The sequence below is a fragment of the Lissotriton vulgaris genome, chromosome 1_1 (genome assembly GCF_964263255.1).
Source record: "Lissotriton vulgaris chromosome 1_1, aLisVul1.2, whole genome shotgun sequence".
NCBI lineage: Eukaryota > Metazoa > Chordata > Amphibia > Caudata > Salamandridae > Lissotriton > Lissotriton vulgaris.
The window spans coordinates 1313448137-1313736494 of NC_141685.1; the positions used below are offsets into that span (position 1 = coordinate 1313448137).

General features: G+C 46.7%; 1 protein-coding gene across 1 annotated transcript; it reads right to left on the reverse strand.

Annotated features, from left to right (window-relative positions):
- Positions 1 to 17700: 17700 nt before the first annotated feature.
- Positions 17701 to 203232, reverse strand: METTL1 (methyltransferase 1, tRNA methylguanosine). Its single transcript, XM_086936524.1, has 6 exons — positions 203025 to 203232; positions 170791 to 170957; positions 152901 to 153085; positions 56221 to 56334; positions 30484 to 30585; positions 17701 to 17935 (listed from the first exon to the last, which is right to left on the reverse strand). The coding sequence occupies exons 1-6, from the start codon at positions 203114 to 203116 to the stop codon at positions 17792 to 17794; spliced, it is 804 nt and encodes a 267-aa protein (XP_086792650.1). The 5' UTR covers positions 203117 to 203232; the 3' UTR covers positions 17701 to 17791.
- Positions 203233 to 288358: the final 85126 nt, after the last annotated feature.

Sequence of the window (288358 nt, forward strand, 5' to 3'; positions counted from 1 at the left end):
CAGAGCCACTGGCCTATAGGTGGATGTTTTCAATCTTTTTACTATAGCGCAGCTTACATGCTGAAGTGTGAGTTGGCTCTTAGAGATTTGCAAAATCCATGCATGATAATGTATGAGAGTCTTACCCCCAGATAATCTAAATGCTTTACTTGTTCCAGAAGAGTGCCACCCAATTTAACCTTGCCTCTGATAGTCTTGTGGGTTAAACACCATAAATTTGGTCTGATTGAGGTTTACCTCTAGACCGAGTTCCTCACAAGATGCTGAGAAACGATCCAGTAAATTTTGTAGCCCCATCAGAGTTTGGACACAAGTAGAAGGTCATCAGAAAATAGCAAAGACACAACTATGTTATCTGCAATCTTTGGGGGATCCCCATTACAATCAACTAAGGACTCAATCAGCCTGTTAATGTATAAGGTAAACAGTCTGTGCCAATATGCACCATGCCGCACTTCTCTGTTCACCCTTATATGCTCTGTGAGTTCGGCATCTCGTCCCCATCTTATTTGAGCATAATTGTCCCTATGGAGGTAAAATATGATGCGTCATAAGTTGTGGTCTAGTCGTCCGCCGGAAGGAAGGTATTTAGCCACATATGCACCGGACGCCCGCCGCGGGCGCGCCGAAGGCGAGCCTAAGGCAAGCCCGTCTGTGCCTGGCCCGCGCCGAGCGCACGGAATGCTGCCAGCTTTCACAAAACTAGGCTAACATACTCTAAGGAGGAACTCTACGCTCTCAATCAATTGAACGAGGGATGTGGGGTATGTCCCCTAGATGATAACTGCGGATGCTGTAGCTGTGGTTTTGCTTTTTTGACTACAAACACAATTAACGCAGCTACTTTGCCTACTGAAGAGTGCAACCTGCGATCCGAGACTATACTGCAGGGAGGGCTTGTTCATGCCCGTTCATTGGGGAAACATAGGTATGAAATAGCCCAAATAATAGAAAATATGAGGCTGGACATGCTTTTTATAACAAACATGGGCCGATGTGGCTTCGGACCCTGATTTTATCACCACCACCCCAGATGGATACAGCTTTCTTAAGATGGATGGGCCTATGGGTAGGGGAGGAGGGGAAGCAATTATATTTAGAGATTGCTATACTGTTGCGGTTTATCCTTTTCCGTTCTCTGGTTGTGAAGCATTACATTTTACTGTCAAACTTAGCGCCAACCTTTCATTTAAGGGTATTCTTGTGTACCGTCCACCTGGGACCAAGGCCATGTTTTTAAATAACTTGGACGAAATGCTTGAAACAGTGCTAGCTAATAAGGAATTCACCATTTTGGGCGATTTTAACTTTTATCTAGAGGACCCTGCAAATAAAGAGACTGCTAAGCCCCTGGACACCCTGGGTGCTGCAGGGCTGTCTCAACTGGTTGGTGTTCCCACTCATGAAACAGGGCACACGCTGTATGGGATTTCCTCTTCTTTTCATGGGCTTAAATTTAAAGAAGGGATTCCACTTCCCTGGTCGGATTACTCTATAATTAGTTTCATCTTCCCTAAGAGTTTTCTCCGCCAGTATAGTAAGTCTACACTTCAGGCAGGCCCCTGCAGAGCCTGGAGTAAAGTGGACTAAACAGCACTTCGAACTAGACTGGAATGTTCCGTTCCCCTAGGCTGTGCTAACGTGGACAAAGCAGTCAACAATTACAATAGCTGGTTATCTGATACTATTAGCTTAGCGGTTCCTATCAAATACATTTCGGGCAACTGGGCGGTGCCATTTGCACCCTGGTTCTCTGATCTCCTTCGTAAGGAAAAACAGAAATGCCGTCGTATGGAACGCCGTTGGCATCTGAACTATCATGATTCTGACAAACAAATTTACAGGACAGCTCTCAGGTCCTATAAAGCTCTTGGAATTACAGAGAAAAGTAAACATTTTAAAGCTCAGATTGACTCTGCGAAATATTCTTCAAAATAGCTGTTTGCAGTTATAAGTAAACTTACGGTTCCCAAGGCTTTGAATAAACTGGGCAGTCAACAGTTTGTTGATGACATGGCTTCTAATTTCAAATGCAAAGTGCTGGATATTGTCTGCAATTTAAAGATGGCTTAGGTGCTCAGTCGGTACCTAATACGCAGGCTTTAGCTGCCGGCATGAGCAGGCTTCTCGAGTGTTCCCCTGTGTCGGCGGACACGGTGAGCCACTATATTTTGGTCTCTAAATCAGGCTCTCCATTGGACCCGTGTTCGTCAGCTTTTTGATGGAACTAGCAGACCTGGTGAGTCCTGTGTTGGCAGACATTTTCAACAATATGTTTTCCTGAGGCAGTTTCCCTATTAGTTGGAAGGAGACCTCTGTTCTCCCGTTACTTAAGAAACCTACCTTAGACATTTCCATGACATCGAATTATCGCCCCATTGCACGCCTTTCTCTACCAGCCAAAATTGTGGACAAAATTATGAACGTCCAATTGACTCAGTATATGGATGACAATAGGTTGTTGGACCATTCTCAGTTTGGCTTCCGCAAGGAACACAGTACCGAGACAGCACTCATTAAGGCGACCGAAGAAATTAGAGTGGTTATGGACGGTGGAGGTACCGCTCCACTAATCCTACTCGACCTCTCCGCCGCATTCAACACTGTTGTTCATGCTCTCCTGATTCACCGATTAAAAACTTTAGGCGTGGATGTCATGGCATTGGCCCTGCTGGCCTCCTTTTTGCAGGAGAGGAGATCAACAGTGTCGCTCGATGGGTTTAATTCGGAGCCTTACGTGCTGCCTTGTGGGGTTCCGCAGGGAAGCTCGTTGAGTCCACTGTTGTTTAATGTCTACCTTACTGAACTTGCGTTGCTGGTTAGAGACTATGGCTTTTCATTAACATTGTATGCAGATGACTCTCAGATTGTGGTTGCAGCTCATAAAAAACAGAGCTCACCTGCTGTGCAATTCCATAACTCTTGTAAATAACAAGGACCCCCTGATAGGGATATGACTCCTGGGTCAGGGATAACAATTTTTTGTAATAGCAAATACCCAGGCAGACTTCAAAAACAAAAGCTGGCTAAACAGTCAAAATAAACATAAATGTATACTGGATAAAAAAGTAATGCAATGAACTAGAATGATAGCAAAAATGATTGAAATTTAATAGAAAATACACTCTTTACATAAAATACATAAAAAACATGTGGCTATTATTCAAATATATATTAGAAGCACATCATGATACATAAAAAAAGGATCTCTTGTTTTCCTTTTTGTGAAGATAAGGGCTGTGTGTCAACGCGTTTCGACAAAGTCTTTTGTCTTCATCAGGACTAGTAGATAGTCAGCCACTCTCTCTAAAGAAGTCTTTTAGGTCAAAGTAGTTCAGTGTAGATGGAGTAAGGCGCTTTCGTATTGTTTGCTTCTTGCAGTCTAGTATTTTAGCTGTTAAAAACGGCCTTCTTTTTTTCTCTTTTTTTCACTTATTATTTGATTATTCTTTAAAAAATGAGGAGGATCTCAGGATGTATTTGCTCATATGGCAGCCAGATGTTTTGAACGATATATTACATTACTGGTCCATTTCACTTACACACTTGAGTTTCCTTTTCAAAGGGTACAGGATGCAGTTCCTAGAGAGGCTCTTTATAGCCTTGGAGCGAATCAACAGGACGCAGTGTATCTTGGTAAAATGGCGCGTAGTTAAATTGGTGCAGGCACTTACGCGCTTGTAACTGGATAGATGAACGCCATTCATCTATCCGGAATCATTGAAGGAGGACGCTTTGTTTCAAGCTGCAGCATATCTATCGAAGCGTGCCTGTATTACCTTTACCGCGCACGTCTATACCGGCAGTTACCGCATCCCTTAACTCGAGCAAAAGCTACAAAGAGCTTCTCTAAGAAATGCATCACGGCATCCTCTAAAAAGGAGTTACAAGCGCGTAAGTGCCTGCACCAATTTAACTACGCGCCATTTTACCAAGATACACTGCGTCCTGTTGATTCGCTCCAAGGCTATAAAGAGCCTCTCTAGGAACTGCATCCTGTACCCTTTGAAAAGGAAACTCAAGTGTGTAAGTGAAATGGACCAGTAATGTAATATATCGTTCAAAACATCTGGCTGCCATATGAGCAAATACATCCTGAGATCCTCCTCATTTTTTAAAGAATAATCAAATAATAAGTGAAAAAAAGAGAAAAAAAGAAGGCCGTTTTTAACAGCTAAAATACTAGACTGCAAGAAGCAAACAATACGAAAGCGCCTTACTCCATCTACACTGAACTACTTTGACCTAAAAGACTTCTTTAGAGAGAGTGGCTGACTATCTACTAGTCCTGATGAAGACAAAAGACTTTGTCGAAACGCGTTGACACACAGCCCTTATCTTCACAAAAAGGAAAACAAGAGATCCTTTTTTTATGTATCATGATGTGCTTCTAATATATATTTGAATAATAGCCACATGTTTTTTATGTATTTTATGTAAAGAGTGTATTTTCTATTAAATTTCAATCATTTTTGCTATCATTCTAGTTCATTGCATTACTTTTTTATCCAGTATACATTTATGTTTATTTTGACTGTTTAGCCAGCTTTTGTTTTTGAAGTCTGCCTGGGTATTTGCTATTACAAAAAAAAGTGCAATTCCATAACTGCATGGCCGCTATTAACATCTGGATGAGTAGTCACTGCCTCAAATTAAACTCCGAGAAGACGGAAGTGTTGATTTTTGGCAATCTACAACCTTCCAGGAGCAATCTCTGGCGGCCTGCAGAAATGGGCTTGCCGCCCATTCCAACGGCAAGGACTAGAAATTTGGGCATTTTGATTGACAACAGACTGACGTTCATTCAACAAACCATGCCATTGTGTCTGCTTCTTATTTCCTGATAAAAAAAAATCAGGAAGGTACTTCCCTATATTCCTGAGGAAACCAAGAAAGTGGTCATCACTTCCCTCATACAGTCCAAGTTAGATTATTGCAACGGGCTTTATTTGAATACCCAGAAGCAGTGCCTGAGGAAACTTCAGGCAGTTCAAAACTCAGCGGCTCGCCTTTTGCTGAGCCTACCCCGGCATAAATCCATCTCAGAGGAAATTCGGAAGCTGCATTGGCTTCCAGTGGTGCAACAGATCAAATTTAAGGCACTTTGTGTGGCCTTTAAAGCCTTGACACAGAAGGGTCCATTGTTTCTGCAGGAGCTTTTCGTGTGGTACCAGCCAGGCGGATCACTCCACTCTACGGGTGCAAAACTACTTACAGTGCCGAAAATTCGGAACTTACATTGGGGTGGACGGAGCTTTCAGTACGGTACTTCTACGCTGTGGAACCTGTTGCCACCTGAGATAAGGAAAGTCAGCTCTCTTTTGAGCTTTAGAAAAAACTTGAAAACCTGGTTGTTCCAGTGAGGGGTGTCAGTCGGGGTTTTGCTCATGGTTTTAGCGCCGAGACACCATTTTTGGTATTTGCGCGCTTTATAAATATCATTATCATTATCATTGAGGAGCCCTTATTGCTCCAGGGTTGCCCACATGCTTTTCTCTAGGCATGAGATCAAAGGCAGCATGTAGGTCCACAAACAATACGTATGTGCTCTCTTTTAATAACCACATTTTTCCATTAAATTGTGACAAACCTAAATAATTGGTGCTCATATTCTCTCTCAAGCCAGCCTGTAGGGGTGACAAGATAGGTTTCTCGCTTATCCAGTCCCAGAGCCTCACTAGTAGGTGCCTGCAGAACAATTTTTGTGAAGTGTCTTTTTTATTTTACAGAGTTTTTATAAAGTGCGAACTTGACCCTAATTGGGTATCAGAGCGCTCTACATAGCACCAGTTGCATTACATGAGGACACATTCATTTTTGTTAGGCACAGGGAGAATAAGTGACTTGCCCAGAATCACAGGATGTTCAGCGCCATTGCCGAGACTCGAACCCAGTCGACCACCCTAGCCGTTAGGCCTATAAGGCTTATAGGCCTATAGTTCGCTGCTTCGTTTTTATCTACCTTTTTATATACTGGGACTACATCCGCTCCCAGTCAGGAGTCCGGTATCTCAGCGCCTTTTAGAATGGCTTGTGAATGACGCCCCATACTTCAGGTTCGGCGAGAAAGAGGTCACCTGGTATTTTAGTTAGGCTCGTTGCTTTTCCTCTTGTAAAGTAAGAAGGGCTAGCTTAGTTTCCTCCAAACTAAAGTTGGTTTGATTTATGTCCAAGGACTCGCTGATCTTATCTACACAGGTAAGGTCATCCACCCTCATCCCCGAGTCAGGCTGTCCTGCATAGAGTGTGCCAAAATAGGTTTCCCAGGACTGAAGTTGGATGTGAGAATCTTGTGTAATTTTGCTTCGAGTTCCCTTTGCTAAAATATGCCAGAACAGTTTGCTGTCCTTAATTTTTGCCGTAGTAGTTAAGTCTCTCTATAACCTCCCTTCCCTCGTTTTTTTGGCCTCTTTTTGAACCCCATTATATGGTTTCCTTTTTTAATGCCAGTTTTTCTACAGCCATTATTTATGGTCCCCATTAACTCCATTCTAGCTACCTTACAGTGCTCATTGAACCACTCTGCTTTGTTATTACTTATGGATAGCACCACAGTTTTGTAAAAAAACAAAAATAATCTTTCCCATTCTTTCGCTCAGATATTTAAGATTGATTGTGCCTCATCTGCTTGCTTTTCAAAGTCATCTAATGATTGTGCTCCAAAGCTATATATCTAGGCCATGGTATTCTGCATTCTCCTCAATCAAGGGCCACTTGCCCTGCATTCTGTTATTACTAAGAACAATTGGATGTGTCGGTTTTCCCACTCGGTGAAGCTGAGGGGAAATGCGCATGTGATCCTGTTCTAGGATCAGTCAAACAAGTAGCACCAAAGCAATAAATCCAATAAGATATAATCTATCCTGGTTAGGCAATTCACCCTTTTGAATGGTCCTTGTCGGATAGAGAGAGCCTGTTCCAGGATCGAAGGCTATGCTTAAGAGTACAAGAAGCTCACAGGAATGTAACTTTCTTGTTTCTAAGAGGGTCAATGCGACTCAGACTAAGGATTCCCCACTCCTCCTCCTCCTCAGTGACATTTGTCATCGATTCAAGGGGTTCGTATGTAATTTTTAGATCCAATGCAAGTATTAAATTGCCAGTACCCTCTGCCTTTCCAAAAAAATCGTCAAGGGCTATTATTTTTGGAGAGCCCTGACCAAAAGAACAGATTATTTCCCTTTTGTACTTTGTAGATTCACTGCCAATAAATGCCTAGACTTTGTGTCAAGATTCTTGAGGGTGCATTGCAAGTGAATGTGAGCCCAAAAACAGGGGCGGCTCTAGGCTCATGGCGGCCCTGGGCAGGGAGCTTAGGTAGGGGGCCCCGGAAGAGGGGGTCCGGGCGGGGCGGAGCTCGGAGGCCAGTGAAGAGGGTGGGGTCAGGGTGTTTGGAAGTGGAACAGAGCCGGAGTTCGCCAAATCCCTGCAGGGGCCGCCACGCAAATATGTATCCATCCTCAGAGGATTATTATATTAAGGATATATATTGGCATGGTGGCCCCTGGGGTTTGGTGGCCCTGTGCAGGTGCACAGCTTTCACATGCCTAAGGCCGCCCCTACCAAGTAATAGGACCCTCTACCGGTCAGCCAATTGGAGATGGAGAGGCTTCCACACTAACATTTGTAAAGACCACCCTATGGACAACATTAGTGGCCCTGGTCTCTTGTAGGAGACATATGTCAAAGCTATCGATGTAACTCCCTCATTCCTCGCAATTGAACTTGGACTTAATGTCAGCTACATTCCAGGACAGTATCTTTAATTATCCAGTGTCCCCAGGGAATGGAGACTGAGTATGCCCTAGGGATTGCCACCCTCATCACAAGCCTCGTTGGAGCTAATGTGTGACTATGTTGCTACATTTATGCAAGGAGAAACATCTCCCACTACGAAGCTGCCCTTGTTACTGTGGGCTGACAGTCCCTCATCCAATCATGCACGGGCAACTCTAGCCCCACTGCTAGGATGACCCTTTCTAGAACTGGCCGAACATTGTCGGTTTGATTAACCAAAAGCCTGCTACTCCACGAGTCCGGTACCTCCCTCCTACTTGGTAAAGTGTACTTAAACTGGACCTTGAAACCCTTGGTAGGTGAGGTGCGTTGGTCCACGTTCACTAGTCCATCTCCAAGGTTTACATTGGCTAGCTTAAAGGAGGTGTAATCGAATTTATTGTTAAAATGACACCAACCTGCGGCCACTATGTCTGATCGTATAATAGAACAGCATTACCTAATCTGCCAGATCGAAAAAGTAACTTTATTTGTTAAGGTCTTACCATTTTCTTTTGTTGTGGGTGAAATTTTAGGTACATTTGCGGTATAAATATTATTTCTCTTTCCTTCTAAATTATTTCCAGGACCCGTAAGCGGGTTCCCTTGCATATGCTTAGTATATTCCTTCAAGAGCTGTCTTTTCTCCTGGTGGTTCATCCCCGCCCTCCTACCCGGTACTCCTTATAATGTAAGAGGGATATGATGCCGACCTAATGCCCGCTAGCAAATAACCTATCCCAGTTCCTAATGCTAGACTCCACTGGGGACTCCAAAGGGGCACGGGGAAGCTCCTTTAATGAAGCGCCCCTAGAACGAAACAGCGTGTAACCACTAGATGCGAGACGTAGTATTTGATACAGCTGTTTGTTAGGCCCTGCTACTAAGTCAGGTTGATATGAGGTAAGTACCCCAATGTTTCCTGAACACGTAACAGGATGAGTCCTCCTCTTATCCAGAGGCCGAGATGCCTCTACTTATTCCACATGGATTTAACATATCATATTTGAGTGACCCCAGATTCGCTCTTAGTAAAGAACCTTTCTTGACAAATTTTTCGATGGTTTCTTGGAGCCGGCTTATTTGAGTCTGAGATGAGCGGTTACTACCTACACTGTTGTCCTCAACCTCCCTCTTGGCTTCCAATCCTGGTGTAGCAGAACTGCGTGAGTCAACATTCTCATTGTCAATACCTAGGTGAGACAGTGGATAAAAGCGATTTAAACATGCAATTTATGGTGCCACAACTAAGCTCGAGATAGTCCACCTCAGTGTCTCCGGTAGGTGTGTCGCGCAATAGCACTGTAGCAGAGTTGCATATTCCAGCAACATCAACTTCAATAACTGAACAGCCAACGTCTTTACCATCCACAGAGACTGGTAGAGTAGAAGGAAGTTTCTCAAGTGCGAGTTGGTCTGATATTTTGTTCTTTTAAAAAATGTACAGAACTTTCTGACCCAAGGCACTCCATTTGGGGGAATTCCTGTCACTAAGCAGAGTCTCCACCTCTTCGATTAGGTTATCAATATCATCAACCACACAGTTATTTGCTGCGCTAGCTACTGAAAGGTTAGCCATCTTTGTGGTTCCACAGAGGCTCTTTTTGCTTTTTTTTTTACTCACGATAAGAGAGATCACTTATCCTGAAGTTTCTGGGGCTCAAGTACTAGGAGGATGAGGTGGTCAACCTTGAGGACTGGGCAAAGGTGGTGGATACTAATAGTGCGGCCCTGCCTGGCCTCTTCCTGTCTCAGACGGGCTAAGAAGGGCCCGTCTTGACCCAGGTCTTCACCCGAGAGCCTCCCGCACTGCAGGACAGCGCCAGCTCTCTGGAGCCCATCAGCAACTAGAGGCCCCTCCTCTTTTCCTGGGCAAGCTGGGGGATGTAGTACAACACCAGCTGGAGGGCAGCAAAGCTTCTCTGTAGGGAGTGCGGGTACAGGGAAATCCCCGGTACCCCATGCTGCAGGACAGCTCTGGCTCTTTTGAGCCCATCAGCCTCTCCTCTTTCCATGGGTAGGCTGACATGTGCAGTCCCACCCCAGCGTCAAGGTAGCAAAGTACCTCTGGGTACAGGGAAACCGCTGATAAACAACCAGATTCAAAAGTGCCATTGGAGGGTACCACTGTGTATCATCTGCCCATTAATGAATCTCAATGATGTGTTAGTGAATATGGATCCAAGATGTTCAGTGTAGAGGGTGGGGATGAAACTCTGGGGTACTTCATAAGAAAAGGGAAGTTTCTGAAATGCTACCAGGGAGTGCATTGTCAAATTCTTCAAGATTCAAGGTTGACTGTTTCTCTTACAGGGTGATCGGAAAACAGATTGGTAGTCCTACAGAAGATTGTTCTTCTTGAACCACTTGTGTAGCGGATCGGAAATTGACTTTGCAATGATTGTTCTTATCGAGAGTAGATGTGCAATAGGATATACCTTGTAGATATTGTCTAGGTACAGGGACACAAAGGTTCTTTGGCTGCGAGAAGCACTGAGGACTTTAAGGAACGTGTGTGATGGCCTTTCCTTGAAGAAATGTTGTGATGGTTGATAGTAGATTATCATCTTTTTAAGTGGTGGCTTTGAGCGAGTTCAGGCGGTTGATAAGTTTAACATGTGACAGAAGGTTAAAGGCTGTCCACTTGAAGGTAGAGCAGTGGAGGATAGAAGGTGGTGCAGATGTCTGTGTAGAATAGTTGGGTGTTGGGTTTTTGCTTATTTATCTTCTTTGAGAAGTTGTACTTCTTGGATTCTTGAATGGGAGAATGGAGGAATGGCTTGATACAGTGCTTACCAGCCTTGAAGATTGCTTTCCTTCTACTTGTCACTTCAATTACATGTCAGGTGGTGAGTGGCCTATCCCTGATTGCACTGCTTGAGGTAAGGGTTTGGTTCCTGAATACACTACCGAAGGTATGGATTCTGTCTCAGACATTATTACACGGGCAGAGTTGAGGGACCTGACCGGGATTGCACTGTAAGACTTGAGGGGGTCTGTCCTGGATTACACTGTCACAGGTTAGTGAACTGTTCAGATTGTATTATCACAGGTGAGTGGTCCAACCAGGAGTACCTTTTTGAGAAGATGAACAGGTCTTTGAATGCGCTGTCAGCGATGAGGTGTCTGTCCCTTATTAAATGAATCTTTGATCGCCCTAAAACATGTTTTCTTTATTTCCCATTTTCCCTCCCCACGCTCAGACTAATAATCCACTTGTATCTGTGAGGAATACTTTCCTTCTTGCGACAAGTTGTTTAATGTGTAGTGTGTGATATTGTCTGCATGTTTATACTTACTGTGGAGTGCTGCACGAACCGCATATCAGGAGCTCACCTTTTCACCTGTTGTCACCAAATTGATACTGTTCTCTGTACCAACTGTCCTCTTCGTACATCATTTTTTAGTAGAAACACTCTCATGACTAAATAAACACGAATACTTAATAGAGTGTGGCGTTTATAGACTCGTTGAAGGAAATTTGCTTACAAATTTCCACCAGCACCCTTTACAAGTAACCCATTTTATAAGGGATCAAAAATGGCAATAATCTTAATTGCAAAAACCATGTATTGAAGCCGTGATTTTCTAAACGTATTAAGATACTACTGTACCCACAAGAGTGACCAGTAACATAACTGAGAACAGTCCCCCGATCTGTAGCAACATAATCTGGAACAAGCTCCTCGCCCTCTAGCAGCGTAGTTAGGACATGCCCCACCCGCCAGCTGTAAAATCATGGGCATGCTGTGCAATCCGGGTCAGGGCGCATCACCTTTGACAATGTACCCTGGAAAAGGTCCTAAGTCTCCGCAGTGTTATCATGGCCCGGCCTCTCACCTCCCTCACTGTAGTTCGGGCAGGCCATCCACCTCCAGTCCAGCCTTGCAATCTGGGAAGGCCGGTTACCTCTGCCAGTGAGTGAGGGACAGACTCCCACAGTAACCACAGTCCAATCAAGGTCAGGCCCAACAGCAGAGAAAAAATAGGCCGGCCCCTCAGCTCCCACAGGGTTCTCAGAGTCGAACTTTTCACCATTCAAAGCGCTATCAGGGACACTTTCAAATGATTCACATCCCCCAGTGATGCGAGCCAGATCCTTAACCTCCGCCAATCCCTCAGGAACATGCGGGTGCTACATCAAGGCAGTAAATTGAGGCGCCCCCACCAAAGCTGCCAGCAGATCACCCCTAGAAGCATCACACATGGTGCAACTGACCAGGAATGGGCGGCAAATGTTTATGCGCAAAAACTCGTTGCATTGACACTAGGGACAATCCTTTACAATATTCTCACTGACCAGCCTTTCTCACCGCTGGGTTGCTGGCCAAATATCTCACGTAGCTACAACCTCAGCGCCCAGAGAGGAGTACCCCTGTGCCTAGGCTGTTTTCAGGGTACTGATTTGTATCCTTGATTTCCAAGGGGGACAGACCTTGAGTCTCCCATTTGCTTCTGGGAAATGGGGCAAGGCGCAAGTAGTAGGAAACGGCGTTTAATCCAAGATGTACATTCTTTTCCTGCCCCTGCCTTCCTGGCCCAGAGACCGGTGTTGTCTTGGGCAGCTCCAGGGGCATCGAAGGATAAAGCAGGGATAGTAGTTGCTACACTTAAGTGACTTACTTCCAAAGGAACCTACCTCTGTTAACAAGCCAGAGCGTGGTTCCTTTTTCACCAGAAAACAGCCCTGAGCCACACCTGAAATCCGAATTTCGAGTCCCAAAGGCCCTGGGAGGGGCTGAGCTATTTATAAATCCTGCCCGCGTGACTAATGAAATTACGAGCAATGTTTGTTTCTCTGTCTGGGTATTTCCAGCAAAGAGTAAGTCTGGGTTATGTGACGAAGAGCAGCGTCACGTTTACAATCAGGCTGCAACAACAGAAAATGAAACTACTACGAGCCGTCTGCTTCGTTTTATATTTTACGTGACTCACCTTGTTTTCGTCTGAAGCTGAAAGAAAGACAAAAATCAAAGTACTCCTTTGATGGCAGTGTAGAGCTGTACGGGTCCCGGGTCCTTGAAAACAAAAAGAAGAGCTGCTAACAAACCCACCGAAAATAAAGATCAACAATCTATTAAAACGGGTTCGGTGACAGTGGGGACCCCAACAATGCGTATGTTTGTTCCGGACATCGTTTGCCTTTTTCTTGTAACGCCTTCCTGGCCGCCTTAAGGCCCCATAAGCGTGGAGGATGAGGGAAAGAAGGGACCAGGAGAAGAAGAAAGCGGAGGCCAGAGAGGTAGCAATCAGTAGCGCAGTAGTGCAGTGGCTCCGAGGAGCCGTGGATTGTTGTAATCACCCCATGCGGATCCGCGGTGGGCAGTTGAAATGTTTGCTGAGGGACCGTGGTACCCTTGCCACGCCCCAGCCGATGACATAAGCAGAGGAGTAATCATGTCATTATCGCGTGGGAGGGAGCAACAGTGCCCTGTGGTAGGTCGTCGAGGTCGGAAAGGTGGGAGCACCAGTCAAAAGGAAGACATGAGAGCCAATGAGACAGCATGAGAGGCAGCGAGGGGGGAGAGTGAAATATGGGATAGGGGAGGGACACAATGGAAATGGCATTTAACATTGTGAGGAATCAACATGAAGGCATACATGTAGGAAAGTGCCCCTTTTTGACACAGTCACCTCCACTTTTTGCCTGGTATTCGATGCAATTTTGACAGAAAGTGCACTGAGTTCCTACTATCCAGGTCCCCAGAGCCAGATCTCTTTCCCTAAAACGAATCAATTGTTCCAACAATTGGCAATACCTTTGGTACCCCAGTAAGTCCCTAGTGGTACCCCAGGCACCCAGAGAACGGGAACTAAAGAGGGCTGCAGCATGTACTGTGCCAACCTAAGGGACCCCTCACCTAAATCGTGCAAACTGCCATTTCAGGCTGTGTGTCTTGGTGCACAAAAAAGTGAAAACACGGCATGGCACACATCCCTGTGCGCCATGCATCCAGACAATGCATGCAGTATAGATAAGCCACCCGTACAGCAGGCCTGCCGTCCCCAAGGCAGGGTGCATTATGCCACGTGTGGACATATCTGCATACGCAAATATGCCCCTCTGCAGGCCAGTTCCATTACGACCAGTGACCAGGGAAGCCATTTTAAATACATGTGCTGGACACCAGTGAAAAAACAAGTTCGCCAGCTACATGATGGCTTCACTGAAACTAAAGATGCTTGGTATCACACATCTTGTATTAATAAACCTACACTAATTCCAGTGATGGACTTACTGATACATGCAGCCAGAGGGGGCACCTTATAGGTACCCCCTGAAAAGCCTACCAACTACTAGTGTGCTGACTGATCGGTTCTGACCAGCCTGCCACCACAGACGTTTCTGACCCCCCAGGGGTGAGGGCCCACGCTCACAGGAAGTCATGAACAAAGCCGCCTCTTGTAAAGGGGCTTACACCGTCTACAGCAGGGTGACCTGTCAATTAGCATTCGAACACAGGAAGTTTTTAAGAGCCTGCCACCTTTGGTAAGCAAATCTGGCTTCCCTCATAGGTCCATTTGGCGCCTGGACAGGCAGGAAAATTAGTAGTCAGCCTCATGCTAGTTCCACCCCTAAGGCGGGCTACCTGATGTGGACACAACATTTGTGTCCGCCATGAGCCAGGTTATGCCCACTACCCACAGGAAGTGGTCATATGGAGAGCATAGTGACCCCAAGGGTAAGTGGCCCTGTGGCTACTACCCTACAGTTCCTTAATGCACTCAATTCTAGTATTTAGGGGAGCCACTGGCATCAGGAAAACAGATCCTGCCATCCTGAAAGAAGAAGATGGACACTGAAGAGTTGCAAAAGCAAGAACAGAAGACCAGCAACTGACTTGGTGCCAACCCTGCCTGCTGTCCATCAACAATTGCACTAAGGCAACTCGTCCTGCAGCTGCCTGTTACTCCGAAAGCCTGGGAGGACTGTCTGCCTTCACCCAAGATCCAGGAACTCCCATGGAGTAGCTGAGCTCCTCCCCTGCATCCTGAACACACTCCAGAAGAGCAGCGAGGACTCCAGACTGCAAAAAACCAGACACTGGAAAGCACCACTGCATCCATACTCCCTAGCCCGAGTTGAAGTGGGCTAACTATGCCAACGTTGTTCCCAGACGTTCCAGATCCAAAGCCCACCTTGGGTTTTCCAATTGTGGACTTCCTGAGATCGCTTGCAGCCTCTTTGTGCAGGCCCCCTCTACTGCTAATGTCTCCGGTGCCAAAAACCCGGCGTTTCGGGACACCTATGCACCCAGCCGCCCGATCCGAGAAGAAGAGGAACAAAGGTGTCCCCAAGCAGCATTGAGGGACCTGAGCCCCCTTGCTGGGTCAGCTGGTCTTGTACCCCAGTTTCAGCCTCTTTTTGATCGGACCAAACCCTCTTGGCTTCAACAACGCACTAAACGTTGCATTGCACCTCTGTCTTCAAAAAAACACTTCGGGATCTTTCTTTAAAGCAAAAGGACTGTATATGTGTACAGTGACACTATCAACACTTCTGCACGCAGAAGTGCATGTTTTTGAAATACTATGTCCCCAATTACAAGTTGGGTGGTTAATTCTGATCCATGTGTACAGCTCAGTTTATGCACAGGTTGGAATTACGAGTTGCTAGGTATTTAACGCATCTGACAAATATCGGATACATTCAATAACTCAATCTTCGTCACATATCTGTAAGATAAACCTGCCTTATTTTAACCTGGGAAAACAATACGGTATTACTGTATCATGATGATTTTGGTGCGCTAAGCAATAAAATCTGCATGTTATTCCCCAATTCTTAATACTTGGTATTTATCACGCTCACTAAATAATGTAACCCATGGTACTGTATTACTCATGTGCAAAATAAATATCACCTAAACTCTTAATCAGGGCCTAAAGTCTTTTAATCTCCAATCTCTCCTGCTGTGTTTCATGTGTTTGTTGTCACAGTTCCAGTTCATTAGGCTAGGAGGTCTCTAACAGGACCAGCTCTAGAACAAGTGTTTCATGGCCACAGAGGCACTTCTGTCTCGAGAGCTCAAGTACTCAGGCAACTTCTTTTGCTTTTTTTCCCAGCTCCAAGCACCAAAAACATTCAATACAGAATTCTTCCTCGGACTGACAAAGCCACATATTCACTGTGTGACAATTAACTACACACTCACTATAATGATTTTATTGAGTCAATTATTGCCGGCCACAAAGTTAACGTTTGAATAAATATTCTATGTTAATATCACGCTTACAAGTTTGGCACGTACGCATGGATGACTTGTGTACAATTGTCTTTGTAGATTCAGCATTTCATGCAGGCTGCGCTGGTGGAACTGTTCCAATCGAAGAGCGAGATTCAGGCCGACTGTCCTAGCGACATATTCCAGTCTGTGCGGAACGTGTGTGCTCCTTTAATAGGGTGTGAATGTAACTGCTTTAGGGGACTGCTGGCAAAAGGGCTTCTCAGTGGCCCCTTCACTGCAATCAGAGCCGGGCTGAAGAAGACGGGTTCAAGGAGAAATTATCTCTCTGTGCGACATTTTCTGTGCGAACAAGCCTGCTCCTTGCACACAAATGTAATGAAACCGCATAATGTGAAATTTCGCATAACGCTAACATCTGAAAATATTCAAATTCCTTCAGTGTCATTGAAATTTAGCCAACACCCTGATGTGACCACATTTGAGCTTCTCCATTTCAATATATCAGTTTTTTCACATTTGCGGTGAGGAGAATAAACATCACTCTTGTCAGGCCTTTTTACGAGAGCGTTCGGTACTGCAGTAGCACGTTTCCTTACGCCCCTCTGCACAGTTATGCAGAAGAGCATGCACTCACCATGCTCATATCATCACCAGGTCCACAGAGACAAGACTGGAGCACCCTCTGGTCCTCATGCACAATGTTAAAGGCAACACTACACATCTAGGCTTTTCCTGCTATGCACACTAAGCTGAGCGGGTACGAATCGGGCAGGTATGGCTCACACCTCTGTGTCGCACTCATGGGAGAAATGCATGTTATAAAGTACAAACAATAAAGTTTGTCTAATCTCTAGTGTCCGTCCCAGCCCTTTGCCTCTTTTAACGTCGTAAATATTCCTGGATTGCTTTTGAGCAGCAATTAAAAGGATTTCCATTGAGGAAACACCACATCGAGAAGGGTATCGCTTCTTTGTCCTTGCACTGAGTCAACTACCAGATACAGGCTCAGTTCCGTGGGTGGCCGTTGAAACCCCTTTTTACTGGTGGGGGTTCCCTACTATGTTCCCCAGCTCAGGTCTGCCAAAGCTCATAGACAGCTAGTGCCACTGCGTGGCGGCGCCCATCTCGGCTTGAGTGGCGCCACCGCTTACCTCCTCTTCCCACCCGCCCACTCTAACTAACCACAGGAATCAACGTAAAGGTTTATAAAAAAAAAAGATTACTGGACTCCATATTGGATGAGTTTTCCGTTATACAATCAGATATAAATTCGCATTGTGGAGGGTCACCTCAAGTTCAATCTTAGCTCCCTCAGTGCATGTCAGTTGGTTCAAGGCCAGGGCATTATGACTCATAATGAGTAAGCGAAAGAACTGGAACCGTTGTGCCAAGTCTTGTTTTACAGAGACCCTTTACCAATCTGCTGTGAATTAAATCACTGAACTTAGTGGACATTTAAAAACGTTGGAAGAAAGACACGAAAAAGAAGGGCAAAAAACACAACTATTTTGTATTACTGAATATGTTACCTTTGAAGTTTGACTTGGTTATCCGTGGGGATAAAGGTGTGTTTTTTTAACATTGTGGTTCTCGTCTCTGCTGACAAATACTGTATCACCATATGTATTTACTGCCACTCTTAAACGATTTAAGCACACACTAAGTGTCTATGGAGACCACACTCTAATTCATGGACACTGAAGATTTTAGAAAACCTGAAATAAATACACCAATCTTGTCCCAATATTACATATTTACTTCATGGCATTACAAAATAATCCATAATAATAATACAAACAGAACCGCGGGGTAAACTCCACTCATAGTCAAGAGCCTGTGCTCACTGTCTCTTGAAGGGCCTTGTCTTCGATTCTTCTGAAAATGGCTAAGAAGTTCAAGCCGCCATTTCGGAGCACCTTTTTGCCTTCCTCTGTGGAGGTACCCAGGCGGTCTATGATCACATCATCCTTCTGTGAAGAGGCAAAAGACAAGTTTAGGCCTAACGGCTGGAGGCGGAGTGCATTGCAAACACAAGATTCAGGGCTTGTAAAAGCCCATAGGTCAAGAGCGGTCAAAAATGATTATGTTTCTACCAATAGTTTTACACATTTTCCATTTCACTTCAACCACACTAGCTACTACTGCTTGAAACGCACACAAAATGAGGAGAGGCTGTTTGCACAAAGTCTGACCTCTGGCAATAGCTCAAGGTAGCACTCCAACCATTGTTCTTTTGCTCACCATGCCACTTCAGATTAAACCTAGCCATATGCAAATCAGTCTTGGTCCTGCTTCAATAGGAACAGTCCAGCCCGAACTGCCAAGCCAGGTCCTCCCTGAACCAGAACACAAGCATCCTGACACCAGTTTCGCCCTAGTTGTGGGCTCATCAGCCGGGTACAGCTTGATTTCAGTGACACGGTGAGCACCGGACTCACGTCTAGGCAGGTGTCGTAATTTGCCAATGGCCGAGTTAGCGCTTAGCTGTGCTACACGTTTTCCCGCTTAAATTGGCTATACATGAAAACGCCATTTTGTAGGTTACGGCGGCCATCTTAGACCATAAGCTGCCTCGTGGCTAGCGTGCCCTTTAGTCCGTTGTCCGTGCCACTGACCACTCGAGTTTGCCCAGCAACAGGCTATTTTTAGTACTGGTCAATCCGTACATGCGCAGTCTCAACTGACCAGTCGTCCCTCAGGAATGTGCCGCCAAACTGACCAGCGGGGTTGTAACCCTCCAATGAGCTGGCTGTGTTCCAAAACATGACCATATATGTACATAATGCTTTGTAACTTTGTGCCGCCTATCTTTTATGACCTGTAAACTGTATAAAAGAACAAGTCACACCAATGTTCGGTGTGATACTTCTTGCATTACCGAAGGGTGCTGTAGGAGTGTACCACCACCCCATGGGGTCTTAATAAACTTGTTCTTTGAATTTTACAGTTTCCGTGCCAACAGTTCTTGAATGTAAGTGGGTTATCTACGGAGCATGTAGGCCTTGGGAACCCTGATTACTACAAATTGGCGACCACGAAGGGACTCATCGGCGACTCGGATGCCCGAAGGAGAGGTCGTGACGAAGGTTTGGAAACTCGCCATGGACGCGTACGCTGCCACCGAGTGACCCGAGTCTTGGCACCCGCGGTGTTTCTTCCTTTCCTTCCGATCTGACCTTCCAGGTGGCGCCGGTCTCCGACTGAGTTTTCGATCATCTGCGTTGCTGGGAAAGTGCCGTTTGGCTGATTCGATTACAAGACCTTGGCAGTTGGAATCTGGACATTTGAGAGTTTGGGTAAGATTTGTGATCGGTAAGGTAGTCTGCGGACGCTTACTGAAGTTCTATGATTTGTGATCGGTAAGGTAGTCTTCGGACGCTTGCCGGAGTCCTATGACCTATGATTTTGACTTGAGTTAGCTAACGTTTGTGATTTTGTGATCTTTGAATTTATATGTGCAGTGCACTTCACATAGGTAGGCATGTAGAGATGTTTCTCTAATTTTGTTTCTTTCCTTTGAACGGCACATTTGTGTGGAGTACTGTAAGTGCCATTTTATACGGTGTCACGCTTTCGTGATACTTTTTGAACATGCCTGTTTTAAGCACACTCCGAGGGATGTGCTGTCTTGGAAATGGTACCACAATTAGGTTAGCAGAAGCACAGCCGGCTCCCCCAGAAGGAACACCAAACCGTGATATGTACATAAAATTTGGCCTTCCCCCTATAATGTACAGCAAATTATGGCATAAGTATACAAAGTCCGATCCTGAATTGCAATGGCCTCTACATGGGTCGTTCGATTTACGAAAAGTACAGTTTGTGGAGCAATGTTTGTTTCAACGCAGGTCTAGACAAAACATGTTTGATTGTGTGCGAATGTGGGAGAAAGCGGTGCGTGAGCGAATGAAACGTGAAGTCGCCTTGGCGGACAAAGAGAAGCGCAAGGCTGCTCGGGATAAGGCTTTACAGCTTGAGGAAAAAGAGGCTCAGGAGAAGAAAGAGAGGGAGGAACGGGAACGTAAATTGCAAACGACTGGTCAATTCCCTATTCGCCGGCCGCTTTATCCTGTCCTTAATAATGAAATTGATGATTTTTCATTGCTAGATCGGTCACCGCCTCCGTACGTTTCGCCTACGGCTCCAGCTGCAGATTCGGAGGATGATGGACAGGATAAGCCGGAAAAGAAGGGTGTATCTGCTCTCAGGTTTTCTGCGGAGAGATCCGCACATTTACGTAGTTGGGCTCGTAAAGTGAATACGAACTATGTTTCTCAGTCCGAGGTTGTTACGGAAAGGGGTAGATGGACGGATCATGAATTACTGTATTTTCTGGCTAATTTGGCAGATGAAGTTGTTACTGCATATCGTCAACTTTCAGATACGTTAGAATCTAAAGCTGTGTCAGTTCATCGTGAGAATCTGGATAAAGGTTTATTTGATCTTGCAGATGTTGATGCCTTTTACAAGCAACTGATCCAGCTGCGAGATGAGACTACCAGATTGCGGGAGGAGCGGAAAAAGAAAAAGGAGTCCGAGCTGGAGTCTAATGGGCAGTCTAAGGAGTGTTCTCTCCGGGGTTCAGATAAGAGTTCTGCACTGCATGTTATGCCTATGCGTGAAGCCGCACCTTTGTATGTTCCACCAAAAGGGGAAGGTACAGATGATGATAAATTGTCCAAGGATGCGAAGGGATATTTTATATATAACTGGGTGTATACGCCTTGGAATAGAGCAGATGTTATGGCATTGAAAAATTCTTTACCTGACCTTCGGAAAAATCCGGCGGCATTCTACGAAGGGGTGGAAGGGGCTATTTCGTCTTGTGTGATGACTCTTGTCGACATAGATCTGTTTTTTGGGTTAATTCTTCCGCCTGATATGTGGAGACAAATTCGTAAAAATAATGATGAAACCATACTCGGGGGGACATGGAAAGAAATAAATGCTGCCGATTTGGATAGGGAACCGGCATGTAAGCCTTGCCAGTTGATTTTAGACCTCCCGGCGGCTATTTTAAATAAATTGAAAACGCTCGTACCTTCTAAAAAGATCGATTGGACCATGTTAGCTTCGTGCAAACAAAAGCCTGATGAAACGGTTTCAGATTTCTTTACGCGCTTTGAAGAGGCGTTTCATGATTACAGTGGGCAATCTTTAACAGACGATACGGGTCGGCATTTGTTTGTAGATAAGTACGTGGCTAATCTCCTACCGGAGATTGCAAAACGATTGAAATCGAGTGAAAGTTCCTGGGCCACGGCGACCCCTGCATCTTTGTTAACTATGGCTCAGTATTATGAGCGGCAGGAGTTAGAGGCTAAAGAAAGTGTTGATAAAAAGGCGAAGGAATTGAAAACGAAGGTGATGTTGGCGCAGGTTCGGGGAACACAGAGTAGAGGGAATGATAGAGGTAGACGAGGTGGAGGAAATACGTCGTATGGTCGTACGGATATAGCGGAGGATCAATGTGCCTATTGTAAAGAGTTTGGGCATTGGGCTGAAGATTGTCCGGTACTTCGTGAGCAGCGTAGCCAGCGTGGTCGAGGAGGCGGTAGGTCGAGAGGCAGTTACACGGGGACGAGAGGTGATCGTGGAAGGGTTGAGGAGAGGGGCCGTGGCCAGGACGAACGAAATACTTTTGATAGACGAAACCAATATCAGATATCGGAGGGTGAGAATGTGGAGCACCAGGCTTATGTGCATGCATAGGACTGCGTAGGATGGGGTACGGAATCAATTGAAGTGCCGGTAGATCAGAAGGGTCCATATGTAACAGCGGGTATTCTGGGTTCTACTGATCAATTTCTAGTCGACACAGGGGCTACTCGTAGCGCTTTGTCAAAAAACTTGGTTCCGAGGGCTCCCCTGTCTGGCGAAATGATAACATGTGTAGGGTTTGATGGCACACCCTCCCCTAGCCCATTGTCAAAACCCCTTGCACTTTGTCTTGACAAATTTTTAGTTTTGGTCAATTTTTGTTATCGCCCCATACACCAGATAATATCCTGGGTATTGACTTGCTTAAGTATTTTCAAGCAACGATACGGTGTGCTCCTGAGGGAGTGCGGGTTATCCTAAACGATAATTTCCCTGACTCGGATAGATTTTGCACTATACTGGACATTCCAGCTTTGGCCTCTCTCCCGCACACGTTATGGGCGACCTCAGATACGGATGTGGGAGAGATGCGTATTCTACCTAGTCACATTACTGTTAAGGAGGGGGCCTCTCTGCCACGGGTGCCACAGTATAAGATTTCGAGGGAAGGTGAAATTGCCCCGACACATATTGTTCAAGATTTGATAACTGCAGGAGTGGTGGAGGAGGTTCCTTATAATGTTTGTAACAGCCCTATTCTCCCGATCCTTAAGAGAGATACTGACGACAAAGTCTATCGGTTTATTATTGACTTGAGAGAGATTAACAAAATTGTCATTCCCCAATACCCGGTGGTGTCCGATATTACGACCTTGCTTACACTGGTGCCACCAACGGCCACGACCTTTAGTGTAATTGATTTGAAAAATGCATTCTTTTCCATCCCTGTCCATCCTGATAGCAGATATTTGTTTGGCTTCACGTTAAATAATAAATCGTATAGATTTTGTCGTGTTCCTCAAGGTTACACTGAGAGCTCGAGTATCTACAGCCAGGCTCTGAAAAGACAGCTTGATTCCTTTGAGTTACAGTCTGGGGTTGTCCTTATCCAATACGTGGATGACCTTCTGCTTGCTGCAGATTCTTATGCACAATGTGAGGAGAGTACGATTGCGTTGCTTTCTTTTCTGGCACAGAATAATCACAAGGTTTCTAAGAAAAAGCTTCAATACTGTAGACCCAAGGTGACCTACCTCGGTCATCTTTTGTCTAAGGAGGGGCGTGCATTAACATCTGATCGAATTCAGGCGATTTTAGATACACCAGTCCCCCGCACACAGAGAGATGTACGTGCCTTTATAGGGTTAACGTCATTTTGTAGGCAGTGGATCATGGGGTTTTCGCACATTATAAAACCTTTGTTAGCGTTACTGTCCAAAACTACACCAATGCCCCTTGAATGGACAGATGAATGTCAAAATGCTTTTGAACAATTGAGACAGGCCCTTTGCTCTGCACCCGTGTTAGGTACACCAGACTACACAAAGATCTTCACGTTGTACGTGCACGAGAAAGATGGGTGCGCGTTGTCAGTGTTAGTGCAAGCACACGGGGATAAGCAGAGGCCATGCGCGTATTTTTCTGCCCTTCTTGATCCTGTAGCACGAGGGTTACCTGGGTGTTTCCGAGCAGTCGCAGCGACAGCAGTAGCTATACGGCAAAGTGAGGGAATAGTGTTGTCACACAAATTGTTGGTGCTAGTTCCCCACGCAGTAGATGCCCTGTTAAATCAAACAAAGACCCAATATCTTACGAGTGCACGGTTAACAGGATATGAGCTTACACTTTTGGCGCCACATATCACACTGAAAAGATGCCCTACCCTGAACCCTGCCACTTTATTGCCCTATCCGGTCGAGGAGGGTCAGGAAGAAAAACATCATGATTGTGTTTTCCTGACTGAGGAACAGACAAAGGGTCGTGTCGACTTACAGGATATGCCACTTCCAGATGTGGATGGGGAACTGTGGGTTGATGGATCGTGTTTGAGGCTGCCAGATGGTACGACTTCCGCAGCATATGCGATCACGACACTTAAGACAGTGGTAGAAACAGCTAGAATACCACAGAAATCGGCTCAGGCAGCAGAGCTGATAGCGTTAACACGAGCCTGCGAATTGAGTGCTGGCCTATGTGTGAACATCTACACAGACAGCCGGTATGCCTTCGGAGTAGCGCATGACTTTGGGCTACTCTGGAAAGAACGTGGGTTTTTGACTTCTCATGGAGTTCACATTATGCACGGAGAACTAGTGCGTGATCTCCTAAATGCGTTGCTTTGCCCAAAGAAAGTGGCGATAATAAAATGTAGCGCCCACAAAAAGATTACTGATAAAGTGGGTCAGGGAAATGCCTTCGCAGATAGCATAGCGAGACAAACGGCTATGTCTCGGACTGACTCCCCCACGTATGTGACACAATCACAGGCTGAGCGATGGAGCGATGCTAGAGCAGAAATCTTAGATATTCAGAAATCAGCTACTGAATCAGAACTTGCGGCATGGGCAGCAGATGGGGTGCTAGATGATGAAGGTTGTTGGAGAAGCAAGGATATGGAAAAATGGAAATTGCCTGCAGCTTACTTGCAGGCGATGGTCCAGATGACACATGGGTTGGCGCATGTGGGAGCTCTTGCAATCACTCGACTGTTAACACGAGTCTGGGAACATCCCAAGATTGCTAATACTGCCAAGAGAGTAGTGCAGACCTGCCTGGTATGTTTGCAACACAATCCTGGAAAGGGGACCCATACTCCGAAAGGAGGGTTCGTTCCACCTTCTGCACCATTCGAGGTACTCCAAATGGATTATATCCAGCTTGAGCGTTGCAACAATCTGAAGTACGTTCTAGTGGTGGTGTGTGCCTTTAGCAAATGGGTTGAGGCCTTCCCCACGAAAGACAATACAGCTCTAACAACGGCTAAGGTGTTGCTTAAGGAATTCTTTCCTCGCTTTGGAGTTTGCAAATTTTTGTGGAGCGATAATGGGCCTCATTTTGTTGGGAAGATTGTGGAGTATGTGCTGAAGGGGTTAGGGATTCAGCAGAAGTTTCATGCTGTGTTCCACCCTCAGTCGGCAGGTCTAGTTGAGCGGTACAATGCTACGTTGAAACTCAAACTGGCTAAGATTGTGGCATCCACGTCGTTGAAGTGGCCGGATGCTTTGCCGCTAGCATTACTCTCTCTCAGGTCAGTACCCCACTCGCGAACTGGCCTCACACCATATGAGGTGGTGTTTGGTCGCCCTATGAATATCTGGGGGGTGCCCAAGCCGCGGTTAATACATGATGTGCCTTGTATAATGATGAACGATTATTTGGCACGATTAACAAATGATTTGCTTTCTATTCATCAACAGGTTCGAGAAGCGCTCCCCGACAACTCTACTGGAGAGGGCCATGATCTTCGCCCTGGCGACCATGTCATGATCCGGTCGTTTGAGAGGGCGAGCAGTTTGGAGCCAAGGTGGAAGGGCCCTGAGCAGGTCCTCCTGGCAACCTGGACAGCTGTACGAGTGACCAACAGGAAGCGGTGGGTGCACTCAACACACTGCCGTCGTGTCTCTCCTGATCTGGTGAATCCTGCTGTGTTGACCGACTACAAAGAGATTTTGGAGAAAGAAAAGAGCCCAGCTGTGACGTCGGCCGAAGTTGAGGGAGCCTTCCCGGACCACGCTGTTGCTGGACGAGAGCGTTACAATCTGCGGCCACGATAAGAAGATTTTTTTTTGGTTTTTCGAGACTGGTTGGTTACCGCTCTGGGGTTTGTGAAACGGAAACCGGGAATTCCAAGGGGGGGGGATCAGTTCTGCCAAGTGTAGCGACACCCGTCTTGGCCCGGAGAAGAAAACAACGGCTACCTCGGAGCTCAGCATCGTATTTTTCTTTTTTAGGTATACACACATGTGTATTTGAGACTTTGTGAACAATTTGAACTATTTGAGACATTGAGAACTTTCTGAACTATGGCGTCTTCCGCATCACGAGACAAACGAATATTAGGTGCCATCCTTTTTGTCTTGACCATTGTGGTAATAGCTGTAATAGCCTGGGTGGTTGAACTTGTGGTGCCTGCACGTGAACATTTGCTGCCGACTACCCCGGCTCCATCTGAACATTTTCACTTTACCTTACCCTACCATGAAGAACGGCATCGACAAACTTACCTGAATAGCTTTATTCAGATTCTCCATCACACGCATAATATGACAAATACGTCCAATTGCTGGGTGTGTGGGATGTTGCCGGGGCATCAGAAGAAAGGGGGCACCCCACTCATTCCACTCCCGTTTTCGCATAATGGATCCTGTAATGCCTGGTACACTCTCCTCTTTACTCTGAGATGGCCAACGAAAGGGGGGGTGCTTTTTCGTCTGAATAAAATATGTTACCACGACAAGGATGGGTTTCCACGGGCTGAAGGTACCCGATTTGAGTGGGAGGAGTACCGGCCCGATAATATATCTGCCCCGCGTGTGTACAGCAATCAACGAAATATCAATGTATCCAGCTCACACGTCATTAATGTTATTGCTACTAAAGCTGATTTGTGTATAAGAAATAAAGGTTCGATTCCGGTGGGGAAAAGTGAATGCAACACCACACTTACTTTTGATAGCCCAAATGGCATATCGTTTGTAGCGTCTCGCAATACGTATTTCATTTGTGGAACGAAAGGTTATCATCAACTTCCGTTGGGATGGTTAGGCACGTGCTATGTATCTTTTGTACTACCCTCTGTATTCATTGCCCCACCAATGTATCATAATGATTATGTCTTGTACCATGACTTTGTTTTGAATCGGGTTAAACGGACTGTTGTTCTGGACGACATCGACCAGACTGATACTGCCTTGCAGCAATATGTGGACTTCAATTTGGGACTGTTTTCTTTTGTGGGGGCTGCGTTGAACAGTCGGAAAATAAGACGATTGACACGTGTTGTTGAGGCTGTAGCAAATGACACTGCCATTGCACTTGGGAATATTACTGAAGAACTTCAGATTTCTAGGATCGTTACGCTCCAAAATAGGATGGTGTTAGATGTAGTTTTAGCTGACCGTGGGGGGGCATGCAGAATTATCGGAAGTAGCTGCTGTGTTTATATACCTGACAATTCACCATCTGTTTATGATGCCATTTCAAAGCTGCATAAGATTGCAGCTGAAATACACCCGGACAATGGAACTTGGACACTTTCAGGATGGTTCTGGTCAATACTTACTGCTTGGGGTTGGAAACTGCTAACGATTCTATGTATCATTGTAGGGATACTGTTCTTCGTGTGCTTATGTATTCAATGTGGCCCAGCTTTATGTTCTATGTGCTTATCAGTTTGTGTACCATCAAGACGAGCTCTTGCCCATGACAAAATGATGCTTCATAAAGATATAACTCAAATAATGTTGATAGATATCGAAGATGAACACCCTGACTATGTTCACTATGAGGTAGCTTCAGCTAAACGCTAAAAGGGTCGTCTGTCGTAATTTGACAATGGCCGAGTTAGCGCTTAGCTGTGCTACACGTTTTCCCGCTTAAATTGGCTATACATGAAAACGCCATTTTGTAGGTTACGGCGGCCATCTTAGACCATAAGCTGCCTCGTGGCTAGCGTGCCCTTTAGTCCGTTGTCCGTGCCACTGACCACTCGAGTTTGCCCAGCAACAGGCTATTTTTAGTACTGGTCAATCCGTACATGCGCAGTCTCAACTGACCAGTCGTCCCTCAGGAATGTGCCGCCAAACTGACCAGCGGGGTTGTAACCCTCCAATGAGCTGGTTGTGTTCCAAAACATGACCATATATGTACATAATGCTTTGTAACTTTGTGCCGCCTATCTTTTATTACCTGTAAACTGTATAAAAGAACAAGTCACACCGATGTTCGGTGTGATACTTCTTGCATTACCGAAGGGTGCTGTAGGAGTGTACCACCACCCCATGGGGTCTTAATAAACTTGTTCTTTGAATTTTACAGTTTCCGTGCCAACAGTTCTTGAATGTAAGTGGGTTATCTACGGAGCATGTAGGCCTTGGGAACCCTGATTACTACACAGGGACCTGGCCTGGTAGCTCCGACTGGAATGTTCCCATGAGTAACAGGATCAAGGCTGATTTGCATATGGTTGGGTCCAAACTGAGGTGACATGGTTAGCAAAAAAAAAAAGGTTGGATGCTACCCCGAGCAGTTGCCAGTGGTTAGACAAATTGCAAGCAATCCTCCCATCATCTTTTGTGTGTTTCTAGCTACCACTGCCACAGTTATGGTTGACTTATTGAACAAGGATATCCAAAACAAGGTCATCAATTCCGCAGTGCACAATTTATGCAACTTCAGTTCCAGATACAGACCTCGCCTTCAACCTTTTTTGCAAGATATCTCAGGAAGGATCACATGAGTAACAATTGCAACAAAAATCGAATGCCTCAAAGAAGTGGGGGTGACATCATGAGGCTGCAAGCACAATTGAGCCTGGATATCCTCATGGGTGATTAGTGCACTCTAAAACTCTACATAACAGGACATTAAGTCCTAAAAATGGAAGGGTGGAACTAACCATGTTAGGCAGAATGAAAGTGATATCAAGGCACGTGACATCGTAGTGCATGACATCAGAACACATGACATTCAGCACAAGGCATCATAGGATGTGATATCACAGGAAGGGGCATCACACAATGACCTCACAGGAAGTGACATGGCAAGAAGTGACATCAGATCTCAAGGCATCATACATATGTTCAGGTTCGGCAGGTCTATTAGAAGTACATATAAGCACATTACGAGATTTGATAAATGCGATTTTGCATCAGGGTTGCGCCAAAAATGTGAAGAAATCCAGACATAAAATCTGGGCCTCAACTTATACATTTCTTTTTTCAAAACCCTGCCACGAAGAAATTAGCAACAACGATATTCTTCGCAGTAAATATGTTCTGCTTAATTGGTTGCAAAGGCTGCATTTTAAAATATCTTATGGGGTTAAGGCACCTGTTGTAGATATCTTTATGTGGTCAGTAAACCTCAGGGAATAATAATGATGGTAAGTTAACTCTGGAGGTTAACACATCTATGTTTTTTTAAGTCCCAGTTTTGAATCAAAGAAGCTTAGAGGGTTAAAGTGTTTTCTGCAATACATCAGGTAACATGCAATGGCAGATTTGTATCTTAGTAGATAGGTAGGTATGTGGGTTACTGCTTTTAATGAATGAATGACAAATAAGTGCAAAGATTACACAGATATCTTTTTGTTTCTTGCAGTTCATACATTGTGATCCTCTTAATATAGCACAGTGAGCTATGAAGGACATGTGACCCTTTCACTGTCTTATATACCACATCTTGTACATTAATTTACATACTTTTATGATTTATGGTCAATGTATAACATGTACTTGTGATGTAATGCACTCTGATACCCTGCATTGGGATGAATGAAAGAAATAAAACAAGATAGTGGAATTTAAATTGTCATTTGTATAAATACTGGGACAGATCGGCTCATCTGACATTCTTCCAGTGCATGCGCATCTCTTATATACAGAGACTGAACAAAGTCAAATCCATGCCTCTCTTAAGTACTTGTGTAGTAATAAAATGTTGTGCACCTTTGTTTCCCCTCCATTGCATTTGCATCAGGGTATGAGGGTCCGGATTAACTCCAAGCCAGGCAACTCAACAAAAGGAGGCCCAATGGCCCCTTAAATTCAGCCTTTGTTTTGCTCCCACCTGGAATTGAAAATAACAAAACTCCCTCGCCACCGGCACGTTGGTTTTCGGAACAAAAGCAGACAACGTGCTGCTGAATGTGTTCTGGTGTCTGAAAATTACCAAATTCAGTATATGCCATTGGGGCCCAACTTCTTAGCAACGTGGACAGCGTTCACTATGTGAAAATAGTGGGTGGACGCTGTCTACCAGCATGTACCCCCGACATGTGTCTTGTATAATGTAACAATGAGAAACCTTTCAGAACTGTAGATGGTCAGCGCTACGGTATGGGTCAGCTTCCCCATAAGGCATTCCATAGTCGTGGTGCTTGCATCACTCTAGTGGGACCATGAGTGGTTAGCAGTTTGCGGCTCCAACAGCACGCAGAAGCACTTCTCTGAATCATACTGCACACGTAGATAGAGGTTATTGTGTGCAGGCGTGGCTAAGCTTAGCACGGAGTAGTAAATTGTTGAAGACATCGCCTCTGGAAAGGCCACCAAGATTCACTTATACAGTGTGCCTTCTGCATCTCCCCTGGCAGATGAGAAGCCTGCTCATTCTTTGTGTGGTCATGAGCTGAGATTATACTGTGTGTCCCTTTAGGAGCTGGCTACTCTGCTGAGGATATCCTCACTTCCAGAAAAGATCTTCCAGTCACTGGTATTCTCTGGGGCTTTCCATGCGTAGTCACTTTCATTATGTCGAACTGGGAGTTTTCGCTGCGTCAGAAATAGATGAGGAGGCGTAAAAAAGGTACCAACAAACCAGAATTCTTACCGACCGAGTCACGTATGACCTTCCAGTATGAGAGGCGGCAGATTTTTTATCAGATAAAGGTTTTGGAGAAACATAGTTCAAGGCAAAGTATACTCATCTCTAGGGAATGTCTTATGTCTTCTGCATGTAAGGAATAATGGGGCTGGACAGCATTAAAACATCATTGATTGGCAGCCTGAGCTACAGCACAGAGCCTACAAATGCACAGTGACCCGTACCCGAACACATAAAGGGCTCAAACAAAGCACAGGAGATAGCCAGCGACTTTAGTCACAGGAGCCTGCACGTAAAATGGCGCAGATGTTTACCTTTGGGACACACAGGCCATTTCCCCTCTTCTGCTTGCAGCCGCAGCAGTCTCACTTACCAGCTCTTCCACGGGCACCTGCTCGAAGAGCGGGTGCTCTTTGAAATGTTTGGCCATCCACTCGTGGACCTCCTCCACGTCTGTGATCGTGTACACCAGGCCCTGCAGGCGAGAAAGCACAGATCTGGGGGTTAAACAGTGCGTGTCCCAGTAGTTTGGGAACATTGGACGTCTCTGGACATTCTCACAATGCTCTGGACCGCTTCAAACACCAGCATCACCGCTCTCCATCTCGGAGTCCGATTTTTCTATTTTTTAACGTATGGGTCCATTAGTTAACGAGTGAAACAATGAAAATTTAAGTGTGGTGATCCACACAAAGCAAGTGTAAGAAGCCTCGTAGGACATGCACACCAACTAAAAGAAGACATCTGAAAGATCTACCAGCTTTATGTCTTAACTGGATGGGTCAGAATACTTACACTTCTCGAATATTTAAATCTTACTGGTTTCTCAGTTGTACCACCACGTTTAACTCGTCTTTTTAAAAATCTCAACATCATTTTTTTTAACACATCAGAGTAATATTGCAAAATTGTAGAGAAATCCTACAAACAACACACATAGATACCAAGTGATATGCCGGGTCCATCGCTTTACACCCACCAATACTGGTGTGTTACCATGTTCATATCAACCCCACCGGGGATGACCAGCCTTGGGGAACTCTGCTATTGAGGCTACATGAACTAAAGGTGGGTTCAAATGTAAAAAGAGACACCAAGGGTTTTCAATTATGTGGTTTGCCATCTATAGGGATAGTATGAAATGCAAAGGGCCGACCCTAGTTTTGAAAAAATATGATACATTTTACTTTGCAAAAAATAATTAATTTCAGAATAAAACATTTAACATACAACTTACAAATGTAAAAGTGTAAAATACCACTTACTCAAGAGCCTGCGCATGGGCATGAAGCTTTGAGGGAATAAATAAAGTGTGGAAAAGAATTCAAAATGACAAGCTAAAAGCAAGGAAAACAAACAAACACAATGAAAGGGAATTAATATTGGTGATGAATACAAAAGACGGTATGTGCTAAAAAGACTGGCAAGTGAAGTCCCAAATTCTTGGACTATCCATTAAAAGCCTGCAAATATTCCTGCATATAAAGAAAGGCTGGCACTGTGTGTCCAGGCGGTGTCTAGGGCAGACTTGAGGATTCTATGTCAGGACCGGAGGCGAGGATTATGCTGTACTTTCTTCATTTTTTATTACAGCAGCCAAGTAAAAGTAGAAGAAAGGAGTAGTTTTTGTCCTGTAAATCCAGTTCTGTAGTAGGGGTATCTCTGTTATAGTCATAATGTAGTGAATAGTCCCATTCATGAGCATGGACCCCGGAGCAATCAAAAATAATCTCTTAAATTGTCAAAAAATGCAGACCTGCACAAACACTTAAGAGAGAATTTAAAGACAGATAATGCAGCCTATATCCACAGGCTACACTGTCCAGTACTTCAACTATCAATTCCACCAAAAACCACAAACAGCACAGACTGTCCAGTTTTTCCTCACAGAGAAAACTTCCCTATTCTCACAAAAGCCTCTGGAATGATAGAGATGAAGGGTTGGACAGACAAGCCCCCTAGGCTGCCATTATGTGGCTCAGACAGGGATACTGTGCCTTTAAGAAAACTTTCCAGAACTCTCTTAGTATCCCAGAATGCGCAGCAGGTCCCCTTTTACTTTCAGTTACTTTTGAAGGCGTAACACGCCAGACCTGTAGCATTCCTTACATGAATATCTTTCTCCACTGGGGAGGAGGGAGGGCGCTTATGACTATAACAGAGATACCCCTACTACAGAGCTGGAGTTACAGGACAGAAACTACTCCTTCTGTAGTAGGGGATCTCTGTGTATAGCATAATCTAGTGAATAGAATGGCAAGCCCATCCCCACACCAAAGCGGCGGTGGAGAATAAGAGAAATAACACCACTACTGTGCGAACAAATTTCGCAGCGAAGCCTGCCCAACCTGAGCATCTGTCCTGGCATCAGTGTCCAGACAGTAATGCTTAGCAAAGGTATGGACCGACTTCCAAGTGGCCGCCTTGCAGATTTCTTCAATGGGAACATTACGTAGCAAAGCAGTCGTGGCAGCTTTGCCCCTGGTGGAATGAGCCTTAGGTTTACCGCCTAAGGTCTTATTAGCCTTCTGGTAACACAATTGTATACAGGACACAATCCACCTCGAAATGGACTGTTTAGAGGTAGCAAGACCGGTCCTGACTGATCCATAATTGGTAAACAATTGGTCTGACCTACGAATATCTTTGGTTTTATCCAGATAAAATTTCAACACCCTCCTAACATCCAGGGAATGTAGAGACCTTTCCACTGGAGATGAAGGATTCTGAAAAAATGTAGGTAAAGTTATGGTCTGGTTAACTTGGAAATCAGAGATAACCTTTGGAAGAAATTTAGGGTGAGTACGCATAACAACCTTAGCAGCATGAAATACAGTATAAGGTTCTTGGCAACACAATGCCTGAATTTCACTCATCCTGCGTGCCGATGTAATGGCCATGAGGAACGCCGCCTTCCAGGACAGGTGCTGTAACGAAGCCTTATGAATCGGTTCAAAAGGCTCCTTCATCAATCTGGACAGCACCACATTCAATTCCCATGAACGCGAAGGAAGCCGTACAGGAGGGAACACTTTCTTCAAGCCTTCCAAAAAGTCCTTGATCACAGGGATCTGGAAGAAGAGGTCTATGAAGGGCATTTCCTGTAGGCAGTCAGCGCAGCAAGATGAACCTTAATGGAATGAAAATTAAGGCCACACTGCGCCAAATGTAACAGATATGGAAGGATGACATCTTCCTCACATGTTGTTGGATCATAGTTCTTGGACTTGCACCAGATGCAGAATCTCTTCCACTTGTAAGCATAAAAAGTCCTAGTGGAAGGGCGCTTAGTCTCCTTCAGTATGTCCATACAATCTTCAGGAAGATTCAAATGGCCATATTGCACTATCTCAGGAGCCATGTCGCCAAACTCAAAGACGAGAGGTTGGGGTGCACCATCTGCCCCCCAAACTTCGTGAGAAGGTCCGGCCGGCACGGCAGCCGTATGTGAGGAAGGAGAGACCGGTGAAGCAGGTCCGTGAACCACCACTGCCTGGGCCATTCCGGGGCAATCAGGATCATCCGTGCCCTGGACTGGGACAGCTTGATGAGCACCGCCGGAATCAGGGGAATGGGTGGAAAAGAGTACAGAAAGCTGCTCAACCAGTTGATCCATAGCACATTCCCCAGCGTCACCTGCTGGTAGTACCTGGATGCGAAGTCTCGGCATTTGCTGTTTTCGGCGGTGGCGAACAGATCTACGTCTGGAGTCCCCCACCTTGCGAAGACTTCTCCTAGTACTTTGCGCTTATGACCCATTCATGGTTTTCCTGAATCAGTCTGCTCAGTGCGTCCGCCTGAACATTCTGCACACCTGGCAGATGGGTAGCCGTTATCGTCAGTCCTCTGGCTATCAGCCAGTGCCAGATCGCCTGCGCCTCCCGCGACAGGGTGCGCGACCTCGAACCCCCCTGCTTGTTGAGGTAATACATCATGGTCGCATTGTCTATCTGTACAAGGAGAGAGTTGGTCTGGAAGGACGGATGAAAGGCCTTCAGTGCCAAGTGAACAGCTCTGAGTTCCAGGAAATTGATATGATACGTGGACTCCGTCGGGGACCACGTTCCTTGAATCTGTAAGTCTCCGGAATGCGCCCCCCCAGCCGTGGAGAGACGCATCCGTCACAACAGTCTGTGTTGGAATGTCCTTGTGGAAGGGAACCCCTCTGAGGAGATTCTCCGCTGAAAACCACCACTTCAGAGACTGAAGAGCATGCAGAGAAGGTTGTATCTTGTCGTCCCAAGACCCTTTCCCATTGATCCCATTGATCCCACTGATCCTCCAAGCACTCCTCTAGCGGTCTCATGTGCAGCTGTGAGTGTGGCGTGAGGAAGATACAAGAGGCCATCGACCCCAGTAGAGAAGACACCGTCCTCACTGTTGTAGATGGAGCGGTCATAAGAGCCTGATTCTTCCGAAGGAGCGATAATCGTCTTTCCTCCAAAGGAGACCCGCTTGCCGACAGCGTGTTGATGGAGGCTCCCAAGTACTGAATGCACTGGACCGGAGAAGGGGCAGGCTTGGACATGTTGATGTGCAACCCAAGTTTGCTCAAGAGAACGCACGTCCTCCGGAAGTGCGCTTGAGCTTCTGAGAAGGAGGAGGCCTTGATCAACCAATCGTCCAGGTACGGGTAGACAAACACCGTGTTCTTCCTCAGGTGTGCCGCTACCACTGCCATACACTTCGAAAACGTCCTGGGCGCAGACTTCAGCCCGAATGGCAGTACTGTGTACTGATAATGATTGGAGCCGGCTTGGAATTGCAGGAACTTTGTGTTTCTGTGCAATGGGCACATGGAAGTACGTATCCTGTAGGTTTATAGCACATAGCCAGTCTCCCCGTTGCAGCTGAGGATAAATCTGATGCAACAGCATGCGAAATTTCTCTCTGCGAATCCACTTGTTTGCTTGTCACAAATCCAGAATGGGCCCGAACTCGTTCTTGTCCTTCTTGCGAACCAGAAAGAACTGTGAGTACAGACCTCTTCCCCTTTGAGACAGAAGGAAGTCTTCTATAGCCCTTTTCCTTAACAGGGTATCGGCCTCCGCCTGGAGCTCGCGCAGCTGAAACTGCGAGCTGACAGGTGGAATTGCTGGAGGCGGGCTGGTGAACCGAAGACTGTATCCATTGCGAACAATATTCAGCACCCACTTGTCCTGAGTAATTTTTCTCCACTCTGCCAGAAAATATTGAACGCTTCCCCCCCACCGGAGTGGGTAACGGATGACGGGGAAGTAACCGCTCAGGGCCGAGACCCGGCCGGGCCTTTGGACGCGGTGGCAGATTGCTGACCACCCCTGGATTTCTGACGCTTCTGGAAAGGCTTCCTCTGGAACTGCTGCTGTTGTTGCTGTCCAGACTGCTGTCCTCGCCCTCTACCTTGCGCCCCGTACCGTCTTTGGAACGGGCGGTAGTTTTTCTGCTGGTCCTTGGGCTTCTCCAAGCCCACCGCTATCAGAGTCTCGGCCTCCGCCTTCATGCCATCTCGTCATCAGCGTGCTTCCCGAAGAGGGTCTCTCCTGAGAAGGGCAGATTGGCCACCCTCTGCTGGGCTTCTGGCTTTAAAGATGTCAATTTAAGCCAAGCGTGGCGCCTCTGGTTGATACCATGGCAGTAACCATGGGCTGCCAGGAGCGACCAGTCCGCAGCTGCACTGATGAGCTGATTCGACACCAGCAACCCCTCGTTCAGGATCTCCATAAAGTCCTCCTTCTCCCGAGGGAGGAGGTCTGCGAACTGTTGGAGGGACTCCCACAGAGCCCGATCATAGCGCCCCAACAGTGCTGAGGCACTGGCAGCCTTCATGGAGGTAGCGGCCGTCCCGGATACCTTCCTGCCCGCTGAGTCCAACCAGTGACTCTCCTTGTCCGGAGGCACATTCGACGATGGGGTGGTGGCGTGCTGCTTTCTCGACGCCGTCACTGTTACGGAATCCAGAATGGGATCCGTCCGGAGGAAAGCCGGGTCCGTATCAGGTGCCTTGTACTTCTTCTGCAGCCTCGAGGGGGCTGCATTCGTCACTGCCGGAGTGAGAAAGAGCTCCATTGCGGGTTCCACTAACCCTGGAACCAAGGGCAATAGAGGCTGAGACAGGTGCTTCTTGTGAAGAGTCTCAAAGATGACGGAGGTCGTGGGCGTGGGCACCGTCAGCGTGATGCCCAGCTTGTTAGCACCCCTCAGCAAGACCTCCTGAAAGGACACCACGTCGTCCACCGGGGATACCCTCGTCTGAGGGGATTCGGATAAGGTTGGAGAATAGACCCTCGCACTGGACGATCCCGTGCTGTACCGAGACCGACCCCTCCCATGGCGTCGTCTGGATCTCGTCGATGACCGACGGCGACTCCTGGATCTCCCTCTCTGTCCAGAGCGAGATCTGGGTCTTCTAGGCCTTGGGTGTTCCTCGGGTGCCTGAGGAGCAGCTGGTGGTGGAACCTGCGGCGGCGGCCTGACCGGGGACCTCGGCCGAGGTGCCCCCTTAGGCGGCGTTGGAAGGTGCGGCAGTGAAGTCGACCTCGGAGGCTGTGGTGGTGCACGTGGCGGCACAGGAGGAGGTAACAGTGGCGGTGTACGTGGAGGCACCGGAGGCGGCAACTGTGGTGGTACACGTGGAGGAACCGGAAGAGGAGGCGAAGCAGCGCGCGGCAGCGGCTCCTCTGGCAATGGAGGAGGAGGACTAGGCGACCTCAGCTTAGGAGGCGAGTACACCTAGCCCAGTGTCTCCGTCGTCTTCTTCCTGGGCGTAGCCGATCGAGAGGCAGCGCCCCCTGCCGGTGACCGACGTCGTCGTGTTGCCCCAGATGACCTGGAAGGACTCCTGGCTCCAGAACGCCTCCTGGAGGAAGATCTCTTCCTCTTAGGCGTTGAAGAACGCCTCCTTGACGTTGACGAACTTCGTCTCGATGTCGACAATCTACGCCTCGACGACGGGCTTCGCCGTCTCGACGCTAATGACCGTCTCCTTGACATCGAACGTCTTCTCCGCTTCAACGTCGGCGACCTCCTTCTCGACGCTGACCTTCGAGTCGACGGCGAATGGCGGTGTCGCCTCGATGGCGAGCGCCGACGCCGGCTGGAATCTTCTCCCCATCGACGTGTCGGCGTCGACGTCGAAGATGACGAAGATGATGATGTCTTTGGCGGCGACCTCGACGGTGGTCTCGTCAGTCCCCTTGACATCGAGCGTCAACGTCGTCTCGACCCAGAGCCCTAGGGAGAAGGGGAACAAACCGCCGTCACGCCTCTTGATGCCGTCGTCGATGCTATCGACGTCGACGGAGAACGGCGATGCTTTCTGGCCTTCTTGACACTGGGGAGCCCCCCAGAGGCCTCAGCACGTGCAGAGGAGGCAGATCCAGCCTTTCCAGACCCACCTTGACTCTGCAGCCTTCTTTCTTCCAGTCCTTGGAGCCTGATCTTCCTTCGGTCTCTCAGGGTCCTGGTGGAGAAAGTCTGGCAGATCTCAAACTTCTCAGGTAAATGAGAAGAAGGGAGACACAGGATACACAGTTCATGTGGATCCGACTTGGCCTTCTTCCTGGAGCACCCCGGGCATTTATAAAATAATTCAGGTATATTTGATAAAAATAGAGTGCTCAGATGATAGAAAAAGGAAGAGGGCACCAAAACACGTCGTGTGAAAACTCTTAAGCACTTAAAAGTGCCAAAAATTCTTTAACAAACTCAAAAAAGGGAGAGCTCAATGCTCCAGGGTCCTGCTAGCAGGAGCCGGAAAAAAGAACTGAAAGCAAAAAGGGACCTGTTGTGCATTCTGGGATACTGAGAGAGTTCTGGAAAGTTTTCTTAAAGGCACAGTATCACTGTCTGAGCCACATAATGGCAGCCTATGGGGCTTGTCTGTCCACCCCTTCATCTCTATCATTCCTGAGGCTTTTGTGAGAAAAGGGAAGTTTTCTCTGTGAGGAAAAAGTGGACAGGCTGTGCTGTTTGTGGTTTTTGGTGGAATTTCTAGTTGAAGTACTGGACAGAGTAGCCTGTGGATATAGGCTGCATTATCTGTCTTTAAATTATCTCTTGTGTTTGTGCAGGTCTGCAATTTTTGACAATTTAAGATATTATTTTTGATTGCTCTGGGGTCCACACTCATGAGATGGACTATTCACTTGATTATGACTATACAAAAAGATCCCATACTACAGAAGTCTTCATTTCCCAGAACACCTTGGGAAAAAGTCAAAGTGAAACAACAAAAGTAAATATTGTCCAATAAGCAGTCCACGGTCCCCTTGATAGTCCCTTGTCGCTGCTGACACCTCCTCTTCCTTCGCTGCTCCAGCAGCCAGATAAGCGCCTCTGGCCTTTTGACCCTTATTTTTCCTCGTTTATGTTGTTATTCTACTCAAAATCTACGTTCATGGGTGACCTTATTGTAGCGCTTGCACGCTTTAGTACATTGTGCCTATTTTCTCTCCTCAGTGAGACCGCAGGAACGCTTGTAGCTCCTCCGCAGCCGCTTCCCTCTGCCAAGGCTGCCCGGGGGGCCACGTGGGGGACCCTCCAACAGGGCGGCCGCCTTAGTGCCACAGGAAGACACAGAAGTTGGCTGCCCAGGCCTCCTGGGCGAGAGACCAAAGGGGTCTGCTGGCCGCATCACTTCCAGCAGTGGGAGGGGGACAGGGGTACAAAACCTTCCCCCGCCCACAGGGCAGTCTCTTGCCCGCTGCCTGTTGCGCTGTTTGGGACGTGGGATCTCCAGGAGCTGTTCTGTGATGCGGTGAGTTTCTTTCACCTACCCATTCCCTTCGATGACAAGGCTGCTAAGCCCGGCCATTGCTGTGGCTGCGGCCTTCTTGGGGGGGGGGGGGGGGGGGGGCATGGGAGGACAGCTCCAGGGGGTTTGGTCGGTGGTCCCTTCCTCTGGTCGTTTCGCTCTCTGCAGATCGGGGAAGGGGCATGGAGGTCGGAGACTACAGGCCGTCAATGGCACTTACCTTACACCGGGGGGCCGGCCCTCGTTGGCCAGGTGCAGCGTGTGGGATATGGGAGGAGGGGTCGAGCGCCGCGAGTCCCCCCCCTCTCCGGCTGCCTTCTGTCCAGGCCGTGGCTTGGACCTTCGCCGGCAGGGGCCTGTTGGTGCCTAGTGATGCAGATGGGTGGCGCGGCGTTCTCCCGCAACCATGAGTAAATCCGCAGGGGGTGTGGGACTTGGCTCCGTGATTTCAAGGAGCGACAGGTATCCCAGGAGTTCAGTGAGTGCATCACCGCCCCCCTCCCCTAGTAGTCACTCAATGCGTTGTGTGCCCGGCAGCAACCGGTTGGGCAGACTGCGTGGGGGCTAGCACAGTGCCCTGGGAGCCTGGCCCGTGTCGTTGGGGACAGCTGGTCCTGCGTCCTCTCTTGCCGCTGTCCTTTCCCGTTACTACTGGGGCTGCCTGGTGTGAGGAGGGGAGCCTCTCTCGCTGTGCCCAGTCCCTCCCTCGCGGGGGTTTTGTATGCAGGGCCGAGGGTAGTGACCCCCCTTCGCGGGTGTTACTTGTCTCTGGGGAAAGTAACCACCATACCAGGTCAGGGGGAGGCGGCCCTGCTGCGACAACTCCCGGCCGCTACTAGTCACCCCACTACCCCCCATTCTCTGACTTGGCAGTTGAATAATGGCACAAGTTTACATGCATTTCACATAAAAACGTTAGCATATAGAAGTTCGGGGCTCCCCCTCCTACTGTGTGACGCACCGGAGCCCAATGCGGGGCTTCCAGGGTCCTGAGCATTCTGCCCGGTGATGGGGCAGCACTTCCCTTGTGGCTGCATCACCGGTCACTGGGACCTTGCTGCAGAGGATTACATCCATTGGGATAGTTTCTGGCCCGGCCGCCCATAGGAGGCCGCTGTTGTCGGAGGACGCGGCTGGGGGACTGGGGCAGGGAAAGGGGTGAACAAGCTTCTCTGCCGCATGCTGCGTGCCCAGACGAGCAGCTGGGAATTAGGGGCTGTACGAGACCCCCATGCGAGTACCTTGGCCGCCCTATAGGTCCAGTGGTGTAGCCAGGGGCAGTAATCAGCCCAGCGGCAACAAGTGTAGGAGGAAGTACCGTCGTGGAGCAGGCCATCACCACGGGGGTCAGCCATTTGCATCGATGGAATTGCTTGGGGAATGTGGCTGGCTAGCTCTCTGGTTGGGGTGGTCGCGGGTGGCTCCCCTGTAAGGGCATTTTCGGGTTTATGCCTCAGCAACTAAGTATTCAGCGTGGGGGTGGGGGGGCACATCCCGGGCATTGGGCATGCCGTTAGCGCTGGGTTGCTCGGGTGGGAGGGGGTTCGTCATGACCGCCCGTCCCTTCCCACAAATAGGTGATGTGCAGTGGTGGCAAGGGCTTTCCCCGCCAGGGTACTTAGGTGACACACTGTACATCCCGCCCCTCCCCTACCGGCTTAAGCTGGGTTTCCCTCTGCGCTTGCCGTGACGGCGCTTTCCGCAGCAGCGGGAGACAATTACAACAGTACTGGGAACAGGTCCAACTTTCCGGGCCCAGGGGTATTCCCCCTCCTCCCCCATCAAACAGACCGTGGGCAGCTGCACGTTCCGAATGGGGTAATGAGACGAAGGGGAGTCCATCCCCTCAGGTTGGTCAGCGCATGTCCGGCACCTGTCTTGGGTGGTACGAGCCCGCCTGGGCGGAGGTCGGGTCTCCTCCTCTCCTAGCAACAGCAGGATCAGGCCGGCAGCAAGTTCTCTGGCGGGCGGTGCTGCACGGCTCGGTTCCGGCTGGTGGGGGTGGCTAGAGTAAGGATCCTGACAGCGTGCAGGTTGTCTGCCAGATGTGTGGTATCCCATCAGGCACTCCTCGCAGCCCACAGCACATTTGGCAATGACTTACCCGGCCTGCGTGTGTCGGCGGGCGACCTCCTGCCCAGGGAACACAGGTTACCCAGGGGAGGGGAGGGGAGAGGATGCTTTCATCGTGGCCGAGCACTCCCGGGCTCGGCGCCTGGGGAGTTTTCAGCCAGGACTACAATAAGTCAGAATGAAACTGACTTTGGAGGCCGGGGTCTCATAAAATGGGCATCTTTGTTACTGCAGCGAGTGGGACCGCTACTGTTACGTGATGGGGACAACCCACATATAAAAACCTTCAGCCACCGCATGATGTGCTACTTGGTCCAGTGCCAGGGGGGCGGAGCAGGCAGAAGGCTCCCAGTGTGGTGCACCCGGGCCCCGAAGAGAGTAGGAGCCCTTTATGTAAACAACAATGCTACGGTGTCAACGCCTCCGCTCCTCTTCTGCCGTGGGACAGTTTCCTGGAAAATAACTCATGCGGTCCCGGCGTAACCCCAGTTTGGAATGCTCTAGTGTGCAGACAACAATAAGCATTCTAGAGAATGTCTACACCACATATGTCATTTAGTGATAGATTGTGGGGCTGTCAAAAATCAAGAGCGTCTCACTCAGGTGGAGGTCCGTACAAAGGTGCGTAGGGAAGGAAAACACGAAGGAAAGCCCCAACAATCCATAAGTAGGTAAAGGTATAATGCAACATTGGTCTCCTGCACCGGATAGGGATCAACATGGGAAGGTACAGGGCGCACTATTTTAATAATTTATCTACGGACCAGTAGAAGCTGTACCATTGGTTTTGTATACGGCAGGGGGTGGACTCCATGATTTTCACCCCTGCCAATATAAGCTTAGGGAGCCCACTTGGCAGATTGGTCCTAAGTCCCAGCCTCCTTTTGTTTAAATCCACAATGTGAAAAAGTCAACAATGGATTCCAAACAAAGGTGCTGCAATGGCCTGCTATTGCTAGGTTGCAGCATCAAGTAACCTGTGTTAAAGTGCGCTGCACCGTCACTTTGTCACCACCGGTGCTTGTGACAGTCTGCCACTAGTTGGCGCTGTCTGTCTAACTAAGAGATGGCCGCTTCAACAGGCATTGAGTAATTCAAGCCTTTGAAATTGCTATGTTACTTTAATGCCTGGTCTGCACATAATAAATACATTGATGTCGAGAGTGACCGTTATAACTGGTGTGCAAGAGATGGGCGGTGATACTGGCTTTGTAAGAACAATTTTTGTTATGCTCTCACTGCATGTTCTCTAATAGGGGGTCGCTTACTCAACGTTTTGGAGACCACCATCAGCTGAGAAGATGGCACGCAGGAGCAGAGGCATGCATATGGCCAGGAGGTCTCCACCCCCCTGTCGTGGTCCTGCCCCGCACTAGGCCTTAACTTCATTGTGCGAGGGTTGCAGGGTTGGCAGTGTCCAGTGCAGAGTATTGCCCAGCATCTCGTTGTAGATGGGGTTTTCAGCAGGTTGCGTGGTTTGAGGGTGTACCGGACACAGTTCCTGGGTGGGGCTGAATAGGGATGCCTTTCACGAGGGACAGGTGTGTGCTGTCTCTGACAAGGGTGTGTATCCAAATACCAGGTAATACGTCTGAAAGTAGTTGGTAGATTAGATGCGGCACAGGCACTTATACTGCTTGCTTATGGGAGACACTCTAGGGAAAGTGTGTCGCCCAATTTCCGAACACGCACAATTTTGTCAATTACAATACTGTGTTCCATAGAATCCTTCGAGCCAGACTCATTTGAAGGTTGTTGGAGAGTATCGGTAGATCCATTCTCTGCTGCACGCTGGGATACCCTGTGCTTTACATGGGTCGGTGCTGGTACAGGCAGTTTCTACCAATGCCTTATGCCAGCAGCAAGTCCTCCGGTGCTATATTTCGACCAGGTGGTTTCTGGTGCCCTGCTCCATCTCTTAATTGTCAACTCTGGCACTTGTGACGGCCCGCTACAAGTCAACGCTGTCTGTCTATGTGAGTCTTGACAACAACAGGCATTGATTACGATCAAATTCATGAGGTAATGAAGCTGGTCGGGAGAGTGAATTGACCAGGCCAGGTGGCATTGGACTATCACCTCCACTGCAGGAATCAGTGGTTTACCTCTTGGTCGCAGGCTCTATTCCCGGAGTTTACATTCAGCCTTTCAGCATGCAATATATAACACTACAGAAAGGGAAGAGAGCTTGTGGGGTGTTTTGACATACCGGCCAAGTAACTTGACTGCAGGAAGTGATTTTCATAACAATAAAAGGGAGTGGAGCTGTGGGGTGACCACTGGTGGCCCTCAGAGTTGGGACCTACTCCGATCCCGGTATCGGAAGTGAAAAATCTGGGGGTGTGGCTGGATGCGGGCCTCTCTTTTGTAGGCCATACTAAAAGAACCGCGGCTTGTTGTTTCGGTCTCCTGAGAGGCTTGAGACCTGTTCTCAAGTTCTTTGACGCCCCGACCAGGCAGTTGGTGATCCAGGCTACTATCATCTCCCGCCTGGATTACGCCAGCTCTCTCCTGGCTGGGGCCAACCAGGCCGAATTAACCCGCTTACAACGGGTTCAGAATGCTGCGGCAAGGGCGATTGTGGGCTTGCCCAGATTCTGCTCAGTAACAGGTGTCCTTCGCTCCCTACACTGGCTTCCGGTTAGGAAGCGCATCCTCTTCAAGGTTTTGTGCTTTGCTTTTAAAATCTTGAGAGGTACAGGCCCGGAAATCCTGTCGAGCTGTCTGTCTTTTTATGTCCCTGCCCGTAGCCTTCGCTCTCAGGGTCTGGCCCTTGCGGTGGTTCCCAGATTCAGGCTTAGCCGTATGGGAGGCCGCTCGTTTAAGGTAATGGCTGCGTCAGCATGGAACTCCTTGCCTGTTGAAATCCGCTTGCTGGAGGACCTTCTGACCTTTCGGAGGGCTATAAAAACCTTCCTGTTTTAGCTGTCCCTTAGTTTTGTTCTTAGCCTGGTGTTGTGTTACGTGCTACCTTGCCTCTGCGCCAGGACGCTCCTTGGCTGGAGTATCTGTGCGCACAATAAATAATCGTAACATAACATAACATAACATAACATAAAAGCCTTGTAAAAACTGATAATTGTGCAATGTCTGTAGAATGTTCATCGGTCACCTGCCTACTAGCAGCATAATGATCTACTCACGGGGTGATTTAGCCCCCAGGTGGCACAGTCTTGCTGTTTACATACGGTTGATAGTGTGTTTGGCAGGTGGGAGCCTACAGTGAGGATGGTGGGACAAACTCGCAGCATCAAACACATTGTTTTGACACAAAGGTTTGAATTTAGTTGTTGTTTAGTATAGAGGCAAGCATACTGCTGGTGGTCATGCAATGAGGATATCCTTCCCTGGCGCGGAATCACACCAAATGTAAAAATGCAAAGGCTCCCAGAGTTTGCCCGGGACTACGGCTGCTCACTGTGGGTAATGCAGTGGTGTAGTTAAAAGTCAAAGGCCTACTAATGCTAATCCCAGCATCCAGTTTACCGGACTAAAATAACGTATAAATTGCAGGAACAAACGTTGATGGCTTGATTTTCTTGTCCCTTACATGTCTGCGAGAGGCGCACGTGGCAACATGGGCACAAGACAGGTTGAGGACTGGTACCAGCAGGCATGGTGGTGGCGTTCTGTGACAGTATGGTAACTAGGTGAGAGGTGTAGGCAGTCTCATGTGTGGTGTGCCTAGTTTGCTACTGTGGGTGGGGTTGGCACATTAAATTTACACTGCCTCTGGGATAAGCCCTAAGGCTCGGCCTAGCTACCTAGGGGTGAGTAGGGATTAGCTTAAGTGTGTACTCCCTTCTCCTGATTAGTTGTGGGTTGGGCCAGGCTCAGGTGGCCTAGCCCACCACTAGCCGAGGAGTTGTTTGCAGTCCATTTGTGAGGTAAAGTAAGCAGAGGATGCCTGATGAAGTTGTAAGACCTGCTATTAGTTATTAAAAACACCAGGGACTATGAATTAGTCATTTATACTCAAATCATAGGTACTTCCAGTACACATGTTCAATACACACACCTTGGACAGGACTGCCTCCCCCTCCCCTCGAGCAAAGGGAAGTAAAACATTATAGGGGTTGGCCTGCTGTTGCAGACGTTGGGGGTTAGCTCACACACATGGGTGTTCAACTGAGTTTGGGGGCAGGTTAGCATGCTTCATCTTGTCACTTCTCTGTCAGAGCCAGCAGACCCTTTAGGGTGACAGCACGCTCAAATACACGTCATGTTCTAGGTAGGTCCAATATGGAAGGTTGTGCTGGGTATCTTTCCAAGGGGCACATCTGGTTGGGCAGCACATAATTTTAAAGTACAGCCGGGGATCCCCTAATTTATGGCTGATCCTGCTTATTTGTTGTTTCCGCAAAGTTGGGACAGGTTAATCTTGTCGCGGTGGGTTTGAAGTTTGGGCTGGTCAATTGACAGTCAGCTATTTTCACTTGGTATATCTGGGCATGAAGGAATGCCAGGCAAGATTCTATTAAAGGAAGTTAGCGGTACTTTTGGGTTATGTGATGTATTATCTCACTGGCAGGTCGCCATGCAAGGGGACCGTGTACCTAGGTCACACACATCAGGCAGAGGTACACAGTGGAAGCAATGGGGGGGACTGCACAGAACAGGGCACTGCTCCGATTAGATGCCGGCGAATTGTGGCTGCACTACTGCACGTGGCAAAGTAAACCTGGGCGGTTTCACATGCGTGGTCCCTGTTGGGCTTATCTAATGGTCATGTTAAGGGGCTTTAAATTTACAGCCTCTATGGTGCCTGAGAGTAGGTTAGCAATGGACTTTAATAAGTGCTGCAATCGCCTGGAATTGGAGCTGGCAGTGTCATCAAACTTTATAGCCAGAAACTGATTAGGCAAAGACATACCTGTGGTGGTGCAACGGGCACTCAGCTGTAGAACCAGTTAAGTTTCAAAATAATCCTGGTATACCGTCAGTGATAAACGTAAGGTCGTGGGCTACACACAAATATGCACTTTCTGCCAGCTGGGGCGTGATTGTGCCATTCCCAAGAGAGTGCGGGTTGCCTTATTAGTGCTGACATGGAGGGGATGAAGCACTTATACGGAGAACTAACAGAGCACACTTGGCAGTCATAGTTAAAGTTAAATGGATTATATTGTTGGCAGGTCACCAGTTGCTTCAGTTTAGAAAATTTACCTGGGGAGTGGTCAGCGAAAATTTCGACCACAAGGTTGGTGGTTAGCTGGTTGGCAGGCCTTTTAGATGTGTGTTTCTAGCTCAGGCAGGTCCAAGTATGGGTTATGGTGCCTGAAGTCTGCCCTGGGATGCAAGTTCGCAGGCATGTGGAGTGGCAGAACTGAATGGGGCTTGGGTTCGACCGCTGGTCACAGGTTCACTTCCTGGTAAGTCCACTTAGCTGTTCATTCTTTGGTGGTTGATGAAACAAGTACCATTGAGTTGAGTAACAATAACATGTGCAACTTCTCCTGCCCTTTAGCCTTGGATGGCAGCCATGCAGGTTGAGGAAATGGTCTTCCAACAAGTGTGCTATGGGCCATAAGATTGGGGAAACCCGTGGGTTAACCACAAATGGGCTACAAAGTATTAAAGAACCCTTGCATTCCCACTATTCGAAGAAGGGAGGTATTTGTACTTATGGTTCCCCTCTGGTTCACACTGTCCTGTCTGCTCCTGGTATCCTAGCAGAAGCTTGGGAGGGCAAGGCGTCACTTAGGGTGGTGACTGGCTGAATGCAAGGGACATACTCTGACAAGTGCTATACACAGTTACTGGGTGAGAGGAAGAAAGGCGGGCTTGATAACTCTTACTTCCATCCGCATTGGCACTCCTTACCAGGAGTGGCTTGTCAAAGGTATTGCTCTTCAGCCAGGCAATGTTAACATTGAACCAACACCAAACTTGTTGTTTTGCCCACCCTGGGTGCATATACAGGAAGGGCTGGGCGAGGAGGATACCACGGATACCGGGTCCCCCTCCGAGTTGCAGACTCAGCAGGACGTGCTAACAAGTGGGGCAATGCAAATCCCAAGGCATTTAAGGGGACAGCCGGCCGTAAGCCACCCTGAGAGGGGTGGTGTATTTGTGCAGGCACTGGAACAGCTTCTTTAGAAGCAGTGGCCCGGGGGGAGGAGGGCGGGGGGTGTCTCCCCTCTTACCACTAGAAGTCTGACAGCTGGGAGGCAAGGATTTGACTTTCCAGAGTAGAAGGGTCTTGCTGCCAGAATTGAATTCCCCCTGGTGTAAGTTATGCATCCATCCCTGAACAGAGGGAGTTTGGGTTTATCAGGCTAAAGTCCACAGAGTTGAAAAAGGATGGGGGCACCTGTCCAGTAGGGGCATGCTGGCCTCTAGTCCAGTAAGGGCTTGGACTTGTTTTTGCTAGTCCTGGGAGAGGCCCGGGAATCAGCAGGATGTAGGTAAAGATGCCTACCTGGGTGGGGGCCCTGCTTGTGACGGTGGCCACCCCCAGAGCTGTGGAGGAGTTACAGGGCGATCCAGAGTCTGCAAGGTACAGAAGGGTACTATACTGCAGCAGCACAACAAGGGTGCTAAGCCAAGGATACCCAGGGATGTCTTAGCGTGTCCCCTGGAAAAACTACGGCGCCTCATTAGTCCTACGGGCGGTTGTGGGGCTGAGCAACCGGGGCTGCCTAGAACGCTCCACCCAGCTTTTGGGGGTCGCGAGCAAGGGAGTGGACTGGCGGTCCACTGATGGGAGGGGTAGCCCCTCCCAATGATTGGTAATCACCGATTGGCGTCTGCCACGGTGCAAATTGGCTCATCAGGCGGGCAGGCAGCATAGGGGCTGGCCTGCCCTGGGATCGCCCGCAAGATAACCCACCATGTTGGCATATTGGTTATGCAAATAAACCTGCAGCAAATTTCTCCACTAAGAAGGTGTTGTGTGGTTTATTTATGTATGTTGCTGTATGAGAATGGTGAATGTTGCCGATATTGGCACTATGCCAAGGCTGCCCGGGGGGCCCCGTAGGGGACCCTCCAACAGGGCGGCCTTCTTCGTGCCACAGGAAGGCACAGAAGTTGGCTGCCCAGGCTCCCTGGGCGAGAGACCAAAGGGGTCTGCTGGCCGCGTCACTTTCCGGCAGTGGGAGGGGGACAGGGGTACAAAACCTTCCCCCGCCCAGTGGGCAGTCTCTTGACCGCTGCCCGTCGCGCTGTTTCCCGCCCTACCGCTTACCCTGCGGACGGCCGAAAAGGGGTACGGGAAGGGGAAAATCGAACTTATTGTTTTGTGTTGCAGGAGGAGTTACAGGGCGATCCAGAGTCTGCAAGGTACAGAAGGGTACTATACTGCAGCAGCACAACAAGGGTGCTAAGCCAAGGATACAGAGGGATGTCTTAGCGTGTCCCCTGGAAGAACTACGGCGCCCCGTTAGTCCTACGGGCGGTTGTGGGTCTGAGCAACCGGGGGCCGCCTGGAACGCTCCGCCCACCTTTTGGGAAGCGCGAGCAAGGGAGTGGACTGGCGGTCCACTGATGGAAGGGGTAGCCACTCCCAATGATTGGTAATCACCGATTGGCGACGGCCACGACGCAATTTGGCTCATCAGGTGGGCAGGCACTATAGGGGTTGGCCTGCCCTGGGATCGCCCGTAAGGTAACTCACCATGTAGGCATATTGGTTATTCAAATAAACCTGCAGCAAATTTCTCCACTAAGAAGGTGTTGTGTGGTTGATTTATGTGTTGCTGTATGAGAATGGTGAATGTTGCCGATATTGGCACTATCAGATTTGCACTACGTTGCTTGAGGGCACACGGTGTAGTCCTCCGACCACCAGAGGGCACCGCGTGCAACGCTATACTAACACTTCTTTTTAGCAGGTCTTCCCGGACGCGTGCTCTCATTCAGAGATAACTGATCGGAAAGTGACAGCGCGACTGACTGGGAGCGTTTTACCATAGCCTATGTGCCTCATACAAGGCCCTGCCAACGTTTTCCTTGTGCCCCTCGCATAGAGCATTACGCCCCATATCAGAGTCTGCTCAGGTATCTGCTCATAGCGCTTCTGACACCAGCCCTGGTGTAACATTAACCTCCTCATACTACTACGGGTGCAGCTGTGTCCTGTAGAGCTCTTTACGATGTCATTACCCCCTAGGGAAGTTTCATTACTAGCTGGGCGATTCCCACCTGCTGTAAATTCCCTCTGTACCCACCTGGTGACTCCAGTACCCTATTATTATTATTATTTTAAATATATTTTTATTGTTTTTTCACAAAGCAGCAAAACAATTCAGCAGAGATATCCAGGCAGCATCCATCTGCCACAGGTGACAAAGATTACATATGATATAGAGTGATAGCCAGAATACAATCCTCCCTTATGACCCAGCGGTCGTTATTCCCTCTGGCCCAGTACACTATTATTGATACTGGTAACCCCAGTAAGTCCTACTCCGGATGAGTGGCATGGCGTGGCGTCACATCTCTGCTTTAAACACCCATTCTGGGCAGGAATACGTTATGGGGTTCATGCCCCTTCTACCTCGGGACACCTGCTTTGCTTGCACCGACTCCCAAGCACAAAAGGGATCCCCTACCCCGGCGTCAACATAGATGCCTTTGAGCGTCTGAAGAGGGCCTTCATAGACCACGCTCACCCTTTGGGAAGCCAACTTGCCGGTGCCAGGCCCTTTGGGGCTTCTGCTAGCAGTGGATACCCCTCCCTTAATAGCCCGCCCTCTCACCAACAGGGCACAGACCTTCAGACTCCGACCCAAAGCCAGAGACATGGTCTCGGCCACTGCGACCCTCACCCCAACCAACCCATCCGATGCCCCTGCCAGTAATGCCCCGCAGGGGATCTCAGATATGCTGGACCGGGAGCAGCTGCTCCACCCACGCTCTGCCAAGTGGGTCCCGGTCGACAAGGTTGTGCTTCATGTCACAAAACGGCTGCACAAGCCTTTAGATAAGGAGGTAAGAAACCGCCTCCGAGCAGAATCCCCCTGCTCATTTCTGGGTGATAAGACAGCGCTAACCCCGGAGATAGACAAATGCATGGCCACCTTCCTAGGGAAATTTATGCGTGATCCCAAAACAGGGATTGACAGATCCTGGTGGGTCTGCCAGGACAAGCTTCTGGAAATAGCAGGTCCACTATCATGCATCCTAGATATGGTTGAGGACGCCAATGCGTCAGGTACCCTTCATCTCACCAGAGGTACTGTCTGGATGGGTCCAGAGTGCCCATATCTTTTTGGGGAGCGCAAATTGTGCCATCTCAACTGCGAGACGCCATTCGCTAATCAAGACTGACCCCAAATCGGGGGACCTCGCCACGTAAGAAGAGGGCCCCATTGCCCAAGGTGGGTTATTTGGTGACCCATTGATCAGGGAACTGGGCAGGTTTGTTCAGACCTTCAATTCCTTGGATAAGCCACAGACATCTATAAAACGCACCTTCACACCCTGGGATTTTGCCGGAGCTGCCGAGGCAGGGGGCGCTCAGCCAGCTGCTCGCAACCCTCAGCCCCCGGCGGAGGCTACAGTCATAAAAGTGAACAATACCAAGATGCCTCCAAGTTTGGGAATTTCTATCTGACAAGGAGCTACCCCCGACAACAGGGCACAATAGGCATCACAGAGGCGGCAGTGCTCAAGGCATCACTCAAGGTGAGTGTTCTTCCTTTTTCTCATCAACCTGGGGGAGGAAAGTTACAAGAGTTTTCTCACAGCTGGACAGTTGTTACCTCAAACGTGTGGGTGCTGCAAACCATTCAAGGTTTAAATATGGAGTTCTACGGCTCACCTATCCAAAAAAAAAACTATCCTTCTGGTCTTCTCAGCTACAGAGGCCACATTGGCGGACTCAGAAGTGGCGGGCCTGCACCACAAAGGGGGATTGCCCAAACCGCTCTCCACACCTGCAAGTTTCCTCAGCAATCTTTTTGTCGTGGACAAAAGAGGCAGCTGCTAACGGCCAGTCATCAATCGGAAGGAGTTCAGCGAGTGGCTGGTTTACCGCCACTTCAAGATGGAGGGCATTCACCTCTTGAGGGACCTCCTTTAACCAAAAAATTGGATGCCTATTGCCCTGATCTTTCCTCCTTACAGCCAATTTCTCATCAATGCCTGACCCAGGGGGGTGGGGATGCAGGTTACGAGAGTTCTCTCACAACTGGACAGTTATTACCTCAAACGTGTGGGTGCTACAAACTATTCAAGGTTTAAACATCGAGTTCTACGGCTCACCTATCCAAAGAAACCCCCTATCCTGCTGGTCTTCTCAGTACAAAGGCCACATTAGTGGACTCAGAAGTGGGGGACCTTCTCCACAAAGGGGGGATAGCCAAAAGGGCTCCCCACCCTGCAGGTTTCCTCAGCAATCTTTTTGTCGTGGACAAAAGGGACAGTGACCAGCCTTCAATCGGAAGGAATTCAACGAGCGGCTGGTTTACCGCCACTTCAATATGGAGGGCATTCACCTCTTGAGGGACCTCCTGTGATGTGATGGCGTGCTCAATCGCAAGGATGCCTACCGCCCTGATCTTTCCTCCCCACCGCCGATTCCTCCAATTTCAATGCCAGGGACAGATGTTCGAGTTTAGCATTCTCCCATTCAGCCGTTCTTCTGCATCATGGTGTTTCACTAAAGTGATGCGCACAGGGGAGAAGTTCCTCAGGGCCCATGGCGTCCGCCTCATCATCTATCTAGACAACATTCTCCTAAAGGACCAATGCCCCCAGAGCTGCTTGTGACATCTGCAGATGACGGACTCTTTCCTGGAATCCCTCGACTTCATCATCTATGATAAGATGTCAAGCCTGATTCCCACTGAATCGCTGGTGTTCCTCTAATTTTGTGGTGGACTCAGTCTGAGCCACCCTCAGTCTTCCTTCAAGGAAAATGAACAAGATCAACAATTAGTTGTGCCGCTTAGCAGTCAACCCCTCCACGTCCCTGCACCAAATTGCAAGTGGTGGGACTTCTGTCATCCTTGATCCAAATGATCTTTCCTGGGCTCCTTCAAAACTGCGCACTACAACACCTCAAAGCTTTCCACCTCCAGAAAGGACTCACATTTTCTCAGATGGTCCTGCTAACGGAGAAATCCCAGGAAGATATACACTGGTGGCTGGCCCACTTGGTGGCGTGGATTGGCCGAGCGATATTCAGTTCTCTAGCAGACCTAGTCATAAAATCTGACGCCAGCTGTATTGGCTAGGACGCGAGATGTGTGGACTTCTCCGAAGGACAAGGGTCCTTTCAAGAAAAATCCGTGCACATCAACGGCCTAGAACTTCTGGCAGACTCGTTTGCAGTCAAATGTTGGACAAAAGACCAGGTGAAGTGCTGTGTCTTGCTCAAGATGGACAATGTAGCAGCAGTACACTACATCAATCATCATGGGGCTCTCGCTCTAAGATCCTATCAGGCCTAGCCCGGAGCTTTTGTGACTACTGTCTCATGAATCAGGTGTTGGTGACCGTGGAACAACTTCCAGGGAGATACAACCAGGTGCCCGATTGGCACTCTCGACACCTGAAAGACACAAGCCTTTGCCAACTACACCCACCGGTCTTTCAAGCTCTTCTGACCAAGCTGGTCCTCTTCTCTGTGGACCTCTTTTCTTCATGTCTGAACCAACAACTTACCAGGTACTTCAGTCGGCGGCCAGACCCGGAGGGGACAGCAACAGACGCTTTCCTCCAGGACTGGCATTCGGAACAGGGATATGCCTTTGCCCCATTTGTGATGATCTCGTGCCTTTCGGCCCAAGTACGGAGACAGAAGGCAGACTTGGTGTGGCTGACCCCAATTTGGAGATCGCAAGTCTGGTATCCAGTTCTTCTGGAACTTTCTTGGGATTTTCCAATCCCTCTACCCCTATTTCCAGATCTCCTATGGGATCCAGTGGGGAATCACTCGGCTAGTGTCACCAAAGACATCTGGATCCAGTAGGGGCAGACGCTGTGCATATCCTGAATTTTCTTGCTTTTTTGGCCTCTCAGGGTCTGGCGTCAATTACGTCATTAACCTTTTCGTGTCTTGGCATGCTAATAAAGATCTGTCTATGAAGGAATTATCAGCAACATTAGCTACTCCACTATGCCTAATCTCAGGTCCAAGAGTATAAGACGTCAGAGCACTGGCCATTTCGGGTACAGTATTTATCCCCGATGGGAGGGAGGGGAATGTAACTCTCAGGTGGTTTCTAACCCTTCTTTTCCAGATTACCAAAATTTGTGTAGTAAGATAGATAAAACACTGTGAGAATATGACGGCGGTCATCCGCCCCATGGTAAGAGGCAATTGTTGATCGCTCTCAGGAAACCTTATAAAGCGGTCTCTCCTCACCTTCAATCGCAAGATGGGTTCAGTGGGCTATGCATGAAGCTGGACTTGATACTAGCATATTCAGAGATCACTCAGTTCGAGGGCCATGGCTTCGAAGGTATTCTCTCTTGGTGCCCGCCTGAAATCTTTCCTTAATGCTGCAGACTGGTCATCAGACTCTACCTTCAAAAGGTTCTACTTTAAACAAATTCCGAAAATGGCTTTGCTGGTTACACAAAAGCTTTAAACCAGCATAATCCTAGCCTCCAGTCCCGACATAGAATGAAACATTACCTAGCTATCATAACGAAAAGTTCCAATTCTATTAGGGACACGGAGGTGAGGCTTAGCCCACCCATGAGGCATACGATTGCACCCTCCAGAGGACAAACTAATCCTCATAAAGGTGGGTATCTATATACAAACCTTGTGCATTATGTCAAGTAATGTATCAAAAAAGGGGGGAGGGGCGGATCACGTCAAGATCCTAGGGCTCAGTTTACCATTCAAGGACCTCAGAATGGAAGGTCCAGCCACAGTCGGAGCCCATAGGGACAATGTAAGGCAAAGAAAGACTCGGCTGTTCCTATCGCGAAGAGAGTTATAAGGGGTAGAAGCGTGGTCACAAAGGGAGAGAAGGTAGTGCTCAGTGGATGGCTAGCCTGGGAATCCAATATGTTGGTATTTAATGGCCTCACACACCCTTGCGAGTGTCATGCTTCATCATTGGCGGTTGCTCCTCGTCGGGCAGGCGGTGCAATGCCCCACGGGCTCACCTCAAAGAGGGGCTCTTTGACGGAGATCTTTTTACCAACTGCCTCGGGTGAAGTGCGGGTGAGGGGCCAGGAAGGGGAGGAAGGAGCGGATAGTGTAGGTAAGTGAGTTAAAATGTGACACAAGGTACCTGAGATCAATTTATTCTGGTGGTCCCCTGTCACAGCTATAAACAGTGGGTAGCCTATGATCGCTGGAAACTAGGATTCCAATTGTCGATCCAGGACTACAGATTTATCGTGAGGTCAACATGTTTCTCGCTGTGCCTTTTGGCTGCGATTCTTCAGGACCTAGTGGTAAACATCTATCCTACAAAACATGACCTAGATAAGTGTCAGTTTGAAAAGTTGTACTACCTGTATTGGACAACTCTTGCCTAATAGTCAAAAGTGTCTAGGTGTCAACAGTACCCGGTAGGTTTTACTTCAAGGGGGAGGAACCATAGGAGTTTAAGGTTCCTAATGCCTTGGTCAGCACCGTCTGCCTACCCGACCTACCGGGATCTGTCAAGTAATCTCATCCTAGTTGATTGATGCATAAATGGATAAATCTCAGTTTCGGAATATGTACTGTCAGGACGTTGTCATTGTGGGTGCCATTTACAAGATATTTTACTTTATATTAGAGGAACAGCAGGAAAAGCAGCGAAGGTTTTATCTATTCTAGACATACTGCGTAATGCCAAGTGAGGCCCACCAGTGATTAAGAGAGGTAATCATCATCTGGGAAACGGACCACCATGTAAGGAGATTGAGTAAAGCAGTAGGAAAAGGAAGTTCACATGGACTGCAAAAACAGTGCCTCCTGTGCACTAAGAGGAGGCTACACTGGATATAGAAAGAGGACAGTCCTGTCTCTCTCTGGGGTGAGCATAGACACACCAACAACTATCGCTGGGAGATGATGGCTACAAGGAGGTGCTATGTGAGATCGTGCAGCACATCCAAAAGCCTGAAAGTATATGTACGCTGTACAAAGTCCGTTAAGAAGACTTGATTGTCTCTATAGGAAAAAGAACTGTCAGAGCAATTTCTTCAAATGAAACGTGCACCTCAGGGTGGCCATTACCTAAACTAAGAGAAGCAAGGGGTCTTGTGTTAGACTGAAAATGTAGGGAGCTCGGCCAGGTTGTAAAAAAAAACCCAAAACAACACGCATTAGGCAGCAAACACACCTCAGTGTTCAAGCAGTTGTCTGATATCTTATACAGCTGCTATCTAGAAATAGTTGCCTCAAAAGCAGAAAGCACTGCACAGGACAGACCAGACAGCAAAATATGTAGTCATAAAGGCCAGGATGTCAGTTCGGAGAAGTGAGCACAACCTGTAAATGGGGAAAAGTTCAGCCAGCACATAACACAGCAGTTGTTGCCTCCTATACACCACCATGCCACTACATTGATCCATTAGAAAGCTCGAAAAATAGTATATTCTTCCAAATTAATATTCGTTTTTATAAAAGGCTTCAGGGATTTAAGACAATAGTAAATTAACGCACAAATCCACAAAATGGTGTAACCAAAGACAATATGTAAAGATATTGTCATTTAATGTCAGCAGTCTTTACTAGACCACCAGACAAAATGAGATATATATAGCCACAAAGTAACATCTTCTTATTTTAACAACCAACCTATCTCATTGTTAAAGATACCACTTCTAGATCAAAGAAACTACTTAAAATAGACGGCGCCTTTCTACAAAGAATGCTGCTATCATAACAAGAGGAACTGATAAACCCACTGCACAGATCCTTTCTGAACCCAGCAATGCATTCCCTCATACTAAAACTCTTCTGAATTACTTCAGTCTCTGCATTGTAGATGTGAGGAGTGCTAGCCATGCACTTTAGAATCAGTCTCTGAAGTCTTATATTGCACTACTGGCAACAGTCCCCAGTAATAGCCCTCAAAGGACAATGCCACTTAGTGTCAAATTATCTGTCCTACCTTGATTGACCAGCATGATTTCCCTGTGCCTGTACCCAGTGGAACTGTTACTAAGTGTAGCAATATCTGTACCCTCTGTAGATACTAAGTGCATCTGATGGCTCTTGAAGTGAGCTGCACTGCTGCAAACGCTCCACTTGTTGATCGAATGGGTACAGTATAAGCCAGTTCTGTGAACGCGTCCCCTCAACTCAGCCTAACACAACCACAACACATTCGAGTAGGGGTGTTTGAAGTACCCAGATGCCATGGCACCAATGGCCCCTAGTGAGTCTCTTGAACTTACCCCAGTGCGCAACACATAGCCGTACTCTGCTAGCAGGGTGGGGCTAATGATTCGCCACTTGTGCTTCGTCTTCTTAAAATGCGGGTCAGGGAACAGGAAGAACATCTTGCAAAGCTGAAAAGGAAGAAATAAGAGTTTTTCAGGAAAAACTAACAATATGTTTTTATCTCTGTTTATAGGCAGCAATTAAACTGCTAATCCTACTTTCCTACTTAAAAGCTTTGTAGAAGTAACTGGATAGGGCTTTTATTTAAATGCAAAATGGATGAACTTCACTTCACCAAACTGGAAAAAATATGAGGACTGCCTGGCACTTACTCCATCAGGCAATAGTTAACAATCATCCTGAGGAGAACTAAACTGCACCTTTAATTTCCTCCACAAACAGCTGGGTTGCAGGGCATCTTTCTACTGGCTCACAGCATATTCTTGTAATTTTCATCTTAGAAGGCCACAAGAATAAATGGTACTAACTGAATCTACACAAGATTGCATATAGACAGCTGGCCAACCTATAATCAGATTGGAAGGAAGAAAAACGTGTAACAGGTCCTAACTTTATCTGCATTTTTCATATCATGAAGCCAAAAGACCGACTATGTGGCTCCTATAATACTCTAAAAACCTCTCGGAAGGCTAAAATGTTGACAGTGGCCCCCACATCAACCACCTCTACGGGGGATATGTTGCCAGTTGGATTTGCATCCTCCATGTCCACAAATGAGTGTGCAGTTCCATAATGGTCACCAGACCAATTCACGTAAGCAAAGTCAATCTTTAGAGTAAGCACAGTCCCTCACCCACCAATGAGGCATGCTAAATCACAGGTCGATTCTCCGCGACGTGCTGGACCAAAATCTCTCTCATTCCTTCTTTTTGTTCACTGACTTGGTTTTAATCATACAAAAGGGATGGAAGGCCAGCTACATGGGTAAAAGGTGACTGATTTTAGCAAAGGATGAGAGCACATCATCTGGAGAAATGGCTTTGACAACTCCGTTCGGACTCCTGCCATAAATTACTGGGAATTGAGGAGAGTACACAGACCGAGCCGTTCATAAGCTTCTTTGTGGTCAACTTCTGTAGTGAAGTCATTCACCCACTGTAGTGGGGATGACTGAGTACTATTCTCGTTTTGTTCAAAAGTATGCCTTTGTAGTAGAACCTCTAAGCAGAATGTTGAGGAAAGGTGAGAAATGTATCTGGGATACTTCTGCTGCTCAGGCTTTGGATGACATATAAAAGCTAATTGTACAAGCCCCAGCATTACTTTCTTACAAGTCTGGTTGTGAGTGTATGTTAATGGTCGACACCAGTCAAATAGGTCTTGGTGCAGTACTATCACAAAAGGTACATGATGAGAAGTGCACCATTGCCTTTGCCTCGTGTCTTCTATTACAATCTGAGAAAATCTACAGAACAATTGAAAGAGAGTCAATTGCATGCTCCTGGACAATAAAAAAGTTCAAGAGTTTCCTGTGGGGCGTACATTTCACACTTTTGACTGACCACAAACTGTTGCTCCACATGCTCGATGACAATGGCTCAGGCAAGGCTTCCGCCAGACTAGTCAGGTTGTGGCCTCACCTGCAAGAGTACAATTTATCAATCAGGCATGTTCCTGGTGGTAAGAACGTCAGAGCAGATTGCTTGTCGAGGCTACCTTTGACTGAGGTGGAGCCGGATGATGTTAAGAACAATGTAGAATGTATAGTGGCCAACCTCGAGCAGGTACTGTTGTCGGCACTTGCACTGTGTCTAAACCTTAGTGGAAGGAGGCACTCGATAAGGATGAAACTCTAAAGTTGGTCAAAGAATTTGTAGTTCAAGGTTGGCGAAAAGAAAGATCGTTGGTAACCTCACTAAAACTGTTGTAATCTAAACCTCTACATGATAATACCACTTGGCTACACCTTGTCATCTATCAAGATATTTACTTACAACAAAAACCATTTGCACAAATTCAGGAGGCCCTTTCGGTGGTCGATGGTGTGCTTTTAAGGAATGATGAATGCATTCCTCCCACTCCTATTAGCGAGGACATCATTGTAGCAGCACAATCTGGTCATTTAGGTGTAGGTGCCACATGTAAAAACATAAAACAATTTTTTGGGTGGCCATCCTTAGACATTCAAGTTGCCAATTGGATATTTAAGTGCCGCACATGTCTTCTCTCTGACAATTATGGACGACTCACCTTACATCCTTACACCCAGTTCTATTGCCAGAAGACGTGTGGTCCAACCTGGTCATGGATTTTGCTAGTCCATTCGAAATCCTACCGTTAATCATAAATACCTCAGTGTTTTGATCAAGTACTTTTCAAAGTGGGTATATTTTGACTTTATCCCTACACCCACTTCCAATGTTGTGAAATTCCTGCAGAGAACTTTTGATGTAGAGGGCCCCTAGAGTATTAATAACAGATAATGCAACTTAATTTACGTCAACGCAAATTAGGGATTTCTTGGCAAAAGCAACATGTACAACACTTACATGTAGCACTCCATTCTCCAAGCTCCAATGGTTTCGTTGAGAGAATGAACAGATTTCTTAAAGAGGGTGTTCAAACTGCTATAGCCAATAACTTACCAGTGGAGGAATTTCTAAGACAAAACGTTTGGGCTTCTGCTATCACTCCACATAGTACAACTGGTATCGCAACATTCTGTCTTTTAAGGAAAGGGACACCCAAAAATATAATAAGTCTGGATGGGATCAGGGACATACTTGCCAACAGAAAAACCGTGTGGTTTGAAGTCAACGATCAGGTGAAGGTGAGGGTTTCGCATAAACAGGAGGAACAAAAATCACACTATGATACAAAAAAGGATGTAAGGGGGATTGACTTTTCTGTGGATGATTTAGTATTAATCAGGAACCCACATAGAGTAAAGGAAGGTGAGACGAAATGTTCACTCCCACTCAAAGTTACAACAGTTGACAAAGGTCCACTTCAAATTGATGATAGCCTGAACAAGCGTATTTAATTAGTAGACACAAGAAGGTTGTTAATGACAGCAATTTGTCTGCAAATTTCTGGGTTCCATCACACCTGCAGTCCTTGTCAAGCTGTCAGGCTGGGGTCTCACAACCTTTTACAAATTTCACTTGAACAGTTGGTCCAGTTCAAACCTGAGTACATGAGGTCACAGGAGAAAGAGTTTCAGAGTGTGTTATTTGTGAGGACACTATGTCCTGCTCAAATGCTTTGGTGTCAGATTCCTCATCGTCTGCCACAGGTGCATTGGTAGCAGATACTTTCTCCCTACAGTTTCATGGTGGTAATAGCCCAAGCACATTTAGTGATTTCACTAACATTTCAAGATCTTCACGCAATGTATCTTTGCCTGCTAGATTTAAAGATTATGACATGTTGTAGCTCAATTTTAATATAATTCCTGGTCATGTGCAATTATCACAAGTCTGTTTACTTCTGTAGGAGAGGGGAGATGATGTAATGGTAGACACGCATATACACACACATATGCGCCTGCATGCTGACTGTTAATAAGCATGCACGCTATATATATATATTTGTGTATAGTTCCAGGTTCTGGGTTCCTTCTCCATGGTTGACAACTCCAACTACGCCAGTTGAAGTTGGGAACTGACGGATGGAGGATTGCCAGGACCTGGGCTCCTTTACTTCAATAAAGCAACTTCAGTTTAACCCCTTGCGTGTGTGCATCAGCCAACGGCCATCGCAAGCACTACCTCGGTAGTGCTGCGCACGTACGTTAGCCGGCGCGGCCCTGCCCACTTCATAGAACTCCTGCACCGCGGTGAAATTTGTGCTGCGGTAAAGGAGTTAAAGAAACCTTTCTATGCCTCATTCATTCAAGGTGATCCACCTCTTCACCCACGCCTGGAGGTGGCCAACTGACTAGGTGAAGCGGCTGGTGTCCTCAGCCCGGTGCCAGCTCACAGATCGCCCAGTAAACTGCAAACTACCTCCGCAGAGGGCAGTCCAGGCCTACAGGCTCAACAGGAATACAACTGGTAAAAGAAAAGAAGCTAGAGAATTCTGAAGAAAAATGCTGTCCATAGCTACAGAGCTCTAAGCAAGAACCTTAGTGGATAGCCTTAGTAGTCAAATATAGAAATGCCGAGGATGGATGACTAACAGGAGGGTAGCAATACATTACAAAGAAAATGTATATAGATTAATTATTTACATTGGGCTGGAGCTGGCCTGACCTTAATTCTTTTGGGGTGCTAGTAAAAGGGGGCAGAGAAAAAGGCTAAAGAAGAACGTCAAGCAAGCAGTGGTGCTCAGAGTGGAAAAGTCGATCCTGCTGCAGGGTTAAATAAAACAAAAAAACAATACAACACTTTTTAATTAGCATACATGACAGCGAGTCTACCTCTGCCCTGGCAGACTCCTTGATGCAATCAGATCCCTGCCCCAGGACACGCTGGGAAACCAGATCAAAGAGCGCCAACGGGACACGGCCTGGCTGTGCGCCTTTCTGCAGACATCAGCGTTTCTCGTTTAATTAGCTCTGCGAAATGATTGAAAACAGGCCCCTGGACAAGTATTCCGGTAGGTCCAATTTTCATCCCTGCGGTTCCCACACAGTGCGCTTACATGAAATGATAAAATAATAAAACATGTCTAACGTCTGCCCGCGAGAAGAAGAGCTGTGCAGGGGGAACTCTGATAAAGCGAGGCAATGCCAAAGGCAGCCGATGCTTTTTATCTGATCCCTGTAATGTGGTGTTACATTTAATATTTACATGTATTCATCATTTACATTTATTTTAAATAGAAATTCATGTCATGTTTCCGAAGAAAGCAAGCCATGCAATACCTAAAAGGTCTGATGTTCCCAGTATTACCGGTATTAATGACAATCGGTGACTGAGGGGCGAAGGGGAGGCCAGACAGTCAGCGTCGCCATGACACAAAGTCCATACACACAAGCCACCAATGACAGTGACACTGACAGATGGACAGTGATACTGACAAGAAACCATTACCAGTGGCAGGGGGAGACAGGGACCTGCAAAGGGTACACAGCAACAAGCAGGCAGTGGAAGTCCAACTATGACACCTTGAGGTGGAAGCATGCAGAGAGTCTAACAGACGAACAATAAACACACAATCATTGACAGCACAAGGGAGAGGCAGCTACAATCACAGGCATTTAGACCTGCGTTGGAGAGAACGCAGTTAAGGACAGAGTGAGGGAAGCCATCATGGAATGAAATTCATGAACGGAGTGGCAAGCACGGCCATTAAAAGAACCAGTGACTAATTAATTATCAAGCATTAGCAAAATCAATGGGTCTTGCCTTACGGAACATGTTTGCTTTGAGAATGTCTTTTGGTGATGGTATGTAGCATGGCTAAAAGAAAAAAAAAGTGTAATGGCCCAGCTGAGTCCTTTTGTATGTGTGTGCATGCGTCATAATTAGGGCTCCCAGTCTCACATATTTACAGAAAAATACAGGCAGAAACCTATTTATTTTCCGGCCCATATTTATTTTTAAATACAGAAAAATACGGAAAATAGGCTGGCTTTGGTTAATTTTCTCTATTATCAATCAGGAGCATCAGGTCAGGAATTGTTCAGATTGAGAGATAGAGAAGATGAGAAAAAGAAAATAGATTTCCTAATTAAATTTAATTAAGTGCAGATCCACAGTTATTTATATTATTCTACAATGCCAGAGTTTTCAGATAACTATTGCACTGATACTGCTGAACACTTTAAGTCATTCAATTGTGAGTATAAATTTATAGGTTAAATAAATGTGGAAAAATACTCACTGCAGACTAAATTATACAGTAAACAAAATAAAAAATTGATAAATGCAGAAAAAGTGAACAAAAAATATGGCTGAAAACAGACGTTAATGTCAACAAAATAAATACCATAAAACCAGGAGCCCTAGTCCTAATGTAAGAGCACACAAGCGTCACCACACATGCACACTCCTACTCGAATGACATGGGCGCCATTTTTTTATTTACTGATCTGAGATGGATCAGTAAATAATAAAACTATTACGTTGAAGTAGCGTGAAAGAGCTTTTCTTTAAGTTGGAGTCCCGGGTGCAATTTGTTGCCATGCACTCCCCAAAAAATTAAAATAGTAAATTTTAAAAAAAACAATACTGCGGTGGTGAGTGTGGAGGAGCAGAGGAAGGGAGCAGGTATGGGGGAATAAAATAAAAATAAAGCTGGGTGATGGGAGGAAAATGCAGCACATGATGGAGAGAGCAACACAGTGTGGGGGAGGAGGCGGGAGAGAGAGAAAGAGCGCAACACCGTGTGGCGGGGAAGAAAAGCAGTTAAGAGAGCTGAAAAACACATTAACTGTCATGGAGTGCTTAACTAAAAAGAAAAGTTCCCTAAAAGCCAGCAGCAGAGGGATACAAGTCAGCCGACCAAAAGAAGGGTAAAGAAGCTATGCTCCATGGGAGGGACAAACACAAGAAGAGGAAGTGAAACGAACAAATCAAAAGTACGCAATGAGTGTGACAATAATCCATGTCATTCAAAGAAAAATATGATTTCATATGCACTTCAGATGGATTTCATTTTCAGTTCCACTTATAAAAACAGTTATTGGCAATAAAACCAAAATGCAACAACCTGCATCAGTTTTGCAAGCAAACGAAGGCTCGCTCTGCAGCTCATTTACTTAGCAATAATCATTCTGCACTGGGATCTTCATGTAATCCAAGTGCAACATACAGTAAACTGTGTTTTCACGTGGTTTGAATATGGAAAGAAAAACGTCTGCACCAACCACAGAGGAGAATAAATAGACAGGGTGCTAGGTCTTCGTTTCCATTCACCCCATACAACATGGAGGAAGCGGAGGGATATTTAGGTTTAAGACTTCCACATATATATACACAGAGTTTTGTCAAAGGCATGCGCCAAACCACTAGGGTGTCTGGAATAATTAAGGGCTATTTTTCTTTTAGATCTGTGCCTTCATTAACATCAAAATTACAGAGTTGGTTCACTTGCTGCAGGGTCCTGGGCAGGCCAGGAGCTGCAAACTTGGCCTGCACTGGAAGAGATGCACAACGCAGAACAGCAATGGATAGGATCAGTGAGGGAGCAGGCTTCAATCGTGTGGTGTGAAGGGAACTGGGTGGCTTTTGAAATCACAGCGTTGTGTTACTTAGCCAATTCTGTGATGAGAAGAGCTTCCAAGCTTTTCTGCTCGGGAAAAGACAGAAGAAGGCAAAGAGCATTTTGATTTTGCATCCCAATGGTAGTCTGAAGAAAGGCTGGTCAGTATGCCTCATGTAATAATAAAATACAGCTCATTCAGCTTACCACTGGTGGAGATATATATATTCACTGAAAAAACCATAGGTTTCACACCAGTTATAGTTAGGAATTAGCATTTAAAAAACCTATTAAATTCACTGAAAAAACCATAGGTTTGACACCAGTTATAGTTAGCTGGAAATTTTACTGACATAAAACCATTGAAATTCCCACGTTATAGTTAGTTGGACTCACTATAACTTGCGCGTGTAATGCACTGCTGATGACATCACATATTACATCACTCATGACATGGTCAGTGACATCACTCATGACATCACTGATGACACCATCCTTGTTACAGAGTGACAGACCTCCTTTCACTGTAAAGTAACCCTTGAAACACATATTCAAAAATAGAAACTAACATTTTCAAAAAAGTGGAGATACCCATACCAGTTACAACAACCAATTCAGTAATTCCACCATTTATATACACATCCACTCAGTCACCAACAGTTCTATTGAAAAAATGTTCAAAAAAACAATAAAAAAATATAAAACAACAAAAAGAATAAAAACAACAGTTCTTTTTAGAACTACCTCTAATGTCTAAAAAAAAAGCAACTTTTTTGGCTCCCCCCACATCAAACCTAAGGGGTCAGGGGGGTCTACCCTGCCCCCTTCTGGTTATTTCCCCCTTTGTTTTTGCCCCCTCTTGTGTCTCTATCCTACCGAGACACAAGATGGCGGCCGCTTCGGATTGTTTCGAATGTTTACAGACACCCGAGAGCCAATCAGCTTTCCGTGCGCAGATCACGTGGCGCGCCCGGTGCGCTCTCCGGTGCGCGTACCGGGGCGTGCCCATAGATATATATATTTTTTTAACCTAAATTACTCAAAATTCACTGGAGCACATATCTTGAGACATAGCAAAGGCACATCGGGCTACCAGTCCCTACAATTTTGCCAAGTTTGTTGGAAATCCATTCAGCCGTTCGGACTAAAAGTGAGGTTGACCGCCCTATGGAAATTAACATGGGGAAAACACGTTTTGGGACCCCCCTTTAATCTCGGCCCCGCTTGATAAATCCCCCCCAAACTTTCAGGGAAGGACCGGGGCGCCGCAAGGCAAATTAGAGGAAATTTTCAGGCAGATTCCTCAACCGGCGCCAAAGTTATTCACAATAGAATGTTGAGATTTTGCATTGAAAATAATCCTCACTATAACTACCTACTGGCGACTGCCAGTAGGATATATATATATATACATATATATATATATATATATATATATATATATATATATATATGTCGAGGCACTCACGGGTGGGTGCGGTATGCGGTAGTGGGTGCCCGCAAAAACACAGCGCTCAGCTTCCAAGAATCACCCTCACTGGACTGTCGGAAATTCGAAAAGGTGGCGCGAGGCTTTGCGCTCCTCCAATCTCCCCGTAAGGTTACAATACGTGGAGCAATGCAGATACACTGCGATATTTATTTTAATGTATTTCCGATTATATTGCACTGAGTAAACGTGGGGCAAAGACGGGAATGTGTACCCGAAATGCTGATTCAATTATGTCTTTGCATGTTTAAAGATGGCGCGATACTTAGCTGCAATGTCTTTAGTCCATCAACAATGTTTAGCCAAATGTGCGATTGCATTAATACCCAGGCTAACCTGCGAAGCGTGACTAACACTGACGAAGGCTTGATGCTGAAACGCGTCTGTTGGCTCTGTAAATAAAACAATGATGGTGTGAGCACCAAACTTGGGTCTAAGAGTGCGGTTCTTCTGAGAGGGATTCTTGGAAGCTGAGCGCTGTGTTTTTGCGGGCACCCACTACCGCAAACCGCACCCACCCGCGAGTGCCTCGACCTACAGTGGGACTGGGAGCATTTATAAAGAGACGGGCACCTCTGACAATCCGCAACGCGCAAAGAGAACGACACAAAGATTTGGGGAGCATAGAGTGCCCCATAGGGCGCTCTTAGCGAGGCTTTATGACATCGGCCTTAGGGGGACGGCGCTCAGGTGGTTCACATCTTTCCTGGAAGGCCGCCGCCAGACGGTCTGGGTTTCCCAGAGCTCTGCCGAGATGCCGCCACTGGGAGTTGGGGTTCCACAGGGTTCTGTGTTGAGCCCCACGTTGTTTAACATCTTTATGTCCCCTTTGGCGGCCTTGGTGGAAGCATATGGGGCCCTGATCGTCTCCTACACCGACGACACGCAACTCCTCTTCACATGCGGGAAAGACCAGGAGTTTGATGGAGGGAGAATTCGGGACTGTCTTGCATTGGTCTTTGACTGGTTCCAACGGAACAGTCTAAGGGCCAACTCAAGCAAGTCCGAGGTTCTATTCTTCGGTTGCGTTGCCGATCCGGAGTGGCAGCACTGGTGGCCGTCCGACATGAGCCCTCCTGCACAGTCTTCCTTGGTGGCTAAAAATCTGGGTGTCAAGCTGGACAACCAGCTGTCGCTGAGAACACATATTCTGGGTCTGGCTGGCACCTGTTATGGAATTTTGAAAATGCTCCGTAAATTCCTGCCCCTGCTGTCTGAGGAGCACAGGCGTATTACTGTGCAGGCTCTCGTTGGCTCTAGGCTAGATTATGCTAATGCCCTCTTTCTAGGCCTCCCTGATTACCTAGTTCAGCGCCTACAGGTGGTACAGAACTCTGCCGCCCGGGCTATTTTTGGCCTGCGTAGACGAGCCCGAGCCTCCGGGCGGCTACAGGCGCTACACTGGCTGCCTATCCGGAAGCCGATCCAGTTCAAATCCCTGACTTTGATGCACAAAGCTCTGTTTGGATCAGGGGCCGGATACCTGCGGCGGAGACTGGCCTTTTATCGACCAGTCCGCTCCTTGCGTTCGAAATCCCTTTATAAAGCGGTGGTCCCTCGGGTGAGGAAGGCCCGCGCGGGAGGGCGCTCTTTCAGCTGCAAAGCTCCCCAGCTGTGTAACTCGCTACCTCTTTCGCTGCGCAGCACTGCCAATTTGCTCCAGTTCAGGAAGAGCCTGAAGACCTGGCTTTTTAATCTTTAGGCTGTTCTTATTGTTTCTGTTTCAGTTCTTTTCTTATTCTTTTTACTGTGTTGTGTTTTTTATTCTGAGTTGCAGGTGGAAAGCGCCGGGACACTCTTTTCGAGTAGCCGTGCGCTATACAAGAGCGTTATGTTATGTTATGTTATGGTATGTTATGTTATGTTATAACAGAGTGCATGAAGAGTCATATATCCGAAGATCGATTCTGGCAGCGATACCCCCACGGTGAGAGCGCAAGTTCAGATGCAAATGAGCAGCGGCGCATTAGCAGCAGGGTGACAGTAAACCCAAGTAAACGCACACACCAACTTTCACAGAGCGACGAGTGAAATCCATGAGAGGATATGTATTGTGAGAGCACGCGCAGAGATGCAGCCAAGGGAATGTTTAAAAAGCAAGAAACTACAGCAGTATGCGCAAGTGCACCGTTACCACAGCCAAAAACGAAACTAAATGAATTATTGATGAAATTAGAGAGTCTCTACGAGCGTGAGGTACGTAAGTGGTGGGAGGCCACCAGCCTCCAAAGTTACATAGACGACAAAAGGGTACCCAGAGGTCTACAGGTATATACCATCCCCTCCTACGAGAACACGGACCCTCAGCTCCTAACGGATTGGGCATAACACACAGCCCAGTACTGTGAAGGTACATTGCGAATACTGGTCCAATACGCCTGGAGCGATCGCGAAAAGGCGTTAGCGGAGATACAAACAGTCGAAGATGAACTGTTGAAAGAAGAGGAGGCCAGTAAGCTAGCAGCATTGAAAGATCTAATGAAGATCAGATTGGCAAAATACGAGGAAAAAATCAAGACAAGGAAACAGGAGAAATACACAAGGGACGAGAACGACAATTTGTGTGGACAAGTACTCACTTTTGCTAAAAAGTACGACGCACCCAGAAAAGAGGTGGACCGCAAAAGGGCTCAGGGCCTTGAGTCGCCAGTAATCACATCGGAATTTGAAATTACCGACAGTGAGTCGTGGAAGAGCAGAGAAAGAAAACCACAGCTGGAAGATCAAAGGGAGGACAAACCCACCTCCCTCCTCCTTTTCACAACGAATGCACAGTAATCCGCCAGGCCTGGCTACGAGGCGGCAAGAACAAACCACCCGAAAGCCAACCAGGAGGAGGACTCGGAGGGCAAGCGGGGGTAGGAAGAGGAAGGGCCCAAACTTGGAGGAACAGGAGGGAAACCAACAAACAATAACTACAAGGACGACAGATGACCTCACTGTGGTTAACCTGTCTGAGAGAACATTGACGAAGGCAGAAGAAGATCTGCTAAGTCTGGGCTTAAGGTTCTGCCCAAACAACAAGATTGAGTAAACGCAAACCAGAATCAACCTACACGCTTTTGTGAGGAAACTCAAATTACACAAATATCACAAATTGAGAACGTCAACTAAAGGAATGAAACTAATGAATAAAAGACTAACCGCTACTGATACATTATCCTGCGAAGACCTAAGGGGAGTTGAAAACCTAGAAAATCTCAGGACTGAACGGGCCATCCAAAGCTCACAGGGTAACACAATGATTGGAAGAGCAAGAATCAATGAAAATCGAGTAAGACAGAGAAGAAAGTGGACTGAAACCTGTTTCAACATTCTGTCCCATGATGCCATGGGATGCGATAGATGCATTTTCTGAGACTGTCCTTAAAGATCTAGTGACCCTGAGAGGCAAACGGAAAACAATGCAGGGGAGAGACAATATCACCACACAAGAAAGATGTGCTCTGCAAAATCTACAAAAAGATGAAAGGATCATTATTAAGCCCTCGGATAAGGGAGGTAATGTGGTGTTACTTACCAGGGAATATTACCACAAAGAAGCCCTAAGACAACTCTCTGACACCCAATATTATGAAAAAACTGATGAGAAAACCTATAAAGATGGCATACGCAGATACGATGACCTGGTTAATAAATGGTATAAAAAGTCAATGCTGGGAAGTGAAGAGAATCTTTATCTACGCAGTAATAATCCAACAATACCCACTTTCTACCACTTGCCCAAGCTACATAAAAACGCTACCGAACCACCGGGCAGGCCGATTGTTTCAGCAATCAATGGGTTGACGGAGTGTATGTCTAGGTTCATAGACAGTTTTCTATTCCCCCTGGTAACCCAGTTGAAATCCCATGTAAAGGACACCAAAGATTTCCTGGAGAAAATTGAAGACATTGTATGGGACCCCACATACCTAATAATGGTACTGGACATAACGAGCCTTTATACGAACATTAGGCACAAACTGGGACTAGTTGCCATAGAGCACTTCCTGAACAAAAGGCCCGCTAGGTTTGCACTACACAACTGCATGCTGCTTGAATTCATCGAATTCTATTTGACAAGCAACATTTTCCTGTTCGATGAGCAACTCTATGCACAGGTATCTGGGACCGCGATGGGTACCTGCTTTGCCCCCACCTACGCGAACTTGTTCGTAGGCTGGTGGGAGGAGAGGGTGCCCATGGCGCTTCAGGTCGGAGAGCATGAGGCAGGAAGGGTGGGGAGGTGGTGCCGATATATTGATGACCTCTTCATCATGTGGCAGAGGACGTTGGAGCAAGCTCATCAATATATCGAGGTCCTGAAAGACAACAACTGTAACCTGCACTTCTCGGGGACAGTCAGTTCGGCAACAGCTTACTATCTGGACCTGAGGGTGTTTGTGGAACAAGACAGGCTACACACCTCGCTATACCGCAAACCTACGGCAGGGAACTCCATCTTGAGAGCTGCTAGTAACCACCCCAACAGATTGATACAAAGTATCCCCTACGGGGAACTCCTGAGGCAGAAAAGGAACAGTAGTAGGGATGAGGATTTTGAACTGGCAGCCCATGGCTGTGTAGAGAGATTTTGTAAAAGAGGATACGATCCTATCTCTCTATCTAAAACATTGACAAAGGTGAGGAAGATCAAAAGGGTCGACCTATTTAAGCAGAATCCTGTAAATAAACAACTCAGCAATGATGGTAAATTTCGGATGATCACACCATACACTAGCGAATCCCATAACCTCAAAAGAATATTGCATAAAAACTGGCATATTCTAAAAACTGATCCAGTACTAAAGGACGATATTCCATCCAAACCTTTAGTAACGTCTCGAAAGGCAAGATCTTTAAAAGACTCACTAGTGAGGAGCCATTTCGAAGAAGTGACTCCCTAGACAGGCAAAATAGCAGAGATGTTTTTTTTTTACCCCTGTGGCAAATGCAAAGCCTGCGCAGGTAGTAAGAGGGTTCGAGTGTATGAGGTTCCTGGTGCAGGCATCTCCAAACCAATTAAGACAATTGAGAAGTTCATGACATGCAGCGCCAACTACACTGTACATTGCCTTGTCTGCCCGTGCGGCCTAAGATATATAGGGAGCACTATTCATCAACTAAAGGTCAGAGTCCTGGAACACCTTAGGGCGATTGACAAAGCAGACCCATCCTATCCTGTCGCAAGACATTTTGATCAGATACACAAAAGAGACAGGAATAAATTGCAATATTTCGGCCTTGACTATGTGCCGGAAAGTGTGAGAGGAGGAGATAGGCTGAAAAAGCTGAGACACCTAGAATCCAGGTACATTATAGATCTGATGACAAAGGTATTGTTAGGACTGAACAGCGGGGAAGAGCTTGCCGTCCATCTAGGAAAATGAGTAGATGATGGAATAGTGTTGCAAATTGAACTGTATGGGACCCTGATTATTTTGATGGTCTTTCTATGACCCCTGTTAACATTAACATTATTTGGATTTCAAACAATCATTCTCTGTCGCATTTGTGTGTTTTTCTTTCCTTTGGATTCCTTTCTGTTCTCCCCTCTTTTCTTGGACTTATTTATCTGATCGAATTCTTTGTGATCTGGACTAATCTGTACAGTCTTACAGAACTAGATGAATTGCGATAATATATGTAAGAGGAGAGATTGGGGATTAAGAATTTAGAATGTAATTCATAAATGAAATGAATACACACCTCAGACAGTATTAGGAAAAAGGTATTGTACTGATTTATTGGATTGTATAGAAGAACTGTGTGGTATAATGCATTAGACGCCTTACTAGCTTGTTAAAGTGAGAAATTTGCCAATTCATGGCTTTATGGACTGTCGGAAATTCGAAAAGGTTGCGCGAGGCTTTGCGCTCCACCAATCTCCCCGTAAGGTTACAATACGGGGAGCAATGCAGATACACAGCGATATTCATTTTAATGTATTTCCGATTATATTAAACTGAGTAAACGCGGGGCAAAGACGGGAATGTGTACCCGAAATGCTGATTCTATTATGTCTTTGCATGTTTAAAGATGGCGCGATACTTAGCTGCAATGTCTTTAGTCCATCAACAATGTTTAGCCGAATGTGCGATTGCATTAATACCCAGGTTAACCTGCGAAGCGTGACTAACACTGACGAAGGCTTTCCTCGCGGCTCAGGCAGCGCCGCTAAAATCCAAACCACAAAGTTTGCCTGGAGTGAGGAGCCCAACGCAGGTGAGTAAAGGTGATCTCTCTTTTAATGGAAAAAACCAGCAGTAGATAACAGCACGCAGGACCACCACTTGTAATTTAGTTCTGTTGTGGTTTGGATTTTAGCGGCGCTGCCTGAGCCGCGAGGAAAGCCCTACTGTGTTTCACACAGTCCTGCTGTGACTTCATCCGAGGTTGCAGAGCCAGGACAGGAGAGTCTCAATGGATCAACGCACTGGGAGCAGCGGTAACGCCGTGGGTGACACTCACTGCCCACTTGGGTGCCATTCAATGCTGACCTTTGGAGACTGTGCACGGCGACTCACATGAGTCCTCACACTAGGCACTACATGACCCAGGAGGCCACGCTCGTGGCCACGCCCATCAGGGCGGGATGCAATATCAAGTGCCTTTTAAACAGCTGTGCCCAGGAACTTTGTGTGCGACTGTGAGCCCCTGAAGAAATGTTTTTTACATGAAAAGCGTCGGGCGTTTTCACAGAACTAAATTACAAGTGGTGGTCCTGCGTGCTGTTATCTACTGCTGTTTTTTTCCATTAAAAGAGAGATCACCTTTACTCACCTGCGTTGGGCTCCTCACTCCAGGCAAACTTTGTGGTTTGGAGATATATATATATATATATATATATATATATATATAGATATATATATACACATACACATAATACATATATATATATATATACATAATACAACAAAAGTAGCCAGTGTACTTAAATTCTCTGCATAGATAATAACTTCTTTCATACGTATGATTAATGCGTCATGATCTTGTAATCAGATTTTGACAAATGATATATAATCCACATTTGTAACAGAAATACAAATCATATTTGGTCTTTCTAAATCTTATCAATCACTTGATATAGTTCAAATCAATCTACTAATTAGCATATCAATAAGAGGGGGAAAGAAGGAGGCCAGAGAGGCAAGACTTCACAGCCAGCGATGTCCTAAATTATGAAAATAAAATTTACAGCATCAGATCTTCATCTACGTGGACAATGCTTCAAGTGTGAATGTCATGCAAATGGACATTGGCAGTCTTTTATTCCTTACACTTCCAGTGAATGTGGGAATCTTCCATGCAGTTTCCACGTTGACATTTCGAGAGAGAGAGTGAGTGTGTGTGTGTGTGTGTGTGTGTATGTGTGTTGCACGCATCTGTGTTTCTGGGTGAAAAGTACATGCAAGTGCAGGGGAATACTCAAAAAATTATAGGTCTGTGGGCTTCGAGCTACGTTTGCAGGTAAGTTCAGCCAAACATACTGACAGACCAAAGCGAATACAAGATTTTCAACTGATATAACTCTGACAGAACTCAGCACACTGATAGAATTTCACATGCACACTTTGCACATGTACAATTTTCAATTCTGTGAATCATTATTGCAAATTTAGATGTACAAAGTTGCAATTTTTTTTTACTCCGAAGTTCATCTTTGACGCACATTCTTTATTATTCATTCATCAATTCCATGTACTGTTTAGGTCTCGCATACGCAGCGCGCATGGGCTGCATAGGAGGAGACCTTTAGGAATCTATTTGCTTTTTCGGGCAAACACGTGCACGCTTTGCTTTGCTTTCAATGGCAATGCACGCACGATTGGCGATTCCCTTGCGGGAGCGAGCTTTGGCGACATCTGTTTGTAATTAACTTTCAAACAGATGGTGCCCCTGCTCGCTCCCGCAAGTGAAACGCTGCATGTGCTCTCTGCCGCACTCCCCCCACCCCTCTCACTAGTTAACCCACGGGCTCCGCCGAGAGAGGTTTTTTTTCTATTTGTTCTGTTTGCTAAATATTTTTTTACAGCGTGCACAAGATTGTACTTGTTTTCTCATGGGACGAGACTTCTAAAATTTTTTTATTGAGGGCAAGTAATAACAGGTCCTCGGTAGCTGCACTTCTGTTTTGTGTTTTTCGTCAAGATCTGAGCACATCCCCCTCGCGGAAGTGCAGCGGTTCTATTAAAGTAGCAATGCTATTACAGAAATATGCAGGCTCCGTTTAACTGACGTGACATCTACCATGCAGGCGACCCCACAATATGAGCAGTGAGTAATGAGGGCAGAGACCCCTGATCTACAATCACTCCTTGCAGAGATATAAACTGTCCAGCACCCTTGCACAAGGCCCCAGCCCATTGTCTGCTCGTCTCAGCCATGATTACTTTCTTCATCAGAGCCGCGTCCTCTCCTCACATTTGTGGCCGGAGGCTTCCGAGGCACCTGTTGGCAGGGGCCGCAGGGCGGCAGGCAGAGGGCTTCTCCCAGCCGTCAACGGCCCATTTACCTTCAAGCAGGGACATCATCCTTCCTGCCTGCATCCCTCGCCCCTCGTCCCCGTGACCTGGAAGGGAAAACTCCAGGCTCTGGGCCTAGCAACCAGACAGCAGGCCGCAGAGGGGAATGGACAACACCACCCCCTGAACGGGGGTGCGTGTACCCCTACTCAGTGCCACACACACCAGTCTCCCTCTTCATCATTGAGGGAGACATTTCCGGCCTTCTTTCCAGTGAAAGGTTACAGGGAAGGCAGAAAAAAAAATACATATAGGGCAGCAGAACCCGCGTGCGTCAGAAGACCAGGAAATGTTACATGTGCACAGGGCATAAGGACAGAGTTCACCCTGACAGGGTGATTGAAAGGTCGTCAGTGGAAAAGTGCAAACAAGCATTGGCATAGCCAATAGGTCTTGCCTTTGGGACTTTATAAGTGTTTAGCCATGCAACAGTTGATGTTGTTGCATCAAGGATATTGTGCTGCAGAACTACTTATAAAGTCCCAAAAGCGAGACCTATTGGCTATGCCAATGCTTGTTTTATAAGGTGGTCCATGCGCAGGTTGATAAGACTCAAGTCACGGAGCACAGCACTGCTACATGCCGAGCTGCAAGGGTACGCACCAAATAACTGTGACCCTTGCTTTACCCGCGTCACCGTGGACTGGGAAATCCACGACCCGGAGCGTCCTTACAATACCACAACAGGGTGAGACGGCTTCGTCGGAATTCAGAAAGGAAGGCACCGTAATCTTGCTTACCAGCGCCCCTCAAAAACAATGGAAAATTAGCCAAATGGCTGTACCTGACGTAATACGTGAGTGCAAATGTGTACCAATGCAAGTTAAACGTACGTGGACACAAATTTACTGACTTCACAACGAAACAACGTGCACATGTGAAGCCGTTTTCATGAGATGTTACAGAGGTTTTTATTACGTGGTAAGGAAAACTGGCAACCCTATGACTTTATAGAAAGCGATACTTTGTCACAAAGTACAATTTAGCCATCCTTTAAACTGCTGACCCGATTTAAGTACAGTAAATAAAACGTTATTTAATAAGTTTTCTTAAAAAAAATAATAGATGTTGCCTATTATAATCATAAAGTACTCCCCAATAGGTTATAGTGAAAGCAGTAATTGCGTGTCCCGGTGCAGGTGAAGGGCAGGGTGAGGCAGCAGAGAGAAAATAAAGGACAGCATGGGAGATGATGAGGGAAAGAGCAGAGGCCCAGACTTTCACATTAAAAAACACATTTCAACACAGGGCACTTCTAGTTTGCAAACGGTAAACTAGCTGCCTGTGGGTTAGCTTGTATTGTGAAAACGGCCGGGGTATCTGGGTAAACTCAGTTTTTTCGATAATTATAGTTATTGATTACAATTTTTTTCTGGAACTTTAATTACAAATGTCTTTTCGAGATGGGTCAGGTGCCCTTCTCCTTACATTGCAGTCTGAAGAAGAATGGACTAAAGCCTCCACTCAGGTGGGGCTCGTCTAAGCAAATATATGACGCCATCTTGATGACACCGGAAGCGTGAGGCTGCCGGCAGCAACAAGAAGCAGTTAACAATGCACCACAAGGCCCCTAAGGATGAGATCTACATGATCTTACTGAGCTACGTCCCGTCACCTGTGACTGAGGCACATATTTCCACCGGATCTCTCCTCTTTGTAAGCGCCTAGGATGCCAAAGTGCCAGGTAGCACTTAGAGCTCTTCCTCTAAAAATGGCCAATGTTTCTCAAACTATTCACACTTTAAAAAGTTGATATCCTTTATCTGTATAAATCATAAGTGTACCATGAGGATGCTGCTGTCAGGCTTGCTAAAACCAACACTACCCCTGGCGTGTCCTTCAGAGTAATTAAATAGAACACCAAAAGGTTCAAAATGTAGACTTTTTCCTCCAAGGCATTAAAAATGAAACAGTTTACTTATTTTGTATTTTTTTTTAATTTATGGCAAGCACAAAATTGTGTAAGTAGACATTCTGTGCCTACCACACACTGCTAGAGATAAGAATTTGACCTTATTTCAACATCTAATGCCAGGGGCTGCACCAACTTGTCACATGCACTTAATAGTAGAAAAACAAGAGAGGAGGAAAGACATTTATGATCACCCATTTGGCATGTGTTCATGCAGGATTATCAAAGCTTGTCAAAACACAGGTAGAATGAGTATGCCTCTTGGCGAGACAAGACACAACATTTTCCGGACGAGCATCCCGTGGTCTGCTGCAGCTCAAGGCTTGCATCATGCTGTGAGTAAGCCTCAGCAAATGTAAACCTGCAGACTCAGCAGGAACCTTTCCCAGAGTGATGGCACCTCACGCGCAGGGTCAGGTGCCGCTTTCTTTCTGAAGGGAAGGTCAGTCGTGGGGAGAACAAAGATCCTACTGTCGGTGGTCAAGTGGCAAAGGGGTCTAAGAACAATAGTCCTGGCTTCGCCGCCTAATGCGACAGCATGAGCATGGGTAAATCACTTTGCCTCCTTTTACCTCAGTTACTTGGCCTGTCTCTGCTGGTAGTACTCTGAAACTGCCCTGGGGATCGACTTTAACCAATATAAATACAGGCAGACGCCCTCAAGACACAATGCTTCTTTCCCAACCAAAAGCATGGTAGACTAGGCCAGGATGCAACTTAATATGGCGGTAGGGTGCAGGCAGAAACAGGGCTCCCCAGCACTGTATTGACTGGGGCCTGGGTAAAGCTGGAGACTGAGGTCCAGATCTATCAAGAGGAGCATCAACATTTAGCACCTCTTTTCTGACATTGAGGTATGATGCAGGAGGTTGCATGTGTGATCTATTTAAGTTATATGCACATTAATGAACCCACGTTGCTATTCTTTAGTTTTGTATAACTATGTTACTTAGTGATCATAACTATAGTAGGTTTCTGGTTAATTAACCTAGTGACTGTATTTAAATGCAGAATGCTGTGATATTCGTATGTACCTCCAAGCACAGTTCTCGTGCAGCCTTCTGGTTCAACAGCAGCTTCCAGAACTTTGCTTCAGGCGCTCTTTCATAGGCTCTTCTTCCCCTTAAGTATCCTCATGTAGCCTGCGAAGAAGAGAAAGCTGCATTTGCTTTGTGCATACGTTCTCGGATTGAGAGTAGAACACGCATGTTGTCACAGATGGGGAAATTAGTGTGGTATAAAGCAGTGGTGTGTCCAGAAGTAATGAGACACTTGGCCTTATGTTTTCGGTATCTCATAGTACATGACCTGGCCTGGCAGTTCGGACTGGATTGTTCCCATCTGGAGCAGGGTCAAGACTGATTTTCATACGGCTCGGTCTAAACTGGAATGGCGTGGCATGCAAGCAAACAATAGACATAACCCAGATCTGTGAATGGAGGTGAATGTTTGATTTGTTCATCATTCCATCCTTCATCCTTTCTTTTTGCATTTGTCGCCCTAAGTGGGAAGGGTATGTCCAGGCGTGGGTCCCATGCTCGCTACGCCATCAGATTCAAGTTAGCCTGGCTGATGAGAGGTGATACCACAATACCACTCCCAGGATGCTTGTTTCTGGTCCAGGGAGGACATAGCTTGGCAGTTCGGGCTGTGCTGTTCCCATGGGGAGCAGGGTCTGATTTGCATATGGCTTGGTCTAAACCGGAATGGCTTGGCGTGCAAAAAAACTATTGATTTAACCCAGATCTGGGAGTGAATGTTTGATTTTTTTCTGCATTCCGCCCATCATCTGTCCTTTTTGCAGGTGTTCGCAATCACACTGGACACAGGGAAACATTGATGGGGCTCGGAAATACCACACTTAGCGGTGCATAGTGTTAAAGAACATAGAAATCCTGATGCATAAATACTGCTAGCGTATGGGTACGGAAAGCTCATTGCGCAGAAACTGTTGAAAAGTCGTATATCACCAGTTTCATTGTAAAAACAAGCATTAGCAATGCAATAGGTCTTGCATTTACGAGAGTTTGAGCTATTGGCATTGTAAACGACAATGCCAATATCTTAAACTCTCGCAAATGCATGACCTTTTGAATTAAAATGCAATTTTCGGAAAAGCACCCCATGCCGTTCTATGTTAATGTTGGCCATGCCCCTTTTTTTAGACGCACTGCGTCTAAAGAAAGGGGCGCGGCTGCCATTAGAGTGAAAGCGCCGTATGGGGCGCTTTTACTCCCCAATAAAAGCATCCGTCTGTCAAGTTGACAAACAAATGCTTTTTTTTTGTAAAAGTGCCCCATGGTGCGGTTTCACTTTAATAGCGGCCCGCACCTTACTTTAGACGCGACTCGTCTAAAGATAGGGGCGTGCTGACAATAAAGTGAATGCAAAAACCACAGTTGATGGACAGAATATAGAACAGTGTCATACATTCACCCCAGTACAGAGATCTGGGCCTAAATCCATCGTTTATTTGCACTCCACACCACCCCAGTTCAGACATGGCCATATGCAAATCAGTCTGACCCTGTGCCTCATGGGAACAGTCCAGCCCGAACTGCCAAGCCATGCCTTCCCTGGAACGGAAACAAGCTTCCGAGGACCGGTTTCTGGTATTCCAGCCGTCTTCAGCCCGGCTTGGATTTAGGCCCAGATCTTTGTACTGGGGTGAATGTAAGACATTGTTCTGCATTCTGTCCATCAACTGTGTTTTTTGCAATTTTCACCCCGAGTGGGCTGGGTATGCTCAGACGCGAGTCCCAGGCTCTCCACATCACTGGAGTCAAGCTATCCAGGCTGAAGAAGGCTGATAGCCAGAAACCGGTCCTTGGATGCTTGATTCCGGTCTAGGAAAGACATGGCTTGGTAGTTCGGGCTGGACTGTCCCATGAGGCACAGGGTCAAGGCTGATTTGCATATAGCCATTGTCTGACCTAGGGTGGTGTGGAGTGCAAAAAAACGATGGATTTAGGCCCAGATCTTTGTACTGGGGTGAATGTAAGACATTGTTCTGCATTCTGTCCATCAACTGTGTTTTTTTGCGACATTAAAGTGAAAGCGCACCGTGGGGCACTTTTACCAAAAAATATTTGCAATGCAATAGTTATCGCATTTGCGAGAGTTTAAGCTATTGTCATGTATAATGCCAATAGCTCAAACTCTCGTAAATGTGAGACCTATTTAATTGCAAAGAAGCGCCCAAGATTGCCCCAGGCTGGTTTGAAAAGGAAAGTGCGCCTGGCGCGCTGAATGTTACATAAAAGTACGTCATGCCTGCAGTACCAGAAATACATTAAAGAAAATAGAGCTTATTGACTAAATAAACATACTGTGTAACAATAGAAGTAAAAGCCCCAGTCCTCATAGGAGATTACAAAGGAAGACAAGGCGGTACTAAGGAGGGACTAACAAGCCTATTAATGAATCAGAAGCCAGCATTTACAAAGTCACAAGCCAAAAAAAATATGGGCATAGAGTGGGCGGGGCTTAGAGTCCATACTCGAATACAGCATGCCTCGCAGAGCGCATGAGCTGCCCAGGATCGACCAAAAAATGGCTATTCACTCTTTCTCCCAGTTCTTCATTCTTCAGACACTACAAAGTTGTTTTAAACATACTACTACTCCATATGGCTGCGGCTAAAAAGCTTTCTGATAAATTGGTCTTCAAGATCTACACTCTGTCAGCTAATGGTAAGGGCTGATGGGCCTATATGCCTTTTGCTTGCAACCTATGGAAGGTTTGGGTCCAAGTTTATTAAACTTAGCTATATAAAAAATAACAGATACACACAACACAAGTGAAGAAAAGCTCAATCGTGGTAACTACAGTCACTACAAAACAGGACCAACAAATAGGAAAACTGAATGGAAAAAATGTAAGCAAATGATCTGCATAATATGCACGTTTTGTGTCTCGTAAAAGATCTTGTATGACTGGGTCGTAGTTTTGTACTTTCTAGGATTACTACCCAGAAGACAGAAACGTTTTAAGACATGGGAAAAGTGGGCAATTGCCCATGGCCCCCATTAACCAAGACACCCCCCCACCCCCTCCCCATGTAGGTGAACTTTCTCTAATTCTGTTTCTGACATTTTAACATATAATTCAGTATTGTTTGCCATCCCGGGCACTGGTAAAATAATTATAAGTTGTTCTGAAACTTTAAAAATTTATCCTGTCCAGGGACCCCACAATCTTTACAACTCTGCCAGAAGACTCGAAACAGGGAGAGGACGTTATTTTACATGTAGTGTAATGCTGCGCACTGTTCTAAGATAGCTGTGCATTAGAGTAATGAGTCATAGAAATATCGGAAACTCGTCAAAAACGTAGAATATAAAAAACGGCGCATTCCAGGGAAATGCAACGAGAGGATCACATCCCGTGTGGTTAGAGGTTTTCATCTCCGAGAACAGGCTCGGCCAGGAAATGTTTCACAGGCAGTCTCGACTGAAGAAACGAGTATACCTCTATAAACTACTTGCATTTAATCTTGGCATAATTCACAGTAGCCGTTACCATACTAACTCCAAGGACTACTCAACTTCATTACATGGTAAGAGGTGGGTAAACCGTTTCTCCGATTTACCCAAAACTACACCATTCACCTGCTGGGGTCACTGCTATAGAACATATCTTTGTAGCTTCCGATGTCTGATAAAAGAAACAAAAGAAAAAGATGTATAAAAACTGGCACTTATATTGCATACCTTCTAATAGCTTAAATAAATAAAGGCAAAAATAAATTGCAACTTTAAGTTACAAGGTTACAAGCGTTACATAGGTGCTTACATTGTTAGAAAGTTATGGAGGTTTTTTTTTGTAGGAACTATAACAATTCAGATTCGGCACAAGAATAAGCATTTTTTCTACAAAAAGGAATATAAATAATTTGGGCAAACATCCTCTTGTTTTAAACAAACCGATTCACTAGAGCTCCATTTCAAGAAAAACAAGCATTTACAATGCAATGGTCTCGGCATTATTAAAGGTAGAGCTATTGGCATTGCTCATGACTTTTTTATTTTTTATTTTATTTTTTAAAATCATAAATAAATAGCATTGTCATTTACAATGCCAATAGCTTAATCGTTAAATAAAATTCATTGTTATTTACAATGCCAATAGCTTAATCGCTCGCATATGCATGACCTATTGCATTTACACCCACACAGAGCCACACACACACACACATACATACAGAGCCACGTACAGTCATTCACATAGAGCCACCCACCCACAGAGCCACCTACACAGAGCCACCCTCACACAGACATAGCCACCCACACACACATAGATCCACCTACAAAAAAAGCTATCCACACACACACACACACACAGAGCCACACACACACACAGAGCCACACACACACCGAGCCACACACACACACACACACACACACACAGTGACACACACACAGAGACACACACACAGAGACACACACACAGAGACACACACACACAGACACACACACAGAGACACACACACAAACACAGAGCCGCACTCACACACACAGAGCCACACACACAGAGCCACACACACACAGAGCCACACACACAGACAGTGCCACACACACAGACAGTGCCACACACACCCAGACAGAGCCACACACACACACACACAGAGCCACACACACACAGAGCCACACACACACAGAGCCACACACACAGAGCCACACACACAGAGCCACACACACAGACACACAGACACACCCACACCGACACACACAGACACACACAGACACACACAGAGCCACACACACAGAGCCACACACACACACACAGAGCCACACACACACACGGAGTCACACACACACACACACACGGAGTCACACACACACACAGACAGAGCCACACACACACACACACACACACACACACACACACACAGACAGAGCCACACACACACAGACAGAGCCACACACACACACACACACACACAGAGCCACACACAGACCCCTAGTGACAGTAAGCACTTCTGAGCCCCCCTCCCGACACTAAATAGGTATTATCTGCTCATTTCAACCTCCCAAATGTCAGATCACACACTTCAGATATTGTTACAATGTCATATTCGCTGAGTAGGTCGTTATCTGTAAAATGGCTTGTGCCCAAAATGTAACAATCTTATAATTGCACGGTACTACAACGGGCTATGGGAGGAAGGGTGTGTGTGGGGCAGAAGCAGCACAGACAAATAGGTGGAAGGGGGAGAAGTAAAACGGACAAGGGGGTCGGAGGGGAAAGAATCAATAAGGACACAGGGGTGGGAAGGGACCAAGACACATAAAATAAATAAAAATATGATCAATGGAAGGACAGCAATTAAACTGAAGCCTTCAGTTCTTGGGCCATGCTCCAGCCAAAAGAAGAAGAATTGAAGCCTGCACAACCTGGCCAATTAGAAGGCACTAAAGAAGACGGACAATGAAGCATGATAAACAACCAGGGGTTTGCAGGTTCCTTCTTAAATACAATATCTCTAGCAAGTGAGAGCGCATGTGCTCTCGAAGGCAAAACCTAAAAAACTTAAAGGCCCTATAGGGCAAACACAAGCCTCTCGCCAAGCAGATTTCACAGATTAGCCAAATATGGCGAGGTTGGATGGCTTTAGCAGACTTTCCCGTGGTCCCTGCCAGATGCCATAGAAGCGAATCTGGTATGTCTGTGCGTGGGGTCTTGTAATCTTTTTGTTATGCCCGGACGGATATTTCTCCTTCCCGAACCCTGGCACCATATCTGAGCCGATAAACATCCCTGTGAACTGCGCCGTTCATCGCAACCGCCTGACTCACCTCTGGGGCATCTTCAGAGGAACCATCTGCTGACTCACGGGCCCAGCCGGTGGGCTCAGGGCCCAGTGCTTCGGAAGGAGAAGCACGATAAAGCCACTGATACTCCTAATGTCGCTTCTCCAATAGCGCACCTTTTCCCCAGTTTTGGGACTTCGTGGCACTACAAACAGCAGGTGCTTGAATTAACCAGCCGCTCTCACGCCACATTCGATTTTGCAGGTACGACTTTTACCCACTCAGCTGCTTTGCCGGCTGATAAGGAGCATGCGCCTAGAAAATGTTCCTCTGTCATTCGATGGTGTTTGAAAATCTCAATCTGTGACAGCAAAATACCCACAGTGGCCGCTTTTTCGTTCGGAACAAGCGGGGCCGCTCTGTGAGAGATGGTCGGCTTCTCTAGACATATGACAAAAGCGGGAAAACGTAACTGGAAAACTATAACACGCGACTGACTAGCAGAACGGCACGGCCTCCTCACTAGGAGATTATTTAGTCAATTGATTTGTTTTCGAAAGTTTTTTATGTTTTTATATCAGACTAACTTCCTTTTATGAGAAGTGCTCATTGCCTCGGCATCCTGGCAGTGCCCTGCAGGGAGGTGTCCTCGTTTGATCCTGCTTGAACCGGAGGCTGAAAACCAGGAAAATAAAATGGCGGCCGCAAACATCTGAAAATTTCGGATTCGGGGGCGTGTTTTTGGCGTTCTGAGTGACGGATGACGTCACAGTCGAAAGAACGCAAAAAACACGCCCCCGAATCTAAAAGAGACGGGGATTGGCAGGAGTGACGCCCCTCTCCTCCAATGGCTGGCCTCCGTTTAGGAAGCCAGCCAATGGAGGAGAGAGGTGGGTTCAAGCCGCCATACTCAAAATCATTAAATCTCCTCCCGGAGACTGCGCAAGCGCAGCCTTCGGTCCTCGACCTAAAAACAGGTAAAATGTTTCTTTTTCCGACTGTGCCTATGTGGAGATTTCAATCAAGCAATAAAAACTGTGGAACTCATTTGGGACCGGAGATCAGTACACAACCCTTTTAACTAGATCAATTCAAAGACCTTATGACTGTGATCGGATAAAACAAAAAAAAGCCGTCAGTGTAGGAACTTATTCAGGAGTCCAGGAAGTCACTGGGCTCAGTTTGAACTAATCAGACTCTTAACACTTGTGTCCCCGAGCCTTGACCCGAACAGAAACTGGTCCTCAAGTGGACCCCTTTAGCACTTGACTCTCGACATAGCAAGGTTGAGCAGTCCAAGGTTTTCTCAGGGAGGCGATGCGAGAAAAGACTAAGAACTCAAAAGATACCTAACAAGCATTTACAATGCAATGGTCTCTGCATTGTTAAAGTTAGAGCTATTGGCATTGCTCACAACATTATTTTTATTTATGTTTTTAAAACATAAATAAATGGCATTGTCATTTACAATGCCAATAGCTTAATCTCTCGCAAATGCCAGACCTACTGCATTTGCACCCATACACAGAGCCACCCACACACACATACAGAGCCACCCACACAGAGCCACCTACACATGCACAGAGCCACCCTCACACAGACCCACCTACACACACACAGAGCCACCCTCACAGACCCGCCTACAAAAAAAGCTACAAACACAGAGCCCAACTCACACATCCAACAGTAGGCATGGATGCAGCATGTATACACCGCCACAACCCACTGCAAGAGAATCAGTATTACCATAAACAGCAGCAGCAAATGACTGCACAGTAAACCATTCAACCTTTAGCAGCCCCTCCCCCGCCGAGTCCACCGGTTGTCTCACATCTGCTGCTCCAAGGTGTACAAAAGGTCATGCGGAGAACTAAAGGGAGCCTGCCACGTAACACAGGGTGGAAAGCACCAGGGCGGGGGCGGGGCTCACCGACAAATACCTACTGCGCGAAACCAGGAGTCTCGCTGGTAGAGATCAAAGCAGAAAGGGACTCCTCCCCCTCAACCCTCCCCCATCCATTCAATGGTTATAAAGCGCTTTGCTAAAATAAAATCCAAGCTTATAAATCTAGAGCAACCCTCATACTTTGCTGGACGTGGGAACAGCCCCACAAACACGTCACCAGTGAATGCAGAATATGGTGTTCAGTGACGTCATTAATATAGTCAATCTCCCCCCAGAGCCGGAGGCGCTCACAATCCCACATCAGATGCAACAGCTCTGCCCCCTTCGCCCCACACCAGGGCAGCTGAGGCTCCAGGGTATATTTTATTAATCCTGCCTGATGTAAGAAGTGTCCTGGGAACAAGAGAAAAATGAATCCAAACCTAGAGAACTTGCTCCAATATTTTCCAGCAGTCAGATCACTAATAAATATACCAATGCCCACCACCCACTGGCATCGACAAGGGGGCATTGATAACCCTACTGAGCACCACATGCAGACTCAAACCCGCCCTATGTGTGCCTTGCATGTACTCGTCCCCAGCCGTTAAAAACACACTTGCTTCACACTACAATACTACCACATATTAAAGTGATCGAATCGTTACTTACTTTGCCTTTGGTTTTCGAGGCCGCTGCTGAGCAGTCATAGCAGCACACACTGTTGCTTATGGTGGACTCGACTGAGCAGCGCCTCTGTGCCTGTGCAGTACGGTGGGAGGGAAGGGGGGGGGGGGCAAAACTGGGCAAACTGGTCTGATCGGCATTTGTCAAACTCCTCAAGGGGAAAGACTTCTGCGCCAAGGAGGAACGAACACGGGCTGGCAAAAAAATCAATTTTTCAATTGTGACTTGTAGCTTCTATAGGGACCTTACCCACGCATTCGGGCACGGAGTCAAACTTTAAATTAAGCACTGGAAGGACTAGAATTTTACATCACTGGTGCTGCGCAGAATGACAACTCTTATCAGCATAGGAACACAGACGAAGCACAAAGAACAAGTGGAGTGACGGGGCAGAGAGATGTAATATGTCCATGAGAAAGACAGCGAGGGAAAAAGTCAAAGAATCTCGAGGGCAAGAGAGTGAACTTTAGAGCAAGGTTGAGGGAAAGTGCACAGATCAAAAGAGAGGCTGCGGAACACAAGTAAAGGAGAGAGAGTAAGAGGGAGAACGAGGCATCATGGGGCAGTGACGGACAGAACAAGCACTCACCTGAGGGCCACTTCTTCCGGCGGCGGTCGGCCTGAAATGGCTGCCGCAAAGCTCCGACATTTTCGCGATTCGGGGGCGTGTTTTTAGCAGTTGAGTAACGGATGACGTCATGGCTTAAAAACTGCAAAAAACACGCCCCCGAATGGCAAAAAAGACGGGGCTTGAACAGAGTGACGCCCCTCTCCTCCATTGGCTGGCCTCCGTTTAGGAGGCCAGCCAATGGAGAAGAGGGGCGGATTCAAGCCCCACTGTAGCCAAAACATAAAATCTCGGACTCTGCCCACTGCTTACGCAGTGCGACGCAGGCAGAGACCTAAAAAGCACCTAATAAATCACCCTTTAGCCAGCACTTCAATTTGTAGGAGACAATGGCTTTAAACTAAACACACAATCGAATCACAGTACACAGTAAACAGAGGGTATTTGTCGAGGCAGTAATGGTAATCTCAGGGAGAGTCTGTAATAATAAAGCACATTGGTCCTCTAGCAGGAATCTCTGGAGATGAATTGAAGCAGCTCCTGCAGTTTGGGACTCACAGCTCAGCATTAATCTCCTCACATGGGTGTGCACTCACCCTACACCTCCTGGGTGGCAATGCCACTGTACCTTTGTGTCCTTGGCGGATCAGCTAAAAAAGGAGTGACTGTTGGCAGGCAGTGCCTGAAGTAGTTGCAGATCCGCAGGTATTGTGCAATGCGTCCTACGCAGCCGACAGAGTGAAGCAATGTCAGTCCTGGCCCCATAGAGGAGTTCGCACTCAGGGTGGTGAGCGCTGGTGCTTGTATTGCAGGTGAGTACCTGCAGCTGTAGCACCATTACATAGTCTTCCTGGGGCTGGCATTCTTCCTCCAGTCCAATCACAAAACCTGCCACCCAAACAAGTGCAATGCCCAGCCCAGGTTGTTCCGGTGAATACCTTGCCAGATATGGTCTTCTCTGCTGATGCCGATCACTTCTTGATTTGATGTGCCGTCATAGTTTCAACTGTGGATGGCGGTCGCCAGTCTCCAACTCACAGATGTTTTTGGGGACAGAAGAGGTATTCAAAGTTTTTTGCTGCAAAGCCCCCTAAGCAAAATGTTTTGAAGTCAGGCCCTTCTCCAAAACATTATGGCAAGGATGTGGAGAGCAGGAAGGGCATGGCTGAGAGTAGGAGGCAGGACGTATGAGAGAATTCCAGGGGTACTTTTTCTTGAGCTCATAATCCACACTAAATGTAAAACTCATAGAAGAGCAAATGCATCAATCAAAAACAGATACTGATCAACACTTTCTTCCAATAACTGGGAAGTTGTGAGTCCCTCACACTCTTGGGCCCCAGTGCACCTGCACCTGCTGCGCTAATTACATCTGCAGCCCTGAGTAGCAGGCGGACTCCTCTGCTTCTTTCCTCTCTTCCCCACCATGCCGGGGCATTACTTCAATCTCAAAACAAACATTTGCAATGCAATCAGTCTCGCCTTCGGGACCTTATATGTATTTAGCTATGCAGCATGTTAGCCTGGGTGCTGAAGCATCTACTGTTCTTTAATATGGAGGGAAAGTAAGCACCAAAGTGTGTGACCCTCCAGGTATGGGAGCGCATGGAGAGAAATATTGCCTTTCAGTGGGAAATGGTATAGTTCAAAGCTCTGTTTTTAATATAAAATTTGGGACTTCGGTGGTCGTATCACTGAAAATACAAGATTTGAAAAAAATATCATAGTCTACGGGTGCTCGTGGAAGACAATTTCTATGGACTGGAATCTAGAGAATGCTAAAGTGATTCTGATTTTTTACTGACCTCTGCTGGTCGTTTTCTATCAAGAAAGTTAAATAGAGGCAATTGCCAGAAATTTCAAAAATGGAAAGTCTCTCAGCTGAAAGCATTTCTGGTATTTTACTGTCCTCTACTGGATGTTTTCTATCATGACAGTTAAATAGAGGCAGTTGAACAGAAAAAAAGTCCCTAAGCGGAAGCATACAAGTACTATGGCTGATCTCCAGAGCCCACAAAGTACATACACATATAGGTATACACTAAAGTATATACAAGAGGTCTTGAATGCTTGACCTAAAAAGGCACTCTGTCCCATTCAGAAAAAAAATAACTCCTATGCTTTGTCCCCTCTTTGCAGCAAAGTAGCCAAGGGTTTTAATGTTAGTGTTTAATTAAACTTAAACTGTTCTGATTATCAAAAAGGAGAACAGTAGCAAGGAATATGATGCCAGATGCCCCTTTTGTAAAGTAAGACAGTTCTAATTATGATTAAGGCTACTTGTTTTCTGTTTTTACATATTTTTACAGATAAATACAGACAGAACACACTGTATTGCTGTCTGCATTTATTTTTAAAAGTGGATAAATACAGAAAATTAAGCTTCTTTTAAGTGACTCTCCGTGCTGTCTTTCATGAATTGTAGCCCAACAGCTCACCCGATGGACAGCATGGGAATTAAAAAAAAAAAACTGGATGAAATTTCTTTAATTAATCGCATATGTCAATATAAATTTGTGTCATATAGCTAATATTTAGTGGATGTATTGTTATGTAATATTTGGCAGCTTAAATAGCTAAATCACGAAAGACATCAAAGAATGAGTGTGTCTCGATCAGTTAAATACATATGGAAATGTACAGTTTTAAATCATTTACAAACAAACCATGAAATAAATATGGATAAATACAGACGGAAATGTTAAAAAAATAAATACCATAAAACCAGGAGCCCTAGAGTAGGCTGTTCACACCCTTGAACCTCAGTGGCGCTGCACCTGCAGCACCAATGATGCAAACACGCTGTCTTCTCTGCCCACTGTACTGGGCCATCGCTCCTAGGCTCAAGGCTGTCTACCACTTTTTGTACACAAACACAAACAAAGGTGCTAGGTTGACATTGGCCTTACTGCTAGAAAGTGAAATCGGCATGTAAAGCAAGAAACCGGTCCCAAAAGGGTTATTGCTGATCTTGTGGTGCATCTTGTTGAAAGGGAAGGGGTGGGGGCAGGTCTCATATACAGTAGAGCCTAAAAAAGAGGGACACAGATAAAGAAGAAACAGGCTTCCCCACAATGCAGCCTCCTCCCTGCAAGAAATGTAAATATGTGCAGTTGGTTAATCACCAAATGTAAAGACTGCTTGGGAGCCACTATGGGCTTTAACTGATGGAGTCACTAGAAGCTTCATTGTGAAAAAGATTTATTCTTTCGGAGAGGCAATCCAAGGGGGTTTTCAGCTGAGTTCCTAAATGTCCCTTTTAATGAACATTTATTAAAATGCTGGTACTAGTTAAAGTCTAATTATCTATCACTTGAGTATATACTTTGAAAGTATATGCCTTTTGACAGTTTGCGACCTCAAAGCTCTATAAATATACAAGTCACTATTCCCGACTGAACTAAACAGCATTCAACTCCGAGAAACCTGCTGCAATAGCATTAAACAACTGTGGTTTCATTACACATAAAAGAGTCCTTTTTTTACATTTACTTTTCATCTTGGGTGTGTGTGTTATTTCGGCACTATTAAACACAGGGTTGGCCTCAGGTTTATGTACGATCTCGTTTAAAATTGTCGGTCTCCCTGCTCCTCCTCAGTCGGCGTTCCTGTTTGCTCGTCACGAATGTAGCAAACAGGAACGCCAACTGAGGAGGAGCCTGTGTTTAATAGTGCAGAGGTTCAATCTAAATAATTGTCTGGCTACAGCGATTCCAGTGGTGATATCATAATATAGATGATTTTTAATACCGTAATCCAGATCGGTGGCTCCTCCCAGACAGCACATAAGCTTTAAGCAAACAAATACAGAAACGGAACACCCGGTACCAGGCAGAAATATCGATGCCAATTCTGGAGCAGTACACTAACGCCATATGAGGCCGCTTCACTGTTCAACAGACCATAGCAAGCCTAGATCCAAGAGAAATAGTCCTGAAGAAGGTGTTCATTAATTCCACCGAAACGCTGCGTCAACACTTGTTCTCTTGAACAATTTTAAAATATGGATGTATAAAATGTTTTTTAAATCTTGCATTACTACGTATTTACAAACTGATATATGTATGTATTTTTAACTGTGTATAAATATATTTGTGTGAGACTGAATAAATATAAATGTGTGTTTTTACAAAAAATTTGAATTCTTTTTCAATAATTCTTCATAGTGAAAAATTTGCTGCCTACCTGTATACCTTGTGTTTTGTGCATTGTGTGACAATTTGATAACTAAGATAGTAAATAGCAAGAGATGGTATTTTCATTTTCACTGTATTTTAGTGCGCTCACAATACTAGTGGTTGGTTGGCTACCCTCAAGAAGATAGTATTATACTATCTCAAACTTGGAAGTATAGATTCCACTGGACTAGAGTAGCTGTCCATTAGATACATGTGGTAGGGACATTCTAGATTTTTTACAGCATCACTTACCCTGGTCCCTTAATTGTTACCTAAGGGGGCCTCCTACATTTTTCTTCAGATTTTGATAGGTCATTGGGCGAATATGTTATTTATCCAGTGGAACATGTTGGTATCCCACTCGGGCATAGTTGCAAAGGCTTTTTAAATTACTCCTACTTAAGAACTGATAACGACAATATTAAGTCCCAGCGGTTTTACGTCCACAGTCTGGTCAGTGGGTTTGGATCCCTCACTCAGATTTAACTTCTTCATTAGTGTCAAACGGCGTTGTGTATCAGAAAGGAGATAAGAGAGTGGGTTTAGCACCCCCTTCAGGCACAAGCTGCTTGAAGGCTCATTTTTCCGCTCCCACTATTACGAATTCTGGTGATACCGTTTTTTTGTCTACGGAGCAGGATGCGGCTTCACAACTGGGACCTAGTCTTCAAAGAAGACCTCGAGCGGATGCTTCTTCATCAGCGGAACATTTGAAGCGGATGTCAGCTCATTCTTGGAGGTCATATGATGGGAGTGTGGGGGATGGAGAAAAAACGGGTGTGAGCAATGGGTTGGTTCTACATGAGGATATTTTGGATTATGGGGATGACAGTGATGATTTTGAGGAGGGGGAACTGATGGAAGGGGATTGTGATGAACATTTGAAGGATTCGCACCTACAATCTGGGGTACAAAAGGGTTCGTTGGGGACAACAAATGTGTTTAGTATTTTACAGACGTCTAGAGCGGAGAAGTCATCGTCTAGAGTGGACAAGTAATCGGATCGAGATTGTTTGAACGGCCCTAGACAGCGGGAGGATCCTAGAGAATTCCAAAAACGTTCTTCTCAGTTACCTACAGGTAAGGGGCAGTGGTGGAGTTCATGGCATCAGTCTGATCGCAAAGAGTGTAAAATGCTTTCCATTGGTGTGGGTGAGAGGTTGGATGGATACGAACTTGAGCTCCCAATCTGATGTGGTATTACAGAACACAGGTACTCAGGTTAAAGATAAAGTCAGTGATTTAATGGACATTTCTATTTAGTCAAAGAAAGTGTTAGAGGTAGAGAATTCTGATAAAGCTGAGAAGGTGGAGCATCAGAATATCTATGAAAAGCTGCCTTATATGGGTTTTGCAATGCCTTTAGGGTCACATCTGTCAGACAGGACAAAAAACAGAATTTGGAATCATGATTATATAGATGTCTTTAAACTATTACGCAGGGATATTCAAGCCAAAGAGGGATCTAAAGAAGAGGAATGGGAATTGGCTAGGAGGCCCAGGGAGCACAAAACTATTGATAATTCAACATCAGCCTTTCTTATATATGCAAGCGTATATTGTGAACGCCATCAAGATCGGTCGGTAGCCATGTTCAAATACATGGATATAATTAGTAAGGCCCAAATGCATTTTGGGGGTTATGCCTGGTTGAGCTATGATGAGGAGTTTAGAGCCAGGTTAAGTTTATTTCATGACAAGCCATGGCGGGATATAGATTCCGAATTGTGGCTTTAATAGAGGTCTTCCGCTCACCCCCCAGCGACGACTCACACAGCAAGTGGTTTACCGATTACTTATCAGCCCTTTCTGCCTCGTCCCGCCCAGGATGGGGCGGGTTGGCATGGGAAAGGACAAACATTGGTCACGGGAGCATGCTGGGATTTTTAACAGGGGATTTTGTAGCAGAAAATTTTGTCGGGACAAACATGATTGCTCCCAGTGTGGAGGAAAGCACCCTAACACCCGATGCTTTGCAGGAGCAAAATTAGGAGATCAAGGCAGATTCCAGCAGGGAAGAGGCACAACTTTGCAATATACGCCAAAGGGCTCCTACACCAATTTGATTGGATGTTTTAGAGTATTGGTTGAGCTTTTATCTGGATATAGATGCTGAATCTAGCTCGTATTGGGGTTTCAAAATTGGTTACCAAGGGCTCCGTCAGCGGAGGTGGACTGACAATCTCAAATCTGCCAAACAGTTGCCTTTGCTCATGCGGCAGAAACTTAATGCAGAGCTACAAGCAGGTAGAATAGCCGGCCCCTTTTTGCACACCCTTTTTGAAAACTAGATTGGCTCGCCTCTAGGAGTGGTCCCCAAAAAGAAAGATGGAGAGAATTGTTTGATTCACCACTTATCCTAGACGGTGGTTCAATCTGTCAATGATTTCATTTCCTCAACAGACACCACTGTGACCTACGCTTCAGTGGGGGCTGGTGCGCAGTTGGCTTAGAGTGATATTAAATCGGCTTTTCGCCTTTTGCCGATTCCCCCTTCGGACTTTGAATTATTGGGCATGTTTTTCGATGTGCCTTTTATTTTGATAAAATTCTCCCCATGGGATGTTCTGTAACTTGTGCCCTATTTGAGAAATTTACCTCATTTTTACAGTGTTGTTTTATCCAATTTAGTGGACATGCTCTAGTTTGCCATTACTTGGATATTTTCCTGTTCATTGGTGCTGTGCAGTTTAACCAGTGCAGTCTCGCTCTGCAAAGCTTTCAGGACATAGCTCAGGATTTGGGTGTACCTTTAGCTCCTGAGAATACAGAGGGTCCTAGTAAAACACTTAACCTTTTTAGGAATTGAAATTGACTCGGTAGACATGATAGCCAGACTGCCAGCAGAAAAAGTGCATGAGATAAGGTCCTTTTTGTTATCTGTCATTGATCAGCCTAAACTGGAATTGAGGCAAGTCTGTTTGTTGGTTTATTTAAATTTTGCCTGTAGATTCGTTAGGGCAGGCAGGACTTTTTGCAGGTGTCTGGGTATGTCCATGTCTGGGGCTTACCGTCCTCATCACAAAGTTAGGTTTTCAAAGGCTGTTAGGAAAGCTCTACATATCTGGCTGCGGTTTTTGGAGGATTTTAACGGAGTGTTGCTGTACTTTGTTGACTTTTTTGTGGCAGATTCAAATCTTTTCAGATGCGTCAGGTGCTAATGGTTTTGGTTTGTTTTGGGAGGGTCGGTGGTGTGCAGAAAGCTGGCCATCTCTCTGGTTGCAGCAAGGGCGTAGATTTGCATTTTTGGAACTTTTTCCTTTGATTGTGGCTCTGCTGGTCGGGGGAAAGGAATTCCAAGATCGGTCTGTGCTTTTTCATGTTGATAACATGGCAGTGGTAGACTTAATTAATAAAGAGAGAGATAAAGACTTGAGACTTTTACGCCTTTTACACGCATTTATGCTTCAGAGTCTGAAATTGAATATTGTTTTTAAAGCAAGACATATTCCTGGTACTAATAATTCCATAGCAGATGCTTTGTCTCGCTTTCAGTGGCAGAGGTTTCACAGTCTGGCACCAGGGGCAGACTTCATCAAGACGACCATCCCTCGGAGCGTTTGGGAACTTGAAGAAGGAGGATCGTCGAGCTAGTGGAGAAATTGATAGCTTTCTCTAACAGAACAAACTGTCAACAGGCTTGGTTGGATTTGTAAGTTATGACAACCTTGATTTTCAGTTTGGAAAGGGGATCAACAAGGAAAAATTGTTTTTGGATTTTGTAATGCATTTAATAAACAAGGGTCTATCACACACTACCATTGCAGGAAAGCTAGCCGGTGTTTCTTTCTATGGGCAGTTGTGGTGGGGATACCATCCAGTTACAGGTCTGTTGGTTAGGAAAGTTTTAAAAGGTCTCAGCAGAGAAAAGAAACCTACTTCTTCTCCAAGGGAACCAGTGTCTTGATTTATTGCAGTTGATTTTGGAGCAGTTACCTTTCTGTTGCGCTAACGACTGGGAAGTCTGTCGTTTTCGGTTATGCATGATTTGGCTCTTTTTTGGGGCTTTTGGGGTTTCAGAATTGTTGGGTTTACAGGGTTTTGGTGGAATATGCAGTGAATGCATCTTCTTACAAGAGCAAAAATTAGGATTTGGTTGAGGGCTTCTAAAACAGATCAGTTAGGTAAAGGCGTCTGGATACACTTAAATAGAAGCAGGGTGGAGAAATGCTGTCCAGTGGGGGAGTGGGAGGATTTTACTAATCTAGTTAGTTTCAAGTCTGGTGTAATATTTTGTCACATGGATGGATCTTAGATTTCTAGTTCTCAACTGCTAGCAATATTAAGGAAGGCCCTGGTTAGGTTAGGCAAAGACCGCCTCTTGTTTGGTACTCATTCTTTTCGTATTGGAGCTGCTACTGAAGCAGCAAGGTTGGGTTGGGCATGGAATGACATTCAGAGGATTGGGAGGTGGAAAAAGTCTTGTTGTGCTCGGTACTTTAGAAAATGATTTCTCTCCTTTTCTACTGCTAATTTTTGTCTTTCCATTTAGGTCATGTGCAGGGCCCATTGTCAAGGAAAAGGAATACGTGGATACTGGGCCACTCGGTTATAAAGAGGGCACCGCTTTTTGCTGAAAAACAAATTTATGGAAGATAACTGGGACTGTCAAGTGACAGACACGAATTTTTATGGAAAGGCAAGAGAGGCATGAGGTGGGAGGGTTTATTCCCTATGCTTTCAGAACTTTTTTCTTCTCTGGGTCTTCCTGATATGTTGATCATACATTTGGGGGAAAATGACTTAGTGTCCCTATCAGGCTTGACACTTATTAAACAAATGAAGTTAGCGTGGCCAAAATGGCGGCGTGAGTGGACGTGTTGCTCCCGAGCTCCCACCGACGGCCTGATACAGCGCTGGCCTAGAGCCTGTTTCAGCTTTCTGTCTGCTCTTGTTTGGGGGTCGGAAAGGTTCCAGTAACGTTTGAGCTCGACCCAGGTGGAGATTGTGCTTGCGGGGGCACGATCGCAGAGGACAGCAGTGAAGCCGACGGAGCCGGGTGGTGTCGCCTGGGAGCTGTGGGGGACGCGGGGCAGACCCGCCGACGAGACCCCGATCTGCCTGGAGGGCACTGTGACTCGCGGAAAGTCCCCAGCACGCCGGCCTGGGCGAGGGGAATAAGAAGTGGAGAGGTCGCTGCGGGGCAGGACCGGTGAGAGCAATCGGGTGAGGCCCGGCCCTCGTGTTACCTGCGCGGCGTCTCCGACATCGGGCCTGAGCGGAAGCTGTTTTGAGCCCGCCAGTGGGTGTTGACGCTCTCCCGCTGGGCGGCTGGGAGTGGAGTGCGGCGGCCCTGCGGACCCTGGAGGAGACGAGCGGAGAAGAGGAAGCCTGCCTGGAAGGTACCGAGGCGTAGAGGGGCTGCCGCGGAGTGAAATCAGAGGGGAGCAGTGTGGGAGGCCTAGCCCGCTGGCGTCTATAGGCCTGGGCCCGCGCGGAGGCGATTACGGGCCCGCCGGCGGATTTTGACTCTCTCGCTGAGCGGCCCCCATTGTGAGTGTATGAAAGGACCGGTGGAGGTAGCGGACAGGCCCTGGAGCGGCCTTAGCATGGGCGCGGCGCCCCCTCCCCCCTCGGGCAGACTTTGTGCAGGCTGAGCATACTACGAGGGCTCAGGGAAGACAGGGCCCAGCGGCAGGCCGGAGAGTCTGGGGTGCAGGGGGTTCCCCAAAAGACGGTTTGCTGAGGCGTTGCCAGCGTGTTCCCAGTGTGCCACCTGAGGAGATTGGAGCCGGGAACCCACGGGACGACAAGCGGTAAGGTAGGCCGGCTTTCTGGCCGGTAAGGGGACGCTGGTGGAATTGACGGGCGCCACGGGGAGGCTGACCGGCTAGTGTGGACACCAGGCACCTCCCGTCGCGGGGAACCATCACGCCCGCAGGGCCCGGAGGACCACCAAGGAGGGGAGGGGCCCGACGCCATTTTGAGACAGAGATTCGGCAGTTTCCAGGCCTGAAGGCCTACGGTGGTCGTGGCACCCTCCTACAAATGAATGCTGGCCAGAGTTCGGACCGGAGGGTTGAGGGGGAGTGCGAGATTGTGACGGAGCAGGCTGGGGGTATGACGGTGTGGATGTGGAGGCTACAGCTTGATTGGGGCCACTGAAGGAGCGGAAGAGTTTAGTGCGACGTGGCTTCCAAGTAAAACTTGAGAACCCTCTTAAGGTCCAGCGAATGCAGAGTTCTCTCCGCTGGAGTCGTAGGGTTTAGATAGAAAGAGGGCAAAGAGATTGATTTACATGGAACTCCAACACAACCTTAGGTAGAAAGGAAGGGTGGGTTCGCATAACCACTCTATTATGATGGAAAACTGTATAGGACTCTTTAGATGACAAAGCCTGAATTTCGCTTCCTCTGTGCGCAGAAGTGATTGCCACCAGGAACACCACTTTCCACGACATGTGTTGCAGAGATGCTTTATGAATGGGCTCAAAGGGAGGGCCCATCAGCTTGGAAAATACCAAATTCAACTCCCAAGGTGGAGAAGGAGGTCTCACAAGAGGGTAAACCTTCTTTAGCTCTTGTAGGAAATCCTTAACCACCTGAAGCTGAAAAAAGTAAGGTTGGTTAGGAGACTTACGATAAGCCGTAATGGCTGCCAAATGTACCTTTATAGAAGAGTATTTTAAACCAGGCTTGGCCAAATAGAGTAAGTATGGTAGGATGACCTCTTCTTGACCAGTAACCGGATTCCAACCCTTCTGAACACACCACAAATAAAACCTCTTCCACTTCATAGAGTATGAGGTTCTTGTGGAAGGTCTCTTCGACTCCCGTAGAATGTCCATGCAGTCTGCAGGAAGGCTTAGGTGTCCATACTGCAGGACTTCAGGAGCTATGCTGTCAGGCTGAGTGAGGGGAGGCTGGGATGGAAGATCTCTCTCTCCCCCCCCCCACCCCCCCCCCCCCCATCTTGGAAAGAAGGTCCGGCCTGCATGGAAACCTCTGATGCGGACGAAGTGACAATTGCAAGAGATCTGGTGCTATTAGTATCATTTTCATCCTGGATCTCAGGAGCTTCGCCTATATCTTCGGAATGAGAGGGAGGGGTGGAAAGGCGTATGCAAACGTCCCTGACCAGCTTATCAAAAGTGCATTCACCCTCGTTCCTGGTCGGTAGAAACTGGATGCGAAGGCGTGGCATTTCTTGTTGTCTTCGTCTGAGAAGAGGTCGATTCTGGGATAACCCCACTGCCGGAAAATATCCTCTACTACGTCGTCGTTGAGCACCCAGTCTTCTTGCTCTTGGAAGTGACGACTTAGGGAGTCTGCTTGAACATTCTGCTCTCCCAGCAGATGGACTGCCGTTATCGACAGGTTAGCTAGCAGCCAGTGGCAAATTGCTTGGGCCTCGAGAGACAGAGGACGAGAGCGTGTTCCACCTTGTTTGTTTAAATAGTACATGGTGGTTGTGTTGTCCGTTTGAATCAATATTGAATCTGACTGAATGGCTGGTTGAAAAGCCTTGAGGGGCAACTGGACTGCCCGCAGTTCGAGCACGTTGATATGGTAAGTCTGCTCGTTGGGGGTCCATCTACCCTGTGTTTGAAGGGGACCCAGATGTGCACCCCAGACCTGAAGAGAGGCGTCTGTGATCAGGAATTGCACAGGCGTAGGCTGATGAAACGGAACTCCCACCATGAGATTCTGTGGATGCATCCACCACAGGATGGATTTCTTCACAATGGGGGAGAGTAGAATCCGGTCGTTCCACTGACCTGATGACTGACTCCATTTGTCTTCCAGGTCCTGCTGAAGTGGTCTCATCCTCAACCTGGCGTTGGGTATGAGAAAAATGCAGGAGGCCATGGAACCCAGCAGAGAAGCCACCTGTCTCACTGATGGCTGAGGAGTTTGAAGAATCATGTTTCCTTTGATCTTCATTGATGACAGTCTTTCGGCCGAAGGAAACACTTTTCCTTGGACGGAGTCGATAGTGGCCCCCAGATAGTGGATCGACTGGGTCGGTTGAAGGGCTGATTTGCCCAGATTGGCATGAAGGCCCAAATGATGAAGAAGGTTCAGACACATGTGAAGATGCTCCTGTACCAAGAGAGGAGATGATTCTTTTAGCAGCCAATCGTCTAGGTATGGGTAGACGTGCAGGCCCTGACGATGTAAGAATGCCGCTACTACCGCCATGCAGTTTGTGAATACCCTTGGAGCTGACTTCAGGCCGAAGGGCAAAACCTTGAATTGGTAATGTTCCTTCCCTACAGTGAAATGTCGTGCTGTGATCGGGATGTGGAAATATACACCCTGAAGAGCCACTGAGCACATCCAATCACCTTTCTTTAGGTGCGGTAAAATTTGATGGAGAGATAACATCCGAAATTTTTCTTTTTTGATGCATTTGTTTAGATACCGCAGATCTAAGATGGGCCTGAACTTGTCCGGCTGGTCTTTTTTCCGGACAAGGAAGTATCTGGAATAGATTCCTTTTCCTCTCTGCAGTAATGGTACTACTTCTATTGCTTGTTTTTTTAGAAGGGTTGCCACTTCTTGACGCAGGAGGACCAAATGTTGTTGTCTGGATATTATCGGAGGATAGTCTTTTGGGGCTGTGCAAAAACATAATGCGATTCCATTGGCTAGTATATTGTGCACCCACTGGTCTTTTGTTATAGTGCGCCACTCTTAAGCGTAGTGTGCTATACTTGGAGTGCGCAACGGTGCTGGAGGAAGCATTGACACATTGCTTCCCTCCTGCTTTGGGTGTGGAGAAGGATTGCTGCTGGCGTCCTCCTCTTCCTCTGGATGAGCGCTGGGCTTGATACTGGATTTTCCCAGTTTATTTTGAACCCTCTGCTGGTTACCTTTTTGCGATTGTACGGCTTGTAACGCTTCTTGAACTCCTTCTTTTTTTCCAAGGCCCACTGCTTTTAAAGTGTCCAATTCGGCCTTCATCCTTCTCATCTCCTCGTCTGTATGGGCAGCAAACAGCGAGATACCGGAGAAGGGCAGATTCATTATGCGTTGTTGGGCATCAGGCTTCAATGCAGTGAGACGCAACCAAGAGTAGCGGCGTGCACAAACGCCATGGGCATATGAATGAGCTGCTAGAGATACTCCATTCGCTGCAGTGCTTATTACTGGTTAGAAACCAAAGCCCCTTCGTGGATAATTTCTGAGAAGTCCTGCTGGTCTTCCTTTGGGCAGTACAAAAGGGGGTGGTGATGGACGGAATCAATCAAACACTCACACCCAGTCAAAAGATCTGGGTTTAATCCATCACCGTTCTTTAGCCAACTCCGCCACCCCAGTTCAGACATGGCTATATGCAAATCAGTCTGACCCTGTGCCTCATGGGAACAGTCCAGCCCGAACTGCCAAGCCATGTCTTCCCTGGACTGGAAACAAGCTTCAGAGGACCGGTTTCTGGCATTCCAGCCGTCTTCAGCCCGGCTTGCTTGAATCCAGTGGCAAAGTGAGCAAGGGACTCACGTCTGAGCATACCCTGCCACACTTATGGCGGCCAAAAGCGGTACAAAAGGGGGTGGTGATGGACGGAGCATCTGAATCAATCAAACACTCACACCCAGTCAAAAGATCTGGGTTTAATCCATCACCGGTCTTCCTTTGGGAGCTTCTCCTTAAACCGATCTAAAGAGTTCCATAAGGATCTATCGTATCGCCCCAAGAGGGATGCAGCATTGGAAACCTGTAGGGTGGAAGCAGCTGAACCACAGGCTTATCTCCCCCAAGAGTCCTGGGCTTTGCTGTCTTATCAGGTGGAACGGAGGACGAAGATGCCAGTGAATTTGTTTTCTTCGCTGCCGCAATTATTACGGAGTCAGGTGGAGGATCGGATCTCAGAAACAGAGGATCCGAAGCGGCTGGTTTGTATTTCTTTAGGATCCTGCAGGAGCTGCTTTTTGCTGATGCTGATGCTGGAGCCAGAAAAACATCCATCACCGGTGCGATGACTCCCAGTACCAAAGCGAGCAACGGTCTCAAAAGCGATCTTTGGTGCAGAGTTTCAAAGATAATTGACGTGGTCATTTGAGTTGTGGCCATGGTAATGCCCAATTTCTGGGCCCCTCTGGATAACACATCGTGGAAAGTGTTCACGTCATCAATGGGTGACACTCTGCTGGGCGGACTATCCGTGAGGGTGGGAGAATAATCCCTCTTAGATGAGCGCGTTGGTGTAGACAACCAAGATGGTGTACGTCGCCTTTTAGGATGCCCATGTGCAGACCTCCGATCAGGTGACCTGCCTCTGTGTTCTCTGGTGCCTGTGTGAGGCGATTTATCTGCTTCCTGCACCAAACGCTGCAACGCAGATCTATGTAAAGGGCTTGAGTACTCACCCGCCCTTTGTGCTCCACCCGCGGATGCTGACTTCCATAGATGTAGGGGTTGCATCCACCTGGAAGAGAGGTGAATCGAAGCGGATTTCGGTCTCCTCAGAGGATTTTTTGCAGGAGAACCTGCAGGTCCTCTGGACTGTACAGAAACACTGCGAGATGAAGCAATGGTCTGTGGGGAACTTCGGGCCGAATGCGAAGAGGCCCCATGAGTTCTTGAGTGCGACCTCCGTCGCGAAGATTGATGAGACGTCTGTCGTGAAGTTGATCTGCTCTGTGTCACCATAATGGGGGAGACTCTGGATCCTGAACGTCTCCTTGACGTTGATCTGGAATGCCTCGACGTTGCATTATGTGACGCCGAATGCTTGGAGCCTCTAGATCTTGCCCTCGAGGAAGAGCGTGCCTTAGACCTCCCCGATGACCTGTTTGACGGAGAAAACCCTTGACGTCGAACAATCCCTCGACGCCGACTTCCTTGGTCTTGACGTTGAATGTGACACCAAAGGGGATCTGGACCTCGACGTCAAACGCCTCCCTGACGCCGACGGAGGAGATGGTACCTGTCTCTACGTCGAACGCCGTTTGGACGACGTCGACGGAGAGGTATGTTTCAACGCCAGTCGCTGATGATCCTCTGACGGCGGAACTTGACTCGACGTCGACAATCGCCTGGTTGACGTCGATGGAGTTCTACGCTTTGACGTCGATCGCCGGTTGTCTGGGCGACGGTGGAGAATGTTTCGCCGTCGATGGAGACGACCTATCTCTTGACGTTGTGCGAGCCCGCACCAACGGAGATCGCTGCCGCGACGCCAATCGTCGCCCGGTTGACGACGGCGGAGGTCTCGACGTACCTGCAATCCTCTACGACGACCGGTCATCTCTCGACGGCGAGCCCGCCGCCGATGGTCTTTTCGTCGCCGTTTTTGACACTAAAGAAGAGATACGAGGCGCCGAGCCCGACGCCGATGGAGAGCATACAGGAATCTTACTTGTGGAAGCTCTCTCCTTCTTCCTCAGCGGTGACCTGCCTCTGGAGGTGGATCTTCTTCTCTCTGCAAGGCCATAGAGGCGAATCCTCTCCCTGTCCTTTAAAGTTCTCTTGGACAGGCGCTGGCAATGCTGGCAGGTGTGAGGATTATGATCTGAAGGCAAACATAAAATACAGACTGAATGAGAGTCTGCTTTCGCCTTCTTTTTGACACAGGAAGGGCAAGCATCAAAAAGGGAAGGCAGTTCTGAGAGGAAATCAATGCCAAAACCCTTCAAAAACAGCTGAAAAACACTTCAATACAGAAAAACGACGAAGTAAAGAGGTTTCACTTCAAAAAGTGAAGTAATTTCTGAAAAAAATCAGAAAAAAAGAGAGCTGTAGAAACCAGGGTCCTTTCAGAAGGAGCCGGAAAGAACAACTGACCTAACTGTCACCCCTGAGGCATGATGGGAGCTAGGGGTCATGGCTGCCTTAAAGGCACGGTACCAGTTTTCTGTTACTGTCTATATGAGTTAGCTTTTCAGCTTTCTACTCTATGGTTTTTTCTACAATGTAGCCTATGTGCTGACAATGCTTTCATTTTCCTTGCAGGATTACCTTTTCTACTGTATAATAAAGCAGTTTACAAAGGTTTTTCTTTCTACCTGCTTTTTATTGGAATGCTTATGTGCAAAGGTTTTATATTGCAGCATTGTTCAGCTCTTCCAGAGAGGACTGCATTGTGGGTGTTTATATATGTATATATACATATGTATATATACATATATGTAGAGCTACATATATATGATATATGTTTTCCGGGGTCCCTCTCCTGGGCGGGAATATTCATGTGCTTATGACTTTGATGAGGATCCCCTGGAAGAGAACCCATCACTAAATCCTTCTTGGAATCACTGTTTAACACCCTGCGTGAGGATATCCACACCCTCAAACAGGAATTCAAGGAGGAGATCAAAGAGGTTCGCAGGGACATAGATGGTATTGGAGAGCGAGAGGCGGACCTAGAGGGCAAAAGCGAAGGGAAAGACACTGAAATAGCGGCACTGCAGCAGGAAATTATACGGATCCATGACCAACAAGTCGATTTGCAGACTCACCAGGAGGACCCGGAGAACCGCTCCCGGCGCCATAATGTAAGGATCCTGGGAGTGAAGTTGACTGATGACACAAAGGACCTGTTCCGCTTCGCAGGGGAACTCTTCAATCACATTCTGGGGCGCCCTCTGGATGTGGAGCTCCACCTGGACAGGGTACACCGGGTGGGTCCTCCGCGCTCTGCCTCGGCTCCACCCCAGACATCTTAGTATATGTGCAGGACTACCGCACCAAAGTAGAGATCCTCCAAAAAACTCGCCAGTTGCACCCCCCTCTCCTTTAGAGATCAGTCACCGGTCCAGTTCCAGGATTTGTCTGCCCTCACTCTGCAGAAGTGCAGAATCTTTAAACCAGTCACGGCATTCCTGCAACAACGCAACATTTCCTACAGCCGGGGCCACCCATTCCGCCTTGTGTTCAAATTGGATAATAAACTCTATCAGCTACGCTCCCTGTCAGAAGCCTGACGTTTACTGGGCATTGACCCACCAGCTGAAGATAGTGACTCGACCAATCTAGCCGTGAAACATGACGATTCTAGGCCTCAATGGCGCCAGCAGAAGTGATGACGTCGAGTAAAAAAGCCTCCTGTGTCGGAGATTATGGAGGGCCAGAGTGCCGCAGTGGAAGCGGTCGCATCGGATTTAGCATCGACCCAACCTGGCTGACTTTTCTCACTTTTTATGGCCGACTATTTACTTGTTCTTGGCCCTGGGCTGTTGGCGGGAGGGGGTACATTGGAAATCGATGAACTACCTGTTTTATTGTATTACCATTCATCTGCAGATGACGGACAATATGTTTGAGCGTATTTTTCTTACTTTTTGGGCCTTTTTGGGGAGGGGTTTGTGTTGGGAGGGAGTTTAATGTTCTTTGTCCACCAGGTACTTAAGATTGAGTCAGGTACCTGGGGATGGGACCCCTTGGGTAAGAGCACTTGCTGGGCTCTTAAGTCTTTTCCTGTTAGCATAGTTCGTCAGCTGCTCACAAATGCCATAGGGTAGATGTCTGTCAGAGCTTAAAATACTCACACTTAATTTGAGAGGGTTAAATAACCCAGGCAAGCGCAGGGCCATACTGTTATGCTTAGAACAATCCCACGCAGACATTTGCCTCCTACAGGAGACGCACCTCTTACAAAGGGACTGCCATCGCCTCCGATCTCGGAAGTTTCCCCTCCAGTTCTTTTCTTCTAGCTCCACCAAGACGGCGGGGGTCGCTAAGAGACTCAAGGGTAAAGTCATACACAAATCGACGGAGATTAAGGGTAGATTGTTGACCTACAGGTTCTCTTTCGGCACCACTACGTTTACTGTTGGCTCCATCTATGCACCCAATGAGGGTCAGGAGAGGTTCTTTCACACTGCGCTCACAGAGGCCACAACTATGCCGGACCGCCACATAGTGCTGGGGGGTGACCTGAATTTGGTTTTCGATAACATTTTGGATAGAACATGTCAACGCACCACCCAAGCTGGTGCCCTCGCCGCAGAGGGATTGTCTCATTTAGGCGAGTTAGGCTTCAGGGACCTATGGTGCTACTTTCACGGCCAGGAGAGAGAATATTCGTATTATTCTAATGCGCATAAAACATATGCTCGTCTGGATTATCTGCTCGCGTCCTCGCCTACACATGCACTAGTTACTACGGTGGAGATAGGGGTTGCCTCCCTTTCTGATCATGCCCCGGGGACTGTTGTCCTTTCCCTTCCCCCGGCTCAGCGCGCACAGCGGACATGGCGCCTTAGAGAGAAGTTATTGCATCGCAAGGAGGTGGTGGCACGAATACAGTGCGCTATCACAGACTATCTTTCCCACAATAGCAACACAGACACCACACTCGCGACATAGTGGGCAGCTCTGAAGGCCATCATAAGGGGAGAGTTTATAGCGATTTCTGCCGCAGATAACGCTTAAAGGCAACGGAAGCAAGATGACCTCACCTAGCAAATCAGGGAGTTGGAACAAATGCACCAGAGAACGGGGGCGCCTAGGGTTTGGATGCAGCTGAAAGCGATTAGGCAGCAGTTAGCGGCTATTGATCAGGATAGGGCGGAGTTTGCGGCCTTGCGGTTACGACACGCATATTATCCTGGATGGGATAGATGTGGGAGGTTATTATCACACAAATTGCGCGAAGTCAGGCAACAGAAGACAGTGCAGGAAATCCTTCGGGGAGACGTTTGGCGTGTCACAGAAGATCACGATATTGCAAGGCCTTCAGGGATTTTTATGCCGACCTCTACTCCGCGGACACTACCGGCAACCAAGAGGAGGATGCGTTTCTAGACTCCGTCCACCTTCCCAACCTTTCGAAGGATCAGGCGGACCATCTAGAGCGTGACATCCGGCCAGAGGAAGTCATTGTTGCCATCTCACGCCTCAAAGTGGTGAAGACCCAAGGGCCTGACAGTTTTCCTGCGAGCTTTTATAAAATATTCTGCGCTCAGGTTGCCCCTCTTCTTGTGCGCCTTATTAATTCCTTCTCGGCACCAGGAGCGATCCCGGGTGATCTCTTGGAGGCCTCCATTGTGGTCATACCGAAGCCAGGTAAGGACCGGTCGTAGTGCGGGGCGTACCGCCCTATTTCCCTTCTCAATGTTGATCTCAAATTATACACGGGGATCTTGGCTGCCCGACTTGGACCCCACATGGGAGACTTAATCAACCCGGACCAGGCTGGCTTCATCCCAGAAAGCCAAACCTCTGATAATACTAAAAGGGCCCTACATCTTATTGAGAAAGCTACAAGCATTGCCGGGGAGAACATGATGTTGGCTATCGACGCCGAGAAGGCGTCCGATAGGGTCCACTGGCCCCATTTAGCGAAAGTACTGGAGAGGGCGGGACTGGGACCAAAGTTCTGTACTTAGGTCCTGAACTGTTACAAATTTCCGGCGGCCACGGTGCGAGTCAACTGCTATACATCTCCTCGGTTTGACATTGGGAAGGTACGAGGCAGGGGTGCCCTTTGTCGCCCCTCCTCTTAGCCTTTTACATGGAGCCGCTGGCGCAGAGATTGAGGCTTAACCCAAGAGTATCGAGGATCAAATTTGGGGGCTATGTCCATACGATCAGCTTATATGCGGACAACGTCCTGATTTCGCTGTCCCACCCAAGGGAAGCATTGCCCGCGTGTCTTGAAGACCTGGAGTCATTTGGTCAAGTTTCCGGGTTCAAAGTTAACATGAGAAAGTCAGTGGCCCTTGACCTGTCCTTAGAGAATTACCCGAGATCTTTTGCAGGGCTTGTTCCCTTTTCAGTGGGCGACAGAGGCGGTTCCCTACCTGGGGATTCAGTTGGCCCCCTCCCTGCGGGATACAGTTAACATCCACTACACCCTGCTGAGAACTAAGATTTGAAAGGAGTTGGGGCGGTGGAAACACTACCCATTGTCTTGGTTGGGCAAAGTCGCTGCGATCAAGATGACTGTCCTCCCTCAGATCTTATACTTATTTCGCACTATTCCTCTTCGGCCCCCACTAGGCTGGATTAAGCAAACACAGTCGGAGTTGGCTCAGCTCATATGGAACGGGCGAAAACCGCGTCTGAAGCTGCAGCTGGCGATGCTCCCGCCGGAAGGAGGAGAAATTGGACTTCCAGATTTGGAGCTCTACTTTCAGGCGGCTCAGTTGCACGAGTTACTTACCTTCTGTAACGATATATCTGTTAGAAACAGTAGTTAGTATTAGATTCCTTACCTTAGAATATCCCCAGGCATCAGACTAGATCCGGAAAATTTTGCGTAGCAGTACCCCTGCGCATCGCTAGGCGTCGTCTGCGGCTGCGCGTCCGTCGTCGTTGGTGCCGGGATGACGTCAGAGTACTTAGACGCCGCCCTTGCGCGCTGACGTCAGATCGTATACACAGCTTTTCCGCGCCAGAAAAGCAGAGCCATGATAAAAACCAACACTGGTGCCATGAAAACAAGGGCCCTGAAAGGGGGATGACCTTAACCTTAGATATCGGTTCGCAGAACGGGGAGGATGGATGGGGCGGTAAGGAATCAAATACTAACTACTGTTTCTTACAGATATATTGTTACAGAAGGTAAGTAACTTGTGCATCTGAAAGAAACAGGTTAGTATTAGATTCCTTACCTTACAATAGATACCCCAGCAATACCAACCCCGGTGGTGGGTCTGTGAACCAATGATCACACCAGAAAGTCCTGGAGAACGGAACGGCCGAAAAAAACATCTCTACGGACTTGGCTGTCCAGGCAGTAGTGTCTTGCAAACGTGTGCAGCGAGGCCCACGTAGCTGCCTGGCAGATGTCCTGTAAGGGGACTCCCTGACCCAGGGCAGTAGTAGCCGCCATGGCCCGAGTGTAGTGGGCACGTAGCCCACCAGGAGGCTCCTTTTTAGCCAGTGAATAACAAGCCTTGATGCACAAGATGACCCATCGGGAAATGGTCCGTTTGTGCACCGCCCGTCCCTTCTTAGCGCCCACGTAACCAACAAAGAGTTGGTCATCCACCCGGAACTAGCATGTGCGATCCAGATAGTATGAGTACTGAGAGGAAGAGGTCCCAGCGAGAATGAAACAACGAATATACAAGTTAGAAAGAAGTAAAAAACTACATTGAATGCATCCGCATTGTTTTATTCACAATGGGGAAGGATATATTAAATATAATATCAACTAAATTACACAGTATAGTAGGTTGTACAGTGCCCCGAGTGCTAAGGATACTCTAAGTAACCTTGAGGCCTCCCTCAAGGACTGTGGTTTGACTACACAAAATCGCAAACTTGAGAAATTAGCACGAGACATACATCTCTACGACAAGAAAAAAAACATATCCCTATTTGCAGGAAGATTACTTTCGCCAAGATAATCAGGGGCGCTTTACCAACAGAGGCCGGGGATCCTACCGAGGACGACGAAATTACCAGACCTTTTCTGATTCATCTTACAGCTCGGAGGGCGAACAAGAACAAGCTGGCCCTAGTCATTTTTACAACTTTCAAGACTACGGATACCAACAAAACCAATCCAACCCTTTTTTAGGTCAATGCCAAGGATCATGGCGCCCACCACGTGGCAGGGGCAACAACTGGACACGCGGCCAGCAACGCGGCCCACAACAGAACATGAGCAACTGGGATGGGGGTCGAGGTCAAGCCCAGAAACAGGTGCACTTTCAAACGGAACAGCATGGCGAGAGGGTAACCCGCAACAAAACCTACCGGTGGTGACTTCCAGTCCTGTCATCAACATATCTCAACACAACTTAAATGATGATGAACTCAAGGTATTAAGCAAAGGGTCCATCATATTTCCCGACCAACAAACCTGACAACTTTACCATCCGAACTGAACTCTTTAAATTCTTTCGGAAAATTCGGCTCAGATACCATTTTAGAAACACTGGACCTTTATCCAACCCCTCTCTCACAGGTCTCAGAATACCCTCCACGTTTGTACCTCATGCAAGCTCAATGTCACACAAGATTCTGGCCATGAGGCCGTAGTTTGGAGGGATGTGCAAAAGCTGCTACGAGAAAAATCATATATAAAGTACAACATAAGCAAAACTGAAAAAGCGGCACTACAATCACTTGCTCGCAACAATGAAGTCGTGATCAAGCCGGCGGACAAAGGCGGTGCCATTGTTGTCCAGGACGTGTCCAATTATGAGACTGAAATTTTCCGCCAATTGAATGATGGTGTCAGTTACCAACAATTCAGATCTGACCCCTCCAAAGGGATTGCGTCTGAAATTTTACAGGTCACACAAGCTGGTCTGGATCAAGGTTTCTTGTCTGAAAACGTATTCCTTTACCTCAATCAAAAAAAACCTCGGTTGGCCACAATCTACACCATGCCCAAAATTCACAAGAGTATGATCGACCCCCCGGGACGTCCCATAGTGTCGGGATGCGGCTCAATACTGGAACCTTTGGGCAAATACATTGCCTTTTTCCTCAAACCTCTGGCAGAATCTACCCAATCGTACCTTCGTGACACTATGCACACAATAAACATCGTTGAAAATCTATCCTTTGATCCTTTACATCAATTATTGGCTACCTGTGATGTGGTCTCGTTGTATACATGCATTCCTCAACAGGAAGCTTTGGCTGTGATAAATAGATGCCTGCAACAGCGACCCGCTCCAGTACAAGTCCCTACTGAATTTATAGTGGCTCTCTTGAAAATAGCCATGACAAAGAACTTTTTTATCTTCAAAAATCAATTCTATCTCCAGACATCCGGTGTAGCAATGGGGGCTCCCTTTGCTCCTGATGTGGCCATTCTCTATATGGCAGCCTTTGAAGATGATACTGTCCTCAATGAACTCAATCCATTCAGAGACCAACTCGGTCTCTGGATTAGATACATTGATGATATTCTTCTAATCTGGAATGGGGACACTGAGGGATTATCTTCCTTTTTCACATGGCTTAACCAACAATCACTGCATCTCAAATTTAAAATTCAATCAGATCATCAGACCATAAATTTTCTGGACATTACCATCTACGAGAAATCAGGTAGTCTACTTACCACACTGTATCGTAAACCGGCTGAAAGAAATTCGCTGCTACAGTACAATAGCCACCATCCACGAGCCCTTCGTGACAATCTACCATTTGGGCAGTTCCTACGTATCCGGAGGAACTGCTCAAACAAAGAACATTACTTTAAAGAATCCGAAGACCTCGCCAATCGCCTTCAGGAACGTGGGTACCCTCGGAGGCTGGTCAAGAAATCAAGGAAACGAGCCTGGTTCTATCCACGAGAGGACTTACTTTCACCCAAAGACAAAACTGACCAACAAGAGAGCAGGATTGTGTGTGTAACAACATTCACCACAAAAAGTAATCAGATCAAACGAATTGTCAACCGACATTGGCAATTAATATCTGACGACATCAACCAGATGGGTGCACCACTTCACGCTTTCAAGAAAGCAAAAAGTGTCAAAGACTACGTGGCACGGTCGTTTTTGCAAACACCTGATGATCCCACCATTACTTCACTGTGGAACCTTCCTCCAGTTGTAGGCCATTCCAGATGTGGCCACTGTAAGGCGTGTGACACCACAATCCAAACGAAGGAATTTGAACATTTACAACATGAAATCAAGCTCAAATCGCATAGCAATTGCAATACATCAAATATTATCTACGAGATAGTATGCCCATGCCAATTGATCTATATTGGTCAAACGCAACAGAAAGCTAAAACAAGAATCCTCCAACACATGAGCAGAATCAGGTGTGAGGTTCAGGGTGCACCTCTTGTAGAACATTTCAAATCCACCGTACATCCCCCTGAAAGTCTCCGATGGGTTGTGTTAGAAAGGGCAGTAGTGGGTCCCCGTGGTGGCAATATATCAAACATCCTGAATACACGTGAATTAAAGTGGATGCTCTTTTTGATTCTATCCTCACAGGTCTAAATGAACATGACAGTTCTTTTTCTCAACTAGCCAACCTGCCTTAATTTTTGTGTAACACCTTCTTGGAATACACTAATTTCCAAAATGTATTGGCCTATACCCTCGTGCGAGAGGTACGCCATACTTCCTCTATGTTCATTATTCACTAGCAGGTTATATAATATAGGGAATCTGAATTGGTTTATACCCTCGTGTGAGAGGTACGCCATACCAGTAATAACCTAATATGTATACATGCTGAGTGAGAATTACTTGCTTCCATAACATGGGACTGTTTATTTAATTATCAATTGACGGATATAATTGTCATTACTGTAATACAGGGTGGTAATCGAACAATTCCAAAGCACCGACAATGTGGCATCAGTAACAACCTAATATGTAGACATTCGGAGTGATAACCACTTGTTTCCACAAATGTGATTGTTTATCGAAAGTATCAATCAATCAACATGACTTTCATTACGTTAACACATTGTGTTCAACCAACAATTCTAAAGTGTGGGCTATATGGCATTTTGATCAGTATTATGTATCCAATAATCAATTGGCCTACTTTAATGGTGTTATTAATTTAATAATACACCAAGACCCAGTCTAGATGGTTCCCATTACGACATCCATTTGCATTACCAAACGCTTATCTAACATTCTCTTGATCATCTCAATTTTGATGAATGCACTGTAACAACGTGCTTAGTAATCAGCCCAAATTTGTCACCTTAGAGAATTTCAACATTTTCAATAATAAATATATACGTGTTATGATGTAGGTAAACAATGGATCGCCTACGACAGTAGTCTTTCTTCCTTATCCACACTCTAGCATAGTCACGTGAGGCGGTCCCCATAGGAACCATCTAATCAGGAAGCTCGGTTCGCCATTCACAGCAACGAGCGAGACTACACGCCAGATGCATTCGGCGGCTGGTAAGTTCACGTTCAGTGCGATCCCTGCCCCATCCACCCTCACAAATCCACTTCGGTATATACGACCCAATCTCCATGTGTTTTTCCAGGTCCTACGGAGTAAAACCTTGTGAACCTTGTGAACCAACACACTCGACCCATATGCCTACGTACCAGTAACGAGGGTAAGCCTTGCTCGATTTGTTTGGCAAACAATAGAAGATACCTGCACCGCCCCCCAGTTTAACTCACTATAACTAATTTTATTTTAGACACTGCCACATTGATTGATTCTTTGAGTCACGTGATGATTTTACCATAGCAACGGCCCAACTAGCAAGCCCCATACGCGGCTGTCAACGCGTGCGACTATTTACATAGCGTATGATGAGTTTCTCCACCTATTTTGCCCTTATAAAAACAGGTCTTACTTTGTAACCTTATGCAACCTGCTCTACGTGCTACTTGTAGACACAACGGAGCGATCCTTAAGACGCCACGAAGCGATCCCCTTCTAGATTCAGTTGTACCGTGAGACTACTCTACCTACATTCTGGGTAAGTCCAATTTAATTTGCTGATCACGCAGTACAGATCTTTCCCGCATGGCCCCTATTGGTATCTAATAATATTATCCTGGCTCAGATATTGCCACACCCACCGGTTCCGGGCCTGTATCGACCTCCACCGCGATATTAGTATATCTTCTTTGCAAGTCACCTTCAATATATACACTGATGAAATCAGGCATATCTTGTCTTCTAATGAACTTATCAGTACGCTCAATCCTCTATTGTCAAACCTTTGGTCTCCACCTACCAAATGAATTCTTAACTCCATTTAATTTAAGGAACTTAATAATCCTACGGATGGATACATCCTGTCCTTCATTAGTGATAATCAGCATTAACCGCTTGGTATGCTATTTGTGTGCGCATGACTTTGACTTAAACCTAATGTGTGTTGGATTATATGACCACTTGATAAATTATGGAAATAACTCCTTATTATAATATATATTAACTAGGTTGGCTGCCCCGTACCTTGTCCTGATGAAGACCCCCCAGCAAGGGTACAACTAATCCCTGCGATATATTGAGGGTCGAAACGTCGACAACAACACCTCGCCTGTCAACTTCACGCCAATATTGTTACATTAAATGTATTTGTGAAGTATGACATTTGTTTATTTGTTTTTCGAACCAACGGTCCTTCTATCTTGTGTATGACAATTTACGTACCAATACATTTTCGAGAATTGGTTGATTTTACTGTCACAATTCCCTTCGATCACACCATCCTCACATAATCACTTCCTCCCTTACCCAGGGGCACTGTACAACCTACTACACTGTGTAATTTAATTGATATTATATTTACTATATCCTTCCCCATTGTGAATAAAACAATGCGGATGCATTCATGTGTTTTTTGACTTCTTTCTAACTTGTATATTCGTTGTTTCATTCTAGCTGGGACCCCTTCCTCTCAGTACTTCTACAACCCAGGTCCCAGTGACTATGTTTGGGTAAACCCCCCATTCAATACACCAGATAGTATGAGAGCGCACGTTTTGGGTCCAGACGGTGGAGCCTCTCTTCCTCTTTCGAGAGATGCGGAGGCGGAAAGAAGGTGGGCAAGGTGATGGACTGCCAGATGTGGAAGGCTGTGACTACTTTGGGCAGGAAAGAGGGTCGCGTCCGCAACACAACTTTGGACAGATGGACAGAAAGGAAAGGAGGTTTAGAAGAAAGAGCCTGGAGCTCACTCACTCTCCTGGCAGAGGTGATGGCAACCAGGAATGCAGTCTTGAGAGTAAGGAGACAAAGAGGACAGTTATGAAGTGGCTCGAAAGGAGCGCACATCAAATAAGTCAGAACAAGGTTCAAGTCCCACTGAGGCATCACGAAAAGAACAGGAAGAAACATATGAGTGATTCCCTTCAAGAGCCTATTTACAACTGGGGACTTGAACAAAGATGGCTGATCAGGGAGCCTTAAGAAGGCGGAAATAGCAGAGAGGTAGCCCTTTAGAGTGCCCAGAGCAGAGCCCTGCTGGGCAAGAGACAGAAGAAAGAGGAGAACCTCAGAAAGAGGGGCAGAGAGTGGATCCACAACCTTTGCTGTGCACCATGCCACAAATGTGTTCCACCTGCAGGCATATACCGATTTTGTGGAGGGACGCCTGGCTGCCAGAATCACATCACAGACTTCAGGAGTCAAGTCAAATGACCTCAACTGTCGCCGCTCAATCTCCAAGCATCGAGGTGGAGGCTGGACAGGTTCGGGTGGAGGACCGTCCCCTGCTGCTGCGACAGAAGGTCCTCCTGAAGAGGCAGACAAATCAGGGGATTGACTGACATGCTGATTAGCTCGGGATACCAGTATCTTCGTGCCCAGTCCGGAGCCACAAGGATGACTTGGGCCTGGTCGCGCCTGATCTTCTTCAGCACTCTGGGCAGAAGTAGTATAGGCGGAAAAAGCATACAACAGACCGCAACTCCACTCGTGACTAAAAGCATCTCCGAGCGAGTGCCGCCTTGGAAATTCCAACGCGCAGAACTGATGACATTGCGCGTTCTCTTCTGTGGCGAATAGATCTAACCAAGGCTCTCCCCACTGCTGAAAGAGACCTTGCGCCACGTCCGAGTTCTGACGCCATTCGTGATCCATCATGCACCGGCGGCTGAGTTCGTCCGCCCTGGCGTTCAGGGAACCTGCCAGGTGTTCAACCACAGGGGTCACGCCCTGATGTTCCAGCCACTGCCAGAGGCGCAGAGCCTCCTGGCATAGGGTCTACGATCCCACCTCGCCCTGTTTGTTGGAGTACCACATGGCGGTGGTGTTATCCGTGAACACCTGCGCTACACTCCCCTGGGCAGAGGGGAGGAATGCCTTCAGTGCAAGCTGGATCACCCGCAGCTCCAGAAGGTTGATGTGGAGCCGGGACTCTGCCGGAGACCAGAGGCCTCTGATCTCCGCCTCTCCCATGTGGCCCCCCCAGCGTTGGAGGGACACGTCCTTCACAACTACGTGCTCCGGTTGGGGTAGGGAGAGGGATCTGCCGCTGACCTAATCGCGGGCCTTGAGCCACCACTGCAACTGTCTTGCAGTGCCCTCCGAGATCAAGACATGGTCGGACAAGTTGCCCTGATGCTGGGCCCACTGAAACTTCAGGTCCCACTGCAGAGCCTGCATCCGCCACCTGGCGCGATGCACCAGAAGGATGCAGGAGGCCATCAGCCCCAGAAGCCGCAGTGTCAACCTGACCGAGACTTGGGATAACGGCTGAAAGATCGGAATCAGAGCCAGAATATCCCGAACCCGCTGTTCGGGAGGATAAATCCAAAACTGCGCCGAGTCTAGAACTGCTCCGATGAAGAGGAGCTTCTAAGAGGGACACAGGTGCGACTTCGGCGCATTGATGGAGAACCTCAGCAGGTGCAGGAGGTCGACAGTAGTCTGGAGGTGGCGGACAACTGTTTGGGGCGAGCCGGCCTTTAACAACCAGTCGTCGAGGTAGGGGAAGACTGAAACCCCTAACCTGCGTAGATGAGCTGCAACCACCGCCATCACTTTCTTGAATACCAGTGGGGCGCTGGTAAGGCCGAAGGGGAGCACGGTAAACTGAAAGTGCTCATGACCTACCGTGAACCGCAGGTAACGCCGGCTGGCCGGCAGGACGGGGATGTAAAAATATGCATCCTGCAAGTCCAACGCTACCATCCGGTCTTCTGGGTCTAGGGCAGCTAAGACCTGAGCCAAAGTCAGCATCTTGAACTTCTACTTCCAGAGGAAGCCATTGACGTTCCGTAGGTCCTTCTTGGGAACCAGAAAGTAGTGGGAGTAATAACCACTCCCTACTTCTGGCCCAGGAACGCGCTCGATGTCCCCCTTGGCTAGAGGGCCGTAACTTCCTCTTGCAGAAGTTGCAAGTGATCCCCGACACGCGGTGGTACTGCGGTGGCATGGCTGGAAGGGTCGCCTCGAAGGGGAGGGAGTAGCTCCTTCGGACGATTTGCAGCACCCACCTGTCTGATGTGATGGAGCGCCAGTGGAGGAGGTGATGGCGAAACCTGCCCCACACTGGCGTCTAATGGGCCTGAAAGCTTGGACTGGGAAAGCTTTGAGGCGGATGCTGCGGGGGTGGATGTGGAGTGGCCACGCCATTGTCCCCTGTTACCACCTCGACGGTAACCACGCCTGCCGCTGCGCTGAATTGTAGGCTATCAAGCGCGTTCCTGGGCCAGAAGTAGGGTGTGGTTGTTACTCCCACTACTTTCTGGTTCCCAAGAAGGGCAAAGGGGGCCTACGCCCAATCTTGGACCTACGGAACATCAATGGCTTCCTCCGAAAGGAGAAGTTCAAGATGCTGACTTTGGCTCAGGTCTTAGCTGCCCTAGACCCAGAAGACTGGATGGTAGCGTTGGACTTGCAGGACGCATATTTTCACATTCCCGTCCTGCAGGCCCACCGGCGTTACCTGCGGTTCACGGTAGGCCACGAGCACTTTCAGTTTACCGTGCTCCCCTTCTGCCTTACCAGCGCCCCACGGGTGTTCACAAAAGTGATGGCGGTGGTTGCAGCTCATCTGCGCAGGTTAGGGGTTTCAGTCTTCCCCTACCTCGACGACTGGTTGTTGAAGGTGGGCTCGCCCCAAACAGTCGTCAGACACCTCCAGACTACGGCCGACCTCCTGCTCCTGCTGGGGTTCTCCATCAGTGTGCGGAAGTTCCACCTGTGTCCCTCTCGGAAGCTCCTCTTCATCAGAGCGGTTCTAGACTCTGCGCAGTTTCGGGTTTATCCTCCCGAATAGCGGGTTCGGGATATTCAGGCTCTGATTCCGATCTTTCAGCCGTTAGGTTGACGCTGCGGCTTCTGGTGCTGATGGCCTCCTGCATCCTTCTGGTGCATCACGCCAGGTGGCAGATGCAGGCTCTGCAGTGGGACCTGAAGTTTCAGTGTGCCCAGCATCAGGGCAACTTGTCCGACCATGTCTTGATCTCAGAGGGCACTGCAAGACAGTTGCAGTGGTGGCTCAAGGCCCGCGATTGGGTCAGCGGCAGATCCCTCTCCTTACCCCAACCGGAGCACGTAGTTGAGACGGACGCGTCCCTCCAGGGCTGGGGGGGCCGCATGGGAGAGGCGGAGATCAGAGGCCTCTGGTCTCCGGCGGAGTCCCGGCTCCACATCAACCTTCTGGAGCTGCGGGCGATCCGGCTTGCACTGAAGGCATTCCTCCCCTTTATCCGGGGGAGTGTAGTGCAGGTGTTCACTGACAACACCACCTCCATCTGGTACTCCAACAAACAGGGCGGGGTGGGGTCGTGGACCCTATGCCAGGAGGCTCTGCGCCTCTGCAGTGGCTGGAACATCAGGGCGTGACCCTGGTGGTTCAACACCTGGCAGGTTCCCTGAACACCAGGGCGGACAAACTCAGCCGTCGGTGCATGATGGATCACGAATGGCGTCGGAACTCGGACGTGGCGCAAGGTCTCTTTCAGCAGTGGGGAGAGCCTTGGTTAGATCTAATCGCCACAGAAGAGAACGCGCAATGTCATCAGTTCTGCGGGTTGGAATATCCTAGGTGGCACTCGCTCGGAGACGCTTTTCGTCGCGAGTGGAGTTGCGGTCTGTTGCACGCCTTTCCGCATATACCACTTCTGCCCAGAGTGCTGAAGAAGATCAGACGAGGGGCCCAAGTCATCCTTGTGGCTCCGGACTGGGCACGAAGATACTGGTATCCCAAGCTACTCAGCATGTCAGTCGATCCCCCGATTTGTCTGCCTCTTCAGGAGGACCTTCTGTCGCAGCAGCAGGGGACGGTCCTCCACCCGAACCTGTCCAGCCTCCACCTCCATGCGTGGAGATTGAGCGGCGACAGTTGAGGCCATTTGACTTGCCTCCTGAAGTCTGTGATGTGATTCTGGCAGCCATGCGTCCCTCCACAAAATCGGTATACGCCTGCAGGTGGAACAAATTTGTGGCATAGTGCACAGCAAGGGCTGTGGATCCACTCTCTGCCCCTCTTTCTGAGGTTCTCCTCTTTCTTCTGTCTCTTGCCCAGCAGGGCTCTGTTCTGCGCACTCTAAAGGGCTACCTCTCTGCTATTTCCGCCTTCTTAAGGCTCCCTGATCAGCCCTCTTTGTTCAAGTCTCCAGTTGTAAATAGGTCCTTGAAGAGCATCACTCATATGTTTCCTCCTGTTCTTTTCGTGATGACTCAGTGGGACTTGAACCTTGTTCTGACTTATTTGATGTGCGCTCCTTTCGAGCCACTTCATAACTGTCCTCTTCGTCTCCTTACTCTCAAGACTGCATTCCTGGTTGCCATCACCTCTGCCAGGAGAGTGAGTGAGCTCCAGGCTCTTTCTTCTAAACCTCCTTTCCTTTCTGTCCATCCGGACAAAGTTGTGTTGCGGACGCGACCCTCTTTCCTGCCCAAAGTAGTCACAGCCTTCCACATCGGGCAGTCCATCACCTTGCCCACCTTTTTCCGCCTCCGCATCCCTCGAAAGAGGAAGAGAGGCTCCACCGTCTGGACACAAAACGTGCGCTCTCATACTATCTGGATCGAACACGCCAGTTCCGGGTGGATGACCAACTCTTTGTTGGTTACATGGGCGCTAAGAAGGGATGGGCGGTGCACAAACGGACCATTTCCCGATGGGTCATCTTGTGCATCAAGGCTTGTTATTCACTGGCTAAAAAGGAGCCTCCTGTGGGGATACATGCCCATTCAACTCGGGCCATGGCGGCTACTACTGCCCTGGGCCGGGGAGTCCCCTTGTAGGACATCTGTCAGGCAGCTACGTGGGCCTCGCTGCACACGTTCGCAAGACACTACAGCCTGGACAGCCAAAACCGGATATGGCTTTTTCGGCCGTTCCGTTCTCCAGGACTTCCTGGTGTGATCATTGGTTCGCAGACCTACCACCGGGGTTGGTATTGCTGGGGTATCTATTCTAAGGTAAGGAATCTAATACTACCCTGTTTCTTTCAGTTGCACAAGTTACTTACCTTCGGTAACGATATATCTATAAGAAACAGTAGTTAGTATTAGATTCCTTACCGACCCACCCATCCTCCCCGTCCTGCGAACCGATATCTAGGGTTAAGGTCATCCCCCTTTCAGGGCCCTAGTTTTCATGGCACCAGTGTTGGTTTTTATCATGGCTCTGCGTTTCTGGCGCGGAAAAGCTGTGTATAAGAACTAACGTCAGCGCGCGAGGGCGGCGTCTCCGACGACGTCATCCCGGCGCCAACGACGCTGACGACGGACGCGGAGCCGTAAATGACGCCTACCGACGCGCAGTGGTACTGCTACGCATACATTTTTGGATCAGGTCTGACGCCTGGGGATATTCTAAGGTAAGGAATCTAATACTAACTATGGTTTATTACAGATATATCGTTACAGAAGGTAAGTAACTTGTGCATCAGGTGTAAAGGATGGACTCAGATCCTCGAAGAACTCTGCTTCGGCCGGCGCCGAATGCGTCGTCGAGCGACACCGCTCCGACGCCGGATCAGGACCGATAGGTGGACCAGGGACGGTGCGGTGCGGGGATGACGCCGGGGATGACACCCTAGGGGCCGACGTCGGCGGGGTCGTAAGGTCGGCCAGTGGCGACCCGGATCCGGATCCAGTGGGGCCCTGTGGCGTCGGCTCCGAAGTCGCCGACGCCGAAGGACTCGACTGTGCCGGGGCCGAAGCACCCAGCCCGCTTGGGCTCCCAGTCGGGGCCGCTTGGCCCGAAGGCGCCACGGAACCCGACGGAGGAGAGAGCGACCTCATGGCCATGAGGAAGGCGTTGAACTCCTCCGGCGTCGCGTTCTGCCCAGGGACCAGCGGGTATGGAGCAGGCAGCGACGCCTGCGGCTCCAGCGGAGCCGCGTGGGCGGTGTCACCCCAAACCCCCAGCCGCGTTGCGCGAGCGTCGGGGGAGCCAGAAAAGCGATGTCGCCTCTTCGACTTCTTGTGCCTCTTACCTGAGGACTTGGAGCCCGACGAGTGGTGTCGACTCGCTGAGCTGTGATGACTCTAGCCCCGCGACCGGTCCCTCGACCTCCTTCTAGACCGGGACCTCGAACGGCGCGGGGCCGACTGTCGGAGCTCGAGGTGCTTGAGCTCGAGCTGCTCCCGCCTAGCCTTCGACGTCAAGGCCCGACAGTCGGGGCACGACTTGTCATCGTGGTCGGGCCCCAGGCAATATAGGCACCGGCGATGGGGGTTGGTAACCGACATCAGTCAGCTGCTCAGCACAGGGCTTGAACCCGGGCATCCCTACCGGCACCGATGGAGTCGTGAGACTCGAAACAGATCCAAAAAGGATCGAAAAAGCTTAGTCAAAAAGTGACTAAAGAGTACCATTTTCTCCGGACCTGCGCTTGCTGGCGCGGAAAAAAGAAGAACTGACGTCAGCGTGCGAGGGCGGCGTCTAAGTTCTCCGACGACGTCATCCTGGCACCAATGACGCAGACGACGGACGCGGAGCCGCAGACGACACCTACCGACGCGCAGGGGTACTGCAACGCAAAATTTTCCGGATCCATTGTGACGCCTGGGGATATTCTAAGGTAAGGAATCGAATACTAACATGTTTCTTTAAGATACGTCTCCTAGTTGAATGGAGTAGATGGGAGTCTGAAAAGCACTGGTTGTTCCAGGACCAGGCAGTGGCTGGTAGGCCGCTGCAAGAAATTCCTTTCCTCTGTAAACAGCACAAACCCCCTAATCTATACGCCTCATATATTACAAAGGTCACATTGGAAGTCTGGGACCAGACAAACGTTAGCCATGAACTCACCACCTTCCCGTCTCCTCTTCCTCCTATCATGGACAATCCTGATTTCACTCCGGGTTTGGATTTAGCGGCTTACGCGAGATGGAGACAAGCAGGATGCCGATATCCCTTTCATATGTACACGGCGGAGGGGGTAATTCCATTCCCCCTTTTTAAGCAAGAATATGGGCTACCAGAAGTGGAGAGGTTTAGATACTTGCAGGCTCGGCACTGGGCGCTTAGTGAGCAAGTGCGCTCCGTGACAGATAGACATCTTACACCTTATGAATATTGGTTACTCACACATAAGACAGATAAAAATTAATATCAGATCTGTATAGGATGCTACAGGTTAAATACACACTCATTTATAGCGCTGGTAGGATGCGCTGGGAGAGGGAACTGGGCAGGACACTTAGTCATAAGGAGTGGGAGGGAATATAACACAGAGCGCGACACTCTGCATACCACAGGGGGCTTATGGACACCCTTACTAAGATTGCGTCCTACTGGTACTACACCCGAACGTCTCCATGAAATTCATCACAATAGGGACGCACTGTGCTTGCGAGGCTGCGGGCAGGTGGGTACACTAGTGCATTTGCTTTGGGACTACGCGCAACTCCAGTGATATTGGAAGCAGATCTTAGACGAGGTAGACGCGCACTTTGATACAGAGGGCCCCCGTCTCCCAGCATACGTTCTCCTGGGGCGACTGAACTCCTTGGCGTACGTGCTGTGCTCCCGCACTGGTCGCCTGATTGCCATCGCGTTAGGCTCAGCGATGCAAAACATACTCAAGCACTGGCGGACTACACATGTTCCTACATTTCAGTGGTGGCTCCATCGCCTCTGGTTATTGCTTGGTATGGAAAAGCTTTCGCTGACAGTGGCTGGGGATGGAGTCAAATATGTTGAGCTGTGGTAGTCCTTCTTATGCTTGCTGGCCTCGGAGTTCCGTGAGGTCACCTGTCCCCAATACCTTAGATTGTTGCGTCTTTCGGAAACGGAGTGTTGAGGGCCCGGTTGGGAGTGATTTGAGTGATAATAGGCGGTGGACATTGAACATGGGTAGCGGGTGGGGGGGTGGGGTAGTGGTTTGGAGGGCGGGGGTTATGGTTAAGTGTTCTTTTTTTTTCTTTTTTTCCCTATTACGGGATTGCATGCATTAGCTCTCTTCGCCAGTCTAAATTCCCACTGGTACTGATGGACTCATTTGCCCATTGACTCTTAATTCTTTTTACACCAACGAATGTAATGGCTATATCAGTAAATGTATGATTATTTGTGTGGCAATCCTTCGAAAAAATGATTTGATACTAAACAAATGAAGTTGGACCTCGCGGTCATTAAAAACAATTGGCCAGACACATGTCTAATTTAAACTGAATTCATTTTCAGGAAGAATTGGAGGGGGGCTAGGTGTCATGCTGCAGTTGAAAAGGCAAGGTGAAAACTCAATCGGGCCATGACTGTTTTTTTGTCAAGCAATGGGGATTAAAGTGTTGACCAACTGTAACATTATCAAAGCAGAAGGGCATTTGTTTTGAGAAGATGGGGTGCACTTGTCTCAGGTGGTCAGGACTAATATTTGATGGAACTTAGAGACATGCTTGCTAATTCGTGGAATGAAAACCTATGGTGTAATCCTTCTTTATAAGCTTTGTTTATTTTTCAGCCATTTTCAGGAGTGGGGTCAGGAAAACATTTTGGTTTTACTAGATGGCGCTTTTGGGGGTGGAAAGTCTGGAGCGGCCTAATCCATCCCTCAGGGGGCCGGGGGGGGAGTGAAGGAATAATGCTGGGGGAGGGGGAAGTGAAAATGGGGTTTTGCTATTACGTGGGGGTTCTTTCAAGAAAAATTTGTTGGATTTGTTTGGGGACAAGTTTTGCAAAAGTTTGGGGTTTTTATGAGTTAATGTAAAATATTACAACGTCAAGTTACTATGCAAAATTGTTTGTTTTTAAAGATGCTTATATAATTGACCTGTCTTAATAAAGTGGCCTTTTTAGGGCTCGGCCTACATCCCACGAAGTGGGTTTGGCTTCAGAGTCCTTTAGAGACGACTTCGACAAGCTAACCTACGAATTCCAGAGAAGCGCGTGAATTTTGTTTGTTATATATCGCAGCTGCATGGCAATTGGCCCTCGCATGGCTGTGTTTTTACAAGCCAGCACGCAATAGGCCATGGTCTGTAGAGTTTCTCCACTTCCTGCATATTCCGTGCGGAGACGCGCAGCAGAAGGCTAAAATTCATCAATTACCAGCTATCAGGGGCCGCCGTAATTGAAGCCAGATGCTGGGCGCGCATTCAGCACTCTCCAGTTCATTTTTTTTCAGCTGTGTGTGCGCGCATACTGGCTCCCTGGCAAAGCTTGTGGGCCCGTGGTAATTGAAACCAGATGCCGGCGCGCGTGCCCCATTCTCTGCTGTGTGCTCCTTCACCGTGCATTTTTTTAACAATAGCGATCGTGAAAGTCATCGCTTTCAACGCTGCTTTATTGCAGTCGCACGTATTTATTTATTTATTAGCATGCCGGTTCTTAGTAAAGTACATGTCAAAGGCTAAGAAAAGTAGGTTATTGCAGTGAACTATATCAATAATGGACGTTTCGCAGGAACAATTGTACAAGAAAACTGTTCCACCCTGTTATACATTTTTTTTTTCATTTATGCGTAATTATTGAATTGGGTCTACAATGGCACACAGGTACCCGCTAAGCTGCTCTTGATTTTTTTTAGGCTCTGTAAAGAACGTCAGCCCGGATTTGTACAGGATCAACAAATCTTTGTAGTTTCAATGCCCCCTCCCTTCTCAGCCGGGACAAGCCCCTGCCCTCCGAGCACACTGTGTTCACTTTGTTGTGAGGCGTCCAAAGGAGCACTGAACCACTGGTAACTGGCAGTGCTGGAATGTAATTAAACACACAAACCCTTGGTTACAGGACATAAGGATTATTATAGTGTGAGTGCAGAGTGCCGAGTGCGCAGAGTGCAGATTGTGAAGTAGTGAGTGCAGAGTGAGTGTGCAGAGTGTGAGTGCAGAGTGCGCAGAGTGCAGATTGTGAAGTGCAGCGTGCAGAGTGAGTGTGCAGAGTGAGTGTGCAGAGTGCAGAGTGAGTGTGTAGAGTGTGCAGAGTAGTGAGTGCAGAGTGCAGAGTAGTGAGTGCAGAGTGAGTTTCCAGAGTGCAGAGTAGTTAGTTCAGAGTGGTGAGTGCAGAGTGCAGAGTAGTGAGTGCAGAGTGAGTGTGCAGAGTACAGAGTAGTGAGTGCAGAGTGAGTTTCCAGAGTGCAGAGTAGTGAGTGCAGAGTGAGTGTGCAGAGTGCAGAGTAGTGAGTGCAGAGTGAGTGTGCAGAGTAGTGAGTGCAGAGTGAGTTTCTAGAGTGCAGAGTAGTGAGTGCAGAGTGAGTGTGCAGAGTAGTGAGTGCAGAGTGCAGAGTGAGTTTGCAGAGTAGTGAGTGCAGAGTGCAGAGTGAGTTTGCAGAGTAGTGAGTGCAGAGTGCAGAGTGAGTTTGCAGAGTAGTGAGTGCAGAGTGCAGAGTAGTGAGTGCAGAGTAGTGAGTGCAGAGTGCAGAGTAGTGAGTGCAGAGTGCAGAGTAGTGAGTGCAGAGTGCAGAGTTGTGAGTGCAGAGTTGTGAGTGCAGAGTTGTGAGTGCAGAGTTGTGAGTGCAGAGTTGTGAGTGCAGAGTTGTGAGTGTGCAGAATAGTGAGTGCAGAGTGTGAGTGCAGACTGCAGAGTGCAGACTGTAGAGTGCAGACTGCAGAGTGCAGACTGTAGAGTGCAGACTGTAGAGTGTGACTGCAGAGTGCAGAGTTGTGAGTGCAGAGTAGTGAGTGCAGACTGTAGAGTGTGACTGCAGAGTGCAGAGTTGTGAGTGCAGAGTTGTGAGTGCAGAGTAGTGAGTGAGTGCAGAGTAGTGAGTGAGTGCAGAGTAGTGAGTGAGTGCAGAGTAGTGAGTGAGTGCAGAGTAGTGAGTGAGTGCAGAGTAGTGAGTGAGTGCAGAGTAGTGAGTGAGTGCAGAGTAGTGAGTGAGTGCAGAGTTGTGAGTGCAGAGTTGTGAGTGCAGAGTTGTGAGTGCAGAGTTGTGAGTGCAGAGTTGTGAGTGCAGAGTTGTGAGTGCAGAGTTGTGAGTGCAGAGTTGTGAGTGCAGAGTTGTGAGTGTGCAGAATAGTGAGTGCAGAGTGTGAGTGCAGAGTGTGAGTGCAGACTGCAGAGTGCAGACTGCAGAGTGCAGACTGCAGAGTGCAGACTGTAGAGTGTGACTGCAGAGTGCAGAGTTGTGAGTGCAGAGTAGTGAGTGCAGACTGTAGAGTGTGACTGCAGAGTGCAGAGTTGTGAGTGCAGAGTAGTGAGTGCAGAGTAGTGAGTGAGTGCAGAGTAGTGAGTGAGTGCAGAGTAGTGAGTGAGTGCAGAGTAGTGAGTGAGTGCAGAGTAGTGAGTGCAGAGTAGTGAGTGCAGAGTTGTGAGTGCAGAGTTGTGAGTGCAGAGTTGTGAGTGCAGAGTTGTGAGTGCAGAGTTGTGAGTGCAGAGTTGTGAGTGCAGAGTTGTGAGTGCAGAGTTGTGAGTGCAGAGTTGTGAGTGCAGAGTTGTGAGTGCAGAGTAGTGAGTGCAGAGTAGTGAGTGCAGAGTAGTGAGTGCAGAGTAGTGAGTGCAGAGTAGTGAGTGCAGAGTAGTGAATGTGCAGACTAGTGAGACTAGTGAGTTGCATTACACACCACATGCATACACTCCATAACACATGGCTAAAAGACATTGCCATTTACAATGCCATTAGCTCTAACTCAAATAAATCCGAGACCTATTGCATTTCCAATGCTTGTTTGCTATGACAGTAGTGGCTTGGGATTACTGCGCGATGGGAACCCAGCGGGAGCATGGCACGAGCCGGTCTCCCCCTGGGCTATTTCGCGCGGTTGGTGCGGGCCACTTTGTTTTAATTGGACAGGATGGTGGCGGGGCAGGCTTTGTAGGGAGATTATTTATAGGGCTAGCATGGCGGGAAGGCGTTTAGTGAGGCGTCAGTGCTCTGAAGTGTAGGTGGAGATTTGCTGACCCACCCTCTTTTTTTACATAGAATATAAAAAAAGTAATGCCACAATAAGACAGGTAAGGTCTTTTCACAATTTTTTTATTGTAGGTAGGCGCTTTTGGGGGGTGGAAAGTCTGTAGCCGCCTTATCCATCCCTCTGGGGGGCCGTGGGGGGGGGAGGAATTACGCTGGGGAGGGGAAGTGAAAATGGGGTTTTGCTATCACATGTGGTTTCTTTCAAGAATAATTTGTTGGATCTAATTGGGGACAAGTTTTGCAAAAGTTTGGGGCTTTTATGAGTCAATGTAAAATATTATGATGTCAAGTTATTATGCAAAATTGTTTGTTTTAAAAGTGGTTTATATAATTTACCTCTCTTAATAAAGTGGCCTTTTTTGCTATGAAATTAGTAGTGGCTTGTGATTACTGCGCGAAAGAAGGATCTGAGCCCGCTTCAGCATAGAGGACATGTTGGAAAGGATACACTCTCTCAGGAATACATCTCTGTGGCGAGAGCAATTTGTTCTTGTTAGTAAGTTAATCACCAAAACTAAACTCAACCATTGGAATATACTTACAGTCTAACACAGGCAAGACTTTTTTCTAAAAGTAGAATGGTGTTTTCGAACACATCTGATAGGTAATTACACCATGTACAGGAATCAGAAAAATATAGACTTTTAGGTAGTTTGAAAATGTGGTGTTCCTCTCGAATACAAAAGAAAGTGCTTGTTCCTCTAAAGAAGGACAATGTAACACTCTCACGGGCTGGTTTGTTCCTTGGTACCACAGTATAGTGTAAGGGCAGAGTTAGGTACCCTCATTTTCTGCTGTCTAGAGTTAATTTGCAATTGAGTAATCACACCGTCACCATCACAAATGTTTTTTGTTTGGAACATGAACAATTGCGACACACACTGCAATTTCTATGAGCACTGTCTAAAAACATTAACAAAGCCAACTTTATTAATGTTGTTTGTTTGTTGTGGGTGGGAGGGTCATTGGGGCCGGGAGGGAAGGGTATGGCAGGACAGGCAAGCAACAGGAGCGTTGGTGGAGAGGGGGGTGAGTTGGTGGCTGCACACACGTGGACTCGCTAAGAGTGCATGCCAGTATATATATATATATATATATATATATATATATATATATATATATATATATATATCAAGTAGTGCTTGGTCCATGCTCTACTGCATGGATGAAGATTCCAAAGCCCAGAAGGAAGCCAAAGTCCAGGAGGAGCCACTGACCAATACGAAGTAAGTAAATGAGAGTGACGTGGGGCCAACCAATGGTAAGTACAGGTAAGTAATGAGCAGGGTATGGGTCCATTTAAAGTTTTTGTTTTTGTTTTACAAGAGATTTCACAAGCGCTGTGCAGGCGAAACCTAACAACAACAAAACTGCAAGTGAATATGTTGTTTCTTGCATTTTAACCACTGCATGTTAATGAAGACAGTCCGGAAAAATACCAAGTCAAGAAGGTCCTACTTCTAGCCCATTTTCATTTACAAGTACTTGCTGAGGCATTTGCACCTCCTGGGAATACAGCCACAGACCACCAGTATGGTGCGTCCCACAATTTGAAGACCTTTTTGGCTAGAAGCTAACATCAGAACACCTTCCCGGCAGGACCACAGCCCCCTTCTCCTTCAGGAATTGAAGCCCTTGGACACACCAGGAACTTTCAGACTTCACTTCTGTAACAATGGTGCAGGCCTTTACCAGCATCACATTGACAGAGTTAGTGGACTCCTAGGCTCCTTCAGAGCCCCATCTTTCAGAGTAGCGTCTTTTTTGTGAAAGGAAATTTCCATGCCCCTCTTGGACAATCGGTCATCTCTATCTCTCAAAGCAGGGTTTAGGTAGCCTCTTCTGGCAGACTTATCGAGTTTTTATACCTCAGATTACTGGTCTTGAACCTGGCAAGGGGAGTTGGCAGTAGATATCCCAACCCTGATGCTCTGAAAGAGTGAGTGTGATTGCATGTGCCAGATCACAACAAGCAAATTTTGGATGCTCCGAAACGACAGAAATCCTCAAAGCACGTACAAAGCACTCTGAATAGAAATGTGACTGTGCTTGAGTTTTTCTCCTGCCCCAAGGACCCACGTTGAAAAATTGACTGGACCCACCTTAAAATATTTCAATCAGGGACGCTTGCAGCAGAGGTGCCACTTGTGGGAGTAGAAGACAATGTTTGAATGAGTACGGCATCCTGTCTCCATGCTCCCCTTTAAGAGGAGGTTTGATTCACACTGCTAGCAGCGCAATAAACTTATTCTACAACAGACATACTCCAGTACTCTTCACCACCATCAAATGCAGACATACAAAATGCAGCTAGGTGCCTAGAAGCCACTTACGGCCAGATTCATCAAAGTGAAATCGGCTCGCAAAGGGCCAGATTCTGAGAATCCGGCCCTTTGCGAGCGCTATTTTTGCATTTGGGATTCATCATCCCAAATGCAAAAATCGCTATTACAGAACTCGCTAAATTGCGAAGAATCGCATTTAAGAAATCTCAATTAGAGATTCCTTAAATGCTATTCATGAACCTTTTAAAAATTGCGAATTCGCAATATGGGGCCGCTATTTAGCGCGAAGTGTAACTTCGTGGTAAATAGCGAAAACTTAGAAAAATGCACTTTAGTGCTTTTTTCTAAGTTGTATGTTACACACACACATGTCCTTTGGACATGTGTTTGCGCAACACCCGTGTACATACGCATTTCAGGGGTGCTACAGGTATCCTTTGGACACCCTGGCACCCTTGAAATCGCATCCTTATTTGCGATTCGCTAATTGCTAATCGCAAAGAAGGATTGACTCCCCATTCATTCCTATGGGCCAGGAATGAATGGGAAATCGCATCCTTATCTGCGATTAGCAATTTGCGAATCGCAAATAAGGAAGCAGTAGAAATCACAAAAAATATTGCGATTTCTACATGCATCCCGTTTTGCGAGTCTGTAATAGTGATTCCTAAATAATCGCTAATACAGACTCGCAAAAGGGGACTTTGATGAATCTATATGTTAGTCTACTCTGTGTGCTATAAAAACAAAAGCCAATTCTTTCATTTCAGCTCAACCATGCCATTTCCCACACTTTCAAGGGGTCATTTAAGGTCTGTCGGCAGTCATCTGGCCTCTCAAGTATGGCTGCTCGTTTACAGGAATAGCTGGCAGCCACCTGAGACCCCCACACTGCAGAGCTGCCTCAAGGCATACAAACATGCTCGACACATGGCTAATGGTAACCTTAAGTGCAGTCCTTTCTCTCTTACTGAAAACGTTATTATGTGGAGTTTTTTGTTATTTAATCGAAGTCTGCTTGATTCCCCTTTCCTGGTGGGCAAATGGAGTTCCTTGGTACCCAAACATATAAAACCTTCCTCAAAATGAAAAAAAAAACACTTTTGGAAGCCTGCAGGACACTGTAGTCTAATTAAAGCAAGAGGGCATGTGTTTCATATGAAAATCATTTTATTAGCTTAGCATCTAAATCCTTTATTTCTTGCTAAGCAGCTGGAAATCACCAGAACAATGGCAGGAAGTCCCTTTTGAAATTGTGAGTTTTAAAACGACGCATTTGACGCATTTTGATTAAATGCCGAGAAACTGAAGTTAACTCGAAACAGAATGCTAGGCTTCCTGGAAACCGCACCACAAAAAAGTTCAGCGCCTGCACACTGCCGCTCTTCCAATAACGGAATGGTCAGAGGCGTACCCAGCGTTTTAGGCTTCTAGGCAAGCAGGATTTTTAGTCGGCTTGCCATGTGACAGAAGTCATGATTTTAGGTCTGGGCCCCCATCTGCAATAGTGTGGGACATTATCTCTATATACGGCTGGTTGTCAAATGTCATGTCTTGATGCGCCATTGTGCAGAGTGGACTCCAGACAAAGCACTTTTCCAGGATGCAGGATTTCAAGTTGTAGGCTGTAACTGAAAAGGAGAAACCACATTCTATGAGGCTCTATGTGGATTCACTCGCGTCTAGGCGGTGCTACAATCAAGTTTCAAGAATTCTGCATGGTCTGGTTGATTTAGTCAATAGCCGAAGATACCTACAGAGGTTCAGTCCTGATTTCAAACCTTTGTACACCAAAGCACCCAGAAAGACTACACTCAGATCAAAGATGCGAGGCCAGCACTTGGGAGTTCAGGGCTCTGGATCATGGAATGTAATACACCCAAACCTGAGGGCAGAACACAAACATTTGTGATTCAGGAGGGCCCTGAAAATTTAGCTGATCAGGAATGCCTTTAACTGAACTGCTTCGCACAGGGCAGAGTGATGAATAATATCAGACCAGGACAGCTAGCCCCGGCTCTACGATAGCCCTCATTATCCTTCTATGCACAGTCAATAAACCACCCATACCGTGCTCTAACGAATCAAAAAGCAGCCTTCTAAAAAAACACAATAAATGCAGTCTTCTAAATAACACAATAAGTAACTGTGTTCAACCACATACATTCTAGCCTAAAACCTCACTTCAATAATTTCTCTGCATCTGTTGTGAGAAAGAGTTAAAACAGGAAGTAACACATGGTTCAGTCACATGAAACCGACCCTTCAGGAGCACCGAAAGCATTGCAATCCACTGACTTGCATACGAATTTTCCCTGTTCCACTCCCCCCCACCCCTCTCCCCCAAGCATTTAGCCACATTTTGAAAGTCACTTAAACCGAACTTTTTAAGGTTCCTAGTCTTCGACGGTAAAAATACTGCAATGATGGTCCCTCCATTAGAGTGTTATTTCGAGGCATGTTTTCCTATTTCTCTGATGCGATTCTATGTGGGTTTAAGTTGATTTTCTCCCCCCTATTGCTCTGAATGCTGCAAATGAGTGTGCCTCCCCCCAACGTGGGCCAGGTTTAGTTAGATGTCATATCAAATGCAGCTCAAATGCAGCTCTAATGCAGAGTGAGGCAGGAGGCTTCCTGAAACGTCCATGCCCTACTAAGTGCATAGCAACATCACCAATCTGTAAACATATCTTAGCCCCCACCCCAAAACTGACCACCCTCGCCAGGCGTTCAGACTAGAAGAATTGTAGACTTTGGTGCTGTGGATCTGCTCACCAAAACCCAAAGGAAGTCACTGCATCCTCCCCACCTCTCCCCGGACCACCAAGCTCCAGCTGTCACTACTCAGTCTCAATGCTTACCCAAAAGTCATAATCCATAAAATGAGCTTTGCACTCCAGACTTAAGCTCCAAAGCCATTACAGAGGAAAGCACCAAGGGGATGAAGCATTGCATACTGCACCACAAAGCAGAGAGGAAAAATATGTATGTCATCCTGATGGAAGTGGAGGTCCCTGTCGCTTACCGCCGCCACCAAATGCTGGAGGTGTGCGTCCCCGACCCCTCGCTTCAATGTTAGGCTAAGTAAGGACACCGTCAGAGATGGCCCTGCTCACCCCCCTTAGTAGCTTGGCACAAGCAGCCAGGCTTATCTCCAAGACACAAGTGTTCAGTATGTGCAACCACGCTCACAGTAACCCCATGATGTCATCACAAATATGCTCCACATGAGTATTGATAAAAATGAGTATAATCTTTATATAAGCAATTATAAACTACGACCACACAATACAAAATCAACATGTAAGAATGGGTAGTATTCTTTCCAGTGGGCTGGAAGGTTCTAATCATAACCTCAGCTTCTAAACCAACAGTTAAGCTCACTTCTAACCGTTTCCCAAAAGGTTAGGCAAGTCATATTACTAGAATTACACATGTTGCAAAAGGAGACAATACTGCAATGCCTAACAATATTCTCTTATACTGTGCAATAGAGAAACAATGCCATACGTAGTGCTACAGTCATGTATTGCAAGTTAATGAATAATGCAATGCGTATCACCATCAATATGCCCTGTACCAGGATGAAACAAAGCAATGAGTCACGCTACAATCCTGTACGGTGCACTAAAGAATAATACACTGTGCCACGTTATACTTAGATACTGTGCACTGAAGAAATAATGCAATGTGCCACGTTACAATCAGGTAATATGCAAGGGAGAAATAACGTAGTGCTTAGCACACCAAGCATAAAGGTTGTCAGGCACAAATGTGGTCATGCATCATACGACAGTTCGATAGTTCGTAAGCAGCAATTATGCAAAGTGTAATGCAACAGTTTTACGTGCTCCGTTAATCAGTGCCTCCTTTATGGATCAAATGTTGACACAAAAAGTACTGCTTCCTACTCCGGCCCCAGTACTGCCCCGTTGTGGGTCAGCACGGGCCGGGATAAGAGCCGAAGCAAGGGCTCGCGCAGCGGGAGGACGAGAGAGTGTTCCCTTCGGACTCGCACCTCACCCCAGGTGTTAATCCACGTTACCTGGGGGGGTGCGGTCCCACTCTCCTCCCAGACGTTTGCGAATTGGGCCTTGATCCAGAACTCCGTCACAGGTTGCTGGCGGCTCAGTTCTTCTGTGGCTGCCGGTCCAGGCCACTGCTGATTGACTCAGAGGGCCCCAATGATTTGGCCCTCACTTACTTCAATTCGGTGAACACCCGAACCCGGCACTCCTCACAAGCACCTTCAGGTTGCACTTCGACACGAACACCGGGCGTCCGAGACTCGCCTCTTCTTTGGCGCGCACGATCCAGCTCTCTTCATCAACGCTCCGCATGCACCTCAACACGCACCCTGCATGTTTGAGTCTCACATCTTCTCCTGGTGCACACGATATCCAGGCGCTCTTCCCTAAAGCCCTGGCTGCGCCACGACACAAACTCCTGCACGTCGGAGACTCACTTCTTCTTTTGGTGCCTACGAGGCCCTGGCACTCTTCACCAGCACCCGGGCTGCAACACAACACACACCCAGCGCATCCGAGACTCACTTCCTCCGTTAGTGCACACGATGTCCAGGCACTCCTCACCAACGCCCTGGCTGCACCACGACACTCACACTGCGCGTCTGAGTCTCGCTTCTTCCTTTGGTACACACGAGGCCCAGGCGCTCCTCACCAACACCTGGTCTGCACCACGACACGCTCCTAGCGCGTCCGAGTTTCCCTTGAAACTCCAGGCGCCGAAGATCACAGGGCATACTGAAATGCTCAGAGCACAAACTCAGCCACTTTCTAAAAGAGTGGCTTATAAGCACACAGTGACAAAACCACCTTCACAGAAAGATGTATTATGATACTGTGAGTCCATACATACCAAACTTCACCTCTCCATTATAAACTGACAGGAAACTAGGTTAACAAACAACCAGCCTCCCCCATTCTGCCCTATTGGTAGAATGGCCTTTCAGCAGTGAAAAACGAAATGGAGAGTTTTTCGCTGTCAGAACATAACACACACACAGTTTATGTTCTACCTTTTACCTACACTGCAACCCTGCACAGGGGTTACCTGGTACCTACCACAGGGGTGCCCAATGTGGACTTTTACTAGTTAGGCAACATACCAATCATGGCCAACCAATCACCATTACAGTTTTCACAGGGCACTCCTGTACTTTGATACTGATCAGCAGTGGCAAAGTGCAAAGCATCTAAATTGGCATCTCTTTTCAGGAAAATGTTCTGGGGGAAATCAAAAAGTTTAGGGAACTTTAACCAAAAAGGCAAAGTCCTACACATCCCAACCCACGCCCAATTCTAAGAGTACTTCTTCCCACCCCACCATCCCCATCCAGTGTGGCATTTAGGCCCACTTTAATCACAACCTACCTCATATTCACCCACAGAGACAGGGCTAGGGGCCCCAAGGACCAGTCCAGCAAATCTCAGAGCATGCAGTAAATACATCTGTTAACTGCTTTCATTTCCTTAATCATTTGTGAGAAAGATGCACCTTCGAAAAAAATATTTTTTTAAATAAACAAATAAAACAAACTATTCTTCCTTACAAGGAGTCCAGCATGAATTCATGCAGAGAATGCCGCTCACATTGTTACCCCATGACGCATGATAATGCATGATAATAAATCCACCTGAAAACCGTGTGTCTCCTAACAAATTCCTTCTGTGTAGACATTTCTACGAGTTTGTTTTTTTCATTTCAGTCGTATCTGCCTCAAATAGTGTGGGAAATGCTTGCTAGGAGAGATGCAAGTCATTTCGCGCAACAACCAAACTGAATTTGATCGGTCCATTTAAGGGAACTCTTGCCAGTGTGACAAAAAGTGAAATGAAAAGAAGACTTCTAAGTGTTTGAATACCTTAAGACATTTTAGCGCTATGGGGGCCTTCACAAAAGTCAGTGCCTAAAGGAGAATCCTAACCCCTCATCGGGTAAAGAGCATGCAAATTATAGGAAGACTAATTTTTATATAGTTTTTAATATCTACTCAAAATGAGAACGTCCTAAACTACTGTCTATTTAAGTTAGTTCTCTAGTACACTGTGGCGAAGAGCTGCCCATTGACCTTGCCTCCTCCTCAAGACTCCATACACGAACAATTGCCTCCTTATTTCTCCCCCTGTCCCCTCCTCTATTTGCAGACCCTGGCTCCGGCTACTTAAGCACACTGTCCCTTTAGGCTTCCTCTATGACCTACTTCTCAGGCAGATCACGTGACTTGGTCACCTAATCTCCTCCCCTTCAAATAGGAAAAGACAGAGTGAATGGCGTGCTCGCTACGGAGTCCAGCGACGGGAGTAACGGCATCGTACAGAGAAGACCACCACGCCCAAACCTTCTTTGTCGGACCAGGACTCGGGGAACTGTGGATTTACCCCGTCGCGGGTATGGGAGCGGAAACCAAGCCTGCCGAGAGCCTGCCAGACGGAGACGAGGAATAGGGGGAGCTGGACCCTCTCCGGCAACCTGCTGAATCCAGCTACGGCCCAGGAGGGTCGTGGCTTCAAAAGGTACAGGGCCACCTGGGGACCGTGTGGGGCGAGGGGAAACCGGGAAGAGAGGGCGGGCAGGTCTGCGTACGCATACAGGCTGAGCCCGGTAGTCAGAGCCCAAGCTGTAATGTTCGTAATAACACCCAGAAGAGCGGAGTAGACAAGTCACTGGTGTTGGTTGGGTGCCTAGTCCCTCACTCCCTTTCCATGTATTGTTAAGACCACGGAAACGATCCCTTTACCAAGCCTTGTCTTTTTCTTTGTTTTCCTTCAGAGTTGCAGCGTCTACCTGACGGAAGCAGCCCTTCAATCCCCGGCATCCTGAAACCCCCTGGATGAGCTTCTCTGATGTAAGAGAGCGACGACTACATCCAGGAAAAGATACTTATTGTTTACTTTGAAGGCATTCGCTTATGAGACTGAACTGAGAAAAAAAATAGTGTTCAGCCAAACCTTCCCTGTCTCACTGTCTCCTTATCCACCGCGCCACACGTGGTGTCAGAAGTGGGATAAGAGCGCCTACTACGTTCAGAAACATGGAGAACTTAATTCAGCAGCTCATAAGTGGCCAGGAGAAGTTAGAATGGGCAGTAGAAAAACCAATGACAACAGCCCTTGCGGACAGGGAACTCTTTAAGAACACCATGTCTAACCAAGCCGAACAGTTACAAAAGGTTGCTGATGACCGGCTAGAACTGACAGCCCAATTACAGAATTGTGCAGGAGCAGGACACAAGGTCTCCCTACAAAAATACAATTACAGAATTGTGCAGGAGCAGGACACAAGGTCTCCCTACAAAAATACATAAGTGGTGAAGACCCTGACGCATTCTTACTTAATTTTGAGAGGGCAGCCAGGGGGTCAGGGTGGCCAGAAGCCAAATGGCCATTTTTTTTAGCTCCTCTTCTAACGGGGGAGGCCCAGGCAGCTTATCAAGTGGCGAATGCAAATGGTCGCACCCTATTTTAAGCTAAAGACAGCAGCAGATAAGTGGCTAAAGCCCCAATAGAGCACAAAAGAAGAATTCATGGCGCTTATATATTTAGAACAATACCTAGAGGCTCTACCATACCCTATACAACTGTGGCTTAAACAGCACACACACCTGACAGCTGAACAGGCCGTTGAGAGATGGCGACATCTTTCTATCGGGCACAACATCGTACTTTGTCAGGAGACACAGAGAAACCAACACAACCACCTCCTCCTTCAGGGCGACTGGAAAGAAAAACTGTGAAACCTAGTCCTGAACCATTGAAGTCTCGCCAATATCGTCCAGAACCTATCCCTATTAGAGGTCCCCAAGGTTTTGAGTGTGGAGATTGGGGGCATATCGCTAGAACCTGCCCCTGGAAAAAATCCTTCAGAAGAACCAATGGACATAGGATGTGTTCCTCTGTCCATTCTGTATACTGAGGAAATGGGACCCAGTTCCTACGCGAGTGTTCTTGTGGAAGGGGTGACTGTAAGAGCTCTTTTAGACTCCGGCTGTCGAAGGTCGGTAGTTCACCAGTGCTTGGTAAAACCCTCCTCCCTTCTAACCAGACAGGTGGTCCCCATTAGGTGTGTACATGGGGAAGTCAAGCCCTATTCCTTGGTACATCTACCTATATCCCTTCCAAGTGAGGTGACGTTAGAAGCCAAGCTTGGGTACTCCCTTCTCTCCCCGAAGAAATAATCCTGGGTCAGGACAACTCATCTTTCCGGTCACTTCTAAGGAATACTCTACAGACTAGTGACCAGCACACGACACGGAGTCCTTCCTTCCTCACCCAAGCCCCCTGGCTTTCTGCTAAAAGCTTTTGTTATAGCCAGTTGAATGACCCAGCTCTTCAAACTGCCTAGGATTTTTCCAGACAAACCCTACCAAACCAGAAACTTGTGTACAAGTCTTTTCAGATACAGAATGAGCTCCTCTATAGAGTAGCAAAGGAAGGCAACCCATCCCCAACTCGTAGTTCCCCAGTCTTTCTGGGACCAAGTCCTTTTCTTTTCACATTCACACCTAACAGCAGGACACACAGGAACACAGAAAACAATAGACATACTTTTACAATATTTCTATTGGCCAGGCATATTTGCACACGTCACTAAATATTGTCAAGAGTGTGAAATATAGCAAAAGGGGAACCCATAAAAACCGCCTCCCGTGCCCTTGCAACCTCTTCCCATTATAGGAACTCCCTTTGAGAGGATAAGCGTGGACCTCATCGGTCCGCTTCCTCAAACCAAGAAGGGCCATCTCTTTGCCTTGGTGTTCGTAGACTAAGCCACACAATACCCTGAGGCCTTTCACTTACGTACCCCCATCAGTCAGAACATCAGTGACTGACTTCTGGAACTGTTTTCTAGGGTTGGCTTCCCTCGTGAGATACTCACGGATCAGGAGACCCCATTTGTCTCCAAGATAATGGGGCAAGTATGCAAGTCCCTTGGCATTTCACACATAAAAACGTCAGTATATCATCCCGAGACAGACGGTCTATGTGAACAATACAATTCCACCCTGAAACTGACATTGAAAAAACTGTTAAGATTAGAAGGGAAAGAATGGGATAGGCTCCTCCCTTTAGCACTGTATGTGATCAGAAGCCAAACTCAATTTAGTCTGAGTTGTTCTCCATTCCGACTCCTCTATGGTCGGGAACCCCGCATCCTGCTAGAGATCACTAAAGAATTCTGGGAACAGGTAAAGAGGAGGAGACCAAGTCCTTTTTAGAGTACACCCAAGTACACCCAAGGCCTAATCTGACCCCCCCTCCACCTCCAGGATAGTCTAGCTATGGTCATCTGCTTGACCCAGGGAGTTACAGCGCCAAGATACTCCTTGGAGTGGTAGCGCGCTATATAAGTATCCAATCACATCACATCACATCAGTAATCGGATACAGAAACTGAGGGAGTTTGTGGATGCGAATCTACAGAAGGCACAGATCAAGAAACAAATGTTTTACAAGCAAGGAAAAAAATTGCTTCATCTGAAGGAAGGGGGCTGGGTACTGGTCCTCATGCCTTCTAGCATCTAGACAGTAAGGACAGGGTGGCAGGCCCCTATCGGATTCTGAAAAAGGTTGGCTTAACATCCAACCAGGTCCAAGTCACTCCCAAACGAACACAGCTATACCATATCAATCTCTTAAAGAAATGGTTGGGTCCGCTGCCCAAGGATCTTCACCTGGTGAACTAAGTTTCAAAGAGTTTGTGCGGACATTTCGGCCCGGGTTGGGTGACCAAATCTGGCCGGGAAAAGGTCTAGGGTCAGAAAGGGTACTTTATTTTGGACAGTTAACTGGCCACCAGAGCATTTTTAAAGGCAAGTTCTAAACTTTACAAGAGGACCGCCATAGACATCAATGGAGTGGTCCTGATGTGGAGGATATTGGCCAAAAACGCTGAAAGGATCCTTCGGTTATGGTGTGGTCAACAGGGATGTCTTTGTGGTGGTCCCTCGGTCCACGGTTGATGAGGGGTGACTTTGGTCACAGAGATTGGGGACCCTCAAAGTCCTTTACGTTGGAGTAGCAGGCCAGTCGATGCTGCGCTACTAGTCTCCTTGCACCTCTGTTGGGAAGAAATCCTTAGGTGACGGCTAGTGTCCCTTAAGTATGACAAATCTGGTCTTTAATAGCACTCCCGTGTCCGGCAAACACAGGTGCAACATTTGGCTATCTCGGATTTGTCCTTTTGTGCGTCTGACGACTGGTAGCAGCAAAAACTCTGCGGTGGCTACTAACTTGTTGGCTTGGGCTTCTTCGACTCTTGGGTCCATGGAGCTGGTTCCAGTGGAGGGAGGGGGGGGGTGAAATCAGCCGAATAATCCTTGGAGTCACTGCTGTAGGTGGGTGCCGGGAATCAACTTTTCCCCCAGCTAGGAGCAGCAGGCACAGTCCAAAACTTTTCTAGCCCACAGTGGAGAAAGTGTAGCTCTTCCGACAGTGCAGCCTCGCTGTGTGCTTTTAAATATAGCAGGGAAGTCCTTCTTCGGTCCTTTCTGTGTGATCTGTGGGGCAGGGTGCCAGGGGTGCCATATTTATCCCAGAAAAGAGCCCAAAGGCCCATGCGGTCACTTGATAATGGGCTACTGTGTCCACTCCTACCTAGTGACATGTTTCCTGCAATGTGTGGCACCTAGCTATCCCAGAGTGCCCCATTCTTTCCCCTTTCAAAATGGTGCAGCTCTTCCTTGGTTGCCAGGAGCACGGTAGTCCACCCTACAGGTGTGGCTATCAGTGGGCTACACGCTCTCAGGAAAACCCGTTTGGAGACCCTCTCTGCCTCTTAATACTCTGCAGGAAAAAAAGGCATCCTTCTAACAGGTGTTGTTGCAGTCGCCCCTTCAAAAGTAGCTTTCCCTTTGAAGCTCGCCTTTTGGGCTAACTCCTGAGTGTTAATCACTGTGTACTGAAAGCTCGGCACTATAACCATGTGGCATCAACCGCTCAGGCGCAGGGAAGGAAGCAATTCCTTTTTAGGTCTCGCCTACGCAGCGCGCATGCGCTGCAAAGGCAAAAAGACCTTTTTTGATCGCTTAGGTTTTTCAGCCAAGCACGTGCATGCGTTCCATTGCCTTCAATGGCAACGCGTGCATGTGTGGAGATTCACTTGCGGGAGCGTGCACCGCCAAATGGCAGCAATTATCGCTCCCGCAAGTGAATTGCGCAGCCCTCCTTCTCCTCCCCACTGCTGCCGCACGAGCGCTTGTTAAACTTAGAGACTGCAGAAACTTTGGTATAAAGCACTGTGTAGTAAACAGGTTATTTGTATTCACAATCGTGTAGCAGGCAGGTACGTGGACGTACTCGTTGGAGCTTGTTGCATCTTATCAACTAACTTGCTATTAAGAGAACAAAATCCTTCTCTTTGTTCATGCGGATTTGCTTTGTCGACTGATCTTATTGTTACCGTGCCTTACTCTGTTAATGTAATATGGAACTGTTAGCACTCAATTTATTTTTTCTAATGAAAATCTCTTGGCTTTGGAAAGTCCCAGTCCATCGTCTAAGTCGATTACCCGCCACGGCACAGGCGACGTTTCTATGGAGTAAGCCAAAGTATCCAAAGTATCCAAACAATGGGAAACTAGGCACGCCTGTTTTTATACCTTCCTTGAAAAAAATGTTACAAGGCAACGGCCGTAAAGACTACGGGGGTGTGCACTTTAGTGAAGAAAGTACAGCGACCATGAGGAGCCGCCACTGCCCCCTCTGCCGCCACTCCACCACCCGGTTGAGAAGGCGGGCCTGGTGAAACACGACATCCAGCAGATGCGCCTCTTCAGCCCAGAAGAGTGCGCCCGCATCGAGGATGTGGTGCACGCCGCCGAGAAGGGGCTCTACAAGGAGCACACCGTGGACCGGGCTCCGCTCCGCAACAAGTACTTTTTTGGGACTGCTGCATTTATGGAGCGCCGCTGCAGAAGTGCGGGCCCGGCCAGGAGCGGCTATACCTCAAGGGCAAAGTGAATGAGATTCCCACCTGGGTGCACCAGCTGGTCATCCGCAAACCGGAGCAGCACCGGGTCATTCCCGAGGGCTTTGTTAACAGCGCAGTCATCAACGATTACCAGCCCGGAGGCTTAATCGTCTCGCACGTGGACACCATCCACATCTTCGAACAGCCCATCGTTTGTGTCCTTCATCAGTGACTTGGCACTGTGCTTCGGCTGAGAGTTCCAGTTCAAGCCGATCCTGGTGTCCGAGGTGTTCTTGCCTGTGCGAAGGGGTAGTGTCACCATCCTCAGGTAAGGAAAAATGGGGTTAGTGGCATGCAGGTGGAGTGAAGATACCTCTGTGTATGGCGAAAGTGATAGGTAATGTCATTTTAAGTGTCCAAAAGGCTAAAACATTTGCGATCATCGCTATGCAGCAATGCACGGCATAATGTAGTCTTTCGTTAATATCGAGCCCCCTTAAAGTTGGGACCTGTAACACTTCTTAAGCAAAGCGCAAAATGTAATTATCAGTCTACTTGGCAGATGGACATATAGGAAGACCACAGTCCTTAAGGTAAGGTGGTATAAAGGCCCACAGCCCTCTAGTAAAGACATATATGCTCACTATCCACAGGGGGAGGAAGCATAATTCACCACCTAGATTGACAGGAGAGCGTGGCGGGAGTCGCCCTCTGAGGGTCGGATCGCCATGCTTACGCACGGATGAGAGTCACGGATACTTCCCTAAAGTAAAGTGGGGCTTTGGCTAAGGGGTGCCTGGCTTACTTTTCTCGGGATGACATGGTCATAGTTATTGCAAGGTGGGAAAAATATGACCAATTCCATGGCGAATGTACTGTGGGGTTTATATCCACTATAGAGTCACTCCCAGTTGCAGTGCTGTCATTTCCTGGTAATAAGAATACATTACTATTTACATCAATACGACATGTCATTGTCCAATCACGGCTGACTATCTAGATGTGTTGGAAGTAACGCTGCAGTGATGTTTTGCTTGTATTGACGATAGAGTGCTGAGCATTTTATAGAGCACGGTAGGGCTTCGGAGACCTGCTATTACTTGAGATAATTCGCCCTTTACCAATCTGTTGGGACACTTGTGATCTGAAAGAGAAACTTTCTGTTAGTCCTGGCATCATTTGCGTGAGTCTGCCTTCCATTTTTGACGGATTGCCTCCTCTGTTTTGATATGTTTTTGCTGGATTTATGCTTTGGGCACTGTGCCACTGCTAATCAGTGCCACAGTGCAAGTGCTCCCTATGTTAAATTAATGTACTAATTGGTTATTCCATGATTGGGTTATTTGATCTATCGGTCAGCCCCTAGTACAGTGCACCACGTGTGCCCCAGGCTTGTAAGTCAAATGCTGCTGGTGGGCTTGCAGCACTGGTTGTGCCACCCACAGAAGCAACTTGTAAAGTGTGTCTCAGGCCTGCCATTGCTAGGCCTAGGTGCAGTCTAGCACTGCCATGTCGACTTGGCCAAGTGCATGCACTTGCCAATCCCTAAACCTTCCCTTTGCTTCATATTAGACACCCCTATGGTAGGCCCAAGGTCAGGGTGCATTGTAAGTATAAGGTAGGACATGCTCTGAAGTGTGTAGCATGTTCTAATAGTGAATTACAGCCATTTTCATTTTTCACTATTGAAGGCTACTTGTTCTCATAGGCCAGAATAGGCAGTTAGATTATTACATTCTTATAATCCTAACTGACTCAGGGAACATGGTAGAAATTCGAATTTAGTATGCCTGAACTCAGAATAATAAAATACATCTTTTAGTAAAGGTTATTTTAATATTCTGTGTTTGCAAATACCAGTTTTAGAAAGCAGGTATTTGCTTGCCTAACCATTTGAACCTGCCTCTGCTGGGTTGTGTATTCCTTGTCTGGGTTTGTGAGTGACAGGGCTGGGGAATTCCAGGAGACAGGCTGGGACAGTCCAGTGGTGAATAGAGAGATTTACATCCAGATGGGAGGGAGGAGTGCACCTTGGACCTGAATAGGGCTGGGCCTTCCCTCTACAATGCTGGCTCCACCCCCTGTGGCTTGTCTGATGTATCTGCCCTGCACTGTGAAAGGAGAGGAGGAATCATGTCAACAGAGTGCTCCAGAGCTGTATTTTCCCTCCCCTGTGCTGGCTCCACCTCCTGTGGGGCGGCGGATATCTCTGCCCTGCACAGTGAAAGGAAGAAGAGAGTCATGTGAACAAAGTGCCCAGGAACTGGTTTGAACTAGGCAGAGGCCTCTCTGCCTTCAGAGAACAAAGGATTCTGGGGTATAAATATTGAGACCCTGATCCAAAGAAATTAGATCACTTCTGGAACAAGAAACCTTTCTGCCAAGGAGAAGAACCAAGGAAGCTGCAGGAGTTTGGATTGCCCCTCTGCCAGTGTGCTGTTTACTGGGTTGGCCTGCAGTAGTTGCTTCATTGCCAAGGGAATGGAGAAGGAACTTTGTAAGGACTTTCATCTACAGATTATTCTCCAAGGGCTTGAACTGTGCTGGTCTTCTGCTGAAGTCTCGGGGACAAAAGACTTCACCTCCAGCTCCCTCCTGAATTTCCTTGCTGGGAATTCAGACTCCAGTCACTTGTGTGCCACTGGGAGCTGGAGCGCGACGCACCGAGAAGAAGCGTGTCGCCGCCGCTGCTGAAATCGTCGCAACGCCAGAGAAGCGAGCCTTCGCCGCATCTTCCTGGAAGCGTGTGTTCATCGAAGCTGCCTGCTGTCGCATCACTGGAGAAGCGTGACGCCATCGAATCACCAGAGAAGCGCGTCGCAGGGCCTGTCGCGGCTCCAAAGTACAGAGTGGTCACAAGGCTGCCAGGGCGTCATTGCATCGTCATTGCATCGCCGCATCAAGGGCGCCATCTTCTCGCATAGCAACCGGATCATCGCATCAAGGCGCCATCGTGCGCACCGCAACGGGCCAGCAGGCCGAGAATCTACGCATCACCTCTGCACCGGTAAGGCTCAAGACGAGTTCCATTCTCTGCGCAAGCACTGAGGAAGGACGCAACCATTCCCCCGGGTCACAAAACCGACGCATCTCCCATTTTGCGAGCCTCTGTTCACTTTGCGTTACGCATCCAGGTACTTTGTTGAGAACGTTGTCGCATTTACCATCAACTTGAACTAAGAGACTTTGATCATCTTTTAAGTAATCTTAAGTGTAGTATTGTGGAATTTTGTCGTTTGTGGTCTTGTGTTTAAGTCTATATAAAGAATACCTATTTTTATAAAACCTGTGTTGTGTCCATCTGTAGTGTTATCACTGTATTACTGTGTATATTCACAAATGCTTAACACACTGCCTCTGGGATAAGCCTATCTGCTCGTGCCAAGCTACCAAGGGGGTGAGCAGGGGTTATCAAGGAGTCTAATCCCCTTATCCTGACTTAGAAGTAAGGATCCCTATTTGGACAAATGGGAATACCATTGCCAACTAAAGACCCCAGATCTAACACTTTCCATCACTCGTTTCCTGTTGATGTTGCAGCATGATCCCCGTTCTCGGATAAGGAACGCAGATTCCTGATATACTAGGGTATTTGATGGACACCTTCTGTCTTAATTCTTTATTTTTGCCAGATGTGCGTGGGTAAGTGCTACCATTGAGCTATCAGTGGGATATCAAGCTTGGATCTGAAGGATTGACCGCATCCTTGGTGAGTGACTATGGTTAGCGATCGAAATCGAGGGATGCGGAGTGCTAATTACTGCCTGATTATGTATAGTATGGACCGGAATAACTTTAACATTTGTGGTTTCCAAATCATTGTTAATTGGTGCGTGTATGCTGAGTGGCTCAGATTACTAGTTAGTTTCCCTTCACTGAAGCGAAACTAATGCATACATAAGAGGGACTCCATGGGAACAAGCGCAGCTGGACGCATTGGCACCCCAAACTTTGGATTTCTGCTGTTATGATTTCTGTGTTTTATTGGGACTGCGAGAGCATTACGCCAGATTTGACAGGCTTGAGATACTTTGTTTAAAATGGTGGTAAGAGAGGATTGGCAGTATCTGGTCTATGCAGATGTTGAGTGGCAGATCCCCAACACAGCTAAGTTGCCATGGTAATAAGAGTGCTGCATTCCCAAGGCGAGAAAAGAGGCTATAGTCAGGTGCCCCCTACTAATGCAGACCTGGCCTGGATTTTGGAATTTAATGGTATTTTCTCGGGGTCCGCCTGTTCAATGGAGAATCAAGTAGCGCTCTGGCGGGGTTTACTTAAGCTAGTGGAACCCTATCTAGGGAGTGGCAGAGAGTGTGGATGTGTGGCCCGGTCTGTGCGACTTCCACCAGAAAGGCATGTCGCATCCAGGCTGCTGTGGAATGAATGACTCTCGATTGCATGACAGTCGGTGCTCCTTCGGGTGACAAGGCACCAGAGGTCGGGGCTCTTGTATGCACAGAATAGCGACCATAAGGATACAAACCCAGCCCTTGCTTAAAATGTTCTCCCGGAGATGTACTGCGGTTTTGTCGCTGTGGGTCCTGTTCCCACATCTTGCAAATCTCTTTATTCTGTGTGTTGATTGAGTAACAGTTGCCGGCCGGCACTGCTGGATTCCCAGAAGTTTAACACATTCGGAAGCTGTTGGCCTGCTCATTTGTGAGTTCACCCCTTCAGGAGAGTTTCCCAGAATTCCCCGCCAATGGTCCTCACAGATCTGTAGACAGACCTTCACAGGTTGAAGTGAACAGGAAACACTCTTTTTAGTTTAACCCTTATACTCTTAAATATTTTCCATCTGTTTTTTTATTTCATTGATCCTGTATCACAATTACAATAGTCTTTGTTTTACAATTAAAAATGCTGTACTTTTTTCCACAGCTGTATTTGAGATCCTCCCTGTAGCTAATTAATTCACAGGCTCTCTAAAACTTGCGTGGTCTACAAAGCCCCCCCCCCCCCCCCCCCCACCCCATACCGAAACAACACGTGTCACCTGTCCTCTTGAACTTGCAGCAGCCAGCTTCTTTGGCACAATCTCCTCTAATTCTCTACCCCATCCTCAGCTTTTTTATCCTAATTTAACTGTTGTTTACTTGCACGCTTCTGATTTTTTTTTTTTTATTCATCACTGTGTTAAGTGTCCACATCTTGACCTGTTTGTAATTATCTAGTCACTGGCAAATTTAGTGTGAGTTTGACAAGAGCCAAAAAAAACAATTCTGAATATATTTTCCGCAGCCTTCATGTCTAGCCCAAATAAAACCCCTGTGTTGGAATAGGGATCTTTGTATTCCAGACAAGAGCATATGCGGTTACGCACGTTAAGCACTAGATGTACATATTCTTAATCAACTGAGACTGCACACATTCTTCAGGGATTGAGATCTCATGCAATGTCCAACAACTTCAGAATGGCATAGCAATGGGAAGACAGTCTGACCTGAGCTCCCCTGTGCAGGGTGTTGCATTCTATTTGGGTTGGCATGGTGTCGCCAAACCATACCCCATATCAGATTCTGGACTGGATCCTGAAATTATGATTTTAATTCACTTGTTGCCTTGTGTTATCCTGAGTGCTGTGAAGTCGTTTGCCTGTGACACTTCCTCTATCTGTTGATATTTACTAATATACAGAGCAAACATGAAGTAGGGAAGGACCAAACTTTGCGGCAGGGTTGAGTAAATTATGTGGCAAGGAAAAAGTAAATTATGCTGTGTTATGCGGCGCATTTTGTGTTAGTAGGGCGGCAACACATGCTCCTATGTTTTTGTAACTTTTCAACCGTTTGAAGTAGATTTTTTTTTTTTAAACTGCAAATTATGGATTTTGTGGCAAATGTATAATTATGTGAAAAACGCTGCCCAATCACTTAATTCCAGTGGCACTGATTATATGGGGTCTTGGCGTGGACGACACTAGGTTGTTTCAAATCTGATTGGGCAATGTTAGGTACGGTGGAAGGGCATGCGCAAATGGAAATTTAATACATTTTGTGTCCTTTGAAGTACAGTGGCTGCTTTCTTATTTCCTCCTTTATCTCCCTGATCGGTTGGTTTTTAAGCATGGTGACAGTTAAACTAACAACAGGGCACCAAGATCACAAATATCTACCATTAGAGCTCCAGACCCTTCTGAGCCGAGATCTATACCCTGTTCTATCCTGTAGTCACAGGGTTTGACTGTCATTTTGAAAGCGAACAATTTGAGACATTGCAAAACCATGAAAAATCTGGAGGTATGCAAGTTAACCAATAAAGGAAAAACAAGCATTGGCATAGCCAATAGGTCTCGCCTTTAGGACCTTGTAAGTATAAAAAAAAAAAAGGAAGTGTAAAACTTCATGTTTACATTTACCGCATCCTAAATACGAAGTAAATGTAAACGTAAAGTCTTATAATTCCGTTTTTTTTTTCTTACTTACAAGGTCCTAAAGGTTAGACCTATTGGCTATGCCAATGCTTGTTTTGTTAAGTAACTGAGTGGTCATCCTGGGAAAGGAGGTCACACCTTGCTCTGCAGCAACTGCCTTTGGGCAGAGGAGTGGTTTACACGTCTCTCCAGGCGGGCAGAAAGCGGTTTGTGTGCCAGAGGTCGCTGAACTAGCTAGAGAGCAGAGTAGCAACTTTCTAAAAATCACTTTCTTCAATAGTGACATTAAATTCAACTTGGGCACCAGGTTGGGTTTAGTGTCAAGACTAAATTGATACCTTACTCGCGTTGGTTTGATACAGTCTGTACCAAGACTTGTTTCAAGCTGAAGCGTGCTTTGAATGCTCCGATTCGTGATACGGATACGGATCTTGTAAAACAGTTAAGAAAGGAGTACAAGAAAAATCTCAAATTAAGGAAAGACACTATAAAAAAGGAAGCATGGGAAGCGCTGTGCGAGGCATCGCAGAATAAGGATTCTGCTGCCTTTTGGAAAGTGGTAAATGCTCCCCTTTTTGAAGATAAAAGAAAGGCTAGGCTCGAGATAGCCATCTCTGAAGTTGAATGGGTCAAATGCTATGAAGAACTTTATAGTGTTAAAACTAACCTTGATCCAGCCCTTAAGGATGACACCGAGAGGCCTGAGTTGGCACAGAGTAGGGTTAAGCTAGAGATAGGAATTGCACTGAACGAAGTAAATTTGAGTATAAGAGACAGTGCTGGAGGTAAAGCGCCAGGCCCCGATGGCGTTCCAGTTGATTTTTATACAAACATCATGGATCTTTGGGGCCCGTTGCTTACGCAACTTTTTAATGCATCCTGTTCCTATGGGCTATTATACTCGTGGTGCGAATCAATAATAGTTACTATTTTTAAAAAGGGCGACAGATCGAGCTGCCACTGTTACCGTCCCATTTCGCTTTTGGACTCTACCATCAAAATTTTGGGCAGGGTAATTTTAAATAAATTGCAATCATGGGCTGATGAACGGTCTGTAATAAGCGACCTTCAATATGGTTTTAGAAAGGGGTTAGGTACCATTGACCAATGTCTTAATCTGCATCTTTTATTAGAAAAGTATGCAAAAATAAAGGGTGGTCGAGTGTTTTTAACATTCGTTGACTTAACGTCAGCTTTTGACTGTCACCCATTCAAAGCTATAGTTGGTCCGTCGGAACCTAGGAGTGGAGGTAGGCATAATTAATTTTCTTAAAGAACTCTACAAGTGCGGGTTAGGTACGGAATGAGCGGAGAATGTACTGATCGATTCCCTATATCAAGAGGAGTGCGGCAAGGATGCGTACTCGCTCCGTTTCTGTTTACAATCTATATTATTGGTCTTGAAAAAAACTTGGAGGAATGCAGGGACATGCCTCTTGCTGGGAGAAGGTCTGTCCCTGCGCTCCTTTATGCTGAAGATGCCGTTTTAATGGCCAGGACACCGTTGGCCATGCAAACAGTGGTCAATTCTTTTACAGGTTTTATGACTAATTTGGATTTAAAGATTAACTGCACCAAGACCTTTAGTATGATATATGGCCCTAGAAAGTCTAAGAAGGATAAAACAATATTTGTAGGCTCCAAACGACTCGAACAGGCACCCACATTTCCATATCTTGGAGTGCTGTTTGACGAAAAAGGTAGATGGAATAACGCAATACAATCCAGGAGATTACTGTTCATCGAATCCATTACAGCATTAAAAACATTTAGCAGATTGATGGGCAAAAAACCTATTAGGGAGCTTTTAACTGTGTATAGAGCTACATGCGTAGCAGTTGCTATATACGGTGCAGGGGTATGGGGTTATGTAAATACTAAAACCCTACAAGTAGTAGTAAAACTTCCTAAAATCCCTATTGGCAGGACCGTATAGTGTATCGACCTATGTCAGTCACGCTGAGTTAGGGGTACCGTATATAGAGGATATTATTAAGGTTGCCCCGGTTCTATTGTGGCACAGGATTTGGTCAACCGAGGAACGTGTATTCATTTGCTCTATTTTAAAGGATGTTATGGGTCTTGAGAATGCTGGGAGGGTCGCATGGTTAGCCTATGTAAGATCTTTCCTTATTAAGATAGGGCATAGGGAATACTATGAGGATCCCCCATCTATATGTGAAATATCCATCTGTGCGACTCAAGACTTACATCAGAAATAGTAAAGAAAACTGTAGCCGCACATCAACTGATTATGATTTCCGATCACATGCAACCATACATTAAATTAAAGATGAGCGATTTTGACAGGTTTTTACTGACTCGTTTTAGACTAAATCTGTTACACCGTTCCCTTAGCTTCCCTGTAATGAATATCTGAATGAAGCAACTGATCAAATGTCCTTGCGACGATTCCTCAGAGCAGTCAGACATACATATTCTTTTTTTCTGTAGATTTTATACTAGCCCCAGGAAAAAAAATAATTGTGCCCCTGTTGAAAATCATGGAATGTACCCAGTGTCGCCCTGCATTTTTACAACTGCAAAAATTGGATAATATTTTACCTATTGTACATTTGTCTGCTTTTTTTAAATCTGTTTTTAGATTTCGGAAGACAATTATTTAAATGAATTAACTAAGATGGGTTATTTTATATCTTTGTTATGAATTATGTATGAATATCAGTTTTGTGATATATTTTCTGTACTTTTATGGTTATTTTTTATCTGATAACCGAATAAAGTTATACTTGACTTGATACTTCGACCCACTTAGGTAGTCCCATTCAGAGTTAGCTATGCTGGGGTGCCAATCAGTAATTCTGTGTTAACCAATGGGGCTGCTGAGTTTTTCACAGCAAAACGGCATTTTGAAATGTTGCAGTTAGGACATATGGAAAACAATCTCCTACTTGATAATATATAGCTCACTAATTCAAACAATGGATCACTCACTGCGCTGACGAATTAGCACCCTTGAAAAACCATCACACCAAACAAGACAACAAAAAGGCCCCCTGGTTCAACGATGACCTCAAGAAATCCAAGAAGCTATGCCGTACTCTCGAGAAAACTTGGAGAAAAAACCCAACCACCGACAACATGACCACCTTCAAGGCAGCCACCCGCAAACACCACCAGCTAATTCGATCCACCAAGAAATCAGCACACAAGGATCGAATCGACAACAACGCCAATAACAGCAAAGAACTATTCAACATCGTCAAAGAATTCACCAACCCCACCGCAGCCTCAAACAACATCACTCCCTCCCAAGACCTCTGCGATTCGTTATCTTGCTTCTTCTACAACAAAATTGCCGACATACATAACAGTTTCAAAACCAGTTCCAACGAACAATCCTCTCCACCCCCCTCAGAACCCAAACCACCCTCTAACAATCTCCGCGCCTGGAACCCAATCACCACCGAAGACACCATCCGCCTAATGAATTCCATCCACTCTGGCTCGCCAACCGACCCATGTCCCCACCACATCTTCAACAAAGCAGACTCCATCATCGCACCCCATCTCCGTGATATCATCAACTGCTCCTTCAACTCTACCTTCCCAGAAAGCTGGAAACATGCCAAAGTCAGCGCCCTCCTGAAGAAACCCACAACAGACCCCTCTGAACTCAAAAACTACCGCCCCATATCCCTCCTCCCATACCGGCCAAAGTCATCGAGAAAGCAGCCAACTCTCCGCCTTCCTCGAATCCAACAACTCCCTCGATCCCTCACAGTCCGGCTTCCAAGCCAAACATAGCACCGAAACCGCCCTCATCGCAGCAACAGACAACATCAGAACACTACTGGACAACGGAGAAACAGTGGCCCTCATTCTACTCGATCTTTCCGCCGCCTTCGACACTGTCTGTCACAGCACCCTCATACAACGCCTCAGCAACATTGGCATAAAAGGAAAAGCCTTGGACTGGATCATCTCGTTCCTAGCTGGGAGAACTCAGAGAGTCCGACTTCCTCCATTCAAATCAGAGGCCACCGAAGTCATCTGCGGTGTACCACAAGGATCCTCACTCAGTCCCACGCTATTCAACGTTTACATGAGTCCACTCGCTTCCATCGCGCGTCAACACAACCTTAACATCATCTCCTACGCTGATGACACCCAGCTGATCCTTTCCCTCACCAAAGACCCCAACACCGCCAAAACCAATCTTCACGAAGGCATGAAAGAAGTAGCCGTATGGATGAAAAACAGCCGCCTAAAACTTAACCCAGACAAAACGGAAGTGCTCATCCTAGGATCATCCCCCTCTGCCTGGAACGACTCATGGTGGCCTTCGGATCTGGGCTCAGCACCCATACCCACAGACCACGCACGCAACCTTGGCTACATCCTAGACTCCTCCCTCTCGATGACCAGACAAGTCAACGCCGTCTCATCCTCTTGCTTCAACGTACTTCGTATGCTCATAAAAATCTTCCACTGGATCCCCGCCGAGACAAGAAAGACCGTCACCCACGCACTGGTTACGAGTCGACTAGACTACGGAAACACCCTCTACGCCGGAATCACAACCAAATTACAGAGAAAACTCCAACGCATCCAAAATGCATCAGCGAGACTCATTTTGGACATCCCTCGCCGAGATCACATTACCGGCCACCTGAAAAACCTCCACTGGCTTCCCGTCAACAAGAGAATAACATTCCGTCTCCTCACCCACGCACACAAGGCCCTCTATAAACTAGTAAATAACAAAAGAGGATTGCCAATACTGATAACCAAGAAATTCATATACTTTTAAATACAGTACTTGAAACCACATTCAAGACCAAGAGCTAGTTAATAGCTTTTATTATTCTTTAAGATTTTATCAACACGAAGATCATATTTTTTAACAAATGCATATTCCAAAAAACAAACATAGAGAACATATTCAACAGGAAGTTAACATTGGGAATCATTCAACATGTCACACGTATCACACATATCACAGGCATACACGATACAGCCATGAGTGGGGGGGGGGGGGGGTTGTAGTAGCTTAAAGCGATACAAAATTTACAAAAAGGTTTTTTCAATATTTACAATGTAGTACCAAACAAGAAATGGGGGAAAAAATGGGAAAAAAGCCAAAGTCTGCGGGGGCACTTAACACTATTATCACTTAGTAATTAGTCTAACACAAGGTACATTCCTATATCAAAATCAAATTTCATTTAAAAAGAAGGTAATGTACAAGAACTGGGGATAAGCAACAAAATAATTCTTAACATTAGTGCTTATCCCTCTTGCAGACAACAGTGTGGCTGGGGCCTACGCGTTTCGAATCCCGTTGACTTGTGGGGATTCTGTTCAGGGCCTTTGGTTTTCTCACAAAGCAAAAATGCAAGGGGCAGGGGAGCCTCAACTTTCTAACACGTTGGAATATGGCAGAGTTTTCTTTCTTGAAAAAGATTTTCTCAAGGGGAGGAGCCAGATTGCAAAAGTTAACGGTAGTGGACCTAAAAAGTGTTCATGCAAAAGATGCGCCTTAGCCGAGAGGAAAAAACTCACAGGGTACGTCGCAGTGATTGACAACACCCGTGAATCCGCGCCGGGCGGGTCGCTACAATGTATCCCTTTAGGGCGCCGACATGTCTACCGCCCGCTGTCCGCCAAAATTAATTTAGAATGGTTGAAATGGAGTCCTAGATCTATTCTTTAAACTCGGCAGCGTCTTAGGTCAGCACTGGTCACTGGCTCATGCGTGGTCGCCATCTATTCTTTAAACTCGGCAGCGTCTTAGGTCAGCACTGGTCACTGGCTCATGCGTGGTCTAGGGCCCGAATGCCTCAACACTCGACTATCCTTCTACACACCCACCCGCCAACTAAGATCCTCCAATCAAGGCCTCGCCGCAGTTCCACGTATTCAAAGATCCACCATGAAGGTAGACCCTTCTCCTACTTGGCGGCCAAGACCTGGAACTCACTCCCCACTCACCTCCGCCTCACACAGAACCACATCTCCTTCAGAAAAGAACTCAAACCTGGCTATTCGACAAATAACAAACCCCTTCCCCAAGCGCCTTGAGACCCTCTGGGTGAGTAGTGCGCTATATAAATTCCTGAACTTGAACTTGAACTGCCATATGGCTCTTTAGGCCTTCCTTAGGGGAGACTTACATATACTATTAAGGGAAGTGGGGGATTTGCCAGTAGTTGTAATGGCAAAGTCGAACTCACAGTGTAAACACTGCCTTCAGTTTGCAGTTTGCAGGGGCAGGCTAGGGTCCATGGTGTCCTTGTCACATACAGGGTGACAAGGGCAGGCTAGGGTCCATGGTGTCCTTGTCGCAACAGCCCTGTGTGAACAGTCTGCCTTACATGCCCAGGGTACCGTGGTAAAAATAAAATAGGGACTTATAAGTAAGTCAGTACTTGCCAATTGGGTTTAACCAATTTAACATCTTTTGTATAGGGCACCAGCAGCATCCGTCTAACAAGCATTTTCAATGCAATTGGTTTCAAAATTGCGAGATTTTGAGCTATTGGCATTCTAAATGATCATGCCTTTTATTTATGTTTTTTTTAAAGCAACACATATATAAAAGGCATTGTAATTTGCGAGACCACTTTAATGGTGGTCGCGCCCCTTTCTTTAGATGCAGCTCGCCGTATTCAGGTTACTGTGAGCAGCGACTAAAGAAAGGTGCGCGGGCAACATTAAAATTGAAACCGCGTATGTGGCACTTTAACACAATGTGTAAAAATAATAAAAGAAAGAAAGATTTTGTAGTGTGGCAGTTAAAGTGAAAACGGTTGCACTGTAAATTAAATATGAGCGCCTGCTAAAATGAAAGTGGACCACGCCGTAAATTAAATAAATAAATAAGCGCGACGGCTAAAGTGAAAGCAGACCGTGCCATAAATTAAATAATGAAATAAGCGCTGCAGCTATAGTTAAAGCAGCGCACGCAGGAAATCAAAAAATACATGACTAATAACAATATAAAAGGTGGCTGCGTGCTGCGACATCATGGATGGAATAGGAAAGATCATTAAAGAAAATAGTGCTTACCAACTAGATAAAGCAGACCGCGTAACAACACAAGTAAAAAGTCCAGTTGTTATGGAAGTTACTAATGCAGACAAGGCAGTACCAAGGAGGGAATACTAAGCCTATTAAGAAATGAAAAGCAATGATTTTTGAAAGGACAGTAACAGGAGCCAATTGAAAAGATGGGCGGGAAATGGGCAGAGCTGCTATGCCATACCTCAATTCAGCATACCTTGCAGAGCAGAAAATGCACTGCCCAGGCTCGACCTAAAAATGCGGGGGTGACCATACAAAAAGAGGCATTTCCTTCCACTGTAGAAATATGATAAGCGAGTGGGGTAAGCCTGAACAGCCCTTCTCCCTCAGACGTGCCAAACTACAGGAGCGAAGCAGTTTTGCAAATTCGAGAGAGAGGCAGGGACTGTGGAGGCCTCCCCCTTCCTTTTTACAGTGCTCTTGCTGTCCACATATGCCAGTTACTATTGGGGAGGGCAAGTAACACTCGAGAAGACCTTTAATGAGCGGTATATCCATCTGCAATGGGCTACGAAGCTATATTTTTGCATTGGAATGCTGGGAGCCCTACTGAAAACACTAGAGAATTAGAGGCCCAAACATTTCTGGTATCGGTACTCAGCTCCCACATTCCATTATTTATATTTCTGTTTTTCTCGGTTTAGTTAAAAAAAATGCCATCATTAGGGGGCAGAATCTTCTAAAAGCAGTATAGCCCTTCCGTCTCAGGCTATAATGTAATTCAATTCCTCCTTCTTGTTTAAGTGCCGGTTTGCAAGGGTAGGGCTTTAAATAACCAATATAGGTTTCAGCACCAGGTTATACTAAAGCATGCTATACAACTATGCAGCACCACACTGCCTTCTAGATAGTAACTTAGAGAAGCGCAAAGTCACAAAACTTGCATCATATATGGTATATGTGCAGAGTGTAATATTTATCACCATTGATAACTGAGAGGGAGGGGCCGCGACTTACTAGATACGTCCCGATTTGATCATGATGCCGGTGCCGTTCAACAATGGCAATTAATAGAAAATGACTCTTCAGATCTCCATAAAAGTGTTATGCCAAGCAGTGTCCTCATGCATAGCAGTTATAAACAAATGTATTTAACCAGAGCACACGCCGTTACATCACATGAAATATGCCTCATGAATATAGGACCGGTTGTGCACCGTTGCATTGAGCAAAGATTAGAAACATGGAATCTGGCCTTAGCAGCATAGTAATAAATGTATGACACTTCTCTCAAACAGCGTATTTCATAGGACTATGCTTATTTTCAGTCGCAAGGTGTACTTATACTAGTATTACTGCACCCATTATGAGGTGCAGAATTATGCCTTTTTGGATACATTTCACTTTTCCCATCTCAAGTTTGAGTTTCACAGCAGAGTAAGAGTCGGGCACCCTACCTGGCCCTTCCTGAAGAAGTTGGGCAGGTACTTCATGGCGTTGCTGCGGATACAAGCGATGTTCTGGTACTGCCCAGGATGAGATGCCCTCAGTGACTGGATCCGGTCTCTCACGTAGTCTGAAACTTTCACACGAATTTCCAAGCCAAGCATTACCGTGTTTGGAAACAGAGATGATAATTCGACTGGAGAAAAAACGAACAAGAGAAACCTTAAAGAGAACTGATTGCTCCACTGAAGTGTTTGTTATTTAGGTTGAAACTATGGCCCATATACTGCAATTAAGCTTACGCCTGAATGTGGGATCCTCTCCAACTACCGTCAGTAAAACTGTGCTACCCACTAGTTGATGTAATAATTAGAGCTCCGGGTTTTACGGTAATTTTTTCTTTCTTTAACTTTTCAGTCTGTATCGATCCATATTTATTTTGTGTTTTGAGGATAAACAGAGTCGTGAAATTGTACATTTATGTAACTGATAAACTTGCACTCATACTTTGATGCCTGTCAAGGTTTTAGCAAATTAGGCAACCAAATATAACAAAACACTACACCCACATGTGAATATTCCATTATATACAAATATATGTTAACTAATGCCTGTATTTAAGCAAATCTCATCTTGTTTTTTTTAAACTTCTAATGCTTTCTATCTGCTCAGTGGTCTGCCTAGAATTTATGAAGTATAAAAACAATGGGGTGACCCTGTGTCCCTCAGAAACTGGGTATGTATATGTATAGCTATAGTGGCTCTGTTGGGAAGAAAGCAATTACTTAGCTAGAGAAAATGAATCAGGGGCAGGTTAAGTTTGACCATGTGAACACTATGTCAGATAAATTGAATAAATTACAGCGTGCAAATGCATAGATAATGGAACATAAAGATACAGAGCAATGACTCAAATGTACTTGCAAAAAAATATTATTTTTTATGTTTTCCACAATTTTTTTTTTTTTTTTAAAACACATGTTTTTGGGGCTGTCAATGTGAAATCTTAAATTGATACAAGCTTCAAAGTGATAGTGGGTGCCGGCCATCTTTTAAAAATGGAAATGCTGGCGCGCACGTCGAGGCGTGAAGTGGGGCAGCATCTGAATGCTGATCAGCGTGGCACTGCGGTTGAGCCATACTAGGGCAGCTGACCGCAGCGAAATGCTCATCCTTGCTGAAAAAATTGCCAGCCAGCCAGGAGACAAGGCAAACCATGAATTGTTGATGCACAGTGGCAAGAATGCACAAAAAATGTGAAGGAGGTTGCTACATGATCGACGCCAATAAATGGATCAGCCCTAACAAATCTCTTGGTGCTGATCATTGAGCTGTCCTGCCAAATGACCAGAGATATTGTTTTCTTTGTTGTTCTGACCATTTTTCAATTTGTAAATACCTGTACATATTCTCAGTCCTGTATATATGCACTGCACTACCAGCACCGAGCACCCACTGTCAATTTGAAGCACGTGTCACTTTAAGATTGCACCATGACAGCCCGAAAAAAATGTGTTTTAAAAAAAATGTTTTGTGAAAAACTCAAAAATAATAACAATAATTTTTTGCAAGAACATTTGAGTCATTGGTCTGTATCGGTGTTCTAATATCTATGCTTTTGCGCGCTGTGATTTATACCATTTGCAGTACTCTCTGACATAGTGTTCACGCATAGAGTTACAAGGTCAAACTTAACCCCCCCCCCCCCCCCCCACCCCCCCTAGATTCAGTTTCTCTAGCTAAGTAATTGCTTTCTTCCCGACAGAGCCACTGTAGCTATACACATAGAATTCATGAAGGACATCATGGAGAGTCACTCACAAGAAACAATTTTTGTATTTTTCCACTTTTAAAAATAACAGACAGAAAACACATCATTTTCGATCTGCATTTATCTGTAAAAATCAATAAAAACAGAAAACTGGGAGCCTTAGTAGTTATCCATCCAGTGCCGCCTCCATACTAAGGGGGACTTTGGGGTTAGGGACTACCCAGAGAATCAGCCAATGCTCTAGTGGCGGCTGGTGAAATTTGAAAGTGGTACGGCGTAAAAACTGCACTGTGGCTCGTGAGCATAGCGAGCGAGTCCAAACCACCTATGGGAGGGTTCGGGGGTTCTCCCCCCGAGAAAATTATGAATAAAGAGTGGGCAAATGATGCCAGACAAGTCTCTTTGCACTTGCACAGATACATCACTACCTGCATTCACATAGGCACACTATTTACCCTGCACTCATAGACCCATTACTCAGCCTTACCTGACACATCACTAAGCCTGCATTCACCTCACACACACACACACACAACCCTTTAACACATCCACACTCTTATGAAGCACCTCACACATTCTTCTTTCAGAGCTAGGCATCTTGTGCATCCGTCTTCCCTACTTAAGACCTCGATGTGCACCCATCTCTCACGTGCACCCATCTCACACACCCACCCACACATGTCTCTTTCGAGGGTCCACACACGCTATTACGACACCAGATTCCAAAACACTCAAGCCTCACAAGAACACGTACGAACTTATCTCTCATAAATTCCACAAAAACTCATACATCGCTCTTTCACATATCCACGTACCTTTTCGCCATTTTGCACAGCCGCGTAACACAAGCACCCCTTCACAACTGAGAGACCCCACAACTTCCTTCTTTCACATATATATTACGCTTTCACATGTCACATTCAAACTCCCCAGAAGCATATACTTCATACATTCGTAGAAACAATATCTATTAAGGGACCACAACGACACATACGATTGATATAGTCAGATTCACACATATCTGACACTGAATTGGCTTGCACAATTTAATTTACCCGCCAAGACACAGGCGCACATTCTGACCATCTCAGCCCCCCTTGTTGTGTACTTCCTGTCACGCAATACTGATTAAACAAACATTTGCAATGCAATAGGTCTCGCATTAGGAAAGTGTGAGCTACTGGTATTGTAAATTACACATTTTTTTAATATGTGTTGGCTTTGAAAATATCTAAATTAATAGCATGGTTATTCATAAAGCCAATAGCGTACACTTTCCTAATGCGAGTCCTATTGGCTATGGCAATGCTTGCTGGTAGCAAGCAAGGACAGTGCTGTTGTTGTGCTGAGTGATGATGTGGTTAGGCTGAGTGATGTGGTGGTGTCCCAGAGTGATGTGGTGGTGTCCCAGACTGATGTGGTGGTGTCCCAGACTGATGTGGTGGTGTCCCAGACTGATGTGGTGGTGTCCCAGACTGATGTGGTGGCGTCCCAGAGCGATGTGGTGGCGTCCCAGAGCGATGTGGTGGCGTCCCAGAGCGATGTGGTGGCGTCCCAGAGCGATGTGGTGGCGTCCCAGAGCGATGTGGTGGCGTCCCAGAGCGATGTGGTGGCGTCCCAGAGCGATGTGGTGGCGTCCCAGAGCGATGTGGTGGCGTCCCAGAGCGAAGTGGTGGTGTCCCCGAGTGAAGTGGTGGTGTCCCCGAGTGAAGTGGTGGTGTCCCCGAGTGAAGTGGTGGTGTCCCCGAGTGAAGTGGTGGTGTCCCCGAGTGATGTGGTGCTGTCCCCGAGTGATGTGGTGGTGTCCCTGAATGATGTGGTGGTGTCCCCGAGTGATGTGGTGGTGTCCCAGAGTGATGTGGTAGTGTGCCCGAGTGAAGTATCGTCTTAATAGACCTGTAAACAAAACCCTCGTTATGTATATAACATTGATTAACAAAGCATGGGATGTCTTATGAAGAGAGACGAGTAGGCACAGATCAATACTGCAATGATTTTTTTAGCAAAGAATGGAAGTATGTCTGCGAGATGAAGAGAGGGTGGTAAATTGGATGAGGAAGATGAATGAATAGGAGACAGGAACAGTAAGCACGGCAGAGGCGAGGGAGAGAGGAAAGAGGAGGAGGGGGCCGAGATCCAAGATCAGCGAGGGAGGACGTTGGAGATAGGCCTAAATTCATAGGAGCAAAAGCAGCGAGCAACAGAAGTGAGCCTGTATGGAAGAGAAGAGCCAGGGCAAACAATATGAAACAACAAGGTTGAAAGCGAGAGGGGAAGAAACAGAGGTAAGGAAAGAGAGAGAGCTGGATGAAGAACAGACCATGAAAACAAGTAAATAAAGGCTCACAAGAGCGAGGCCAGCAAGTTCGGGAGCGCATTCCTTTGAAGTCTGATGGGAGGGGGGGAGGGGAGCGAAGTCTGATGTCGAGGCACAGACAAATGGTGGTGTGTTATGTGGCTGGCGAAGGTGTGCGCGTGCATAGATCACATGAACTGTATGCGATCCGCAGCCGTTTTGGTATACTTTTGTTTTCCGCTTAGTATAATCTTGCCGGAGCAATGAGCAAGCGCATTGGCATTGGCTCAGGAGAGACGAAAAATGCAATGGGTAAATTTGAATCAGTGTAAATTGGAATTTGTGAAAGTCAGGCGCAAGTCCCTTTCCTGACACAACAGCCAGCATTAAATGAGCATGAAAAGGAGGACTACTGGGGAAAAGTGTATCTGTGCCCCCAACCCGGCAACCCCTAATCAAGTTACTTTATAGTATCAGGAGACACCCTCAGCAACCCACCCCGGCCTCAGTGTTCATTTCAACCACCAGAACTTGGACCCCATTCCCAGCTCCCCTCTCACACCCTGTATGGTCTTTGACATGTCGGTTTCTTATTCACAAGACCCTAGCTCAAAATGCACGTCATTCAATTACTGGACCTCTCTGGGACGATACCTCCAAGACTTAATCCACAAGACACATACACACATTTTGTGAGGGTTACCACCTTTGTTAGATCGACTTTGACAAGTGAAAGGTGGCCGTGTTTTACTCACATGCCAGATGACGAAGAAGAGGAGGGAGGCGCGCAGCACCAGTGTCAGCATGTAGCAGAAGGCTGCAAAGGTGAAGGCCATGACGGTGGCCGCCAGCGGGTGTGCGGGCAAGGCCCGCGCAGACCCACAGAAAAAAAACTGCAGTCTGCGCCGCTGTCCGACTCTACGCCCGCTGCCAGATCCCACAGGTGTCATTCTTTGCTGGCAATGCTCCTGTGGTGCACTTACTGTACAGACGCTGTAATGGCTCCATTCGCCCCAGTACCCCTCCAGGTCCACCAGACCACGGTCCTCTGGTTGCAGAGCCCGGTAAATACTCTTTGGCCCACTCCTGCCTCGGTCAGCAAAATAATTACCCTTCTACGTCTGCCTTCTCTTTCTTCTCTTCGAGCAGTCCAAGAGTGGCCGGTGCGCGGGAGGCTGCCCTTTCGTTTGGAACATTCCCTTCCAGTCAGTAACTCCCGGCAAGGCCGCCATACCTCCTCTCATTGCTGCGCAGTCCTGCACGATAATGCGGAGTGCTGCTAAATCTATTACTTCCACTCACATCCTACCGCCACCAATTAGGCTCCATTTTCTCACAGGGCAAGCTGGGAGTGCACAACTGGGAGAAGAGGAGGAGGCACTCTTAAACTAAGTGAGAAATGACCGGCAAAAGTTTCACTCCGAGCTGGTCAGCAGTAAAGCGCCCTGGAAGGTTCGATTTATACAACCACCTCAATTGACGAAGGGTAAAGGGTTATTCACATCAGCAAGTTAATTAATGCACTTCCAAGACACCCGAGGCAGGGAAACAAGCCCCAGTGAGTGCGCTGTCTTACTCTCAACCAATCCAGATGCTTCATTAGCAGCACCAGGATTGGCTAGAGCAGGGATTTTCCCCGCCCATAGGAGACCGTGGGCTACTGCGCCTCACTCGTTTTCCTAAGGGCGGGGAACTTCAACTCTTGGATTAAGGCAAGGGGAAGGCTAGTTACAGTGCGCATGTTCGGGCTGGTCCTAAAAATGACCAGCCCAAAACCGAGCATGCACACTGTATTGCTGGGGCTGCCGCTGCGGTGCGCTTGACTTGGCTGTCACTCAAACATAAGAGTGCTGCCGCAGCCCTAAACCCTACACGTCCGATTGCCTCATTGTGAGCCGCTTCAGTGAGCCAATTACAGGCAACAACAATGAATGGGGCTGCAACTCCCAAGGTGTCCCTAGCGGCACAACTTATCTGGGTGTTCTTAGCGACACAACTTATCTGGGTGTCCTTAGCGGCACAAACATCTGGGTGTCCTTAGCGGCACAAACATCTGGGTGTCCCTAGCGGCACAAAATATCATAATGCTCTTTACATTGGAGATAACAAATCTAATGATATAGAATCCTCAGACACACCTGATGAGTATGTCCCTGATCTTGATGAAGATGATCAAGAATTTTACAATCCATAAGAGAAACTCCCATCCTCCTCTAAGGACATTATCCTTGACCCTTTAGGGAAAGAAATGTTTTCCCCATTAAATCTGAAACACCCAAGAAGTTCTGAGTGTTTCCCTTAGGACCACGTCGCAAAATTCAAAAGGAAATGAGATCTTGTGTTTTAGAATCATTTAAGGAGGGTATGTCCTCTGAAAGATTCCTCCCCTTTCAAGACGAGCTCCCCGAAGGGCCAACTTGTCTCAACCCCCCAGTTATTAACCAGGGTAAAAAAGCAAAAAAATGTAATTATTATACTAAGAGCACCATGGGAGGTCCTAGCACCTCAAATGAGTTGGGAGGTCGTAGCACCTCATTCATGAACGGAGGTCCCCGCACATCAAATTGGAAAGGTGTCCCTAGCGGCACAATTTACTCCAGTGTCCTAAGCGGCACGAATTACGATGGTGTCCCCCCGCGGCGCGTCTTACATGGGTGTTCCTAGCGGCACAAAAGACCGGTGTGCTCATTATATTACACTCTGATTCAGAAAATGAGGATGTCTTACCTGACCCTTCGGATGAATTTGTCCATGATTTGGACAGTGATGAGGACCTTGATTTTAACAAAGAGCTTAATGATGACTCGCCATCCTCATCTAAAGAAGTCTTCTCGACGTACTGGGACTATTAGCCAGAATCTTAGATTCCACAGAAAACAGCCACATCAATGGCACCCCTCTCAACACCAATCTCATCAGGGGATGGAGCCAGAGAGCATTAATTCTACTGGGTAATGCCAACGCTAGAATTAATGCAGAAAGACAAAGAGTCGTTTTGACTAAAATAAATCCAAAACTAACTGACAGGGCGGATAAAGAACCCTCGCAATACCCAAAAGGTTTACTCTTTAAATCATTTATGATAGATTGGACTCGCACAGCTTTACAAACTTCTTTCCCAAGAGACATGCCTCTCTCTCCAGATCAACAAAAAATAACAGAGGAGATCTCCTCTATGCTTCAGAACGGAGACATAATAGAGGTCCCATTAGAAACTTTAAGATTTATAAGCACACTCTTTCTTGTAAAAAAGAAAGACAAAGGTTGGAGACCTGTCACAAACTTAAGAGAACTAAACAAATATTTGGTTTACAGACACTTCATGATGGAGGGCATCCATCTCTTGAGGGATTTACCTCTAGAAGGAGACTGGCTAGTCAAACTAGACCTAAAGGATACTTACTTCACCATTCCTATGTCCGAATCCCACCAACCCTTTCTTCAATTTGTCTAGGAAAAATCACCTTTACCAATTTCAGGCTTTCCCCTTCGGACTCTCCTCTGCCCCTTGGTGCTTCACCAAGGTCATGAGAGTTGTTGCCTCATCTCTAAGAATAAGGGGCATTCGTTTAATCATTTACTTAGACGACATTCTTATAATGTCTCAAGAGCCTTCACAATTAGCCAAAGTCCTGAAGACTGTGATGGATCTCCTAGAAAGTTTAGGATTCATCATAAACAAAGATACATCAATGCTGTCCCCTTCCAGATCTTTGGAGTTCCTAGGTTTCACAGTAGACACATTGGAATGTCTCCTTTTACTACCTTCAAAAAAGATTACCAAAGTCAGGAAGGAAATAAGACATTTCCTGAAACAGCAAGACGTATCTCAGAGAGCTAGCCAGGATTCTGGGCATCCTCTCCTCCTCCATCCAAGCCATCTTTCCCGGTCCCTCAACTATCGGGCCCTCCAAAGGTTAAAGGCGGGAGCCCTAAGAACTGGCCTCTTGTACGGAGATCGGTTCTGTCTGGATCAAGAAGCCAAATCGGAACTAGCCTGGTGGCTCGAGAACATAGACGCTTGGAATGGAAAAGCAACCTTTGGTTGAAAACCAGAGTTTGTTTTACAATCAGATGCGAGCCTTTATGGCTGGGGAGCTTGCCGTCTCAATCAGAACACTGTTGGTATCTGGTCACAAGAGGAATCATCTCACCACATAAATTATTTATAACTAACAGTTGGGCTTTACGCCCTCATGAGCTCACCAAATCTGCGGGCCTCTCAAATCTAGCAAAGAAACTTTGGATGTTCTGTCTGGAACATAAGATCGCTCTTCTGTCTGGAACATAAGATCACTCTCAAAGCGGAATACTCTGCAGGCTGGAACTCAAGAATCCTGTTAGATCACAGCAATTGGAAACTGAATGCTTCCGTGTTCACTACTCTAAACAAGATTTAGGGCCCTCTAGAGATAGACTTATTTGTGAGCAGACTAACCTTTCAACTGGAGAACAACTTCAGCTGGATGCCCCACACTGGTGCTCTAGCAGTCAACGCCTTACAACAAACTTGGAAAGGAGCCAAGGTGTATGCATTCCCTCCCTTTGCCATGATTCAGAGAGTTCTTCGGATATTGAGACAGGATCAATGCTTCCTTGTCCTAATAACTACCATTTGGCCATCCCAAGCATGGTTCCCCACCACTTTAGAACTAGCCTGCAACCCCCCCCCTTCTTAATTCCTACCCTAGAGAATCTTCTTGCAGACGTAGACAGAGGAGATCACCCCCTAATTCAGAACAGGAGTTTAACCCTTCTTGCCTTGAGAGTGTCAGGAGATCCAATGAAATCTCAGGACTTTCAGCGACGGCTGCAACTCTCCTCAGAGAGTCTTGGGCCCCAGGCACTCACTATAGCTATAATAACATATGGAGAGTCTGGGTACGTTGGTGCCTGGAAAGGAACATGGATTCATTGAAAGCACCTATTGTTGACATAGTTAACTTCCTTGTTAAACAATTTCATAAAGGCCTCAGCTATAGAACTATAAATTGCTATAGATAGGCTATTTCTGCTGGTCATGTCCTTGTCAGTGGAAAAACGGTAGGTAAAAATGTCATCGTTTTTAGGTTTCGCTGGGGGACGGAGCCGTTAGGCTCCGCCTCCAGAGAAATCTATTGATTACAGTAAGCACTCTGGAACACGCCCCCCCGTCCCATTGGCTAGCTCCATAAATGGAGCCTAGCCATTGGACGAGGGGCCTGTCCGTCAATGCCGGACCAGACACGGGGGCGTTCCCGAGATTCTTTGGCTTTTGCCGACGTCACGCGACGCCGGGAACGCCCCCGAGTCTCCTCCGGCCGGGCCGTGCTTGCTGCTGTCCTGGGCATCGTGAGTGTTTTTCCCCGGCACGTTTCCCGCCTCCCTCCCGCCGTTCGTGTTCTCTCCCGCCCCCCAGCTCCTTCGTCCTGCTCTGCCCCCCCCCCTCACTCTGCCCGCAGCTCCGTCGTCCTGCTCTGCCCCCCCTTCCCTCCGCCCGCAGCTCCGTCGTCCTGCTCTGCCCCCCTTCCCTCCGCCCGCAGCTCAGTGGTCCTGCTCTGCCCCCCCTTCCCTCCGCCCGCAGCTCCGTCGTCCCGCTCTGCCCCCCCCTTCCCTCCGCCCGCAGCTCCGTCGTCCCGCTCTGCCTTCCCTCCCCCCGCAGCTCCGTCGTCCTGCTCTGCCCCCCCTTCCCTCCCCCCGCAGCTCCGTCGTCCTGCATTGCACATAATGTAATACCCCCGTAACCTGCTATACGTCTCTCGTGAACAAGCTTTCAGTCGTGAGCTGACGGTCCGTCACCTGGCTCCCTGAACGCACTGATCAAACGCTCACTCAGGCAGACCACTAGAGATCAGTCCTGTTCCGCGCCGCCACCCTTTTAATCCAAATGGCGCCTATTCTGGTCAGCCCAGCCCATTAGAGGATTATAGTCCGTTCCAGAAAGGTAGTCCGTCATTAGCTGTCGTCCGCCAACTTCCTCAAAATCGGCTCGGGAAGAGGTAAGTAAATAAACTCCACAGCTCAGGATTTACGCCTCCCTCCCGCCGTTCGTGTTCTCTCCCGCCCCCCAGCTCCTTCGTCCTGCTCTGCCCCCCCACCCCCTCACTCTGCCCGCAGCTCGTTGGTCCTGCTCTGCCCCCTTCCCTCCGCCCGCAGCTTCGTGGTCCTGCTCTGCCCCCCCCTTACCTCCGCCCGCAGCTCCGTCGTCCCGCTCTGCCCCCCCCTTCCCTATATACCAGCCAAGGCTCCTTACCCCGCACCGCCTGAAAGGACGAGATAGCATTCAGTGCATGGTGCACCGGGAGGATTGACGGAATGTGCTGTGCACACCGAGACAGGCAGGGCGCCTCTTGTTTTTAATAGGGACTACAATCTGCTTCCCTCCTTCGTCCCTCTCGTCCAGCAGCGGCAGGGACTCAACCCTGGCCAAGTAGAGGCCCCAGCGCCTCGCCACTCCACAGGCCCCTCAAGGAGCTAAAGGCACCAGTGAAGGATGGGCACGCTTCTCTGTTGAGTTTGGATGGAGATCCGAGGAGGTGCTGGCTTCTCAGCCTGTAATTAGCGATCATCTCTTCATTAACGTCGCCATCAGTAGCACTAATGCATGGGTCAAGGAACACGGCGACCCCTGCCTGAGAGAGCGTGTTTGAATGGCCACATTTGCATATGAGCGTGTTAACAGGGTCTGTCTCCAACCGCACAAACCACATGAGTGGGGGTTGCATGATTTTTTAAATACAATTATGTGCATTTTCTTTTTTTCTGCATTTTATTTCGGTATTATTGCAGATGCGATACTTAGGAAAAAATCAAGCCAGATTGAGAAATAGGTGGGTGAATGGGTGCATATAGATGAATACATAGCGGCACAGATAGCTGAGAAAAATAAAGATCGCTGAGGTCCGGGGGGGGGGGGGGGACCTAAAAGTGAGAATGCCTGGAGTGATGGGGTGGGGGCGGCGCACCTGCGTGGTGGCCTCTGCTGCACTCTCTGCCCCCTTCACCATCGGCCCAACCCCTCTTGTAGCAGCCGCTTCTCACTTCCCACAGACGAGGTGCTAAATGCCTGAGGGGCAAGTAGCCCTAGCTAATCCCGAGGAAACAAGCTCTGCCGGGGGTGGGTGCGGGTCACTAGGTATGAGAGTCTAAACTGATATGGACTGGGAGGCTGGTGCGAGCTTTAGCCGCAGCTGTCTCTGCCCATTTCTCTTCTGATCCAGTCCAGGGCAGATGAAAGATTATTTTTTCATTCTCTGCAGTTCTCGTTCAATCCATCAGAAACTGCTTGGAAAAGAAGACATGATATTGGGAAAGTGCAAAATAGATAAATGCTGCGCTTTCCTCTTTCCGAATATCACACAGGTCCCTGTTGCTCCCGGCTGAAGAGCTCCTGAGGCGAGTGCAGGCAGGAAGGAGGCAGTGGGTCAAAATGAAGGGAGGTTGCCTAACTCTTGCCCCATATTCCCCAGAAAGCCACCTTTTAGTTGGGCTCTACCCTCTTGAATAAAAGGAGGAGCTTTTACCCCTACGCCCGCCCGCCATTACTATTCTGCCCCGCCGTTGCCACGTGGCCCGCTCCTACCAGATGTGTCTCCATGTGGGGTGAACCATTACGCACAAGAGGGGACCCCGAGCAAGGACAATCAACAGAAGGAGCTGAGACCACAACTTTGAGGTTAAATATCTGATGCCATATTATTTTTCACATTATACAGTGGAATAAAACGCACTCATAAATAACTTCACAACGTATTTATTAATGACACCATTTTGGAATGTTCCTTAGAGAGACAGCGAGGCATGTGCAGTTCCTGACTAGCGTCAATGCCTAAGGGCTTAATTTGTGCCGGTGCTTAGCTCCGGCACTTATATGACAGGGCCGGGTCTACACTCTACACGCATCTGCTGCACTGCGCGCACCAGACGCACATCACATTTTTCAATTTAACTCACACTACTGTGTGTGTCCCTCCCATGCATGCATCATAGCACTGTAGTTCAGGGTGAGAATATGTGTAATGTAACTGTGCTGGTGCAAAGCGCCCCAATACCGTCGGTTCTAATTTGAGCCGTATAAAAAGTGCAAAAAAGAAAAAAACGTCACTTCTAGGATGTGGGTGAGGTGCATTGGTAGGGCTGTATGCGGGGCTTCTCTAAGTGCAGGGGGTGCCACAGGCCGGAGCTTCATTTGGAGAGCTGTGTGCCTTGAAAACGCTTGGCGCTGTAATTGATAGAAGACATCATCGAGGCGCTTTGGAATGCAGACCGAGGCGCATTGGCAGAACTAAATGCAGGGATTACTTAGAATGCTGGAAAGGCGGATTGCTGTGCATTGGAAGTGCTGCCTCTGGATTAATTACAGTAACAGTAGAGAGTGTGGCATGGCAGGGTTGGGTTGGGGGCGCTCTGGTGGGATGGGGGAATTAGACAGCAAAGCGTACCTGCTGGCATATCAAGGGATGCTGCGGGGCACGGCTGAGGTACCTCGGTGGAGGTATGTGCTGGGCTCACTTCTAGATTAATGAGGGCTCCTACAGGGCACGGCGGAGGTATCTGTCCCTGGCGGAGGTTGATTCTGCTTTCACTTGCGGATTAATGAGGGCTGACAGAGGGCACGGCTGAGGCACCTCGGTGGAGGTTTATTGTGCGTTCACTTCTGGATTCATGGCGGCTGACAGAGGGCTCAGCCGAGGTACCTCGCTTCAGGTATGTCCTGAGCTTACTCATGAAGTATTGACAGGGATTTAATTGACAGGTAAGGGGGTAGCCATCAAATTAAAATATCCCCCAAATGAAGCACACCTTATTCACACGAGCACAGGAAGAGAGCAACCCCAACCTTCATTAGAAGCGCTCCTTCCATCAATCCATACTTCCATCCTCTCAGCCTTTATCTAGTCATACATCCATCTATTCCTACACCCATCTGTCCATGCCTTCACCTTCCCATCATCCACCTATTCTTTCACCTAATCATCCTTTCACACTCCCTTCCTCCATCCTTTCTCCCATCTGCCCATTCTTCCACCCTCCCATTTATTAAACCTTCCACCCATGATTCTTTCACTCTTACATTCATTCTTTCACCCTTCCATCTATTCTCCCTCTCACCATGCCATCCTAGTCCTGACTACTGTGTGTCTGCCGGGGTTAAGACTCACACTGTGATGTTGTAAACGAATTCTAGGCTGCACTGACTGGGCTCCGAGACAGCCTTTCAGTTTTGGGCTGACTCTGCTCCATTGATAGTTGAGAACACCTCTTCCAGCTGGGCGCGGGAGAGGGATTCAAAGAGGGTGCGTGCTGGGTTTCTTTTGACATGTTTGAGCAGTGGAAGGAGTGGATTGAAGAGAGGTAGTATGGGCAGGTCGAGGACACTAGGTTTTATTTCCAATTTAGGAGAGGAGGTAAGCTAACAGGAGAGGTTGATTGGGGCGTGGCAGAAAACCAGGGATAATTTTATTTTAACAGTTTGGTGGAGAGGAACTGAACAGAGGTGAGTAATTTCGAAGGTTTTGTGTGAGGGTGCAAGGAAGAGAAATACTGTTTTTAAAATGTGGAGGGTGTAGGGGAGAGATTGTCAGAGAGTGATGGGTGACAGACACCACGTTTACTACTGTGCAGGAGAGGGCACACGTGTGGCCATGTGGTGCATAAGCCTTCCTATGTCTCTATGCTCCTGAACAGCAGATGAGAGCAGTGAGAGATGAAATGGAGAGGCCATACATAATAAAACATTGAAGATGGATAACTGTGAATGAAGGAGATGTTGTTAGCCTTAGGGTTCTGAATTACATCATAGCATCATGACAACTCCAGCATGTCATTCAGAGCCCCTTCCGAAAAACATCCCAGCTATTTACAGTTATTAATCTATAATTCGCTGTTATTTTGAGAGAACTTCTTTGCAGTGCTTCACATCTACTTTGTCCACGTCAGACCCATGGGCATGAAACAATTTAAAATATTAAGATTACGGAATGGGAGAAATGACAGAGATTTTTATAATAAGGCTTAACGCTAAAATCCTAAAAGAGTAAGTGAAGGTGTAAACTGACAAAACAACAATATTAAAACATTTTGTAATATTGTAGCAACTGCAAACATTTGTAGAAACTGATAACTATGCATCACTGACTGAGTACCGAATATGAATGATCTGTTTCCCAAAAATGACGTTGCGTTACCTATTCTATCATGCTTGAGTTTAATGGAAGTTGAAATGCAATTTTTTGTGTGTTTTTTGCACAGCCTGCCTGGTGACAAATTTGTTCTTGTTGTGCTTCTTGTTCTCTGCCAAAGCTCTTTGAACTCCTGTGTTGTTGTTTTGAGTTAGGAAAAAGGTAGGTAACTCCTGGTGTGCTGCTATTAGAAGCAAAGATGACAAAGAACATGCAGGAGTGAAATAGAGGGGCAGGGAGTGTCTGGTGGTGTGTTAAAAATGTATGAAGGGTGCTCAAACCTACCCCGCCCTGGTACTCGGCACCACGACTTTCTGCAGCGCTGGCGACAGCAGTTTCAGAGCAAATTTATAGCCCCGGCACTTCATTTTTTACAAATTAAGCACTGCCGTTTGAAATCTCATTGTCTGGCTCCTCTTCAGATGCTCCTTGCACCTCTCATCCATTTCAGGGCCTGCACGTGATTGTGAAGGCCTCCCAAAATCTTGCCTAACCAACTCCCTCGAGGGAGGAGCAAGGCCGCTAAGATGTAAATCTAAATAAGCATGCCAGAGGTATCTCCTGAAGGACCCCTTGCACCCTTCAGAGAGATGAGCCTTGGCAGCAGGGTTATAGCTTGGTTCACTGGTGCAGACCGCACCACTCTCACCCCCAGGGGCCACAAGATGGTGCTACCAGCTACTTAGAGGGTCAGAAACAGCCGCTATGCGCCTATCCACTGGCCCCTGCCAAGAATCAAATCTCAAACATCCCCACAATGTTCAAATATATAGTCAATAGTAAGATGCCAAGTTAACCTGTAGTTTCGCTGCTAACCACAGGCCCACCCCACCACAGGCTGGCCATGAATCTCCTACCATTAGGCCTCCCACAAACTAATGCCAGGTATTGAGATGCAAAAACAACAAGCATTTGCAATGCAATAGGTCTCGCATTTACCTGAGTTTGAGCTATTGATCCCTGGCTAACGTTACCATATGACCCCATATCACAAGCCCTTTATTTTCCAGTCCTGGAGTTTTCTTTTAGAAATTATTGTTTTGGAGTGTTTTAATCACTGTAGATCATTTGATGTTAAACGAGGACTACAACTCCCAGAATGTGTCTTATTGTAACATGGGAGGCCCGCTGAAGCACAGAGCCACTCGTGAGATTGCAACGTTGTGTAAATTTGTGCCTCCAAACTCAGTGTTTGCAGTTGCTATGATCGGTGACGTCACGTGGGAACCCTGCCTTTGATTGACTTGCATAAGAGTTCTCAAACCTGCTTGGGCACGGGGACTCGGGCGGAAGGAGAGGCAGAGACTGCAGAATGCTACGGAGTGCAGAGTGACTGCAGAGTGCTAGGGAATGCAGAGTGACTAGGGAGTACAGAGTGACTGCAGAATGCTAGGGAGTGCAGAGTGACTAGGGAGTGCTAGGGAGTGCAGAGTGACTAGGGAGTGCAGAGTGACTGCAGAGATTAAGCTAATGGCAATGTAAATGACAATGCCATTTATTTATCTGTTTTCAAAACCAACACATAAATACAAATTTTGCCATTTACAATGCCAATAGCTCTAACTTTTCCAAAGGCGAAACCATTGCATTGTAAATGCTTGTTTGTAGAGTGATGAAAAGCATTCGTTTAAGAAGACCTCCTAAACCTAAATATAAAAGTCTTTGGGATATAAAACTAATCCTTGATCTTTTCAATAACTGGCCTGTTAATACTCTCCTCAATAAAAATAAAAAATAAAGCTTTTCCATTAAGCTGGCTACTCTACTATGCCTAATCTCATGCAGAAGGGTCTCTGATGTCAAAAGATCTATTCGTAATCTCCAGTTCTTTAACATGTTCGTGTCAAATTTGAGATTTATTTAAGAACAAAGACTATGTCTGATTAAATTTGTACCCAAGTTTTGATTTATGTCCAAAACTTTAAGTTGTGAATGCATGAGAGAGGGTGTTCACAGAATGTCTGCTCTTCGCCTTCAGGATGTTAACCAATTACTTATATCCTTTGTTAAACCCCACAAAGGCATAACCTCGACCTCTATTGCTAGATGGGTTAAGACATTTCAAGCTCACTCCCTTAGAGGGGTGCTATGGCCAGTAAATCTCTCTGTTCTAGAGGTAAGTTGGACGACATTCTCGAAACTGCTGACTGGTCAAATGCTAGCACCTTTGCACGTCATTATTGCAAGCCTATTGAACATATGTCTGATGTTGTTTTACAAAGCTACCAACATGCATAATGTAGCCTCCGTTCTTGTAATGAAATTGCGATTTTCATATTAACATGACTAGAGAATCTGGATTTCATTAAAGACACGGAGGCTGACATTATCCCTCCTATCCCATCCCTTGGTGGTCTTACAATGATTTAATGCCGTTTCTGTTGCAGTTTATTACTGTACTTTTTGTTAACAGTACTTGTTTCATCTCTTTTCCCTTTTAGCTTGATAAGCTTGACACTATTTTTTACATTCAAGAGATATTTACTTCTTTCTCTTTTCAGGTAACTCTCCTTAACTGTGTGTCATCTGGCCTTTGGTTTTACCTTAGTTCTTCCTTCTCCTTCATCCTGCTCATCAGAAGATTGTTTTGATTTTTCAAGTTTCATGAACTTATTTTCCTCCACATTTAAAAAGAAGCAGATTTTTGATGGCTCATGCCTTTCATGTGTTGCTATTGTCTTATTCTGGAACCTTTTAATATCGTGATGTATGCGGCTGCTTGGACTGCATTAAAGGAATAATGCATAATGTCAGCCTCCGTGTCTTTAATGAAATCCAGATTCTCTAGTCATGTTAATATGAGAATCGCAATTTGCAGGTAGATTCAATTTTTTTTATACAATATGCTAGGTGTTTTTTTCCACATGCCCCAAAATTAATAAAACAATAATAACATAACGGTGCAAATTTGCATTGCTTAGTGGATACTACGGACCATGGGGCTGGTTAACCAAAGCAGGTTACACAGGTTATGGTTTTCATGCCAGAAACACAAGTTATGTTTTGATTAACAAACCATAGTGAGTCAATTTCTAGCGTTTTAAAGTTTTGATTCATAACCATAACTGCACTTTAACTGTGGATTTAATGCCGTTCCAGAGTTATGGTAACATGTGTTACAGTATTATTAGTAGAAGAAACAATTAACCCCATTGAAAGACTTTTAATTTGAAATATATAAATGCATACCAAACAGTATACGGAGAGCTGGTAAGCTGCAAATAATGCTGGAGCCCTCCTGTCGAGTGGTTGATTTTAGAACAGATATATAGGGATAGGTATGATCTCTTAAAAATGCACTTCCTCTGCCCTCAATACTAATATTTAATTAGTTATAAATGACTGAAGCAGGGTAGTTTGTAAAGCTACTTTAATCATTCAGATTGCAGCTGAAAAACAGTGCAGATGCTCGATTCATATGGGGTTGGGTGGGTAACCGCTAGAGAGGATACACTATAAAAAACATTGTAAATTTTTTTTGAGCTACAAACAGGATGTCCATAAGTCTCCAATCTTAGTTTTCCTTTGCAGCCTCCTACATTGGGAATAGTACAATAGTAATGGCCAAAAATGATGTGTCTCTGTTGATCTGCACACAAATGCAATGCCTTGAGAACCAAAACAGTAAAAGCCAACATAAATAACATCAATCGGAAGCATATTTTGAAACTTACCCAACAAGCCTCCGTAGCCACACCCAATATCGGCAAATTCAACTTGCGTTGTGGACCTCGTCTTCACTTCTTCATCCTTAACATCATCATGACGCACGTCTGTAGACAACGGCTTAAAAAACTCAGGGTAATACTCCGCCCAATCCATCTTTTCAGGACTAGTAGGACTGTGGGAGTAAAGATGATACAATAGATCACACGTTGAATGCAAAAGAAAGGGGTTCTAAGATTAAAATAGACTATTCCTCTATTACTCTACATTGCCGCCAGATGCTGTCACTTATTCTCCTTGCTGTCCAGCTCTTCAGCTGTTCTGGATGTGCACATGGTCTCATTCAAGTATTATTTCATATTTGGGTGAATGATCGGGTTGCCATATTTTCCTCTAACTATTGTTAATAAGCATGAAAAGTGCATAAGGGCATTTCCATCATGAGCTGAGTAGTACTGGGACTCCAAAAATATATAATGGGCTTGGTATTCATATAATTAAATGACTGAGGCACATAAGCTGCTGGTTCAACGGTATTAAACTTAGATTCTTGGAAAGTACATGTACCAGAACACCTTAGAGGACTTGCAGCTGTCCCTTATAAATGATAGGCGCAGGAGTGACTTGCATCTGTTCCTAATAAAGGACATCTGTCGAACGAGTGTGCTGCCAGAATCTGCACTTCTTTCTGCTGTTCCTCGGCCTCCATCTCTCATATCCATATATTCAACTTGGTTTCACTCCTACCTTTAGTATTCTCGGCTTATTATCAATCAGGCAGGTCTCTTCAACATAGTGACTCAAATGACTTGATAAACATTCAAAAGTAGATAACTGCAGTGTTGTTCAGCTCTGCCGACCTATGAAACAAGCTGCAATGCTGGCACTCTGACGAAAGAAACACAACTTTGTAGCTCCACGATGACTGCAAGGGCTTCTCATCAACCAGAAGTATCACCTACACATCACACGGTAACATGGTCAAAATGCAAATGAATTTTGTTACGAAAAGATAAATTCCTTAGTTTTTTTGGAGAGTTTTATATGACGCGCACTCAACCCAAGGGTATCAGACCACTTTACGTGAGCACCATTGGCATTATAGATGGACATTTTCATTTTTGTTGGGGAGATTAAGGGCCAGATGTACGACCCTAACAATTTGCGAGTCCCAAATTGCGTTGCTTTGCGACTCATATTGTAATTTACAACAGTGTCTCAGACACTGTTAGCGATTCCTAATGGGGTCGTAAATTGCCTGCCTCATTAATATTCATGAAGCAGGTGCAATTTGCGACCCTATTAGGAATGGCTTGCACTCCCCAGGATGGTGGCCTGCTGGGGTCAGCAGACCATTAGGTCTTTGATCGCTTTTTAAATAAAGCAGTTAAAAAAATAAAAAAACGTTTGTTTAATGTTTTCACAGTAGGCAGTGGTCCGAGGGACCACTGGCTGCTCTTAAAAAATATTTTTACACACACTCAAAACAATCATACATTTAAGTGAGACTAATTAGAAAGGGACGTCCTTGGCACCCCCCCTTCCTAATCGTGAGTCACAAACCCCATTTTGAGAGTCGGAAATAGGTTACCGACTCGCAAAATAGGGTTTGTACATGGAGCAGACCAATTTTGTGGTTGCAAACGAGCTGATTTCACATTTGTGACCGCACAATGTGGTCGTACATCTGGCCCCAGGTGATTTGCCCAGAATCACAGGATGTTGAGCGTCCCTGCTGAGACTCGAACCCGGTTCCCCAGCTTCCTGGTCGACTGCTCTAGCCATTCCATCGAGCAAACTCCAATCGAAAGAGACACTGCTGCTCCTCCAATTAAACACAAGAACATGGAATTTTAGCAACAAAGTGCTGCCTGTAAAAGCAGTTCATCCAAAGAAAAATCTGTCTACTTAACTCAAAATCATGACCGTAAACAAAACAAAACAAATACCCACATCTCCAAACCGAGTTTGCATGATTATTTCATATGTCTACATGAACATCTGCATAGTATTAACTTTTCTACCACCTGGTTACTCCTTGTTCAGGTGCTTTGACGTTTTTTTTACGTACTGCAAATAGCACTGAAAAAAATATGAATACATAAAGTAAACAAATACATTAATGAATTAAAAATATTCTTAGCTTGTAGGCTTTGTTGATGCGAGACCCTCAGTTCTTCTGCCACGTTTTAAAAGCAGGGCTCTCCTACACATTAGAATGAGCATTTTTGAATTGCACCTATTGGAGGACAGTGCATATCAAAGAAATCCCACAACACTGACACGAGAATCTTACAGAATAAATCTTTATCGGTGATCCAAAATTGCATTCTGTAATGGTAACCACATACCGTCAAAAGACGAGCTCATTGGTTAAATAGCTTGATTTTCAAGACAATTACAACAATCAATTGTTTACGCCTGTATGAAAGAAGGAGCACTTTTCAGTGCCTGAGTGCACTGTGCAATTATATAACAAACAGAACATTAGAAACCAACAAAATGGATCGTTGGCTAGCCATAGGCAATTGTCTTCAATGGGATCGCATGTTTAATTATTTAATACTAGCAGCCCGTCCCGACGTTGTCCGGTTATGAATTGCTGCAGGCCAGTAGTATATTGTTTTGTAGGATTTCGTTTTGATAGCATTTCTTATCTGTGACAGGTCTGTGAAACGCTCCGATTCACAGTGCACTGCTGATGCACTTAAGAGTGCGCGTTCAGTAGTGTGTGAACTCGAGTTTCCCTACTTTATTTTTCCTTGCAATATTATATAGCGTGAACTCGACAACATGGCATGAGTACAATTTACATTACAGAAGAACACATTCATTTGTGGTAGGCACGGGGAGACAAATCGATTTGCCTGGAATCACAGAATGTTGAGCTGATGCCGAGATTCGAACGTAGCTCCCCAGCTCTAAAGTTCGCAATTCTAGCACTTGTGGCGGGAGGTGTGTCTAAAAGTGTATGTCGGTGCTGGCCATCAATGAGAGAGACCTGTGCATTTTTTTAAATGGGTGGTGAAAAAACATGAGTATGTTGCTGGAGATGTGTGTCGCCGTGCAACCAATGTACTTACCGGCGGAGGGTAAACACCCATTATTCCGCAACTTTCTTTCCGCATACCATCACTCCGCATACTTTCATACGAAAATACTGTGACTCCGCAATGCCATTATAACGCATTGCATTACATTTTATAAGCTTTTACCACGCATACATTTACAAAGAAATTCGTTGTAAATGCATGAATGGTAAAAGCATGTTTTTTAAAATGTTTGGATAAGGTAAGTATGGGTATAGGGGTATATGGTTTGGGGTACTGAGGTATATGTTTTGGGGTACGGAGGTATATGTTTAGGGGTACCGAGGTATATGTTTTGGGGTGTTTGGGTATTTTAAGGGTTCAGATATAGTTTTGGGTTATCGGGTACAGGGGTAGTTTTAGGGTTTAAGGATAGGTATGGGTTTTGGGGTACAGTGGTATATTTAGGGTTCAGGGCTAGGTTTGGGTTTTGGGGTATAGGGGCATTTTTAGGGTTCAGGGGTAGGTTTGGGTTTTGGGGTACAGGGGTATTTTTAGGGTTCAGGGGTAGGTTTGGGTTTTGGGGTACAGGGGTATTTTAAGGGTTCGGGGCTAGTTTTGGGGGTACAGGGGTATTTTAGCGTTCAGGGGTAGGTTTGGGTTTTGGGGTACAGTGGTATTTTTAGGGTTCAGGGCTAGGTTTTGGGGTACAGGGGTATTTTTAGGATTCAGGGGTAAGATTGGGTTTTCGGGTACTGGGGTATTTATAGGGTTCAGGGCTAGGTTTGGGTTTTGGGGTACAGGGGTATTTTTAGGGTTTAGGGATAGGTTTGGGTTTTGGGGTACAGGGTATATTTATAGGGTTAAGATGGGTTAGTATTTAAGGGTGTTGGGCTATTTTAAGTAGTAAGGGTGGGTTATGATTATGGGGTGCAGGGGTATTTAAAGGGAGCAGGGTGGGATTAGCACACGATAGGAGACATAGCATGAAGGGCGGAGCGTACCACACGCCCCCAGCGTTTGTCACGCCCCCCCAGCACATGCCCACAGCACAACGCAGACACGCCCACAAGGGACTACTTTGCTGGCACGGTTCCTTTACCTTTTAAATGTATATGGTGGGCGTCTGCATAGCCTATGTCCTTCTGCTGCAACTGCCTTTCCAACGCTGTATTGGGTGTTGGGATTGGTGCTGTGGTTCCTGAGATTACCCGCCTCAAAGGTTTGGGCTCTCTCTTTATTATATTAGTATAGATATCATTTTTTTGGCATTTCTGGCAGAGGAGATCATTTAAATTACTATCGATGAAGGTTGGGTTTTAAGGTTTAAGATATGAGATGCTTTCCATCACAGCCATAAGCATCAGGTTGGACCTAGTACAAGTGAGACCTTTGGGCTAACACTTCTAATGGGAAAAGAAAACAAAAGTTCTATAAAGTAAAATGCTGTTGACTACAAACCTAGAGATGCCTGGCATAATAATAATATTATACAAGCATTAGCAAAGCCAACAGGTTTCGCCCACGCAAAACCTACTGGCGTCAATTTTTTAAAAACATGTTGCACACCAATCCGAGCGGCTATGCAACATGGCTTAAAGTTTAAAAAAATTAAAAAACAAAGTGCTATGCTGTGCCCATCGTGGACTGAGTCATAGCTTTTTTTTGTTTACTTTCAGCCATGTTGCACAGCAGCCCACACTTCTGTGCAACATCTTTAAAAACATTAACAAAGCCAAATGGCTCTGCTAATGGTAGAGCTGACAGCAACAACAGGCAGCGGAGGGGTGAGGTGGGACAGAGCTCCAACAAAGAACAGTGGGAGGAAGTATGGGGAGAGGAAAGCTAACGAGGAGGAGGGCGGGACACGCACTGCAGAGGCATGCACTCTTCCAGAGTGCATGTCCAAAACTACAACTAGCATTGGCAAAGTCAATTGGTCTCGGTTATGTAAGAGCTATTTGCTTTGACAATGTGTTTTAGCTATTATGTCCACCAGTGTGGCTGCTGTTCAGCATGGCTATGTTAGTGTTGTGGAGTGGAGTGGGGTAGTTTGGAGTGGGGTAGATTGGGGTAGAGTGGAGTGGGGTAGATTGGAGTGGTGTGGATTGGGGTAGACTGGAGTGGGGATCTGGTGATATTAAAGTGGCAGATTGGAGTGGGGTAGATTTAATTAGGGTGAAATGGGGTAAATTGAGATTGAGTAGGGTATATTGGAGTGGAGTAAATCGTGGTAGTGTGGAGTGGGATACTGGTGTAGACGGTAGTGGAGTAAGGTAGATTTAGTGTGGTACACTGATGATTATAGTAGGGTAGAATAGAATGGAGGGGGCAGATTGGGGTCGTTTTGAGGGGGTAGATTGGTGTGAGGTAGAATGGAGTGGAGTAGATTGGAATGGAATGTGGTAGTTTGGAGTGGGGTAGATCGGGGTACAATGGAGTGGGATATAATGGGATGGATTGGAGTGGAAAGGGGTAGACTGGAGTAGAGAGGGACAGATTGGAGTGGGGTAGATTGGAGTATGGTAGATTGAGGTGAGGTGGACTGGGTGGGGTACATTGGAGCAGGGTAGTTTGTGGGGGAGTACACTGGATTGGAGTGGAAGGGAGTAGGGTAGAATAGGGCTTCTGGGTTAGAATGGACTCAAGTGGGGGTAGATTTGGGTGGCATGTAGTAAATGGAGTGGAACGGGGTAGATTGTGTAGAGTGGAGTGTGCTAGACTGGAGTAGAGAGTGGCTGGGTGGATTGGAGTGGAGAGGGACTGATTGGAGTGGGGTAGATTGGAGTGCGAAAGATTAAAGTGAGGTGGACTGGATGGGGTAGATTGGAGTAGGGTAGTCTGTGGTGGAGTAGGGTGGATCGGAATGGGAGGGAGTAGGGTGGATCAAGGCTACTGGGTTAGAATAGAGTAGAGTGGGGGTAGATTTGGGTGGCATTGAGTAGATTGGAGTGGAGAGGGGTAGATTGGGTAGAGTGGAATGGAGTGTGCTAGACTTGGATAGAGTGGAGCAGGGTGGATTAGAGTGGTTACATTGGAGTGGGTTAGATTGGGATAGAGTGGAGTCGAGAATGGAGTGGCGTGAGATAGACTGGAGAAGAATAGAGTGGGGTAGATTGGGTGGATTAGCGTAGGGTAGATTCAAATAGAGTCGGGGAGACTGAAGAGGGGTGATTTGAGTGCGATAGACTGAAGTGTGGTAGACTAAAGTGAAGTAGATTGGCGTTGAGGAGAGGCAGATTGGAGTAGGATGGGTAGTTTGGAGGGGGTGGGTTAGAATGGAGTGGGGCACATACATCTGAGTGGAATCTGGTAGATTTGTGTGTAGTTGTGTGGCAGGAAGGAGTGGGGTGGATTCTGGTAGGCTGTGGTGGGGTAGATTATGGTGGAGTAGGGTAAATTGGAGTGGGTAGATTAGAGAGGATCTGGATAGACTGCAGTGAAGTGGGGGACACTGTAATGGAGTGGGGTACATGGACTGGCGTAGAGTGCATTGGAGTGAAGTGGAGGAGAGTGTAGTGGGGCAGAGTGGAGTCGGGTAGATTGCAATGGGGGGGGACTTCTCCTTTCTGTCAATTTCGTTGTGACAGGTTTAAAAAAAAAATTATCAGTTGAGGCCCAGATTTTGCGTCAGGATTGTGCCACTTTTTCGGCACACCCCCAGTGTCAAATCTCATTTCTTAAATCTCATAATGCTCTTAAATGTAGTCATGATATACCTGAAAAACATGTATGAGGTCTTAATACCCAATGTCACTTCTTGTTATGTCACTTCCAGTGAGGTCACTTCCTGTGATGTCACATGCAATATCACGCATCGTAACATCATGCGCTGTGATGGCACGCTTCATGATTTCACTTGCATACTCCCTAACCTGGTTAGACCCCCCACTTTTTTTAGGACTTCTGCCCTGGTTGCACTATAGAATTACATACTCCCCTATTGTTTCTTGGCAAAATGGAGAAATACGGGTTCAAGCCAATAAAAATTCTAATCTCTCTTCCATTGCTGATAATAAAGTTTTGATATTACAGTACTGGCTGTGGGAATGACAAAATCACTCTTACTTTGGTCAAGTATTTTATTTTTATCTCATTAAATACAGGAAGCTGGATAGGACTACAATCACAAATACTACACGCCAATGAGAATTTTCCGCACTGCAAATGAAACCATGGATCTATTGGTGCAGTGACAATAAGACCTGCCACGTCAAGCATCACCTCGGACATACTCTGCCTTAGCAGTTCCAAGAAAACCAACGTCAACTACAGGCAAGCGTAAGTGATCCATGATCAGATGGATTCCTTTGCCATCAACAGCAGGCAATTCCCATTGCCCTGTACAGGCCAGGTTTCTGCTTTGCAGCAGCCTCTACGCCAAAGGTGATGCAAACTCCCAACTATGCAGCAATTTGTATCCTTGATCCAACTATCAATCAATCAATCAGTGACACTTATAAAGCGCGCTACATACCCGTAGGGTCTCAAGGCGCTGGGGGGGGGGGGGGGGGTGCCGCTACTGCTCGAACAGCCAGGTCTTCAGCTTCTTCCTGAAGGAGAGGTGGTCTTGGGTCAGGCGCAGGTCGGACGGGAGGGAGTTCCAGGTCTTGGCGGCCAGGTAGGAGAAGGACCTTCCTCCTGTAGTCGCTCTTCGGATGTGGGGGACGGCGGCGAGGGCGTGGTTGGCTGATCGGAGGTGGCGTTTGGGAGCGTAGAAGTTGGCTCGGCTGTTGAGGTAGCTCGGGCCTTGGTCGTGTAGGGCTTTGTGTGCGTGGGTGAGGAGGCGGAAGGTGATTCTCTTGTTGACGGGGAGCCAGTGAAGGTCTCTCAGATGTCCGGAGATGTGGCTGGATCGTGGGATGTCGAGGATGAGTCTGGCTGAGGCGTTTTGGATCCGCTGGAGTCTCTTCTGGAGCTTGGCGGTGGTCCCGGCGTAGAGGGCTTTGCCGTAGTCCAGTCGGCTGGTGACGAGGGCCTGGGTGACGGTCTTCCTGGTCTCTGTGGGGATCCACCAGAAGATCTTCCGTAGCATGCGTAGGATGTTGAAGCACGCCGAGGAGACGCTGTTGACTTGCCTGGTCATGGAGAGGGAGGAGTCCAGGATGAAGCCCAGGTTTCGTGCATGGTCTGTCTGTTTGGGTGCGGTGCCCAGGGCGGGAGGCCACCAGGAGTCGTCCCAGGCGGAGGGTGAGGAGCCCAGGATGAGGACCTCCGTCTTGTCCGAGTTCAGTTTCAGGCGGCTGGTCGTCATCCACTCGGCTACCTCTTTCATCCCTTCGTGCAGGTTGGCTCTGGCGGCGGCGGGGTCGTTGGTCAGGGAGAGGATCAGCTGGGTGTCGTCGGCGTAGGAGATTATGCTGAGGTGGTGTTTGCGTACGATGGCCGCGAGGGGGCTCATGTAGACGTTGAAGAGGGTGGGGCTCAGGGATGATCCTTGGGGGACGCCGCAGATGACTTCAGAGGCCTCTGACTTGTACGGTGGTAGGCGGACTCGCTGTGTTCTTCCGTCGAGGAAGGAGATGATCCATTCCAGCGCCTTGTCCTGGATTCCGATGTTGCTGAGGCGCCGTACTAGGGTGCGGTGGCAGACCGTGTCGAATGCCGCGGAGAGGTCTAGGAGGATGAGGGCCGCTGTTTCTCCATTGTCCATCAGGGCTCGGATGTCATCGGTGGCGGCGATGAGGGCGGTCTCGGTGCTGTGTTTGGCTCGGAAGCCGGACTGTGAGGGGTCGAGGGATCCGTTCGTCTCGAGGAAGGCGGCCATCTGCTTGTTGACGGTCTTCTCGATGACTTTGGCTGGAAACGGGAGAATCGAGATGGGGCGGTAATTCTTAACTATCTCCTTAGACGAAATCTACCACTTGCTTCCTTGAGGGGAAACGTATACATGATTGTGCATGAAGGTCATTTGGATCTGTCAGGAGCTGTAAGGATCTTTTCTGGTGGAGGATACTGTACAGATGGTGAGGGAGTGTGGGATATGCAAAGAAAGTGAGAATAGATTGAAGATTGGTGGGGGTGCATATTCAAGGCCCAGGCCAACCTTGGAGGAAAGCATGTCTAGACATCATAGGGCTAATGTATGGTTTACCCAACAATTTAAAATTTGCCATGTGGCTGCCCCCACCCAATTGGTGAAAGTAGAATCTAGATTTCCCACAGCCTTGATGGTCAGAAAATCTGGATTTTATTAAAGCTCCCGAGGCTAAAATTATGCAATGTTCCTTTACAAGTTATAATATAACTGTCAGGAAACCATCCATTATTTTATATTACAACGTGTTTCTTACTAATGAATGCATATGCTATAATGCTAAAATGTTTTATCAAGTCTCATCAATCATTTACTGATTTTATCAAATAATATTTTTTGTATGGAATTAAAATGTACTTTACGTGCTAAAACAGTTGTTTATCATTATTAATTGTGGTTTGTTTGCCATCTTATATGTGCCAGTAGGTAATGTGTTTTGCCTGGGTGCGTTAATTTACACATATTGTTTACCCTGACCCAGGGGGTCCTTGTTTCTTTACACATTAATACTACATCATTGCCATTAGATCACCCTGATTGCAACCATCTCTTCAAGATTAAGCCTATCCATGACCATTTAATAGATAATTTCTTAGATATCTATTGGAAAGGGATATCTGTAGAAGTCGTGCAGCGGGCTTGACAGGCTAACAAGGAATATGTGCGACACAACTATCTGGACCGACAAACTCACCAGCTCACGGTTAAACTCACACCAGATACCGATTGACGCAGAAGATTTACTCGGCGTGCACGAAATGGTTATCTTGCTGAATCAGACTTTAGCGTCTGCAATCAGCCTGCAGCGTGCAAGCGTGGGGCATGGACGTCGGAGTCAGAGCGGTGTCAGACCGGCGAATCAGCAGGGCGCGAGCACAGGAGGACGTGAGAATTGAGCTGTAGTATTAATGATCAGAGCTGTCCACCATGCCCATTTACATTTGTATTTACACAGATTATTTTTTTACTGTTGTTCTAAGCTGACTGAGACAGTCGCATGTAGCATTTGAACTCGAGTGGGGATGCGAAACTGATTTATTTAAGAGCTATGCCACATACCAAACCAGCCTCTCAAGGGCTACAGCGGAATGTTATGCTCCGTGCTGCTATAAGAAACATTATGTTGAAAAGGATCCAGGCTGGCTGCTTATCCTTATAAAGGGTGATGTGTTCATCATTTATAGTGCCCTCCAGTCTGACTCTGTTTGTCTTACAGTTTGTAAATCAGATTGGATTTCATATAATAATATGTATATACAACCACTGCAATGCCTCCTTCGAGCAAGGAGAACAAGGTAACAATGACAAAAAAACGCACGCACAAAAAAAAAAAGGGGGGGGCGGAAACAGCTACTGAATACCTCCCCTCCAGAACTCCGTGACCGGCCTCGTGGTTGCCATAGCAATGTTTCAGGAAATCGGCTTGCGACACCAGAAGTCAGGTCACGGAGTCCTCAAATGGAGGGAGTATAGCGGACAAATCATCCAAACAGGCGCATTGTCCAATGGGAGGCCTCCATTTCGTGAGGCCGGCCAATGGCAGAAGGGGCGTGGTTTCATGCCCCTTCTTGGTTACAAGAACTCTCGCCTGCAACAGTGCAAGCGCTGCAACGCAGGCTTCGGCCTAAAAAGGGGCCGACGATTAACTTAAAGAAAACTAAGACCATGGAAGTGAGAAGAAAAATAAAAACATAGCACAAATGGTTTAGGAAACAAAACAACTGGCGCAAACAACAATTTATAGATACTTGGGAGTACTTTTTGATGACCGGGCTACTTTTAAGCAGAATAAGATGGACTTGAAGAGGACGACTATCTCCCTGACAAAGGCGTTCAAGATCCACAAAAGAGGTTCAGATGGTCCGAGTTATACACCACTACTGAAAGTAATTTCAGCCAGACTTCTACCAACCATCCCATACGGTTGTGAAGTACTTCACTTCATAAAGCTTTATTTCGACAGTATTGTCATAAAAGCAAAAGCAGCACAGTGTCCACAATTTGACTAATACTTTGATCTGCATATCAGTATGAACAAAGATAAAAACAAATTAAATAATCATTGCATCTTGAAAGATTAAAATGTGGGCGATTTCAGCAATGGTATCGCAACAGAATTCATGTATCATACACCATACAATACAAGCATGATGTATGATGTGGTAAGATACCACAGCTCGGGAGGGCACAAACCTCAAAACACAAGGTTATCCAATTAAAAGGTAATCTATAAAATATATCAAGTCAATAAAATCTGAATTTCATAAAGCTTCATACATAATACAAGTAAACGTTAAAATGATGTTAAAACAGATTTAAAATACAAGTAATAGAAGATTACAAAGTGAGGTTCGATAACACCATAAAAAGATCAAAGTGATACTTCAGTGGAAGGAGATTCTGATAGCAAGGGAGCTAGATTATTCTCACTTGGTGTGGTTTTTGCTCTAAGACACCAACCCCACTTTAGATATTTGGGATGGGGGATTGCATAACAAATCGAAGGGTCAGTCTCAGAATTCTTAAAGCTTCGCTGCTTTACCTGGTGCCCAAGTTCTTACACATAGGCATTGGTCCAATCTTTTGTGGGGTAGCGTAGGCGGGGCATACAAAGAGAACATGTTTGTACGTTTCTGCGTGTTCAGCATAGTATGGGCACATATGATCTCCCGCTTCTGACCAATTTGCCGTATAGGTTTTTATAGGCAGAGTATAGATTCTAAATTGGAAGTAGAGTTTAGGGGCTTGGAGATGGTATCCCAGTATGTTTCAAGATGGGGGCGAGGTTTAACCAGCAGAAACCTCCCTGTCAACCTTGAACTCTCACTCAATCTACTACAGTCTTGATCCACCATGTCCCAGCATTTATTCTTCAATACAGCTTTAGGCATAGACAGTAAGTTAGCCGGATTCTCCCACATATTTTTCAGGCCCATTAAAGACAATGGCTCCTTGATATCTCTCAGCCTGCCTATTTTATGATGGCAATCAGCATCTAGGACATCCCTTAGTCCGCTTGCGTAGGTAGACAGCTCGGGTGTAACCCAAATTCTACGCCAGTATAGTAAAGGGCGAAGCCTCGCTATGTCTGCCACAGAGTGCCTTCCCATGTCATTAAGCAATGGGAGGGAGGGTGTGCTTTTGGGGAGGCTGGAGATTGCACGAAAAAAAACTTGTTTTCAGCAATGGTTGGCTGTGCAAGATTTCCGAGCCCCCACAGCTCGAAGCCATATAAATCTGAACTAATCACCTTGCATTATAAATCTGTAACAAGGGCTTACAGGTTTGGTCAAAGACCTGCAAAATTCTTTGATTAAGGCACCCGCTAGTTGCCTATGTTTTCATGCCATCCTACCAATATGGGGAGTCTGTTTCATTATTTTCTCCATAGTGATGCTAAGGACGTAGACGCATCTACCTCCTCTAGTGCCACCCACTCCATATTGATTTGCCACCTGTATGATCGATGTTTTTTTTAAAACATAAGTTTTGTTTTGTCAGCATTGATATTAAGCCCTCGGATGTTACAGAAATCTTCAAACAAGGCCAAGGCACACTGTAATCCACTGGGAGTCTTGGAAATAATAAGGTTGTCATCTGCAAACATAAGAATTTGGACCTTGGAGCCAGCAAGGGTCGGTGCATCAGTTTAGGCTAAGAATTTAGCAGCCTCATTAATAAAAAGGAAGACCATTGTGGGTGCCAAGACTCACCCTTGGCGCACTCCCTTATCCACCCTAAATGGGGCACCGATTTCCCCCTGTGCGCCCCAACGAATATTAGCAAAATTGCTCTCATGCAAATGTATTAGGAAAACTAGCAAAGTGGCCGGCATGCCAGGATCCCGCAGCACCTCCCACATTTTACTACGGGAAAGTAAATCGAAAGCCGATTTTAAATCAACAAAAACTGCGTACATACTGCCTCTACCGAACACCACTGTCCGCCAGTATATCAGAATAAATCTAAAAACTTGATCCACTGTGCTGATGTGGGCCCGAAAACCAGCCTGAGGAGTTAAGACCCTGTTATTATCGATCCATTCCTGAACCTTCCCCAAGGCGAGGCGTGCCACCACCTTCTGGACCAAATCAATAAGGCTAATGGGCCGATAATTTGCAGACTGGGATCTATCCCCCTTCTTGTAGACTGGTATGATCTCAGCCCCCTTTCACGAATCAAGAATGGGGGCACCCTGGACCAAACCGTTTAAAAGCAGTGTTATATACCTGCACCATTTTTCCCTATTATATAAAAAAACATCTGCTGGAATACTATCAATACCCGGGGCTCTTGTCCCCGTGGTGGCTTGTAGAGCAGCCATTACTCCAGAAGGTTCAATTACTAGGCTCCTCTGTTGGCTAGGTAACTTTAGTGAAAATTCAGGAATCCCTGCATCATCTACCGAAAAATATTTCACCCATTGTTCAGGGGCTACATGATTTTTTAGTGGTGGAGGATGTGCCCCACTACCCCATTTTACAAGTGCCCAAAAATGTTGCAGGTTGATTCTTGTGCATGCTGCCTTCAATTCCTGCCACCTTCTCTCATCCCACTCTCTTTTAGCTTTACTCTGTGCAATTCAGTATGTAATCTTAGCTTCCCTAATAGAATACAAATTTTGTGTTCTAGTAGCTACCCCGAAGGATTTACGAGCAACACTGCATTCTTTGTTGTACCACATTTGTCAATTCTGTTTAAACGTGCTTCTATTACTACAGGGTTTCAAGAAATGGGTCAGAACTTTGTCAAATAGCGAGGCGTGGATGGTGGTAGTGAGGTCTATTAGTTGAGCACTGGCGGCAAGGGCCTCTAGTGCAACAATGGCCTCATCAACAACCCTACTGATAATGGACAAATCCTTTGGATCACTACTTATTTTAGACCACTTGACTCTCCTCATATCATTACTAACGACTAAGTCTCTAGTGGATGCTAGATTAACTGGCCGGACAGGTTCATCCAGTGGCAGAAGAGAGAAAGACGAGGAGAGTGGGTTATGGTCACTCATCTCGTTCTAAAACGTCCAAATTAATTAGTGTATGCCATAGGGTTAAATCTATGAGGAGATAGTCAATTTGACTAGTATGGAACCCATTATTAAATGTGTTGGCCCCTATTCTGTCCGAAGTGGTTCTACCATTAGCCGTCGTAAGGCCTCTCTCTAAACAGAGTGTCTTTAGTTGCAATCCTGCTTCTGTCCAAGATTTTATTGAGACTAACTCCAATTTAGGAATACCACCCCAGACATCATCCTCGTCCTCTGAGAAGTCACTATAATCCATGTCCAATGGCTCAAAGGTTGTATTAAAATCACCCGGAATTATAACGGAGGATTCCCCTGATCTTACACCGAGGAGCTCATCTAGAGCCTCTACAGTGTTAGACTTCCTCCTACCTCTAGCCCCTCTCGCATATACGCTATAAATGTCAAGGATGCTAGAGGGACTATGCAACAGTCGGATGGCGAGGATATCAGGGTTACCTGAGGGGAGCTGCTGAATTGAAAAGCCAATGCCTAGGCGAGTCCATATTGTTACCCCCCTGAAGAACGCCCCTTACTTGCAATAATAGCAGGAGTATGAAAGTTAAGGTATCCTGGACAAAACAACAGAGCAACAGACCACATTTCCTGAAACAGGAAGATGTCATATTGCTCTATAAAATTGTTCCAGTTCTCAGTGACAGTTTTGGACCTAAGCTCTGCGATGTTCCATGACATAAAGGATGTTTGGTGTAATGCAAGTGGGGGTGCACAAAGAATGCTTGCCCCATTAATTGAAGTCTCTATTAGGGGTCTCTCTGGGTGTCCACTGGGGCTAGGAGCTATTGAATTGACTGCATACTTGTAGTCAGGAACTGTGCTTGCTGGTTGGGAAATGAAAATCATTTCCTGAGCCGGAGGATGTGCTTGCTTCCCTACATAGGAAATAAAGTGAAAAGTCAGATAATCAGTCTATTTTCCGAAGAGGAGATGATCTATTGTCAGGTAGATTAGTAGGAAGAGGGGAAGCAGGTGGAATTGCCTCAGGGAGTGAATGTTTAATACGGATGTTAGAATTAGTTAAATGGTGAGTGTGTAGATCGAATGCCACCAAATTTTCAGCTAATTCTTGATGAAAAAATGTAAGTGCTATGGCATCCGTAGAACCTCTCTTGGTTTGGCATCTATAATGCCCCTTTGATATCCTCCATGACGATCGACCAGCACCCTCTTACATGCCAGATCCATTGGATATTCTTATTAATTAGGAAGGGCTCATACTCTCTCCAGGTATGAATGAATGAATGAAAGTGAATTTATAAACAGCGCGATTGCTGCCCTGAGGCGTCCAAGCGCTAAAAAAGGAACCAGTGAAGGATAAAGAGGTTGAGAACCAGAAGAAGAGGGAAAAGAACTGAGTTAAGTTAAACAGAATTGAATAGGTGTGTTTTTAATTGTTTACGGAAGGAAACGAGATCAGGATTGGATCTCAGGTGAAACGGGAGGGAGTTCCAGATCTTGGCGGCGTTGAAGGCGTACGTCCTTCCGCCAGTTCTAGACCTTTTGACTCTGGGGACTGCTGCCATGAAGGCTTGACTAGAGCGCAAATTTCTACCTGGGTGATACTGGCTTACTAGGTCACGGGTGATTGGAGGACCCGAATCCCAGAAAGCTTGATGGGCAATACACATTGCTTTAAAAAAGACTCTTACGCACTGGGAGCCAGTGAAGATTGGTCAGAGCCGCCTTTACTGACAATCTGCGAGGAATCTGCAGCAGCGTACGCGCGGCACAGTTTTGTACCAGCTGTAGTCTCTTTAAGGTGTACTCTGGTGCACCCAGATATAGGACATTGTTGGAGTCCAGCCGTGTTTGTATCAGGCCCTGTATGGCTATCTGCTTTGCCTCCATTGGGAGCAAAGGAAGAACTTTCTTCAGTGTCCTGAGTATTCCAAAGCAGGTGGCTGAAAGCTTTGTGGCCTGGGTGTTGAGTGAAAGACTCCTGTCCAGCCATACCCCTAGGCTTTTGATGTTATCCTTCGGGGCCGGGGGGGGGGGACCTAGACAGGGGGGCCACAATGAGTTGAAAAATGTGGGGTCGGCAGGGCCCAGGAGCATGAGCTCCGTTTTGTCACCATTAAGTTTTAATGATGACTGAGTCATCCAGGTCTTCACCTCCTCCAGACATTTGGTAAGTCCCCCTGATCGTGGTTGAAGAGCCTCCTGCGCTAATGAGACCACCAGCTGGGTATCGTCCGCATAGGATATGATCTTAACTCCATACGGACGAACTACCTCAGCCAGTGGCCTCATATAGATGTTGAAAAGCGCGGGGCTTAATGAGGAGCCCTGCGGGACTCCGCACTTCAGGGGAATGCTAGAAGACACTGTCTGTCCATCAAACACTTGGAATGACCTGTCGCGCAAAAAAGATTTTAACCAGAGCCACGCCTTGTCCACAATGCCGACATTCGAAAGACGGTTCAGTAAGGTGGCATGACTGACCGTGTCGAATGCCGCACTGAGATCAAGGAGGACCACTGCCACTGATCCTCCCTGATCAAGGATTTTCCTGGACTCCTCGATGACCATTAGGAGGGCGGATTCTGTTCCATGCTTAGGCCTGAACCCTGTCTGGGTGGTGTCTAGCAGCTGGTTATCCTCAAGGAAGCTGACCAGCTGGAGATTGACATACCTCTCCACGATCTTACTCACCCAGGGAAGCAGGGAAATCGGACGATAGTTCCCAAAATCCGATGGTTCCAGATTGGGCTTTTTTATCAGCGCTCGGACCATCGCCCGTTTCCAAGCAGAAGGGACAATGCCCGAGGCAATGGAGCATTTAGCAGGTTCCTAATGATCGGTAGGACAGTCTGAAAGACCAACATCATGGCCTCAGGAGGTGCCGGATCAGATGGAGATCCGGATTTTACGTTCCGAGCCATGGACTCCAATACTTCGAGATCCATGCAAGGAAAGTGACTGAGCAGAGGTGGAGGGGCTGGAGCGGAGTCTAAGGTCTTGATTTTATCCTGAATTAGCGGAGGGATGGGAGTAAGAGTGCAGGGAAAAGAGGCATATATTTTATTTACTTTTGCTGAAAAAAATTCAGCCAAGTCATTGCACTGGGAAACAGACTTTTCCTTCAAAGCAATTGGGGACGGGAGTTTTGTGAGTTTTTGCAGGGTTTGAAAAATTTCTCTAGGTTTGGATTTTACAGCTAAGATCTTGTCAGAGAAGTACACTGCTTGGGCGGCTTTTAGTTCCCTTTTATATGCTTTTATCTCCTCTCGATATCGAGTCTTTTCCTCTATGGAGTAGTCTAGGCGCCATTTTCTTTCGATTTGCCGGCATTGGCGCTTTTTGTTCCTAAGTGCCTCTGAAAACCACGGTGCTGTTTTATGAAGGCGTTTTACCGTTGATTTCTTGAGGGGGAGGATGGATTCGAGAGAGTGCAGGATCCAGTTTTCATAGGCCTGGTTAGCCAAACATGGATCCTCGTTGTTAGGGGGAAGTTCTTTCATAAGTAGGTTTTTCCATTCCTCTATAGGTATCCGTGCCCAGGATCTAGCGAGTCTTATCGATGGTTTTACCGGCCCGGATTTCTGAGTAGACCAAGTAAAGGGCACCAAAAAGTGGTCAGTCCACGGGAGGGGGAGCGGAAACCCAACCACAAGGTCCTCGCAGTTACTGAACACTGGGTCTAACAGGTGACCCTTCTCATGGGTCGATGCTTTTACTCGTTGGCTAAGTTGCAACGCAGCCAGGTCATCGGCTAACGTGATAGCCAGAGAATCCAGCGGTGAGTCAAAATGAAAATTGAGGTCACCTAACACGGTATAGTTGGCAGAAGTGCTAACGTGTGGTGCCATAATTACTGATAAAAGATTGTGAAATTGTTTAGGGGGACCAGGTGGGCGGTATATCAATGTGCCTGAAAAGCAATGGTTAGGGGAGAACTCCAGCGAGAAAGCGAGGCTCTCACAGTCTGGGATAGTTTCAGGGATGAGTCTACAGTGATATTGTTCCTTGAATATAATTGCTAACCCTCCACCTCTACCCTCCGAACGATCTTGTCAGATGATTTGAAAGCCCGAGGGGAGGGAGGTTACAACAGCCGGGTCAGAGTCGGGTGTCAGCCATGTTTCAGATAGAAATACTGCGTCCGGCGAACGATCTTCTAGTAGAATCGAGATTTCCACCTTATGTTTTGGCAGAGATCTGCAGTTTAGTGAAAACATACGGTATTCCTGCTGCGGTGATTTAGTTTGCCACCGGGTGAAAGGGGCGTTGCAATGTGGACAAATGGTTGGAAGGGACGTTACCTCGTAGCGATGCAGCTCACAGACCGGACCTGAGGACCTCATGCCAAGGAGGACCTCCGCACTGTAGGTTATGGGATGTTTGGCATAGGATGTAGGGAAGGTGGCCCCTGGCCCGGACTCGGCGCGGATGAGCGCAGACGAGCTTGCCTTATGCGCGCCTTCGGCGCGCAATCGTCGCGCCCGCTGCGCTCGTCCGCTGCGCTTCCTGTATGGACACATGATTTATAGCTGGCAGGGGGGATGAGATGTGGGCGTGGCCTGGCCAGGGGGGCGTGGCCTATGTCCTGGGCAATGGCGGCAGGTAAAACCAAAACAAACCCTCGCCAGAGGCAGCTTGTAGCTCAGCTGTCAGAGGGCTCGTGAAAGCGCGAGGTGCTCAGGGCAGGTGAGTGCAAGTTTTAAAAGATAAAAGGAATTCTGTCACTTTACATTTAAAAATGCGCAAATTCGCTCTACTCCCGGCTCAAGCCTCAGGAGGTTCCGTTTTTTTATAGATGCAGCGCTTGCAATCAGCGCTCTCTATATAGCGCGGGAAGGTGGGGGTGGGCGTGGCCTGGCCAGGTGGGTATTGGATAAACGTTTAGAGACACCTGTTAGATATACCACCTTTGCCATTTTTGTGGCCATAGGGGTATATCTAATAAGGTTGGGTGTTTTTACCCAAGAGACAGGGTGCGCATTGGGGTGCAATGGCTATGTCTAAGTTTGGCGATATTGCAAGCTTGCTCCCTGTTAGACCTGACATCATTAGCTTGAGTCTCTCCTCCATTTTTTTCTGTTTGCCTCCTCTGTTTACAATGTTTTTGCTGGTATACTGCTTTGGGCACTGTGCCACTGCTGATCAGTGCCACAGTGCAAGTGCTCCCTATGTAAAATTGCAGTATTGATTAAATTCCATGTTTGGCTTATTTGGTTTACTGTCAGTCCCTAGTCTAGTGCACCAGGAGTGCCAGGGCTTGTAAATACAAATGCTGCTCGTGGGCTTGCAGCACCTGTTGTGCCACCCACAAGAGCGGCCTAGTAAAAGTATGTCTACAGGTCTGCCATTGCTAGACCTACGTGCAGTCTGGTACCGTCACGCTGACTGCGCAAGTACACCTACTTGCCAGTCCCCAAACCTTCCCTTAACTCTATGTTAGTCACCCCTATGGTAGGCCTGAGGGCAGGGTGCATTGTAAGCATAAGGTAGGACAAGCCTGGCCAAGTTGGCATGTCCTCATAGCGAAGTACAGCCATATTCGTTTTTCACTATTGTAAGGTTACCTGCTCTCCATTAGTTAGAATGGGCTGCCATGATTATTAATGCTATAATCCTAGCTAGCTCGGGGAGCATGGTACAATGTCGAGTTTGGAATCCCTGAACTCGGGGTTTAATCACGCATCTGTTTGTGTGGATGGTTTTTGGACTCTGGGTTTGAAAATATCACTTCTAGAAAGTGGCTATTTTCTTGTCTAACTATTTCTGGTTTCTGCTGTTTTGGTGTATGTGTGACAGGAGCAGGGTGGCTCCAGAGGTCTGAGTGAGTCAGTGTGGGATGAGTGGGACATTTGCATTGAGAGTAGGGGGAAGAGTAGTTCCTGATAGCCTGCCCTGCCTGATACAATGCTGGCTCCACCTCCTGCCAGGCGACTGATGACTCTGTGCCTGCCAGGGACGATCCTGGCCCCACCTCCTACCAGGAGGCCGATAGCTCTGCTCCTGCCAGTGACAATGCTGGCTCCACCTCCTGCTGGGCGTCTGAGGACCCAGCCCTGCACAGTGAATAGGCCAGGTGCCTCTGCCTGGCTACACCCACAACAAACCCAGGTTGTGGGGAAATTCCCCTGCATGGACAAAGGGATCAAAGCCAAAAAGGGGTATAAGAGAAGGACCCCTGAACCAAGAATTTAGATCACTTCGGACAAGGAACCCTGACCCAAGGACAAGAAGCCTGCTGATCCAAGGACTTGCCTACCCCTTCTGCCAGAGTGCTGTTTGCGAGGGGAGTCCTGCAATTGCTTCTTTATTTTTGCCTAGGAACCAGGAGAGAGGAACTGTGTGTGTACTCTCAAGCTTTGCTAAAGAAAATCTCCAAGGGCTGGAAGAGTGCCAGCCTCCTGTTGAAGTCACAGGGCTAAAGGACTTCATCTGCTAAAAAGTGCTTGTTGCTGGAACCTGAAAGTCCAGCACGTCTGAAAGAAACCAGCAATCTCGACGCCGACGGACGCCGCCGAATCCAGCTTGACATCGTGAGTAACGGCTCCAGTGTCCCGCTTCCTCGATGCCAGCAGCAACGCCAGTGAGTAGCGAGTTCGGCTCCAGCTCCACGTGACCCCAGGTCTGCACCGCTGCTGATCGCATCGACTTCGTGCCCTCTCGACGCGTGAGCGCTGCTCACTCTTGCAACAACATCATCGACGACGACGCCGTATCCTGCTTCGCCTCGTGAGCGCTGCTCCTGCCTGACATCTGTCGACGCCGCTGCAGTTCGCCCCGACTCCGAGGCCCGATCGATGCCGAAGAGGCCGCTGATCATCGTGTGCTTCGCTTTTCCAAGGTACTGTGTTGTGGGGGTCTGTGCGACTCCGGGCTCGACGTAGCGCTCCTCGCGGTCGACGCCGAACCCTTTGGATTAACTTTGCCTCGACGTCGTGTGACTCCAGTATGGGTTACATTGTTGCCAAGAACTGTGATTTAAAGAAGAAGAGTTGCTTTTGTTACTAAAGACTTTTGTGCTAAGAAGAAACTACACTTGAACTATTATTTTTCCTTCCAGAGTATTTATTAAGATTGTGGTATATTTTTGTCGTTATTTGGTCTTGTGCTAAGCCTTATATTAAAATCCTTATTTTTATAATACTACTGTGTTGTGTCCATTTGTAGTGTATTCACTTTATTACTGTATGTGGTCATAAATGCTTAACGCACTGCCTCTGAGATAAGCCTGTCTGCTTTGCCAAGCTACCAAGGGGGTGAGCAGGGGTTATCTAAGTGTGTGATCCCCTTGCCCTGACTAGAGGAGGTGAGTCCCTATGTCAGAAGTGTATACCTCTGCCAACTAGAGACAGCCAAGTCTAACATTGGTGGGTCAGCGGTGAGGATTTGAACTTTGCATTTATGACCCATGTGCAGTGATTAGTGTGCGCTACATAGTGAAAGCAGACCATAGCGCAGCCACAATCTAATTTGGTAGGATTCTATTTTTGTTCTCCGCTTTTCTGAAGCTTGATTTTTTTAACACTGCCAGTTTTGACCATGAGTGATGCCGGAAGCACTACCCCTGTTTTTGTTGTGGAGGAATTTGATAAAAATTTGATAAAGGACTACAAGAAAAAGCAGCTGCCGCGCTTCTGCAAGCAGTTTAAAGTTCCTACCACAGGCATCACAAGGAAAGAAGACTTTCTCAAAGCTTTGGAGGCCTGGTTAGAGGCCAGAGATCCCTCTGATGCGGTGGTGGTACCGCCAGGGGAAGGGGATGAGGAGGTGCTAGTGAATGGAGCCGTGTCCTCTCCCAGTAGCAGTGTTTCTTCTAAAGGTCTTTCCCCTGAAGAAAGAGAAGAAAGGGCGAAGGAGCGAGCATACAACATGGAGATGGCAAAACTAAAGATAAATGGGCAGTTGGAGTTAGAAAATGCAAGAGGTAGGAGAGAAGCTGATTTGGAGATCAAAAGGTTGGAGTTTGAAAGAGAAAAGTAAGCTTTGGAGCGTGACACAAGGTTGAGGGCGATAGAGCTCAAAGCTAAAAGTTTAGAATTGAATCCCTCTGGTGGCAGCATCCCATCTGTGCCTGCAAAAAGTAGATTTTATTTTCCTAAAGATGTGATAAAAGATTATCATAAGAATGTAGATATAGGTCAATGGTTTAAAGCATATGAGTTAGCATTGTTGGCCCACCGGGTCCCTGAGAAGGATTGGGGAGCGGGGTTGTGGGGTCGCTTTGTGAATGAGGGGAGAGATACCCTGTTAGACATGCCTGTTGAGGATAGGATGTCTTATGCTCATATGAAAGATGCTTTAATGTTGAGGTATGGCCTAACCCCAGAAAAGTACAGACAAGCCTTTAGAGAATGTAAGAAATTGCCTGGTACGACGTGGGTTGAATATGTGTCTTTTTTTTGCAGAGCCATGGATGGTTGGGTAAAGGGCAGCAAAGTGGAAAGGTATGAAGCTCTTTATGATTTGTTTGCTTGGGAGCATTTGTCTAATAACTGTTTTCTAGAGCCGTGCCAGCACCTTATTGATAGCAAGATATCTAACCCTAGAAAACTTGCTGAGGAGGCGGACCGCTGGGTCAGTACCAGGGTCCACAAGGGTCCAGTGGGAGACTCAGCCAAAGGTGGGCAGGGTCCCCAGCAGAAGAGTGGGGGGACAAGGGTAAACAAAAGGAGTCCCAGAAAGGGCCCCAAAGTAATCGCCAAGGGAACCAAGGGAAAGGTTCCCAGCCTCCCCCTGTGAAGAAGCCAGGGGCTCGACAGGTAAACCTGTTCATAGGGGCCCAATGACCTGCTATGTTTGTAAGCAGGTAGGACATCGTTTTTATGATCCCCAGTGTCCCATGAGGGACTCTAGTGCACCACCACGTGCAGCCCCGTCAGTTGGCGAGTGTAGCCCTGGGAGGGGAGGAGATGGTTGCCCCTGGTGGGAGGGGTCCCGCAAAGATGTCCCTGGTCTCTTAAGAAGACATGGAAATGGTCCCTCCACCCCCTCTGCCTAGTAACACTAATAAATATAGGCAGTGGGTGACCATTAATGGCCATAGAGTGGAAGCTCTTAGAGACACCGGAGCAAGTGTGACAGCTGTCAAGTGTCACTTGGTGTCCAGAGAGCAGGTGGTTCCCCACGCATTCTACCCTGTGATAGCTGCTGACAACTCCCAGAAAGAGTGTGAGGTAGCTCAGGTTCCCTTTGAATGGGGGGGGGGGGTTCAGGTAGTCTTCAGGTTGCTGTGAGGCCCGCCATGCCTGTTGATTGTCTCCTGGGCAATGATTTGGAAGGCTCCCCTTGGGCTAAGGTGGAGAGGTAGACACATTTGAAAATGTTAGGTGTGCCAGAGTGGGCGTGTGCAACCACTCGATCCACGACAGCAAGTAAGGGTGTTGATGGGGTCCCGGAGCCTGAAAGTATGGCCCAGGACCCAGCTGTAAAGAGAAGAGACAGGGCGCGCGGGAAACCGGCCCCCATAGTTCCCCTGGTCCAGGAGGAGGTAGACCCTGAGGGGGATGCCCTGGAGCCCACAGGGGAACAAGTTGCTGAACTGGGAGACCTGACCGAGCTGACCCATTGGCAGCAGGATGGTGGTCCCTCCAGGGAAGAATTTGTTGCAGAACAGAAGGTGTGCCCTTCTCTTGTGGGTATGAGGCAGCAGGCCTCAGCAAAAACCTCAGGTGATCAGTCAGGGTCCCATTTTGTTTACTGGGAGAGCGACCTCCTGTATAGCGAGCCTAAGGCTGCTGAGCCTGGGTCAGCCGTGTGCTGGTGGTACCCCAGCGCTTCAGAGCCTTCCTACTGGGTTTGGCTCATGACGTTCCGTTAGCTGGACATCTGGGGCAGGACAAGACCTATGACAGGCTTGTCACCCATTTTTATTGGCCTCAGATGAGAAGGGATGTAGACATCCATTGTAAAACCTGTCACACTTGCCAGGCAAGTGGGAAAAGCAGAAGGAAGCAGAAGGCTCCCCTCCAACCTTTTCCAGTGGTCAGTACCCCCTTTGACCGGGTGGGAATTGACATTGTTGGGCCCCTGGACCCCAAGACAGCCCTGGGCAACAGGTTCATCCTGGTCTTGGTAGACCATGCCACACGGTACCCGGAAGCCATCCCTCTCAGAACAGTGACGGCCCCCGTGGTGGGACGGGCACTGATGGGTGTTTTCTCCCGCATGGGGTTCCCCAGAGAGGTGGTGTCAGACCGGGGCACCAACTTCATTTCCAATTACATGAAGTCTCTGTGGAAGGAGTGTGGGGTAACCTACAAGTTCACCACTCCTTACCACCCTCAAGGTAATGGGCTGGTTGAGAGATTCAACCGGACCCTTAAAGGCATGATCATGGGTCTTGAAGAACCAATGAGGCGTAAATGGGACGTCCTCTTGCCATGCCTGCAGTTTGCTTACCGAGGTGCCGCAGAAGTCTCTAGGGTTCAGCCCCTTTGAGCTTTTGTGTGGTCACCCGGTAAGAGGACCTTTGAGTCTGGTCAAAGAAGGCTGGGAGCAATCTCCCAGGAAACCTCCCCAGGATGTATACAGTTACATGCTGGCCTTTAGGAACCAGACTAGGCGCTTCAGAGATCTTGCTCAGGCAAATCTGGAAGCCAGCCAGGAAGAGATGAAGCGGTGGTACGACCGGAATGCCACTCTGGTCGAACTTCAGCCTGGTCAAGAAGTTTGGGTCATGTCCCCTGTGGAGCCTTGTGCGCTCAAGGACAGGTGGACTGGACCGTTTAAGGTTGTGGAGAAGAAGAGCGATGTCACCTACTTGGTGGACTTGAAATCTCCCAGGAACCCCTTGAGGGTCCTGCATGTCAACCGTTTGAAGCCCCACTTAGAAAGGTCTGAAGTGGGCATGCTCCTAGCTACAGATGCTGGAATGGAGGAGGAGAGTGAACCTCTTCCTGACCTCCTGTATGCAAAAGAGCAAGATGGGTCAGTGGATGGTGTTGTCCTCTCTGACACTCTGACCCTTGAGCAGCAGCAGGATTGTCGCCAACTGTTGGGACAATTCCCTGATCTGTTTTCCTTGGTTCCTGGTGTCACTCATTGGTGTGTCCATGATGTGGACACCGGAGACAGCACTCCTGTGAAGCACAAGGCTTACAGGGTGACTGACAAAGTCAGAGCATACATTAAGGAGGAGGTCTCCAAAATGTTTGCCTTAGGGGTGGTTGAGTCCTCTAGCAGTCCTTGGGCCAGCCCAGTGGTCTTGGTCCCGAAGGCTGCAGCGTCTGGTGCTTCACCAGAACCTCGGTTCTGTGTGGATTACAGAGAACTCAATTCAGTCACCAAGACTGACGCGCACCCCATCCCCAGAGCTGATGAGCTCATAGATCGGTTGTGGGCTGCCCGGTACCTTAGTACGTTTGATCTAACTTCTGGGTACTGGCAGATCGACTTAACTGATGGGGAGAGGTCAGCATTCTCCACACCAGATGGGCTCTACCAGTTGCGGGTTATGCCCTTTGGGATGAAGAATGACCCTGCCACCTTCCAGAGGTTGGTCAACCAGGTCTTGGCTGGACTGGAGGATTTCAGTGCAGCCTACCTAGACGACATTGCAGTGTTCAGCGCCAGCTGGGAGGAACACTTGCGCCACCTCCCGGAAGTGTTGTTAGCCCTGCGCAGAGCAGGCCTCACAATCAAAGCCAGTAAGTGCCAGGTTGGGCAGGGTTCTGTGGTATACTTGGGGCACCAAGTAGGGAGCGGCAAGGTGGCCCCCCTGCAACCCAAGATTGATACCATCCTGGCTTGGGCACCGCCCAAAATCCAAACTCAGGTGAGAGCCTTCTTAGGTCTCACGGGTTACTACAGGAGGTTTGTCAAGGATTATGGTAACATTGTGCACCCCTTGACTTCGCTGACTTCCAGGAAGCAGCCACGAAATGTGATCTGGACGGACGCCTGTCAAACGGCCTTTGACACCCTGAAAACTGCAATGTGCACAGCACCTATACTCCAGGCACCCGACTTTTCTAAAGAATTTGTTGTCCAGACGGACGCTTCAGAGCATGGCGTGGGGGCTGTTCTAGCTCAGGTGAATGAAGAGGGCCGAGACTTACCTGTAGCCTTCATCAGTAGGAGGTTACTTCCCAGGGAACAGAGGTGGAGTGCGATAGAGCGAGAAGCATTTGCTGTGGTCTGGGCGCTGAAGAAGCTAAGACCCTACCTGTTTGGGACTCACTTCCGGGTTCAGACAGACCACAGGCCCCTCAGATGGTTGATGCAGATGAGGGGTGAGAATCCAAAACTGTTGAGGTGGTCCATTTCTCTACAGGGGATGGACTTCACGGTGGAACACCGCCCTGGCACAGATCACGCCAATGCTGATGGTCTGTCCAGATTTTTCCGCCTTAGTGGTGAGGACTCCCTAGGTCAAGGGTAGTTCTCCCCACATTTCAGCTGGAGGGGACACGTGTTAGACCTGACATCATTGGCTTGAGTCTCTCCTCCATTTTTTTTCTGTTTGCCTCCTCTGTTTACGATGTTTTTGCTGGTATACTGCTTTGGGCACTGTGCCACTGCTGATCAGTGCCACAGTGCAAGTGCTCCCTATGTAAAATTGCTGTATTGATTGAATTCCATGTTTGGCTTATTTGGTTTACTGTCAGTCCCTAGTCTAGTGCACCAGGAGTGCCAGGGCTTGTAAATACAAATGCTGCTGGTGGGCTTGCAGCACCTGTTGTGCCACCCACAAGAGCGGCCTAGTAAAAGTATGTCTACAGGTCTGCCATTGCTAGACCTACGTGCAGTCTGGTACTGTCACGCTGACTGCCCAAGTACACCTACTTGCCAGTCCCCAAACCTTCCCTTAACTCCATGTTAGTCACCCCTATGATAGGCCTGAGGGCAGGGTGCATTGTAAGCATAAGGTAGGACAAGCCTGACCAAGTTGGCATGTCCTAATAGTGAATTACAGCTATATTCGTTTTTCACTATTGTAAGGTTACCTGCTCTCCATTAGTTAGAATGGGCTGCCATGATTATTAATGCTATAATCCTAGCTGGCTCGGGGAGCATGGTACAATGTCGAGTTTGGTATCTCTGAACTCGGGGTTTAATCACGCATCCGTTTGTGTGGATGGTTTTTGGACTCTGGGTTTGAAAATAGCACTTTTAGTAAGTGGCTATTTTCTTGTCTAACTATTTCTGGTTTCTGCTGGTTTGGTGTGTGTGTGAGACAGGAGCTGGGTGGCTCCAGAGGTCTGAGTGAGTCAGTGTGGGATGAATGGGACATTTGCATTGAGAGTAGGGGGAGAGTAGTTCCTGATAGCCTGCCCTGCCTGATACAATGCTGGCTCCACCTCCTGCCAGGCGACTGATGACTCTGTGCCTGCCAGGGACGATCCTGGCCCCACCTCCTACCAGTAGGCCGATAGCTCTGCTCCTGCCAGTGACAATGCTGGCTCCACCTCCTGCTGGGCGTCTGAGGACCCAGCCCTGCACAGTGAATAGGCCAGGTGCCTCTGCCTGGGTACACCCACAACAAACCCAGGATGTGGGGAAATTCCCCTGCATGGACAAAGGGATCAAAGCCAAAAAGGGGTATAAGAGAAGGACCCCTGAACCAAGAATTTAGATCACTTCTGACAAGGAACCCTGAACCAAGGACAAGAAGCCTGCTGAGCCAAGGACTTGCCTACCCCTTCTGCCAGAGTACTGTTTGCTGGGGGAGTCCTGCAATTGCTTCTTTATTTTTGCCTAGGAACCAGGAGAGAGGAACTGTGTGTGTACTCTCAAGCTTTGCTAAAGAAAATCTCCAAGGGCTGGAAGAGTGCCAGCCTCCTGTTGAATTCACAGGGCTAAAGGACGTCATCTGCTAAAAAGTGCTTGTTGCTGGAACCTGAAAGTCCAGCACGTCTGAAAGAAACCAGCAATCTCGACGCCGACGGACGCCGCCGAATCCAGCTTGACATCGTGAGTAACGGCTCCAGTGTCCCGCTTCCTCGATGCCAGCAGCAACGCCAGTGAGTAGCGAGTTCGGCTCCAGCTCCGCGTGACCCCAGGTCTGCACCGCTGCTAATCGCATCGACTTCGTGCCCTCTCGACGCCGTGAGCACTGCTCACTCTTGCAACAAGATCATCGACAACGACGCCGTATCCTGCTTCGCCTCGTGAGCGCTGCTCCTACCTGACATCTGTCGACGCCGCTGTAGGTCGCCCCGACTCCGAGGCCCGATTGACGCCGAAGACGCGACGCTGGACATCTCGACGCCGCTGATCATCGTGTGCTTCGCTTTTCCAAGGTACTGTGTTGTGGGGGTCTGTGCGACTCCGGGCTCGACGTAGCGCTCCTCGCGGTCGACGCCGAACCCTTTGGATTAACTTTGCCTCGACGTCGTGTGACTCCATTATGGGTTACATTGTTGCCAAGAACTGTGATTTAAAGAAGAAGAGTTGCTTTTGTTACTAAAGACTTTTGTGCTAAGAAGAAACTACACTTGAACTATTATTTTTCCTTCCAAGAGTATTTATTAAGATTGTGGTATATTTTTGTCGTTATTTGGTCTTGTGCTAAGCCTTATATAAAAATCCTTATGTTTATAATACTACTGTGTTGTGTCCATTTGTAGTGTATTCACTTTATTACTGTATGTGGTCATAAATGCTTAACGCACTGCCTCTGAGATAAGCCTGTCTGCTTTGCCAAGCTACCAAGGGGGTGAGCAGGGATTATGTAAGTGTGTGATCCCCTTGCCATGACTAGAGGAGGCGAGTCCCTATTTGTCAGAAGTGTATACCTCTGCCAACTAGAGACAGCCAAGTCTAACACTCCCCTGATGTGCCCAGTTTTCGGCTGCCCAATTTGGTAACATGGTTGTGGTTGAAAACTCCTCCCTCCCTACTAGGTCCAGCGGCCCCCTCTAACATCTCTTCAGGGAACACTCTAGCCGGTCTCCCAGCGTCTGTCCTCCCGAGGCTACTACAGGACTAGTGGGAGGGAGGCTCATCTGTTTTTTTAATTGATGCATCTCAAAAAGGGAAATGGACAAGGAGTCAGAAAGACTACTGACAAGGGCTTTTAGATCTTTTACTACCTGGGTCAGGTCTAATAACTGAACATCAGGAAGCTTACAGGAGGAATCCATACCAGTCATAGGACTACGAGACATGCATTGAGTCAAGGTAAGCACAGGGGTGGTAGATGCAGTAGTAGGTACCGTATCTTGGCTATACCATTGACTCTCTGTAGGTAGGCCAGTCAACTTGCTTTGATTGTTACACAACTGTCCAAGATATTAAGGGGCATCCGGGCGGGGTGAATCTTGGCCTGTAACACCAAAAATCTGCTATTGCAAGTAAAGTTTTTTATAAAGCGACAGGGCGGTATTGTCACAAGCAATTAGGTTAGGAGTAGGCACTGGTATAGTTAACTGTTGTGAACCTGGGTTCCAGCCTGGAATCTTCTTGAACATAGAGGGAATGCACCTGGGCTCTGCATAGTTACTAATATCAGACTAGACAGTAGGTGTCAACGGCTTGCTCAAGCCTGCTGGGTCAAGTAAGACCTCACAATTTGATATTAGACTATCAACACACCCAAATACCCCTTTGTTTACCATGAGGGCTGCTCTCACAGCGTTCTTTTTCACTTTCCTTTTCTGGACTACCCCCAGTCCTCCTTCCACAGATTTTCTCTTGCTCATAGTGTTAGTCTAAACCCCACATGATTAGGATCAATTGAACAGAGTACCTCAGAGTACCTTAAGGCTACAAGAGATCAGACAATGTCCATCTGGGCTGGTCTGGTCCTTGTCAGAGCAGGTGAGAACAGTAGAGTTGCCTAGTTCTAAGGGTCCAACAGAACCACCAGCCAAGAGAGTAGGCCCAGCCCAGCCTCCCGCGTACGGGCTTGTGAAGTACTTTGTGGACTGAACACTGTTCTCTTACATTTGACCTCCTCCAAAGTATTTAGATCTCTGTTCCACCTTCCCTGACAAACATCACAAGCCCAGATAAGACAGGATTTTGGACTTATAAATCAAATAATAGCAAGGAAGAGGTCATACGTGAAAACCTGGAATAGAATATGAAAAGCCTGGGAAAAATACTTATGCCATGCTTTATGGAAAGAGATACAAAGGGACGATAAAACTCCAGCCCATACTTACTTTAATGCTGCAATAAAAGATCTGGGGATTCAATTAATGTGGGCAAACCCCCTGCCCCCAAAAAATTGATTAGTAAGACAGTATTGGTTTTAAATGATAAAGAGAAATTTGCTAGCAGAGCCCATTCCTGGTCGGTGATCAATTAATATAAAATTCTCAAAATTCAACCATATCTAGAAACTGGTTGTTGGTCAAGTAAACTGAAAATCGATTTTATGCAGTATCGGTTTGGCAGAATCCCAGGTGAAGAAAATGAATGGAATAAAATAACTACAAAAACACTTTGCAGACTATGTAATAAAAAGGAAGGAGAACATTTTACACATTGCATGTGTATGCCCAGGACTGACAAACGAAAGAAGAAAAATGCCTAAATAATTTTTTATTGAGCAGTAAATCAGCACTCTCAGGCAAGCAGTTATTACATGTTGACCTACAGGTCCAATGATCAATTGTCGTTTTACGAAATTTTTAAACAGTGAAAGAAAAAAACAATTAGATACATCTAAGTTTTGCCCTGCACAGGAAAGTGTATAAAATAAGCAAAGTTTATTTTGAATATTTTGATTTGTTGTAATCTCATGTCTTTTCTGTATATAGCATTGCTAATAACATTGCACTTTTAAAACAGCACAGTACATATGCACTTTAGGGATATAAAATACCGCCAGGGATCAGAAATAGGTAGAAGGATGATCTCCTTTCGATGCAACACCATTCACATTTTATAAATAGTAGATCTTCTTATAAAAGCTTCCTTCTTTTTATCATTTTTTCAAATACTACTCGAAATACGTTTGATGTTTAATCTTTTTTAAATTAATCATCCTTCTCTTGGTGTATGCTATGCTTTTGAATAAACCATGCACAAATATCTTTTGAAATGTAATTCTAAGAAAGTCCCAATATGATAAGTGATCAGTAGTATGAAAAATGACGTTTAATGATCCAGTACGGCATGTTATCACAGTATCACACAATATTTTTAGTATAACTGTTCGGAAGTTCTATGAACCTTTTTACTAGCTTTTATAATTCCTCTTTAACTCTTTCTCTGATGAGTTAATGTGTATACGGTGTTTATAGTTTTTCCCCGATTGCAATGATTTGTATTATTCAAACAATAAAGACTACCTATCTATCAATGTATCAGTCTTTCAATTTTGCCATTCTACATTTTACCATTAAGGGCTGGCCACTCTAAGAGATGAGAGAATGTGTTTCCTAGTTCTCCATTCAGAAACACACTACACCAAAGAGTGACAATCACCAAACCTTCTCCTAGCCACCCTTCAGATAGTCTAATTCCCTTTCCCCTGAATGGTCCTCATTGCCAGTGAAATGTAGGATTCAGTGCAGGAAAGAGATTTAAGAAATGTATTTACTTAGTGTGTCATGCAGAAGAGAAAGACAGGTTGCCGTAGATGGAACACTCTTCACCTTACAAATTCTATCGCAGAATTACAATCGCCTACATTCTAATGACTAGATAGTTCTAGAAAATACTGAGGTAATCTTATGTAGGATATAAACATGTGCATTAAAGAAAGTACAACACAGGCCTTCTCAAAACAGACTCCTGCTTCAACAAGTATGTGACTCAATAAACGGTTGCACCATGCACTCCATCATGCAGAAGGGGGATTTTTTTAAGTTGCACTTATAAAAATAATGGAATCTTCCTCATTGATCAAGTTGGCATGCCTGCTTTAGCTTAAATATAATAGTAACAGTTATTTAACTTTAAAAATAGAATTCATTATTACATCCAACAAACCTCTCTATAGTATGGCCTTCAAACATTCCTAGATCCTAAAAATCTGTCACCTAATATCCTGGAAGTTACCTCACCTAAAACATATACCCATCATTAACAGTAGTAGTCAGACACTTTAAAAAAATGAAACAAAGGTTATTCTTAATATGGTTTGTCAACCCTGCCAGTAAGTTTTAATCAGGTTTGTTTAAATGCCAGCTACTTTGTTTTCAATAAAGTTGATTCAAAATGTCTTCACTTTGCCAACTGTCGTCAATAAAGTTGGTCATAAAAAAAATGCTCACTTACTAATCAAACGTGTGATCGGCCATAGGATTGGAATGTGCTCTCTGTCGGTAATAGCGTTTCTGAGGCAGGGAAACTTCCATGTTGGCGGCCATGTAACTAAGTGTGACAAGAGTCCTTGTTTATATAAAAAAAAAAGGCTGCTGTCGATTCCCACGCGTGATTCAGCTGTGCGCGCCTAGCGCTGCATTTGCAATCCTTCCCGATCGGGCATGGACATAAAAGAAAGACAACTGGAAATACCTCGTCTGGTGTTGCCATTTTGAATTGGTAAACTAAACTCTGTGATCTACGAAGACTGGTTGAGTGTCGAAGCTTCCGAGTTACTTTTCTTCCGCGCTTTCGATGTGTTTGAACGAAGTGGTCATTTTCAATTTAGTGTCATTGCTGATCTCCGCCGAAAAAAGAAGACGCTTATAATAAGATAGGCTAATGTCTTTAGTGACGTGAAGTTGTTCGTAAATATGGCGGCTATTTTGAAGGAGGCGCATACTTCTTAGCTCATCTCTATTGAAATAGTAAAAGTACTTATTATGTCTTGCCGTAGTGCATGCGCTTTGCTGCGAGACGTAGTATTACAATTAGGGTTCCGGGTTTTGTGGTCTTTATGGTTTTTGACATTTCCGTCTGGATTTATCCATATTTATTTTTGTTAACTCTATCTGTGTTTATCCATTTTTATTATGAAGTTTTTGAAAAAATAAAGCTGAAACTGGTATATGTCCACATTTATTTAACCAATAAATATAAAGTCATGCTTGAATGCCTGCCAGGTTTCAGTGAAATGATGAACACCCGCAGCAGATAAATCAATGCACTTATATAAAAAATATGCACATTTCAGTATCAGCCTTGTGCACATCTGCGGTTTACGCTAAGTCTTGGCACTGAACTCCGCTCCACTGGCGTAGTTTGCTCCGCATTCCACGGAGAACGCGAAGTTCCTGCAAAACGTGCGACTCCGCAGTAGAGTGGAGTTCAGCCCCGGACCCTCCTGCCTCCCACCTCCCCCCGCAATAAATATTTTCTAAGTGCAATCTACAATTAATGTAAAATAAAACTGCACTTACTTTATCACTGTGTCCTGGCCTGCCATCCTCCTAGCCGTAATCTCCTACATTAGATATAAGTCATGGTAGGACTGCGCATGCGCAGTCCTACCATGGATTACGGCAAGGAGGATAGGGCAGCCCAGGACGCTGCAATAAGGTAAGCACGTTTTATTTTACATTAAGTGTAGATTGCATTTAGAAAATATTTATTGCGAGGGTGGGAGGCGTGAAGCGGAGGTTTTGGCCAACTCCGTGGTGCTCCGCGTAGAGCAACTCCGCCTACTACACCCACCCTTAATTTAAGCCTCTTTCTTAAAATTCATTTCTTTTGGAACCCTATTACCGATCAATCCACAGAGCTATTGGTCCGACAGTCATGGCAAAGTTTATTTAGAATTACTCAGAAAGCACCGAATTTCCGTTTTTATCCACATGTAAAAAAAAAAATACAGACAAAAAGAAAAATGTTTTTTGTCTGTATTCATCTATAAAAATCAGTAAAAACAGGGAGTTTTATTTACAATTCAGTGGGCTTGGAACTGGCCCACAGCAAACCATTAGTTTTCTTTGTCACACTCATTTGCAGTAGGCTTCCTTTACTTTCTTTGTGTCAACCCCTCCCTAGAGCGTGGACCAAGTTGAGCCCTGGCAAGTCCTTGTCATGAGGTTTTAGACTAGCCCATTTTAAATGTGGTGTATGCATCACCATACTGAAAGGCATTAGTCACGCGTTGCCACCATGACTACCCCATGAAGCGCACTAACGAGTGTGCTGTACTGTGTGAGCCTGCTCTGCAGAAAAACACTGTGGCCTCTTATTATTCTCAATCTAACATAGACAACTCACACTGAACTTTGTTCAGTGGACTAGGGATTTAAACCAGCCCATACAGGCAGCGTCTGTGTACCTTGTGGCCTTTAATAAACAAACAAACAAACCATTACCCGGAGAGGACCCTACAGAGCCCTCACATTGACCCAGGAGTGGTGCCTTGCCTTCTTTAAGAAGGCACCACTCCACTGTGACCAGGCCCTATTTGATTGGCTTCCTTACAAAATGAGGCAGCTGGCAGCTTTGTTTTCCCTGCCACGTCTGCCACTGCCACCACTGTTTCACCTCTGGTCGACACACAACCCCTCAGTGCTCCTCTGCGGAGGAGGTCAGCATGCATGACAGGAGTAGGGTGACCAACCGTCCGTAAATTTCACGGACCGTCCGTCATTTTGCTATGATGTCCACAAGGCGTCCGTAATTTGAGGATCCCAAATTACAGACGCCTTACAGACATCATACTAAAATCGAAATGGGAAATCTCAGAATGGAATGCTGTTTCCCATGCGAGAGGCCCCGTGAGTTTAAAAGATTTCACTCGGGCCTCTCGCTCTTATCTTTTAAACTGAAGAGGCAGCCTGCAGCAGCCCCTCCCGGACCTCCCTCGTGTAGACTGTGGAGTGGCCCATTGTCAGTCTGAGACTCCAGCTAATTGTCATTCTATAAGTGCTAATGGGCCCAATTGTAGTGACAGTATGTGGGGTGCCTTCTCCTGCATGGGACTAGGGCAAAGCATTCTGCTTTTGTCTTGGCGCCATGCTGGAGAAAATAAAAATAAAATAATTAACACCTTTTTCACTGTACATTTAAAAGGCAGATTTCAACATTCAAATTAAAAATACTATTTATTAATGTTTATCGTTGCTAGCACAAATCTTGATTGTAGAAAGGGCCCGTTGTGGCTTTGCAAAGTTGCGCGCATACTGAAAAACTGTGAAGTGCACGATTGGCTCAACCTTATATAAACTTATTTTGACTTGTATTTATTTTGGTTGTTTATGTACTTACTTATATATTATTGTGCCACCTCCTTTGATATGTCTGTAAAACTTATATTTTGTCCCAAATATTTGTCCTGAATTTTGACCTTCTGTCCTGAATTTTTGTCCTGAATTTTGACCCTTTGTCCTGAATTTTTACACTGACCGTCCTGAATTTGCACCCTGCCAGTTGGTAACCCTAGACAGGAGCAGCACAAAGCAGGAAGCCTTTTAGAAATCCCTAAAGGCCACTTGCAAAACGACAGTAAAGCCTTTCAGCATGGTGTGTACAAAAGAGATTTTTTTTGGCCTCCGTCTTTTCTAATGTGGGTTTAGAATGGTCTTAGCCAAATGGCCGTTAAGGGAAAGGTAACTTTAGCTCAGTGATACTCAAAGTACAGCCCGGGGCCCGCATTTGGTCCTCCTGACCATCAGATACGGCCCCCAGGTTAACAGCCTTATTGAGATGCTGTTTACTTCAAAGGGTTCTAGAATTCAGAAAGATGTTAAATAAATGTGGAATATGTTATTTCCAAGCTAACTGCGGCTGCCAGCGGCCCACGCAGGGGCTGGATCAGGGTAATTCACAGCTGCGGTGGGATCGACTGATCTCATCTCTCCCTGAAATGCTCCGCTGCTACTTATCAGGAACAGAATCGCACACACAGGGCTGTGTGTAACCAAAGGTTTTGGCACAAGCGAAGATACGTGCCTATTTATCTCATGTAACTAACGACCATTGACACAGCCAACAGTCCTGAATTGTTGTAGGTATGATGTTCCCTTTGATATCATATATCGGGATTCAATGTAAGACACAGTCATATTCAAGTCAGGCGGCACATTAGCTACGCACAGATTCTTAGCTTACGTGTTTTATGCCACGCCCTTAAAATACGTTGGCAACGCCCCCCTCATGAACCCCCATGCTTTCATCCCAATTAAGCCCTGGGCTGCACATAATTGATACATGGGCATCGAGAAAGACCATTTATAACTGGTCTTCCAGAGCAGTGAGGGATCTGTTCCCCTCCTCAGAGGAATCTTCCATTTCAGGGTCACCAACTGTTTTGGTATGGCACGTCGGTATCAGCACAGGTGAGAGGGGGTGCTAGAGTCCATGGTACTGGAGATTGCTTTTCACTCCCTCTAGGTCCCAATGGCTTGTAGTGTGCATGTATCCATTTCCTGCACCTAACGTGCCAGGCTGTTTTTCACTGATTGTGTCTTTTTAAGATACTCGGCTCCACTTAGGCAATGTCAATTTCTTACCATACCTCGGCACTTTTGTCTCCCAGACAGTGGCGGCTCGTCCATGGGGGCGTTTGGGCGCCGCCCCACTCCTTTCCCACCGTGCGAGAAGGCAGGAACAAATGGTAGTTATTACCGTAATAACTACCATTTGTTTCTGCCTTCTCGCACGGCGAGAAAGCAGAAGTTCCTTGTTGAGAGAGAGGGCGGTGTTACTCGAGGGCAGGGGGAGCGGCTTGCCCACTGTTGTTAAAACTGTCTGTTTTGGCAGCCTGAGAGGCTTCCCAAACAGGCAATGGGCAGCCCACCAGTTCCAAACTTAGCCAATTATAAAGCTCAGGGTCATCCAGGACAGGTCCGTAAATGGAGCAAAGTGTAAACATATTATTTTGAATGACGCATTGTATAATCGCCCATCTGCCATAATTGTCAACTGATGAACAAACAATATTAGCCAAACCCCTTCGTATAAAAATAGCAACACCTTTCGTTTTGACTTCCTGCTTTGTCCAAGAGATTAATTGAAACCCCTCAAGCTCCAAAACCAAATTTCTTCTGGCTTCAATGTGAGTTTCCTGAAGACAGATGATTTCCGCCCTCAGGATTCGCACATCTTCCCTTACTCTACGTCTTTTCACTGGATTGTTTAAGCCACAGATATTAATTGAGGCTATTCTAATACCCCCCCCCCATTCTTTAAAACCAACATATTCCAGAGACATAAACATGAGATATATGCATAAACAAAAACATTTCAAACCAGCTCTCAGATGACAACATTGATAATCTTTTTAGCTTATCACCTTGCTTTCCCCACAAAGGATCCACCACCCTCACCCCCTGCCCCTCCCCCCTACCCCCTACTAGGGCAAAAAGGACCTCAGACCCTTGTGATGCCTCCCGGTTTCCTGAGTGAGCCCCAGGTCGCTCCCTGACCAGGACGGACAAAAAACAAAAACAAAGCACTAGCAAGAAAACAAGCAGAGGAACAGCCCGTATCCCTTTAACCCACGACTCAGATGAGGAGATCACTAATTTACCAAACCACCCACCATTTATAACAATAACCTCCTCTACTATGAATTCAAATAAGCAAAACAGATGAAAAACAGATGGAAAACACAAACCCTTAGAGCCCCCCCCGCTTTACAAAAAAGTATAATACTGTAAACAACTTCATCAGCCATTAGTCAGTTCCTTTAGATAACTTTCAGCCTGAATCTCTGAGGTGAATACCCGGACCTTCCCTTAATGAATAACCTTGAGCCGCGCCGGATTAATTAAATATACTTTGCAGCCAATTTTTTTAAAGGGAGAGATCAGCTGATGTAAGCGCCATCTTCTCTCCACTGTCACATGGCAAAAATCAGGCCGCACAAAAAAAATGTGACCCTCAGCTGATTTCTTTGCATCTGGTCTCGCTTTTTCAAAAATAGCCTGACGTAACAAAAAAATTACCAAAAATATCAAAATCGCCCGAGGTTTCGTGTTTGTAGCAGGATGACTTTTAGCCATTAAAGGAAATCTATGTACACGCTGAATTTCAGCTTCCCAGTTCCAATGCGACAATTCTGGGAAGGCAGCTTTAAATAGCTTCAACACAAAACCTCGTATATCATCCCCTTCGGCTTTCTCCTCAATGCCTAGTAGACGTAAGTAATTCTTCCATTGTCTATTCTTTGAGTCTTCTAGTTTCCACATAATGTCAGCAAGTCTAGCATTATTCAGTGACGTTTTGGATTCAGTACTTTCAAGACCGGCCTCCAGGCCCACCACACGCTCCTCTAATGCTTTTGTCCTAGCTGCCGCCTCTGAGCAAGTTTTGGTTATTTTACGGATAGCTCCCTGTATTTTTTTGGTAGCCAATTGTGCTCGTTTATGCTCTAACCGGGCCTCAGCTTGCATGGCTTTTAATGTGGCATAGATCAGACTGATTGAGGGGACTGGCTCTGGCTTGTAGGCGGAGGCTCTTTGGTCTTCTTCTTGAAATCCTATTTCTTGATCTCCCAGCGCGGTAGGGATGGTCAGTGCATAGTCCCACTGTAGGTGATCACTTGCCTCTGAAAGATGGCTTTCTCATCGTGAATCACATATACTTTTCTTCCTGGACCTACCAGATCGAAGGATGGCCCTCTTTAATGTGTCGGCTGTCGTGGGGGAGCTATTGGTGTCTACTCCAGACGCATCATCCGAGTTTCCTGAATCCAAAGATTTATCAACATCAACATCAACATCTGACTCCTCTGCAAGTGAAAAAAAAAATTCTCCATCCGGAGTGCCTGGTAATGATATTGCCCTGGACGGTTTTTGGGGCTCCCCAATAGGATCACCAAGAAGAAAAATACAATTGGGTTCTGTAGTTTCTTTTTGTATTAATTTAGCTGAGCCTCCAATGCCCCCTGCTGAATCACTGGATACCTCAGCATAGCTAGCTAGTTCATGAGAAACATTTTCTATTAATGCTGCAACTTTGTTACCAGTAATTATGAAACCAGTCAGCCCTGGGAATTAGGCAGGCATACGACTAGCTAAGATGTTTGTTCAAACCTTGTAGAGCAGTAAGTTGTAAGCAGGAGAACACTAAAATTAAATTATCTTTACCTTCAAAAACGTGTGCTGTTGGACTGAAGAAACACACGTCCCAGGTCTAAATCAGCAGTGATGGCATGATCAGAGTATGTGTCTGTCATGCGGCCTATTTAGGTAGGCTTATTATGGTATACCTGAGTCATACTCTTGTTGGGTCTTGTCACTACTGATATGAATAAAATGGAAACAAAAAGAATAAGAGATAGACTGCTTAAAGATTAGATGCTAGTGTATGGATGGAATGAAAGTGTGTGAGCAGTGAGGCTTTTATGCACAGTGTTTTTCTGTCAGTCGTATAAGGTAGAGACCACTCAGACTGTGTCACAGCAAGAATGCAGTTGTGCCTAGGCATGGATGTAAGAGAGAAAAGCATACGTGTAACACTCAATCTTACAGTGTGAAACGCCTCGTTTTTCATCAAAAACATCTGTGTTTCTTCTGAACTCTCCCTTAAAATGTCCTTCATTCCAATAAAAGCTTAGGCGGAAATTAAATTCTCAGTTTTTCCCTCTACATGTCCCTCATTTCTGTACCCAAAGTTTGGCATGTATGGGAAAGATGCACTTGTGCATATGGATTGTTGCCATTGTGGAAGTGGTCTATATCCATCAGTTTAAACCAAACGAAAGATCAACATTGGAAGTACTCATAGGTTAAGGGTCCTACCCTTGGGAGGTGCAGTCTTCTACCTACTATAGTACATGCTCTGGAATCCTCCGAAGAGTGGCAGGGAACAACCTACATTGAAACTTATGTTGCAACTTGTGTTGCATAGGGATCGGCAATCCCACAGAATGGCATTGGCGCCCCCAGCCATAGTATGCACCCTGCAGAAGTAAAGAATTAGCTATTATATAACCATTTGTAGCAAATGCTCCAGGGAGTCCACCCAGGAGTGTTGGCAGGGAAATTGAGGATACTGGTCATTCTGCAAACAGTCATGATATATAGTTTGAGAGGTCCACCCAGGAGCTGTGGAGGAGAATGGAAATAGAAAGGGTCAGCATCCACCCAGGCAAAAGCATATGATCTGAGGGCCTCCAAGGAGCATTGGAGAAGCAACTAAAGGAATTGTGAGGCACCACAAGTACATGGGTCTCCAAGTTTCATCCAGAAGTGGCTATAACAGAACCCATCAGTGGGGTGATATTCTCAAACCAAGAGAGTGAATATGAATGAGCCCATTAAAGCTATGAAATAGGATCGGAGAGACAAATTCCCTTTTCAGATTGATGCACTGCAAGTCTACCAATACACTAAAATAGCCCAGGCTTTTAGGAATGTCTGGGTCACATTCCTGGATAGCCCTGCTTGAGCATACCATTATGGAGCAACTACTGAAATTGTGAGGACGTTGGAGACTTATCACACACTTATATGCTGCATTAGTATTGGAAAGCGAAGGAAATGCAGAGCAAATCTTTACTAGATGGACTAAAGACTGCCCGGAACAACAAACAGAAGTAGAGGAAGGTATGCGAATAGGTCAAAGGTGTTTCTAATGTCCATTTTAAATTGATACAGTTTCATTTCTTGCATAGGACATATCTGACCTGTAGGAGATTGGCATGGGTCTACCCTGATACATCATCAGTGTGTTTTAGATTTGGTTGGGGAGGAGGGGGGTTCCCACGTGGACCTGGAACTGTCCAAAGAGGGGAGACTTTTAGAAGACTGTAACCGATAATTCAACACAATTGACTGGGTTGAGGGATAATACGTCTATAAAGCAGTGTTTACTGGAGCTTTTCCCCACAAAGAAGGGTCATAAAGTGAAGCTACGAATGATGGCTTTGGGGACAGATCTAGCAAAAAGAGACACAATGATCCATTGAGTATCTCCTAGATCTCCAGAGTTTGTTAGGTGGAAAAAAAGACTAATGGGAATGGGTACTACCTAATGAACACCATTTTAAGAACACACAAAGTGTCGAGAAACTTATGGAGGATCTGGCTGAATGGGCAGAAATGATTAACAAATTATTGGATCCACCAAATAATAGACCACCTTGGATAATGAGACGATAATGCGAGTTAATGATAACAAACTTTTTCCAACATGACTAACTAATGAGACAAGGTGTGAAGGTTTATAATGCCTGGATAATGGATAGATATTATATGACTTATTGATTATACTTGGGCAGGAGTAAGAATGGTTTAATTTTTCTGTCGATCTGTTGTCAATTTTATTGATAATAATCAAGAAAATAAGAAGTTTAAAAACAAGATTGGGGGAAGAAGGGGGACTGCGGCCTGTCCCTACAATTTAACTGGCTTTAATAGGGAATAGGGACCCGTCTGCCTTTTACCTGGATGCCCAGGTGATGGGATACCCTGCTAGGAGAGGTAAAAGAAAGAAGGTCAATAGGAGGGCAGCAAGGTTGCATGCCTTTGAGCGGAATAGCTTGTTTAGAGCTGCCAAACTACCAAAGAGAAAGGACTCTTTTTAGTGATCAGGTGGCAGGACTGTAACACAAAGGGATTGCAAGTCCTAGTACAAAAACGCTGATTGCAAGCGGGTTTGTCACTTTCTTGTTGTTATCCTCTGAGGCGGAAGCCGGAGGACTGTGCCTTCAATTGTTTTTAAAAATTTCACTATTTTCACTTGTTATTTGAATTTTAAAGACCTCTGAGCTCACCTGCTTTGAAGCGCCGACCTTAACGCGCTCTCACAGCGCTCCTCGACCACCCCTGACACAGCGACCCCAGCGCTGAAACAGGGAAACGCCCAAAGGCGGTAGCCATGCCCACTGCAAGGCCACGCCCACCTCTAACGAGTACAAATGTGCCGGCCATACCAGCGCAGCGGACGAGCGCAGCGGGAGCGCCGTTTGCGCGCCGAAGGTGCGCCTAAGGCAAGCCCGTCTGCGCCCGTCCGCGCACGACCGGGCCTAGGGCCAGAACCCCTGCCGAACACAACTGACCCAAAGGTAAGCTACTCACGTCGAGAACTACTAAGTCTCAGACCCCCAGCTTCCTCCTGTGAATATATCCATGATCTAAATGGACCTTTCATTCGCTGCTCCCTTTGCAAGCCAGTTCAGCTCAAACTTCCCATAAAACCCCACAAACCCGCCTCCCTCAAACTCTCATCGCTAAACTGTCGCTCGCTCCCTAAACATGCGACACAGATCAACCATCTTATAGAGGACCTGGAGATAGACATCCTCTTCCTCACGGAAACTTGGCTCTCCCCACATTCGCAATCAGATATGGCACTAGCAACCCCACCGGGCTTCCTCATCCAGTCCCTACCCCGCCCCTTAGGCAGAGGTGGTGGTGTCGCCATTATTCACCGTGACTATCTTCACTGTAAAACCAGTGATGCGCAGATCCCCGACTCTGAAAGCTTTCAGTTCACTATTAAACTAGACCCGACCAACTCACTGACAGGAGTCCTTGTGTACCGTCCCCCCGGCCCTCCAGGCCCTTTCGCTAGTTCCCTCCTGGACACTGTAACAACCCAGGCCCACTCCCTATCAAATTTCATGATAGTAGGTGACCTGAACATCCATCTCGAAGACCCTGCAGACCCGGTAGCTACCGACCTGATCTCCGATCTGGCGGCACTTGACATCCGCCTCCTTAACTCCGGAGCGACTCACATCAAGGGTCACCTACTGGACCCAGTGTTCACCAGCTCCCCTTCGGTACAAGTGAAGGAGGCCCTTCCCCTTCCTTGGACAGATCACTTCCTAGTCTCCTTCCGACTACCAGGAACATTCAGGAAACCACAAAAACCGCCGACCTACATCAGGGACAGGACCTGGTCCAGACTCCCTACCAAAGAATGGGCCAGGATCCTAAAAACGACCACCCCTGCATACGCGGAAGACCCGACTGTCGCCGACACAAAGTTTAGAGAGTGGATCACCACCTCCCTGAACACAGTGCTCCCACTTAGAACTAGGGAGGACAAAAACAGTAAACCCGGTTCTGCCCCGTGGTACACCTCGGACCTCCGGCTACTTCGCAAAAACTGCAAAAAAGCCGAACGGCTTTGGAGGAAAGACTGGCAGCACGCCAGCAAGGAAGCATACCATAACACAGTCAGACTCTACAAAGAGGCCATCAGGCACGCCAAAGCTTCCCACTACGACGCACGGATAAAAGAATCCTCCAACTCCGCCAGGGAATCCTTCTTAATTGTAAAGGAGCTGCTTAAAGTACCTAACACCCCTCCCTCCATCACCCCCCGGGTCGACCGAAGTAATGAACTAGCCTCATATTTCAACGACAAAATCTCCCGCATCCTGGCTTCCCTCCCTCCGCCCGGCCCCCCCAGCCGCTCATCCCCCTGCCTGACCGAAAGCAATTTACGCCCCATACTTGCGACATTCCGGCCAGTAACCTGCACAGAGGTAGATCGAACCCTGACTAAAATGAAAAGCGGATCCCCTCTGGACTCGGCACCCATCAGATTCCTCAAAACCGTGGCCCCTGTCTTCGGTCCCACGGTCATGGAGCTTATCAACAGCTCGCTTGCCCAGGGATCTGTCCCTGACAGCTGGAAGAGTGCGGTGGTAAAGGCACTTTTAAAAAAAAAACAGCTTGACCCAGCGGACATGTCAAACTATCGACCAATTGTGTATATTTAACAAGGACCCCCTGAGAGTGTGAATCATATGATTCCTAGGTCAGGGAAAACAATGTATATGTAAAGTAACAACCTAGGCAATCAACAATTTTAAGTATCTTATTGGTAAAGGATAATAAACAAATAGCTACAACTGGCTAAAAGACATCATATTTTATTCGTTAATTAAAACAGAAAACATTTCATTCATATGACACAAAATTAAAAATCACACAGTATTGTATTACAAGTGACAACAGTTAAAAAATAGTGAACAATGGACAGTAAATTCTTAATCTAAATAAGATGAGTGGCGAAATTATATGACTCTACGCGCGTTTCGGCGGCCAGCGCCTTCTTCCTGGAGTAGCCACGTAATATCTACAAAAATAAAAGCGTATATCAAACTCACATATTTATACAATTTAATAAAAATGCAATCTGACATTTGACAGTTTGTCTTTTAGCAGTCGTTTTTTTAGAAAATATAGCGCAAAACATACATGATTTTATGAAGCATTCAAATTTACATTTTCCTCTAACGTTGTCATTTCCTTGTTATTGTTCTGAACGATAAGGAGAGTGAGCGATTCAAGATGTGATAGGTGGGGAAATTAGCATAGGTATCTGTCAATTCTATTGGGACCAATGAGAATTTTTTAGGTTCATGCGCTCGATATAAATACTTGGTTAGATGTGGTGATTATACAAAAGGAATTCAGTATTGGTTTAAAAAGAAAAATATATATATTGGAATAGATATATAATAAAGATTGACATTACTCTCTTTGATCTCCTAAAGATTAATGCATCTTGGAGTATTTATAATATCAATTGTCTTGTTGATAGGTACTTACTCCTAAAGATAATTCCCCTTTAAAGAAACGACCAAGTTCAGATGTCTGCTTCTTTTTATGTCAATGTCAATCTTTATTATATATCTATTCCAATATATATATTTTTCTTTTTAAACCAATACTGAATTCCTTTTGTATAATCACCACATCTAACCAAGTATTTATATCGAGCGCATGAACCTAAAAAATTCTCATTGGTCCCAATAGAATTAACAGATACCTATGCTAATTTCCCCACCTATCACATCTTGAATCGCTCACTCTCCTTATCGTTCAGAACAATAACAAGGAAATGACAACGTTAGAGGAAAATGTAAATTTGAATGCTTCATAAAATCATGTATGTTTTGCGCTATATTTTCTAAAAAAACGACTGCTAAAAGACAAACTGTCAAATGTCAGATTGCATTTTTATTAAATTGTATAAATATGTGAGTTTGATATACGCTTTTATTTTTGTAGATATTATGTGGCTACTCCAGGAAGAAGGCGCTGGCCGCCGAAACGCGCGTAGAGTCATATAATTTCGCCACTCATCTTATTTAGATTAAGAATTTACTGTCCATTGTTCACTATTTTTTAACTGTTGTTACTTGTAATACAATACTGTGTGATTTTTAATTTTGTGTCATATGAATGAAATGTTTTCTGTTTTAATTAATGAATAAAATATGATGTCTTTTAGCCAGTTGTAGCTATTTGTTTATTATCCTTTACCAATAAGATACTTAAAATTGTTGATTGCCTAGGTTGTTACTTTACATAAACTATCGACCAATATCACTACTCCCCGGAATCAGCAAGGTAGCCGAGAAATTGGTCAACGAACAATTATCTCAGTTCTTTGAGACCAACAACGCACTACGGCAATCCCAGACTGGATTCCGCCCGGGCCATGGCACAGACACCGCCCTTCTTGCCGTTATCGAGGAGGCAAGGCGCATCCTGGATTCAGGAGGGTCAGTGGCAGTGATCCTCCTGGATCTCAGCGCAGCCTTCGACACAGTCAACCACCGTGTCCTTCTCCATCGACTCGCGGCAGCAGGGCTCACCGGGACGGCACTCAGCTGGATTGAATCCTTCCTCACTGGGCGTACGTTCCAGGTATGGGACGACAATCACCACTCGTCCACCCTCCCCCTCACAAGCGGGGTCCCTCAGGGTTCTTCCCTGAGCCTGACGCTTTTTAATGCATATATGGCCCCCCTTGAGGACGTGGTGACACCATTTGACATAAAAATGGTAAGCTACACTGATGACACTCAACTGGTCGTCTCCCTATCCCAACTAGTCGACCACCCAGAGAACCTGACCAACTGCCTCACAGAAATCCACAGCTGGATGAGTGACTCATCATTAAAATTAAATGGGTCCAAGACGGAAGTGATGCTCCTGGGGAAACAATGGACGACCATCCCCCCAGCAATCTGGCCCGACGTGTTCGGAGAAATCCCCCCCCCCCCCGAAGCGTGAAATCAAGACCCTCGGCGTATGGCTCGAACCAGAGCTTTCCATGAAGACGCAAGCAGCCAAAACCTCGGGCACCTGTTTCGGGCTCATGCGCACGACCCGCAAGATTCTCCCCTTACTGCCACCTGCTTCCAGGAAACTACTTATCCAGGGTCTAGTACTGTCCCGCCTGGACTATAGCAACATGGTCTACCTGGGAGCCCCTGAGGCCACCCTGACGAAACTGCAGCGGACACAGAACGCTGCAGCACGTCTGATCACCAACCTTCCCCCTAGAGTGTCCGCCAGACCTGCCCTCAAGGCTCTGCACTGGCTCCCTGTGCGCCAAAGGGTGCATTTCAAAGCCATGTGCACGACACACAAGCTGATCAACGGATCTGGTCCCGCGATCCTCAGCAGCATGATCACTCCCTACAAAGCACCCAGATCCTTACGATCTGAAAATGAGCACCTGGCCAACATTCCCAGATTCAAAAAGACACGCACAGGAGGACGACGCTTCTCTGTCCAAGCAGCCACTGGATGGAACGCCCTACCACGTTCCCTCAGACTTGAACCCAACTGCCTGGTATTTCGCAAAAAGTTGAAAACACACCTATTCCCTAATTAATCGTCTCCCCTCCCTTCCTCTCCCTCAACTGGATCACAACTCCTACAGCGCGGGGATGCCCTTGGGTCACCAGGCGCTTTACAAATCGTTATTAAATTAAAAATTAAATTAAGTAGGAAGGAGTATGTGACTCAGGCAGGCAGCAATGGTGTGATGTAAATGAAAGAAATACAAACAAGATAATGCAACAACACTTTTAGCAACACCAAAGAGGGTTATCAAAGACCCTTGGCTGGCATCAGTTGAGCTCCTCCTGTAAAAAATGATGAAATCTTGAAGCTTTGGGCTCTTTGCAACTGCGCCAGGGCTGTTTGCACTGAGACTCTGCTGCCCACAAAACCCACTAAAGCAAAGCTCTGGTGAACCTCTTTGCACTACAGTGACCGCGAGCAACGCAAAATCTGCACTTAAAAAAAAACATCTTTCATTGATTTTCCGAATATTTCCAACACTTATATTTAGAGCATTGTTGATTGATACATTTGCATCCAGGTTTGATGTTGATCGCATTTGGTTACAGGTATTCTACATTTTCTAACTGTGTTATTGCTCTTATATTTTGTCATACCTGTGCATTAAACATTCCTGTGGTTACAACTTGGCAAGAGTGTATTGTGTACACTATTGTTCAAACTACCTCTCCCCCACTCCCCCTCTCACCTCTCACCTACAACCTGGCAATCCTATTACCCACATGTGGGTGCTTTACGTCCTAAACTAACGAGCATGACGCTGTTAACAATATTGTTCGCATGTCTTGGTTGTCCTTTACTATAGACTGTATATCAGTGTAACTCAGCTATGCTACATCCTTCTGTTCCTTCGGGGTATTAGATATGGGGTCTGGGCCTATGCCTTTAAACGCTTCTAGTAACCCGTCCCATAGATATCTGTTTTTCTGCTGCCCCGAGCCTCTTACCCTCCCGACTGCAGCGCTTCCAGTCCCCCTCCACGCATCATTTCACTATGCCAGGCGTATATGAGGGGGCGTTTTGCTGACTTCCATCGCATGGTTATGGACCATTTGGCTAGGACGAGGGCATGATCCAAAATTTGAGCTGTGTTTTCTGTGGGGCCAGGCGTCTGCGTATACCCAGCAGGCACTCCGCTATCGAGTCTTCAATGTATAGGTGTGTGGCTGTCTCTGTGCTGCATCGGACCTCCCCCCAGAACCCTCTTAGGCGCGGACAAGCCCATAGCATAAGGGCTAAGTCTGCCTCCAGTAGCTGACATCGGGGGCAGTGATGTGGCATGTTTGGGAACATCCGCTGTAAGCGGCGTGGAGTTAAATAAGCCCTATGAAACACCATGCATTGTGTAAATTTGAATTTTGCATTACTTTTTTGGGGTATTCCAGGATGCCAGTCCATTTTTTGTCAAATATTTCCGATCCCATGTCCTCAGCCCATTTGGCTCGTTGGTTGACAAGGGGCACCGCAGCGTGCGCTCTGACACCCACTTACAGCCATTTGATAAGTTGGCGCCTCTGTCCCATGTAATATAGAGATTTAACTAGTTCATGTTTCGGGGGTTCCTCTCTCTGGGGGGCCCAGTGTTTCCTTATATACTGTAATATTGATGCATGTAGCATATATAAGTGATTAGGCACTCCAGTGTCCCGCATAAAATTCTCAGGATCCATTAAAATCTTATTATTGAATAGCGCACCTATCGTGTCTACTCCCTCGTCGGTCCAGGCCCTCATCCTACATCTTGTAAGCAGCCCGCTAGGTAAGGGGATCCCTAAATGCAGGATGTTGCTTGCATATGGAGAGCAGCTAACAGTATATTGCAGTGCTTTCTTCCAGCACAACAGTGCAGTACGCACTGAAGGCGGCACGCTCAATGGGATTTTGCTCTTTGGCAATAACAACTTGTGCAGGGTTCCCTGGCTAATATCTTGCAAAGTGTACCCAATTTCTTGTAGGTTACAACCTGCAGTCCAGTAGGACAGCCATTGTAAATGGCACGCATGATAATATGCTCGGAAATCAGACACCCCCAGCCCCCCTCTGTGTGTCTCTAACTGCAATTTCTTTAAGCTTACCGTTCTTTGTCCATCCCCTCAAATAAGGTCCAAGAATGCAGTGCCCAGAACCTGGAAGGTAGCAGGAGGTATCACAATTGGTAGGTTGGCAAAATAATATAAAAGTCAGGCGAGGACCACCATTTTGGACACGGACACCCTTCCCATCACTGAGAGGGGATTTTAGATCATAGTGCCCTGATCGCCCTCTTGAGGTTGCCCTCAAGCATGTCCACTTGAGACCGGTATATGTGTATGCCTAAATATTTTAACCTATACAAGGATGCAACATTGTGCGCCCCTACCGCCGTACTGTGGCCTCATGCTCCGGCCAGACAGCCTCTCTCAGCGTTCATTAGTCTAGTAGATCATCTGCAGTCTGGGGCGTCACTGCCTGGAACAGTGTAAGACTATTACTAGAGTCTGAGCGCACAGTACTTCCCTCTGCGGATTCAGAGACTGTGCGGGCACCACTTTCTCTGAACGTGTGTGCTGCTGCCAGGGCTTCCTCCTTACTCTGCCGTGCTTGCTCTTGTGTAGGGCTGAGAGCCTACGGTTTATGAGCAGTCTTCATGCTGCGACATGATTGCTGTCCCTGTGCTCACTTGAGGTTGCCTGGTAGGCTCTGCGAATCAGCACCTGATTTCGAGGCAGGGTCCATTACCTTGATCCTTTCCTCTACTTCTCCTGGTGTTTCAAAAAAGTACATATTTTTGTCATGAATGATTTTCAATCGGGCAGGAAATAGAAGCGCATATTTGAGATCTAGGGCCTGCAGCTTCTTTTTGACCGGTTGAAAGGAGGATCTTTGGCGCTGGACCATGATGGTGTAATAAAGGTACAGTAATATTCAGCTGTTTTCAAGGCGTATCTCTAGTTTCTCACGTGCTTTCTGGAGCAGCACATCACGTTCCCTGTAATTTAGGATCCTAGCTATAAGCGGTCTCAGTGGAGCACCCACTTGTGGTCTCCCGGTGGGGATTCTATGAGCCCTTTTAACACAGAAGAGATTTGATAAGCCATTAGGAGCTACATACTTGCTGAACCACTGTTCCATAGAACTAGTGGCGATATGCCCTTCACTGCGTTCCGGGAGCCCGATAACACACATTGTTCCATCTGGTTCTGCCGCCTGTGTCTTCAATTCTGTCTTGGAGACCGCTTACTTGCCTCTGTAACGTTTTGATTTGTGACGTGTAATCCTTATGTTGAGGTAGTATCTCTTCCAGCACTTGGCTATTTGCCTTCACTGTGGTTGCCAGTTTGGTGTGGGCAGCCTTGAGTAGTGTGAGGCCGGTGGTGAGCGTCCCGATCTGTTGTTCTATTGCCTTCCGAGACTCCCTAACCTCTTGAAGTATTAGATCTAGCTTGTCCAGAGGGGCCTCTTCACTCGTGGGCGGTACACAGGTAATCGAGGATTGGGATGCCGAATTATCAGCTTCTTCTGTGTGTTGTGTAGCTGTGGTGTTTGCCTCCAGCCGCTTCCCTTTTGGACGTCCCATGTTGCTCAGTTAGCGCCCCCTTGATACCTATTGTTAGGAGGGAGTTGATGTTGTTATTGCTGGTCCATTCAATTTTTCGGGTCACACTTTTCCTGGCCAGCTATGTCAGTGCGGTTCTCTTCATTGCCTCTCGGGCTGTAATGCTCAGGGCTCCTCAGTGCAGTTCCTGCCCTTTGTGGATTAGGGGGTGGTATATAGTGCGTAGAAAGGACCCTATCATGCCCCCTTGCAATTCGAGATATATGTACACCCTTCAGGGTACAGCTCCACATTCCTCGCGTGTCTCACACTGTATTGCAGGGGATCATCTGCAAGTTTTTTGACCGTGGTCCATGCGCACCATGGACTCCGCTGGAGCCCAGGAACAGGACCACGACCTGGCTCCCTCCTTTCCGGGGCCCCGCACTCAGTGAACACCAGTGTGTTAGGTTGTATTCAGCTTAAGCCCCCAGTCATCTGCAGGATCCGCTCACCAGGTGTTGTTACAGGCGACCGGCAGCGTGCCCCCACAGAACTACTGGCTTCGACCCGTACAGCCCAGGCAGGTCTCCTCTGTGCAGCTCCTGCCTTCCTGCAGTGCGGCGCTCAAGCAGGGCCCGGTTCGGAGGCGAGGGCAGCCATGTGCTGTTCATCAGTCAGGCCTGTGCCGCTCCGCCTGCACAGCTCAGGGCTCTCACGTACTCACTCAGGCCCAGGGAGCGGCCATGCAGTTTTTAAACCACAATGACGGGGAGGGGGAGTTCCAGGCTGAGGGCCAGAGAAACAGCAAGCAGTGCCCCCCAATCGCTCTCACCTGCGGGGATGTGCAACTCCGTCAACGAACGTCCGGATCGTCCTACATCATCGTGAAGGATACAGGCTCATTTCGGGGGGTATATAGGCTTTCAACGGCCACAGTTCAGACCAGGTTGCTCACTGGCTCACCCTGCCGCAGCGACCTCACTCCAGCCCCTGCTGCTAAACCAGAGGCATCCCAGTCGATGAGTAGGTATTGGCCGCCAGTCGCAATAGCCCGGTTTGCCTAGCCGTGCGTGCAGGCATCCCCGGGGTCCTCTTTGGCCTGGCACCCCTCTTGGCGCTTCGGCCCGTCGCACGTGCGTCAGAGTAGGCACGCAGTCAATGGAAGGGCAACTGGGGTGTCAGTAAGGTGTCCGCCCCTGGAGCTACTCCCGGTGTGAATTTTTACAGTAAATTTTTAAAGGGCTTAATATTCTGTTTTTACTGTGTATAATTAATGTATTTTATGCATGTTTTGTATAGTACTATTGTCTTTTTATGATATTGATTTATCGAAATAAAGTATTCTGACTGACTGACTGACTACTCCCGGTGTGTCTTCAGCTTCAAGTCAGAGGGCCTTGCTCGATTTTCCCCCATTTTAGGCCGCACCCGTTCTTCGGCAGACGCACGTCTTCGTCCGTATCACACGCCAGTCTGCACTCGCCTCAGCTCCGATTACAGACTCATGATCGACAAGGAGGCATGCCCTAGCCCTGGAACAACATTTTCTTGTCCCGCAGACTTTGATGAGCCTTTGTTCTCAGTAATACAGAAGGATCTTGGCACCCGGGCCAGAGCTCTTCTAAGCTGCGTCCGCCATGTTCGGCGGTTAGCCATGCCCCCAACGCAAAATCTGCACATCATGTTTTTTATTTATTTATTTGTAAAGTTTTATAAAGCATGAACATGACCATTGCGGGTATCAGAGCGCTGTACACAAGGCGAACGCATAAATACATTCTGTACAGTAGAGGTCAACACTGTGAAGAAACAAGGAGTACACAATCAGGATCAGAGACCTGTTAGAGGGCCACACTAGAGCAATTTCTCCTAGACTGCAAAACATTTCCTGTAACATTGAGCAAAACAATCAAAAGTGAACTCTACACAGCATAATACAATAAGTGACAAAACTGTAGGGTGAGGTTCCTAGGGTAAAATAACAATTATCAACCAAACATAAAATAAATGGAGAACAATATGTTGGGATAAATGTCTAGTCTGTCAATGATGATGCAGTTAATGACCACTCAGGAAAATCAATTTGGCCTGTTTCTTGTGCTGTGTATTCACTTTATTACTGTTTATGTGCTGCATAAATACTTTACACTTTGCCTCCAAGTATAGCCTGACTGCTTTGTGGCAAGTTACCAGAGAGTTAGGAACAGGTTAATTTAGTAACTTTAGTGGTTTACTTCAACATGGATTGGGTTTGTTGCCTGAGTTGGGCTTCCACCCCGCTCAAGCAGTAACCCAATTTCTTATAGCGCCTCAGATATCCTACCTCCAAAATTAAAGGCAACTTATAATATCGAACCCAAAAGATAAGTGGGAGTTTATTATTTAGCTCAATTAGTGGCCGCATGTACATCAAATTACAGACCTGCGTAGGCTGCGCTTGTGCAGTCTCGCCGGCGAGATCTTATGTCTTAGAGTAGAGGGCTTGAACCCGCCACTCTTCTCCATTGGCTGGCTTCCTAAACGGAGGCCAGCCATTGGAGGTGAGGGGCGTCTGTCCGTTTAAGTACCGTGTTTTTTGGGATTGAGGGGCGTGTTTCTTTAGGTTCTTTCTCTCCTCTTCCCATTGCCTGGAATTTTACATTCCAACCAATGGGAAGAGGAGAGAATGAAAAACACGCCCCTCAATCCCGAAAATGACGGTGGTTTCTCCAAAGCATTTCTGCTTCGTCTCGGAGAAACATGGTGGTGTTTCCATGCTTTATTGTAATTACATTTACCACGGAATCGGAACGTAGCCTATCCTCACATACACCCCAACCTGCCAGTAGTTCTTCTATTTTCATTTTATCGTGGCATACACATAGCGCCAGCAAATGCTGTACCGTGCCCGTGTTTGTCCGATATGCTCAGATCAAGCACACCCCGCCTCCCCATTGCTGCCTGCGTCTTGGATCTCCCAATTGTTGCCTGCGTCTGCTGTCTTGGATCTCCCCATTGCTCCCTTTGTCCTCCATCTTTGATCTATCCGTTGGAGAATGCAGCAAGCAAAAACAACGCGGTAATTAAGTGACTTTAACGGAACAACTATAAAATGAAGTAAGGTCTTTTCATTTAATGCTCCTCAACCTTTCTAAGGGTTGTTTGCAACTGGCACTCTTAGCACTCAATGTAGAGGTACTCCCTTCTCTGAGCTCCGGACGGAAGGAAGGATATCTGAGCGACTTTGAAGGGATTCAAGCACACGGCCTGCAGATCACTGCATGTTTTAGAAGCGAGCGGTAAACTCCCTGAGCCTGAATTCTGCTCTTGAGCTCACAGAGTTTCCTAACACTATAACTGCGGACGGTGCACGTGAGAGCATGCCTCGTGTATGGGGTGTGCAGGTATTCGGGATGAGTGCTTACAAATGGCGTCTTGGAGGCTGCTGGCTTCCAGAGGTGGTTCTGGGAGCTCATTGGTCCTTCTTTGAAGCCGCCTTCCTGGAGGTGGGTTTCCTCTCCTCAGAAATGTTCTGTTCTTCATTAGCTGAGTAGTTGGTGTGTTTGTGCGCAAAAGTCCCTACTATAACCACGCAGGTGATGTGATTCTGTGCTTGGGGACCACCTGCTCCATGTCATCACAGACATTGTTTCCAGTCCTGAAGTTTTCATCTGCAAATCACCGCCATCAGGCATGTGGGCATAAGGAGTTAAGGGAAGGCTAACCAAGACTACAATACCCAGAATGCATGCCTGCTTGTCTGAGTGGCATCCATCTCATGCCTGCCTCTATGTGCATTTCATGCCTGAGCAGGCCTGCTCTGTGTTGTGGTACCCGTGTGTGATATACATTTACAATGGAATGTGCCATACACGAGGCACGCACGCACCCCACCCCCACGGTTTTTGCACAATCGTTTTTTCTAGGCCTTTGTTTGCTCTGCATGGCGAGGCCTGGCAAAATTTTAATAACGATGGAGTAATCCGAGCAATTTCGCGTTACTCTTATGGCTCAAAATTACGCTATTGCACCAGTTGCCGTGATTATGAGTATTTTTGGCACAAAACTCCTCTCACAGGGGTCCAGGAGAAACAAACTAGCGCGCGTGAGCAGATGTTGTTCGCTTCTGTTGCTTTTAGAAGAATGCACCCTCAGGTCTGCTTTAGACGTGAAGGTGCATTTTGTGCTCAGAAAATAGTGCCGAAGGCTGGGTTATGTATACCCCCTTGCAATCTCCCGTAATTACGCTACAGCAAATTCTGCATGTTGCGCTAACCTTCACTGTGCATGATCAGTATATGTAGTACATATGCCCCCTGTTATTCACCCTTGTGCATTCCCTCATGTCTATGCAGTGGGTGTATTCACTGTCACTGTGTGTGGCTCCATGGCAGTATAGATGTGGGCATACGTTCAGTTCACCAACCCTGTGGGTGCCGCCTGACTGCAAGGTGATTGCCTCTCCACCTGCCCCCACCCCTCACGTTTCATGGGGGTTTAAGTCTACGCCCCTACATGTGCCCGTTCTTTTGTTGTGTGCATACTTGTACACACCCTTGTGAGTGTGCATGTGCCCCGTGTTTTGTGCGTGCTGGTGCACACAACCTTGTTTATACAGGACCTGCCCCCACTTCCCTGTGTGCACTCGCCCCAGGACTGTTCACGTGTGTGCGTTTACATATATCCCGATGTGCACCCATGTGTGAGCTCATGTCCCCTGTTGTGTGCATGCAGCTGCTCACTCTAGTTCATACCGGACTTGCCCCCCACTACCCTGTGTGTGCGCACCCATGACTGTTCACGTGTGTGCGTACATCCCAGTGTGCACCCTTGCGTGTGCTGTGCATGCTGGTGTGTGTAAGTGTGTGTGTGGCCGCGATGCTCCAGTGTTCGTGTGTGTGCGCACTTTTTACCACGAGTCTGCATCCTGGCCTGCACGTGTGTGCGTGTACATATGTCCCAGTGTGCACCCTTGCGTGTGCTGTGCTTGCTGGTGTGTGTTAGAGTGTGTGTGGCCGCAATGCTCCAGTGAGTGCGCACTTTATACCATGAGTGTGTCCCCCGCATACAAGCGTGTGCGTGTACATGTACCCCAGTGTGCACCAATGTGTGTGCTGTGCTGTGCATGCTGGTGTGTGTAAGAATGTGTGTGGCTGCGATGCTCCAGTGAGTGCGCACTTTATACCACAAGTGTGCCCTCCGCATGCACGGGTGCCCCCCGCCCTACGCGCTTTCCCCGCCTACCCCATTTTGAGGTCCGGCACCCCCATTTTGTGGTGGCGGTGGCAGGCTGCGTGCTGGTATGCTGCCAGGCTGGTATTTCAGGGCTCTGCAAATGACAGGGGTTCTTGTGAAGCGCGGCTAGGGTAGAGGGGGCGGAGGCCGGAGAGGCCACAGAGGGGACAGGGCCGCCTGCTGCAGCCAGGCCCGCTCCTGCACCACGCGAGATGGCCGCCTCCTGGACACATCACCTGGGCCCAGCAGCAGCTTCGCACGAACAGAGGCTCGGAAAACAACAGTAATGATAAAGAACAAGTCATATACATACTGTCAATAGGGCTAAGAGACCTTCACGTTTACAGAAGGCTTATTACAGCATACGTTGCTTCTTGGCGCCGATAGGAAGTTGTATTACCTCATAAGATACAAATCGAGTTCCATGTTTCGGGATTCCATGGGCCTTAGGTGACTGCAGCAGGTGCATAAACCTACTGAGCTTTCTCAGCCGGATCAACACATGTGCAACAATGCTACCCTTTAGCAGCATCTACGGGATAGATTCTGTTGCAGGAAGGATGTGTAACATACAAACTAGAGCCATATCTCTATCTGTAGCTGCAGCTGGGGGAGCCTCCCTGTTAGAACTGGGGGTCTCTAGTTGGCAGAGGTAGTTACCACTGTCCAAATAGGGACCCTTGCTTCTAGTCAGGGCAAGGAGATAACCCTCTGAGATAACCCCTGCTCACCCTCTAGGTAGCTTGGCACGAGCAGTCTAGGCTAACCAGAGGCAATGCGTAAAGTATTTGTACCAACACTCACAGTAACACAGTGAAAACACCACAAACTGATTCCACAACAGTTTAGGAGATATTTATTCTAAACTACACAAGACCAAAACGACAAAAATCCAATATACACAGTTCATGAATATGGTTTCAAAAGAGTTCTTAAGGTTATAGTCAAAGTTCTTTAAGTTGCGATAAAATAATCCACAGATGCGTGAAAAGTTCACAGTTGCGTCACGTTTACTCATTACCTTTTAGTTGCAACAAAGTTCCAAAAGCAGAAGCTGGTGCGGTGGAAAACAAGCGATGCGTTGCTCCTGAGACCCTGGGAGGCGATGTGACAGCCCCGCTGCAGCAGTGGGCGTGTTGCGACGAATTCGGTCTGTATGTGGAGGAAGGCCACTTGTATGGATTCCGGTGCGTAGGTTCCGTAGAAAGTTTGTTCTCGCAAAGGCACGATGCGACGATCTCGTAGGTGCTGCGACGATCTCCGGGGCGACAATGCGCGGTCCAGCGGGGATCCTCTCTCCCGCAGCTCCTCGATGTGATGGTTCTGCGACGATGCTCACAGCGACGTGATGCGGCCCGCAAGCAAGCGGTGCGGCAATCTCACCCAGCGACGACATGCTCTGCGACGAGTCTCACAGCGATGTTCGGCTTCCCGCACCGATCGGGTGCGTCCTGCAAACGAAGGATGCGACGGCTCTGGCATCGGTGTCAGGCGCTGCGATGATCTCGACCTTCGTAGCGGCGGGAAACTTCTTGCACTGTCGGGGATGCGCTCCGCAAGCGAGCGATGCAACACTTTTCAGTTGCAAAAGTCTCTCAAGCTTAGTCTCAAGCTTCCCAGCACAAGTACAACTTCCAGAGGCCCCACAACTGGATCAAGCACTCTAGGAAGGACAGAACTCTCTCAGCAGAGTTCAGGGAAGCTGGGGGTGAAGTCCTTTTGTTCCTGGGACTTCAGAACAGGGAGCCAGCTCTTCTCAGGCCCTTGGAGATTACTTCAAGACAGGGGACACAGCACACAGCAACGTCCTTCCCCTCTCCTTGGCAGCAAAGCAACAGCAGGTCAGTCCAGCAGAGCAACAGCAGGACAGTCTTCATTCTTCAGAGTCAGCTTTCTCCTTGGCAGAGGTTTCTTCTTGATTCCAGGATGATCTAATTTTCTGTTGTCAGGGGTCCTGTACTTATACCCCTAAAGTCTTTGTCCTAAAGGTGGAGGAGTGTGGCTCACTGATTAGAGCGCCAGACCCTGATGCAGATTGTTGGGCCGGGACCAGGGTTCAATTCCCGACGCGGCAGGGTCATGAGCCCAAAAAATGTCCACGGACTCGATAATTCTCGCCTCGTGCCTACTCTAATCATGGGGTCCCACGCTGCAACTCTGGGCAATAGCTTGCTTAATCTCCACTATGGCGGCCCACCCGCTGCGGGATGCCTGGCTTTCACCTTGGGGATGCCCAGTAGGGCTTATCTCACAGGGAAAAACCAGGACGGGTTCCCAAGGCAAGCGCCTTGATGCCTTCGGGTGATACGTGCGCTATATAAGTCGCAATACATTTACTCTTAGTGCATGTGGGCCCTGAGACCGGTCTGAACCAGTTCTGGGTGGATCCTGAGTACTTTGTTTTGCTGGCTTCTTCTTTCCTTTCAGAGTGAGGGGCAGGGTCGTCAGCCGCCCAGCAGGAGGTGGAGCCAGCATTATGACAGGCCGGCACAGCCCTATTCAGGCCCAGGTGCTATCTCCTCCCACCACTCAGGTTGCAAATGCAGTCATTCAGCCTAGGGCTGACTCAGCCAGCCTCCTGGGGAATCCCCAGCCCCAGTCACTCACAAACCAGACAGTCAATACACAAACAGGCCAAGGCACACAGAAGAGTCAGACAAGAGAACAGCAACTTTCTAAAAGTGCTGTTCTCAAACACAGGATTTAAAAACAACGTTTCCTAAAAGATGTGTTATTAAATTCTGAGTTCAGGGATACTAGATACTTATGTCCTATCTTGTTCCTATGGGAAGAAATGCTGGAAGCCACTGTAGCCAGCATCCCCCATGTTAACCAATGGAGCAAGATAGCCTTACAATAGTGAAAAACGAAAATGGCTGTAATTCACTACCAGAGCATGTCACCTGCACTAGTACATGCTCTACCTTTCACATACACTGCACCCTGCCCAGGGGGGTACCTTGGGCCTTCCATAGGGGTGACTGATGTGCACGAAAAGGGAAGGGTTAGGCCTCGTCAGTGGGGACACTGACCAGGAGGACATGGCAGTTTCTAAACTGCCCATAGGCACTGCAGTGGCAGGCCTGAGACGCCATTTTAGAGCTACTCCTGTGGGTGGCACAATCAGTGCTGCAGGCCCACTAGTAGCATTTGTCATCACCAGCCCTGGCACACCCTGTACACTTTACTAGGGACTTCATGGTGACAGAAATATGCCAAACATGTATATCCAATCAGAATAGCAATTTCCATAGGGAGCACTTACACTCTGGCACTGATCAGCAGTGGCAGAGTGTCCAAAGCATCTAAACCAGCAAAAACAAAATCCAGCACAGCATCAAAAATACAGGAGGTAGAGGCAAAAAGATAGGGGGAAACCACGCCAAAGATGCCAGGTCTAACATGTGTCCCCTCCAGCTGAAAGTGGGGAGAACTACCCACCCTCTTGGGAGTTCTCTTCACTAAGGCGGAAAAACATGGACAGACCATCAGCGTTGGCGTGCTCTGTACCAGGGCGGTGTTTCACCGTAAAGTCCATTCCCTGTAGGGAGATGGACCACCTCAACAGTTTTAGGTTCTCACCCCTCATCTGCATTAACCACCTGAGGGGCCTGTGGTCAGTCTGAACACGGAAGTGAGTCCCAAACAGGTAGGGCCTCAGCTTCTTCAGAGCCCAGACCACAGCAAAAGCCTCCCTTTCAATCGCACTCCACTTCTGTTCCCTGGGGAGTAGCCTCCTACTAATGAAAGCTACTGGCTGGTCTCCATTCTCCTCAGTGACTTGTGAGAGTACTGCTCCCACACCATGCTCTGAAGCGTCTGTCTGTACTATGAACTCACTGGAAAAGTCAGGTGCCTTGAGCACCGGTGCTGTGCACATTGCAGTTTTCAGGGCATCAAAAGCAGTTTGGCAGGCGTCAGTCCAGTCAACTCTTTTGGGCAACTTCTTGGAAGTGAGTTCTGTCAAGGGGCTGCAATGGTGCCTTATCCTTTGACAAATCGTCTGTAATACCCGGTGAGTCCTAAAAAGGCTCTCACCTCTGTCTGGGTCTTGGGGGGCTCCCAAGCCAGAATGGTATCAATCTTCGCCTGTAGGGGCGCCCCCTGGCCGCTCCCCACCTGGGGACCCAAATACACCACAGATCCCTGCCCTGTCTGGCACTTGCGGGCCTTGATAGTGCCCCTCTGGAGTTGAAAATGCTGACCTCTCTCTGGGCCATCAGGTAAGGCAATCTGCCAGTACCCAGAAGTCAAATCGAATGCACTGAGGTACTGGGCAGCTCCCAACCGATCCACGAGCTCATCAGCTCTGGGGATGGGGTGTGCGTCAGTGTTCGTGACTGCATTGAGCCCACGGTAGTCCAAGCAAAATCTGAGTTCTGGAGGGCCACCGGGCGTAGCAGCTTTCTTGGGCACCAAGACCACTGGACTAGCCCAGGGGCTGCTGGAGGGCTTAATCACTCCTAGCGCCAACATCTTGGAAACCTCTTCCTTGATGCTGGCCCTGACCTTGTCAGGTACCCTGTAAAATGTTTGTTTCACAGGCAGACTGTCTCCAGTGTCCACATCATGGAAGCACCAGTTGGTGACTCCTGGGGTCAGGGAGAAGAGGGAGGAGAACTGACCCAACACTTGGCGACAGTCACTCTGCTGTTCTGGGGTCAGGGTGGGCGAGGGGACCACACCCTCCACTGACTCATCTTGCTCCTTAACTGCCAGGAGGTCAGGGAGAGGATCACTATCCTCTTCCATTCCTGCATCTGTAGCCATGAGCATTGTCACTTCAGACCTCTCAAAGTGTGGTTTGAGGCGGTTCACATGCAAGACTCTCAGGGGCTGCCTGGGAGTCCTCAGGTTAACCAGGTAGGTTACCTCACTCTTCCTTTCCACCACCTCATATGGCCCAGTCCACTTGTCTTGGAGCACACAGGGCTCCACTGGCGCCATCACCCACACTTTCTGCCCAGGTTGAAATTCGACCAGAGTGGTATTCTGGTCGTACCATTTTTTCATTTCTTCCTGGCTTGCTTCCAGGTTCGCCTGAGCGAGCTTCCTGAAGCGTTGTGTCTGGTTGCGGATGGCCATCAGGAAGGGACAAGGGGAACCCATTAAATCACTCGGGACCATGGGTAGCAAATATTATTTCAAAACAACAAGTGGTCCTGAGCATACGAGAAATAGGAAGAACAATGGATATATATAGCTCACAATGGAGCTCTATATAGTTCAAGATTCCTTGACCAGCCGGACAAAGAATATTTATTGGTTCAATAGATTTGTAATCTCAAAAATACAAACAAATAACCCAAGAAATAAGGGTTAAATTGGGGCACAGTCCTGTGCCTTACAAGGAGGAAAAGGTGGGAAAGTAAAGGTAAGTGAAGAAAATTTATCAGGCAAACAGTGTGAGCTTGCAGGTCACTGGTTTAAGTTATACATTTAGCAGTGTATCCTGGAGTCATTCATACAACCAATAGTATCCGGGAAGTACACGTATGAACTACTCTAAGGTCGACGTTTCGATCCCCAGCTCAGGTATCATGGGATCATCATCAGGACAAGTGAAATAATGTTGCCTGAACACAGTTATATAACACACCGAGCAGTTGGCTTGAGATGGAATTGGCTTCAGATAAGAGCGTTCTAAATGGGTCAACCACGTTTATTCTTAATGGGTAAATCGTTCCATAGGATGTGGTTATGAAGTCTGTATGGGAGCTTGAATTGATGAAGCCCAATCTTTCGGGGTTTCACGGTGAGGTAACACCGGAATAACTGGTCTTGTGATTGATAACTCTGGAACATCTGGTCCTATGGCAATGTTTTACATAGTCTTTTGGTGGCTGCAGAGGATTTGCAGAAGTCTGTTTCAGAAAATTGAGAATGCAGCGTGGTATGATTGTTTCTTAAGGGAACCGATTGCCTCCTGGGCTGGATCGCCGTCCTACAGCGTCTTGAGTCAGCGCTGAATCAGGAAGTGCGGCCAGACGATTACCTGGTCCGCGGTGGTGGAGAGCAATTCTCCGAGGCGTCGGTCACTGAGCTGAGCAGCTCGAGTGGAAGTGGGTAACAAGCCGGTTCAGGGTCTTGTCTTGCCCCAGATGTCCTGCAAGAGGCACGTCATGAGCCAGACCCATTAGGAAGTTTCTGAAGCGCTCGGGTACCACCAGCACACGGGCTGCACCGGGCTCAGCAAACTTAGGCTCGCTATATAGTAGGTCATCTTCCCAGTAGATAAAGTGGTCTCTGACTGCTCCACCTGCTGCCTGATGTACAGCCTGTTGCCGCAGACCAATGAGGGAAGGGCATTCTTTCTGCGCCTGGCAGAACTCCTCCCTGGAGGGACCACCTTCTTGCTGCCAATGGGTCAGCTCAGGTAGGTCTCATAGTTCGGCCACCTGTTCCCCTGTAGGTTCCAGGGCATCCCCCTCAGGTTCTGCTCCTTCCTGGACCGTGGGAACTGCTGGGGCGGGTATCCCGCGCCCCCTGCATCTTCCTCTCCTGGCAGGTCTCTGGGCCACTGCTTCAGGCTCCAGTTCTGCTGAATCACCCTTACTGGCTGCCATAGCACGCGTGGTCACGCAGATCCACACAGGCAGACCCAACATCTCCAAGTGAGTTCTGTGTTCTACATCCTTCCATGGAGAACTCTCCAGGTCGTTACCTAACAGACAGTCTACAGGCAAGGCATCACTGACAACTACTTCCAAAAGACCAGAGACTCCTCCCCATGCAAAGGGAACACACACCAGCTTGCAGAAGCGCACTGAGCTGTCAGCTGCCACTACAGGGCGGAGTACATTAGGGATGATTTGCTCTTCAGACACCCACTGACACCTCACGGATGTCACGCTGGCTCCTGTGTCTCTCAGAGCCTCAACCTCCCTCCCATTGATGGTCACCTTCTGCCCATACTTTTTTGTGTTAGAGGGCAGTAAGGTTTCCTGGGCCATCTCTCGGTCTCCTAGAGAGACAAGGGACATAACTGCTAAGCCCACCTCCCCACTAGAAATCAAATCCCTGCCCAAAGCTACACTTACTAACCCTGGGGCTGGAGCACCAATGGGTGCAGGCTTTTTCTTGGGACAGTTTGGAGCGATGTGGCCCACCTCATTGCAGTGATAGCAGGTAAGGGGACCCTGGTTATTTCTTCTGTCTCTATTGGCCCGCCTGCCCTTAGAGGGCCATGGCTGTTTAGGGTTGGGGGGTTGGGATTCCTTTTCCTGGGAACTATTTTGGGGCCCTTGTGAGAACTCCTTTTGGTTACCCTTGTCCCCCCCACTCTTCTGCTGGGGGCCCTGCCCACCTTTGGCTGTGAAACCCACAATTCCTCTGTGGACCCTTGAACAGGTCCAGCGGTCCGCCTCCTTAGCAAGCTCAATGGGGTCTGTCAGCTTGCTGTCTAAAAGATGCTGGCGCAGCTCTGGAACACAAAGACTACTCAAGTGCTCCCAAGTGATTAAATGCAACAACCTCTTAAAATCAGTTACTTTACTGCCCTTCATCCAACCTTCCAGTGCATGCGAGTACAAATTCACACACTCCATCCAAGTCTCAGACTCTCTCTTCTTGGAGTTTCTAAACTGCAGTCTATACTGCTCTGGAGTAAGGCCATACCTGAGGCATAAGGCCTCCTTCATATTGGGGTAGGTCATGGCACCTGCCATCTCTAAGGGCTCTAGAGCACTCCTCCCAGAAGCCTCAAAATGTTTCCACAGGCCCGCCCCCCAATGCTGTTCAGGTACACCATTCATCCTCAATGCAATCTCATACGACGTGAACCAGGCATAAATATCCTCACTCCTATGGTAATTCTGCACCAGGTCTTTGGGAATATATACTTTACCCCCATGCACCGGCTGCGCGCTGCCACCATTTGAACTGGCATCCACCTCCTTGGCTTTAAGATCCAGTTCTCTCATGCTCAACTCATGAGCCAAAAGCAATTTCTTTTCTTCCAAGGCACTTTTGCTCTCCTCCGCCGCCTTTTCTCTCTCTTTATCCATTTCCAATTGCTTCATTTTCATTTTCAGAACTTCCAACTCATATTCTCTTACTCTCTGATTCTCTTGTAACTCTTCTGGGGTGAGGCCCCTACCGGAGTGGTTGCTGCCAGCTCCTGAGCCTACTCTGCCCTCTGGCAGATCTGTGACTTGAAATCCATTCTCTCCATTCACATCATCATTTCCCTCTTGTGCCTCCCAATGGGCCTTCAAGATTCTCTGCAGTTCCTCCTTTCTGTATGCGCTCTTTATGGGGCACTCAAACTCAAGGCAGAATTTCCTAAGTTGCTCAACTTTGTATGAATACAAATCTCCAATGGCAAACTCCAATTCTACTTCTGCCTCCTTACTGGGTGCCTTCCCATTCACAGACATGATGCTTGGAAGAGTTACTACAAAATAGTATCAAAAATCAAAAACCAGTAGTATGCGGTGGCGTAGTGGTCTGCACTCACTAGTGATGTACACCAATTACTGTGGGTCAAGTACAAATACAAGTTCAAATCCCATCGCCTGACCACCAATCTTAGAACTGGGGGTCTCTAGTTGGCAGAGGTAGGTACCACTGTCCCAATAGGAACCCTTGCTTCTAGTCAGGGCAAGGAGATAACCCTCTGAGATAACCCCTGCTCACCCTCTAGGTAGCTTGGCACGAGCAGTCTAGGCTAACCAGAGGCAATGCGTAAAGTATTTGTACCAACACTCACAGTAACACAGTGAAAACACCACAAACTGATTCCACAACAGTTTAGGAAAATAAAGATATTTATTCTAAACTACACAAGACCAAAACGACAAAAATCCAACATACACAGTTCAAGAATATGGTTTCAAAAGAGTTCTTAAGGTTATAGTCAAAGTTCTTTAGGTTGCGATAAAATAATCCACAGATGCGTGAAAAGTTCACAGTTGCGTCACGTTTACTCACAGTACCTTTTAGTTGCAACAAAGTTCCAAAAGCAGAAGCTGGTGCGGTGGAAAACAAGCGATGCGTTGCTCCTGAGGCCCTGGGGAGGCGATACGACAGCCCCACTGCAGCAGCGGGCGTGTTGCGACGAATCCGGTCTGTATGGGGAGGAAGGCCACTTGTATGGATTCTGGTGCGTAGGTTCCATAGAAAGTTTGTTCTCGCAAAGGCACGATGCAATGATCTCGTAGGTGCTGCGACGATCTCCGGGGCGAAGATACGCGGTCCAGCGGGGATCCTCTCTCCCGCAGCTCCTCAATGCGATGGTTCTGCGACGATGCTCGCAGCGACGTGATGCGGTCCGCAAGCAAGCGGTGCGGCGATCTCACCCAGCGACGACAGTCTCTGCGACGACACTCGCAGCGATGTTCGGCTTCCCGCACCGATCGGGTGTGTCCCGCAAACGAAGGATGCGACGGCTCTGGCAGCGGCGTCAGGTGCTGCGACGATCTCAACCTTCGTAGCGGCGGGAAACTTCTCGCACTGTCGGGGATACGCTCCCTAAGAGAGCGATGCAACACTTTTCAATTGCAAAATTCTCTCAAGCTTAGTTTCAAGCTTCCCAGCACAGGTACAACTTCCAGAGGCCCCACAACTGGATCAAGCACTCTAGGAAGGACAGAACTCCCTCAGCAGAGTTCAGGGAAGCTGGGGGGGGAAGTCCTTTTGTTCCTGGGACTTCAGAACAGGGATCCAGCTCTTCTCAGGCCCTTGGAGATTCCTTCAAGACAGGGGACACAGCACACAGCAAAGTCCTTCCCCTCTCCTTGGCAGCAAAGCAACAGCAGGTCCGTCCAGCAGAGCAACAGCAGGACAGTCTTCCTTCTTCAGAGTCAGCTTTCTCCTTGGCAGAGGTTCCTTCTTGATTCCAGGATGATCTAATTTTCTGTTATCAGGGGTCCTGTACTTATTCTCCTAAAGTCTTTGTTCTCTTAGTGCATGTGGGCCCTGAACCCGGTCTGAACCAGTTCTGAGTGGATCCTGAGTACTTCGTTTTGCTGGCTTCTTCTTTCCTTTCAGAGTGAGGGGCAGGGTCGTCAGCCGCCCAGCAGGAGGTGGAGCCAGCATTGTGGCAGGCAGGCACAGCCCTATTCAGACCCAGGTGCTAACTCCTCCCACCACTCAGGTTGCAAATGCAGTCATTCAGCCTAGGGCTGACTCAGCCAGCCTCCTGGGGAATCCCCAGCCCCAGTCACTCACAAACCAGACAGTCAATACACAAACAGGCCAAGGCACACAGAAGGGTCAGACAAGAGAACAGCAACTTTCTAAAAGTGCTGTTCTCAAGCACAGGATTTAAAAACAACCTTTCCTAAAAGATGTGTTATTAAATTCTGAGTTCCTGGATACTAGATACTTATGTCCATCTTGTTCCTATGGGAAGAAATGCTGGAAGCCACTGTAGCCAGCATCCCCCATGTAAACCAATGGAGCAAGATAGCCTTACAATAGTGAAAAACGAAAATGACTGTAATTCACTACCAGAGCATGTCACCTGCACTAGTACATGCTCTACCTTTCACATACACTGCACCCTGCCCAGGGGGGTACCTTGGGCCTTCCATAGGGGTGACTGATGTGCACGAAAAGGGAAGGGTTAGGCCTGGTCAGTGGGGACACTGACCAGGAGGACATGGCAGTTTCTAAACTGCCCATAGGCACTGCAGTGGCAGGCCTGAGACACCATTTTAGAGCTACTCCTGTGGGTGGCACAATCAGTGCTGCTGGCCCACTAGTAGCATTTGTCATAACCAGCCCTGGCACACCCTGTGCACTTTACTAGGGACTTCATGGTGACAGAAATATGCCAAACATGTATATCCAATCAGAATAGCAATTTCCATAGGGAGCACTTACACTCTGGCACTGATCAGCAGTGGCAGAGTGTCCAAAGCATCTAAACCAGCAAAAACGAAATCCAGCACAGCATCAAAAATGCAGGAGGTAGAGGCAAAAAGATAGGGGGAAACCACACCAAAGATGCCAGGTCTAACACTCCCTCTCTCTGGACGAGAGCCGGGGGGCCCCCATGACTCAAACTGAGGGTCGCCAGGGAAGTGTTGTGACGTGCTGGGGTGGTCTGATCAGCGCTCTTGAAGCCGAGGCTCTGAACTCCAGCAGTACTTTGAAGCGTCAGTGAAGGAATGGCTGAGACGAAGCAACCTCTCCCCAATTTTTCAAAAAGATACGGTTCTGCTCATGTGTGACTCTTGTCCCAGGCGTGAGACCCAGAACACGCTGTCCTCTTGCGAAGGACTCAAGAATGGAGGGACCATCAGTCCCTTCAGGCAAGCCTCTCACAGATCATCAAAATAGGGGTCTTTATGTTACAAATTCACAATTAATGATATTACAAAGAAAGTTCCTTTGGTTCTCCAGGGATCCATATAATACATTTCAGTCTCCATCTCCAAATGTGAAAAAAGAAATGTCTTTATTATTCAATTTCCATCTTCGCTTGGCACAAAGCGAAGATCAGCCCAGCCAGCGCCTTGGATCCCAGTGAGGAGCTTCATTGGAGATCGTTGGTGGTGGCCACCAGTATTATAATCTGCGTCAATAGTCCAGGTCTGTCCTGACCGAGAGAAGAGCCGTCCAATGTTCACACTGAGCACCAGCCTGGGTTCTCCTTCACTTGCAGATCCTCATGAACCATCATGTCGTCTACACAGATCCCCGTGTCGCTGTTGCAACTCTGTTCCCTGGTTGTGATTGTTTTTTCTTGCCTCTCTTCCCTAGTTGTGATCGCTTTGTCTTGCCTCTCTTCCCTGGTAGTGATCGTTTTTTCTTGCCTCTCTTCCCTAGTTGTACTCGCTTTTCTTGCCTCTGTTCCCTGGTTGTGATCGCTTTTCTTGCCTCTGGTCCCCGGGGCGTTACTGGGCAGAGGTGGGTGTGTGGTGAGGGGCAGTGGGTGCCCAGGGCATGGACGCCAGCACATCGGCTGTCCTGTGTCTCTGTGGCTGTGTGTGTGTGTGTGTGGCTCTGTGTCTGTGTGTGTGGCTGTGTGTGTGTGTGTGTGTGTGGCTCTGTGTGTGTGTGTGTGTGTGTGGCTCTGTGTGTTTGGCTATGTGCGTATGGCTCTGTGGCTGTGTGTGTGTGTGTGTGGCTCTGTGTCTGTGTGTGTGGCTGTGTGTGTGTGTGTGTGTGTGGCTCTGTGTGTGTGTGTGTGTGTGTGGCTCTGTGTGTTTGGCTATGTGCGTATGGCTCTGTGTGTGTGGGTCTGTGTGTGTGGCTCTCTGTTTGTGTGTGTGCCTCTGTGTGTGTGTGCTCTTTGTGTGTGTGTGTGGCTTTGTGTGTGTGTGTGTCTCTGTGTGTGTTTGCGTGGCTCTCTGTGTGTGTGTGGCTCTGTGTGTGTGTGGCTCTGTGTGTGTGTGTGGCTCTGTGTGTGTGTGTGTGTGTGTGTGGCTCTGTGTGTGTAGCTCTGTGTGGGTAGCTTTTTTTGTAGGTGGCTCTATGTGTGGGTGGCTCTGTCTGTGTGAGGGTGGCTGTGTGTGTGTATAGGTGGCTCTGTGTGGGTGGCTCTGTGTGTGTGTGTGGGTGGCTCTATGTGAATGACTCTGTGTGGGTGGCTCTGTATGTGTGTGTGGGTGGCTTTGTGTGTGTGGCTCTGTGTGGGCGCAAATGCAATAGGTCTCGCATTTGCGAGCGATTAAGCTATTGGCATTGTAAATGACAATGCCATTTCTTTATATGTTTTAAAAACCAAAACATAAATAAAAATAATGTCATGAGCAATGCCAATAGCTCTAACTTTAACAATGCCGAGACCATTGCATTGTAAATGCTTGTTTCTACTTTTTGACCCATGCCGCACAGCATCCATGTTGCTCCGAAACATGGCTAAAAGACATTGGCAAAGACAAAAGCTCTTGCATAGGCAAGATCTGTTGGTTTTGCCAATGCTTGCTTTTAACAAGCTACAGGTGCTGTTTTTGACACTCCATCCTTTCCCACTCTCCTCATGCTGCCACATACTATTAACCCCTCCCATTTCCCCCAAACAAACATCCGCTTGAGGTGCTAATCTGTGATTGATGCAGGTTAGTCGGGGGAGGTACAGAGATGTCTGTGTTCAGAGGTCAATCACTGTTCTAATTTTATCAGCACGGAACTGACCTGTGAACACAAAAGGGACTCCCTGTTGCCATTTTATTCACCAGCAGCAGTGAGGGTGGCAAATGTATTTCCACTTGAGGCGGTATCTGTCAAAGGCTGACTTTGAGAGCCATATCTACTAAGACAAGGTGCTGGTTTCCTGTCTTTCTGTAGGCTGGGATACTATTAGCTGCCTTGCACCAGCACACGTACCCATACAGCATAATGCCAGGGTGTGTGCCTGATGTCAAGCATAGGCTTGAGTCTGGAATGGGCGCTTCCTGGTTAAAACCTCAATAGCTTGACATTTTTCTACAGCCTACATAATAGAAGTAACAGAGTCACTATCAAGAAAGCCACATCCAAGAATAGAAGCTTTGAATGTTTCATTCCAGGTGCAGCACAAATAAAAAGGCCTGGCGTAATAGTTTAACAATTTTAATGGATACAACTTGGTAAGAGTGCCCAGGGACATAGCTTGGTCACTAAGATTGGGGGCTGAGCTTCAGATTTTCCAATAATCACACTGGTATATAATGTTAAAATACATTATATGACAAGCAAGTTGCATGAGAGGGACACATGGGGCAGTGTAAAGGGATGGAAATGCTAATTGGTAGGGCTACTATGTTCGAAAAAACTCAACATTTTGTGAAATAAGCAACATTTTGAAGACTTTCATAACAGAGAGGAGAGTGTGTGGGTGTGTTTTTGTCTCGTGTGTATATAAGAATCCCTGGTGAAATCCGACTGATGCCTCACCATACCAAACTAAAAACTCAGATACCAAACTATTTATCAGAAAATACATTTATGGACCGGTGTAACACCCAAATCAACACCCTGAAGCTCCGCCCCTCAGCGTGCCCTCCGTAAAAGAGCATGTAAATAGAGGTCCCAATTCAACACGCCTTAAGTAAAATGCTTGAGATGGCAGGGTACTGCCTTGCCAGTAGGGTCCGTTCCTTAGATGCGTGTAAGGTGATTGTTGTAACCAGTCTTTCAGGATAACCGTCTTCCTTTCTTTCTTGTTGGCTGTTTGATGTTGTGTGACCCTGGCGTGGAATGGCAGCACATTCAAAAAGCGTAGGCCAGTGATATACATACAGGTCCTCCAACCTGTACAGGGACATTGTTGTATTCTAATATGATGTCACTTGTGGAATTATTGCCTGTCATGTAGAATGTGCTGAGTTAGTAGTGCTGTTACAGTTGGACGATAACTTGTTGTACTCCTGCCTGCTGTGGATGTTTAAGTTGTCTTCTTCCTGCATTAAATCTACTTGGTACAACACGACGTGTAGACCCATTACTACATACTTATTGGCGACGTTTGGGAAACCAAGTAAAGCAACTCAGAAGAAGGATTGGAAGACAGCGTTCACGTTTTAGCTTCATTTTTTATTTGTCACGTATTTGATTTTCAGTGACATCTTTTAAAGACTAAGATTTTTGCTTTCCGGATAATATTTCTTTCTTTTTATCCTTTTCATAAAAGCAACTATTTATCAAGGCTGCCTGGATTTAGTTGGAGCAAGAAAACACTCTAGCAGCGCTATTTGTCGGAAAAACCACGTTTTGAAAACTGTAACTGTGAGTTTTCTACGATTTTTATTCTGAAAGAGAGCTTTTTACTTACGTTTTCGTTCGTTCACCGTTGGACGGTGCATTGTTTGAATCATAGCGGAATCTTGTGCTCGCTACGCCTGTGCATCCTGTTCCATAGCAACAGTGAAGAAACTCCATGTTCGCTACGGCTTTGTATCCCGCGACCGTGACGAAGCTTCATTTCCTGCTTTAGAGAGAAGCAGTGTGCATTCTGGGTATTACCCTTTCACCTCCCTGACGTTATGACGTCAGCAACGTGCCGCCATTTTGTTTTCCTTTCATGACTTTCGGAAAGGAAATTTTCACGAAGCATCTCTTTCTTTTACCATAACTTCGTCATTTTTGTTATTCAATTGCCGATTTATAAATTGGCGTTTTGCCACCATTCAGGAACAATTAACAAGGTATTGAAATTTCATTTTCTTTGTTTTTTTTGTTTCAATTTCCTTACATTTTCAAAAATGTCTAACATTGCTGCTCCACCTCATTTCCTTCAAATTGCTGGTGAGCCAAACTTTGAATGGGATTTATGGTACCCAATGTTTTTGGCTTACGTTGATGTCCTAGAAAAGGATGGGTGCTCAGCCAAACGCAAATTAGCTCTTCTTAGACACTGCCTTGGTGGAGCAGGTATTAAGGAATTTGACAATCTTCCGCCTGTAGATGACGCTGGAGACATTGATGTTTTCAAAAAAGCTTCTAGACAGATGAAAATTCGGTTTGGCAGAAAAATAAATACTGTGATGGAACGATTTAAGTTTTATTCCTGTGTCCAGAAACAAGATCAGTCGATTGAAGACTATGTTTCTGCCTTACGTTCTTTAGCTTGTTTGTGTGCCTTTGAAACTATTTCTTACGAACAAGTCCTGAGAGATCAGATAATGATGCGTACAAAGAGTAAGAAAATTCAAGAAAGACTTTGGTTGGGAACAGAATCCTCTTTGAGTGCCGTAATTTACATTGCGAAAGGCATTGAACAATCTTAATTATTTGTCTCTGAGATAAGAGGTCAAACACCGAAGTCACAGGTTCCTGAGACTGAAGTCTCATTAGTAAAGAGCCAAACAACTTCATTTAATTCCAATAGAGTGCCTCCTAAAAAAGATCGTGACAAGAAGTTTTCTGAAAATAAGAATGTTGTTGACAATAAGTTTTCTTACAGGAAAAATGTTTCTTGTTATAGATGTGGCAGTTCAAATCACTTGGGGAACTACAGGGGATGTCCAGCTTGGGATAGAGTGTGTGTCAAATGTAAGAGAAAAGGTCACTTTGCTAATGTTTGTCGTTCTTCCCAAAGGGTTAACTATTTTTCACAAGAAGAAGCAGAAGTTCTACATAGTTTTAACTGCATTTTGTCTGTAGATGAATCAGAACAAAAAGAATTTCCCTCGTACACAATTTTAATTGATAACCAACCTATTCTTTTAATGATTGATTCCTGCTCATGGTATTCTATTATTGGTCTAAAATTATTTAAAAGTTTTTGGGGCGACAGGAAATTATTACCTCCTGATATGTCACCTGGTGGATATACTGGGCAGAAAATAAACATTGAAGGTTTCTTTTGGGCTGATATTCAGATAGAAGATAGATACACCAAAGGGAAAGCCTATGTGGCTACTAAAGGTGTGGCTATTTTGGGGTGGCCACATCAACTTGTGCTGGGGATTAAACTTGACCCTAATGCCGATCCTCCAGTATACTTGGGTGATGCATGTGTATTGAGTGTAAGTGATTTGGGAGATAATACACTTTTCGTGGAGAACACTAAGAAGAATTTTCCTGATGTTTTTAAAGAGACTTTAGGGAATTTTTCGGATTTTAAACACAATATTATTCTTAATGATAATGCTATTCTAGTCAGGCACAGGGTCAGGAATGTTCCGTTGGCTTATCGTGAGAAACTTAAAGAAATTCCTGAGGATCTTGTGTCTAAACAAATCATAGAACCAATCGAATCTTCCCCCTGGGTTTCTCCCATCGTTTTATCACTCAAAAGTTCTGGCGAGCTCCGCCTATGTGTGGATCTCCGCAGTCTAAATAAAGAGATTTGGGTTGATAAACATCCCCTCCCTAACATCCATGAATTAATCTCCTCACTTACTGGTGCCACTGTTTTTTCCACGATTGATTTGGCTAGTGCTTACCACCAGGTCGAGCTACATGAAGAGTCAAAGAAATTAACGGCCTTTGTAACTCCAGAGGGCATGTTCCAGTATTTGAGAATGCCTTTTGGACTTGCCAGTGCTGCATCTGTTTTTCAGCGCTTAATGAAGGAGGTTCTTTTTGACTGTAAAGGAGCCATCGCTTTCCAAGATGACATTCTAATCTTTGGGGAAAATTTTAAAGAGCATGATCACAACCTGCATTGTGTTTTGACTAATGTTCAGAAGAAAGGGCTCACTTTAAAATTCAACAAGTGCAAGTTTAGGCAGCCTAAGGTAGAGTATTTAGGACACGAAATCTCAAAAGATGGCATAAAACCAAAATTTTATCATGTCAAAAGTATTACTGATGCTCCTGTTCCTTCCTCTAAAGAGCAATTGTTGTCCTTTTTAGGACTCACTGAATTTTATGGTAAATTTGTTAAAGATTACTCCACTATTGTGCACCCTTTGCGGTCTTTGTTAAAAAAACAAGCAAAGTTTGTTTGGGGTAAAGAACAACAAGTTTCTTTTGACACTTTAAAGGGTAAAATTATCAATGCTCCTTTTCTTAAACCTTTTTCAGTCCATACAGAATGTTTAGTTTGCGTGGATGCGAGTAACGTAGGTCTAGGTGCCGTTTTGATGCAAAAGGACAGTTTGGGTGAACATGTGGTGTCTTATGCATCAAGGACTCTACGAGATGCTGAATTTAATTATTCCACGATAGAGAAAGAGCTTGTACTTGGGCGACTCAACATTTTCGTCAATTTCTTTGGGGGACGAAATTTACTTTGAGGACAGATCATAAACCTCTTGTCAGTATGTTGTCAGCTGGTGGTGGTAGAACTCTCACTGCTCGTCTCGCCCGTCTTGCCGCTAAGTTGCAGGAATATCGTTTTGAGGTTGTTTATGTTCCTGGACGTTTCAATGTGCATGCAGATTGCATGTCACGTTTCCCTATTAGTGATTGTTCGAACAGGAACCATTCTGAGGAGTGTAATGTAGCCTTTACTTTGTGTGATGTTAACTTAATTGCCGGGAAAGATCAGGAAAATCCTATTGCTGAAAGTGTTTGGTCAAAAGCTATGCTTCACGATGATGTTCTTGGGAAAGTGAAGGTTTTCTTAAGAAATGGTTGGCCTGAAGAAAGGAAATTGAGTGGTGATTTGGCTTCCTTTTTTAAGGTTAAAGATGATTTGATGGTAATTGATGACATGGTCTATAGAGATGATAAAATTGTTCCTCCTAAAGATGTTAGAGAGTCCATTTGTGGTTTGGCTCATGAAGGCCATATGGGAATGTCTACGACCAAGAGAAGGATTAGAGAATTTTACTGGTGGCCCAGTATGGACGCCATGGTTGACAGGTGGGTTAGAAACTGTTCTCCGTGTTCTTTAAGTGATAAGTCTGTGAAACCGATTTCTGCCGGGATTTCTCCTGTTGAATTTGCTTTTGGACCTTGGAGGAAATTGGGCATCGACATTATTGGTCCTTTCAACTATCAGTCGGGGAAGGATATGTTTGCTGTGGTCCTTGTGGATTATTTTTCGAAGTGGCCCGAATTGAAGATTGTGGAAAAGGTTAATTCTGAGATTGTTATTGAATTCTTAAATGAAGTTTTTTGTAGAGAGGGTTTACCAGAAGAAATTGTTTCCGACAATGGTCCACAGTTTGTGAGCGAAGTTTTTGTTTCGTTTTTGAAAGTTTGTGGTATTCAACATAAAAGAGTTTCAAATTATTCTCCACAATCCAATAGTCAAGTGGAGCGTTTTAACAGGGTTATTAAGGAGTCTTGCCAATTAGCCTTGCGGAGTGGTTTGAAATGTAAGAAAGCCTTACAGGCTACTTTGTTCACTTATCGCATGTCTCCCAACTCTGTTACCGGTCTATCTCCTTTTGAGATGTTACGCTGTAGGAAGCCTGGTACGAAAATTTTGCCTTGGTGGTTGAAGGCGAGAGACTCTGATTATCTGGAGTTAGATATGAAGAATATTAAAGATCGTGTTGGTAGATACCAAGAGAAAATGTTACAGAGTTCCCCTCAGAAGTCTGTTTCCTCTAAAATATCTGTGGGTGACTTTGTGAGAGTGAAGATTGGTGGTATTATTCTTAAAGGTGTTTCCAGATGGTCTTCTCCAGTTAAAGTCACTGAGGTCTTCAGTAAGGCTGTCAGAGTGGAGGGTGGCAAAATTTGGAATTTTAGGCGCATCTCAATTTGCAGATCCAATGTTTTGGAAAATAAGAATGTTTGTTTGGATGTGAAATCTCATGAAAGCCTGTCACTTCCTGATGCTGATTCGGGTTTCCCCGGTTCGCATGAGGCTTTTGACAATTTGGGATCATCTCATGTGTATGTTCCCCAAACTTGTACTAATAATTCTTCTTTACAGTTTGCTTCTTCTAATGTTCATGATGTTGTTTTGGATGAAAATACTCAAGAATGTAATCTAGAACCTGTTTGTGCACGCAGAAGCTCTCGTGTGAAACATGTTCCTGCAAAATTTAGAGACTTTGTATGTTCTTAAGTGTTTCTTTTTTAGGAAATTTTGAGGGTTTATTTGTTTTTTTTTCATTTGTTTTTTTTTGTTTTCTAAAGGGGGTAGGTGTGTTGTATTCTAATATGATGTCACTTGTGGAATTATTGCCTGTCATGTAGAATGTGCTGAGTTAGTAGTGCTGTTACAGTTGGACGATAACTTGTTGTACTCCTGCCTGCTGTGGATGTTTAAGTTGTCTTCTTCCTGCATTAAATCTACTTGGTACAACACGACGTGTGGACCCATTACTACAGACATCTTAAGGGTTTTGTGGCCCCTGGGCCAAATGTATTTTGGGGGCCCCTGTTTAGAACAGCATTGAATTTATGATCCAGTTTCAGTTCTTTCATGCCATCTTTGTCCAGCTCACTGACAGTGCACAGGCACACTTGTCCAAATTCTACATGTGTTTACATCTAATATTCGGGAATAGTTATTTTTTAAATATTGTAACACAGCAGCTCGCTAATATTACTGCAAATAATCTCTGTTACACCCTCCCATTTTGCATATGTGAGGTCCTGTTTTGATCTAAATGAAACTTTTTTAATAGATGTGGCATGAAACACAAACACATTTCTCTGCAAAATGCCTGTAATAGACTCTCACACATAACCCACATTACAAATAAATGAAAGTAAAATGGTATTTAATATAATCTGTTTAAGAATAATTCAAGGTCTTCAGAGCAAGACTCTCTGCAGAACAGAGGTGGCTCCATCAGGGCTCCCCCTGAAAGGCTGGGGCCCTGGGCCAGAACCAACTATGCCCATGCCTTAAAAAGTTTCTGAACCTGTACCCTTATTCTAGATTCTCTCACAAGCAAGGGAGCTGAATCATAAGGCTTTTGAAGGTCTGTAGTGAGTTTGTCTTTTATGTGAAAATGATGGGCCCTCCTGTTGAAGGGCCACGCATAACTGGTAGTGCCATCTTCTGCGCCTGTGAAGCAAGCATGTGGCAAGAGTAGCTAGCTGGTAGCGAATAGCACGCATGAAGGCCTCCGTTGACCTTCTGCTCAGGTTTCAGGGAGTGAACCAGTTAAACAACAGAGTTCCCTTGTGCCTCGTGTATAAAGTTCATAGCCTCAGATCAGAGTCCCTCGGCCTGTTTAATGAGTGATCAGGTGCGCATCTGATGTCTGCTGAGTTTGCCATTTCGTTACTGATGTCTTGTATGGAAGCCTCTCTGTTCTAACTGCATGCTCACCCGGGAGCCGCCAAGGAACAGAGGTCCCTGCAGTGTCACGTATTATCTTCTGTCTTGCATGTTACTCAGGTTCTTGTGTCCCTTTGTAGGGCCAGTGTTATCACCGTGAGAGGAGCCGCCTGCACTTTTCAGACAACCACAGACTGTAAATCTTGTTATCCTGACAATATGCCAGGCATACGGCCACCTATAGACAGGTAAAGGTTTTTTATAGGGTAACGTTCGGTGTGCCGAGCTTTATAAATTCCTCTCAACGGTCACTTTAATCCCCATTTTCCCGCGCTTATTCCACCCTTCCTTCAAAATCTCTAACCATCTCTGCAGAGTCTAATCCACAGGTCACATTGAGCTGTCAATGACGCCTAGAATTCCTCTTGCCCTTTAAACATTCAATTTTTGGGCACTGTTTGGAGGCATAAGGGGGTGTCAAGCACAAATACGCTTTATATTTTGTGCAGTTGCGTCACCGTTTTGTTTCTGTTACCGAAAAAGCCTACATGGGTCATAGATGTTGGTCTGGCCTTCCCACCTATATGTAGTGCAATGAGAAATCATTGTTTACTATTCACATCAAGTCAAAAAGCAAGTAAGTAGATTTCACTACAACAAAACAGTAAAATATGTCTTCAAAACAAAAGCTGTATTTTTCATATATGGTATGATTTAGCTAAACATCTCTGTAATTTTAACATTCCATCAAATGTATTTATTTCCCAAATGTTATTGATTATGAGGGTATAAAGAAAAAAAACATAAAAATTCCATACAAGGCTATAAGTAATTGAAATGTGTGGGGGTGCAATAAATACTTATGGTAGGCCATTGAGATCATTGATTAGCGTAAATCATTGTGACTGACACCTCATGAATAAAGGGAGCTGTGTGAAATGGGAAAAGATGGGAAAAGGGTAGCGGGCAAGGAAGAAAAAACCTATAGGATATAACGGGGTTCAGGAAGGACTATGAGAGTAAAAGACTAACAGCCTGATTCATGAAGGAGAATTGCGCTCGCAAAGGGCCAGATTCTCAGAATCTGGCCCTTTGCGAGCGCAATTTTTGCATTTGGGATTCATCATCCCCAATGCAAAAATCGGTAATAGCGAATTCGCAAATTTGCGAAGAATTACATTTAAGGAATCTCTATTTGAGATTCCTTAAATGCAATTCATCATCCATTTTCAAATTGCGAAATCGCAATTTCGGGCCGCTATTTACCGCTTTTAAAAGCATTTTTCTAAGTTGCATGTTACACACACACATGTCTTTTGGACATGTGTGTGTGTAACATCTGTGTAATTTGACATTTCAGGGGTGTTACAGGGTGTCCTTTGGACACCCCTGCACCCTTGAAATCGCAATCTCATTTGCGATTAGCTAATTGCTAATCGCAAATAAGGAATCTGTAGGAATCGCACAAAATATTGCTATTCCTACATGAATCCCGTTTTGCGAGTCTGGAATAGCGATTCCTTATGATTCGCTATTTCAGACTCGCAAAACTTCCCAATGATGAACAGGCTGTAAGCATCACGAGAATAGAAGGTGCTGATAGTGTGAGTACACAAGTTTGTCAGTTACTAGCTGTGGTGCATCGGTGGAACATGTACTATATAGATCATGGTGGTTGTGCTCTCGAGATGTTTCAGGGTGGTTTGATTTTCTGGATATAAAGATCCAGACTGTTTCATAGCTTTTAGCGGGCCCTGGGTCTGAAAGGTTCTATGAAGGATTTAATTATTCTCACTTCTTGCGAAGCATACCCATGCCCACCATGCATGGTGGGTTAGATTTTTTTAACGATATCCACTCACAGATAATATTTTTAATTCCTATGTTTATAAGGAGGTCCAATAGGCTATTGTCTTGAGCACTACGCTTTATATCAGGGAATAGAGAGACCAAGGGCCTAGTGACTTTCCTTGTGTTGAAAATGACATTCAGTACATTTTGGATTTCTTACCAAAACGGTCTTTATCATACTGCAATTGAAAATCAAGTGGTTAATAGATACAGGAGATTCGTCTTAATTCCAGCATAGATCTGATTCTAGAAGGCCTAGTTTGAAGAGGGACGAACATTTCTTCCACCTGTGTTCCGTAAAGGTGGTATGGTCAAATGAGGACAGTGGCTTAGCCCATTTGTTTTGGATTTCATTTGTCAGCTTATTGCTGGAGTTGGATGAGTTTGAGAATGTATATGTTACAGCGGCAGCTTGTGGCAGTTTAGTCAGCTTTGTGAGAAAGTTGACCAGATCTGATTTGTGGGGTTTCATATAATTCCTTGCAATGACCTTGAGTTTAAGGAATTTATACTCTCGAATTTTTGGGTGGCTTTTAGGTCTGCAAAGGTTTTGTGGTTAGCTGCAGAGTCTAGGTCATTAATATATAAAATGTTTTTGTTGCCCGAGAAGACCAAATGGATGAATTGCCTTCAATTTTGATGCTGTTGTTGTTCCATAGGGAAGTAATGGGGGGTACCCATGGTACCCCCCATCAGTGGCATGCACAAGGTGGCAGGCACCACGTGGTGCCTGTCACGTTGTGCATGCCAATACACAACATGCACATATTGCATTGTGGCGGGTGCTGCTTGCAGCACCGCCCGCCACAATGTAATATATGCGGGATGCCACCGTGGTGGAGGCACCCTAATTGTCAGCGCGGGACCGCTGCACCACTGGCGGCCAGTCCCAGCACCGCTAGGGTGGCGGGAGGACTGAAGTCCACCCGCCATCCTAATGGGCCCCTTCATTTTTGACAGAGATTCTGTCTTTTTAAATTTCGTCAAATATTAACATTGTTCATAACACATATAAAAGAGAGCTCTAGAAGATAAAGTGAAATTTGCCACCAAACATATCACCTGTGTATATTCAACAATTAATGTTGGCTTCGGGTTCTACACAAGAATATTTCTGACAGTAAAAGTGGAAGATTGTTATAGTGGCTTCACTTTCTTTAGGCTTTTTCGAAAGTGCCATAACTCCCCAGTGTTCAGAGTTAAAAATTATCTTGCGTGGTCCCAAGGGTGCAATTCTGGACTACAGGAAAGAGCCTCTGACGTCATGGCTCATTGTAAAGTGGGATGGCGGGAGGACTGTTGTAGAAAACGGTTGTATGAGGGAACAATGCAGGAACATACTTTGCATGTCTTCACCACGCATTGTTTTAGAACGCATATGCTTTTACAACACATGCCTTTACCATGCATTGTTTTTATATATATATATATGTATATATTTATATAAACAATGTATTTGTGAGGGGAGACCCCCCACAACCCCATGCTTACCTTTAATGTGTGGTAAAGGTATGTGTTATAAAGGCATATATGTTGTAAAAACATACATGGTAAAAAAAAGCATGGTAAAGGCACAATTGGGTAAAAACCTCGTTGGAAAGGCTGTTTCCCGTAGAAAACAAAGAATAGGATACAGCCTCTCACCGTTGTTGTGAGAAAAAATGGATGCATATCTTACCCCACTAGACGACTTAGCCTTTCATCTTTCCTGATTCTGATAAATTGAGTACATTTTATTCGGGTAACAATGCACGTTATTTTATGTTATGATGTGTTATGTGGTGTTCTGCTACGTTAATGAGACCTATTGGGGCCAAATAATTACTCTCTTCTTTCTTGAGTTGTATCCTCGAACTATAAGTAAATCATAGTCAATATATTCTGTTACTCACCTCAAGCTGCCTGTTTTGCAATGAATTTCAATATGGACATTTCAGCTTTTCAGTTGTGATCTTTATTCTCAGCTGTGGGTTTAATAAAAAAAAAAGTGTAGTCCCATTTGTTCAAGGGCTCTTTTATATAGCTGATCCAAGGGAAACAAAATGGCACTATAGCACCTTCAGTAGGTCGGTAGGAGCTTCTCTTAAATTCATCACTGGGCCAAATTCGTACCCAGAAGAAATGTGTTAAATAAGTTCAGACATTAAACATTTAAAAAACAACCCAACGTTTAATGGCATAGTTGCCATGGCTGTCAGAAGGTGAGGGAAATGGTCATTATCCCCAGGCCCTGTGCTTTTTCAGGGCACCTAGCTCGTGCTGCAAAATGTATTTACAGTTTTTGCAGCATTCTGCACGTTAGGTTAGTGATGAGGAAGCAAGCATGGCAATACCTCTGGAGGGTGTCAGATGCAAGAGATGTTGTGTGTTATCTTTACTTGACGACGTTTTCTTTACACTAAGAAACAAGGGGCAGATTTACAATAACTGGCGCATCCCTGCATATCAGCAGGGATACGCCAGTTATTGTGCACCGCAGCTCCGCCACCCTGGATGTGCTTCATTTACAATGCGGCGCACCATGGAGCAAAAACGGCACAGATGCGTCACGCATCTGGGCCGCAAAAGCGGCGCATTGCTGGAGTTGCGACGCAGCTCCAGCAATGCTCTGGGGGGCCCTATCTCCACAATGCTGCGTCAAACCTTATGCCTGCTTCAAGCAGGCGCAGGGTTTTGACGGAGCATGGGCCCAAAAGTGACTGAGTGTGGAGTGGTGTGGCTCACTGGTTAGAGGCGGCAGACCCGTAAGCAGAGGACGGCCAGGGACCAGGGTTCGATTCCCGACGCGGCAGGGTCGTGGACCAGGGTCAGCGGGCTCAATAATTCTCGCCTCGGTGCCTACTCCAGTCAGGGACCACACTCTGGGCATTAGCTTGCCTCATCTTCACAACGGCCCCCCCAGACCATCGGGGATGCTTGGTCGCACCTTAGAGATACCCATTAGGGACCATCTCTCAGGGTGAGCCAGGATGGGTTCCCCAGTGGTCGAAGCGCGGAGATACTCCTCCGGGAGTCGATTCTAGCGCTATATAAACCCACAATTAATTAAATTAAATTAAATCTTGTAGATTTCACTCAGCCACTTTTGGGTGGCGTTCCTGTGCCGGAATGCACCCCCTGCGATGGAACGCCTCCTTCTGGCGCAGGGCTTTACAACGTGACGCATCTGGGAGATGCGTCACGTTGTAAATACCTCTCACTATGGCGCATCTTTTGCGCTGCCGCTGCGTCACAAAAGTGACGCGACGGCGGCGTAAAAGAGGCACAGGGGGCTTGAAAAACTGCCCCCAAGTGCCTATCTTATATTGGGCGCCACATGAGACTTTTGACCTGAATCGCGCAGAAACCTCTGATATATCCATTTGGTTTACATTTTCAGCTTTAATACTTTTTTCACAGATCCCTTCTTAATGTCAGATACCAAGAAACAGTGTTTAAAGTCAGAGGAAAGAGTGTCAAAGAGCGAGAGAAAGAGAGATTAATGTTCTGTGCCTTCTAAGCTTTTAAAGGTCAGCCAAAGAAGGCCTTCCAACACAGACATTTTGAAGCACTCGCAAAAGTAGTCAAGAGGCCAGGGCCCCCTCCTCGCAATGCAGGGGCGGCTCCTCCATTGGAGTGGAGGATCGTTGCCCCACTTACATGCCCCCCTTACATGCCCCCCAAAGCCCCAGAGAAGAAGACATAAAATGGTAATTCATTACCATTTTATTTTTCACTGTCCCGTCCTGACCCGAGTGTCAGGACGGGATGGGGCATGGCCTGCTGAGTGGCAGCAGGGAGGAGTGGGGCTGCCTTTTCACTGTTTAAAGCGCACGTCTCTTTGGCTGGTTGTCTTGCGACGGCCATCCAGACATGCATACTTCAAACCTCTCAACCTAGGTGTCCTAAGACAGATGGGTTGAGAACAAGTGCAGACCGTCAGTGCACTGGGGAGCCCCGAATGAGGCCACTCCTGCCAATGAGGGTGCTGCTCACATGTTGTGAGCAGCGCCAGAATTGGTCAACGAGTTGCAGCATCTATTTCCTCTGAAGGCGAAAGAAGAGGTCCGGAGCGGAAGACGTCGTGTTCAGGTGTTTGATAGTTTACACTAATTTTGCACATGCACCTGCCCGCCTCTCCCCGTAGATGCCAGGGGCCACTGTTGCAAGGGGCCCCATAGTAAAGTGATCTCTCTCTCAGTCAATTGCATCCTTGTAGGTTTTACCATCACAGTATCTACCCAAGTCCCTCTCTTTCTGCCTGCCTGCACGTCTGTTTCCCTCAACCCACAGTCATTTTAAGGATTTTTGAGCCTCGGGTAATTTATTTATTTATTAAGTTTATAAAGCGCAACAGCTACCCAAAAAGGGTTTCCCGGCGCTAGTACTGTCTCAGAGTGGGAAGCCAGAAGGTACTCATTTATTGATTGAAAAGCCAGGTCTTAATGGCCTTCCGAAACCGGGCGTAACAATTCTCGGAGCGAATGTCTGGGGGAAGGGGAGTTCCAGAGTTTTGGTCCCAAATAAGAAAAGGACGTGCCACCCATCCTAGACAATCTAATCTTAGGCACAGCGAAAAGGTTTTGGGAGGAGGAGCAGAGAAAGCGCGACGGGGAATAGATATGGACGAGAGTTTGTAAGTAGTTAGGAGCACTGCCCATTCTAATTTTGTGCATGTAATTTAGCGTTTTGAATTTCACTCGGTTGTCAACCTTCAGCCAATGGAGATCGCGAAGGCGTTCTGTAATGTGATCCTTTCTATGACCATTGCAGAGCAGACGAGCAGCAGCATTATGTACTAATTGGAGGCGTCTGGTAACCGCCTTGGTCGCCCCCAGGTAGAGTATTTTACCGTAATTCAACCTGGAGGTAACCAAGGCGTTCACCACAGCTCTCCTGGTGTCATATGGCAGCATCCAAAGAATCTTCCTCAGCCACCGCAGAATGACAAAACAGGTGGAAGACACTTTGTTAACTTGGCATTGCAAAGTCAGACCCTTGTCTATGATCATCCCCAAGTTGCGCACATGCTCCGATGGTAATGGGAGTGGACCCAGCTCGGGAAGCCAGTGCATGGAACTCCAGAGATCGTGTTTTTGACCAAGGACCAGGACCTCAGTCTTCCCTCCATTCAGTTTGAGAAGGTTTAAATTCATCCAATTAGCTATTGCCCCAAGGCCAGTCTGAAGGAGGGAAGTGGAGTCCTGGTCAGATTGAGACAGGGAGAAAAAGATTTGCGAGTCGTCGGCATAGGTGAACAGGGTGAGCCCAGCATGCTCGGCAATATGGGCCAAGGGAGTGACATAAAGATTGAAGAAAAGGGGGCTGAGGATCGAGCCCTGGGGTACTCCATGGGGTGATAAATAGGTTTTAGAAGTTGCTGAGTGAGAAAAAATCTGGAAAGTACGATCAGTCAGGAAAGAGGCTAACCAGTCCAGGGCTAATCCACCTATGCCAATGGCAGACAGAGATCGAAGAAGAATAATATGGGAGACAGTATCGAACGCTGCACTGAGATCGAGTAATATAAGTACAGCTGTCTCACCTCTGTCTAATAAGGAGCGAAGGTTCTCAGTAACGACATAGTAAGACATAGTTCAGTTGCTTTTGTAGGAAAGTTTAAGTATAGTTTAATATTTTTTGATGCCATGCAAACAAGGGCGTAGCTTAGTCAATAATGTTAGTAAATGTGAGATTTCCCAACAAGCAATGAGGTGTACCTAACTGCAAAGGATAGTGTGGGCTGGTGTGACTGAATGCGGGTAACTGACAGGATTAGAGGTGTTCGTTTCCAGTTATTTGGAAATGTGTAGCCAGCCAGTGTACGGAAAGTCTGGACTATGTTGGCCACTTTAGTCCAGTTCTTCGCCAGAGCAACGTGGCAGAGAGGCCCAGGAGAGTAGGCTAACATTAGCCGACCAGTCTTGGGATGGGCAGCAAAAGCAGGCCCAGATTGAATGTGCATGTAGTCGGAATACATTTACGACACACTGTGAAATTCCCACTGCCTTCAGACTCCGTGAACACTGCCATAAACACCCAACACACTGAAGTGACTGACGACGGGTAGGGGCCCAATCAGATTTATGTCCTCAACCCTGCTTGCACATCCCACGCATCTTCATAGGTCACTCTGTAATCCCAGGCCCAGTCTTTGATGTGGGCGAGGTATTGAAATCTCATGCCTGATGCCTGTCTCTGGCTCGTCTCAAAGTCCACATGGATCCGAGCTTTAATGTGGTGTCTGCCTGCCCCCACCTTTTAACCGCATGTGGCAATAATTAACAACAAAGCAGTGACCTTTGATATAAAATGGATGAGAAAAAGAGATATCCATGTAGTAGCTGAATTACATAATGTGAAACCAGTAAATCTGGGTCAATCCCAGCTTCACCCCTTGAACATATTGTGTGATCCTAGACAAAAGTTGTATTTCAACAAGTCTCCTTTTTCTTCATTCTCACAACTGGGAGTACCTTCAAATGCTTGAGTTCAGGAAGTGTTCCGTACAAAAACCTCTTATGTTTGGCAGGCTATTATATGGGTCCATCTTTATTAATTTAGGCCACATATGGGGTACACATGCAACTGACTTGCCTCTGAATTCAATAGTGACATTGATGCTAGGGTGGGGGAGGCATGAATATTCCTAAATATATCTTTTTAAACTATTACTTTTAATAAATGCCTCTCAATGCAGTGATATAATCTGAAGTACTAAGGTGAAACGCATCCGCATGTTAAAGAAATAAAGTGAATTTCTCATATTTTTACATGTTGTCTGTTGCATGATTTACATGCCAAATATTTTCATGTCTCGGGTCATAAACAGGCTTTAAGATCAAAGCCCGACCCTTGGCTTGGTTCTGGCTCGACTCTCGCTTTTAATATGTTTGCTCACCCACCTCTCCCCAATTTGAAGCAACAATGATTCGATGTCACGTTTGCTGCAGACAGCCCATCCAACTAACACTGGCAGGCAAGACCGACTAAGTCATTATTAGGGGTTGTCGCAATCCATATTCCGCCCCCACCTGAACCCCAAAGCGTCATCCCTTGCATGTAAATTTGAAGTAGTCTAAAATCTAAAATCTGAAATTTGCATCCTAAAATTCTTGTTAAATCAAGTGCACCAGTGTACCAGTATGTTCGCTTTTGCAGTGGCGTAGCAAGGAGGGTGGTAGGGGGGGTGGCAGTCCTCTCTGGGCGGACTCCCCCCCACCCCTAATCTTACCTGCGGTCTTCAGGCGGCAAACGCAGGAAACGGCAGCAACCCCCCGCTCTTCAATTCATCCAGGGCCACCAAGGGCGGCACGAGGCCTAGCTATGCCACTTCTCTCTTGATTCACTCTTACAATTCTGCTCATTTCTCTTCATGTCACTGGTGAAGCATATGTCCAATTAATCATATCCAGTCAAACTGACAGTAACCTACCATTGATATAAAAGTGATCCGAATAACATCATGGTTCTTTATCATCCTAACTTTTTTCTTTTGGTCCATTTGTTAATGAAAATGTCAGGTGTATTCATTAGGTTTTGGAGGCCCATTGGTGTCCTTAACAAGCATTTACAATGCAATGGTCTCGGCATTATTAAAGGTAGAGCTATTGGCATTGCTCATGACTTTTCTTTTTTAAATCATAAATAAATGGCATTGTCATTTACATTACCAATAGCTTAATCGTTAAATAAATGGCATTGTCATTTACAATGCCAATAGCTTAATCGCTCGCAAATGCATGACCTATTGCATTTACACACACACAGAGCCACACATACAAAGCCACCTACACACACATAGAGCCACCCATACAGAGCCACCCACACAGTCATTCACATAGAGCCACCTACACAGAGCCACCCTCAGACAGAGCCACCCATACCCAGCACTTGAAGAGGAACAGAAATGTAATTTACAAAGCGAATAGGTCTGGCTTGCAAATTCAATACTGACTCAAATACTTTTTTAAGTCTGCTACTGTGAAAAAGGAACAAAAAATGGTTATTTCTGTAATCAGTGCATCTGTAAAGGTAAATGATTTAATGCCAAGATTCATTGTATTATTCAAAAGTAAAATATTCCCTCGTGCATTGCAATGCAAGCCCTGCATAGGAGGCGGAATGATATATCAAACAGCCACATAGCATGAAAATACTGGAAAGAACTCCTCTGGACGGAGCCAACTCCATCCCTATTTGCATTCCAAATAATTGGTAACAAAAGGTCTCCAGTGAGTTGCATCATCAAGCCAGACCTAGACAAGCAATGGCAAAGCCGGCCAGTCTAACATTGGCTACCAGCCTTGTCCTTTTAATAATTTGTTATGTTCCGATATAGTTCTTGTAAAACTTTATTGTTGGGTGAAGTGGGGGCATTTGCTCTTATTAAAAAAAAATATTTAAAAAAAATGGCTGAACGCAAAGCAGTTTGTCTCAAAAAACACACACTGTCATATTGCCCCTGTCACGAAGAAAAGAACCCTGTCACTCAAAGCGAAGTTATCCAATGCCTGGAGAGCCGCTGAGCCCATGGAGGGTGGAAACATGGCATACACATGGCACACACATGACACACAGCTGGACTCACCCACTCCGGAGGAAGGCACGGCCGGCCTGCGGGGCTCCGGGTGCCGATGCCCATCTCAGAATGCAACGCTCAGGTGGTGGGAGAGCCGGAGGTTCCTAAAGTGTCACAGATGACACGCGGGCAGCTGCGGAGGAAGAGTGTTCCAGATAATTAAGAGCGGGTCGTTCTCAAAGAAGGGACACAAGCGCTACCTGCGTTCATCACAAAACCCCCTATCATGCCTCGCTCAAGTTGATGCTAAAGGCGCTGCAGTGAGGCGCATTTTCCTGAAAAACAGATTAGTGACAGGATGCCGATGGTCCATGACGATCGGTGATGTTAATGAGAATAACTGTTTCCCTGGCAGGTGGGCTCGGAGGAGTGCCACGGAGGCTGCTTCGGATGTAAACATTCTGACTGATCATTTCAAGGCTGTTTCATTAGTAGAGGGATGCAGACAGCGCGAGCCGAGTTCCTCGGTGTGGGATGTCCGCTCGTGTTGGATCGTCTGCTTGACAGGAGAGGAAGATACCTGAGGCTGCTTACGGGAAGCCAGACTTTACACGGGCCATGGGGGGCCTTAGATTCCTTAGTGCTACTGCCTTCGGCTACAGCCCTGAGATAAACTAAACCCCCACCCCTCACCCACCCACGAGGCCTCCGTTGGCTCCAGCCCCCTCTCCCACCCACCACGAGGTCTCCCTTGGCACCGGCATAGAGTTCCAGCGTCTTCAAAGCCACCTCCGACCTACCCACTGGTTGCAATATTCCTTCACCACACAGCTAAGGTGGGGGGGGGGGGGTGTGTAACAGCCGTTCCTAGAATGGCGAATGCCTTCCTGAGCCCAGATCACAAACGACAACACCTACGGGAGATGGATTCTATAGTGCAGAAGGCCAAGGAGAGGCAACGGCGGAGCCCGTTCGCAGAGGCTTCCAGGAACCCGCCCAGGCACAGATACCGAGTGGGCGGCAGCAGAGGCTGTGTCTCCGGGCGCGAAACAGCGTGGTGGGAGCACGAGACGAGATGCAGTGCCGTGCGCGTGCACATCAGCTGTAGCGACGGAAGCTGAACATCGCCGGAGAAGACACGCCCGACCTTCGAGCCTGTTGCCGAGACTGACCCACTGCAGAGAGCCCAGTGAGTGAACTTGGTTGGGGGGGGGGGGGGCAGGGAGGGGATGTGTGTGTGTGTGAACAGCATGCCATCTCTTGTCTCACTGTAAGCAGTGAAACGGAATGCTTGTTTGCCTGCGGGACAGGAGATGTGCACGGCTGGGGGGGGGCGGGGCTGGGCTTGCGCGTTCACGAAGGGGAATCGGCGCTCGTCCCCCAGTCTACGTCCCTTCAGACCCATCTCGGCAACAATAGGTCTCGAAGCCCGAGACCTAAAAATGGAGCCTTATCACTGGCAAACTGGAGTATGGGTATCAATGTTCATGCTGTTTTGAGGAAACTACCTGGGCCACTTAGAGATTACATGTATCACATCTTTGATAAATACAGTAAATGGATGGACACCATTATAGAGATTCATGATAATATTTATGAGGACACTTTCAAATTTTGAGAGCTGTATGATAGAACAGCGGGGATGAAAATATCCAGGGCTAAATATTGTGGCAAACAGTAAAATGGACCAAAATATTGAAAAGGTAAGTGCAAATAAGTATGTATAGATTTACTATTCGTAACTGAACCACTACATACCTTGAAGATATAGGCATCAGCAAGGTGCCTATACACGGAGTTAAGTATAGTAAACCTATGCTTACCTACATAAACTTATCTTAGTGATATTTTGGTCCTCAATATTTTTGCTATGATATTTTAGCCCCACAATATTCAGTTGTCGATATTCTGGTGTAATACCCGCTTGGGTGATTAATATATATACAAAAAATTCTTATACTCCAATTAAAAGTCTATAAGTCATCAAATTAGGAGCCTCCTAAAAATGTTAATATAGTTAATTTGTAACAATGCAAACTGGAGAACTGAATGGCATGCAGTGTGTGTGCTTGGTGCTAAACCAACTACCCGACTCATCTACAATTGTATGTTCATTCCCATGTGTTTTCCATGCAGGAGAACTATATCAGGCCTATACATCTTCCAGAACTGGGACACTACTCTTCTCTTGATCTTATTTCCGAGCCCTTTGACTTTTCACATTTGGAGACACATTAGTGCTCAAACAATGCTCCACTGCACCTTTGTCCCCAATTGCTTTGGATGCCAAATTCTCCTTACACCGCATTCTCTCTTTTATCTTTCCCCCACAGAGATACCATCCACATACTCTGTGTGCCTCTTTAAACTGGAAAAACCACAGTTGATGGACAGAATGCAGAACAATGCCATACATTCACTGCAGTACAGATATCTGGGCCTAAATCCATCGTTTTTTTGCACTCCACACCACTACAGTTCAGACATGGCCATATGCAAATTAGTCTGACCCTGTGCCTCATGGGAACAGTCCAGCCCGAACTGCCAAGCTACCTCTTTAAAATGGGTCACACATTTCCCCGACTCAGTCAGTCAGTCAGTCAAATTAACTTTATTCGATTTGATAAAATCATACAAAGTACATAAAAACAGTATTATTTACAGTTAAAAAAAGAATTAAACAATTTCATTTGTCAGCAAGTTAATTTGATTGAATAAATGCATTTAAAATATTTAAAAGACCAGTTATGTACATAAATTTTCCAAGTTCATGCTCCTTCTAGCTCTGGTTGCTGCCACCAGGAAATTGGCCATGGCAAAAGTAATACAAATGTTGCCCAGTGATTGTAAATATAGCATTGCTGGTCTCACCTGGGAGAAGCCAGCTTCTCTTAGGACTGGTAGCAGGTATTTTTTTCTTTGGGCGGAGAAGAAGTCACAAAACATAACAAAATGTAAACTGTCTTGAACAGAAAAATTGTCACAGGTGCAAGGTGGTGCTAACTCAGGTTTCATCCATTTGTTAAAATTGCCCAAATAAAAATGAATGATATTGAATCTGAATCTTGTTAACAAAAATCTGTGGAAGGGGTTTGTGACAAAACATAAATAAGGCTCAATTGCAAGTGACTGGAGTGTTAAGTAGTGTGTTCGGACGGAGGGTTTAAATAATTCGACTTCTTCTCGCAACATGTATGCCCTAGACATAAACTGTTTTTTTATGAAACACACATCCTGCTTTGTAATACACGAGGGAGAGGTGAATAAATCTGGGCGTCCTAGTTCATTAAAACATTTGTGCAAATACGCCAGCCATGGTATCGTGTGGCTGTATTCCAAACTCATCACATCCCTCATGATCATGTGGTTTAATGATAGTTCAGGGTTTAGCCAGGTCTTAAGCCAGTATGTTAGTGGAGCCAGTCTCAGTTTGTCCTGGATATAATCCATACCAAGTTCTGAATGAATGGAAAAAACCGGGGAGGATTGGGGGAGGGACAGGACTGAACGTAGAAAACTATTCTCAGCTACCTGGATTTTGTCTAGGCGTACGTAGCCCCATAAGGAGGCACCATACAAGGCCACGGGAAGGGTTTTGCTGTTATAAACCTGGGTAATGGCCTTCATAGGTCTATGGCCCCGACTCATTCTACTTCCAAAACTTCAGCTCCTGCCTCCATCTTTCCCACTGAGCCATTGAGCTTACCCCAAAATCTCTTAATGTTAGTTACTCAAATTGGGAAGACTAAGAGTATATGTACTTCTCTTTGATGAGAACATTCTTAACATTTCAGGCATTACCACACAATTCACTCATATTTGGGGGGTGAGGACAGTTTAAGTACCTTCTTCCATCTACGTTCCATTCTCCACCGCCCAACCCTGGTGAGCTGAGCAGATACTATTCTAATTTCCCGCGTCTGAATCGTTACCATATCACATACCACCTTGCCAGGGCTTCTACTCCCACAGCCAGCTTCCTTAGGATCCCCACCATCTCTTACTCAATCTAATTCGTCAAACTAGTTCCTCACCCATGGACGTCATTTGGGGGTAGTCACTGGTAGCAGCTGCGACCTCGAGCTTGCTCCCCGCTACTCCTGGCACTTCCTTTGCAACCCTTGGCCTCAGAGGGGCAACACTTTTGCCTCCTCTGAGACCAGGGTTCGCAAAGGAAGTGCCAGGAGAAGCAGGGAGCAAGCTAGAGGTTGCAGCTGTGACCTCTGGCTACCCCCAAATGACATCCATACCCACACCACAGGGTAAGACCCTTTCCGTCACTAATCACTTTCAATTTGCCGGGAATTACAGCTTGTATTTCCGACCACTTTCCTTGCTTCATGCATTTGCTGTGTGTAGTCAGGGAACATCTTTATCTTCAGCCCTTCATATTGTGCCATCACGCTACTATTGCACGAGGTGTCTCACTTGGTTCAGGCCTAAGGTGTGCGTACCATCTTCTGGAGGCCTTTGGATTTGGAAGTGCTCATAACTGAGGATTCCTGGGGCTCACCCCTTTCCATGTTCTAGGAATCGGAGAAAGTGCAGGCTGTTCCTGCTGGCCCTGCCCTCTATATTCTCTACTTTCTCCTCTAGGGAATGTGCTACCTCCTACAATTTGATGATGGTAACATCATCAACAACACATTTTGGGGACCATCTTCACCACAACCTCCCTGACCTTGTTTATTTATGTGCCTGTTCTTCAGTCTTCTCAAAGTAGATTCATTGCAATAGATATTGAGCACACTTTGTTTTCTAGAGCCGCCTGTTACTCTTTAAAGCACTGGATGAAAACCTGTAGCAGTCAGCAAGTGTCAGTTCTCTGATGGCCCCATCCTCTTTTAACGTATTTTAGCCATTCTCCCAGTGGAGTACCCAATGTCATTGTGTATTGTAAAATGCTGTTGCTCTGCTGAGCCTCATGCACATACTGCTTCCCCGTGGGGTTCCATGAGAAGGACACTTTTCCTAACTAAAGCTGTCAACCACTGCTGTCCCCATCCCTCGCTCTCAGGGTAAACTCTCTCAGGATAGTATCTTTTCACCTGTCTTCAGGCTGGTTGTCTGCTTCTGTTTACTGCCCTCCTCTTCCTCCTGTTTGTATTACTTAGGTTATTGAATTTTTTCATATGAGACTAAGGGTCTGCTTATGAGTTGAGGCCCTATTTTTGCCCTTGATAAATAATTGTACCACGGGGTACGTTATTTATTGAGTGCAATAAATAACACCTATTATGAGTATATGGGGAATAACATGCAGATTTCTGTGTTTAATGCATCAAAATCTGCACGATGTGATAAATACCATATGTTTTCCCTTTTTAAATTTTGGCAGATATGAGCTGCTGAAATTTAACAAATGTTGGGTTATTTAACAAATTTGATAATTATCGGATGCGTTAAATAAAGTCAAACTTGTAATTCCCTCCTGTGTGTAAACAGGGATTTACACATGAGATGAAATATAATTATCATACTCGGGTCCTAACCATTGTCAGCTTCCTGCAGAAGCAGTCTGTCCTTTACCCGGGCACTAAATCTGCTTTTATTGTCTGCTGCAGCCCCCTGTATTCAGTGAATGGTCCAATGGAGGAGAGGGTCAGATGTCAACTGCCGCACCTGACTTAGACCAGCCCGCCCTATCTCCCTGCCCTGCGACCCTGAAAACCAAGGTACTGCATGCATACTTGTATTTGATTTCTTACCAAGAAGCACCCACATCTCTTCTATCTTGTCTATTTGGCACCTGGCTTGAATCCACCTACCAGCCGGACCACGCTATGTCTTCTAGCTCCCTAAGTCTCCCCCCACCAATGCCCGACTCAGAGAAGGGGCTAGTGTAACATATAATGATGGGACCCCCACAGAATGTGAAGAGGGGTCTGACCCTAAGTCGCTCAAATCTCAGAGATATTCATTGTCCTTGGGGAAGAATGGACCCTCATGAAGGATGGGGGCCCTGAAAGGTTGGGAACCCCTGGACTGCAGGGGCTTTCTTTATGACTCTTGTCTAGGGAGCATTGGGACAATAGTGTCCGAGGTGCAATCAGCATCTTTATGACTACTGCAGGCCATGGAAGCATGCATCTCGACCGCCTTCAACCTCACTTGAGTCATAGCTCCACCCTCACCGTTCCAAAAGTCATGCTTCCAGGCTGCAAATTCTGAGTCCACCATCTCCAATAACTCATGCATTGGTGGCTGACTAGTAGTCAGAGTGGTGGGTGTCGGGCCTGCATGCATGTAAGTTGAGTGGAAAGTGTAAATAAAAATAAATAATCACTTACCTTGCTTGCTGCACAACATCCGACATCCTCTACACTCCGTGTTCTGTTCTGTCTCCAGCAAATTCCCCTAACCAGTCCTGACGCTGTTCTAACCAGCATGAGAGCAGTGCCAGGATTAGATGGAGCATCCTCTCTCAGCACTCCTGCAGACCCTGGAGGCACTTGCTCTAACTCAACTGCCTTAAGACAGCTAGGTTAGAGAAGTTTAAAAGATTCATGTCTGGCAGGTCAAAAAGAAATGCGCACTTTAAACATAAGTGCACAGCTCCTTGCTGCCACTCAGCAGCAGGGCAACAGTGGCGCTGCCCCGTCGTTATAGTCGATTCAGGATGGGTGGATGAAAAATAAAATGGTAATAAATTAGCTTTAATACCATTTTATTTTTCATCTCTGGGGCTTTCCTGGGGGGTATTTTTGGCAGTGGGATGACACTCCTACACTCTCATAAAGGAGCCGCCCCTGATTATTACTCATGTCCTTTCAGGATACCTCACTGGGACTATACCATTAGGCCTCATAGTAGGCATCATTTGCTGCGCAACCCTCAATCTTGCTGAAGAGTACACCTATGCACTAGAGAGGCTTAAATTATTGCCACAGAACTTACTATACTATCTGTATGGGGGTACAAGACTGGCACTGCTCCTCCCTGCGACGACTCTTACACTAACTGCGTGGACTAAGGCCACACAGCGTATGGGATGGGAGAAGGAGCCCACCCGGCAGACACCGTTATGGCACTGTCAGTGGTTAACGGAGCTCAAGAAATTACGAAGCTTCCGAAGATGGGACGACATAGGTATCTTCACTATAGGAGATGTGATCGCCAAAGGGGAGCTGAAATCCTTTACGGCCCTAAAGTCTGACTTTGGGCTGCACTACTCACAGCTCTTCAAATACACACAGCTGCGACATGCGTGGCAGGCCCAGAATCTCCAACTAAACGATATCCCAGAATATGCACCACTGGAGGGACGGCTCCTCCAAGAACGGATACAAGAAAAAACGGTCTCCCTCACATACAAAACCTTAACTAACAATATGCTAGGTGATCTGGCAATGCTTCAGCATTTATGGGAGGCGGAGGTGGGAGGCATGGACGATCTGGACTGGGATATTGTGTTAATGCATCCCCGGGAGGTGGCAATTAAATCACGACTACGCCTTATTCAGTTTAATGTGCTGCATAGAACCTACTATGATAGAGTGCGACTCCACAGAATGGGGAAAATAGACGACTCACACTGTCTTAGATCCAGTCAGCACGACGGAGACTTTTATCATACCATTTGGGCTTGTGACATGATACAAATTTACTGGACGCACATATTCACAGAACTGGGGAAGGTTTTGGGGGTCCCGCTCCAACAGGAACCCAAGCTGGCACTATTGGGCATGACTAATGAGGTAGACCTGCCACGCCCACTCCTCACCTTCCTGGTTCTTGCACTTGTAGTAGCGAAAAGGGATATTGTGAAGTACTGGGGGTCACCGGAGCCGCCAGGATTAGAAGAATGGAGAAGAGGGTTAGACCTTTACATGGCGGCCGAGAGAGTGACATATAAAGCGAGGGGGTGCCCGAAATTTTTTTGAAGGGTCTGGTCCAAATGGCGACATTATCACGGGTTGGATGGGGGGTTGAGAGGGGGGGGGATTGAAAATCTGACTATTCGGACGCAAGAGCGCCGACGAGAGAGCTCAGGATGGGATGTGATGTGAAAAGTGTGCCGTATATCAATGGACTTTGAACTGAGATGCTGCATACTGTGACAGAAATTGGGGGCTTTGAGGAGGGTGGGTGTGGGAGTAGAGGTATATATACTGCTGATTTCACGACTGTACTGTTGAGTTTTGATTTTTTTTTAAAATAAAAAAATGATATAAAAAAAAAAATCTTGCTGAAGAGTAGAAGATATAGACTTCTTTCCCCTCTCTCTGCCAAGGCAACCCACGTTCTTTACCTCCTAGGGCCCCGTGCTCTACATCACTTACTCAGTGCTTTCCCTCAGTCTCCAACACCAGATGAATCCATTTTGTTGTACAGTGTGTTTTTTACGACTTAACAAGAACCACTTGAGCGCAGAAGATTCACATCTGTTGGCCGGCTCACTGACATAATATAGAATAACAAAATATTTACTTCACAAAATATCATCGCCAAAATATAGAATGCAAAAATATCGAATTCCTATCTACAAACAGGTAAGTATAAAAATATTGAATCCAAAATATAGTCTGTAAAAAATATAGTCATTCAAAATTTCGATTTTTTTTAAATGTCTTAAAAGTAATTTAAAATAATAAATATAATTAACTAAAACATACTTAAAAATACTCAAATAACCTTAAAATTAAGATATAATTAATTTAAGTTAAAAAAACATACAATTTTATTTTTTAATACATATATATTTTACGTAATATTAATATAAAATATACAATATTTTTACCGTAGGATAGCAAGAGGGTAAAATTTAATATTACCACTCCAGTTAGTGCAACAGTAGGGAAAGCGTTGGATAGCGTAGGGGTAAAAATACTATTCCCACTCCAGTGAGTGCAACAGTAGGGAAAGCGTTAGGTAGCGGGTGGGTAAAAATTACTATTCCCACTCCAGAGAGTGCAACAGTAGGGAAAGCGTTTGATAGCGGGAGGGTAAAAAATACTATTCCCACTCCAGAGAGTGCAACAGTAGGGAAAGCGTTGGATAGCGTAATGGTAAAAATTACTATTCCCACTCCAGAGAGTGCAACATTAGGGAAAGCATTGGATACCGGGAGGGTAAAAATTACTATTCCTACTCCAGAGAGTGCAACAGTGGGGAAAGCGTTTGAAATTGGAAGGATAAAAATTACTATTTCCACTCCAGAGAGTACAACAGTAGGGAAAGCGTTGGATAGCGTAGGTGTAAAAAATACTATTCCCACTTCAGAGAGTACAACAGTAGGGAAAGCGTTGGATAGCGGGAGGGTAAAAATTACTATTCCCACTCCAGTGAGTTTAACAGTAGGGAAAGTAATGATTTAATATATTATTAAAAATAAATTAAATATCAATACCAATAAAACCGTAATTGAAATTAATAACCAATTTAATATTATGTAATAATTCATTAGAAATACAAATACATATTAGTTATTAACAATTATTTACCTATTCATAATAATTTAACAAAGAATTAATTTTCATTAACAAAAACTAATTAATAATAAAAATGAATTCCAATTATTAATTAACAGTAAATTAATTATCAATACACAAAAAGTATTTTTAATATGTAATTAATTACAATTACATTACTTCCCACCCTATTCCCCTATAAACCCACAAACCACTACAGAAAATAAATTAATAAAATTATCATAATTATCAAATATTTAATTAATACAAAATAGTTACCAATTAATAAAAATGAATTGCCAAATAATAGAAATTATTACCAATTAAAAATTCATTAACAATAAATGTAAAATCAATACCAATAAATCAAAATAAATGCATGTACTTAATTACAATTAAATTACTTCCCACCCTATTCCCCTATAAACCCACAACCCGCTACAGAAAACAAATTAAGAAAATTAACATAATTAACAATTAATCAATTAATAAAAATGAATTGCCAATTAATAAAAACTAATTAACAATTAAAAATTAACAATAAATTCAAAATGAATACCAATAAATAAATAAAAAATATTTAATTAATTACAAATAAATTACTTCCCACCCTATTCCCCTATAAACCTACAACCCGCTAGAGAACTAAAATGCAAAATGTAATTAAAAATAAATAATAATTGCTAAAAATAATATTTAATTTAATTAAATTACTTCCCACCCTATTCCCCTACAAACCCACAACCCGCTACAGAATTAAATTATGCAAAAATTAAATAACATAAAATTCATTACTTAAAATAAATTAAACATACATTACAAAAATTAATATACACTTTTCACACATATACTAACATACAAAACACTTTAAAAAATTCGAAATTATTAAAAATTCGATATATTTAATGCCTATATTGTATACTTTGATAATTTGACAATCGATATTACTTACCTTCAATTCAATATTTTTAACCACTATATTGTGTCCATTCGATATTTTGTCCATTCTATATTTTTACTTCGATATTATGTCCATTCTATATTTTGAAATCGATATTATGACTGTTTACCCTGTTGGCAATCTTGCTAGAAACCACTGCTCCATACTTATCCTGTAAAGAGTTACTAATGTCGATAGCCCGAACGAAGTCAAGAAGGGTCGGTTTTAGAGACCCAAGTGTTCTTTCGTTTCCCACGGAAGGCCACGACTATCGAAAGCTTTCTGTAGCTCTATAAATTCTGTGGCAGATTTACTAATATATTTCACGCTACATGACGCGGAATGGAAACTTGTGTTACATTACATAAAGGGAGAAAGCAGTATTGCGCCATATTTACTAAGATATGGCACACTTCTGTTCTCTTGTAATGCTGGAGCACTGTGTGCGGCCTAGTGTGAACACAGGAGCCCATGTCCTATGCTGGATGTGTGCCTCTGTTACAAGCAGGATTATTTTTGTACAGGAAGGGATACCTTGCTGCACAAAAACAATCCTAAGAGGCAATTTTCTATTTCTATGCTTAATGCTGACTGCAGTAAGGAGGAGAAATAAAGATACTTCTTGTTACACCTCTCTGTGGTAGGCACACCATTTTGGCACAATCCAGATTTACTGATTTTAGTAAACCTAGGGCCGCGTCAAATTTCTTAGGTTTATAAATGGTAAAGTCCATGCTCCACACATGGAACACCTACTACAACGAAATGTAAAACAACGCAGCGCAAGCTGCTGCATTGCATTACACTTTTTTACAAAGTCACGGAGGGTGCTGCAAATAGCCCCTTGTGTGACTTTGTAAATTCCATTTAAGGATTTGCGTTGCCTTATGATGACTTGCATTACGCAAGGAGAAAGTAAGTCCTTAGTAAATATATGACCCTCTGTATAATAGTGGCCTGGAATTTAATGAATTAATTATTGAATGAATTGAACAAGATTTCTGGAGTGCATGGCTACCACCAGGGCATCCCGGCCCTGTAAATTATATTTGCTAGAGGGCAAGCTATCATTAAAAATCCAGTTGAAAGAGCCACATTTTAATCTTTTACCTTAAAAGGATATAAAATATAAGACAGCGAGGGAGCGGGATGGAGAGTGTTAAAAAGTTTTGCAGATCGATAAGAGGTCGCCCTACCTTCAGTGTTCACCAGCTTAATATCAGGGATATTTAAGAATTGAGGAGACACAAAGCGGAGCTTGCATGCCGGAACATAAAGGGACAATGGAATTCCTTTTGGTAACAGAGAATATTTAGATATGACAATCTGAAGATAAATGGTTCCCCAACAACGATGAAACCCTTCAAACAGGTAGGGCAGTGGGTTTTGCTTTCATTGCAGGCCTCAACTCAGTATCTACCCAGCCTTTCCTGCTCTTGTAGAAAAGACTGAGGTTCAATCTGTTTTATTTCTTCTTCATTCCCTTCCCTACCTCACGCCTCCTCTCATGTTTCTGTGGGTAAGTGTCTATGGCTAGACACTAGTGACCTCCAGGTCTGCTGAGGATAGGAAATGGGAAACTGGAGAAGGACCAAGTGCTAAATAGAGTGGAACAATAAGAGGTGTAAAGAGGGACAAGACAGGTAGAGATAGACATGGGTAGATAAGATAGGTGTGGTAGAGAGAAATATTAAGATAAATTGATGCGTACGGTAGCCAGGATAAAAGATACAGAGAGATAGAAAAAGAAAATTGTAGGTAGAGAAGAAGAGACAGTCTGACAGTCCCAAATAAATTACCGGGTGCGTTTTGGAAGGTGGGACCCCTGGGCATTTGTCTAGGCCTTATAATATCTGTCTAGATGCAGAATGATCTCCAGCTGAATAGGTTTCTGTTTCATCGAGAACCGGAACGTTGGGTGACAAGCTGATGGAAAACACTACCCACTGGCTATGTAGCCATCCCTCAGGGTCACTGTTGTGCACAACACAGCATCAAATGGTTCCCCATGCTATGTCTGAGGGAAGGGTTCGGGCTGCAACGCAGCCTTTCCTCAAAGTGGCCAGAAAACCAGGTGCAGGAGCACTGGGCCACTGTCACCCGTGCGGTGCAGAATTCCATGGGCGTAGGAACTGTTGGGGACGTAGGGGACATATCCCCCCAGATTTTGAGATGGGGAGAAGTCCTTCCACTCTGAGCGCCTTTTAGAACTGGGGGTCTCTAGTTGGCAGAGGTAGGTACCACTGTCCAAATAGGGACCCTTGCTTCTAGTCAGGACAAGGAGATAACCCTCTCAGATAACCCCTGCTCGCCCTCAAGGTAGCTTGGCCTGAGCAGTCTCGGCTAACCAGAGGCAATGCGTTAAGTATTTGTACCAACACTCACAGTAACACAGTGAAAACACCACAAACTGATTCCACAACAGTTTAGGAAAATAAATATATTTATTCTAAACTACACAAGACCAAAACGGCAAAAATCCAACATACACAGTTCAAGGATATGGTTTCAAAAGAGTTCTTTAGCTGGTAATCAAAGTTCTTTAAGTTGCGTTAAAATAATCCACAGATGCGTGAAAAGTTCACAGTTGCGCCACGTTTACTCACAGTACCTTTTAGATGCAACAAAGTTCCACAAGCAGGAAGCTGGTGCAGTGGAAACAAGCGATGCGTTACTCCTGAGACCCTGGGGAGGCGATGCGACAGCCCCGCTGCAGCAGCGGGCGTGTTGCGACGAATCCGGTCTGTATGGGGAGGAAGGCAGCTTGCGTAGATTCCGGTGCGTAGGTTCCGTGGGAAGTCTGTTCTCGCAAAGGCATGATGCGATGATCTCGTAGGGGCTGCGACGATCTCCGGGGCGACGATGCGCGGTCCAGCGGTGATCCTCTCTCTCGCAGCTCCTCGATGCGATGGTTCTGCGACGATGCTCGCAGCGACGTGATGCGGTCCGCAAGCAAGCGGTGCGGCGATCTCACCCAGCGACGACAGGCTCTGCGACGACACTCGCAGCGATGTTCGGTTCTCCCGCACCGGTCTGGTGCATCCCGCAAACGAAGGGTGCGACGGCTCCGGCAGCGATGTCAGGCGCTGCGCCGATCTCGACCTTCGTAGCGGCGGGAAACTTCTCGCACTGTCGGGGATGCGCTCCGCAAGCGAGCGATGCGACACTTTTCAGCTTCACAAGTTTCTTAGCTTAGTCTCAAGCTTCCCAGCTCAGGTTCAACTTCCAGAGGCCCCACAACTGGATCAAGCACTCTAGGAAGGACAGAACTCTCTCAGCAGAGTTCAGGGAGACTGGGGGTGAAGTCCTTTTGTTCCTGGGACTTCAAAACAGGGAGCCAGCTCTTCTCAGGCCCTTGGAGATTCCTTCAAGACAGGGGACACAGCTCACAGCAAAGTCCTTCCCCTCTCCTTGGCAGCAAAGCAACAGCAGGTCAGTCCAGCAGAGCAACAGCAGGACAGTCTTCCTTCTTCAGAGTCAGCTTTCTCCTTGGCAGAGGTTCCTTCTTGATTTCCAGGATGATCTAATCTTCTGTTGTCAGGGGTCCTGTACTTATACCCCTAAAGTCTTTGTTCTCTCAGTGCATGTGGGCCCTGAGCCCGGTCTGAACCAGTTCTGGGTGGATCCTGAGCACTTTGTTTTGCTGGCTGCATCTTTCCATTCAGAGTGAGGGGCAGGGTCGTCAGCCGCCCAGCAGGAGGTGGAGCCAGCATTGTGGCAGGCAGGCACAGCCCTATTCAGCCCAGGTGCTAACTCCTCCCACCACTCAGGTTGCAATTGCTTCATTCAGCCTAGTGCTGACTCATCCAGCCTCTGGGGGAATTCCCCAGCCCCTGTCACTCACAAACCAGACAGTCAATACACAAGGCCCAGGCACACAGAAGGGTCAGACAAGAGAACAGCAACTTTCTAAAAGTGCTGTTCTCAAACACAGGATTTAAAAACCACCTTTCCTAAAAGATGTATTATTAAATTCTGAGTTCAGGGATACTAGATACTTATGTCCTATCTTGTTACTATGGGAAGAAATGCTGTTAACCACTGTAGCCAGCATCCCCCATGTTAACCTATGGAGCAAGATAGCCTTACAATAGTGAAAAACGAAAATGGCTGTGATTCACTACCAGAGCATGGTACCTGCACTAGTACATGCTCTACCTTTCACATACACTGCACCCTGCCCAGGGGGGTACCTTGGGCCTTCCATAGGGGTGACTGATGTGCACGAAAAGGGAGGGGTTAGGCCTGGTCAGTGGGGACACTGACCAGGAGGACATGGCAGTTCTAAACTGCCCGTAGGCGCTGCAGTGGCAGGCCTGAGACACCATTTTAGAGCTACTCCTGTGGGTGGCACAATCAGTGCTGCAGGCCCACTAGTAGCATTTGTCATCACCAGCCCTGGCACACCCAGTGCACTTTACTAGGGACTTCATGGTGATACAAATATGCCAAACATGTATATCCAATCAGAATAACAATTTACATAGAGAGCATATGCACTTTAGCACTGATCAGCAGTGGTAAAGTGCGCAGAGTCCTATTGCCAACAGCCACGGGTCAGGAAAAATAAGGGAGGAAGAAGCAAAAGGTTTGGGGATGACCCTGCAAAAAGGGCCAGTTCCAACACAACCCCCTTCCAGCCTAAAGCCAGGGTAGACCAAACGATACCTCGATGGGATTCCCTGCTTAAGGCGATAGAACACGGAACCTGGCCCAAAAAGCAGGGCAGTCCTGTTCTACGCCGTCCTAAACCCAGTTGTATCACTCTATCCATACTCTCGGGGTCCACCATGCCAATCCATGTGGAACCTTTCACCTCACCTGTGGACACCACCTGTGCAGCACCTAACCTTAATTTCCTCACAGGTGTGTCCCAACAGACCAACAGCAAGCCACAGTGACCACCAACAGTGATCAGGGATGAGACCCAGGCCTCATGCCTCTCATGGCTCTCAAACCCCTGTGGTATCAGAGGGTGGGGGGCAGTAGCCCCAGGTGCTTGGCACCCTTTGTCCACTCTCTCTCTTGTCAGTTCAGGTCTGACACTCTGGCACTGACCCACCAGTCCCGGACCTGTATCCGTCCACCAAGACAACCAAGAACACAACTTTCCTACCAGTTCAGGACCTTCCTCCAGCAACTGGTCTCCCAACCTAGGGTTTAACCCCTCAGGTTGCACCGGGGTCAGAGGCGAGTGCTCCCTCCCTCTGCACCCCCTTCCAGAGCGCTGCACCCTCCCTACTGGAGGGGTACCCTTGGGAACCATATTGGTCAGGACACTGGTTACAGATGTCCTCCCTTCCAGGTCAGGCAGATCCTGAACCTGGTCTCCCAACCCAGGGACAAAAACCTGCGGTTGTGCATTCGCCTGGCACGCCAGGACTTCTGGGGACTCACATAGTACCCCCTTGAGGGTGACACACAACTCATGTATCCTGTGGCAGTCTGCCTGGCGCAGATCTCCCGACCCCTGTCCACCTGACAGTGCGGGAAGATCCCCCAGGACAGAAGTGGTGTCACCATGGTCACTCCTGGGAGACTCAGCCCTTCTGACTGGTCCCTGACTCACTGGTTCTCCCACTGGGGAATCCTTCCCCCTCTCACCCCTCAGTCTGGACTTCTGTACCCTCCCAAATGGAGCGGCACTGCCAAACACCAGAACTGATGGAGGCCTGGTTACAGGCACTCCCTGTTCAACAGACACTGGGAGATCCTCCTCAAATGGCCTACAAGTACAGTCTAGGTCCCCATCCTGGTGTTCCCTTAAGGAACCCTCCAGGCCCTGAGACTGGGTTTCGGGCACCGTGAGACACACCGTCCCACACTCATTCCTTCTCCACTGAGACCGGACATGAGCCCCTACACCCCTCCCACTACACTGGGACCAAACCGGGCTACACTGAACCTCTTCCACCTCACAGGTCTGGAAGATATCTAAGCCACTCCTTTTGGGATCACTCCCCAATGCCTCCTCAGACTCTCTGGAATTCACCAAGAGGTCTGCCTCCAACGCAAGCTCTCTGGGGTCAGAGAACTCACACTCCACCAGGCGTTGACATAGCTCTGGAAAACAGGGACTTAAAATATGCTCTCCATCAAATGAATCACACAGCCCCCCACAGTTGTTAACCAAGCTACCCTTTGCCTCACCCTCCAGTGCCTCACACAAGTATCCCACACCACTCTCCTGAGACTGGCAAGACAGTATCTGACTGTCTCTGTCACACAACCCACACTCTTCTGGCTGGTCTTCACTCACACACACCAAGGTTTCTACCACGGGGGAACCCCTCTCCCTGTACCTCTCATCTAGAGTCAGTAGAGTGTCCCTCCCACCACTGGGAATATGGTCCCCTGTGCCAGTCCCCCAATCTACTTCAGGGACACTGCACTCCACTGGAACTACATCATAAACCTGAATCCCCTGGTGTATGTTGACCCCCTCCCTCAAGTCAGGCGCCACATCTCTGGGTGTTTGTACCTTTCTCTCAGCACTAGATATCATAACCATGCTGCCACCATCTGAGCTGGACTCCACCTCCAACTCAGCAAAGCTCCTCTCTTGAGCTACCCATGTTTCTTCTTCAGCTGAGACCCTCATGGCCTCACGCCTCTTGAGCTCTATCTCAAGCTTCCTCATTCGTAATTCATGGGCCAAGGACAATTTCAATTCCTCCAGGGCACGGGCATGTTTGCTCTCCTCCGCCGCCCTTTCCATTTGCTTCATCTTCATTTCAAGCCTCAACATTTCTAATTTATGATCTCTAGCCCTTTGGTTTTCCTCCAACTCTTCTGGGGAAAAACTTTCAGCTGAATGGTTGCTGCCAGCCCTTGAGGCTGCTCCGGACACAGGCATACCCTGTGGCCTGAAACCATCCCTCTGTGCATCCTCATCCACTTCTGCATCATCTGTCTCCCCAGCCTTTTTGGTCTCCCACCAGGCCCTTAAGGCCTCCTGTAGCTCCTCCTTCTTGGAGCGGCGCTTCATGGGGCATCCAAAGTTCCTGCAGAACTGCCTGAGTTGACCTACTTTGTAATCACTTAACATTTCAATATCAAACTCCAGTTCTGCAACATCACTTGCTGGTTTACCATTCTGAGACATGATGCTTGGATTCTTTCAGGGTTACGATCAAAAATAGAACCAAAAATAAAAAATGTAGTATGCGGTGGCGTAGTGGTCTGCACTCACTAGTGATGTACACCAATTACTGTGGGTCAAGTACAAATACAAGTTCAAATCCCACCGCCTGACCACCAATGTTAGAACTGGGGGTCTCTAGTTGGCAGAGGTAGGTACCACTGTCCAAATAGGGACCCTTGCTTCTAGTCAGGACAAGGAGATAACCCTCTCAGATAACCCCTGCTCGCCCTCAAGGTAGCTTGGCCTGAGCAGTCTCGGCTAACCAGAGGCAATGCGTTAAGTATTTGTACCAACACTCACAGTAACACAGTGAAAACACCACAAACTGATTCCACAACAGTTTAGGAAAATAAAGATATTTATTCTAAACTACACAAGACCAAAACGGCAAAAATCCAACATACACAGTTCAAGGATATGGTTTCAAAAGAGTTCTTTAGCTGGTAATCAAAGTTCTTTAAGTTGCGTTAAAATAATCCACAGATGCGTGAAAAGTTCACAGTTGCGCCACGTTTACTCACAGTACCTTTTAGATGCAACAAAGTTCCACAAGCAGGAAGCTGGTGCGGTGGAAACAAGCGATGCGTTACTCCTGAGACCCTGGGGAGGCGATGCGACAGCCCCGCTGCAGCAGCGGGCATGTTGCGACGAATCCGGTCTGTATGGGGAGGAAGGCAGCTTGCGTAGATTCCGGTGCGTAGGTTCCGTGGGAAGTCTGTTCTCGCAAAGGCACGATGCGATGATCTCGTAGGGGCTGCGACGATCTCCGGGGCGACGATGCGCGGTCCAGCGGTGATCCTCTCTCTCGCAGCTCCTCGATGCGATGGTTCTGCGACGATGCTCGCAGCGACGTGATGCGGTCCGCAAGCAAGCGGTGCGGCGATCTCACCCAGCGACGACAGGCTCTGCGACGACACTCGCAGCGATGTTCGGTTCTCCAGCACCGGTCTGGTGCGTCCCGCAAACGAAGGGTGCGACGGCTCCGGCAGCGATGTCAGGCGCTGCGCCGATCTCGACCTTCGTAGCGACGGGAAACTTCTCGCACTGTCGGGGATGCGCTCCGCAAGCGAGCGATGCGACACTTTTCAGCTTCACAAGTTTCTTAGCTTAGTCTCAAGCTTCCCAGCTCAGGTTCAACTTCCAGAGGCCCCACAACTGGATCAAGCACTCTAGGAAGGACAGAACTCTCTCAGCAGAGTTCAGGGAGACTGGGGGTGAAGTCCTTTTGTTCCTGGGACTTCAAAACAGGGAGCCAGCTCTTCTCAGGCCCTTGGAGATTCCTTCAAGACAGGGGACACAGCTCACAGCAAAGTCCTTCCCCTCTCATTGGCAGCAAAGCAACAGCAGGTCAGTCCAGCAGAGCAACAGCAGGACAGTCTTCCTTCTTCAGAGTCAGCTTTCTCCTTGGCAGAGGTTCCTTCTTGATTTCCAGGATGATCTAATCTTCTGTTGTCAGGGGTCCTGTACTTATACCCCTAAAGTCTTTGTTCTCTCAGTGCATGTGGGCCCTGAGCCCGGTCTGAACCAGTTCTGGGTGGATCCTGAGCACTTTGTTTTGCTGGCTGCATCTTTCCATTCAGAGTGAGGGGCAGGGTCGTCAGCCGCCCAGCAGGAGGTGGAGCCAGCATTGTGGCAGGCAGGCACAGCCCTATTCAGCCCAGGTGCTAACTCCTCCCACCACTCAGGTTGCAATTGCTTCATTCAGCCTAGTGCTGACTCATCCAGCCTCTGGGGGAATTCCCCAGCCCCTGTCACTCACAAACCAGACAGTCAATACACAAACAGGCCCAGGCACACAGAAGGGTCAGACAAGAGAACAGCAACTTTCTAAAAGTGCTGTTCTCAAACACAGGATTTAAAAACCACCTTTCCTAAAAGATGTATTATTAAATTCTGAGTTCAGGGATACTAGATACTTATGTCCTATCTTGTTCCTATGGGAAGAAATGCTGTTAACCACTGTAGCCAGCATCCCCCATGTTAACCTATGGAGCAAGATAGCCTTACAATAGTGAAAAACGAAAATGGCTGTGATTCACTACCAGAGCATGGTACCTGCACTAGTACATGCTCTACCTTTCACATACACTGCACCCTGCCCAGGGGGGTACCTTGGGCCTTCCATAGGGGTGACTGATGTGCACGAAAAGGGAAGGGTTAGGCCTGGTCAGTGGGGACACTGACCAGGAGGACATGGCAGTTCTAAACTGCCCATAGGCGCTGCAGTGGCAGGCCTGAGACACCATTTTAGAGCTACTCCTGTGGGTGGCACAATCAGTGCTGCAGGCCCACTAGTAGCATTTGTCATCACCAGCCCTGGCACACCCAGTGCACTTTACTAGGGACTTCATGGTGATACAAATATGCCAAACATGTATATCCAATCAGAATAACAATTTACATAGAGAGCATATGCACTTTAGCACTGATCAGCAGTGGTAAAGTGCGCAGAGTCCTATTGCCAACAGCCACGGGTCAGGAAAAATAAGGGAGGAAGAAGCAAAAAGTTTGGGGATGACCCTGCAAAAAGGGCCAGTTCCAACAGCGCCATCTTAGGTGAGGGAGAGACACTCGCCCTGCCAGGACCCACGCGACACCCTGCCGGCCATTTAAGATGGCCGCTAGACAAGTGCGCAGCGACGGTGCGCAGCGGGGGCGCCGTAGGGGCGCCGGAGGTGCGCCAGAGGTAAGCCCGTTTGCGCCCGTTCGCGCAACGGACGCGCTTAGGGCCGCTGCCTCTGGCCCCTCCGGTGCAAACCGTATAGGTTATACTCGGTCTGAGCTACTTAGACTCAGACCTGGTCAGGATCAGGTCAGCCCTCCAACCTCTAGGCCCATTTCCTGTGGCTTGCTTAATGTCAGATCCCTCTGCAAGCACCACACGGAAATAGCCTTCCTCATCGATTCTGAACAGCTCGATGTCCTCTTTCTTACGGAAACGTGGACTCGGGAGGACTGTGAGGTCGAGCTGGGCTTAGCTTGCCCCTCAGGATATAAAATCAGCCATTCTCCGCGCCCTCTTAATCGAGGAGGGGGAATTGGATACATCTATAGGGACTCGCTTACCCTCTCCCAGTTAAAGATTCGAGAGGTACCGGGATTCGAATTGATGGGTTTTACAGTTAAACAGCAGGAGCTGATTTGCTGCTCGGGTGTCCTCTGCTATCGTCCCCCGGGACCGGCACCTTCCATATCTTCTCTCATTGATTTGATTTACGAACTTGCTAGCTCGCACTCCAAGCTATTGGTTCTTGGAGATTTTAATTTGTGGGCAGGCAGTTCGCTGGATAATGCTTTCTTTTCCCTCAGCCAAGCTTGTATAGACATCAACGTAGAACAGCTGGTGAACGCCTCCACGCATCGGAAAGGCCATATTCTGGACTTGGTGTTCGCGGACCCTCAGTGGGCTGCATTAGTTGACATCAAGTGCCAGTTTTGGACGGATCATTCTTTGATTAGGTTCTCCCTTCGTTCGGAGGACTCTACTTCGCGAAAGGCTGGTTTACCCCTAGCTAAGCTAGAGAGACCTTGGTCCCGAATACTCAAAACCTCCCCACTGCCGAACATTGTAGGTGAGGATTTCAAGCTCGGCAACACTGCCGAAGAAAGTTATAATCTTTTCTGCCAGTCCATATCGAGTACACTGGATAAGTTGGCACCCCTTCGGAAGTCTCGAGGAAGGGTGAACCGAGCCAGCCCTTGGTACACGAGTGAACTACGCCAGCTTAAACTCGACTGTAGACGCGCAGAAAGGGTCTGGAGGAAACAGTACCTAGACTCTGATAAAATTGCATTTAGGTCGGCCTTGCAAAAATACAAAGCTCAAATCAAGACGGCGAAAGCGACCTTTCTTGAATTTACTCTGAATCAGGCCCCAAACAAGGCACAGGCCCTCTTTAAAATCGTTAAGGACCTGGCCCACCCCACGTGTGTGGCTAGTGCAGTCCCTTCATCGCAAGCTCTTTGCGACTCACTTGCGGACGCTTTTGAGGAAAAAATCCGTAAAATCTTAACAGGTCTGCAGGATCCACGGATTTCCACCACTGAGGAGGGAGCTCCGGAAGAGGTGGCCAGTCGACCCCTGCAGAGGGTTAATCACCTCTGTCAGGAAGCTCCGGCCACGTCCTCTAGTCGACCCCGACCAGACGAGCAGCCCCCCAACTCGGGAGCTCCGGCGACGGAAGCCAGTCGACCCCAGTTGAGTAGCTCTCCTGCCCCTCTTTTGGATCAGGCTCTCGGCCTGGGAGCTCCGGCGACTGTGGCCAGTCGACCCCAACCGAGTAGCTTCTCCTTTCCAATTCTGGATCCGGGAGCTCCGGCGACGGAAGCCAGTCGACCCCAGCTGAGTAGCTCTCCTGCCCCTCTTTTGGATGAGGCTCTCGGCCTGGGAGCTCCGGCGACTGTGGCCAGTCGACCCCAACCGAGTAGCTTCTCCTTTCCAATTCTGGATCCGGCTCTCTGCTTGGGAGCTCCGGCGACTGTGGCCAGTCGACCCCAGTTGAGTAGCTCCTCCCTTCCTTCTTTGGATCCGGCTCACTGTCTGGGAGCTCCGGCGATTGTGGCCAGTCGACCCCAGCTGAGCAGTTTATCTCCTTCTCCTCTGGTTCCAACTCTTTGTTTGGGAGCTACGGCGTCGGTGGCCTATCCAACTACCGGCCGATTTCCCTGCTCCCTTTTCCGGTGAAAATCATGGAAAAATTGGTCACCCGCACTCTGTCCGGCTTTGTAGAAGGGAACACCTGGTTGGATGAGATGCAATTTGGTTTTCGCCCAGCGCATGGGACGGAATCTGCGCTGATGACCGTGCTAGACAACCTGCGGGCGCGAGTCGACAGTGGTCGGGCAGCATTTTTGGTGCTGCTCGACATGTCGGCCACGTTCGACACGGTCAGTCATCCCACCTTGATCTCTAGGCTGGAGGAATGCGGGGTCAAAGACAGAGCTAGGGATTGGTTAATGTCCTATTTGGACTGCCGTCAGCAAAGGGTTACGCTACCCCCCTTCAGTTCAGAGGAGCGGAGAGTGGGACAAGGTGTACCCCAGGGCTCAGCCATCAGCCCCATACTTTTTAATATCTACCTCCGCCCTCTAGTCCAGCTCATTAAATCCTTTGGTATCTCCGCATTTAATTATGCGGATGATACCCAGCTGGTCTTTTCTTTGGAGGGTCAGGATGCAGTCACATTGGAGACTTTCCACCGGTGCATGCAGGCGACAGCAGAATGGCTCCGTTTGAACTCATTACAGTTCAACGGAACCAAGACGGAGGTTTTACACTGCTCTACAGATCGAGTTCCTCGCGATTTGCCGGCTGATTTTTGGCCTCCGTCCTTTTCTGAGACGGTGTCAGCCGCACAATCTGCGCGCAATCTGGGCGTTATTTTTGGGCCCAACCTGCAGCTAGATCTACATGTAAATAAGACCACCTCCACATGTATGATGCTGATTCGTATGCTGCGTAAGGTCTTACCCCTTCTCCCTGAGCAAGCCAGGCCAGAAGTAGTGCGTTGTACCATCCTAAGTCGACTTGACTACTGTAACGCACTGCTTCTGGAGGCCCCGGTAACACTTCTGGGCAAGCTGCAAAGGGTGCAGAACATCGCTGCCAAACTCGCCCTCTCTCGCCCTTATCATAGTTCTTCTACGGCAGCGCTGCGAGAACTTCATTGGCTGCCGGTCCATCTGCGGGTGCGCTACAAAGCAGCTTGTATTGTGTTCAGGGCTATTCATGGCCTGGGCCCTATTCCTTTGCGGCGAATGTTTGCCTGGTATTGTCCACCTCAAGCCTTACGCTCCTCGTCGTCCAGGCTACTGATAGTTCCGCGTTTCCAGAGAGTGAGAATGGGTGGCCGCTCGTTCAGAGTAGCGGTGGCCAAACTTTGGAACTCTCTGCCAATATCCATGAGAAGCCTTGAAGATCTTCTAGCCTTCAGAAAGGCTTTGAAAACCCATCTCTTTCCCAGGATAGGTTGAGCTGCTGTTTTCCGCTGGATCATGGGTCAAAGCGCCAGGATGCCCTTGGTGGTGACAGGCTGCGCTATACAAGTATGCTACAATACAATACAATACAATTTTGGAGTGGGGGGTACATGGGGCACAAGGGTGGGGGGACGAGTGGACAAAAGAATTTCCCCTCTCCCTTCTGTTATGCACAGGGACATTAGCGCGCGAAAGCGCTACCTAATAGCCCTGTACTTGACGTGCGATTCACCTGACTGCAGTCAAAGAGGCCACCCGCCCTCTGCCCTTTGTTATTCTGCCGTAAGGCTTGGCCAGTCTGGGAAGGGCAGAGAAGGGCAAAAAACTCTTGTCTCTTTTCCGTCATTCCCAGAGAAGGCAAGGGCAGTGTCCGCTTCTCCTGCTCAGCCTCTGGTAGCTTCCCTCCTCCCCCCCCCTCTCTCTCCTTATTCCTCCATCTCTTTCTGTCGCTGTCTCGCTTATCTTTATGTGCAGATTTCAAAAGACAGCTGTTACATACTCTCTCTTGTCTCTCATTTTCTTTATTTGTTTCCCTGTGAAATGGATCCAAAAATGAGCAGAACACTTTAGCTGGAAATGTCCTAATTTTCTGACAGGGTTCTATTCCAAAGTACGACCTCGGGACGGAGAGAACAAAGTATCAAAATAAGAAAAATGATTAAATAACCAAATAAAGCAATACAGAGTGGTCAGCAGACAGGCCAGATTGTTATTTACACCCATGCACATTAGCGCTGCTTTACAGAGTTTTCCAGTGAAGCGCTACTTTCTTTTTATCTTCTTTCTTTGAACAACATTGTTTTCCCAGGGTGGGGAAGTGCACCATTCATAAAGGGACTGCAATACCCGGGTGGACTGGAAAACATTTAATATGAGCGTTTTCAACTGTTTTCATTTTTTTAGCCTATAAAATGTGTACCACAGCTCTGTGTTGAGGGATTTGGTCTTTTTTTAACCAAACTGCTTATATTTTATAATGATATCAGCAATGGGCATTGAAACAGTCCTTCCTAGTCCTGTAGTCATGTCCAGAAATTTTCAGGCAAAATCACTTACTGATTTCTGAATAATGAGTTTAAAACATTTAAGGTAACCTTGTTGTTCCTGCTTACATTTCACATGCTTTGCTCATCCTTGCATTCAGTGTTTGCTTTTTACAGGGTGTTGTTACTTTTTTTCAGGCAGCATTTTACTCTTGTCCAATGCATAATTTGAATTGAGTCTCAGCACAATTGGGTTGTAGCTGAAGGCAGTGCCAGTTTAACCCAGTGGGGCAGTATGGTGTTCAGTGGGGGACAGGATGTGGCACTCTGGCCAGAGCTGCCAAATTTGGAACTGGAGCACCATTTTCAGCCTTCATGACCAATCCACCAGTCCACACTCCTGACAGAGCTCATTCCGATGCTACACCTTAGAAGGCCTGATAGACCTTAGAAGCCCTGGTGTCTTAGCACCAGCAGGTTGACCCTAACGGTGGCAAGTGTGGGTTAACCTTGAAGGCCTGTCCACCACAATCCATGCAGTTCATCTCCAGTCTTGCGAGCAGGCATACGAAGAAGCACACACTAGAGCGAAAGTGACTCTGTCACTGAGGTCACAAGACCCTTGAGGCCAGTCCACCTTGTCATTGGTACCTCCATTGGACTTTTTCAGCACTAGTAGTGCAATTTACTAGGGGTTGGTAATGTTGGATTTGCATGTACATTAAACTCAGGGGGTGATTATAATGGTGGTGGGACTGCCACATCACCGCATCGTTGACAGTTCCACCACCATTGATGACTGTATTACTGCCCGCCATATTCCAATGGCGGGCGGTTCCCTGGCACTCAGAGACCGATCGCCACGCACACTTCTCCCTTCCATAGGGAAGGGAGAAGGCTAGGATCCTTGTGTCTTGCAGAAAGGAGAGAAAAGGGTGTATCTGCTCTTCAGGTAGGATATACAATGCAGAAAGGGCCGGAATAGCCATTCTGGCATTTACTTTGTGGGCTGCAAGCTAACGATGCCTAATTTAAGTTGGTGTCTGCAGGTGAGGCGAACTGTATTCTTTGTTAGAGACGGGTACATTATTTAAACCATCAGACTGTAAAACTGAACAAGAGAAAGGCCTCAAGAGTTGTTGGCAGAAGGAGGAAGGGAAATATGGAAAACAGAGAATAAGGAGAAAGCAAAGATGAGAAAGAACCTGGAAGAGTGAGATAATGTGGAGGGAGAGTATGTTGTTGGATAAAGGAGGCAAGAGATGAAATCAGATAGACAGCCTTGGTATTCAACAACCCAGCTCCGACACAGATTCCCTCACAACCACCCTTTAATAGTGCTGCCCAAGTCTCCTTACCTACTCTCTCAGAAGCATTCAATTAGTTACATAGCGCCACTCATATAAGTGCAGGGTATCAACACTTTACATCATTCACACTACACAGAGGCAGTCAATCATAGGTGTGTAAATCTGTGTATAGGAAATGTTAAATAAAACTACAGGGTGTAGGAGTCATCCATACTTGTAGACAGTATTGTTTAAGAGTGCTTGGTCTGGATGTTGGAAAGTGGGTTAATAGTAGAGGCAAATGTATATCTGTCCCCGGCAATAAGGACACTACCTCAATATATAGCTCCATACCAGTCTTTGAAAATTATTCTCATGCTCAACCCTTGCTAGCTTGGCTGTTAGCAGGTATGTAAAGCATTTAAAAAAACCCATTCAGTAAATAATTAAGACACAACACAATAAAAATCCAACACCAATTTATAAAATTAAAACATATTTTTTTCTTTAAAATGAAAAAAATCCAATGCAGGGAAACGGGAATATGACTTTTAACATTTTTTGCACGATATAGCACATAGAAACGTATATACCCTTTTGGTACATCTGGTCATGCTGGACCTGCTCAAAGTCAAAGTTTCAGGCCGACCACGATGAAGCCCTGCAGGGGCTACTCCTTGCGGTAGGTCTTGGTCAAAGTTTTTACCTTCTGACTTAGAAACTTTTCTGGAGCTTTTCTTCACGTGGTCCGTCGAAGCTCTCAGCCACCCCTGATTCGGTGAGGGTTCGCCAGCTTGCCTTGCAACAAACTCCCAGTCAAACTTATGGAAGTCCAACCTGCGGAGCTTTCCAGCGGTACGAGCTAGGGATGCAGGCTGGCACACAGTTGATGGTGGGTGGCTTGGCTCTCCTGGTTGGCCCAGTCACCTTTTCTAAGTTCAGAATTAGAAATGTTTGCAGAGCTTTTTCTTGCAGGTTCCCTCAATGCTTTTCACTAGGCCAGATTCGGTGAGGGTTCGCCAGCTTGGGTTTCTACCTACGCCCGATCAAACTCTGGAAGTCGGACCCCTGGAGCTTTTCAGCCGGAAGATCCTGGGCGGCACGCCAACTCATGGTTGATGGTTGTCGGCTTGGCTGGTCAGAGTGAGTCGGTCCACTTATAGAGCTTTTTACCAAAGTTGATCCAAACTTCTCCAAACCTCCGGAACTTCTTCCTGAAGTTTTCCAAAGGGTCTCAAAGTGTCCAAAACTTACCCCACAGGTCTGGAATCTCCAAGATGGTCCTTGAAATGGACTTCAGTTACCACAATCCACTTGGACAAAACCCTTTCAAATTCACTGGTAGATCTCCACGCTGGGGATTCTTGGTGGGCAAGGTTAGCTCTGTAAACCTTCAGCTTGCAGGGAGTCCACTCTTTAGTCCTTTTGAAGAGCAAGGTAGTCCATAGGACTGTAATTCCAGATTGTGCAACAGGCACAATCTTCAGTCCAGAGCCTGGTTGGTTCAAATGAAACTCCTCAGCAGGGACCCTTCTTCTCCCAAGTTTGAAGCAGCATCACCTGAGAGGCTTTGTCCCTTTCAGATACTTATTCCAAGTTCTCTGGGTCAAGAAGGAGGACACTCCTGTCCAATGAGGTGCAGGGCAATGCTCCAGGGTATGACCACATCCTCTAAAGTGGGGCATTATTTTCCCAAAGAGAGCATAATTTCTCCAAAATTCATCATGGCTGATTTTCCAGCAGAGGGAGCAGAACTAACTCAACCAGCCTACAGGATGGCTTCATATACCTAGGTCCACTCCCCTTACATCTGGGAATTCCTCCTTAATCCCCCCATCCGGCTGTGGGAGAGGTGTAAATGAAAGTGATTTTTCCAGCTTGTCTCCTTCTCTTGAAGAGCATTGTTTACTACCACTCCCCCTGGCTCTGGCGTTCCTATGCCCAGCAACCTCTACTCTCAGACAGGCCACCTAACTCCAGGGGTTATTTATCACCTCTTCAAACAGCCAGTCCAATCCATTTACCTCTGACAAATCAAGGCAGGGCACTAGCGGGCTGAATTGTGGCTTGCAGACAAGAAAATCTTATAACTTCTTGTCTGTACATTTTAGAATAAATTCAACAATACCACATTGTTGCATTTATCATTAACATTCTTCTGAGTCCTTTAATCCTAGTTGTATGGCTTTCCTTTCTCCAGTTATTAATTAATAACCTCTTGCAATGTTAACCTATGGGCTGGGGATCTGCAATGGAAAAATTAACTGGCCTATTTCTCCTATACCAGGGCCTGTATAAGTATCCTCCTTATACCTACAGGACCCCCACCCCTAGAATACACAGGAAAGACTTTAGGGGTTCTGATTATATCAAAATATTGCAGATCCTCACTTCACAGTGCTCCTAGCACAAAAGCCAATTTTGGGAAGCACTATACTACAATGTAGGCAGTGAAATGTGCAATTTCACTAAACCCAGGGCATATAACACTCATTTTATAAGGGCCCTCCTTGTAGATACCTGACCTCTAACCCCTAGGACACCTAGCGAAACCCTTGGGGATACCTAAAATGCCCCAACATTGTACTTTATCAATTTGTAAGTGCCCTAAACCCAAAAGTCAAGATTGGGCACAATTTGCATTTTAAAAGCAGTCCTCCAACACAGGTCTGCTTTTAAACTGACCTCAGGCTACAGCAGTGCACACATGCAAGAGCAGGAAGGGCTGCTGGCCTCTAAACCTTTATGCCCTAATATATACTAGGGACTTAAAGGTAGTTTCAATCCCCATGCCCTATTATGTACTAGGGCCGTATAGGAGAGGTCATGTCAATCATAGAGGTTCCTTAACCCATAGTGCACCCTAGTGTATGTAGGTGTTTTTACTGTATTTGTAAGTGTCTCTTTCGACATAGAACTGGCCCTGGGCCTGGGTAGTCAGAGGCCAGGGTCAGTCAGAGTCAGGTACCACCAGTCAGCAAAAAGTTGGGGAGTGCCCAGGGCACAGATGGCTTTGCAACACTAGAGAAGCACAAACCCAGAATTTAAAACATAACATCATGGTTGGGGGGTTCTCTTTAATAATCAGAATTGATTTCCATCCTAATGAACCCATTTTCAAACTTTAGGATAATGAAAGACTGGGTTAAAATCATAATGTTCTAATCTATACCTTGCAGTTTTCATGCAGCTCTTTGATGAAGGGTAATAGCTCACTGTTCAGTGTTAGGATTTTAACTTATAAACTGCAAATAGCAAAAGAATCTCTCAGAGAAAAGCAGTAACTCACCTATTTACATTATATGCAATTCAATTTTCAAAGCTTTATTCGACAACAGTCATAAAAGCAATTCTACATTCCTACTTACACAATACAATTAATACTAAGACAAAGTTAAAATCAACATCGATTAAGAAACTTATTAAACATATTACTGTTGTTTGCGAAATTAGCTACATAAAATCATGATAATCAACCATGTCAGTGAAATCTTTAAACAGCGCCAAGCTGCTGTAAAGTGCGGGTGCGTATAATCCATAACCAACTTAGGAATTTTGCGACTGCAATAGCAAGGTAAGGTGTACAGTCTGATTCCAATATTCTTAGTGCCTCTATGCACCTACGTGTTCCTAAATTTAGGCACACTGGTTTTATCCATTTGCGTCGTGGATTAACATATAAGGGGCAGACAAACAGTATATGGGCTGTGTTCTCTATCAAGTCTTTGCAATGAGGACATTTATCGTCCTGATTTGCCGACCATTTGCGAGTAAACGCCTTTATAGGAAGCGCCCGAATTCTAAATTGAAAATACAGTTTTCTGTCAAATGGTCTTTCGATAATGTCCCAATAAGGTTCGCAAGATGGTACAGATTTGATATTCATATAACGTACTATTAAATTTGTGTTAGAACCTGAGCATTGGTTAGACGACCATACCATTTCCCAGTACATGTTCTTTAACGCAGCCTTTGGTGGGAAACTTTCAACATTAGGAGAATTCCATAAATGGACTAATTCCAGCTTGCTGAGCAATCCTCTTATTTCTTTTAACCACAGAATCGAATGAAAGCGATCTGCCTTTATAATATCCTTTAGGGCATTTGCAAAGTGCACAAGTTCAGGTGTGGTCATTAGGCGTCTCCAGTATAATAGCGGGTGTAACCGTGCCAAATCCTTGATATTTTTTCTGCCCAGGTCATAGGCCAATGCTACAGAGGGAGTACTTTGGGGGACCCCAATCAGACGGCGGAAAAAACTATTTTCCGCTAATGTTAATTGTTTCAGGTTGGAGAAACCCCAAAGTTCCGAGCCATATAGGGAGGCACTGACTACCTTCATGTTGTAAATTTCGAGGGCAGGAGTAATGGGCTTGGTCAGTGAGATTTTGTGTTTGTGAGCCACTATACCTGCTAATTGATGAAACTTTAGCACAGCCATATCAATATGTTTTTTCCAACTCAAGTTACTTTGGAGGTTTATCCCCAAGTATGTGAAGGCTTCAACCTGTTCCAATGGGATACCATCAAAATGTATTGAACCCCTAAAGGTATTCCGCTGGTTTAAGCACATGAACTTGGTCTTAGATGTATTTATCTCAAGTCCATGTGCTTTACAAAACTATCCGAAGGCGTTAACTGCCTTCTGGAGCCCACTTGGTGTTCGGGAAACTATGAGCGTGTCGTCCGCAAACATGAGAACAGGTACGCGAGCTCCAGCCAGGATCGGTGCATCGGTGGGGGAACGGCTTAGATGGTTTACAGTCCCGTTGATGTAAATAGAGAACAATGTCGGTGCCAAGACACACCCCTGCCAAAACCCACGCTCGACAGGGAATGCGTCAGTCACCTCGCCCCGAGCACCCCACCTGATTCTCGCATAATTGTCCTCATGTAGGCGGACGAGTAGCGTCAATAGTTCCGGGGGCATCCCAGCTTCAGCAAGTACCCCCCAAAGTTTGGAACGAGGGACTAAATCAAAAGCTGATTTTAAGTCTACGAACACAGCGTAGAGGGTTCCATTGGTGAGCAACACATTCCTCCAGTACAGAGCTATAAAGAAAAAGACCTGGTCAACTGAGCTTGTGCAGGGACGAAACCCAGCTTGATATGGGGATAAAATATTGTTTTCATCGATCCAGGTTTGTAATTTGTTTTGTATTAGGCGACCTATTATTTTTTGGGCAGAGTCTATAAGACTAATAGGTCTATAATTGCTGGGTAATGATTTGTTTCCCTTTTTAAATACTGGAATTATTTCTGCACCCTTCTAAGAAGTTGGTATAGGTGCACCTCTAGCCACAGAGTTTGCTAGCCACACAAAATATTGGCACCAGGATGGGCGATCGCTTAAGAACACATCTGCTGGTATGGCGTCCATTCCTGGGGCACGACCCCTAGTCACACAATCCAGCGCTTTACTAACATCTTTTATAGTGAATAGCTGGCATTGGTAGAAAATTGTGGGGGGTAAAGTGTGTTCCCCTTCAATTGGCACAGAAGCGTATTGTGGTCTGAAGAAATCTACCCATGGGTTTTGAGCTACGTTATTTTGTGGGGGTTGGGCCACCCCTCCTCTATCTCATTTGACCAGAGCCCAAAATTGGCTCTGGTTCCTTGCGTCACAGGCGGATTTCAAATCACGCCAGTGGGCTTCATCCCACTTTTTCTTAGCCTCTTTTTGTACCTTCCTATAGTTGTCCCTTGCTTTTCTTACCCCTAAGATATTCTTATTTCTGAGTTCTATGCTAAGGTTCTCGCTGGCTTCTCTGCAGGTCTTATCATACCATCCTTGTATGGATTTTTT

Excerpts from the sequence above, each read along its gene's own strand:
- METTL1 (XM_086936524.1), bottom strand. The coding sequence starts at position 203,116 with ATGGCCGCCAACATGGAAGTTTCCCTGCCTCAGAAACGCTATTACCGA. Across the intron at positions 56,335-152,900 it reads ACTTCTTCAGGAAGGGCCAG|CTTTGCAAGATGTTCTTCCT; the intron begins GTAGGGTGCCCG and ends CTTCCTTTTCAG. Across the intron at positions 30,586-56,220 it reads GCTATGTGTTGCGCACTGGG|GGCCTGGTGTACACGATCAC; the intron begins GTAAGTTCAAGA and ends TCTCGCCTGCAG.